Genomic DNA, 283,970 nt, shown 5'->3' with positions numbered 1-283,970 from the left:
ATTTACAACTTATAAATACACAATAAATAAAATATGTTAAAATTTAGATCTCACCTGTCTATCGTCATATTACAAATATTCTGGCCATCAGCAAAGTTAGAAGCATTAAATTGGCATAGTAAGGCAAATGCTGTGTTAGTAGCAGAAGCGATTGTTTTATTAAAAAGAAAACATGTATGAGAAAGTATGGCAACTAAAATCTCCACCACTTACAAACAACACATGTCACAGCTTAGGGTGACTAAGGGTGTGGTGGAAAGGGAGAAACTTCATTTAGAAAGAACAGCATCAGTTACTGTACATTTAAAAGGAGGATTTTTGTCAATGTAATTTCTCTGTTTAATTCAAGTAAATGGCTCATTTATGATATCAGCTAACCGAGAACACCACACAGAGCTCAGAGATCCTACATAGACAGAAAAGGATTTACCAAACCCTTCGAAGCAAATGTTTGGACTTTTTTCAGGTAACTTTCTTGAGTCATTACTGATTGACATACATGATACTTGACTACCCTATTTATATACAGGAAATTGTTAAAAGTCTGGAATGTCTTTGAACACTTTCCTTTCAACAAATTTAGTTAGTAATTTATTTTTTAGTATATCACTTTCTGATGGTAACCCACTTTCTCTTTTACTGCTCAATCTAGCACTTCTTGTTTTGCTGATAGTCAAAATATGTTAAATATGCTGTCAGGTGTGATGTAAATCTATCTTTCTATTCTTATTGGTTCTGGAAGAAAGCCTCATGTCACCCAGTTATTCCTGTTAGAACAGTCAATTCCAGGAATGGCTGGCCTACTGAAATTACTCCAACAACTCATCCAAGTTGTCACCAAACAAAAAACAAAAAACCTTAAAAAAACAACACAGAGCAAAATGTAAAGAAGTGCAGGTCTCACATGTCTCAGTTAAAGTCAGAGTTTATGATTCAACAATTTAAAAAAAAAAGACTGGGCAAAAATGGCCTCCATGGGAGAGTTTAAGGAGAAAACCACTGCTGACCAAAAACAAAAAGAAGATGAAGGCTCATTTTAAATTTGCAAAAAAAACCAAAAACAAAACCCATCTGAATGATCCCCAAGGATGACTTGCTCTAAGTGATGGGTCAATGAATTCTGCTCTCAGAAAATCCTTAAGGAGAATGTCCGGCCATCAGTTTGTGCCCTGAAGCTCAAGTGCACTTTGGTTATGCAAGGACAATGAAAAAACAACAGACATTTTTTTATGGTATTTTCATTTTAATGGAGAGAGACTATGAAAGAAAAATCCTTAAAAGCAAATTACATCCAAATGACTGGCCCTAGGGGTCAGTTCATTTATCTATGAAACTAAAAAAAAAAAAGTTGTTCACGAGGCTCATAAAACTATTAATGATCCAGCCAATATCCTTTTTCCAGAGCACAAGTTCTTACCCTTATGGAGCCCAAAAGGTTGATTCTGTTCATCTGGATGTTTCAGTGAGAGAAATGTTTTATCACTCATCCAAGTGATTTCTCCAGTCTCAGCTGACCACATCTTTCTCATGGTCATCCTCACATCATGAGGTAAAATCTTGTATCGTGCTCCAGACTGAGGGCGTTTGATGGTAATTTTATATTTCTTCCATTTCTGAATAATTGCACCAACAGTGGTCTCCTTCTCACCAAGCTTTTTGCTGAGGGTCTTGTAGCCGCTTCCCGCCTTGTGCAGGTCTACAATCTTGTCTCTGGCCCTGATGGTGGTGAGGCTGGAAGGTTTCTAGAGCTCTGGCTGGGTTGTAGGGGATCAAATAGTTACTTCACTCAATGAAATGCCAATCAATCCATAACTTTTATATAATGTGGGTTCCCCCCCCCCCCCCCTTTTTTTTTTTTTTTTGGTTGATATTCTGTCTCTCAGCATTGAAATGATGCTGCCATAAATATTAGAGACTGTTCATTTCTTTGCATATGAACAAACTTACAAATTCAGCAGGAGATCAAATAATTATTTCCCTGACTGAATTTGTTTTTCTGTCAGATTTGGAGAAACTTGACTTTGGTGCTGTGTCTGGTGAGTATGGTTGTATTGTAAAGCACAATTTAACTTTTTAAAATGTGAAGTATAATAGATTGATACAAAAGAATATTGTTTGTGTTTTTGGATTGCATTATCAGCAGTACTCCAAAGTGTCCACAAGAGGTCTCTCAGGTCCACAATAACAAATCATAAAAGGTTGCATACAGCAGAAAACACATCTGGTAAAAGTGTATAGAATGGTTTTATAGTGGGCCATTAGGCCTACTTGGTACTGAGAAATGCCCAAGAATGGCCACCAGGGCAAAACAATGGTTTTGACTTAATCAGCATTAACCTCGATTAACCCCCTGAGTTTGATGACTGAGGTTGACCAATAAAATTAATTCATTTAGAGTGCTAAAAGAATTAATTAAATACATCAGAGGTCACTAACACTGTGAGTCTGAGTCCAGACCCACAAGCTGTCCCATACAGACACGGACCCACATCCAAAACAGATTTAAAACCTGATGGGCGCTTCTATTTTAATTGGTTAAGTTTTTCTGCTCTTTACGGTAGCGGCTCTGTGGCTGAAGAAACACAGGCAAATTGGATGCAAGTTCAGCCACTCAGTCAATTAAATTTGTGCATTCCAGATGCTAAACACTGGGACTCTGCAGCCCTGGCAGCGTAGAGTTACACGGGAAAAGACAGTAGAAAGAAGAAGAAAGATAGCAATGTAGAAAAAAGGGAGAAATACAGACGATAGCACTGGGGAAAGTGGAGAAAAAGAAAATAGAAAAACAGTGAATTGAAGAAAGGGAGCGAGAAATCAGGAAAAAAATATGGCTGTGCAAAAAAAGAAACATGGAAAGTGAAAAAAAGAGCATTTAATGAGTAAATGCTGGAGTTCTCCACATGGTTGATCGCCTAATAAAACACAAAAGGGGAAATACAAGCTTTTCCTTCATTTATGTAATTTTTCTGTAGTTAATCACTTAATTTCAACATGCATCATTTTCTTATTTTCTGTTATTTTGAAAAGGACCTCTACTTTAAAATTTTAATGTGCGCATTTAACATGTCACTAGTCAAACATATATATTTAGTTCTATGTTGCATGAACAGAATATTTTTTATATACTACATATAATGAAAATGTTTTTGATAAATTTATCACACTGTGTATATTAGACATTGTGATGTTTGCTTCAAGAAATTTTCTCTAACTGGAACTCTTTACATTTTAGTTGAATACCCCTAATAATTATTTAATGAAACAGATAATGAATTCATTAAATGTGATTATAAATTAAAATTGGAAATGATAAATTTTTTTTTAAAGATTTTCAATGAAATTAATTGTTATTTAATATTTTTTTATGTAATTAATTTATTAATACCTGTGGCTGCCGTCACCAGCAGTTATGCAGTTTAAGATAATTTCATGGTTTTAAGTTGCAATAAGTAAGTTAAGATACTTTATTTTTAATAAATCAGATTGTATGTATACATTGTTGGTTTTAAAAACTCACATTTAAAGGTTTTACAGAATGTTTCCAGGGTGGAACCAATGTTCAGTCTAAACAGCAGAAGGAGAACTCCGCTGAAAACACTGTTAGAATCTGAACTCTGCTTTATTTGAAAGACTACACTGAAGAGTGTTAAGAAAGCAGGGAGAGTTCAAGGATGGAAGACGTGCAGCAAGCACCACAGGTAGGATTCGAACCAGCGCCAACTGGTCTCAAGGCAGCTGCTCATCTCACTGAGATGAGCAGCTGAAACTATGTGAAACTAGTTTCAACAACTGAAAATTGTCCTGAAAAGAGGTGAAGATGCTGAAAATTCTGTTGAAAAGAGCCGAAGAGCCTGAGATTTGTGCTGATAAGAGGTGAAAAAGCTAAAAAATTCTGCTGAAAAGAGGTGAACTTTTTGAACTTTCTGCTGAAAAGAGATGAAGAAACAGAAAGTTGTGCAGAAAACAGGCTAAGAAACTAAAAATTCTGCTGAAAAGATGTGAATTAGCAGAGTTTCTGCTGAAAAGAGGTAAAGAAGCTGAAGTTTGCAGTGAAAATAGCTAAAGAAGCTGGAATTTGTGCTGAAAAGGATTTAAAAATGGAAAATTCTGCTGAGAAGAAGTGAAAAAGCTGAAATTTGTGTTGAAAAGAGTTAAAAAAGTTGAACTGTTTACTGAATTTTTTTGTCATAAGTGGGATTTGCCAAAGAATGGCTCTGTTCATGGCTGAGACAGTTTATCAAGTAAATATCTTAACCCCTTAGGGGTGTTGTGTATTACAAGTCAACATCTGCAAGTACTGGAACTGCTTGTTTTGTGCATTAACACCAGGAGTGTGACGCGCACATGCATTTTCATTTGTGGATTTTTCCCAAAATTTAAATACATTTAAGCAAAATTTGTGTGGAAACAATGATTGAAAGCATCAGCAGTGATGCTAGAAAACCTAAAACAGTTTAGGTTTTGTATGAACCTGTATATAAATGACCACATAAACACAGAGTGTAGAGGCAGTAACTATAAATGACTATACTGAATATTTAATGGCATATGACGCTGTATGACACTGATTTTATTGTTTTTAATTCTAATTATCATTTTATACTTTTTTATTTTGCGCTATTTGTGCTCATTTTATTATTATTTGTTTATTTATTTTGGGTAAATCTTTCATGGGTATTATTTTTGGCATGCCAAGTGTACAGAAGTTTGTGTTCAGCTGTGTTGTTCTGAAAGTGCTATATAAATAAATTGCTTGCTTGCATGCAAAAGAAAAAAAAAGAACGATTTGTTTTTAATTTTTAAATTTTTACACAGACTTATTTTGCAGTTGTGGGTAGTCAACTCCCAAAGACCCATTTTGAGCCATGATAAACCCTGAAAACTCAGCTGTGCACATTTTTATTGTCACCGTTTCCAACTAAAAAGCTTCCTCTTGCTTCTTTCTGGGGATAAAGCCAAACTATTGCACTGGTTCAGCAGTTTGAATCCAGTGTCCACATGAGAAGCTACTGGATATTGAAGGATTGCCTGTCCCTCATGGTTGAGCAGCATCCCGACTCTCTCATATCTTTTGGAAGCTCTCTTTTTTAGCCTATTATTTTCTCACCTTTTTCACTGTTCTGTTTATTGCACCCTCTCAGATGTGACTACTAGTGATGGGTCGGAACAAAATGGCTCTTACGGTGTGTTCACACCGAACGTGATGGACGCGAATAGAGCGTCAGGTTTACATGTAAAGTCAATGGAAAAGCGCGATGACGTGCGATTGTGGGTCCCGCGAAAATTCGGAAACAAATTTGCGTCGCGAAAACGCGCGTCAGTGTAGCGCGTCTGGCGCGTTTGACTCGCGAAAAAAAACACGCGCGTGAGTTTTTGTGTTGCATTTTGTGCATACGCGCGCTTCGCGTCTACCGCTCGAGTTGGAAAAATCTGAACTCCAGCGTCAAATCGCGCCGCGACAACCAATCAGGAGCCTGGTAACGTGGCTCTGACCTAGGTCAAAGGGGCAGATCCAGCCAAAGCCCTTCATTCTTCATTCAGTATGGAGGAAAAGCTCATCAGTGCCGTGGCTAATCACCCAGAGCTATATGATGCTAGCTACTACTTCTACCGAGACAGGAATAAGGACCTAGCTTGGAGACACATAAGTGAGGAGATCGGGCAACCTGGTAAGTTCATTCCTTCTTCTTTTTAATTTTCAGACTGACCCGATGAAGCCGCGCAAAAGCTAGCAAGCCCGCCTACTGTCCCGCTATTTTCCCACTGATGTACAAATACCTTTCCGCTAACAAGATAATTCGTTTATTCAGAGGACATCTGCAGGAGAAAGTGGAAGAGCCTCAAGGACACTTATAAGGAGAAGAAGACAGAGAAGGAGAAGAGGAGTGGGTCTGCAGCAGGATCGGGGAGAAGATGGAAGTTCTTTGCGGTCATGGGGTTTCTGGACCCCTTCCTCACCCCGCGGGAGACAAGCGGCAATATGGTGCGGACCGTGGAGAACTTCTCCCCCGAGGACCAGGGACAGCCCGAAGAGGCAGCAGGGGAGTGTCAGTCAGAAGGTATGTTTACAATGAATTAATGTAGGCAGTTAATTTATGCGTGTTGTCATACAGGAATATATTTTGTTTATTAATAAACAGTATACAGTGGTCCCGCTGTTCATCCGTCACTGCCTCGCCTTTTCACAGATTTTTTTTTTTATTGCACCGTACAGCTTTCAACGATGCGCATTGCATTCTGCAGCCCAAATGACAAATCTCCTCCGTGTCGTGTCTCCTGCGCTTGCCAAACTTATCATGTTTGGTTTTGATAACCATCACGTCCAATAGAAAAAAACAGCACAAAAACACTCATAACTATGACCCTCATTCGGAAATAGACACCTGCACAGGGAGCAAAAAAGGCGCACAAAAGTGGCACTGCAGACGGAGAAAAAGCGCAGCATAATACTTTTACGTTTTAAAATCGACAAAGGTTTGCACTTTGAGAATCAACTTGTGAGAACTGTGACTACTGTTCATGTGCTGCAATAAATGAGAGACCACTGTATATAATAAGTATATAAGTATATAATAATATAATATTCTCTATGACTATTGTCTTCAACCTGTTAACATTTAATATTGTCTTGACAGAGTCAAGTAATCATGCAGCAGAGTCCTCCCCTGTCTCTTCTCCTGGCTCCCCAGTCCCTGGTCCCTCAGCTCCTGCTGCTGCACCCACAGGTATGAACATCAAGCACTGATAGCTTTTTACTTGCTTGAATTCCCTTGTGATCACCTTTACTAAATATCTACAACCAATCTGCTTATATCCTGTTTTTTTCAATTTTGAAAATGAAAATCTAGTAGCAGCCTTCTCATTACTTTGTGTTGTTTTGTGCTGTGTTTTACAGGCCCACAGAGGAGGACAGCTCGAAGGCGGGCGAGGGACGGGTCCCAGGACAGTCCATCGGTGGTGGAGCGGGCCATCCTGGAGTCCCTAAAGAGGCCACGCCCGTCTCCAACAGAACATTTCCTCCTCGGCCTTGTTCCTGTTCTGGAGAGCATGCCGCCTCAGACACGAGAATTCGTGAAATTTCAAATTTATAAATTAGCTTTTGAAAACAGCACAGCTGTGTTAAATTTGGAAACATTGGACCCTAATGATCAGTAGTTTTCTGATGAGGCAGCAGGCTCTCCAGGGCAGAAACAATGTTCTTATTTTTCTCCTCCTTCTCCCTGAGGCTCTTCCACTCCAAGCTGGGTCCTTTTTATTCCTGTCTCTCTGTAAATAGTTAAATTTCATATATTTATGTTTAATGTTTTTGTTACTGAATTTATATATTTTTTCAAATAAACATTTATAATTACAAATGTCTCTGTTCTACTACACAGCAAATATTGGCACCCGACTTGACACAAGTAGAATTTATTTCATATTATACTAATGACAAAACATACTAATACAGTGGGATGCAAAAGTTTGGGCAACATTGTGAAAAGTAATTATTTTCCTGTACAAATCATTGGTTGTCACAATAAAAATTGTCAGTTAAATATATCATATAGGAGACACACACAGTGATATTTGAGAAGTGAAATGCAGTTCACTGGATTTACAGAAAGTGTACAATAACTGTTTAAACTAAACCAAGCAGGTGCATAAATTGGAGACACAACAAAAGAGAAATGAAATAAATATTTAGTGTATATCAATGTGTGTCTCCCCTATATGATATATGTAAGTGACATTTTGCATTGTAACAGCGATTCATACAGGAAAATAATGACTATTAATAAAGTTGCCCAAACTTTTGCACCACACTGTATATAGGAACATAGTGAAGACAAGTTACTTAAGAGAGTAAAAAGAGGTTAGTTTATTTTGGAGTAGAGCTCCATTTATTAAGAAAAATTTAAAAAGACAGGAACACTCTTTAGAGGTTTGTGGGTGGCTCTTAAAAGAGCCGTTGTGGGGAAGTCACTCGGACTTCAAACAGGCTACTCCTTTGGTTGCCAAGACACAGCTCCCTCCGCTGAGAAGTGGGCCATGAATTTCTCCCTCACCAGCCTCTCTGGAGGAGTTGTTTACTGCCATACGACCCAGGCCTTGCAACGGCTCCACCAGAGCAGGTGCCACACCCCTCACAGCAGGTGCCCCTCTCTCGTCCACACAGCGCAGAAAATTGTGGAGAACACAAGTTGCCTTCACACACTTCTCCGCAATTTCAGGACGGAGCTCCATGGCGCGCCGATACAACCTCCACTGTGAGGAGAGGATACCGAAGGCACCCTCCACTATCATCCTGGCCCTGGAAAGGTGATAGTTAAAGATCCTCTTCTCTAAAGGGAGGAGGCGTCCAGGGAAAGGCCTCATGAGCTCACGCCGCAGCGGGAACGCTTCATCAGCCACAAAGACATGGGGCTGGGCTCCACGGTGTTCTCCACCAGGTAGAGGCTGGTCAGGAGGCAGATGGAGAGTCCCAGCCCGAAGAGCCTGACCAAAGGTGGAGTTGGCCAGAATACCACCGTCGCTGGTCCTCCCGTACCCCCCAACATCAATAACGCGGAAGTGATGCCCTGCATCCACAACCGCAAGGAGAACAATGGAAAAAGTTCCCTTGTAGTTGTGGAACATGGATCCTGAGTTGGGGGGTGCCTTCGTCTGGACGTGCTTCCCATCCAGAGCTCCACAGCAGAGAGGGAAGTTCCAGCGCTCCTGGAATCCCTCTGCAATGGACCGCCAGTCTTCAGTTGAAGGCACAGCCATGAAATCGTCCACTAGACAGTCCCAGATGGCCATCGCTACCTGGGGGATGATCTGGCTCACCGTGGACACACCAACTCGAAAACTGAACGCGATGGTCCTGAAGGAGTCCCCGGTGGCAAGGAACCTGGACAAAATTGTTTAAAATGAGTATTATGTGTACTGCAGTTACAAAATACATTATTGAAATTCCAAAATTACAAATTACAAAACATAAATCTTACATAAAACATTTTGTAATTATAAGGATAATTACATGATATATATTATATATAATCTAAAACAGTCTGCGGTGATTATATACAAATATTCAACTATCCCAGAATTAAACCAGGTCTAAATAAAAAGGAGTGAGTATCACTACAAAGGTTAACTCACAGTGGTCCTAATGCTACAGTTTGATATCAGCAAACACCGAGCGCATACATTGATATGACACCACAGCCATGCTATCATTGCAAACACTGATAACAGCATAAATCGAATTAAATCGGGACTTGATGAGACCTTCTGAGTATCACTAGAAATATTATAAACAGTCATCTCCGTACCACAGTTTGCTATCAGTAAACACCGAGAGCATTCACTCTTAGCATACCACATCCATGTTAGCAGTGTATAAATGGATGGTTTAGCATATATATATATATATATATATATATATATATATATATATATATATATATATTAGGGGTGCAACGATACACAAAATTCACGGTTCGGTTTGATACTTTGGTGTCACGGTTCGATATTTTTTCGATACAAAAAAAAATGTTCATGCCTTTTTAATTTGTCATTTATTAAATTTTCACGGCACATTCTGCTCCACATCTCTGTGCGTTCATCATTTGTTTGAAGCCAGCTCACCTCCCGCAACCACTTTTCCGAGAATACGAGCTTCTTTTGTGGTTCGGACTCCTTCTGACATTTCTTTGGAGGTGGAGGAACATCACAGTAATTGCTTAAAGGAGCTTCTTCGACATCTTTAAGAGTTCTAAACAAATGTCTGGCCTCCTCCTGAAAATCTTATGTACGCAAACACGCATTGCAACTTCTTATCTTGTGTGCGTTTTTTATTTTGACAGCGAATGCGCACCTGCGGACCACTTATGTGCAGCCCTGGTTATTTAGCCCTGGTTATTTAGCACTTCTTCACCCTGACCTGTCTTATTTGGCTCAGCAGAACTAAAATATATATCCTGCTGCTTTTACACACGCACTCACATAACGCTCAGCGATTCTCTGCGCGATCAACCTCTCACATGTTTAAGCTGCAGGAGATTTCACTTGTCATGTTTGCATAGTAAGCTAACGATTGATAAGACGATGTCAGAGGAATTGGTGCGCAAATTATCATCACTCACCAATCAGTGCTGTCGCTCTCTATACACAGTTCGCTCGATTGCAAAGTGAAAGCAAAAAACAAGCGCAAATTCAAACGCGATTTCAATATGTCACATATTGACAGTGGCTCACCGATGTCAATGACATAATTACCCAGCTACATTTCCAAAAGAATGCAAAAGCATTGACATATATTTTTCCTTCCTACGATAGGCCGACGGGCAGGGCAGAGATAGATTTTGGTAGCGCAACTAGAAAGATCGCTAGCTGGGCTAGCGATTTTGCGAGCCCTGTATCTGATTGAGGAATCACTCATCTTTGGAAAAGAGTTTATTACAGAGAATTGGCTCTTTCCAAAATAAAAGCTATACTATACGCTTCTTCTGGGCTATATTCTCAGCAGCATATTAAACATATCAGGTCCCCATAAGGAGAATCATGTGCTAACGGCTGTCTAAATGACTCGGCTAAAGTTTGTAGCATGCGTGCTTGTTGTTTTTGTCTGCTTCCACTTGTCTTTGCACTAGGATGATGTCGGAGTAAATGTGCAGTCATATTCGTTGTGTTCCCACTAGTGCTGTCAGCGTAAATCTCGTTGAAATGACGTTAATGCCATAACACGGCAAATCTCCGTCAACGAGCTACCGCGGATTGCCCCGTGCCTGGGGCTGAACGGCCAACACGTTAACGAGCTAACTGTGCTAACACACTAGTTCCCACCCATGTAATTTAGCATTGCGTGGCACATCCAACATACTGTTTTACTTTAGTCCATGACGCGCTTACCTTCAGGGTCATACGTCACATGAAAACCAAAATAGTTCCAAACGCCAGATCTAAATGAGGGTGGGGGAGGTTCAATTTGCCATGTTGCAAGGAGAGCTTAACTTCTGTCTCGCTAGCTTGCCCTGCGCTCAGTGAATCTGTGTTCGACTACTCCGCCTAGGCTGCACTGTCGAGCGCAGATCCACTGAGCGCTCAACACAGACACCACCGTCGAAGGAAAGTTGATAAAATAAATTAAAAATTTTGTATTGTTCGATACATATGCGTACCGAACCGAAAGCACTGTATCGAACGGTTCAATATCGATACGAGTATCGTTGCACCCCTAATATATATATATAGCATATATATATATATATTAGCACAGGTATCAATAAAGGACTACTGTATTAAATACTTTTACTAACCTCAGGCAGATGGACAGGCGCTCTGCAGGTGGGATTGAGCGCCTGTAGTTGGTGTCTAGGCGGGCGATTCTGGGACCGACGCGGGAAAGCAGGTCCTCAAACTGGCCGAGTGAAAGACGGTGATATCGCTGGAATCGGCCGTCATCCAGGCGCAGCTCCTGGAGCAAATGGGGAAACTCACCAATAGTGATGTGCGGATCGATCCTGAAATATCGATTCCTCCGATACCAATCATTTATGTTCTAGAATCGATTCTCACATTAAAATATCGATATTTTAGTAATTTAGTGTAAATTTGTAGTTTATCATTAACAGGAACACAGTGGAAAGAAACTATAACATTCGGATTGTCTACATTCAAAGGAACTACTTCCTCTTCCGCCTTTCATAGTCATGTGCGAAATACGGCTGTATAAATGTCTCGCAGCCCCCTGGCGTGCGCACTCACAACAATGGCTGAGCGTAATCGGATTCATGTGCAGACTTATTTTACCTCCACAAACAGCTGAGACGTGGTTTGTGATACATGTGACAAAAAAGTGCTCCAAGAGTGAGGTGGCCATACTAGGGAAACATTCAAAAGGGCTGGTGGGGGGGATAAATACATTTTACAGGGTTTATTTATCGGATAAAATACGTTAAATGTCACCGTTATTATTGGCTGGCCGGAAACAGCGGGGGTGTCCAAATTCAGAGGCTGCTTCCACCTGAGGACCCGGCCTTCGCGGTCTAAAGAAAGCCGGGTAGCACGTCACGAGCTTGGTGGAGTGAAACTCTACTGTCTGCTCCTTGCTATCTAAAGTATAACCAGGCGCTGACGTAAACTCTCGACCGTCTCACACTTTGTTTAATCATTTTCTGTTTGACGTTTATTCAGCTGTGTGAAAACCCCAGAGGAACCCTCCCGAGGGATTAATAAAGTTTAATTTAATTTAATCTAATCTAATAACTTTAATCTCAGCCAAACCGATTTACTCACGAACAAATAAAACACTGAAAAAGCCAAACAATAACATTTTTAAGTTATCAAAGTGACTTATATATCATGTTTAACCCGAGTAGCGAAAGACCACTGGGGTTTGAAGACGATGTGTCGGTCGGCTCAGATATTTGAAGTTTACACAGCTACATTCTCACCTGAAAATATGTTAAAAGTTTATTTTGTGACCCAGAAAGAGAAATAAGAGTAATATTAAAACTAAGTCGCTGCCGCCATTGTTGGAAACTGGAATTGGCTGGGCCGCGCTATGAATTCTGTGATATGGTTTTTCAATTTTGTTGTCCTGGTGGAAAATTGGGAGAAATTCAGGAGAATGGTGGCTCCGGGAGATTTTTGGGAGGGGCACTGAAATTCGGGATTCACCCGGAAAAATCGGGAGGGTTGGCATGTATGGTTGTGGCAACATCACTAACCTTGTCAAACACCTCAGAATAAATCATATCACAGAATATGACAAGCTTATGTTGAGGCGACCTGTAGAGGAGAGGGACAGGTGACGTCTCTCACAGAGTCCTTTAGTGCTGCAGGCAGGCAAGGTGTTCAAATAGCACACAACTTCAGTTTTTTATTTCTATATGATGAACTCTGCATTTTTTAGTGATAAGAACAAGTAATCTGATGTCCTGTAATCATTATGACGTTATAATTTGAGATACAATAAATAAAATAAGTTTTTGTACAAAGTATCGGTATCGGATCAGTATCGTCGATACCACCCTGAATATTACTTTGTATCGGATCGGAAAGAAATTCAGTGGTATCGCACATCACTACTCACCAAACTGCTCACGCCTCTGGAGGACCTGATGGACCCAGGTACAGCGAGGACGTCTTTCACGCCGCTGTTCTGCTCTCCACAGTACATAGAGAAGGGAGACTCTCTCTTCAAGTGCTAGCTCGACAGCTGCCATCTTGCAAAGATACCGTCTGGCACAACTTCCTCCCACATTCCTCCCACATTTCCGGTTCACACGCGTCAAAATATGATATTTTGAGGCGCAATGGATTTTTCTTGGACACGCGTTGAGGTGCGAATGTGCACGCGTCAAATTAGGGGCGTTTGGGGCGTTTTTGTTCGCGTCTATCACGTTCAGTGTGAACACACCGTTAGAGCCGGATCTTTGACGTGAACGACGCGAGCTGTGGGTTGTTGTTTTTTTCCTTTCTCTCACCCTCTCTCTTGCACTTTTTTCCCGCTTCACTCAGCATGCCAGCCTTGTGCTTTACGCTGGGAAGAGGGGGAGGGGCGGTAGTTACACTCTGTAGTAGGGATGGGTATCGTTTAGGTTTTATCCGATACCGGTGCCAAACCGGTACTTTTGAAACGGTGCCGGTGCTTAAACGGTGCCCAAACCGGTGCTTAAAGAATGGAAAACACAAAATTGGTCCAAAAACCTCTCATGTTCAGCTGTTTTTTTGTAAAAAAATAACAATGTTAGTCTTTTCTGCAGGTATACGGCATATATGGTATCACTCTGGGCTGGAAGCAGTGCTTAAACAATGGAAAAAACACAAACTTTGTCCAAAAACCTCTCATGTTTAGCTGTTTTCCACTTTTTCTTCGGTCATTTTAGCCTTTTTGGCCAGGGTGAAGGGAGTATCTGACATCAAACAAGAAGACAGCCGCATGTAGCTATGATGGTGTTTGCTAGTTCACGTTACATGCATTAATTTAATAACGCGGTTAGCTTACTCAACGTAAATTACACACGAACAACATTAAGCTACTCACGCAGAGAAGAACGGCTGCTGCTGCCATCATCATTTCTGCTACACTGGCAGGGCTAGGTTCATCGGATTTAAAGTGTGACCTCCTTTGACAGTATCAGCTTAAAGCACTTGTTGCAGGCTGCTGAGTTTGCATCTTTTGCTGTGAAGTACAGCCAGACTTTTGACCGCTTTGCCTTGGGCATTTTTAATCTCTGCTCTAAAAGAACGTACGTACCTGGACCCGCCTACTATCCTCGAAACGTAAAATGATTGGCTAGAATCTAAAGTGTATCATTCCATACCAGTTGGTGGCGGTAATGCACCTTTCAGTTGTTTGCCAACCGCCAATAGAAATGTAAGGAAGAAGAAAGTGTATCACAGCTCAGGAAAAAAAAGCACCGAAATAAAGCACCGAAATGCGCGCTGCTTTTCGGTCTGGTTACTACCGTTTATGTCAGAACCGGTGCCATGATGGCACCGGATACCGGTACCCATCCCTACTCTGTAGCACAGGAACAGAGCGGGAGAGAAAGAGAGCCAGGGACAACAACGTCACATTAGAAAGGTATAGTAATCATCCACAACTATTTTCAGTTGCAGATGATAAAGGATTCAGAAAGTTTATTCATGCGGGTCCATATGACAGAGAATATGCATCTTCTTTTTGTTTTCATATTATAATTTATATTTAATTGTGTTGTGGTTTGCAGTGTTTTGTGTTGTTTCACTTTAAATTTGTAAAAGGAAAAAGCTGAAAATTTAAATAGTTAAAAGTTGAAATGTGAATAGTTGATTTTTGTATTATATGATTTATTTATTACATTTTCTGTAGAGTGAATAAATAAAAGTATATTTACGGTGGCCCCTAGAGACAAAGCACATACAAACTTCAAATCACGTACAAACTCCAAAACACATTAAAACACGTAAAAACTCCAAAACACGTAAAAACTCCAAAACACGTAAAAACCCAAAACACATAAAAACTCCAAAACACGTAAACACACGTACAAATTTCCAAAGCACATACAAACTCCAAAACACGTAAAAACTCAGAAGCACATTAGTGTGTGGTAATAACGGGTAAATGAACATTTTTTTTAAAATTACTTGACTATATATGAATGCTTGTGTATAAATACATAAACAATACACATGTGCTTTCATGCTTTCAATTGTGTAATTTAAGTGATCTAGGTAGCTCTGTTTTGGAAGTTCAGTTCATGCTAGAAATGTGTTTTGGAGGTTGTACGTGCTTTTTGGAGTTTGTACGTGTTTTGTCTCTAGGGGCCACCGCATATATTTATATATAAACATATATAAATAAAACCACTTTTTTTTTGTACATTAGTAATTCCTTTTGTGCATAATTTTATATTATTGTTAATAATAAATTATTATTATAATTATTATTATTTATATTATAAAAGCAACAAAACAACCTGAAGAGCCGGTTCGGAGCCGGCTCTTTTTTAATGAGCCGAACCGAAAGAGCCGGTTCTCTAAAAAGAGCCGGAAATCCCATCACTAGTGACTACAGGGAAGCTCTCTGTCCATATCTCTTCCTGCCATACTGCCCTCTGATGACTTCTTTGCCCTTCTCTCAATCTTTTTTATCCTTTCTTCACATCTTTCAAACCTATATCACTTTTTCACACCTCCTAATATAAAACTCCAGTGTTGTTCTCATTCTACATAAATCTCAGCTTTTTTCACCTCCTCTGCTATAGTCCATCCTTTCTCCCTTTTACCAGGATAAGAATCTGTCATGATCCTGGGTCCTTTTGACCCAGCGTTTTGTGTTTTCTATTAGTGATTTTGGTTCTGTTGTTCGTTCTGTTTAGTGTATTCTGTTCTGCCCATCTATTCCTGTGTTAAGTCCGCGTTTCCTAGTCTGTGTCTTTGCGTGTGTGTGTGTTTCCTGTTTTATTGTGAAGGTCTGCGTCTTATGTGAGTGTTTTCAGTTTGCCTCCCTAGTCTCGTCACGTTAATCACTCCCAGCTGTGTCCCCCACCTGTGTGTAATCTCCCTGTGTTCTCTGAGTGTTTTTAAGTCATGTCTTCTGTCTTAGTCGTTGCTGGTTCGTCTGTGTTGTTTCCCCTCGGTCTCCCTGCGTTTCTCCATCCATCTCTCTGTGTATATTTTCCCCGGACCTCCCTGCATCTTTGTTCTGGTTTGTTTTGTTAGTTTGCACAGTTTAGGTTTTCTGTTACAGCTGCACCTGCGCCATTTCTGTTGTATTTACTTTTGTAAATAAATACTCACCTGCACCAGAGCTGCCGCTTCCGGGTCCTAAATAATCACCACACGGCTTGCCCCGGCAGACCGTGACAGAATCTGATTCTTAATACATTCTTTAATTTGGGATGAATTGTTCTCCCAAACGCTGCCAAAAGCCAGGTTTTACTGATAAATCTTTGTTTGATGGGGGGACTTTAAATGTTTTCTTCTCTCTGCTCCTTTTCATTTTATAATGACCTTATTTATTTTATCCTGCAGCCAAGTCAGGCGTGCATGCTGTTTGTAAGGCAAAGCAGAGGGAAAGTAGGGATTATAAATGCACAAGGGGCTGATTAGACAATGAGACACAGGACAGCGCAAAAGTAAAGATGAAAGCCAAACAAACCAAACCAAACTTTTTCCACAGCTTGGTGAGTAGTTGGCATCCAACATGCAAACTGCAGGTGACCATGGCAATCTGATTGCAGCCAAAGCAATCACAATCAGTGTTGGTCAAGTTACTTGAAAAAAGTAATCAGTAACTAATTACTGATTATTTCCTCCCCAAAGTAATCCAGTTACTTTACTGATTACTTATTTTCAAAAGTAATTAGTTACTTAGGTACTTAAAAAAAACATGATTTACAACCTAAATAGGTAATAAAGCAATAGATCTTTCAGCCCAATTCTACTTTTTCTTCATAATCCAGCATATAAAATGTGATCAAATGAAAAAGTCTCTTTTTAAAACTTGTTTTATTAGTTTTAATCTTTTAACTTTATGCGTCAAGCAAAAATTTCATTATATGCCACATTCTCTGACTGGAAGAAATTTGCTTAACATTCAAACCTATTTTCTGCACATTCCAGCACATAAAATAAAAATAGTTTTTTGTGTTTACACTCAGTCTTTCAAATAAATGCATGTAAAACAAAGCAGAAAATAAATAAAATCAAACACTCAGTGGTCCTGTTGCTCTATTTTCCCCTGCTTAACAGGAGTGGGGCAGGCGGAGGTTTGCCCTGGTGCAGGTGTGCCACAGCAGTCAGTGGAAGAACCCGCGAGTTTCTCTGTGAATTTCGCATTTCCGTGGCAGCGTACTCGGTGCTTGCTTGGAAGTTTAGGCGTTTTTCTGCTGTAAAAAGAAGTTTTCTTCCCACGCAGTGTACAGCAGATGCTAATGTTTTTGTCACTTTTTACAGAATCAAACTCAAAGTAAGGTCAGTACTTCCACTGCACGATCTCCCTCACTCGTTATATTATCCAATTTTGATCTGCACACAGCTGTTGCCACTAGTGATGTATGGTCTCAAAGGAAATGGCTTTGATATGAACAACTTTCTTTTCTTTCTCTCACCCTCTCGCTCTCTCTCTCTCTCTCTCTCTCCCGCACTTTTTCCCGCCACTCCGCACGCGAGCCTTGTGCTTTGCGCTGGGATGAGGGGGGAGGGGCGGTAGTTACACTGGCAGTAGCACAAGAACAGAGCAGGAGGGAGAGAGAGAGAAAGAGAGCCAGGGACAACAACATCACATTAGAAAGGTATAGTAATCATCCACAACTATTTTCAGTTGCAGATGATAAAGGATTCAGAAAGTTTATTCATGCAGGCCCAAATGACAGAGAATATGCATCTTCTTTTTGTTTTCATATTTTAATGTATATTTAATTGTATTGTGGTTTGCAGTGTTTTGTGTTGTTTCACTTTAAATTTGTTTAAAAGGAAAAAGCTAAAAAATTAAATAGTTAAAAGTTGAAATGTGAATAGTTGGTTTTTATATTATATGATTTATTTATTACATTTTATGTGGAGTGAATAAATAAAAGTATATTTACGGTGGCCCCTAGAGACAAAGCACGTAAAAACTGCAAAACACGTAAAAACTCCAAAGCACGTAAAAACTCAAAACACATACAAAATACAACAGAAGTGCTCCAGGATGCTAGGCGCAGTGTTGAGCTTTAGTTACCTAGTGGCTACACAAGCCAGCAAGTACCAACGACTGGATTTGGTAGTAACAGGTAAATTAACATTTTTTAAAAAATATTTGAATATATATGAGTGCTTGTGTATAAAAACACAAACAATACACATATGCTTTCAATTGTGTAATTTAAGAGATCTAGGTAGCTCTGTTTTGGAAGCTCAGTTAATGCTAGAAATGTGTTTTGGAGTTTATACGTGCTTTGGGGCCACCGCATATATTTATATATAAACATATATAAAGAAAACCACTTCTTTTTTTTTACATTAGTAATTCCTTTTGTGCATAATTTTATATTATTGTTAATAATAAATTAATTAAAGCAACAAAACAACCTGAAGAGCCGGTTCTGTAAAAAGAGCCGGAAATCCCATCACTAGTTGCCACGAATGCTGCACTCGCTTACGTCATTGTAATGAGACACTCACGCAAACGAAATCACGGCGGATTGGTACCACAGTACCGCAGCGTGCTTATGGGAAAGTAACAGTAATCTAATTACCCCTTACTTTACTCGTTACTTGAAAAAAGTAATCAGACTATGCGGTGTTTCCCATCTCTGGTCCACATACAGAAAGTATCATAGAAAGATTTAAGGTATCGTGCCACATTTGACCTCTGACCTCTTGTTTATGGTTAATAAATTAAGAGTCAAAGTGAAAGACAAATTTGAATCTTTGTTACTTACTACTGTTGTTTGGAATAGATAGGAATATAGGGAATTATATATTTTTATTTAAAGACAGCGTTGTCAAGAGAAAGAGAATGACCTGCCTAGTTAATAGGAAATATACTTTAATATATAATAAGCTCAAGTTATTCATGTACTTTATTATTAAACATTTAAACAATGAAATGAATGTTACACATGTAGTATATCTGCATATCTGTATAAATAAAAAAGAATGTCAAGTATAGTAAAGTGGATTTCATCAGGACAAAAGAAAAGCCCTTGCTCTTCTTCTTATTTCAATACAAATTTCTTTAAGGAAAAACAAAGGAAATAAATAAATACAAAACATCACACTGTTGCCCTTTAATTATTTTTAAAAACCTGACATCTGTGCAGACCACAACTAGACAGATAAGCACATCGAATTCAGATTTGATTTAAACTAACATCAGTCAGTCTCTAGAAGTCTAAAAAGTCTGTTTCTACCATTACACATCCAATATACTCAACTTCCCAGAAAGATTTGACTTAACGTATGAAAATAGGAACAATTTTTGTGGTGTTTTGTTGCACGATATCAGCTCAGATATTAACCTGCATAGCATTCAGCCTGTGTTTAAACAAAATGTGGGATTTTCTGCTATTTCCTGTCAGGACAATTGGAAATGAACATGTAATTTCCTTTAATATGATGGAAATAAAAAAGCTTGATTTTCATCACTGGCTGAGAATACTGGATCTGTCTCCCAGCCTGGCTGTCCTGATTATAATGATGTATAAACTAGTGATGGGATTTCCGGCTCTTTCGGCTCGGATCACTAAAAAGAGCCGACTCTGAGCCGACTCTGAACCGGCTCTTCAGGTTGTTTTGTTGCTTTTATTAATTAATTTTATTAATTATAATTAATTTATTATTAACAATAATATAAAATTATGCACAAAAGGAATTACTAATGTAAAAAAAAAAGTGGTTTTATTTGTATATGTTTATATATAAATATATGCGGTGGCCCCTAGAGACAAAGCACGTACAAACTCCAAAGAACGAACAAACTCCAAAACACATTTCTAGCTTTAACTGAACTTCTAAACAGGGCTACCTAGATCACTTAAATTAAACAATTGAAAGCATATGTGTATTGTTTGTATATTTATACACAAGCACTCATGTATATTCAAATAATTTAAAAAAAAACCCATTCATTTACCTGTTACTACCACAAACCAAATCCGGTCATTGGTACTTGCTGGCTTGTGTAGCCACTAGGTAACAAGAGCTCAACACTGCGCTTAACATCCTGGAGCACTTCTGTTGTGTTTTGTATGTGTTTTGAATTTTTATGTGCTTCTGAGTTTTTACGTGTTTTGGAGTTTGTACGTGCTTCGGAGTTCGTACGTACTTTGTCTCTAGGGGCCACCGTAAATATACTTTTATTTATTCACTCTACAGAAAATGTAATAAATAAATCATATAATACAAAAACCAACTATTCACATTTCAACTTTTAACTATTTAAATTTTCAGCTTTTTCCTTTTAAACAAATTTAAAGTGAAACAACACAAAACACTGCAAACCACAACACAATTAAATATAAATTAAAATATGAAAACAAAAAAAAAAGATGCATATTCTCTGTCATTTGGGCCTGCATGAATAAACTTTCTGAATCCTTTATCATCCGCAACTGAAAATAGTTGTGGATGATTACTATACCTTTCTAATGTGACGTTGCTGTCCCTGGCTCTCTTCCTCTCTCTCTCCCTCCTGCTCTGTTCCTGTGCTACTGTGAGTGTAACTACCGCCCCTCCCCCTCAGACCAGCGCAAAGCACACGGCTCGTATGCGGAGTGAAGCGGAAAAAAAGTGCGAGATAGAGGATGAGAAGAAGAAGAAAAAAAACCACGGCTCGCGATTAGGAGCCGGCTCGTGTCGTTCACGTCAAAGATCCAGCTCTAAGAGCCATTTCGTTCGTGACCGACACATCACTAGTATAAACCTTCAGCTGAGGAATAGATGCCAAAAGCCAAGAAGACCATAGAATTGTGCTCATTTAGCTGTCAGTAGACGACATGAAGAGAGCTGATACTGAGATGTCTTTATTTCCTTGATGCCTTGTTGGCACGTTGAATGAGTTATTGCCTTCCTTGTGTAATGTTTACAAGTTTTAATTTTTTTGACTTTGTGAAATTCCCTCCCCTCTGTGGTGAGAAATAACTTTGCTATTGCAGAGCTAAATTATTCAACAAGTTAATACCTTTGCGGCAAGGTCACCTGCGGCACGTGAAATCCATTTTCATGTTATTTAATGTACCTCGGTACAATGACAGTCCTGTAGTGAAGTCCCAAATTTAAAATGTAACACAAACGAGCTTAGACTATAAGACTCACATGTTTTCATTTCTAGTCTTTAAAACCTGTCTCTACCCATCTAGTATTAATTCCTTCTGGGATACAAGTTAAGTATGTATATTATGCACACACACATGCAGCTATTACCCATTTCTTGTTTTTATACCTAAGATGAATTATTGTTGAATTAAGACATTTTTCAAACACATGTAAAATGTGACCAATTGTGTTTATTGGGTAAACAAAAAGGTAGAAGGGGGGATAGAAAGAAGGAAAGAGAGAGGAGAGAAAACCCCAACAATCCCCTCTGAGCAAGCACCAGGCGACAGTGGATAGGAAAAACTCCTTTAAAGTGAAAGAAACCTAAAGGAGAAACCTATGGCAGAACCAGGCTCAGGAGGGGGCAGTCAACTGCCAGGACTGGTCGGGGGGTGAGGGTGAAAAAAGAAAAGGAGGGAGGGGGAAAATGAAGATGGAATAGAGGTGGAGGAAGACGAGGTTACATCAGGTGAGAAGCAGCAGTGTCCCTCCTCCAGAACCAGTTGAAGCGTTTTTTCTTCTTTTTCAGATACTCTTCCATGAGCACTTTTTTCTCAATGATGAGGGTTTTCAGCTCATCCATTGTTTCTGTGTTTTCTTTCTCAAGTTTGTTGCATCTTTTCACCATGTCTTCTAATTGTTCTTGTTTTTCTTTAAGCTTGTCTTTCAGTTCTTTAACTGTTGCCTCCTCTATTCGCGTTGCCTTGTGCACATCTGTGTGCATGTCTTGCAGCTGCTGGTTTCTCTTCTGGATATCTTGAAGTCTACACTGCAGGTCTTTATGTGTTTTCTGTTGTTTTTGCTTTTGCGCCTGGATTTCAGTGTTTTTGTACTTCAAGTTCTTAGAAAGTTCCTCAAGTTCTGTATTTTTTCTCAGCATTTCATTGATGCTACTCTGCATCACTGAGCATTGTTCTTCCATTTTTTTATTTTCTCCTTCCAGTACAGTTGTTTTTTTTACCTCGTTTCATTATACAATTCATGGAGTGCTTGATTTTTCCTCTGAAGAATAAGTTTGTCTTCTTCCTGTTGTATTTTCTGTTGGTCTTTTTCTTGAAGCAGCTCTTTATTTCTGCCCAGACCACCAGAGTGGTGGTATCTGGGCTTGTCTGTTAAGGCGGGGTCGACATGCCGTCCAGGTGGGGCATCTTCAAGTCCATGTCTGATTTTCTTGAAGAATGAGGCATTCCTGACAATTGATTGCCCATCCCTTGTAGCTGTAATTTCAGAATCCTTAACTTTAGTCACTTTATAGGGTTTTGCATTGTATGGTGTGGATCATTTGTTGTGCTTGGGTTGGCGATACAGCACTGTGTCACCCAGACTTAGTGAGTGTGGTCTGGCGCGACGAGTTGCATCTGTGATAACCTTCATCTTGATCTTTGCACTATCATCCCTTGCTCTCACTTCAGCATCTGAACACTTCCGTGGAGTGGTGTTAACGAAAGGGAGCTTGGTGTATAGCTGGCGTTGAAACAGTACAGTAGATCTGTACTCATGAAGAAAGATGTTTAGTTGCTGTTTCCATGGTGTGCCCTGCATCTCGACAACTCTCAGTGCTTTGCCTAGGGTTCTCATAAATCTCTCAGCAATGGCATTCGCCTGAGGCCAACAAGGTGTGATTTTGCGATGATGAAATCCTAGGTAGTCTGCAAACTGTGAGAAAGCCTCACTGTTGAAAGGAGGACCATTGTAAGTTTTTACTGTCCTTGGGATTCCAAACATGGAGAACACTTTGTCAATGATCGGGATAACAGAAGATGCTGATGTTGAGCGTACACTTTCAACGACTGGATAGCGAGAATACTCGTCTGTGATAACGAGCAGTTATTCCCCCGTAGGGAGTGGTCCATAAAAGTCTGCACTGACACTGTGCCAGGGCGTTTCGGGTAATGGTGACATCTGCAGAGGGTCAGTGTGTGTGACAGGTGTGCTAGCTTGGCATGGCAGACAGTTTTGAACTGCAGATTCTGCTTTCCAATCGATCTCTGGGAACCATACTTTGGTACGTAGCAGCGCTTTGGTCTTGACGATACCCTGGTGCCCTTCGTGTGCCAATTGTATTGCTCTTTCTTGTAGGACAGTTGGAATAACTATCCTCGTGCCTCTGAGTATGAAGTCAGATGAGTCAGCTACTGTTAGTTCACTTTGAACATGTTTGAATGATTTCAAAATGTCAGCATGCTGGGATTTATCTGTTAGATGCCACGTGTTGTTCCTGATGTGACCGATGACTTCCTGCAGAACCTGGTCTTTCAGAGTCTCTGTTTTTATCTCGTGAAGTGTCATGGCTTTTGGCTCACAGTTCATTTGCTTCACTTGTTTTTTCACATCGGCTGTGAGATGCATAGAGTCACAGATCAACAGCGATGGTGATGCGTGGAAAAAACCACCTGGTCTCCTTACATACACCTGCCTCAGCCACTCTTTCATCATTTCCTCATCCATCCAGCCCTTTTCATTTGCCTTAATGATGATTCCTGCTGGAAACTTTTTCTCTTAAAAATCACCATAGGATTAGCATGGCAGCCAAGCACAACAGTAAAAGAAAACCTTTCGTGCCCCGTTGTGCGTATCGTATCGTGCTGGTCCCTGCTTCTCCACAGTGTGACTCACCGGGATGTCGAAAGTGAGCGGCACCTCGTCCATGTTAGTGATGTGGCTGGGCTGGATGTGTTTGTTGGCGATGTGTTTGCTGCAGTAGGAGCGGAAGATGGCCAGCTTTTCATTATAATCCGCTGGAAGTTGCTGCGCTACCGTAGTCCTGGTCCGAATGGAAAAATGGCACCGTTTCATGAAACGAAAGCACCAAGACGGACCTCCTTGGAAATGTTCAATTTTCATTTCTTCTGCTAGCGAAACTGCTTTTAGTCGAATGGTGACTGTCGAAACGCTTCTCCCACTCGTTCTTTGCTCGATGATCCACTGCTCGAGTCTTTCCTCCAACTTGGCCCACCTCGCCTTATGTCCGCGGAAACTCAGCTGCGTCTTCTTGACCTGTCGGAGCTCGCTTTCCAGCTTCCTCCACTTGTGAACCATCGATTCATTAATCTTAAATTTTCCCGCGGCTGCTCGATTTCCATGTTCCTCCGTGTAGCTGATGGCCTTCAGTTTAAACTGTGCTTCATAAGCGTGTCTATTTGCCATTTTCAGGGTTGTTAAAACAACGATGTTCTGCATAACGCACATACCTGTTCTTTTATATACAATCAACGCCCACACTTCCCCCTTTTGTGTTCTCATGTTGTTCTCTACTATGTCCTCCTTACAACAACAACACACACAGGACGCACTGCACTATAGGGTGCGCCGCACTTTTTGAAGAAAATCTAAGACTTTTATGTGCGCCTCAGTCCCCGTCTTTCTATTCTGGCAGGTGGTTTTGATCTTGGGTTATTCCAGATGATTTCGAGTGCCTTGTGATCGGTCACCAGTGTGAATGGATGTCCATAAACATACAAATGGAAATGTTCGCAACTCCACACAATGGCGAGTGCTTCTTTCTCTGTCTGCGAGTATCTCGTTTCCACATCACTCAGTGCTCTGCTTGCATATGCAATAATGTGCTTCATCCCCTTTTCATCCTTTTGACAGAGAATGGCGCCCAGTCCTACTGGACTAGCATCAACTATCAGTTCAGTCTGTCTGCTGGGATAGAAGTAGGACATTGTCGTGTCGCTTGTGAGACTGACCTTGAGTGCCTGCAATGCAGTTTCTTGGTCTTGACCCCATGTCCAAGGGGTGGCCTTGTGTGTGAGCCTGCGCAGTGGCTCAGAGATCTATGAGAAGTCTCTGATGAACCTTGAGCAGTAATTGGCCATGCCAAGGAGACTTTTGATGTCAGCAGGTGTTTTTGGGTTGGGAGCGTGTTGAACTGCTGCAACCTTTTTAGGATCTGCTGAAACGCCACCTGCAGAGAAGATGAAACCAAAAAACTCAAGTTTCGTTTTATTAAATTCACACTTCTCTCGATTCAGAGTAAGACCTGACTCTGATAGTTGCTTAAAGAGAGCTGTAAGATTGCTGTCATGATCAGCCTGGTCCCTGCCAAAGACTATAATGTCATCACTGAGATTTTTGACTCTGTTCAGTCCTTGCAGCGTCTGCTGAATAGCATTTTGGAACACTTCAGCTGCAGAAGAGACTCCAAAGCTCAGTCTTTTATAGCGCCGAAATCCCAGATGAGTAGTGAACGTTGTAATGTAGCGGCTGTCAGGGTGTAGTTCAAGTTGGTGGTATCCTGCCCTGAGATCAAGTTTTGAGAACACCGTAGATCCATTCAGCTCATGGATTACATCATCAATCGTGGGCGTGACGTGTCGTTCTCGTTCGATTGCAGTGTTTGCTTGTCTCATATCCACACATATCCGTACGTCGTCCGGATTCTTTGGTTTTGGCAGTGTTACCATGGGTGAAACCCACGGTGTTGGTCCCGTAACCTTTTCAATAATGTCATCAGCTTCTAATTTCTGAAGTTCGTCCTCCACTTTTTGACGTAGATGAAAAGGAACACGTCTGTGTGGTTGACAGGTTGATTTTACATCTGTGTTTATGTGCAGTTTCACTTGAAAATCTTTGAGTTTTCCAATTCCCTTGAAAAGTTCTGGGTGGTTCTTCTACTAGCTTGTCTGCAACAGAACGTTGAGACTGAGAAGAGACCGCAGTGACAATATGGAGGAGTCCCAAGCCTTTTGAGGTTTCAAAACTCAAAATATTGAAACCTCCTCCTTTAATGACAAAGAAGGAACACCTAACTGTTTTGTCTTGTTTTTCCACACTGCACCTGAACGCACCACACACAGGGAGAGACGTAGATGAGTGGTATGGGTAAATCTTGATGTCTGTAGAAGTCAATGTAGGACGTGGTGTCAGTTTGTTGTAGGTGGCTTCAGTTAAGCAGTTAGCAGTGGCCCCAGAATCGATTAGCACCAGTATCTGGGTGCCCATTACTCTGACTTCAGTATGTGGGAGTTTAGGATGTTGAGCTGTGTTCACCACATATACATATGCGTCATCACTGCTGGATGTGTGCCCTGTCTCCACATGTGCAGCGCTGTCTGTTACTTGATGAACAGTTTGTGGTGGCAGATTTTTCTTATACTTCTTTCCACAATGTGTCTCTTTTCTCTTTGAGTGACATTGCTTTGCAAAATGATTGTATTTGCCACAAGAATTACAGATTTTGTCGTTGGCTGGGCAGCCTTGCTCATGAGGATATCTGCCTCCAAAGTTTCGACAGCGCTTATTCGGCTGCCATGAGGGTGTCCATTTGTTTCTAGCCGTGGTGTCACGTCCTGTTTTGTGCTGTACTTTATTAACTGTAGCTGTCTTGTCACCTTCCATCCCTGTAGCTTGCAATTCAGACTCACATAACTCACATGCACGCCCATGATTTGATAAATCATCCAACGTTAAATCAGGTTCTCTGAGTGCATTTCTACGCAGCTGTGATGATGTACAGCTTTGGATAATTTGTGTTTTGATTTCTGCAGTCATGTCTGCAAACTCACAGCTTTTGGCTAGAATCCTAAGCCTGGTGTGATAGTTGTCCAACTTTTCACCTGATTCCTGCACCGCTTTCCTGAACAGATAAATCTGATACTGCACGTTTTTCCTAGGCGCAAAGTATGCTGACAATTTCTGTTTTGTATCTGCGTACTTGTCTCCATCCGTTGCTAACGTGTCGTAAACGTCATGCACTTTTTCACCAGCCACATGCAGCAATAATGCTCTTAATCTCGCATCTCCAGTAATATTCATTGCCGTGGTGTAGTTTTCAAACCTCTGAAGCCATTTCGTCCAGCGAGGTCCGACGGAACCGAGGTCGGTCTCCGCGTCGAAGGGTGGAAGTGGAGTAGCCTGTGCAGCCACATTACATTATCTACATTATCTACAGCTACATTATCTGGTATGTAAGTGCAGCATGTGGTGTTGAATAAGACGCACAATCCTCCTTTCTCAGCCAGGATCATGTCCAGTGCTACACGATGTTGCATTCCAGCAATTCTGAGAGTGTCTATTTCTTGGTTTTTGTCCCTTATTGAACTTGCAGGATGCATTGAGGAACAAGCCAAATCTATAGTCCAGTGTCTCAAATCCGAGAGCATGCTTTCCAACTCCTACCCACAGGAAGAGTGAGTTGAGTACCTTTTGTCCAGTTGTCCAGAGTTTGAATTCTTCGGGTACAGTCGGTTCCCCAGATTGAGTCATGTGGTCTGACTGTTGAAGTTGAGCGTTCCTTCCTGGATGAGGATGGTGATGTTGATGTGCAGTTTACACAAGTCATTCTGAAGATGTGGTCAGAGATCAGAATTGGTGCACATGTTCCAGGGTGTTTCCCATATATGATTGGTTGTGCTGATGTGCTCGGCATGTGCAAGCAGACGTAACAGTCTTTTATCTGTATCAGGTATTGTTCATCCAAAGATGGATGTGGTCTTGTGTCATGTCCGGTAGATGTGAGTTGTCGTGTGTCCATCTCTTATCTCGGCTCGCGTATGGGTTTCTGCCGTCTTCCAGGGCTGATAGTCTGATGAATAGAGCCGTTGCCAGTAGTAAGACTCCAGTCATCACCTGAGAACACTTCATGCTTGAGGTTGGTCACACCCAAATGTATCAGTAAGCCTAAAGTTGGTCAGTGGCTGGAGAGAATGAGAGTGCGAGCTGAGCTCAATCAGCAGTCCTCCCTCGCCACTGGACCTACTGACACCTGGTGAAACACCCCTTACACTTGTGAATCTCTGGTGGTCTGGGCTTCAAGCTCTACTTTCTTGCAGTGGCTCTGATGAATCCAAGATGGTCTCTCTGCTATTTTACAGGCTGTGGGTGTGGTCAGTAAAACTTGGTATGGGCCCTCCCAGCGGGGTACGCTCCAATTTTTCCTCTGGAGTACCCGTATTAGGACCCAATCGCCTGGTTTCAACCTGCAAGAGACTGGAGAAGAGTCGTACAGCAGTTTCTTGTTCAAAACAATATCATTATTTTCTAATTGTTTTGTCATCCATTCTGCCAGAGTTGTTTCTCTGACAGATTTGTCTAAGGGTTCACTTGTCACTGGTAGTGGAAAAGGTCTCCCATAAACGACCTCAAATGGTGTTAGTTTTTGAGAGCCTTGTGTTAATCTCATCCACATTTTTACTAGGCCTATGCATTCAGGCCATGGTCTTCCTGTTTCTTCCATGCATTTTCTGAGTCTCTGTTTTATGGTGCCGTTAGTTCTCTCCACTAACCCTGCACTTTGTGGGTGATAAGCACAATGGTTTCTTATGCTGAATCCTAGTGCTTCAGAGACTTTGCTGATCACATCATTGACAAAATGTGTCCTGTTATCTGATCTTATCAGAGTAGGGATGCCATATTTTGGGATGAAATGATTACATAGACATTTTGCAACTGAGATTGCATCTGCTTTTTTCACTGGATAAATCTCTGGCCATTTTGAGAATCACTAGAGCGTATTTTGAGCCTTGACTTTCACTTAATTCAGTAAAGTCCATGTGAATGGTGTGAAATGGATGAGGTGGTGTGGGGAAATGTCCTCTTATGGGCCTCAGATTGCCTTGTGAATTGTGTTTTTGACAGATCATGCATGTTCTCACAAATTCTTTTGCTGAAGTTTCAAAATTTAGAGTGTAAAAGTGTGTATTAACGATCTGTATCATCCCTCCTGATGACACATGGGTCACCCCATGGGTCACTAATGCTGCTGTTCTGTGTAGGGACTTAGGAAGTATTGGTTTTCCCTCACAAGTCATTAGATCATCTTCTATAAGTGCTCCACACTTTAACCATTTCTTCTGTTCTGTAGTTGGTGCTGCTTTCTGTTCATCTTTAAGTACGTCAAGTGGTATTTGCATAGTGGATGCAGACATTAATGTGTCTACAGTTTGTTGTGCGGCTAACTTAGCTGCTTGGTCTGCAAAGTTATTGCCTTTAGTTATTTCTGATTTATCTTTCTGATGTGCAGCACATTTACATAATGCTAACCGTTTTGGCAATATTATTACATCTAATAGTGTTTTCAGAAGATTTCCATGTTGTACTGGGTGTCCAGTAGATGTAATCATACCTCTGTTCTGCCAAATTTTTGCAAAGTGATGTACTGCTGAAAAAACATACTAACTGTCTATGTATATATTTATATCTTGGCCTGCGTGCAATTCACCTGCACGTATTACTGCTTTGAGTTCTGCACTTTGAGCTGAGTATGAGGATGTGAGTTTTGTCATGCTTCACCTGCAGCGCTTTGTATTTTTTCTCCATGGCTTGGAGTTTGCTCTGCAAGTCTCTCTGCTCTACGGGCTCTTGTTTCTTGTCTTGGAGGATCTCTTTATTTCTTTCCAGAGCTTCATCAAGAATTACTTGCAAGCCTTCGTTGTGTTTCTCGATGTTCCTCAGCTTGCAATCCATTTCTTCCTGGTGTATTTTCTGTTGGTCTTTCTCGTGAAGCAACTCTTTATTTTTGAGGAGTGTTTCCTCAAGAGTTATTTGGAGCATTTTCAGTTTTTCCTCCAAGACTTCAAGCTTGGAGTCCGTTTCTTTCTCGAGCATTTCTTGTTGCTCTCTCTCTTGAATGAACTCTTTATTTCTCTGCACTTTTTTATCGAGCCTGATTTGGAGCAATCTGTGTTTTTCCTCCATCTCTTCAAACTTGGAGTCCATTTCTTTCTGTTTCATTTCCATTTGCTTCTTGTCTTGAAGCAACTGTTGATTTTTGTGCAGAGTTTTATTATACTTTACCTGCAGCGTTTTGTATTTTTCCTGCATGCCTCGGAGTTTGCTCTGCATGTCTCTCTGCTCGGCCTGTTGTTTTTCTTCTTGGTGGATTTCTTTAAGTTTTTCCAGAGCTTCATCAAGCTTTTCTTGAAGTTCCTGATTCTTCTTATCTTGGGGAGCCGATTGTTTCTCCTCAATAATACCTTCCCTTTCCTGAAGCTGGTAGGATAATTTTTCTAATTCGGCGCTCTGTCTCTCATTTTCTTCCGTCAGGATCTTAATCTTCTCTCTGTTCATGAGATTTTCATTCTCCATTTCTTACAATCGCTTTTCCTCTAATTCTACTTGTTCGTCCCAAGGAAGAGAGCTGATATAAGGGTCTAGGGACTCATACCATGGAATAGAGCGGGGTCAACTTCTGGTCTTTCTTGCTCTTTCTGAGACATGTTGGAGTCTGTATACCGTGAGTACGAAAAGGATCCAAATGTTTCAAAATGCTTTACTGGTGAACGTTTGAATGCTGCTAACATAAGTGCTGCAAATAACGGACTAAAAGTTGTACATCCTCACCCCTACTTAAGGATTCGAGGCTCAAAGCTTCAAAGGATCAAAGCTTTAGAAGCCTGTGACATCAGAATTCCATAAGCCAATGAGGTTGTCACATGACATTTTTGAATGAGGTCATATTTTTGTATGAATTTTTTTTTAAATAACATCAACATTCCGTAAGCCAATGAGGTTCTTACATGACTTTTGAATGAGGATAATTTTTTTTGCTTGGAAAATTACCAATAAAGTTTCAATCCTTGTTATTTTTGTAAAAAAAAAAAAAAAAAAAAAGTGTTATTGCAATAACATAAAAAGTGAGTAAAGTACAAATCAGGATTTGAAACCATGTTTTGTTTGTTTTTTATTTTGACTCCTTGTTTTGTTTAATATTGCAATTTATATGATAGTATTATGGGTTTGTTAAACTTTCCGATGTGCAAATGTTGGAAAATGAAATATCACAGCTGGAAATCAATGAAAGTGGAAACTCAGAAGAATTTCTGTCCAATATCTCAGTCTTTCCATGTTCTGTGCAAAATATTTTGGCTCATGTGCAATATCTTGGTCCCAGTAGAACTACCATCTCCACCCTAAATGACCATAGCCCCTCCACCCTTATTTATTTATTACATTATATAACTGCCCTTGTATACAGACCCATAATGTTTCTGTTTCAATATTTCTTACACATACACCATGTATATAGTTTCACTCACATATATGTATACATATACATTGCTTTTTATTTTATTTAATTTATTTATTTTCCCCCTTTGTTGTATATTGGTTTCTCTTCTTCTTACTTTTGCACCTTTGTGGTCAAGCCACCCAATTTCGCTGTGCAAGAAACTGCACAATGACAATAAAAAGCTCTAAGTTTAAGTCTTTTCCTCATTAACGCACATCATAGATAACTATGTAATGTGTCTGTTGCACACTTTGTATGTCAGGAATAACCATAAATGTGTTGTCTTACAAACGGCTGTATCAGGTCTTTGCATCCACAATAAGCGAGGATAACAGGACTCCTGGAAAGCAAAAAAAAATCTGGTTCTTGTTTTTAAGACATTCACCTTTAGTTTCACGCTGAGTGATGCTGATTATGTTTCCCACTGGGTTTTGATCTTCAGAGGCAACACAGAGTAAAGAGCAGCATTGTTATTTCAGTTTAACTTTAGTCAGTTTAGTTTTATCCCCTTGTAAATTTGATGAAATGTGTGTGGCCAGAAAATGTCATGGTGGCTTACAAACACATGTCACAACAAAATACGAAGGATAAGACATCACACGTATAACGGAAAGAGACGCAGAAGAATTCATCTCTGAAATTTCTCACTTTATTGAACTGGCATTTGCCCGAGACCACCGGAATTGGTGGAGTGGACACAAAGAAAATCAAAGGTAGACAAAAATCTGTCAGGAGGGATCAGGAGAGAACAACGGTCTGCCAAGCCATTCCCTGTTTCAGAGTTTTGTGGTTTTGCACCTGCTGTCGCTTTATTATTAAACTAATGAGGTTGAAATGGACTCACAGTGGTTTCTGCTTCTTAATTGGACAGATTTATATCCCTTAAGTATTTAGCAGTGTAAAACCATCTCATACGAAAGATCTCATATGAAAGATCAAATAACAAACATAATGGAAGTTTGAGGCTTAACGACTACTTTTCTCTCTTTTGTCTCTATAAGCACTAGAATCAGCACTTTCACGCAGGCTGACCTGACATCACGCAGCATCCAGTATGTCGACACCAGTGAAGAAGAGAAACATGCCGACCGATTCTCTTTCACCGTGTCCGATGGGACACATAAGGTGAATGGCAGAAGATTTTTACGTTACCTGGTAGCTTAACATGTTTTAAAATTCATTCATGAAGGAGGTCTTGATTCAGATATCTACTGACTACAACAGAAGCTCTGAAATATTATTTGTTCTTCCTAAAGACTAATTGGGTTTTAAAAATAACTTTAATAAATAATAAATAACTTTGTGTCCAAATAGGGACATTTAATCTTTAAAGTGCAGGGAACAACCTTAATTGGTGCAGAAAACAAGCTGTTGACAGGAATTAAGAAAGAAAACCAGAAAGAAAAATGTTTTCTGATCACTTAAACGCTTAGCTTAATTTAAAAAAAAAACCCTTAACGATGTAATTAGATTTAAAGATATTAAAGAAATGTGAAAACTAACAAACTCTACAGCTTTTATAACAGCGGGAAAGTAGCAGCTTCCTGTCCTGGTCACCTCGTGCATAAATCTGCCTTCAAACTAACTAAAACTAAAATTCAAAACTTTTTCATCACAATGAGACTTTTCTATTTGCTGAATTGTTGAGAAAGTTCTCAGTGAAAAGTAGGAAGCTGATGGCAGGATGTAGTTTTGGTTACACATATGTGTAACGCTCTTAGGTTGTTTCATCATCTTATTATTGTTCTTTGTCTTCAGGTTGCTTAGACTTTCTACATCACTATCAAGCCTGTGGACGACTCCCTGCCTCTTCTTCAGGTCCCTGGCATGAGGGTGCAGGAGGGTGGGGGAAAGACCATCACTGAGTTTGAGCTGAAAGCCACCGATGCGGACACGGAGGTAACACACTGGCTACATACGTTTTCTGCAAATCTTTCACAGCTTTAATTACAGTATTTATGCACGACATTATGACTAGAATCAGGTGTCACCTTCTGTGGCGGGAACTACAACAGAGACGCTTTGAGCACTTCAGAAGGTCTTAAAATAAAACAAAACAAAACTTTTCAAATGTTTAACTGAAGTCAAAATACAGCATTCAAGGGCTGATTTCTTCAGCATGCACACTCATACTTCTCCTTTAAAGGCTAAACTAAAGCAAATGTTGCTCTCCATCCTCTGCTGCATATATTGTAGAGTTAATAATATGTATGAAGTAATTTAAATTAGCTTATTTGCCTTTTTCCTTCTTTAAGCATCTGATTCTCTTTATGGGCTACACAATATAAACACATCATATCTTTGAAGCTTGTTATGATTTGTGAACTAATTGGCATCATGTTTGGAATCATCCCAAAGCACTACAGTTACCAGTTTAGAAAAGAGCTGGACCTCTGAATGTTTATTTTGAGATCATTACCTAAGCTGGCTAAACTAAGCAGCTGGTTTAAAGGATAATCCAACACTGTCAATCCCATAAATCTGTAATTCTCAGTAAAAACTTGAAGATTTATTTTCTACTGCCTTATTGTAGAATTTTAGAGAATAACACCCAAAAGTGATGTTAAGGTTCGCCACTATAGATATTTTGAAGCTGATTCCTGAATTTGAGTTCTCATTTTTTGCTGGTTTGTTGGTTGTGGAGAACAAACACTGACTCCTTAAAATGAAGCCATGGCTTTCTGACTCCCTTCAAGTTCAATCTTTTTTCTATTCTGAGATAGTTTCATTTGAAGGACTTTTTAATGCCTGAGGATCAGCTATGCCTCAGAGCTGTTGGGACTCACAAATTGGAAACCACTGCTCCTGGGCTTTCCTTCTAAACTCCCTCAGTGGATGACATAAACCACAAAGACTTCTCTATCAGTGTATAGAGAGCCACCCGTTTCCTTTACTGCATCCAGTTTAGTGTTGCATCGGTGCCCTCTTCTGTTCATCCTGCATCCTTCATGCTGCTGCAGATAAAACTCTGTGCCTGTTGGAAGGTAGAGGAGGGGAAAACAAGACTCCTTTACATTTTGCCTTCACAGTGAGAACGAGGGCCAAAAGCTTGACCCCACATTCTTCGCACTGATCATTTCTCCTGAATGACACCATGTATCTGCTGTATTTTCTGTTGCGCACGTTTACTCAGCTAATTTTCAGTTTAAATCAGCAGTTCTCTCATTATGAGCCTGCGTATGTTCACCTCAAGGTTGCAGATGAGGATCAGTGTCTGCCTGCTGTTGTAAAATGTTGGTCCTCCAGGCTGCAGAGAGCAAGTGTAAACAGCCACTTTGATGTGTCGCATGCTTAATTGGAAGCTTGTAAACATCATTTTCTTAATGATAATACATTTCCAATAACTGAAATAAACCTTAGCCTGAGCGCGAGAGATGGAGGCAATATGAATAAATAAAAAAGATGAGATTTCTAGTTCAAACTGTAAACATCATCCCGACTGTGAGCATTTGCTCCCATATTCTGCCAAATGCTTGTACTCAATCTAAAAATATGTTTGAGATATTACTATTCTGGATATTAATGCATATTTAGTACTGTCTTCATCTCTGTGGTGTTTATGCTGAGCTTCCTGAAGGTCATTTGGCCAATTTTGAAGCAGTGGGGCTCTCATTTAAGTGTTTCCTTTTTGACAACCTTCTGGAAGGTGTAAATGAGCAGAAACCCAGAGCCAATAATAACTTTCATATTTGTTATTTTCCAAGAAATTCATTATTCGCAAAATTAAGATTCAGTCTTTTTTGGGTGTCCCCCTCCTCACAGTAAAATTGTGTGCAAGCATAAAAATCAGGACTAATTATCTTTAAAGACCATCGTGTGAATTAGGTTCTCCTGCTGATTTAAAAACCTGCTGCAGTGCTTTGTAACATTTTGGCATATTTAAAACATTATTTTTAATCCATTTTTAACCCGTGTGGTTATTTTTGACTGATTCCTATCAGACCTGATCTGGAAACCATGGACAACTTCAAGTTCCTGGTCTAAGACAGCAAACCAAATGTGGTCAGTGACAATGTCTTCCACATCCAGTGGTCCCTCATCAGCTTTGAGCACAAAGGTCTGCACCATTTCCAAAAAAATATACATATTTTATAATGATTACCCGTTGCCAGTGTAGGGACTAACGCGTTATTAAGTAACGCGTTACAGTAACTACTTTATTATTGTGGTAACGAGCACGGTAACTACTTATTAAGCCAAAATCAGCAACACGTTTATCATTACTGGGAATTAGATAGGGTCGTTATTCGTTACTTCGTGTGTTGCGTTCGACTTACCTCGGAAATTGGAACATGGGCCTGGGAATGATGTCTCACTCGAGTAAACGGCGTTCTGGTTAGCCTCGTCAGAGAAGTTGGGATTCCAATATGGCGACGCCCTCGAAAACAGTTGTTTTGCTAGCCCTCTATAATAACAAATTACTACTAAACACATATGCAGCTCATCTGCAGTCTGGAGTTACCTACATCTTCCTACTCGGAAGGCAGAATTTCCGAGTTCTGAGTACAACCGAAAGCACCACGACTGCAGTTTCCGTGTTGGATGTAAAAACCACATGTGACGCTGTGACGTAGGCTAGAATCTTAGACCACTGAAGCACTTAATCTACCATCATATTTTATTTATCTACATGGCCTGACTTGAGGAAATATTATTTTTAAATATTGACTGTTTATGAGGCTGAAAATACTTATTATTTATTTTATTTTTCTTTGTGAGGCTGAAAATACTTTTAAGTTTGCCCATCATTACTGAACATGAGGTCTCCAGTTGGTGCAGTTCAGCTGTTTTCAGTTAAGTTTACAAAGAATGGACAAACCTCACTGTGTTTATGTTGAACCAGTTTTGCACTATTTTGATACCTACAGCTCCTAAATGGTCTGAGCCACAGTTTAATGTTGGCACTGCTTAAAGTAAACTTTCTACCCATTTCAATGGCAAAAATAAATATACTTTTCAAAAGTTTTAACACACTGTATGTGGTGTTTTGTGATCCACTGCTTCTTCCTAGTGATACTACGTACAATGATTCGATTTATAACACTGCTGCATCAACCCCAAAATGATGTGTTTGCATTTATAGAGGTTTGAAACAATATAAATAGATTAAAACAGACAGAGAAAAAGTGGCACATAAAACAAACATTGTTAATTTCTAATTTAGTTTCATTCATTTTATCATTACCTTGCACTCGCACTACTACACTGCCATTTTAAGGCCATTAGGTGGCACAGTGCACTTGTGGGAGGATAGTGCTAACATGTAAGCAAGATAGAAGACTGGCATCCAGTTAGGGAAGCAACACATTAATAAGAGAATTCTGAGTAAAACCAAAGTTAGTTTCTAGTAACTAGTTACTAGAAGTAACGAGAAAGGAACAAGTAACTTTTGATAGAAATAACTACTAATGTAACTAAGTTACTAATTTAAAGTAACTTACCCAGCACTGCGCACATGTATTTTTATTTTCTTTTGTGCACTTGTCTCAAAATTTCAACAAATTTAAGCAAAATTTGTGTGGAAACAGTGATTGAAAGCCTCAGCTGTGATGCAAGAAACTCAATAACAGTTGAAGGTTTGCACACACCTTCTTTTAAAATCACTACATAAGTGAAGAGATAGTAACTGAAAAAACCCCACTGATCATTGCTTTAGTTTTCACTTGACAGCTCACATTATCAATCAGTGCTCTTCTGGATGATATTTTATTATTCGCAAGACCTCAAAGCTTTGTAGTGTTGCCACTGTGCTCACTGCTTGCATTACAAACATTACCTTAATGAAGTAGTTGGTCCCAGCTACAAGCTGTGTTTTGTAGCTCTTTGCAGTCGAAGTTTCTCCCAGTTTTCTGCTCTGTGAGAGGCTTCATCGGAATAACAATGACAGCAACATCATAATGAATGACAGGCCCCCTGTGTGTGAGTGTAAAATCTCCCTTTTCTACTCACTGCATCACAGATCTTCTGAACTGCTTCATCAGCCTGCTTCACCTCAGTCAGCCCTACGCACATTTCCACTTTGATAACATTTTGTTGGTAAAAAAACGACCAAAAAGCTAATAAACACACGCCAATTCACAAGACTCTGCATTGTGGACCAGCGTAGGGGAAGAGGGGTGTTTGTTTGTACGGTATTTGTAAATGATCATGTAAAAACCAAATAATACAACAGCGAGTCATATGACTTCGCATTTTGGACCGTACCATCAGCTCAAAAAAACCAAAACAACAAGCACACTTAGACTAACACAAGAAAATAATCACTTTTGCCCACATTTTTACCGCATGTGTGGGTTTGTCGGAGCGTATGACAAAATACTCTCAAGTCTGCTGGGAAGTGAAAATACAGCTGTGAGCTGTGATTGAAATCCAAATTTCCAAAAACTAACGAGCTAGTATCGATCAGATACCAATACTAGAGTTGGTATCGATCCACTTACCTCTAGTGCACGCAGGTGTCGAACTCCAGGCCTCGAGGGCCGGTGTCCTGCAGGTTTTAGATGTGTCCTTGATCCATCATAGCTGATTTAAATGGCTAAATTACCTCCTCAACATATCTTGAAGTTCTCCAGAAGCCTGGTAATGAACTAATCATTTGTTTCAGGTGTGTTGACCCAGGGTGGTATTTAAAACTTGCAGGACACCGGCCCTCGAGTCCTGGAGTTCAACACTCCTGCTCTAGTGTATATTCCTCTCTGTGGTTTAGATATTTTTTTATTACTATTATTTGTTTTTTAAGGCTGTAGACATTAATAATAATAATAATAATGGATTGGATTTATATAGCGTTTATCAAGGCACCCAAAGCGCTTTACAATGCCACTATTCATTCACTCTCGCATTCACATACTGGTGAAGGCAAGCTACGGTTGTAGCCACAGCTGCCCTGGGGCAGACTGACAGAAGCAAGGCTGCCATATCGCGCCATCGGCCCCTCTGGCCAACACCAGTAACCGGTAGGGTAAAGTGTCTTGCCCAGGGACACAACGACCAGGACCTTCCGGTTACAGATACGCTTCCCAACCCCCTGAGGTGTATTAGATTTTACTGTTCCCTAGTTGTTGCTGCTGAACTCTGCTGAAAACTGCTTTTATTTGAAAGACTACACTGAAAAGTGTCAAGAAAGCAGGGAGAGTTCAAGGAGGGAAGATGTGCAGCAAGCACCACAGGTAGGATTCGAACCAGCGCCAACTGGTCTCAAAACAGCTGCTCATCTCACTGATCCAAACTTGTTCTCAGGTGATTGAAAAGATATGAAACTGAAAACTGTCCAGAAAAGAGATGAAGATGCTGAAAATTCTGTTGAAAAGAGCAGAAGAGCCTGAGATTTGTGCTGATAAGAGGTGAAAAAGCTAAAAATTCTGCTGAAAAGAGGTGAACTTTTTGAACTTTCTGCTGAAAAGAGATGAAGAAACAGAAAATTGTGCAGAAAAGGGGTAAAGAAACTGATAACTCTGTTGAAAAGAGCAGAAGAAGCTCAGATTTGTGATGAAAACAGGTGAAAGAGCTGAACTTTATGCTGAAAAGAGGTGAACTTGTTGATCTTTCTGCTAAAAAGAGTTGAAAAAACTGAAAATTCTGCTTAAAATAGGCCAAGAAACTGAAAATTCTGCTGAAAAGACGTGAATTAGCAGAATTTCTGCTGAAAAGAGGTAAAGAAGCTGAAGTTTGCAGTGAAAACAGCGAAAGAAGCTGGAATTTGTGCTGAAAAGTATTGAAAAATGGAAAATTCCACCGAAAAGAAGTGAAAAAGCTGAAATTTGTGTGGAAAAAGTTGAGTTAAAAAAGTTGAACTGTTTACTGAAATTTCTTTTGTCATAAGTGGGATTTGCCAAAAAATGGCATAAAAAGTTTAATATCTCAAAAAGTATGAAAGATATGAGCACCAAAAGATATAGCTGGCATTAGCATAGGGAGCAGAACAGAATCAAGTTTAAATGGTGGAAATCGGCTGAAAACTGGGGGAGTACTTAACCAGCAAAGGTTGGAGCAACTAGAATAAGGTAGAATAAAGTTTAAAGAGAAACAGGATGCCTGTGAGGCATTCACACAACTAGGAGCTGGTTTCACAGAACCTGTGCCTGAGTGCTGAAGGCTTTGCCTCCCATTGTACTACTATCCTAGGAACCACAAGTAAACCAGCAGTCTGACAGCAAAGTGCTCTACTGGGATCTTACAGTGCTATGAGGTTATTGAGATAAGATGGAGCCTGATTATCCAAGACCTTGTATGTATGTATGAGGAAAAGAACTTTGAATTTGATTCTGGATTTAAAAGGAAGCCAACAAAGAAGAAGAAGAGGCGAAAGAAGAAACATACACAATTGTTTCAGTCTCTTAACCACATAGAGGAAGTCCACCAAATCGTCAAGCACTTAAAGTAGCATTATTCGTATAGAAAGTGAAAAATCACTCTGAAATCCATTGTATCCCATAACACCACTAATTGCATGTGGGAGAAGGCCGGAGTACCTGGAGAGAACATACCCAGACACTGCGAGTGTTAGGGTCCCTGGCTCGTCGACCCAGTGTTTTGTGTTTTTGGTTCTTTGATTTTGTTATTTCATTATATTCTAGCTTTGCTTTATGGGTTTTAGGATTATTCTTAGTTTAGGTTCTCTGGGTGGGGTTTGGTTAGAGTTTTAGTGTTCTGGTTTTCTGTCTGTGTTCCATAGTTGCTGTCTCCCCTGTCTGCAGTATCCCCACGTCCAGTCAGTGTCTGTGTCTGCCCTGGTCTCACGTCTCTGCTCCCTTTGTTATAGTGCTCGCCTGTGAGTCTGTGTTATGTTTCCTGTTTTACTTTGAAAGTCCATGTCTCATGTTAATGTGTCTGGTTTTGCTTCCCCTTGTCTCGTTACGCCTTATTTGCCCCAGCTGTGTCTCCCTCCTGTTGCCCATTCCCTGATTGCTCCCTCTATGTATTTAAGCCCTGTGTTTCAGTTTGTCAGTGTTGCGATCTACTCTTATCTACCCTCACTTATGCTGTGTGTTTTGTTTTTCCTGCCTGTGTTAATGTTTGTACTTTGGAAGTTTGTTACTTTGAGTTCAGCATTAAAGCTGTTTTTTGAGTTCACGTCTGTCTCCGGAGTCTGCACTTTGGGTCCTTTTCCTGCCTGCACACAGCCGTTTCATAACAGCGAGAACATGCCAACTCCAGACAGAGAGGCTCCACCAGTAAAATATTTTAAAAATATTTGAAAATTATGTGGTGAAAAATAATTATTGTCTTTCCAGCAAACTTCATTATCTGCCCATTTACTCACCTGCTTCTTTCTGCTCTGTCCTCCCCTTCTTCTTTGCACTGACGGTCATTTAACATTCAAGATAACATAATAATATAATCTGATCAGATTATGATGATAATATACGATATAATATATGAGCAGGTTGGGCATTCATATTTGACATCAGTATAGCAAACTGCTTAGTTATGTGAAATCATCATAGATGAATATGGGGAAAACAGAAGCTATACTCCCTTTACAATTTTAGTCGTAGAAAGAGTTTTCTACAGTCATTGCTCTCTCCCTTTCTCTCCCTCTCTTTCCTCTTCTCCCAGTCTTTGTGCTGTCTCCCAAAAGTTAAATGTAACACCGAAGCTGAATTTAAACCCATATAAATTTACACCAATATTCAGACTGAATACAGGCTGTTACTGAACAGAGATAAGTAACACCCTTTGACTCACTATAACCTGGACCTGGAGCTGTACTGTAAACAAGAAATGAAGCCCAGAATAGGAATAGAAATCTTTTACAATTAAAATAATAAAGCACATCAGCTCCTTTACTGGTAACTCGCGATACACAAGCAGACTAGTGACTCAGAAAGCTAAAATTAGCTAATAATCTTTAGCGACATAGGCAACATTAGCTAATGTTTTTGATGTGGTGAGAACAAATGAGAAAAAGCAGAAACTTTAGTAATCAAAACATCACCCCTGCATTATCAGAACAGTTTGAACTTTTGCTCTGTTTCAGATAAAGTGTACTAAATCTGAATCACTGATTTGTGTCATGTCAGAAAGAATGAAGTAGTGCTGGCGCAGCCTTCCAACATCTTGCTAGCTCTCACTTATATGTTAAAGCTAGTTACCAGCTGCGAGCAAAACTTGGAACCCAAAGCATTAGCAATAGGTCTCCTTACTGTCACAGGGCTGGGTCTCTGACCCAATGTTTTCTGTATCTTTTTTCCTCTTTTGTCATTTTTAGGAGATAATGTTGATGTAGGATTATTGATTTGTTTACCTTGGGTTTATACAGTTCTCACGGCATCGTTGGTAGCACCTGTGTCCAATAAATGCCAGTAAAAATCCAAAACACATTGTGTCTGTTTTTCAACTTGGAGGGAGTTACAATACCTATTTTAATTAACAACACATTTAATTCATTATTTAAATTATGTATTTATTTAAGTCATTTTGGCACTTTGTGCATTCAATATGTCATGGCAGCAGTGGCAAGACGGAGCAAGAGGTACAAGCAAGACTGTAGACTGACAGAACAGGTAGTGAGAGACTATCTGATGGCCCTGATGAGGGCTTAAAAAGCAGAGGCAAAGGGAACTAGCTAAGGAGGAAGAACTGAGACTAAAAGATCAGACTAAAGGCATGCCAGTTATCCGGCACAACTGGGTGGGAAAGAAAAAGGAAAGAAGAATACACTGAAAACAAACTCAGGGCGGGCCAGTTATCTGCCACAACTGGTTCGGGTAGAACAAGGAAATAGAAGAGTCTTCTAAGAAGTTTGAGCACCAAACCAGAAAAAGGATCAAACCCACACAATGTACTTTCTGTCAGCAGCACACCTTACTCTTTGAAGTATTCATGAAGTATTCATGTTCCAAATGATACAGCTTAACCTCAAATTATTACCATTTCTCAACCTAACTTACACATGCATTTGAGATGACTGTTTGATTGTTTCATTACAGTCTTCTAACTGTCAAGGAATAAAAGTGCTCAATTATGTAAAGAAAAAAAAAGACCGAAGTCTGACAAATAAGTTACGTGTAAATTCAAACAGAGATTCTGGAAACACAATTAACTTTCTCGGTCACCCTCCTGGCCTACTTGCATGGCTATTCAGCAAGAAGGCAAAAGTGAAAAATTCTCTGTGCTCCTATTAAACAATGTAAAACAATTTCCACATTTTTTACACAGGACCAAGATAAAGGCAAGCAATACACAAGATACACAATTCATTAAATTACAATTTAATATAGGGTTATACTTTCTAAAGGATCTGTGGACACAAGCACGCAGGATTTTCTCACCCTGAAAATCCTTAATAAATTGCACATTGAATTTTTAAATTAGCATTATTTTTTGTCCTTTTATAGTGACAGGAAAGCAGCAAGAGAGAGAGGGGGGAACACATACGGCAAATTCAAACCTGCAATTAAACAATTAATTGCAGAAAAAAATGCCAGATGTAGCAAATGTTATATAAATTAAAACTCCTCCTATGCAATTTAATATACATGGTCACCTTTTGTCATTCGATAACATCCATAGTTAGTCAACACAGATTTAAGCTTCTCTTTTTTTGATTGCACAAGTAAAGGGCTTGGTTATTTTTCTGTATCATCATTGGTTGTTTCTGTATAATGCTATGTGTGGCGCAGAGGTATAAAAGTTCAGCTTCAACTTGAGGAGGAGGAACTGTTCAACTGAAAAGTTACAACCTCCACGGCTGCATTCTTACACATTATTGAAAAACAGAACTTGAAAAAGGTAAGAATATCTTTAAATATCATTGATATTAAATAAAAGCAGTTTACCTTTGATCTACTAACATACTAAAGCAATTTCCATGTCTCCTTTTTTTTCAAAGGCACAGTAACCTTTAATATTTAAATGTATCCAGTCTAAGGTTTCAGATTTCTAACATGCAGTCTTTATATTAGAAATAAAAGGCAGCACCCAAAGCGGTCAACATTAAAATAGTTTACTTGAATTAAAATGTTTATTTTACTGCTCTGTGCGGTTCTGTTACATTTTTCATGTGTTTTTTACAGATTTTTGTCACCATTTTATCATCTGCTAATGTCTCTGATTAGAGTAGGCTACACTCACAGGGATAATATGACACATGAAATCCTGGGCATTCACAGAGTCTGAAGCAGAAAGCCCGACTTAACAGGGAAAGTTGATGACCACTAATGAGATACTCTTTATCTCCAACTTAGACTTTAGGGTTTATCAATCAAGAAAAGCTTAACTTTGTTGAACTTTCTTAATATTGCACACCTCACTTTTAGGGCCTATAGGGGAGATGCTGACAATGGGAGCAATGCCAACATCCCAAACACTGGTTGTGAGAACAAATACCCTACCAGTACTACAATCAAGTGAACCTTTAGTTGACTTGACAAACTCCGTACCAAATAAAATAATAATAAAACATTAAGAGGTTTTATTCCGATATAAATGCTGTATTTGGGGATGGTGTTCAGGAACCGCTTTCCACAACGTATGTTTGTGTTCATGTTTGCATATCAAAATTTTATGTTTGCCCTGCAGTCAAAATGAAGAAGCCTGCTCTCCTCTCTGCCTCCCTGCTGCTGCTGTTTTTTGTTGGGACATCAGCTCAGGGTAACCTTTAGTGTTTTTTTTTTCCTGTGTTGCTAAATTTAAAAAAAAAATGAAATGCCAAAAAATCCTTGAATAGTCACATAGATTAATCGCCTTTATTGTTTTTCTGCTCATCTTCTGTAAACTAACTTCACCCTCCTTTGTTGTTTAACAACTCAAGGTAACACTAACTTCAGAGTGCAGGTGAATGTGTCACCCACTAACTGTAGGACCTACAGCACTTTTACTGCTTATAGAGGAAGCCTCTTCGGTGGACTGACGAGACTGAGATACTCAAACCAAGGCTTCAAGTAAGACCATGAAATCAACTATTTCCTTACTAGAAGAAGCCATACATTTACTTTTGTTCTCTTAATGTTTAATTAAAATTGAGACCCTGTATATCTGGGTGTGAATTTTTAATTTCAGATGACTAATTGTGCCCTGTAATCTTAAAAAAAAAACAAATCTTCATACTTTTTTCTTACAGTAGACCACAGAAACCTGTATATGTACAGCACAGTCAAAAACCACATAACATCTTTAGATTTAAGAAATGCCTTCCTTTCATTAATGTTTCACATGGCCCCATATGAGCAAGCACTTGGCGACAGTAGAAAGATAAACTCCCTTTTAACAGAGAAGAACTTCGCACTGAACCAGGCTCAGGGTGACCCATCTGCTGTGACCTGCTGGGTGTGAGGGGAGGGAGACAGGACAAAAGACGCACCGTGGAAAAGAGCCAGAGATTAATAATAACAATAAGGATTTCATAGTTATAGTAAAAACTGTCCACTTCACTCTTTAAAAAGTCATTCCCTATGTTTCCAGCTTTCAGTACATACCACATGATGACTATGGACCATTCCTTCACAGTGTAAATGGTTTGGCAGGAAATTCATCACACTACTGGCAACTGCTGAGTGGTACAACCCCACTCAATGTTGGTGAGTGAAACATACTCACGATGTGTTAGATAAGCTGAGGTCAGACATTTGATGCACACAGTCCAACTTGTCGTATTATATAATATTCTCTGAACTTTTAATTTTTTTTTACAGGTATGGGATGTTACCTTCCAACAGCAAATGAAGTCGTCACCCTGAAATACACGAAAATTTAAGACCATCTAAAATCTTATTGTGACTTACGGTCAACCAATACGCTTTGATCTTTGGCACGTTGAGGTTAATAATTGACTTGTTGTGTCATTTTTTTGCTTGGGAGTCTTCTAATCATAAATCAGTAGCCTATCACTAGCTTAGATTCTTTTACTGGGTTTCTGTCAGACTTTATGAATTAATTACAGCGTTAATCTACAATTCTGCCACAGTGTAGTAATCTGGAGTAATAGAAAACCCCATTAGTCACAAGAGCAGTCAGTAAAACATATACAACACAACAACTTGAACTGTTTTTTAATTTACTGCCTTTATGGCAACTTTTATTGTGTTTGAGAGCAATTAGTAGTTTCTCAACTTGCCCCAGTGTACCATAATTTTACATTCAAATTCCATTATTTGATGCTTACAAGTGGTCTCAGTTTTACTGTAAAAGGATGGTGTGGTTATACAGTAGACTGCCCAGAGACTGCTGGCCAGCAAAAACAGCAAGGGGGGTCAGCTGCTGACTCCATGTCAAAATAGCTTCTTTATCCTGCAAATCAAGTTATCAACAGCTTGCGAGTCAAAAGGCTTCGGAGATTGACTGGGCTGCTGACCTCCCCTATTTTTGAGCTTTTTGGGGCTCCTAGAGGGGTGTGAGAGTGGCAAAATAAGATCAAATTCATTGCTAAATAATATTTGTATTAGTGCATTTTTATTGTTGAATAAAATGTTACTGATTATTAGTGTTATCTTCCTCAGGCATTAAATAAAGCATAGGCTTATTTAAAGTGTTGTTAGCATGTCCACCATTATGTATCCTAAGACAATGACAGCTCTAGACCAAGGGTGTCAAAAATAAGGCCAGAGGCCAGAAACGGCTGTGAGATTATCATACTATCTTATGCCACCTTATCCTTCTAATCAAATAATTGTTGAATCATTATACGGCTATAGGCCACATTATGCCTTGGATTAAAAATTATGAAATCATTACATTGTTTTATAAGAAATGCTGCTTATATAGAATCATGGCCTTCCTTTTCTGATTACAAAGAGAACAGAACATACTGTAGAGGTTTTCTGCCCCATCTCATCAGGCAGCGATAAAACAGTAAGCCAAAGCCATCACTTGGGCACTGTAAGAGATAAAGAATGTGGATGTTTAGGTTTTATGACTTTGGAGGGGGGCTGAAGCTATAAGAATGTGAGAAACAGTCAGACACTTCCAGATCTGGCGGACACCCTCCTGTCCACATCTCCCCTCTGGATGTTTATGCTCAAAGTGTTGTATGGAATAATGAGAATTGTATGGAATAAAGAGATTGTTGATTGAGCATTCATACACCGAGTGTTGTTCTTCCCACAGCCCAAAGATAAAAGAATTGGGAGATTTAACACAATCCGTCAAAGACTCCATTCCGACCCTCTGGATGGCTCTGGAAAATGTGAAGGAGTGCATAGATTTTGAACTTCTAACTGTATTTTCATAAGTTTAAAGCTTTTCCTATCAATAAAGAGCCCACCTCATTTATACTACAGCAAAGTAATTAATAGATAAACAATTAAAAGACAGAAATTTCTCTACTATATAAATTCACAGGAGAAAGTATCTTTAGATCTTTAGAAATATGGGATAGTCTGGATAATGAATTACTTTTTGTGTAATTTTACACATTTATCATGTAAATTCACTGGTCTGGCCCACTTAGGATCAAAGTAGCTTGTAAGTGGCCCACGATGTAAATTGAGTTTTACATCCCCGGGTCAAACTGCAAAACTAACATTTAGTTTACAGTAAAACTATTCTGACAACTAACAACAAAGCTAAGAAGCTACTAAAAACTGTTACATTTAGGAGAGAACTGTTATTAGCCAAAGTGTTTTATATATATTCTTGAGGCAGGTTAACAGTGTCCCTATGAAAAGGTAGCAGTGGTGTCTTTGGAAAGATCATTAGCAGCTGCACAAATGTCTTTGACCTCAGGTTAATTCATGGACTGCTCAGCATCTGAGAAATCACCCCCACAATCAAACAGACCCATATGAACAAGCACGTTGCTACAATGGGATGTAAAAAACTCTGACAGAACCGTGTTAAGGATGGGCCAGCCAACTCCCCTAACCACGAAGATCTTCTAGATGAGCGCAAATCCATTTCCTCTTCAGCTTACTCATTATTAGACCAAGTCCTTTTGCACTGCTTCCAAGCACTTTGCTCTCCATTGTGTGCCTTTCTCTTGTTTTTTACATGTTCCTCTAGTTTGTACATAATCCTCTATGTATGTATCTCTTCTGTTTGATATTTGTTTCTGATGTGTTTACTATTAACAAGATAATTGAAAAGTGAATAAGAATAGCATTTTTATTTTATGACTAAAAATTTCATGTATTCTACATGCTTTTGCATTATTGTGAAATATATTTAGATACCATTCAGAAACTGTCACTAGTTGTTTTTTACAATGTGAATTTTTGTATTAGTGTTCTCAAATATTGAACTTCTTTGGGTGGTGTGACGTTGGTGGGGTTTTGTTTGTTTTGTTTTGTTTTGTTACATACTAGTCAATACTCAGACATTGTTTATATATCAGATTACAGATCCTGATTTATTTCGATGGTCAGTGAAAAAACTGTGAGAACTTCAGGCTTTCATCTTCAAGTGGTTGAGATATCATGTTCAGCTATTAGCTTAGATTTCAGTATACACAAACAAAACAAGGGTGTGAAAGTAGGTTGGCTTTTTTTAAATCTAGAAAAGTAGTTTTACAGCACTTATCACAGATGTTCAACTTTGCTCCATAGAATTTGTATGCAAATGGTTGACCAGAAAACAGAGCACACGGCCAGCAGCTAAAAATGAACCTTGGTGAGGGCCAAGAAAGACTTGATACTGGCATGACATGTAGGGTGAGTGACTATCTAATGGCCCTGGTACTGGATTGAAAGGCAGAGACTGGGGGAAGTAGTTCAGGAGGAAAGCCCGAGAGTATGAAACAGACTCAGGCTCAAGGAGAGGCAGGCTTCTGCAGCAACTGGTTGGGGCAGAAAAACTGCCTGTCCCGTTTGGCTCTTTTGCCATCAGAATTATTGTCTAAAGGCAAAGAAAGATGCCCAACGGATTTACTTTACAAAATGGACCATCCCAGCCTTGCCCTATTGGTCTAGTTGATTCACCTTTTATTGTTTATTTTATTTTATTTTAACCTGCTAAATACGGGACAGACTTGACAGGGGAAAAGAAAGGGGAGAAAGAAAGAGGGAAAGAAAAACAGCGGGGAAGAGGAACGGTGATAAAGGGCAAAAAACAACAAAACAAACAGACATAAAAATACGTGATAGATATCAATCACCTGGATCACCTGTTGAGAAAAAAAAAAGAGAAAACAAGCAAAAAAAAAAGAGCGATATAATAAACAACATAATCGCAATGATCTATGTGAATATAATAGTAAATACTAAATATTAAATATTTAGTATTTCAGCACTTTTGCCACAGCCCCGTCCTCCAGGGCATGAAGCAGGTATGGAGGAGATCAAGACTCCAGACATCCAGAGGTCCTCAGAACACAAGAGACCAAGGAAGACCAACAGAGGGGCAGCCGCGCCACTACCCGGAAAGAGCTGAGGAGAGCCCCAGATGAGGGGTCACTCAGCAGCTGTGGAGCAGAAGCCAGGGGGCTTCCTGGCATTCCTTTTCACCTTAATATGAAACGCGTAATATTTTCTCTAAATGCGGGACGATTCCGTTTTTTAGGGGACGGTTGGCAACTAACTAACTAACTAACCTTATGAATAAAATAAAATTCAGCATCAGTAACATCATAGCATCCACCCAGCTGTATAGAAACTCCGTCATGCTAGCTAGTACCCAGTATGAAAAGGCCAGCATAACGAAAATAAACTACACCTAAACTTGGTTTATATCTGACCCAGATAGACTGCAGTTCATAACTTCTTACCTGAAGTTCAGTTCACCTGACACTCGGACCGGATGGGTGAGAGAAAAAGAAGTTAATTCGGCTTTGGTGCTGTGCGCATGCGCCGCGTGTGCGCAGAAACATTGGGTAGGATGTTTTATGAGGAAGGATGGATTCCCAGAACACCCGGCCCCGCCTCGGGTCTCTCGTCTTGCCTTTCTCTCATCCACCTGCTGGCCTCCCCAGTTGTTAATGTTACTGAATCTGTGGAAGCTCCGCGATAGCCACCGCAAGAAGTAACAAATAATGACCCTATCTAAATCCCAGTAACGATTAACGCGTTCCTGATTTTGGCATAATAACTAGTTACCGTGCTCGTTACCACAATAATAATGTAGTTACTGTAACGCGTTACTTAATAACGCATTATTCCCTACACTGGTCTCATAACATAGCAAAACAGAATGGCTTTGGAGATGCTATTGACAAAAAGAGGGGGAGTGTATTCAATTTTTGAGGGAACTTGTTGCACATTCATTCCAAATAACACTGCCCCTGTATGCCCCTTGTACAATCCCATGTCTGAGAACTTTAACAGGTAATAGCTCCCCAAAAATTAAGCCAAAATTTCTCTATCGCCCCCTGGTGTCTGGCTGCAGTACAGGTCACAAACCCCACCTCTTCCATTGTTAGTCGATGGGTCTGGGGTCACACTAAAATAACCAAACCTGAAAAACAACTGAACCCACACAATGTAGGTCAGGAGGAAATAATGAGGCCATTTCTCAAAGTTTAAAATTTTACTGTTTCTGTGACACAAAATAAACTTTTACAATATTTTCAGGCAAGAATGTCAATTTGTAAATTTCAAATATCTTCTCAAGTTATCAATATATTACTATTCGCTAAGATAATCTGATATTTTCGAGATGTCTGTTACCCCACGAGCATGATAGTTCAAGGCTCACTATAGCTGGTGAGAACGCCTGACTCCCTGCACACTGTTTTCAAACCCCCCGCGGGCGCGTCCTTATCGTCTGATGTAAAAATGTGTTGTTCTCATTTTAACAGCTTACTCTGAATTAAATCTAACATTAAAAACATTTTAATCCAGGAGGAAGTATTTCACTGGGAGCAGACCCATATGGAAAAGATATATATAAATCTTATAAAGTTTTTATCTGTCTTGTATGAAACTTGTATGAAAAGCATACAAGCGTGAAAACACATATAAGATCCCTTAAAAAATTATATAATGAAACTTGTATGTTTTGTATACTTACTAAAAAAAAATATATGAAAGTAATGAGAAAATGGACACTTTCATGAGTAAATCATGTAAGCCTTATATGATTTATATATGATTTACTCATGAAAGTGGCCACTTTCATGAGTAAATCATATATGTTTTTATTATTTATTTTCCATATGGGGAAACAGCATGTTGGTACATGGAGATACTGAAATGATCAAATTATGTTTTGAATATTTGTTCTCTTCCAAACACCAGCTGTCTTTTGTAACTTTTGAGTGTCTACTACTTTTTGACCAATCATGTTAACATTCTGTTTAACCACACGCGATAAAAGTGTTTACTGCTTGGGTGCGGCAGCCTTTATCTCTCGGAGCCATGTGGAGAGGCCGAGGTCCGTGGTGCAATGTAAAACTAATTTGAAATTCTAACTGTTTGATAATAAATTTTGAAAACGTATAACTTGAACATATTAATCTTCACTCTCAAAAACAGAACACAACAGCATACATCCATAATCTTTTAGGAGAGATAAAGTTTGTGTTTCAGTCATGTAGTGACTGCATTTAACTGGTGAAGCTTATTAGACACAATGAAACAGAACGTATGTAAAAGTGAATTTTGTCAAAGTGCTTAAAATACTTGTTTAAAAATGATCCTTTATCTTTAAAAAAAAAAATCAGCTTATTACATAACGTGTAATTTTAGATCATGTGTAATTTCCATTGCAAATATTAATCACAGTCAAATTAAAGAGGGGGTGGTAGTAAAAACGCTGGGGCTGACGTCGTCAAGTGCCATTTCAATTGTAAAATGATGGTGCTGTGATCTCCAGTTCTCCAGAAGTCCAGACTCCTGTGTGAACTTGCGAAAGCAAGGATCACCAAGTACTGAGAATGAAAAAAACAGAATAATTTATCTGCCACAACTGGTTGGGGAAGAAACCAAAAAAGGAGTTAAACCCACACAATGTAGGTAATGGGGAAAAATATGTTATGCAATGTTCCAACTAGTGTGATCTGTATGAGTCAAGTATACACTTTACAAACAATTATTTTGATAGTTTGACTAGTCACCGATTATTTTTTGCGATTTGTCGACTAATCAGATCATGCATCCATTGAATGTAAAAGTACAGCTTATTGCGCCAGCATGCATCTGCTCTTATATAACTATCATTAGCTTACAGCTTGAAGTGTTTAAGGTATGTGCTAACTAAAAATAAAGACAAGATGATAGTTTATTAAACTTTTAATTACATTTCTCGGTGGAGTTTAATAAACTCAGCCGTCTGCTCCTTGCTATCTAAAATATAACAGGAGTATATTCTCCAGCATCTCACACTTCTGATAATCAGTTCTGTTTGACGTTTATTCAGCTGTGTAAAAACTATAACTTTAATCTCAGCCAAACCGATTTACTCAGGAACAAATAAAACAATGAAAAAAGCCAAACAACATTTTTAAGTTATCTAAGTGACTTATACATCATTATATATATATATATATACATTAACCTGAGTAGCGAAAGACGGCGGTGGGTTTGAAAACGATTTGCTGGGTGTCCGGTGTTCTCACCAGCTCTAGTGAGCCTTGAACCCCGGCTACCTATCGAGCTGCTGGGTAACAGACGTCTCCGAAAACGTCGGAGCACTTTTGCAAATATGTGATGTCTTGATAAACTGAGCAGATATTTGAGGTTTACACAGCTACATTCGCCTGAAAATATGTTAAGTTCATTTTGTGAACCAGAAATAGTAATAAGAGCAATATTAAAACTAAGTAGCTGCCGCCATTGTTGGAGAACTAGAACTGGCTGGGCCGCGCTATGAATCCTGGGATAGTTTGGGCCACGAAGGATACACTCGACCCATCCTTCAAATCTGGGGAAATGCAGAATGCATTTTTTGGCCGCGTTTAGGAGTCTTCAAATTTGAACAGGCTTCACCATGTCGCTGTAATGTAATCAGCCTAAAAAATGCGGGCACAGCTTCTTCTTCTTCGGGGTTTAAAACGGCAGCTGGCAGCCTTGTACATGCGGTGCTGCCATCTTCTGTTTCAGTCTGTTATTACACTCTTAAATCCTACTACTTATTCCTGCATCTTTCTTACAGAGCTTCAAACGACGCGTCGACTATTAATTAGTCGTCACTGATTTGATAGTCGACGTAATCGTGACTAGTCGAGCTAATCGTGGCAGCCCTACTACACTTAGTACACTTAGTGCCTGGAAGTACTCCCAGGTTGCAAAAAAATGTTATCTTCTTATTACAGTACACACATTCATAATTGTTCTTCTGAGAAGCCTGTAGAAGAAAAAGTGTTTATGCGTGACAGTTTTAAGGCAAAGGAGGGTGGGATGGACAAAATGTAATAAACAGGTCACTGGGGACTTCCTCCTTCAAGCACTTGCATGAAACCTTGCATTTGATGGTTTTGCGCCCTTGGAAGAATAAATACTCCAGTTGTTGACTGTTGCTCGTTTTTTTTTTAATATTTATTCTGACAGTAGGTCCAGAGGGTAGACTGATAATGAAAAAACAGACTCAGGGAGGGCCAGTTATCTGCCACAACTTGTTGGGGAAGAAACCAAAAAAGCACTAAAACTAGTCAGGAAGAAAATACTATTGTACAAAAAGTCTTTTATTCAGTGCTTTAATGTAATGTTATAACTTCTAAAGGTTTAATGCAATCAGGTATGCAGATAGATTTACTGGTGGGTGTGGGGATCCAAAGGCAGTCTGTCAGGAAGTATTTTTCTGTATCATCATTGGTTGTTTCTGTGTAATGCTATGTGAGGCAATAGAGGTATAGAAAGTTCCTTATCTATAGTTGAGCTTCAACTTGAGGAGGAGGAACTGTTCAACTGAAAACTTACCAACCTCCACTGGTGCATTAGTTGTATTTGTTGGAAGGAGTAGGTGAAGAAGGTAAGAGTTTTCTAACTGTATATATATATATATATATATATATATATATATATATATATATATATATATGAATGAATAAATCATTGTTCATTTTAATGTAAAAATAATTTTTTTAAAAAAGCTAAATAACCAAGCTCTTTGTCATTGTTGACAAAAAACAGCCAACAGTGATTATTATACTTTTATTGTGTTGCACACTGACCACTTAGAAAATTTTTAGTGATTTACTGATGATCAACATTTAGTTAATCGTACTCTTACTCTCATGTACCTAAAGAAAAAAAAGACTAAGAGGTTTTTATTTGCTTTCCACAATGGTTAGATTTATGCATTCCTGATGTATATTTGTGTTCATGTTTGCATATCTAACTTTTTAGGTGTGAATTGTGTTACCCACCAGTCAGAATGAAGAAGCCTGTTCTCCTCTCTGCAGCCCTGCTGCTGCTGGTTTGTGTTTGGCAGTCAGCTCAAAGTAAGCTTCAGTGTAGCTAATTAAAAAAAGAAAAAGAAATGTAAAAATGTCCTTAAATAGTCACGTAGGCCTGACCGGTCGCCTTTATTGTTTTTCTGCTCTTCATCTTTGCATACAGGTAACGATAACACTTACTTCAAAGTGGTGGTTAATACGCCACCCTATAGCATTAAGAACTACAACACTTTTACTGCTCCTAATGGAAGCCTCTTCGGTGGACTGATAAGACTGAAAATGTCAGACCAAGGCTTTGAGTAAGACCATCTAATCAGCTATTTCTTTTCTAGAGGAAGCTATACAGTCTCTCTTGTTCCCTCAATGTGTAATTCTAATTGAGACCCTGTGTTTCTGGGTGTGAATTTTTGATTGTCAGATGACCAATTGTTTTCTCCTATTTGTTGACATTTAGTCAAGATGAAACAGCTTTGCTGACCTTTACAAACAATTCTTCACATTTTCATCTGATCATTGTAAACTACAGAAACCTGCATGTATTTAGAAAACCACATCACATCTTTAGCTTCAACAAAATGCCTTCCTTTCATTGATGTTTCATAAGTCTTTATGAGTTCTCAAGAGTGTCGGTGCTCTTGTACTTTTGCAATTACAATAACCTTCTTTTGAGCTTCACAGTTATTTCAAAAACTGTGCATAATTTTGTCCATGAAAAAGTTATACCCTGTGTTTACAGCTTTGAATACAAAGTAAATGATGACTATGGACCATTCCTCATCAGTGTGAATGGCTTGGCAGGAAATTCATCACACTACTGGCAACTGCTGAGTGGTATAACCTTACTTGATGTTGGTGAGTGAACCATACTTACGATGTGTTAGATAAGCTGAAGTTAGACATTTGATGCACGCAGTCTGGCTTGTCCCATTATAATATTCTCTGATTTTTTTTTAACAGGTATAGGATGTTACCTTCCAAAGGCAGATGAAGTCATCACCCTTAAATACACCTCAACACAACAGGATCATCTGAAATCTCATTCTGACTTATAGTCAACCAACATACTTTAGTTTTGGCAGGTTTAACTTAATACTTAGTTTTTGGGTAATTTTTCTGTTTGGAAGCTTTTCATGACAAAATGTGTCTAATCATAAGTTAGTAGCCTATCACTGTCTTAGTTTCTTTGACTGGGTTTGTGTTAGACTTAATCAATTAAGATTACAGCTTTTATCTACACGTCTGCCACAGTGTAGTAACCTGAAGTTAACAGAAAACTCCATTGGTTACAAGAGTAATCAGTAAAACATATTAAAGTTTAAAGACATGCAACATTTGCATATTAGTCAACTGAAGTTCTTGAACTGTTTTTTAATTTACTGCCTTTATGGCAACTTTTATTGTGTTTGAGAGTAATTAGTAGTTTCTCGACTTGCCCCTGTTTGCCATAATTTTACATTCAAATTCCATTGTTTGAGAGGTACTTATATACTGACAAGGGATATCAGTTTCAGTGTAAAAAGATTGTGTGGTCATACAGTAGACTCTCCAAAGGCTGCTGGCCAGGAAAAACAGCCAATAAGGGCAGCTTAGCTTTAAAATGGCTTCTGCATTCTATGAATCCAGTTATCAACAGCTTGGGAGCCAGGAGGCTTCTGAGATTGACTGGGAAGCTGACCTCCTCTTGGACACCAGCAAGTCTCTAAGATCAGCAGTGAAATTAAAACTATTTTTGAGCTTTTGGGGGCTCCTATGGGGTTGTGAGCAGAATAAGAACAAATTAATTGCTTAATAATTTTTGTATTAGTGCATTACTGTTGAATAACTGTTGAATAAAAGCCTCCACTAACCATTCTGGTTTGGTGAGGAAAGGAAAAAAAACAGTAAAATATGGTGCTAAAAGGGGAAAAAATAATTTAAAAAAAGCTCTGAGAATTTTTTTTTTTGTCAATCTACCCAGGTAGTGTGTGTATGTGTGTGGATAAGCCCAGTGCTTATCTGTAAAGTTTAGTAGAATCTTTGTTCGCCATCCTCCTGGGTGGAGCGATACGTCTCTGGAGAAGAACTGCACTGGATTCACATTCTAACTGTTTCTCACATTATGTCACAACAAAGTAAAAAAAAAAAAACAACAACTGGAGAATGGGATGTATGGTGAGCAAATCCCCATAAGTCTTTATCTGTCAAAACCTTAACACTTATTTTTTTAAAGTTCCTATTCACTCCGGTGAATACTTTATGCTCTGTTTTTTTTTTCCTGGCTTGCTGTCTATCTGCTTGCACTGCAATTATTCTTATTACCTCATAATGCTTTGCAGGACAACTATAGTGCCATCACTGCTGGATAAAATTGGTACTGCATATATTAAACATTAAAACTGGCTTGAATAGCAGTGGATAACTTTGAGAGGGTTACATTCTCTTCCTCTTAAGCCGCATGCATGTGGAACTTTACACTGTTTCAGTGTCCTGGGGATAAGTTGATCTACGCTACGTACACTGTCAAGGGTCAAGGCTCAGGTGAAAGCTTGGTCTAACCCAGACAGAATGGAGTGCATGACTCTCACTAAAGGATTTCATAACGTTGGATAAGTTAGCTTCTTTGGAGCTGTCCTCTCCCTTGATGACCTCCTTAGTCCCACATGCTCTTCGTGATTAGGGACATCTTTAGAGAGATTTGGTTCTCCTCTTCTTTCTTCCTCCATAACATTGATTTTTTTGTTGCTTACTGCTGTAATCAAAGTATGAGTATCACCCAACCTAGTTAAGCAATATTCAGATTGGTTGTCTTCAGCTGGACTGATCTCATGCAGGGGCGATCGCTGAACCTAGTCCTTCTCATTGTCTTCATTCTGGGCCATCATTGGTTGGAATTTGTGAAATTTAGAGTAGAGATTCAACAGGCTGAGGCTGATCAATTAGTCCCAAAATGTCTCCCGTAGATTACTTTTTGTGAACTTTTACTCCAGCCAGTCTTTCTGTGACTGCAATCTGGTCGGCTTCTTATGGTCCATCTTTTAAATGATGAACATAAAGGGCATGACATTATAAAACTGCAAAACAAAAGCCCACCAGGCAAGGTTGACTGTAGAGGCTCAACCATCAGGGTTGTATCAGATGTTGTTGTGATCTTCCTTGCATATCCAGTTAAGGACATTTTTTTCCTGCAGGAACAATGATGCACTTTTTGCTCTGCAGCTTCAATTTCCCTACTCTGCCATTGTCTTGATGGGTTTTGAACCTGTGCTAGAGATGCTTCACCAGTGGGGGCTGATGGATGTGTTTTTCCTGTAAAGAATGACTTGGCTGAGCTTTCCCTAACCCAGCTCATACAAAATATCCAGGTTATTATTCCCCATCAGCAAGGGCACTCCTATGTTTGTCCTGTGATCAGGAACCACAAGAACTGTGTCAACTTCAGCTGATTTCTCCATGACACCTTCAGGGAAATGGATGGTTGCGGATATATATCCCAGATAGGGCACCTTCCTGACCACCAGCACCTTCAATGTCCAGCAAATCCTGGATGGGAAAGATTTTCTGACTTGAAAGGTTCCTGTCATAAAAGGACTTTGATACTGTGGTTACTTGGGAACCTGAATCAAATCTGTTACACTGAATCCCTTCAATGAAGACCACTGCAGTACACTTCAGACCAATAAACCTTTTTGGAAGACGGTCAAAGAGTAAATGGGCTTGGGAATGACTTCAGCATGTGATTTATTCTTTGTCCTGAAATCATATGGGACATCTTGGCTCATTCCCAGGGGCAGTCAGTCCCTGCACTGCAACCTGGTCCAGTTTAAATGACCATATTTGGATTCCCACTTTCTTTGCCTCTCTTTCAACTCCTTGTATTTCTGATCAACCAAGGTCTTATTTAGAGGATCTTCACTCTTTCTGGCTATATGATCACGCTTAAAACAGAACCAAGGTTTTGGTTTGGGTTTAGGTGCTATTTGTTGGGCTTTTACTGCAACTGTAGTTTTAGTAGAGGAGGCATTTAGGGTGGGATTTATCTTATCAGCATGTTTTTTTTTCTTTGTTCTTTCTTGTTGTTAAGTTGGATTTGTAACTCAGTTACCTGCTTCCTCAAATCCTCTGTTTGAAAACTATGAGGCTTTAAAAGTTAATATTTATTTAGGATTAGTAGGAACAACCTAAAGTCAAGTGCAGTAATCCAATAAAGTAATCCAGTGACAGTTGGTCTGTATATCCACTGCTGCACAGTAAATAACAGCTCCTGATAATTAGTTTGCCAAACTTTATTTCTCAAATTGTAAACAAATAGAGCACAGAGTCCTCACTCAAATATGCCACACGCGCACTAATTGTAGAATTTACGCACAAGGAATTTAATTGTGTCCGTAAAATTTTTTTTTTTCTAGTGCATTTGTTATGACATATTATTCTATACACTCTTTGTGTCACGGTTAGCGGAGCGGACTCAGGCGCAGACCACAAGTTCCTTCAAATCAAAAGTGAATTTATTTATAGTGTTCTCCACAGTGACATATATATACACACACACAACGGTGTCTGGGGAAAAGGGGCCGGGGTTCCAGGGTCCGGGAGTGAAAGGGGCAGGAGTCCAGGGAGGGGAGATACAGCTCTCGCAAACACACACAGCTCCTCTTCTTTCCTCTACCACTCTTGCTCACGCTCACGCTCAGTCACAGTGCACAGGGAAACGGGTCCGGGGGGAATCTATACACAGACAGAGAAACAGTTAGTCTCCAGGTTCAGACGTACTCACGACCAAAACTTTGCAGAGTGCAGGACGACTGACGCTTATGGCTCAACGATCCAGCGACGAGTAGAGCAGACTCGCCATCTTAAGTAGTACTCTAATTCTCGTAATCAGCGGCAGGTGTGCTGATCATCCCCAGGTGCGTGGGCCAGGGGCGGGAGCCCATACTGAGCTCCGCCCTGGCAGGAGAAAGAGAGAGGACGAGAGAGAAAGAGAGCAGAGGCAAGAGGGGAGAATAAACAAAACAAAACAAAGCGCCTGACTGCTGTCAGCTGGCGAGGTGCGGGGACCATGACACTTTGTCCAAGTTACAAATGCATCTCAATAGTACACAGAGGTTAGATGAGGAGAAACACAAATTTTCTATCACAATAAAGAATTGTGTGCTTCAAACATAAAATAACACCCTCATCCAACCAAGCTGTAGATTTTTCAGTTTATGAATACCAGTCTAAAGTGAATTCAGTTTGAGCTCAGTTTTGGTCCTAAATCTCCAAAAAACACCTGTCTGATTGTCAGTTTACAGTTCTGCTGCTGCTGCTTGCTCCTCCAACTGTCATGAACGAGTGAGTGATGAAATGTTTCTCTCACTGAAACCCATTGTGTCCAGTTCAGTTGAGTCAAACTTTTGAGGGTAAATAGTTGTTAGCTGTTTAAATGCTCAGTGAAGTTGAAGGGTTTTCTCTGTCAGTGACCCTGAGCCTAGATCAGGCTCTTCGCATTCGCTTTTTCAGCCTTCTGCCAGCACTCTGTTCTGTCGGCCATCATCTCCACGTCTCATCTCTCAATCTCCATTCACGCAACCTTCATCTCCACCTTCAGCGTCTAGGCTCTGGAGGTCCTGCTCTAATCCCTTTCACAGCAGGGGTTCTGCTCTGCAAAGATGGGCCATCGCAGTCTAACCGCCTAACATCTATTTTCTGTTCATCAGTAAATCATGTTCCTTCTTTCTAATGATCTGTCCTTATTGATATATAATAACAATAATAACTTTATAAATAAAGTGCTTTCAAACAAAATGCTGTACAACTATTTGAAACTTAAGACAAATAAAATAAAAGTGATACATAGCAATACAAGTAAAAGACACAATACAAGTTAGAAACAGTAAAAATTAAGAAACTAAAAGCCGTAGAATTAAGACCTGTAGGATAGGGTGAACAAATGTGTCTTCAACTTAGGTTTAAAAACCTCCACAGAGCATGCCCGCCTAATATCTTGAGGGAGGTTGTTCCACAGAAACGGGGCACGAAAAGAAAAAGCACGCTCTCCAATTGTCTTTTTTCTGGCTCTAGGAACTTTTAGAAGGCCAGAGTCCTGAGATCGTAGAGCACAAGATGGAACATAAAGAAAAAGGTCAGAAAGGTATGAAGGTGCCAATCCATTTAAAGCCAGCTCTTTTTAAAATGTGAGCAGCTGCATTTTGCACCATCTGTAGACCTCTAAAACTTTTCTTTGGTAGCCCAGAGGGAAGAGCATTACAATAATCAATACGTGAAGACACAAATGCATGGAACCTCTGCAGTGTCGCTTGACAATACTTGTCTGATTCTGGCATGTTCCTCAAATGATAAAAGGCGGTCTTTGTTATCTCTTTTACATGAGACTCGAAGAAGGATTCTTTATCGATTCTCTTATCGATTCTTTTTAAAAAAGGAGAACACTAAGGTCTAATAGCTTAGAACTTTGTTTTATATCTTCTCTTTGAACAAGATAGAAATTTAGGAGTAACATGGCCTTACAAACCCAACAGTGAGATTTTAAGAGATCCACAGCCTACGGCTCTTCAATGGGGTGTCACAGGGTCCCCAGGAAAACAAATTGCAAATGTAAAATAATAAAATAAATATTCTTCTGTAGCAATAACAAAGTATAACATCAATTATTCTGTAGCAATTACACAAGAATATCCAGTAATATCCCTGCCTACAATTAAACACATTCACTTACCGAAAATCATCTGCTGTGGCAAATGGGTGCAAACCTTTTACCACAAACTTAGTCACTGCTCGGTGACATTCGCCTATCCTGGTCTGAAAGGAGACGCTAACGGTAGACTGCAGTGAGAACTGCCAGCATCTGAGCCAGATTCTGTCTGTCTCTCTCATCATGGTCACCTAAATGCACAGTAATGGCAGGTTTGTAATAAGGCAGATCGCGCTAACATAATATGCACTGTTAGTTGATTATTTACCTGCTGCATTAACGGGAGAGGACGTGCAAACGTTACCGCTGCTGCTGGGTTGAGATTCACGAGTCCGGAGCGGAATTAAAAACACGACATTCATTTAAGGTCATCGTGTGTTTTGTGAGCAAATGCTTTTGCATATTTGTAGTGTTTCCTCTCTTAAATGAAATATCTACTTTGCAAGTATTGCAAGTTGCCCTGTTGTCATCCATTCTCGTAAAGTATAACCAAACTTTTAAGCGTTTGAGCCGCTTAGGCGCTGTGTTTCCTGCCAGGTAAATGACGCTCCGCAACGTGGTGACGTCATTCGGGGCGACTGGAATCGATAAGAGAATCGTTTGCAAAAATGGCAAACAATTCCAAGGAATTGAAACACTGGGAACCGGTTCTCAACAAGAACCGGTTTTCGATACCCATCCCTACTGATAGAACGTAAAGTAATCAGCTTGTATAATTGTGTAAATTTGATGACCCCTCAAAATAACTCAACACACAGCCATTAATGTCTGAAGTGCTGGCAACAAAAGTGAGTAAACCTCTGAGGGGAAATGTCCAAACTGTGCCCAACTAGCCCTTTCCCTTCCCGTTGTCATGTGATTCGTTAGTGTTACAAGGTCACGGGTTTTAATAGGGAGGAGGTTAAACTGTTAAACTTGGGGTTATTGCTCTCACACTCTCATGCTGGTCACTAGAAGGTTAACATGGCACCTCATGGCAAATAATTCTCTGAGGATCTGAAAAAAAGAATTATTGTTCTACATAAAGATGGCCTAGACCAGGGGTCGGCAATTTGCGGCTCTGGAGCCGCATGCGGCTCTTTTGTCCTTATATTGCGGCTCCGCGTGGTTTGGGAAAATAAATTAGAAGTATTTAGCTGAAGTGTATTTTATTTGTGTTTAGTTCTTTTTTTAACTTGTAGTTATAAATTGGAAGATTATTGTGATTTTGAAATATAAAAATAAAATTATATCTTATTATTTTTTCATCGCTCAAAATAAGTGTCACACATGTTAAAAACAAACACCGCTCACGCCTCACAGATGACACAGTCCTGCGTAAAGATGAAAGCCCCGATTTGCAGACGCTGTGCGCAGATTTTCAGGACCATAAGTCTTATTGTAAACATATCACGGCAGACCCGACGATGTTTCCATGAACACGCTTTTCAGCATCTCTTTACTGACCACTTTTCACACGCGGTTGCTGTACGCATACAGCCGGCTGTAGCTTTTCAACAGCAGAGAGAGCACAGACTTTAAGGTGGCGAGGCGTGATTGCGGGTGCCGCTCAGGTGCGTCCGACTCCCCTGCAGCGGCGATGCAGACCACGCCCCGCCACACATATTAACCAGGTAAAATACATATTTAGGCAGAATTTTGCAAATATCTATTTTTTTTTTGCAGCAGAGTGTTTTTTTCCCAATTACTTTTTAAAAGTCAGGTCAAGGCTCCAAAAGCCCAAAGGCGATATAAGGGTGGCGGCTCACAACAGTTTTTGTTTGCTGGATCATTTTAGTTCAGCTGGGTGTCTTTCCTTTTGTTATATTTCTTTAAGAGTTCAAAATATGTTAATTACATAAATAAAATGTAATTTTCTCTGTAGCACTTCATGGATTTCATAAGCAACACACCTTAGTTGCTCTGTGGATTCTTTTAAAAAGCAGTTAAAAACTTTTCTGTTCAAACAAGCCTTTTGTTGATCTACGTATTTTATATTCTTTACATTATTTACATTTGATATTTTACATTGTGTATAATGTCTATTGATTGTATTGTTTATTTTAATATTTGTGTACAGTGCTTTGTGACTGCCTGTCTGTTAAAAGCGCTTAATAAATAAACTTTACTTACTTACTTTAGTTGTTCACACAAAGCATAAAGGTAAAAAAAAACCCAAAAACAATATATACAGTGTTATCTTCATTTTAGATTTCAAAAAGTATTTGCGGCTCCCAGTGTTTTCTTTTGCGTGGAAACCGGGTCCAAGTGGCTCTTTGGGTGTTAAAGGTTGCAGACCCCTGGCCTAGACTATAAGAAGATTGCCAACACCCTGAAACTGAGATGCAACACATTGGCTAAGACCACTGAAAACTACTACTGCAACTGAAAACAGATAAGTAATACCCTTTGACTCACTATAACCTGGAGCTGTTCTGTAAACAAGAAATGCAGCCCAGAATAAGAATAGAAATCTTTAACAAGTAAAATAATAAAGTACATCAGCTCCTTTACTGGCAACTCGCAATACACAAGCAGACTAGTGACTCAGAAAGCTAAAATTAGCTAATAATAGGCTACATTAGCTAATGTTTTTGATGCTATTTAGAGAACAAATTTCTAAATTTGTAAGTAAAAAACATCAACCCTGCATTATCAGAACATTTTGAACTTTCGCTATATTTCAGTTAAAGTGTGCATTAAATCTACATCACTGATTTGTGCCATGTCAGTAAGAATAAAGTAGGCCGGGTGCAGTACAGGAGCAGGAAATGATACTGTACTGTAGAGAGAGCCAATTTCAAGTTAAAGTCAAAAAGGAAGGAAAAATACACTGAAAATTCTTCTAAGACGTTTCGGTACCAAACCAGAAATAAGGTTAAACCTACTGTCAGCAGCACACCTTACCTTTGTGAAGCATGAATGCTATGAATGGTAACAACAATGTGGTATTCATTTTCCAAGTGATACAGCTCCACATCAGAGTATTACCATTTCTCAACATAACTTACATATTGCATTTGAGACTGTTTGATTTTTTCATTACAGTGATCTAACTATCAAGCAATAAAAGTGCTCAATTATGTAAAGAAGAAGGCTGAAGTCTGACAAATCACTTAGGTGTTAAATTCGTGGGTCGAATTCGAACCTGCAATTTAACAATGAAATGTAGAGAAAATGTTGGATGTAGCAAATTAAAACTCCTCCTATGCAATTTAATATACATGGTCACCTTTTGTCATTCAACAACATCCATGGTTAGTCAACACAGATTTAAGCTTCTCTTTTTTTGATTGCACAAGTAAAGGGCTTGGTTATTTTTCTGTATCATCATTGGTTGTTTCTGTATAATGCTATGTGTGGTGCAGAGGTATAAAAGTTCAGCTTCAACTTGAGGAGGAGGAACTGTTCAACTGAAAAGTTACAACCTCCACTGCTGCATTCTTACACATTTATTGAAAACAGAACTTGAAAAAGGTAAGAATATCTTTAAATATCATTGATATTAAATAAAAGCAGTTTACCTTTGATCTACTAACATACTAAAGCAATTTCCATGTCTCCTTTTTTTTCAAAGGCACAGTAACCTTTAATATTTAAATGTATCCAGTCTAAGGTTTCAGATTTCTAACATGCAGTCTTTATATTAGAAATAAAAGGCAGCACCCAAAGCGGTCAACATTAAAATAGTTTACTTGAATTAAAATGTTTATTTTACTGCTCTGTGCGGTTCTGTTACATTTTTCATGTTTTTTACAGATTTTTGTCACCATTTTATCATCTGCTAACGTCTCTGATTAGAGTAGGCTACACTCACAGGGATAATATGACACATGAAATCCTGGGCATTCACAGAGTCTGAAGCAGAAAGCCCGACTTAACAGGGAAAGTTGATGACCACTAATGAGATACTCTTTATCTCCAACTTAGACTTTAGGGTTTGTCAAGCAAGAAAAGCTTAACTTTGTTGAACTTCCTTAATATTGCACACCTCACTTTTAGGGCCTATAGGGGAGATGCTGACAATGGGAGCAATGCCAACATCCCAAACACTGGTTGTGAGAACAAATACCCTAACAATACTACAATCAAGTGAACCTTTAGTTAACTTGATAAACTCACGTACCAAATAAAAATAATAATAAAACATTAAGAGGTTTTATTCTGATATAAATGCTGTATTTGGAGATAGTGATACTCAGTGATCAGGAACCGCTTTCCACAACGTATGTTTGTGTTCATGTTTGCATATCAAAATTTTATGTTTGCCCTGCAGTTAAAATGAAGAAGCCTGCTCTCCTCTCTGCCTCCCTGCTGCTGCTGTTTTTTGTTGGGACATCAGCTCAGGGTAAGCTATAAAGCAAAAAGATCACCTTTGTTTTTCTGCTCATCTTCTGTAAACTAACTTCAACCTCCTTTGTTATTTAAGGTAACACTAACTTCAGAGTGCAGGTGAATGTGTCACCCACTAACATTAAGACCTACAGCACTTTTACTGCTTATAGAGGAAGCCTCTTCGGTGGACTGACGAGACTGAAATACTCAAACCAAGGCTTCAAGTAAGACCATGATATCAGCTATTTCTTTACTAGAAGAATCCATACATTTTGTTTTGTTCTCTTAATTTTTAATTAAAATTGAGACCCTGTATATCTGGGTGTGAATTTTTAATTCCAGATGACTAATTGTGCTCTGTAATGTATGTTGACATCTTAAAAAAACAAATCTTCATACTTTTTTCTTACAGTAGACCACAGAAACCTGTATATGTACAGTACAGTCAAAAACCACATAACATCTTTAGCTTTAAGAAATGCCTTCCTTTCATTAATGTTTCATAAATCCTCATGAGATTTTGAAAGTGTCTCTGCTCTTTTGTGCAGTTACAATAGAGGGCCTTCTATAACTCTTCTTTTCAGTTGAATTTTATTTATATAGCACCAAATCACCACAATATTTGCTCAAGGCACTTTACTTTGTAAGATAAAGACCCTGCACTAACATAGAGAAAGTCCCAACAATCACATGGCCCCACACAGGAGGGAGACAGGACAAAAGGCGCAAAAGAGCCAGAGATTAATAATAACTAATAACTGAATGCAGAGTTCTGTTTAAAAACATAGAGAGTGAAACTATTTGCACTGTTAAAAAGGATTTCATAGTTATATTTAAAACTGTCCACTCTTTAAAAAGTCATTCCCTATGTTTTCAGCTTTCAGTACATACCACATGATGACTATGGACCATTCCTTCAGAGTGTAAATGGTTTGGCAGGAAATTCATCACACTACTGGCAACTGCTGAGTGGTACAACCCCACTCAATGTTGGTGAGTGAAACATACTCACGATGTGTTAGATAAGCTGAGGTCAGACATTTGATGCACACAGTCCAACTTGTCGTATTATATAATATTCTCTGAACTTTTACATTTTTTTTTACAGGTATGGGATGTTACCTTCCAACAGCAAATGAAGTCGTCACCCTGAAATACACAAAAATTTAAGACCATCTAAAGTCTTATTGTGACTTACGGTCAGCCAATACACTTTGATCTTTGGCAAGTTGAGGTGAATAATTGACTTGTTGTGTCATTTTTTTGGGGGGGAGTCTTCTAATCATAAATCAGTAGCCTATCACTAGCTTAGATTCTTTTACTGTGTTTCTGTCAGACTTTATGAATTAAGATTACAGCGTTAATCTACAATTCTGCCACAGTGTAGTAATCTGAAGTAATAGAAAACCCCATTAGTCACAAGAGCAGTCAGTAAAACATATATAACAACTTGAACTTTTTTTAAAAATTTACTGCCTTTATGGCAACTTTTATTGTGTTTGAGAGCAATTAGTACTTTCTCAACTTGCCCCAGTGTACCATAATTTTACATTCAAATTCCATTATTTGAGAGCTACTTGTATGCTGACAAGTGGTCTCAGTTTTACTGTAAAAGGATGGTGTGGTTTGTGTAATGAGGCACATGATTAATAGTGGGGTACTACCCTTCTTAAGGGACAACCCCAACTAGGGTTTAAATACCTGGGACTTTCCACCATTTGGTTTTAGAACTGAAAAAGTCTCTTTGATGAGAGGTGAAAAACTTTCCCAAAACTTAAAGTCCAACTTAATTTTTACTTCTAACAATTTGTTATAAAAACAAAAGTGTTCAATTCCAAGTGGCTTCTAATCAACCATACAAACAAAAGAGACCAAAAATTAAAAACATCTGGCAGCAGTAAAGGTAGCCAAAGATTGTTTTATACTAAGAGGACAAGGCAGTAGAAGGGTGACAGGAGACATCCTGATGATATTGCCAAGTGGCAGCATGTAAATAATAAAAAGTACTGGTCCCAGTACTTTTTTTTGGTTCTGTTATTGTGGAGCTGTTACTGTGAATTTGGATAAATTTGTCAAAACAGTCATTACAAAGAGGCTTTGAAAACAGATTTGAAAATGGGACGTCTGACCGAGTCAAATCTAAAGATTAATCAGTCATGCAACAATGAATTTGTGCTGTTGTTCTGGTATTTTATTACATGGTCTGCGTTTTACAGGCCCAACTTTTACAGGCATTGCAAACTAGCTTAGGCTATAAAAGCAATGTTGTGTTGCTTGCTTCATGTGACATACCTGTCCCAGTGTAAAATTAAACTGCATTCAAAGTGGTTTATTTTAACATTTGTCATGTCACTTCTTAAATCTTGTCCTGAAAACTCAATTAATTAATTTAAAAAATTCAAACAAATGATGATGCTGGTGTTTGTTTACTGAATACTAATACTGAGAGGATGAAACAACTCATATCTGATAATCCATATGTATTGTATAAACTAGAGATGGACCGATCCGATATTACGTATCGGTATCGGTCCGATACTGACCTAAATTACTGGATCGGATATCGGAGAGAAATAAAAAATGTAATCCGATCCATTAAATATCAAAAAAGCACCTCACAAAACTTGAGACACGGCGTAACTCGGCTCATAACCGTAGCACGTCGGAGCAGTGTGGTCACGTGATAGAGCGGCTGTGTGTATTTGTAGCCTGCTAGCAAACATTTTATCTCCGAGGAAGTTATCTCAGATAGAAGTAAAGCAAGTGTGTAAGTTCATCTCTGAATGTTTCTAAAGCATTCCTGCGTTAAGCTTAACAACCGATATATAGAGCAACTGCCTCTCTCTCTCTCCTGCTGCTACTTCAATCGTGAAACTGCTTAATGATCAGCTGATCGGCTTTTCTGTCGCGAGTCCGTCTCTCTTCTTTGTTTTTGGCCCACTTTGCACCAGAAAGAGGAAACCAGCGGCTGAACAACAGCAGCACTATTAAGCTTGATAAGCTGTTGTTAGAATTTATTTAATATTACTTTCTACACCAGGATCTTTTTCTATGCAGCTGACGGCTGGTAACTGTGCAGGGGCGGATCTAGCAAAGTTTAGCCAGGGGGGCCGATAGGGCATTAACAGGGAAAAGGGGGCACAAAGACATACTTTTCTTTCTTATTCTCATTTAAAATATCTAGCTTTTAATTATTTAATAATTATCTGAATCTTACACCCAAAGTTTTAATCTGATGTAAAATGTATAGAAGTCCATTACTGTATATAGTAACTGTTAAGTCTAATATACCCTAGTAAGCTGTAGTACTTTTTCCTTTGGGAAAGTACCATCTGTGAATTCTGCAATTCTGTTGAAGAAAGATGTTGAATCTATTTAATTATTCTTGAAAAATAATTTATTTCTGTGAATTTTTTTCACCCTGCATCAAATTAAAGTTGATTACATTGATTAAGCATCATGAGGAAGAGGGTGGTTCCCTATTTTCTTTTGCTGGGAGTTTGCAACCCTATTAGTTAGGTCGCTTAATATTTCTGCTAAGTACTCTTTAAAATACCAGAATAGGAAGGATGGTGCAGGTTTAACTTTATTAGATTGATCAGTATTGCTGAACTATGAAATATTTTGGGTGCAGTGTGTTTTTTTTACATACAGGTATAACAGAATAGCTTTAGTGTTGTTGTTGTTTTTTAACTTGAGTATGAACTTATACAAAAAGCAGCAAGATATTAAAAAAACATTTTTGTTGATTAAAAAACACACTATATCGGATTCATATCGGTATCGGCAGATATCCAAATTTATGATATCGGTATCGGTATCGGACACAAAAAAGTGGTATCGTGCCATCTCTAGTATAAACATACATATATGGTCATGGTCCACGGGAGTGTCTGGGGGGTTTCCACCTATGGCAATTGATCTTCTGTCCACCCCTTCGGGGTGGAGCTTCCAGCATCTCACCTGGGCCTCATCTGCAAGTAATCAGTAAGAGAGCTTCTTAAACTGGTGTAACCTGCTACTCCTTGCCAGTTCATTATGCTCTCCACGGTGGTAACTAGGCAACTCTTCTCAGTTACCTGCTTCTTACTCAAGCAATAACTCCTTCTCCATCTGTACAGCCATTACTTCAGTGTTTTGATGACGTTAAGGGTTGAACGTCTCTTAACTTTTTAAAATTCAGTCACAAAAAAAGAGCACAGACAGTCAGGACCCATTCCCTGACCCGAAGGCTAAGGGAACAAACCCTCTCGTCCACTGGGAGAAACCCCAACATAACAGCAGCAACCCGAAGGGATACCAAGATACCCACCCCAGCCCGACACCTCTCACCAGGGGCAACTCCAGACTGAGACCGAGTCCAGCCCCTCTCCAGGAGACTGGTTCCAGAGCCATGCGTTGAGGTGAGCCCGACTATATCTAGCCGGTACCTCTCAACCTCACGCACTAGCTCAGGCTCCTTCCCCACGAGAGAGGTGACATTCCATGTCCCTATTGCCAGTCTTGGTAGCCGGGGATCAGTCCGTCAGGGCCTCAACTAATGGCCGCCGCCCGACTCACACTGCACCCGACCCCTACGGTGCCTCCTGCGGGTGATGGGCCTGCAGGAAGATGGGCCCATGTCCCTTTTCCGGGCTGTGCCCGGCCGTGCACTATGGACTATTGGCCGGCCACCAGACGCTCGCCTGGCTCCAGGGCCCCGGTAACCCTATCCCGGGCAGGGTGAACTGTTGCCTCGATGGTCTTTTCATAGGGGTCTTCTGAATCGCACTTTGTCTGGTCCCTCACCCAGGACCAATTTGCCATGGGAGCAGGAGCGGATCTAGAAGGGTGGCATGGGGTGGCAAGTGCCACGCTAAATTGATCCCTTGCCACCCCAAGTGCCACCCCAGTTTTGCATATGACAGTGTTGTTTAATAAAATAAGATAGCATTAACAGTTTGAGCGTAGTTACAGTCCACAGTGAATATAAATGCTAAAACTGAATATATTGCATAGTGTCCCCCCCCCCCTTCCCCCCTCCACCATTAACAAATGGTTCAGCCCATTGTAGGACCGGCTTTTTTCTTGTTTTCAGTAGCAAGTGATGCTTATGATTGTGCCAGAGCACATTTTGAACAACACCATGGGAATTTTGGATTTTACACAGGTGGTTGGATGTTACACTCTGGAAATGGAAGGAAGGTGAGTGTTATTAACCCTCTGTAGTCCACGGACACGCTGCACCTCCAAATCACATGACTATTTTAAGCTGACATAGCAACAAGCTGCAGCCACACTGAGTCTCTATTTCAGCCCACACTGAAAGTTCAGACTTCAAAGTTTTTAAATTTGAATTACAAGCCAGTAAATCCAGAGTTATGATAATATATATAAGCCATGCTTTTTTCTAAATAGTGTCGTCACGTGTGTGTGTGTGTGTGTGTGTGTGTGTGTGTGTGTGTGTGTGTGTGTGTGGCGTTTTCTCTCGAAAGCGCGAAAACAGTAAAGAAAGGAAAAAAGCCGCCTCTTTCCTATCGGTGGAAAAATGCACCATGTCAACCAATTAAAAAAAAAAAAAAAGTCAACAAGTGGGATTTGGTTGTTTAGGAAGAGAGGAAAGTTGTGAGTGACGGTAACGGTAGCGACACAGGCAGCGAGCGAGTGAGAGAGAGAGAGAGTTTAGATGTGGGAGATTTGTGATGTTTAGTGTGGAGTGTATACTCAGTGTGTTTTGTTGTCTTGTGTCAGTGAGGGCACTAATGAATGTCACAGAGGCACATTTACAATGTAAACACTGTCACTAAGTAGAAAACCAGCAGAGTGATACACCTCCTGTTGTCAGGCCTGCAGGTTTATCCCTGTGATGTTCTCCTCTGTCTTTTGGTGGACAAACTTTTTTTTTTTTTACTGGCACACATCATTTGTGGGGCATCTTATTGCGAAACTTGATTGTTCTCACATTTTAGTTTTAGTAATATTTTTAAATGGTTGTACAAATTGAAAAAAACAGCAGGTGTATTGGCTGCATTTTTAGATAAATAGTTGTATATGTTTACAAAATATACAATTTATATTTGCATTTCAAGTTATCAAAATGTACTCAACATGTCTGTGTTTTGTTTTGTTTTTTTACAGTAAAAAAATACTACTAGGATTTCAAGTTCTTTGTGTGATTTCAGATCAGTAACACTAATGCAGTATGTCAGTGAAAAAACAACTAAATTCAGTTGAGCTGAAAAGAATGATACCAAACAAGGCAAGGGAAAAAAAAATAAAATGAAACAATTTGAGGGTGAACTACAATAGCTCCAGATAAAACCTGGCGCTTTTCCTCAACATTTTGCCACAATGTTTCAAAGAACCAGAAAGTAAATAAACGGCAGATGGAAGTGGCGCACGTCAAATCGTCTTACGTTTCAAGCATGTGCAGTACAGGAACGTAGCGTTTTCAGTGTGGATGAAAACGACTGAAAGCGATAGTGTGGACACAGAGCGATTTTAGACAAAAAAAACAAAACAAAACGCATTTTTCAAATTTATCCGTATTATGGTAAATGGCCTGCGCTTTGTATAGCGCTTTACTCAGTCCCTAAGGACCCCAAAGCGCTTTACACTACATTCAGTCATTCACCCATTCACACACTGGCAATGGCAAGCTACATTGTAGCCACAGCTGCCCTGGGGCGCACTGACAGAGGCGAGGCTGCCGGACACTGGCGCCACTGGGCCCTCTGACCACCACCAGTAGGCAGACATGGTTAGTATCTTGCCCAAGGATATTTGGTATGCAGCCAGGAGGCAGCCTGGGATCGAACCACCGACCTTCTGATTAGTGGCTGACCTGCTCTGCCACCTGAGCTACAGCCACCCCATTAGTGTAGACGTAGCCTCTGTTAGCAGCACACCTTGACTTTGTGAAGCACGATTGGTAACAGTGTGTTATACATGTTCCAAATGATATAACTCTACATTAAACATTCCCATTTCAAAATGCAATTCACTCATTTCATTTGAGATGACTGCTTGATTGCAGTGATCTAACTATCAATTGATAAAACTGTTCAATTATAGATAGATAGATATAAATAAATACAAAGACCGAAGTCTGAATAGTTTGTAAATTACAAACACAGATCATGGTAACATCATTAACTTTATTTGTTAGCTTTCTGGTGTACTTGCATGGTTACTCAATGAGGCTTGAAGGTGGAAGTTAAAAAAGTCTATGTGCTGCAATTAAATAATGTCCACAGTTTACACAAGAACAAGATACAAGCAAGCACTTCCACACAATTTAGACATTTTTTTACACTTTAGACATAAGAGGAAATGAAATTGTGCTTACTGTGGACTGAAAACACACACTGGAAGTTAAAAAGGTCACTTTACCCATTACCTGTCATCATGTTTTGAACCAACCTTTTCTTGCTCCATCCCCAGTTACACATGCTTACCTCATTTCCCATCAAACTGCCTGTTTCCCTGTAAATGTGCAAGGCCAGGGTCACAGAGTAACAGTTATAAAAATATACAAAGTAGCACAGTGAAATGTAACGCAGCACTTACCTGAATAACAAGATTCAGTTTAGTTAAGGATGAAATTTAAAAACAGCCAAATCTCCTGATGTCCCACCTGAGGGAAAGCCTGCAGTTCTTTAATGTAGTTGTGGGTTTGACCTCCTGGATGACCTCCTTGTAGTAATTTTGGTAGGCCCGTAACTCCTGGGAAGGTTTACCACTGTTCTGTTTTCTCAGTTTGTGTTTAATGGCTTTCACTGTGGTTCACTGAAGTCCTAAAGCATTAGAAATCAGTTTGTAACCCTTTGCAGACTGATAACTGTCAGTGACTTTGTTTCTTAGGTGTTTCTTTGGATCTTGGTATGTTGTGTTGCTTTTTGATATCTCTTACCCTGCTTCCCTTTTAGATGGGTGAGTGTGTTTTGTAAAACTAAACTCAGCTTTCTAAAAAATGTGGTTAATCACAGTTAAGTTGTGATTTAACAAGAGGGGCAATTACTTTTTCACAGAAGGTAAGTAGGTTTGGATAAGCTTTCCATTGATGAAATCATAATTTAAAAACTGCATTTTGTATTTACTCAGGTTGTCTTTGTCTAATATTAAAATTTGTTTGATGATCTGAAACATGTCATTGTGACAAATCTGTGCAAAACACTAGGAAATCAGGAAGGGGGCAAACATTTTTTCACATCACTGTATGTGGAAATCTAATTGTAGCTCAATCTGCACTCAAAACATACACACGGGGAGTTAAAAAGGTCGCTTTGCCCATTAACTGTCATCATGTTTTGAAGCAAGCTTTTCTTGCTCCAACCTCACTTACAAAACATCTAATAATGTTGGCCTCATTTCCCATCAAACTGCCTGTTTCTCTGTAAATGTGCAAGGCCAGGGTCACGGGGTAACAGTTATAAAAATATACAAGACATATTCTCCTCTAACAGGCTGGTGTAGTCCTTACAGTGCGCCTTTCTCTTCAATGCAATCAACAACTGATAACAAACTGCAGTTTACTTTAGGAAACGTAGTGATTATTTCCACCGCAGGCTGGCTGTGAACTGCCTCCTTCTCTGCCAAGCAGCTGAGACTGGGACGGAAAAAAAAAAATCAACCCTGGCATTTTTTGTGCAGGTGACTCATGATCACTCAATATATGTACAGCGGGTAAAATAAGAATTGAACAGCTCACCAATTTTCTAAGTAAATAGGTTTTAAATAGGTTAAAGGTGCTGTTAACATGAAATTCTCACCAGATGTTGGTAACAACTGCTCCAATCCAAACATGCATAGAAATCAAACCATAAATTATGTGTAATAATGAGAAATGACACAGTAAAAAAGTATTGAACACATGAAGAAAAGGAGGTGCAAAAGGCATGGAAAGTCATGACAACAGCTGAAACCTATCAGTAATTTGAAGCAATCCTGCCACCTAGTGCAAATTAATATCAGATGGTTCAGTCCCAACTGAAGGCCTACACACAAGATGTCTTATTACCAAGGTGTTACACAAGTACATCTTATGATGGATAAAATCAATGAGCTCACACAGGACCAGCAAAACATACTGATGGCACTGGTTACAAAATAATTTCTAATTTTCACCATAAACTGGTCACAAACAGGTGCTCCCCACATGATTTCAGACAGAGGACTAATAAGAATTATCAGAAGAGTTGTCCAAGAGCCAAAGACCACTTCTGACCTGGAAAACAAGTATTTACTCAAATGCCATGTCCCGTATGCACGCTCAAGACGCCATTGCTGAGGAAAAAAGCATGTTGAAGCACATTCAAAGTTTGCTGAAAAACATTTAGACAAGCCTGTGAAATACTGGGAGAATATAATCTGGTCAGATGAGAAAATTAAACTCTTTGGATGCCATAATACACACAGTGTTTGGAGGTCAAAAGGTGCTGCATATTACTCCAAAAATTCCATACTAAGTGATGTTTAGAGGTGGGAAGATCACGGTATTGAGCTGTTTTTCAACATATAACCCTGGCACGCTTCATGTAACTGCTTCCTTCAGTTACATGAAGCATCACTGATGAATGGAAAAATGTACAGAAACATTCTTGATTAAAAAAAATCTGCTGCCATCTACAAGGATGATGAAGATGAAACCAGAGTGGATGTTTCAGTAACACAACAATCCCAAAATACACTGCCAAGGAAACTCTCAGTTGTTTTCAGAGAAAGAAAATAAAGCTGCCAGAATGGCCCAGCCAATCACTTGAAACCAGTTGAAAATCTGTGGAAAGGACTATAGAAGGGGAGCACAGGACCTTCAGGATTTAAGGACTGTTTGTGTTAAAGAATGGGCCAAAATCACATCTGTGCAATGCATATGACTAGTTTCTCACCAGTGTCATTTCTCATTATTACACATAATTTATGGACATCTATGGTTTGACTTCTTTGCATGTTTGGAGTGGACAGGTTGTCACTCACATCTGGTGAGAATTTTGTGTCAACAGCACCTTTAGAAACACATTTCCCTTTAAAATTAATGACTTGTTCTTATTTTACTCACTGTGTGTATATTGTGTATATATTTAATTTTAAAAATCACGTCGGTACAGTTGCTGGGTTAGGGGATCTTAGTTGCACGGACGGTAATACTGCATGCGACAATTAAAACTAGCAGTGGATCATGGTTAAAGTAGCCCTTCATTTTACCTGAATCCTTGAATCTCTCCCTTCCTGATTAATTTCACCTTCCTCTTCTTTGCTCTGTTGTTGGCACTGCTCTCTCTCCTGCACTTCTCCACAGCTAATGTTCAATGTGCCAGATTACCAGTCCAGGCCTGCGAGGAGACCTGTGTGGTGTGTCTCTGCCTCCCAGCCCTGCCTCTTTGCAGCCATGCCATTCAGTGCGCCACGGGACTCAAGCGAGCACGAAAAGTGGCACGAGCACGCCCTCTGCTGACCAGTTCATTTCTGTGGTCAGGCTACGATGTACTATTGTCATTTTTCAATCCAGAACCAGCTTGAGTGCATCTAAAGATACAAAAATTCCAGAGATGTGAATCTCTTAGGTGCACAGTCACACCATGCTCACTGAAACTGTCACGGTCCTGGGTCTGTGACCCAGTGTTTCGATTGTGTATTATTGTTTATTGGTCTGTTTTCTTTATGGTTCATGTTTACTAGTATTTCTGTTTTATTTATTACAAAAGTTACTAAGTGTTAAAAGGTGCTTTAGATTTAAATTCTTATCATGAGTCAATAACGTTGACAATGAAAACAACTGTTGTGAAACTGCTGTTTCCAGTAGTAAACGTGTGCAGTTTTTTTCCTCTGAGGCAAACAGTTCAGAATGAGTCATGCTGGTTACTGTTACTAATACTACAGCTGCAAGTCCCGTGTACGAATCTTCATTCTCACCACTCATAATGGAGTTCTCAAAACAGGTATGTAGTTTCCCATCTGCTTTTTTCTTTTTAATTGTCGACACTGCTTTTTCAAATATGTAATAAAGAGCAAGACCAGTAACACACTAGCAGTGGTTGCCATGAATTTGCCTTTCCGATGAAAGCAAATATGAACGCTCAGAAGAGTCTTAGCCTGCAACGAATAGAAATGCAGGCTCTCAGTCTTGTGTCACAGGTGCACATCACTGAAGTATGTGTATATGTATATATGTACACACACATATATATATACATGTATATGTATACATTGTAGGATTTGTATAAAATATTATATAAGCCATATAAATGTCACTTGGTTTGCTAGACAGTGTTTATGCAAAGTTTCATAAAGATTGGCCCACTCATCTAGGGGGAGATAGGGAACATGTTTTCACAATTTGAAAGCTTGATATCAGAAGGCCTGTATGAATAATATGTTTCTTGGGGTACAGAAGGGATGCAAATGTCAGCCAGCCAGCCTGATTGCCTGCTGACTCAGAGGTAAGCCATTTGACATGCTGACATTTCTTGGAAATGTTACATCAAGGACGTATTTTTACTTTGGAAATGATCAATTCCAAAGTAATTACCACTGTACTCAATAAATATAATACAATATTTGATTTTACACAGTGATAAAAACATGATATTATACTATACTAAAGTAAAATATCTCAATCACATACTGACAGCACAAACAAACCACTTGGACAAGCTCAAATTGAATACAGTGTTTACCACTTCAAGTTTTCCCATGTCATACCCTATCGTAAAATCCCCTCTGTCACAAAATCAGCCCTTCAACGGTGGACGTCATATTATTAAAAAAATGTTATAAATGATTTGCATGTCACTGAGTGAAATAAGTGTTTGATCTTCAAGCACATAACATAGTACAGAGGTTCCCAAAGTGGGGGGTGCCATTGCTGGAGGGGGTTAATTAAAAAACAAAACAAATAATGTTTGGATGCTGCTAGCATAATAAAAACACAAAGCAGAGGATGAAGCATTGCCAAATATGCTTCCAAACCAACTTCCTTCCAAGCCAAAGACCAGAAAATATGATGAAGCATATCTTGCCTTTGGACTTGCGTGCACAATGGTGCTGCCAAGGTTGGTCTCCCCAACAGAGACGCTGGACTGTCCAAATTACGAACAAACAGTATCCCACATTCTTGATTTTTACTTCACAAACACTTCTTATAATGATATTTTGGCGATGTTAGCTCTTTATACAGTAAAGTTACAGTGGGATACAAATAATATCAGGCTGATCCTGCCACAATTTGTTTTCCCAGTTCAAATCACTGACTAACAGTATCCCACAGTTGTTTATGTTTTTAAACTCATTTTGCACAGAGAAACATTCTTTGAAAAATGTATTGATAGCAGGGTTGAATACTCTTACACAGTAAAAAACAACAACAACAACTATATGTAAAATAATTTCACCATAAAGATGGTTTGTTTAGTGGTTTATTTTATTGCAACCTGTAATTTATTGCAGTTTACTTTTATGTGTTTCATTGTTTACAAAAGGTTTGAGGTGTGAAATAAACTGCAATGGAGTTTGAAAAAGAATTATGGGTGTGTGTGGTTGAAGGATGTATTTGTGCCCAAACTAGCAAAAAAAAGTTTGGGAACCACTGGTGTGATACATAATGGAGGAATCCTTGCTGAAAAGCACAAGTTTGCACACAACATTCACCCACTTCTCTGTAAAGAAATCCACCAATGCATATTTCTGTAGTGATACTTTTAGGTGCTATAAAGAACTGTTTTCTTCTCAGAAAAGGCCAAAACAATTATTGTTTGACAGCCTTACACATGTTCAGAAATAACTAGTCTCCTTGTCTCTAATAACAATGTTTACTGCATATAGCTGTAAATACAGACTACATCCCATTTTAAAAAAAATCTAATATAACTTCCCTTCCTGCTTCTCATTCAGTACACCACTGGATTTAAAAAAAAGTATGTAAAGGGGCACAAATGAGCCCTGACAGCCAATCTCATAGAGAACATAATATTAAGAAGAATAAATAAACAATTTTAAAGAGGGAAATCATTTTGGTTAGAAATATGATTTTTTTTTTGGAGTTTTTCATGTGGGAAACCCAAAAATGTATTTTCCTCACAAATGTGGCACATTTATGTGGAAATACACAGGCTTTTCAACAGTGAAGTACAGGGTGGGCCATTTGTATGGATACACCGGAATAATGGGAATGGTTGGTGATATTAAAGCCCTGTTTGTGGCACATTAGTATATGTGAGGGGCAGTGTTGGGACTAACGCGTTATTAAGTAACGCGTTACAGTAACTACGTTATTATTGTGGTAACGAGCACGGTAACTAGTTATTATGCCAAAATCAGGAACGCGTTAGTCGTTACTGGGATTTAGATAGGGTCGTTACTCGTTACTTCGTGTGGTGGCTATCGCGGAGCTTCCACAGATTCAGTAACATTAGCAAGTGGTGGAGGCCAGCAGGTGGATGAGAGAAAGGGGACGCAGAAGGAAAAGAGACCCGAGGCGGCCGCCGGTCCGAGTGTGAACTGAACTTCAGGTAAGAAGTTATGACCTGCAGTCTATCTGGGTCAGATATAAACCAAGTTTAGGTGGAGTTTATTTTCGTTATTCTGACTTTTTCCGTACTGCGTACTAGCTAGCATGACGGAGTTTCTATACAGCTGGGTGGGTGCTATGAAGTTAAAGATGTTGAACTTTATTTTGTTCATAAGTTATTAGAGTTGCCAATCGTCCCGTTTGGTATTCAGAGAAAATATTACGCGTATTGAGGTGAAAAGGAACAGTTTGTCCCGTAATTCAGCTACAATGAAAAAGACACAAAGCTTGAGTTATTCTGTGTCTTTGCTGCACAGCTGCCTCTTCTTCTTTCATTCTCCCCCCTCCCTCTCCCGTTTCTACTTCAATCATGAAAACTGATCAGTGATCAGCTGATCGGCTTTTCTCTCTTGTTTGTTTATTGGTCACTTTGCGCCAGAGAGAGGAAACCAGCCGATGTCGCGTTAAACAACAGCAGCACGTTTAAGCTTGATCAGCTGTTGTTAGAATTTATTTAATATTAATTTCTAGTATCAGCTGATGTTTGCTGGAGCCACAGCTGCAAAAAAGCTGCTGGTCATGATATCGGTTTGGTTATCTGGTGAGAGGGAAACATGAAGATGAAACCAGGAGATGTCCTTACTGAATCATCAAAGCTGAACAGGTGATGGAGAAACAGGTTTACCTTTTAGGTGACATGAATGAGTTGAAGGGAAGTTATGAACTGTTTCTGAGAGACGAATAACACCAGGATCCTTTTTTTTATGTAGCTGACAGCTGGTAACTGTGCAGGGGCGGATCTAGCAGAGTTTTTGCCAGGGGGGCCAGGTAGGGCATTAACAGGGATAGGTGGGCACAAGGAAATACTTTTCTTTCTTATTCTCATTTAAAATATCTAGCTTTTAAAAAATAATTATCTGAATCTTACAACAAACGATTGATAGATTGATGCATATATACCATCAAGACAGTGTACATCACTGTCACAACAGCGTTTGTTTTCATTCAAAGGCTTTATGATTTTTCCTATAATGGTGGGCCGGTCTCTAGTCAAAATGCCCGGGCCAATTTTCTGTCCCAGTCCAGCCCTGTATGCAGCTCATCTGCAGTCTGGTGTTGCCTACATCTTCCTATTCAGAAGGCAGAATTTCCGAGTTCTGAGTACAATCAAAGCACCACGACTGCAGTTTTTGTGTTGGATGTAAAAGGCGCACATGATGCTGTGACGTAGGCTAGAATCATGGAAGCAGTCAATGACGGTCCAGGCGTGGGATTTCTCTCGTGGAAATATGCACATTTTCTTTTCCTTTCTATTGGTAGGTGGCACAGTGCACTTGTGGCAAGTAAGCAAGCTAGAAGACTGGCAAAGTTATGGAAGCAATACATTAACAAGAGAATTCTGAGTAAAACCAAAGTTACTTTCCCTAGTAACTAGTTACTTTGAAAGTAACGAGTAACTTGAAGTAACTGAGTTACTTTTGATAGAAGTAACTAGTAATGTAACTAAGTTACTATTTTAAAGTAACTTACCCAACACTGGTGAGGGGGCAAACTTCTCAAGATGGGTGGTGACCATGGTGGCCAATTAGAAGTCGGCCATCTTGGATACAACTTTTGTTTTTTCAATAGGAAGAGGGCCATGTGACACATCAAACCTATTGGTAATGTCACAAGAAAAACAATGGTGTGCTTGGTTTCAACGTAACTTTATTCTTTCATGAGTTATTTACAAGTTTCTCTTTGTTCACAGCCATTGACCTGTCGAAGAGGTTAACACGTGAGGAGCGGATCGAAATTGTGTTGATATCTGGTGAACGCAGTAACCGGGTCATTGCAGTAGATTTCAATGCAAGACACCCTACGAGACCACCCATCTCCCATGCTACAGTTAGCAAACTGCTTGCTAAGTTTCGTGAAACTGGTTCAGTGTTGGATTTGCCAAAATGTGGATGCAAGAAAACTGTAACTAATGAAGAAACATCAGTGGCTGTCCTAGCTTCATTCAGCAAGAGCCCACAGCGTAGCACATACGCTAATGTGCCACAAACAGGACTTTAATATCACCAACCATTCCCATGTTATTATGGTGTATCCATATAAATGGCCCACTCTGTACTTCACTGTTGGAAAGCCTGTGTATTTCCACATAAATGTGCCACATTTCCCATATGAAAAACTCCTCATATCCTTTCAGGTAGTACTAAACAGCTTATTCTGCTATTAAGCATTCCTTCTTGATGTTGCCATCACTTGGAAAAGCCAAAAGTGCAAGCATCAGAATGATGCTATCTGCTTATGAAAACTCTTCTGGTTCTTCAACGCCTCGTGCAGACCTAATTAATCAAGACGACGTCCGAGCCGGCATGGCTACAGTTGTCCCTCACAGTAGGCTTGGGTAGCAGGAAGGACCCATAGTGGAGGCATGCCCTGGCCTCGAACCAGGAGTATGATGTTAGATCCAAGGCATTAGACTAAAGAGCTGTCATTCTGCAACCCAGGACTGGTTTGAGTCCGTCTAAAGATACAAAACATTATTTTAAATTTGGATACTTTTATCAAATACTTCAAGTTATTTTTTAATTTTAGTTACCTTTGTTGTTGCTGATTTTTTGCTTTTCTGTAAAAGAAACCCACTAACAGCAGTACCACACCTATAGAAATTGTTTCAAAAACAAAAAAGTAAAATAGGTTATAGTTTAGATTAAATTTGCATAGTGAAAACAAGCTGTGTTAGTAGCAGAAGCTATACTCAAAAAACATGTAGGCAGTAAGTATGGTAACTAACTGTGTCTCCACACTTACAGACTACTGTGATTACAACGCCTAGAAGTTTGGAATTGGGCTGCGAAGATGTTTCCACAGTGCTTGGGGTGACTGCCGGTGTGGTAGCTGGATGGAAAGGGATAAACTTAATTTAGTAGTTAACAAAATCAGAAACTGGTGAAATGTGTACCTAAAAAAACAAATCTTACCTCTATTTAAAAAAGAGCAGTCTAATTGAGAAACAAGAGAAAGATGGTTAATAGCAAGAACAGCATCAGTTACTGGATATCAAAAAGGTACCAGGTAGTTTGGATCTGACTAAGCATCAGAGGTGAAGAGAGCTCAGAGATCCCACGTAGATAAGACAGAGTGGTTTCCAAATGATATATGGGAACTTTTTCAGGTAATTTTTATGAGTCATGACTGACATATACATATTCAGGAAATTACTAACACATGCATGGGCCAAGTATCAAACAGCCCCGTCAGCTGCAGCAGCATCTCACAAACTGAAATAGAATTGGCAAGAGAAGAAAGAGCAAGATGGGAGAAAAGAATGAATATGTTTGCATTGAAAATACCTGTACAATTTTTGGTCTCTATATATCCTGTGACACTTTCAAATTCACAGGACTTTAAGGAGGTGGAGACGAACAAGCGGCCTCTGTGTTGGCAGATGGTATTGGGTGGAAGCGGACCGTGGGAACAATTTGAAATCTCTTTGTTACCCAGGAGCTCCACATCTTCACAGTAAACACGCTTTACGTCATTGACACAGCCTTCAGTCTCGCAGTAAAATCCTCGCACGCCGTTTCCACCTATAACACCACACAGTTTATCCATAAAACATCACAAATGAGCTTTTAGTAATGTAAACATTTATTATGATAAAATTGTAAACAATGGGAGACATTTCAGACCTGATGTGAGGGAAGAGCATGGAGGAAAGAGTCCAGCGATGACGAACAGCAAAACCACTGTCAAGATAAAGAATACGATCTAAGCTGAATGCTCTTTGATGAGGGGTGCTGACCAGGGCCGGCCCTACAATTTTGGTGGCCTTAAACAAGATTTTATATGTAGTCCTAAAACACTTCCATGACAACTACCAAATCACACACACCGCTCATAACTACATGAAGAGAACACATACACACAAAATAGAAATAGGCTAATTAATTAAATGTCTTATTTTAAAGTGTCTGTTAACAATATTTTAAATATGAGCACTAAAGAAAAAAAAAAGAAAAATATTCGAAATGTTATTAGTAAAGTCAACATTTTCACAAGATAAAAGCAACACTCCTGCACATTACAAAGTCTAACCTGGAATAGTTTGGGGCAACCCCCCTCCAAAAAGCTTGCTATCATATATGATGTTGCAGTTCTACTTAAGATGGCAAGCAATTAACAAGTAAATTGTTCTATTGAAAAACACATTGCCTAAAATGAATATATATTCATTAAGTTCTAGCCACTGTTTGCCAGGTGAAAATCACTGTGGTTACATTTGGTCAATAATAAAAGCCAACTTTAAAGCCCCTTTTCCATTATTACATACTCAGATTGCCTTGATGCAACTTGAGGCAGTACGACCTGCCTTGACTCGTTTTCCATTACAATCAAGTACCACCTAATATGCGAGGTAGTCGTTAAAGCAATGAGGCTGAGTGTCCTGTCATATAATTAGTATGCAACAAAGGTGGACATTGAGGCGACACTATACCTGCTGCTCAGTGTGTGGTTTTTTGTCAGACTCGGGAACCACGGCGTTGCTTTCTATAGTCATTTCCCTCGTTGCCAGTTTACAAATATGGTTTACATTACGCTCTCATGACTCATCGAGTGACATCACTGACCAGTCAACCGGTGGCATGCAGTAGTCTCGGATTGCTCTAAACCCCAGCGGAGTAGGTACTAAAAAAGTACTTGGCACCAGGTACTACGACCTGATGGAAAACCCTGAAAACCATGGCAATCTAACCCGAGTAGGTACTAATGCCAAAGGGGCTTAAGTTGCAAAACAATACAACAGAAAAACAAAACACCCCAAAACACTGGTAAGTAGCTAACAACCTAAGACAGCTTTAGAGGTTATTTGGGTTGGTTAACAGGTGGACCAAAAAACACAACAAAAAAACAACAACAACAACAAAACAAGCATGTTCTCAGAAAAAATGCTTCAAACTCATTAATGATGAGTCTTTAAATGAATCTATTATCGTCAGCAGGTCACCTGAAAATTAACTGTGGCCAGTAGCGGTTTTAGATACGGGCGACACGGGCGGTTGCCCGGGGCGGCATCATGGGTATCGGCAAAAAAAATAAAAAATAAAAAAATTGCTCGTACTCATGCTGCCCCGACATCAGCTAGCGCATATTGGGAATGGCATAGGCACCAATCGGTTTTCTATCGCCCAATTGCTGGGAGTAAGGGCGCCCTCCGTGTGCGAAGTGTGCCTGCTGCTTGCGGCACAGGGTGGAGAGGGCGGGGTGGCGGGGGATTCTCTGGCTGGCAGGAGCAGCATCTAATAACCAACTCGCAAAATAAAACAAAATAAAAACAAACCAACAAACACGAAAACACCAGACATTATGATACAGACTTATAATTTGCACCGATGTTTTTTCGAAATTCTATACACGAAAAGTGAGCGCAAGAGCCCTCGGTGCGCCTGCTCGCTGCTGAAGTCATCTCCGCTACATACAGTCCAGTATATAGAGAGACGAGACGACGAGGCTCCAGTTACAGCAGTGCAAGTAAACAAACAATAAATATAAGAAGAGTAAGAAAATAAATATACACATTAGGACTGGGGATAAAGGGATCAATAACAATTTAAAATTTATAATTTACAGTTTGATGATTTAAAGTCTCACACACAACCTGTCAAAAGGGGAGGGGGGGCCGGCTGCTCCCAAATAGAGCACATTTCATTTATAATGTTGTAAATCCAAGCCCATTATATATTCATGATTTGAATCCTGGGTTGTGCGAAATCCCAGGACCATAGACAAAGCGAATCTGTGAACTAAGGTGTAGGTCTATTAGGTTATGTTGTGGTGATCCTCGGGTTGGGGGATTTGTGTTCATACTGGAGTCCAAAATTAAAACCAATGGAAGATGGACAAGAAAAGTTCAAAGCCATCAGGTGCTCAGTTTAGAAAAAAGAGAAAAGAAGAGGAGGAGAAACGAGCAAAAGATACAGGTAAGCAGATGTGTCATTGGATAATGGCAGGTCATCCTGAAACAATGAGAATCAGTGTGTGTGTGTGTGTGTGTGTGTGTGTGTGTGTGCGCGCGGTTACAGCTAGTGAGCTGAGTGTTTGCAGCTGGTGAGCTGCACTCTTTTTGACTTACTTTGTACTTTATTGACTATGCTTGAGTTTTGTTTGTTTCTTTAAATGGTGATAGCAGCTTGTCCGTCTCTTTTAGTTAGAGTTAATAGAAACTTTAATAAAACTCTTTAATTTAGCCCTTTTGCCTCCTTGACTCCTTTTTCTGACCCGGACACTTTTTGTTACTTCCCCCCTCATCGCCTGGACCCTTTTAGGGGAACGTAACAGTGTGTGTGTGTGTGTGTGTGTGTGTGTGTGTGTGTGTGTGTGTGTGTGTGTGTGGTTGGGTAAGTAAATAGTTTGTAGGAACACGACGACACCTGGCCCCGACTGACTGCAAAATTCACGTGCAGTTCCCAATAAAAACCCCTGAGGGAGAGTCCCAATTAACATGTTAGATAAAAAGTAGATAATGTTAGAAAGTCTAGTGACTTCACACCACATTCGTTTAAAATAATGTTAAAGCTAATGAGGCACAATAAGGCACATGGTTGGAGTTAAAGCTTTTCTCATGATGAAGTTTAAATGTGAGACTCACCAATCATTTTCTGCGTAAATGCAGTCTGTCTGTCGCTACCCTCTGCTGGTATATTATTCTTTAAATGGTTTTTATAAGCTCCACTTGAGCTCACAGTAGGTCCGTGGTCCGAATGGCGCGCTGTTCGCTTCCTTTCTACAGCCGCCTATTTATACCTGCAGTTATTCTCCTGAACGACAGATGTCGCCACTCAGACACATATTGACACATACGTTCTGATAAAGGAAGAGAAGAAGTCAAAACCGAAAGCCAAGGCTTTAGCCCAGTTTTCAGACAGTAGCAACATGTTCCACTGTGTATCTGTGAATCTTTAAACTTCTGCACTGGAATATAATTAAAATGGCAGTAAAACGTGTCTGCTTCAACCCAGCTGCGGCGTAACGCGCCAAATCGTGAAGTGCAAGATCAGGGGTGATCCAACATGTCTGCATGCAAATAGGAGTACATTACATTAATTTGCATGCATGCGCATGCGCGTTGTAGAATAATTCCACGTGCGTAGGAGTCGTTAGTTCATTGTACAGTAGACAAACGGCAAGTAAATGATCATTACTAGGCACGTTTTTCTTTTTACTGATATATAATTCTGTGCTGGTCTCACAGGTTATTGTTGTCTAACAAATATAGCTGTCACCTTGTGCTGCACGTATGCCGATCTGACAATTGCTGTGTCCCAATTCGGGGTATGCACGCTTGAAGTACGCATTTTAAGTGCGGTTACGTCACCGCCACGCGACGACGGCTGTCCCAATTCGAAGTGTACTTCAAATGCATACTCCAAATGCGCCGTCGATTTCCCCAAATATCAAGCGTGGTCCGGTGCACGCTTCGTGGTCCCATATATCCCACAATTCATAGCGCGGCGGTGGGTGTGGATAATTTTGCCGCAAAATACGGCAGAAGGGAGCGGCCGAAAAGTGAACTGTCAAAAGTAAGTACTGAATATGACGTCACTTATTCATGTGCGAATGTTTAATAATGAAGAACATTAAAACATTGCTGTTGGCCACATGTCGGCAAAGTTATGTGACACTAGTGATGTTTGTACTTACAGTGTTAACTTGGTTTTAAAGCCTCTACTTCTAAATATACATATAGTCGACCTTAATCTTACAGAGAATCTGATGATTTTATGGATAATTAAAGTCAGTCATATATCCACAAACACAACAAGCTGAAAGTCAGTGATATATATATATATATATATATTAGGGGTGCAACGATACTCGTATCGATATCGAACCGTTCGATACAGTGCTTTCGGTTCGGTACGCATATGTATCGAACGATACAACATTTTTAATTTATTTTATCAACTTTCCTTCTGATGATGCTGTCTGTGTTGAGCGCTCAGTGGATCTGCGCTCGACAGTGCAGCCTAGGCGGAGTAGTCGAACACAGATTCACTGAGCGCAGGGCAAGCTAGCGAGACAGAAGCTAGGCTAGTTGCAACATGGCAAATTGAACCTCCCCCACCCTCATTCAGATCTGGCGTTTGGAACTATTTTGGTTTTCATGTGATGTATGACCCTGAAGGTAAGCCTGTCATGGACAAAAGTAAAACAGTATGTTGGATGTGCCAGCAATGCTCAATTGGTGGGAACTAGTGTGTTAGCGCAGTTAGCTCGTTAATGTGTTGACGTCTTCCAGCCCCACTCATGAGGTGATCCGCGGTAGCTCGTTAACGGAGATTTGCCGTGTTGTGACGTTAATGTCATTTCAGATTTACGCTGACAGCACTAGTGGGAACACAACCAATATGACTGCACATTTACTCCGACATCATCCTAGTGCAAAGACAAGTGGAAGCAGAGAAAAACAACAAGCAGCATGCTACAAACTTTACCCGAGTCATTTAGACAGCCGTTAGCACACGATTCTCCTTATGGGGACCTGATATGTTTAATATGCTGCTGAGAATATAGCCCAGAAGAAGCGTATAGTATAGCTTTTATTTTGGAAAGAGACATTTCTCCATAATAAACTCTCTTTTCCAAAGATGAGTGATTCCTCAATCAGATACAGGGCTCGCAAAATCGCTAGCCCGACGGGGCTTTTTTCCAGTCGGGCTACCAAAATCTATCTCTGCCCTGCCCGTCGGCCTATCCTAGGAAGGAAAAATATATGTCAATGCTTTTGCATTCTTTTGGAAATGTAGCTGGGTAATTATGTCATTGGCATCGGCCACTGTCAATATGTGACATACTGAAATCGCGTTTGAATTTGCGCTTGTTTTTTGCTTTCACTTTGCAATCGCGTGAACTGTGTATAGAGAGCGACAGTACTGATTGGTGAGTGATGATAATTTGCGCACCAATTCCTCTGACATCGTCTTATCAATCGTTAGCTTACTATGCAAACATGACAAGTGAAATCTCCCGCAGCTTAAACATGTGAGAGGTTGATCGCGCAGAGAATCGCTGAGCGTTATGTTAGTGCGTGTGTAAAAGCAGCAGGATATATATTTTAGTTCTGCTGAGCCAAATAAGACAGGTCAGCGTGAAGAAGTGACAGCCAAAGAAAAGCTTACCACAAAACGGAAAGGTTATGACAAATCAGACTATAAGGAAAAAAGAAAGTGCAGCTTTATGGTTTCATGGACAAAAGAATTTCTGTGGCTGCAATATGACGAGCTAAATAACCAGGGCTGCACATAAGTGGTCCGCAGGTGCGCATTCGCTGTCAAAATAAAAACCCGCACAAGATAAGAAGTTGCAACGCGTGTTTGCGTACATAAGATTTTCAGGAGGACAGACATTTGTTTAGAACTCTTAAAGATGTCGAAGAAGCTCCTTTAAGCAGTTACTGTGATGTTCCTCCACCTCCAAAGAAATGTCAGAAGGAGTCCGAACCACAAAAGAAGCGCGTATTCTCTGAAAAGTGGTTGCAGGAGGTGAGCTGGCTTCAAACAAATGATGAACGCACAGAGATGTGGTGCAGAATGTGCCGTGAAAATTTAATAAATGACAAATTAATAAAAAGGCATGAACATTTTTTTTGTATCGAAAAAATATCGAACCGTGACACCAAAGTATCGAACCGAACCGAACCGTGAATTTTGTGTATCGTTGCACCCCTAATATATATATATATATATATATATATATATATATATATAACAACAAAACATTTTTCTCCTTCATTTCTGTCAAACAAAGCTGTATGTAACGTGTCTCGCGGTTAGTATCATGGTTGCTAGGCAACCTGAACAGCGCGACGAAGCATATACCGTCCCATTTCACAAGCCTCTCACTTCCGCACTTCCCGTACTTATAGTACGCACCGTCCGTAGTACGCGTAGTGTGCGTACTTCAAGCGTGCATACCCCGAATTGGGACATAGCAAATGTATGTTGATTTGACAGAACAAACTCAAGTGACACCAAAACTACGGCACATGTCACACGATGTGATGAGGGGTCAAGCTAGCAAACTCGTGTTACATATGGAGTGTGTCCAAATTCAGGGAAAGCACCTGAATCACGAGAGGACGGACTTATAAGCGTGATTTTTCATTTGAGTTCACACTGACTTAAATTCCTCTGTGTGTGTTCACTTTGAAAATGCTGAACTTTAGTTCAGTGTCCCTTTTATCGGTATTATTTGTGAATGAAGTTTCAAGAAGCGCTTATTATGCTTAACTGTATTCTGTTTTGCGCTGATAAATAAGACTAAACTGGCAAAACTGAAAGCATTTTGAGCGTATGTATGCTTTTTTAAATGTTAAGTACTTATTATTGCCACTTTATCTGCAAGAAAAATCTTTCTTATTGTTTGATGCTTTTAGGGTTACTTGTGTCACTTCAATAAAAGTTATTTTTTGTTTAAGACATCTCCATTTTGGCCCGCAACCTGCCCCCTTCTGACAAGTGTAAACTTACCTTTATTTGGTATGACCAGTTATAACTTATAAAGACAAATGCATTGTGGCAGTTAAATAAGTGGTATAATAAAAATATTAATAATGATAATACTTTTATTTCTATAGCACTTTAAAAAACCCACACAGTTACAAAGTGCTTTACAGTTTTAATAAAACTACACATTAAAAACAAGTATACAGGTTCCAGCATATAGACACACACTCAAACACATACGCTTACATTTAGTCCAAAAAGCACACTTCTATACACACATTAGATGCAAACTAGAGCAAAAATATTGTAAGAAAGCAACAGTTTTACAACAGTTTGCAAGGCTGTTTCAAAGTTTAGGCACTTTTGACTGTGGCTCAGGAGGTAGAACAAGTCATTTACCAAATACAAGGTCAGTTGTTCACTTCTTAGCTTCTCCAGTCTGCATATCAAAGTACTCTTGCGCTACTGAGTGTGTGGGTGTAATTGGGTGAATGAGTGCTTTAAGTGCTCAGTGAGTATAAAAGTGCTATATACGTACAGGTCCATGTACAACTTCAGCAGTATGGTTTCCTCTGGTTTTAAAATGACAGCATGGAATAGCTATGAGCCCCTGATCAGATGAATGAAGATGCTACTAACCCTGTTATATAATCCAGGATCCTGACCATAAATGATGACATGTTTAACCTTTTTAATAGGAGAGAGAGCAAAAGGGTGACAGGATACAGATTAGTACTGCAACTTTTACTGCAGTAAAACTCCAGGTTTGTTTTATCCCCACCGCATTCTGTGTCCTTAATGGGACAATAAAGAATTTAAATATCAGGAAGCACTGTGTGGCAGGCAGGAGTTGACCCAAAATGCAGGCACTCAGACTCGAGGGATGAACTCAAAATACTCAGCTTTATTTTCTGGCAGGGGAAAAGCATACAGAGCAAACTAAACTAAACTGGGAAACAACATAAACTCACAGGGAAACACAGGGAGATCCACACAGCATGAGGGACAACGCAACACTGAGACAGAGAAACACAGGTTTTCAATACACTGCGAAGTAACGAGGGGAATGAGACACAGAAGGAGGGCACAGCTGGGAGAATGGTTTTGTACTGCAATGGCAGAGAAATTCAAAAAAAAAAATACATCAAAGAGAATGAGATTAAACGGCTGACTTTGTGCTTGCACATTTTTATCCACTGAGGTGTCGAAAGGGTGCAAAGTGCATCAACAAAGTATGGCTGACATGTAAGAGTAAAAAATAATGGATTTAAAAAATTTGACTAAAAAGAAGATCAAAAAATCAATATATGTGCATGTGTTATGTTAGTAGGTGTAAACTTATCATTAAGATGTGATACATGCACATGATCTGCAATTGCCAACTATTAACAATGACTACTGATGACTTGAGTTTGTGTAAGGAAACATTTCCAACAGCCCTTCATGTGACTGGTTATGAAAATGAAAGTTCCCCCATTCCCTCCAATGGTCATTGTTTTGTACTTCATTCTAAAACTCATAATCATGGAAAAGTTTCCCTTGTCATATTTCTTTCCTCAAATATTATTTAATTGAGTCACAATAACATTTTAAAGGTAAATTCCAGTATGAGACATCTGTTCGTCTGCTTATTAACTACATTCAGATGATAGGGTCAGAATTAACCAGAAAAGGTTAATTAAAAAACAGAAGTCTGCAGGCTTCTGTACCGTCTGCCAGAGGGCAGCAGATCAAAAAGTCTGTGTCCAGGGTGTGAGGGGTCTGTGATGATTTTCTCTGCCCGTTTCCTGGTTCTTGAGAGGTACAGATCCTGGATGGAGGGCAGGGGGGCGCCGGTGATCCTTTCTGCTGCCCGTACAGTCCGCTGCAGTCTGCGCCTGTCCTGTTTAGTGGCTGCACCATACCAGACTGTGATGGAGGAGCACAGGACAGACTCAATGACCGCAGTGTAGAACTGGATCAGCAGCTCCTGTGGAAGACTGTACTTCCCCAGTTGTCTCAGGAAGTACATCCTCTGCTGGGTCTTTTTGAGGATGGAGTTGATGTTGGTCTCCCACTTCAGGTCCTGGGAGATGGTGGTACCCAGGAACTTGAAGATCTTCACAGTCGACACAGGGCTGTCTGATATGGTAAGGGGGGGTAGAGTTGAGCGATGTCTCCTGAAGTCCACTGTCATCTCTACAGTTTTAAGAGTGTTCAGCTCCAGATTGTGCTGACTGCACCAGAGTACCAGCCAATATGAAGGTTGTTACACATGGAGGGAAAAAACTGAAGCAGAAATAACAATATGACGTCTGCTATTTCTAACAAAGATGTAAACAAGATATTTTTCAGTTACAATGTATCCATTGTTCACTTCAAAACGACAGAGTATTTGCAGAGATGGAAACAAATGTGTACATGAGCACAGGACAGCCTCCATGCATATCTTGCCCTGGCCTGGGTCTTGTCTTAGCAGAATGGGATAGGTTTTTATCCAGAAAAAGTCCACACATGTGTTCACTGTCTTTGAGAGCTTTTAAGGTGTTCATTCCAAACACGCACTGTATACAGCCACATGGGGATGCTGTTTTACTTAGCATCTGAGCATACCCAGTAATACTGTGCTCCCAAGTGCATTAATAGCCACACTTATGAGTCATGGTCCAACATCTCCTTTTCTACTGAAAAAACAACTGTAAGTTATCTAAGAAACACTATAAAATATATCTAACAACTTGGCTACAACTAATGGGTTATTGTTTATTGTTAATGCCTCCATTCATACAAAAAGCTGAACCATTATGAGGTGGGATGACCTAAACATTTCCCCTTCATGTCAAATAGCACAATCAAGCCAGAAGTTAAGATACACTCATGATGTGCATGAATGTCACAGGAATTCTGGGCTTTTAATGATTTGTTTGAACTGTTCTTTTTCCAGGCTGGAATGATTGACACAAAAATGTATGCTGTGTATTGCACAGCATACATTTTTGATGACTTAAAAAACACTAAGTGGATGATATTTTCTCTAATCCACACAGGCTCAAATATACACCCCCCTCAAATATACAAGTATTATTGATGTCTAATAATATTTGTTTAAATGTCCGTTAGCAAATTGAAACCTTAAAGAGATGCAATAATTCTGGCTACCAAAAGGATAATTCTGGATAACTGACCACAATTCTTGACAGAGAATAGTGGTCAATTATCAGTTATCTTAAAAACTATTCTTGACATTTCCTTTAAATTGGTTGCTTTCACGGCAAAAAGCCAGAATACTTCTCAAATTTTCTTTGTTTTATCCACAACCAGCACATGTGTGCTTGGGATCATTGTTCTGTTGGAACACCCAGTTGTGTCCAAGTTTTAAGCGAATTTGATGAATTTGGAGGTGATCCTAATGTTTCATTATTCCATCCATTTTGTATCATGCACCAGTACTACTGGCAGAAAAACAGCCGCAAAGCACGATGCTGCCACCAGCATGCTTGATAGCCAGTACAATGTTGTTAGGTTTGAAAACCTAACCATTTCTCCTCCAAACATACCTCTCATCATTCAGGCCAAATATCTAAGTCTTTGTCTCATGTAACAATAATAATAATAATAATAATAATAATAATAATAATAATAATAATAATAAATTTTATTTGAAAGCTCCTTTCAGAACACTCAAGGACACTGTACGTGGTAGAATAATAAAAGCAACATAAAAGCAAGCAGTTTACACAATCATAAAAGCATAAGACATAAAACAAATTTAAAATAGCAGAGTGGAGAGGTTATGTGGGATAAGCTATTTTGTCGTTACAGCAGGGGGTTCACGACAGGCTTGAGCCTTGGTTGCATGAACTTATTGATCAGTAGTCTAAAGAGACAAAAAAAGTCAAGTAAAATGAGAATAGTTCCATCTATACAGTTTGTAAGTGTATGTAATGTTCACTAACCTTTCACAGCTGACTGCAGCCCTCTTTTAGGGGAACACTCACACCAGATTTGCTGAAACAAGGTTATATTATTGAGAAAGATATCCCATTAGCTAAACACATAAAAATGACTCGTTTTATATTTCAGTACCTTTTTTTGTTGCTGATTTGGCTCACTCTTTAGTTTCATAAACATGTTTCAAAAACATTTCAGTAGTCCCAGTAGTATTAATATTAGTAGTAGTACTTGTGAACCTGCGGAAGAACAATTATAAATTTGTTCCTAGATAAAAGCTGTATTTGCAATTAAATATTTACTAGCATGACAAATGTGATGCATGCAGCCAAAACAACTAATGGTCAGAACTTACAAACTACTACTATGATGATGATGAGATGAGTTTGCGTAAGGCCCTCCGCAAGACTTCCAAAACCCGTTGGGGTTGGTGAGGATTTGGTTGCTAAATAGAAAGGAAGAATTTCCATTTAGTGAAAAGTTAAAATAATGAGAAGCAGATGAAAGGTCATCACTTACTTCCAGTGAAAGAGCACAGGTTGCTGAGGTCTATTTGAGAAATCAGAGAGATCAGAAAAGTCACTGTTTTGGTCAAGAAAATGTACATTGTGTCAGATTCTTATTTGCAGTAAGTATCAACATTAGTCAGCTCACGGTTTATATGGCAGAATAAATATGACTCTAACAAAAAGGGGATTTTATACAGTGCAGTCAAAATGTCTTTGCCCACTTTCTGATTTCTTAGTTGTTTTCCATATTTTTCACACTGAAATGTTTCAGATAATAAAACAAATTAAATATTAGACAATGATACCCAGAAGAAAATGCAGTTCTGAAATGATTTCATTTATCGTGGGAAAAAAAGCTATAAGAACTTATCTGGCTCTGTGTGTAGAAGTACTTTCACTCTAAGCCTAATAATCAGTTGTGCAACCCTTGCCAGCAACAACAACTGCAATCATGAGTTGAGATTTCTTTCACAATCAAAGTTTCAACATTTTAAGTGTAGAAAATAAGTTCTCGGACATCTTCAGTAAATGAATATCTTCTAACAGAAAGTAGTTATCAACAGTGGCATCAGTTTCACTGTTGTTGGTTACGTATATGCGTTCCATAAATAAACGTCGACTTAGTAAGAGTAGAAAAGATGCAGAAGATATAGAAACAGAATAAACTGGAAATCTTTGACAATTATCAGCAAGTGTGGCACAACTCAATCCACTGTTTTCCTCACTCATTTTATGAGATTGTTTAAATACAAATGGAAGTAAACAAAAACCTGAATAAGAGCTTAAAATTCTTCAACATCTGCCATCTTTCTGAGCACACAAGTGGGCTATTGTGGATTTTTCCAAAGCTGGTCAAATTTCGGACACTAGTGAAAGAAATCTGTTATTTTCAGTGCAATGAAAAAAAAAAAGAAAAAGAAAAGAAAAAGAAATTAAAGAGAAGCATGAATGATTGCAAGAAAAGCAACAACTTTAAAAAATGTAAATACCTGAACATTTTTTTGTGGTGATGTATCCACTATTCCCTTCAAATTCACAATGAGCATTCCCAGGCATGGAAACAAATGCTCGACCATCATGCTGACAGACAGCTCTGTGTGGAGGAGGACCGGAGCACTCTGGCATGGATCCGTTATTGAGCAGGGCTTCATCGTTGCAATACACGCTAATTACACTGAGAGCACATTTTTCAGGCTCACAATAAAACACCTGCACGCCGTTTCCACCTGTAACACCACACAGATTATCCATAAAACATCTCACATGAGCTACTTTTTAAAAAAAAATCTTGAGATTAGTACAGCTGAATGAATGAATCACCTGCTGCGAGAGCAAACAGTCCAAAAGTAAACAGTAGCAGGTCTATGAAAAGAAAAATAGAAACTCAATTTGAGCCTTTCTGAGTATGAACACTTTTAACTTTAAGTAAGGAATCAGAGACTTACTATTCATGTTCAACACCAACGCTTCAGGATCAGAGCTGGAATCCTCTCTCTTACACGGTTTGATGACAGTCTGAAGAAACTCAGTGTTTAACCCTTGATTTAAATATAGCTTAGGCCCGCCAAGAAAAACTGCTGCATGACTCATTCAGTTGTGAATGTGAAAGAAGTCTGCAACCATCTGAAACAAACATGCAAGAACAAAAAAGGCCTTTCCTTTGACACTTTAATTTGCCAGATTTGCATCTTGTGCACAAAAAAATGCATTTAAAAATATTTTAATTTAACATTTTTCATTTAGTACTCTGAAATGCTCTTTTTTAAAAAAAAGTATTCTATGGTTATATTTGGGAGAAGCCAATTTAATATTGTTTTAATCGATGGAAATGCACCACTCCACTTAATCAGTACTCTTACAAATTTAAACTGTGACACACTGAGCATTTATCCCCCAGTACCATTTTTTCACAACCCGCTTGATCAGATGCCACTGGAGCGTATCTTTTAGCTCAGCTTTTCTGTTCTCTTCCCCCACCCTGCCCGGTTGTGGCAGCTGTCTGCCTACATGAAGCTGTTTCTTCCTGTAAATGGGAGTTTCCGTTCCCAAAGTGGTAAAATGCTTGTTGGGGTTTTCTCTAAAGTACACAAAATGTTGCACAAGGCTCTGCCTCCCATTCTACTTTTGAAAACTACAAACCACAAGTAAGCCAGCAGTCTGAGACTGAAGTGCTCTGTAAGGATAATGAAGTACTATGAGGTCTTTAAGGTATGAAAGGGCTGATTATTTAAGACCTGTATGTTATGAGAGGGATTTTAAATTTGATTCTGGAGCCAATACAGAGAAGCCATAGGACAAATATGCTCTCTCTTTTTAGTCCCTGCCAGTACTCTTGTTGCGCCATTTTGGATCCTTATCAGGTTCCAGTCAGGATGTTACTCACTTGAGTATTATTGACCGGAGGCGGTTCCACATATTTGTTTAATGTGCATGTTGAAATACATATGTTGGTCAAAAATGACTCCAGGTTCCAGAGAATTTTAGAAACGAGTAAAATAAGCTCAGCTGTGCCTGAATTTAGAAGTAGGATATAAGAGGTTCCCCAGGCTACTATAATCTCTGCACTCACCCGATCTCCTTTGCAAACTGTATGACAGTGAGCACCAACTATTTGGACCTCAAAATTATGTCAATTTCTTTAAGGGCATATTTCAACCCAAATGATATGGGTTTGTAAAAATCTGTTTTCCCTTTCATGTTGTTGTTCATCACAAGTGCTAGATATTTTTAATATGTATATTTGATATGTAAAACCTTGAAACTGACAGAGAATGTACTTTTATTTAACCACGACAGTATTGCATGATAACACGTTTTATTTTCATAGCAGCTTAAAAACAGTTTACAAAGTGTTACAACCAGTGTTGGGACTAACGCGTTATTAAGTAACGCGTTACAGTAACTACGTTATTATTGTGGTAACGAGCACGGTAACTAGTTATTATGCCAAAATCAGGAACGCGTTAGTCGTTACTGGGATTTAGATAGGGTCGTTACTCGTTACTTCGTGTGGTGGCTATCGCGGAGCTTCCACAGATTCAGTAACATTAGCAAGTGGTGGAGGCCAGCAGGTGGATGAGAGAAAGGGGACGCAGAAGGAAAAGAGACCCGAGGCGGCCGCCGGTCCGAGTGTGAACTGAACTTCAGGTAAGAAGTTATGACCTGCAGTCTATCTGGGTCAGATATAAACCAAGTTTAGGTGGAGTTTATTTTCGTTATTCTGACTTTTTCCGTACTGCGTACTAGCTAGCATGACGGAGTTTCTATACAGCTGGGTGGGTGCTATGATGTTAAAGATGTTGAACTTTATTTTGTTCATAAGTTATTAGAGTTGCCAATCGTCCCGTTTGGTATTCAGAGAAAATATTACGCGTATTGAGGTGAAAAGGAACAGTTTGTCCCGTAATTCAGCTACAATGAAAAAGACACAAAGCTTGAGTTATTCTGTGTCTTTGCTGCACAGCTGCCTCTTCTTCTTTCATTCTCCCCCCTCCCTCTCCCGTTTCTACTTCAATCATGAAAACTGATCAGTGATCAGCTGATCGGCTTTTCTCTCTTGTTTGTTTATTGGTCACTTTGCGCCAGAGAGAGGAAACCAGCCGATGTCGCGTTAAACAACAGCAGCACGTTTAAGCTTGATCAGCTGTTGTTAGAATTTATTTAATATTAATTTCTAGTATCAGCTGATGTTTGCTGGAGCCACAGCTGCAAAAAAGCTGCTGGTCATGATATCGGTTTGGTTATCTGGTGAGAGGGAAACATGAAGATGAAACCAGGAGATGTCCTTACTGAATCATCAAAGCTGAACAGGTGATGGAGAAACAGGTTTACCTTTTAGGTGACATGAATGAGTTGAAGGGAAGTTATGAACTGTTTCTGAGAGACGAATAACACCAGGATCCTTTTTTTTATGTAGCTGACAGCTGGTAACTGTGCAGGGGCGGATCTAGCAGAGTTTTTGCCAGGGGGGCCAGGTAGGGCATTAACAGGGATAGGTGGGCACAAGGAAATACTTTTCTTTCTTATTCTCATTTAAAATATCTAGCTTTTAAAAAATAATTATCTGAATCTTACAACAAACGATTGATAGATTGATGCATATATACCATCAAGACAGTGTACATCACTGTCACAACAGCGTTTGTTTTCATTCAAAGGCTTTATGATTTTTCCTATAATGGTGGGCCAGTCTCTAGTCAAAATGCCCGGGCCAATTTTCTGTCCCAGTCCAGCCCTGTATGCAGCTCATCTGCAGTCTGGTGTTGCCTACATCTTCCTATTCAGAAGGCAGAATTTCCGAGTTCTGAGTACAATCAAAGCACCACGACTGCAGTTTTTGTGTTGGATGTAAAAGGCGCACATGATGCTGTGACGTAGGCTAGAATCATGGAAGCAGTCAATGACGGTCCAGGCGTGGGATTTCTCTCGTGGAAATATGCACATTTTCTTTTCCTTTCTATTGGTAGGTGGCACAGTGCACTTGTGGCAAGTAAGCAAGCTAGAAGACTGGCAAAGTTATGGAAGCAATACATTAACAAGAGAATTCTGAGTAAAACCAAAGTTACTTTCCCTAGTAACTAGTTACTTTGAAAGTAACGAGTAACTTGAAGTAACTGAGTTACTTTTGATAGAAGTAACTAGTAATGTAACTAAGTTACTATTTTAAAGTAACTTACCCAACACTGGTTACAACAGAAATAAAAACAGAATTACACACGCATACATACTTTTAATTTTTTTTGGGGGGGGGGGGGGGGGGGGGGGTGTGGGGGGGCTTAGGTCTGATCCAGACATGCTTTAAAAGTTAGTAAAAAAAAAACAAAAACTCTTGAAATCAATTCTAAATCCTGCAGGAAGCCAGTGTACAGAAGCCAGGTTCAGTTTGATGTGATACTTTCTTCTGGAACCAGTAAGAATAGATGGAAAGCTGCCATCCAGGATCAGCTGGAGTACATCTAAAGATACAAAAATCATCTTAAAGTGAGCATATTTTCGTCTGTAGAGTATGTATGTGTTTTTAATGTTCACTGCCCTCTCCTTGTATATATATCCAAACCAAAGCAGAGGTGAAATCAAGACGTTAATAGTTAAGAGAACTGCATGAATAACAATGAATAAAACATCATAAAACGTACATCTCACCTGACTATCAGCTATTCAAATATTTTGCACCCAAAGCGCTTTACAATGCCACTATTCATTCACTCTCACATTCACACACTGGTGGAGGCAAGTTACAGTTGTAGCCACAGCTGCCCTGGGGCAGACTGACAGAAGCGAGGCTGCCTTATCGCACCATCTGGCCAACACCAGTAGGCGGTAGGGTAAAGTGTCTTGCCCAAGGACACAACGACCAGGAAGAGACAAATAAGGACAAATGAGGAGAGGAGGAGATGTGTGTGGGTGGGTATGTGAGGGGAAGAGACAAATAAGGACATTTTCTCACATTGAATGAACTGACCAACAAATTCGTCACTCATTAAAGAGTTTTTAGGAACATCATGTGAGCAGAGAGAAATAATCACAGATCTGTGATGTTGTAAATATTAAATCATGCAGATGCTGAGAGTGATGATGCACCGCCAGACCGTTGCTCTTCCTTTCTTCTCTCCATGGTTACAAAGGGACGGTCTGAAATAAAAAGATCTCATACAAAAACAAGAATGTATAGTAAAATTGATATATTACATATGCATATAGTGCTTAGTACTGCTGTAGCCTTCATGGTACTGACTTTTTAAAACATTTAGTTTTACACATCTAGTCAAAGATATGCTTGTCTGTGTATTCAGAGCATGCCACAAAGAAGATGATAGAGGTTCCTGTACTTTGTTATGTTTCATCTTCACTGTGGATTAATGAAATCTAGTGGACATTTAAAGTTTGAAATAAATCAAGCATAATGACAAAAATAGTGAAAGGGGAGTGATTGTTACGCTAAAATAAAATACTTTAAAATGAAAAGGAAACACAAATTAGGAAGAGCAAGTCATTTGATTGTGTCGGCTGTCTTCAGAGTGAAAGTGCACACTGTAAGAATAAACTGCAACAGCACATGGACTGCTGCACGTCTGCAGCTGTGATAAACATTGACCAGCAGCTGGCACTCATTGCTTTGATGACTGTCGAGCTCTGTATATTAATAACTGTATATCAATGTATTGGTAACAGTATTACCTCTTAGAAATAAAATGACATGAAGTGATTAGAATTTTTAAGTTAAAAAAAGAGTAAGATAATACTGACTAATGCTTTGACATGCTGAGATATACTTTTGTAATCCTGGAATTAATTCTGTCTCAGTATTCTTCTTTGTTTGCAGGAAACAATAATGGTAAATAATGGCAATAATGTTTATTGTTATGGCTTATTATATGCAGGAATCAGGACTGCAAAATGCAAAACTACCTGTTTCTATGTAATTACATATTAATAACCTGTTAAAGGAAACATACAAATTACCTGTAAACATGTGGTAGTTTATGTGTAAAAACAATAAATCAGAGTGTCAAAGTTACACATTCTACTGCATTTCATAGTTATTCATTTTGAATTTTTAATTGAAAACCCAAGAGCAAAAAACCACCCAAAAAACTAATAATTTGTATTTGCTAAATATAAATGTTTGATTCTTGTCTATTTACATATAGTTATTCAGGAGGAATGATAGTCTTACTTCAAATTATAACTCAAAAAAGATTTATTAATGTAAATACAAGATGCTGTTTGTTAAAAAAGATCTATAAAGATTTCTGATTTAATGTTTTCAGTCTGTGCTGCTTATTTGCACTGAGTTTAGAAAAGAAACACTGAAACATTTAGGTGTTATTTAAATGGTGTATTATGGCTCATCAACCACACAAATGGCAAAATATAAACACATGTAAATGCATCAGTCTTTAAACATTTAGACACAGTTACAGCTTTATCACAAACCAATCGCTGAAAACCCCCACCGCATATATGATTCCCATATCACGCAACCCCTTTCTGTATATAAAAAGAATCCCTGCTTCACAGTGTGAGGGGTTATATTTAGAGATGGGGAGTCAGGGTGATGACTCCTAAAATCACTTATGTGAAAAAACAGTTATTTGGGGGGAGGGATCTCTGTTTATCAGAGGGGAAAAAGGAAGAATGTCCTTTGATCTTTAATCTTTGATCATTTTCTTTAAGAAGGGCTGACGAAGGGTTTGATGAGACCAAGATCCATAGCTTTGACCAAACATGTGCGTGCTGCATCAATGGCCTCCTGCCTCTTCGGATTGTCCTCAGCTCTGCCAACCACTGACAGGATTTCCAGTAACTCGCTCTCTATCAGTTTCTTAGCCAGGTCACTGTTGTCTGAGTTGAGCATGTTGTAAACAATGACAAGACCACGGTGTTGAACCTGAACATTGCTGTGAAGGCATAACCGCTGCAGGATCTCAAGCCACTGGGAAGTCTGTTGGTACAGATAAGATACTCTGTTTAAACATAAACATCATTGGCTAATATACACCTGACTCTGTAAGTCTGTGAAGGTGTGACCGTAGTGCAGACTTTTAGTTTTAGTTCACAGGGACTTAACAAAAGTGTCGCATGAACTGTTTAGAAATTACACTTTAGTGGTAACAGAGGCAAAACTGTTATTGTCCAAAAATCTACTATCTGTAACTGTAGGAGTACATCTTAAAGTTTTAAATTACCTCATTTAAGTGATATCTCTATACAAAAAGAAAAATCAGAAACGGGTGTGGGTTGTAGTAAACTGTTGCACATACCACCAGAGTCATTTTGGTGCACAGCTTTTTCTGAGCAGCCGTGATCATGGCCAGAGCTCCACCTGCAGCTATCTGAAGTTTGTCGTCATCTTCGCCGCAGAGCAACACCAGCAACTTCAGCTTATCATTGCCATCGTCCAGGTAGCGATCCTGCACCTAAAGCATACAGAGTTCATTTCATTTTCGGCCAACCTGTTGGAATGCCTACTTAGTGTGTGCCGTCCATCATTATGTGTTTGCAGCTGTCCTCACCTCTTTACATGTCACTAGGTTGCACATGCATTCAGTGGCAGCCAATCTGATCTGTTCATTCTCTTCAAACATGTAGTTCTCAATCTCGGGCAAAGCCTTCTCTTTCACAATCTTCACTCTACAAAAACAGGTGAAGGTTATAATTGAAAATGAAATCTGCAGAATGTAGCAAACTGTTGTATAGAAAATGAGTTATTTAATGTCACAGTGTCGATTTATTAATGTGATCTTAAAAAGAAAAAAAAACTCACCTCAGTTTTTCACTGAAACCAGCCAAGTTGGTGAGACCTCTCAGAGCTTCATAGTTCTGCATGCCTTCTCTGTCTGTGTGAAGGAGGTTCACTAATGGACGTATTACCTCATACACCTGTGAAACAATAAAAGATGTGAGAGCTGAATAGCTATGACACAGACTCCAAGTAAAAACAAGTGTAAACACTTTCATTTAAACCATTAAAAAAAAATCATTGCCACAGGCAAAACTGTCACTGAAGAAAACAAAGGAGCTTCTGTCTTACCCTCTCACCAGGGAAGGCGATTTCTGGGTTGGAAATGGCAGCTATTTTGGCAATGACATGGCTGGCTTTCACCTTTCCTGCTTCTGTTCCTTCCAGAGCGAGTGGTATGAGAGCCTGAGGGCCGAGCCACATTTATATGTCTAAATAACAGTAACGTACACGTGTGGAATTTGTTTAAGTTGATCAGTACAAATCCTGACATGCTTGCGCTCACCATGTATCTAACCGTGGCTTTATAGAGCGCCATAAATTCAAGTCTACTTTAATTTTTTTTTTTTTTCAAACTGCTTACCTTTCCTCCACCCTGGGCAACAATAGTACCGCGATCTCTGGGATCCTCTGACAAAGCCAAGAAAACCCTAAAGATTAAAAAATGTGTCAAAGAGTCATGATGTCATTTATTCAGCTGTCACCAAACTGGAATTCCCCTCTAGACTACAAACGTCACAGATGTCCCAGTACAATTCCAGGGAGTTACAGTATGTGTTTTGGTTTACATATTTTGTTACGCCTCATCAGTCTTTTTTTCTTTTTTTTCCTTTCCCACCTTGCCAGCATCTCTTTGGTTTGATCTGTCAAGATGATGTTCTCTGCTTTCACCATGACAGCAAGAGCTGATGTGACTCCGGCCTTCAGCAGCCTTTTCACTCTCTTGTCAACAAAGTCCTTCTTGTCCTGACAAGAAAAAATGCATCATGTGTATGTGTATGTGTGTGTGTGTGTGTGTGTGTGTGAGACATTTCCTGTTCTGTTGAATCATCAGTTTAGGTCTGACTTTTACATTCTTCTCTTACTTTGGGGTGTTGCTCAGGCACATGTTGTTTTGAAAACTTGGCCAGCTGAACCAGCTCAGGGAGAATTTCTTTCTTTTCATAGGAGTTAGTGCAGTTAACCAGGATGCAAGCAACTGCATATAGGATCGTCTTATCCCTGGACTAAAAACACAGAGAAAAGGAAGCGGTTATTGGTCTCTTCTTAGTCTTTTCTGAGTTTTTCTCAGGTTGTTATTTCCGTACCTTAGCCAGTTCAAACATGGCTTGCATGGCAGGCTCATCGTCCACAAAGTCATCTTTTACATCAGCATCATTAGTCAGATATGCAAGACCCTCTATAGCCCATTTCCTGGTTTTGGTATCAATCTGGGGATTGCAGAGCCACCTAGAAAAGTCAAAAATGATCATGAATCATTGATTGCAACCTGACAAATATGAAGCCTGCAGGGGTGTCAAACATTTGGATTGGGGCCAGAATCGGCCCAGAAAAGACTGGCCACTAGACAGCTTTAGCAAATGTGAAGGAGTGCACAGACTTTTAACTGTATTTTCAAGTAATTAAGTAATACAAAAACAAGTAAATGACAAAGTTCAACTTTTTTCCACTTTCTACTATAGAAATGTTTCTTTTTGTTGTTTGTTTGTTTGTGTGTTTGTTTTTAAATCTTCTTACATTGTTCACAGTTTAAAAAAAACAAAAGCTGACATTTTCTTTGAATTAACGAAAACTTCATGTTTTATACTTGCAGGACAGTCATAGTGGGCTGTATTGCGCCCACGCTGTAAAATTGTCAGGCGTTGTGGAGTGGAGGCGAGGAAGAAGGAACCCAAACGCAGGACTCGCAGGTAGGTGAAGCTGGGTGATTTATTGATGATGGAGTGAACACACAGAACAGAGGAAGGACATGGCTGGCTGGACGACTGACTGAATGAATGAATGAATGAATGAATGACGGACGGACGGACGGACGGACGGACGGGCTGGCTGGCTGACCGAACACTGGCGGAAACAACAACACAACCTAAACATCATCAATGACACGACAAAGAACGAGTGGAAACAGAAGACTTAAATACACAGACTGATGAGGATGATAATGAGAGACCGGTGAGTACACAGCTGAACATAATCTGGCTAATGGCACGAGACGAGGTGACACAGGAACAAACAGGAAATGAAACAGGAAGTGGCAAAATAAACTGAACATGAACAAAATGGAAAGCACTGGGTCACTGACCCAGGAACCCTGACAGTACCCCCCCCTCCAAAGGCCGGCACCCGACGGCCAAAAGAAAGAAAAACCAGAACAGGGCGGGCGGAGGGGGCCCAGGACGGAGGGACGGAGCCCAAAACAGAAATAGTTCAGGTGGGCGGCCGCGTGGCCGGCGGCCGAGACGGGACAGTTCAGGTGGGCGGCCGCGTGGCCGGCGGCCGAGACGAGACAGTTCAGGCGGGCGGCCGCGTGGCCGGCGGCCGAGACGAGACAGTTCAGGCGGGCGGCCGCGTGGCCGGCGGCCGAGACGAGACAGTTCAGGCGGGCGGCCGCGTGGCCGGCGGCCGAGACGAGACAGTTCAGGCGGGCGGCCGCGTGGCCGGCGGCCGAGACGAGACAGTTCAGGTGGGCGGCCGCGAGGAAGACGGCGGCGGCCGCTGAGCAGGTCCGGTGGGCGGCCGCGAGGAAGGCGGCGACGGCCGCTGAGCAGGTCCGGTGGGCGGCCGCGCCGGCGATGACGTCCAGAACGTGGCTGGGGCGACGGTGCGGCAGCCGCAGGACCAGGCGAAGCAGAGGCTGGCGACGCGGCAGCCGCAGGACCAGGCGAAGCAGAGGCTGGCGACGCGGCAGCCGCAGGACCAGGCGAAGCAGAGGCTGGCGACGTGGCAGCCGCTGGACCAGGCGAAGCAGAGGCTGGCGACGAGGCTGAGGCCGGACCAGGCGAAGCTGAAGCTGGCGACGAGCCTGAGGCCGGACCAGGCGAAGCAGACGCTGAAGCTGAAGCTGAGCCTGAGGCCGGACCAGGCGAAGCAGACGCTGAAGCTGAAGCTGAGTCTGAGGCCGGCCCAGGCGAAGCAGACGCTGAAGCTGAAGCTGAGTCTGAGGCCGGCCCAGGCGAAGCAGACGCTGAAGCTGAAGCTGAGTCTGAGGCCGGCCCAGGCGAAGCAGACGCTGAAGCTGAAGCTGAGTCTGAGGCCGGCCCAGGCGAAGCAGACGCTGAAGCTGAAGCTGAGTCCGAGGCTGGCCCAGGCGACGATGATGAAGCCGGAGCCGGACCAGGCGACGGCGTGGGTGAAGCTGAGGCCGCAGCTGGCGAGGGTGAAGACACGGAGGCCGCAGCTGGCGAGGGTGAAGACACGGAGGCCGCAGCTGGCGAGGGTGAAGACACGGAGGCCGCAGCTGGCGAGGGTGAAGACACGGAGGCCGCAGCTGGCGAGGGTGAAGACACGGAGGCCGCAGCTGGCGAGGATGAAGACACGGAGGCCGCAGCTGGCGAGGATGAAGACACGGAGGCCGCTGCTGGCGGCTGGACGGGCTCCTCGGGCCCTCCAGCTGACGAGGCAGGAGACTGGACGGGCTCCTCGGGCCCTCCAGCTGACGAGGCAGAAGACTGGACGGGCTCCTCGGGCCCTCCAGCTGACGAGGCAGAAGACTGGACGGGCTCCTCGGGCCCTCCAGCTGACGAGGCAGAAGACTGGACGGGTTCTCCTGAACCTCCAGCTGACGAGTCGTGGGGCTGGACGGGCTCCTCGGGCCCTCCAGCGAGAACAGTCTCGGGACCAGCAGGCGCGGAGACCTCTGGCGGGCGCAGAACAGAACCAGCGGGCGCGGAGGCCCCTGGCGGGAGACAGGCAGGGCCAGCGGGCGCGGAGGCCCCTGGCGGGAGACAGGCAGGGCCAGCGGGCGCGGAGGCCCCTGGCGGGAGACAGGCAGGGCCAGCGGGCGCGGAGGCCCCTGGCTGGAGACAGGCAGGGCCAGCGGGCGCGGAGGCCCCTGGCTGGAGACAGGCAGGGCCAGCGGGCGCGGAGGCCCCTGGCTGGAGACAGGCAGGGCCAGCGGGCGCGGAGGCCCCTGGCTGGAGACAGGCAGGGCCAGCGGGCGCGGAGGCCCCTGGCTGGAGACAGGCAGGGCCAGCGGGCGCGGAGGCCCCTGGCTGGAGACAGGCCGGGCCAGCGGGCGCGGAGGCCCCTGGCCGGAGAGCAAGAGGGCTCACAGCTGGCTCTGGGTGCTGTGGCTGGAGAGCAAGAGGGCTCACAGCTGGCTCTGGGTGCTGTGGCTGCAGGTCTGGGGACTGAATCGACTGGATGGGAGGCAACTGGACTACAGGGGACTGGAGGAGACTGGACTACAGGGGACTGGAGGACGGGAGGAGACTGGACTACAGGGGACTGGAGGACGGGAGGAGACTGGACTACAGGGGACTGGAGGACGGGAGGAGACTGGACTACAGGGGACTGGAGTGAAGGCTGAAGAGCAGGTGAGTGAACTGACTGGAGTGGAAGCTGAACAGCAGGTGAGTGAACTGACTGGAGTGGGGAAGCTAAGGGATGAACAGAGGTTGGCGATGCTAATGGCTGAGCTAATGACAGAGTTACCGAGGGGGATAAGATGGCGGCCTGGGCTAATAAGGCTGGTGCCTGAGCAGGGGACACTTCAGCTAGCCTAACCAGGGACAGTGCGAGGGCGTGAAAGGTTGGATCAGGAGGTGGATAAAGAGGTGAAGTAGTAGGTGGGCCGGTTAGCTCTTCCAAGCCACCAGGGAGGTCAGGCTGGGTTGAGGCTGCCCTCAGCCTGGGCGCTGGGACAGGCACGGGAGGTGGCTGGACACCAGTCACCCCCACCCGGGAAACAAGAGTGGATGTGGAGGTAGACTGCGTCGCAGCTGCCTTCCTCCTGGGAGCTGGCACCGGTGTGGGTGTAGGCCGGGCCCTAGACATCTGAGGAGGTGAAATGGCTGAAGAAGAAGGCCAAATCTGGGCTGCCGTGCTGGTGGGGAATGGCTGAGTGACGGGTGTGGAAATGGTGACCGGGTGTGTGCTACTGGCAGGTTTATCAGAGTTCGGTCTGTTTTTTCTGCCACCACGATTTACAGTCTTTGTGGGAGCAGCGCAGAAAAACTCTTCCCAGTCAACATCATCCAGGAGGGAATCCCCCCATGGATCGGTGGTGGATCTGTTATGTGTTTTATGTGAATAATCAGACGATGGATGTGGAAAACAGTTAGTGGAACTCACCACCGGGAGTTGTTGAAAATAGTCCGTATTATGGCGGCGTGTGCGCCGCTTTCTTCGGGAAGAGGAAGCGGCCGGGGTAAACAGCTGAGCCTCTGGCGCGGTAGCCTCCATTGAGTCGAGGTGGGAGGCGTAGCCGCGGTGCCGTGGCGAAGGTGGAGGTCCGGCAAATGAGGCGACGGGTGTGCGAACGAGGAGCGGAGCGGCGAGAGAGGGAGCGGCCGAAACGCGGCACGAAACGTCCGCTCTCCGCGGCAAATGCTCCGAGGCAGGTGTGGCAGCAGGTGGGGGAACGCGGCGTCTCCGAGGCCCGCCCAGAGCCAGGCGAGTCCCCTCGAAGACGTGCTCTCGCTCCGCGAAGAGCCGCTGTTTTCCCCTGACCAACTCTGCCCAACGATAAAGCGCTGCCACCTGCCGCTCGTTGAGGTCCGAGTCCGCTGGGTCCCAATCGTGTCTTCGTGGCACGGGTCGTGTCATTCTGTCAGGCGTTGTGGAGTGGAGGCGAGGAAGAAGGAACCCAAACGCAGGACTCGCAGGTAGGTGAAGCTGGGTGATTTATTGATGATGGAGTGAACACACAGAACAGAGGAAGGACATGGCTGGCTGGACGACTGACTGAATGAATGAATGAATGAATGAATGAAGGACGGACGGACTGACTGGCTGGCTGGCTGGCTGGCTGGCTGGCTGACCGAACACTGGCGGAAACAACAACACAACCTAAACATCATCAATGACACGACAAAGAACGAGTGGAAACAGAAGACTTAAATACACAGACTGATGAGGATGATAATGAGAGACCGGTGAGTACACAGCTGAACATAATCTGGCTAATGGCACGAGACGAGGTGACACAGGAACAAACAGGAAATGAAACAGGAAGTGGCAAAATAAACTGAACATGAACAAAATGGAAAGCACTGGGTCACCGACCCAGGAACCCTGACAAAAATGACTCTAACATCCTTGCTCTATAAGGTTGTTTAGCGTATTTTTTTAATATTACTGTCATTAGCATATAGTTAGTACAGAGTCTCTGTGAATACTCACTTTCTGCACTGCTTGGCCAGCTTCTCTGTGGAGCCCTCAGCAAATTGCCTTAAACTGTAATCATCGCCTCCTGCTGAACCGAGTTTACAGAGACCCTGGAGAGGACAGACACATGAGTATGCATAAAGACAGACAGACCCTGAGACAAAAGAAAAAAAACATAAAGTAAGCTTTTATTGCATTTTGGCACACTCACCACCAGCGCACGTATTTTAATTTTCTCATTCTTGGTCTTCTTGTAGATATCCTTGAGCAGTGAGACACCATTCGTAATAATGAAGCTGGCACGGCTCATCTTTGAGGAGGCGTGGATCAGGGCCTCCACCGCAACCATCTGGTCCACCTCACGTTCTGAGCCGCACAGTGCCACCATCATCTCCATGATGCCTTGCCGACCAACTAAAGCATTACCGACATCGAATGGTCCCTGCAGCAGCCCTGAGATGCAGTTGATGGCATGAATGGTCTTGTCCATGTCTTTGGGGTCTATTTTGGATCTTTAGAAAATGAATGGAGAATTAGAGAAAAGAAAAAAATTATGATTGTTACACAAGATATGTTTGCTGGGCCTCATTTATAGTGCCTTTATTAACACTGAATGTTTCATGGACATACTTGATATATTCGTCACAAATGTCCCTGAAGTTGTTTCTCTCTGGGTCACACTTGAGGTCGTCATAGAGCTTGTTTAGGAGCACGCTAGCAATCAGCTGTGTATTCTCTGTCAAGGGCAACTGGTCTGGCAGCTCAGGAACCTGGCCACAAACCTTGAGGATCTTTTTCAAACCTAAAGAAAAAACAAAAACAGATGTTGTATGATTAGTATCACTCAAAAAGCCTGTGTTAGGGAATCTGTTAGGGAATCATGTGTTGGGCTCACCATGGTCAATAGTGAAAAGGCTTTTGGAATGGTCCATCTCCTTCTTCTCTTTGCGAGGTACATTCTTGCTCAGGAGGTTTAATGCCTGGTCTCTGCCATGGCCAGACACCTTTTTACTTGCAACCATCTCCAGCAGAGAAAGAAGAATAGTTTTCAAGTCTTTAGATGGATCTGTGGGGAGACACATTAAATCAAAGGTTGTCCATCAGTCAATAATACAGTGAAAAATACCACCAATAGAGGAGCCCTTTTAGAATAAAGTCTGTGGTTTTAGGAGTAAGGATGAAAAAAGAAGTAGACAATCTAACCGATACTTATTACACATAATTATTCTCTCATACCCATAACAAGGTCTGCTTCTTTCCCATATTCTCGTGTATCTCCACCAGTGAGGGAATCATTGATGCACTGGAAGAGGTTGCAGGCTGCCAGTGCAATCTCCTCATTGTCAAGAGCCATGATGCTGCACATTTTATCAATACCCACCATCTGAATGATGGCCATTGCCTGTTGGAGTAAGTGTAAAGGGTTTTGTAAGGAAAACGGGAAGCAAATCATACATCTGGTGACATGGGCATGGGAATTTTATATATTTATAAAGAGTTGCTGAAAGTTTCACTTTGCATGCACCATGACTCACGCGAGCCTTATGTCCCGTGCACATTCCTGACAGCGTACGGACAGCGGCCAGGATCATTTCTGGTTTGCCAGTCTCGATCATATTGAGTAGCAGAGTCACTCCATTATTCTGGAAAATTCTCTCTGCTCCAGCGTCTTCCCTCGAAAGGACAATCAAGTTGTTGGCGGCCTAGAGGTTGAAGAAGTAAAACTGTGTGAAAATCACAGATGACCTTTGTTGCCACAACAAATATAGCAATAGGAAGTTTAGAAAATCCTCACCTTCTCCTTCTTGTCCTTTTCGCTCTCTTCATCGAAGAGAATGTCAAACATGTTTTGTACCCTTGAATCTGTGGAAAATGTAGTTTTCAGCTGTGGAGAGAAAAAAATGCAACTATAAATGATCATTTTCTCTAAGCTCCTGCTATGTACACTACATTTTATATTGTTTGGTGATATGGCCATGAACAGTCATGAAAATTACTTCAGTGTTTAGCCTGCTGAATACTTGTATGTTAGAGTTTAATGGATACTTATTGCAGCTAGATAAGTAGTATATGTAGTTTTCTACTGCCCTGTATGGTGCTCTGTGTGCAGTTGTATCTGCCTAATGCTGACCTTAGACTGGATTTCTGCTCCCAGTCTGCGGAGTGTCTCCAGGAAGGCTTTGTTCTTTGGCTCGAGCGTGGCACACCTCTGCACATCTTTGAAAGCCATATCCAGTTTTCCCAGCTTTTCCAGAGCTTGGCAGCGCCGGTACAAAGCTTTTATGTCTTTTGCATCAACATCAATCGCTATGGATGAGGGCAAATTGTTTAAGTTAATGACTAGCTTTCATTTATGGATTTTTGTTCTGCTGTTGACTGAATATTTACAGCTGTTCAAAGTTCTTAAAGTATTACTCTACCTTTAGTTGCATCAGATGCTGCATTAGCATAGTTTTCCTATAAGAAAAAACAGAGACAATCACAGACAGTTTGTCAGAGAACCTGCAAGTGTAATCTGTTTGATATAGTTTTGGTCCCATATCAGAGTGCTTACCTTTTTTAGGTAGCATGCAGATCTGTTCCTGTAAATCACAGCCAGCACTTTTTTGTCCTGGCACACCTTGATGGCTTTAGTGTAGCACTCAATGGCCTTGTCAATATCGCCTGCCTGAAAGTGTTTGTTTCCCTCCTCTTTTAACTGGATTGGGTCTCCCATCTGGCAAAAAATTGGAAAATATATATATTTATGTATATATGAAATGTAAAATCAAACCTGTGTGTTGTTTTATTGTGCTCACCAGGCAAAGCTTACTTTAACAAATACTGCCAATCAAATTTAAATTAAGCTTTTTACTTTTTCTCTGGATGAAAAACAAATACGTCAAATAAGCTGAACATATAATGATCGTGGCTGACTCTTTTTGTCTCTTTAAATTGTGTTAGAAAAGAAGTGTGCAAGCAGTTCAAAGTTGTAAAGACGCACCATTCAAACAAACGACAGAGTGGCAATGAAAATAATTTAACATACAATTAGAAATTATTTTCAATCTCACCTTCTTGCTAATTCCTGTCCCACTGACCTGGGTCCCCCGTAGAAAATGGCCATGCACATGCTATCTCTAACTTTAAATGGCCTCCCCTCAGGCCTTATTTGGGCACGATCTCCCACCCTAGTCTGAGCCTTGAGACAAATGGCACTTTCCTAGATGACCGACACTATCTCCACCTGGTCCCCTGATAGCCATAGTCTACCCTTATACTAAGTACCTCTGCATACCTGAGTGTCCCTCAAAAGAGAATCACAGCTCTGTGTGGAAGCTGTTCTGTACCTTTAGATTGTATCTCTGTTGAGTCTCTCTTCTTCAGTCCTCTTCTTTGTTCTTTGCTCCTGTGGGTTTTTCTTTTTCTTTTTCCTCCTGCGTAGATGATCTGGACCTGTAGTCCCGAGTGTTTCTTACCAACTTTATCTGTCTTGTGTTACCTCCCCCTACCAGTATCACAATTTATATTTATAGTGACTCTCAAGGAGGTGGGACAAAACTAAGGTGGACCACCAGTGACCGAAGGGGTTCTTTCCACAGTGACAACCCCCCAAAAAACAGCTTTGTGCTTAAGGTTGGTGTACGTTTATGACTACTTGTATTGAAAAACATATAATTTAAGGGTTGTTGAATGATCTAAAGCTTCACAAAAAAAACCCCCCAAACTTTAGATTTGGTAATTTAGTGGAGAGTAACCCCTCAAAGGTGGTCTGCTCCTGATGAGGTCTATTTAGGGCACAGACAGCTGAGAACTCACCAGCAACTGCCTGATGAGGGGAGGGGGGGTTGAAGAGTGTGTGTGTGTGTGGGTGGGTGGGGAGGGGATACTGGTGGAAACTGGTAGCTTCTGGAAAGAGCACGTACATAAGGTTCGATATTGAATCAAGCAATTAATTTTGATGGTTAGGGGGAGAGTTCAGGGTTTAAGGTGGAAAGACTCACAAGTGTAAATGTGAGTGTATGTTTACATCCTTTGAATGTGCGCTCAAATGGTTTTCAGCAATTCTCTCAAAAATGTCCAATGCTGTGCTGCATGTCCCATCGATGGTTTTATAACTTTTTGTAACTGGTATCCTCTCAGCACACACACACACCCAACAGAGGTCCCAAGATGTTTTCCATTTTGTGATGCTCCAATGAAGAAGCACTCTGGCTTCACAATTCAGTACGCAAAAAGAAAACAATCTGTGAAGACTTTGAGAAATTCAAAACATCTAAAATAGAAATTATGATTACTGCAAATTACATGGAAAAAATTGAGAGCAGGCAGGCACACGCCTAATGATAAATATATGTTTTAAGAAGAGTTGTCATTGTCCTGAAGACCAGTGACCCTCATCTCTCCACCTACTCTGTCCCAGGTTCAGTGGTTGGTTGGAGGTTTTGAGAAGCATGCGTCTCAGCAGCTGCAGTGGTTATTGACACAACTGTGTTGTCCCATCACCACTGCAGTATTTAAGACCGGATTGTCCTCTCCAACATCACCAGATCGTTCAGCTTCCCACAGTGGTATTGTGGGGCTCCGCTTACTTATTTTGTTATCATCAACTCATGCAGGCCATTGTGTTCAAATGTTTACCTTGTCTGGCCTTCATCTTCATAAAACCTCTGGCGCTGCCTCCCTGCCTTTTGCTTTGAGCCTTAAATCAGTTTGCTTTGGATTGGATTTTAAAGTAGACATGCATATCAAAAAGACAGCTGCAAGCATTTTATTGATATCATTTCACAATTATTCATACTTTTGGAAATAATTTCTCTATTTTGGGAATATATTGTAGTTTTGTATTTATAGTGTATTATGGTTTTATTTAATTGCATTTTCTCAATGTAATTGAAATCTAGCACTAACTATAAACTCCATGTGCAGCACATCAGTTTCATGCTCTGTATTATGTGTTAAACTCCATCTGTGAACTGTGTAGACATTTTTTGATACATGACTCAGACCAGGGGAAAGATCAATAATGTTGTTAGTGTTGGGGAAAGAGATACTAATTATATTTGCACTGACCTCCGAACTCACCAGCAACTGTCTGATGTGGATGATAGGGTGAAAAAGTGTGTTTGAAAGCAGTTTATTGTTTCTTCTTTTTTGTATCATTAATATTTCTGTTAAAATGGGTTTGTACCTGCTTAAAAGACCAGTCCTTTCAAAAATTTTCAAAAGACCATTCACATGGTACGTTCAACCTTAAATGGCTTCCCCTCAAGCATTATTGCAGCATGACTTCATATCCCACTTTGAGCCTTGCAACAAATGCCATTTTTCTAAATGATAGACACTATCTCCACCAGACCCCCAGTAGTCACAGTGTGTCTTTGCCTTGACCATCTGCATACTGCAGGCCCAAGTCATGACTGTCCCTTAAAAACAAAAATAGTTAATACATACAGTACTACACCAGTATACAAGACAACCCAGCAAAGATTCGTCTTCTATTGCCACAGTGAATTTCTTGAGACCTACTGTTGCTTCTTTTTCATTAACATTTGAGTTCAAATGTTTTTGCCCATACAGTACTGTGTTAAAGTCTTGAGGCCTTTTCTTTTGTTCTCTGTCAAGATGATCCAACACTGCCTCAATAATGCTGACGTCCGGGCTCTGGGGAAGCCATAGTAATAGTAATCCATTGTGTGTTTGATATCCAAAAATTCCCATTTGGATTCATCACTCCATCAGACCTACAGATTTTCAGTCTAGTTCTTCTGTAATTTGGTGTGCCTCAACCTTTTCTTTCTTTAAGTATGACATCTTTACAGCCACCCTCCCACTGAGACCATTTCAGAGTAGATTTCAGTGAATAGAAGATGGATAAACTGAAGGGTCAGAGGCGTGTCTCAGGTTCTGTTTCGGGACTTTGGTGTTATTTTGTCCTGTTTCTTAAGATATGACTTTCAATATTCTTCATCTGCTGTAAATAGTTTCTAAATCCTGCAACTTCTCCTTTTGTGCTTTTGTCCTCCACTTGTCCACTTTCCTACTTTTTTTTAAAGATACAGTTCACAGCAAGTGCTTTTCAGTTAAAAGCTCTTTGAGAATTGATCTCTGATGCAAAAATACTATCTTCTGCCCATCGAACTATGTTTTCTTTTGCATTTTTTTGTATAAACAAATGATGTTTTTCTTTTTGACAGGCTGCTGGTAACAAAGCATCTAAAGATAATGTTACATCTCTAACTTGTTCATCATGTGTAGACGCAAAACTGAGTCATTCCTTAAGTTGAATGCATTCTTTTTTGTTCTTGAGTGATTCATAGGTTGGTTGTGGCTTAAAAACAAGAACATAAAAAAATCCCCTGAGAATCAGGTACGAGGACTGGACTGAAAAAAATGCCTGTAAAATATTGCTAAAGACCAAAATTGCTCAAAATAAGACTCAAGTCTGGCAAAATATATATATAAAAAAATGAGGGGCCAGTTTAAACTTTTGCACAGTAGATTAGAAGAACAACGCAATGCTGTTGAGAAATAGAGAGCTGTGGTTTCATTGTTCTTTCTCATTAACATTTGTGTTTTTTAAAAAGTGTTTTGTACATTTTTTTAGTTCACTTTCAGTGTTATGCAAAGTGCAAGTAATATTTTTTTCATTTTTTGTAAATGACGACTGTTGGGTGTGCTGGTCCTCTACATATCCTAGTGATAGTCCTAGAGGTTTACACATAAAACGTCATAAATGTCATAGGTAAATTCTTGGCATCTTTTCCACATTACGTACGTAGTGAAGAAGTCAGAGAACTGTGATGCATCTGGACCTATTAGAGCAGTAGTACCACCAGGTGGTATACTGCATCCACTGCAGCATAAATTGCACAATAGAGGGATTTTTGTTCATACCAAAAAAAATGCATTAGTTATCAGTTATTATCAGTTATTTATTTATGTCATATATGTTTATATACGTCATTAAATATATTTTTATTGCATTTTAAGATTAGTATCATATATTTGAAACATGAGCTCAATGTAAGTGCTCATGTTACAGAAAAATTAGCATTTATTATTATTACCTACCATTTTAAATCATTGAGTTGGTTAGGAGGAAACTAATCTTAACATCTGTTTATTTTGGAGTCAATTACAACAGCCTATAATAGCTATAATATATTTATTATGGTGTGTTTGCACCCAAAGTGATAATGTACAAGTAAAAGTAATAGTTTTTCAATTAACTTTAATAGGAAATCCAATATTTTACAGGAACAGCCTATGATTAAAGAAATCACAATTATAAACACTGTAGTAAATGCACTGCTTTTATGAGCCGCATAACCATTTTATTTTGAAAAAGCTGACCGGAAAGAAACTGCTATTCTTGGTAGGTACGTAATGCTCTTGACGTAATGCGTAATGCTGCCACTGACTGCATCTTCCTCCCAAACCAAAGACTGCCAAAGAAGCTGATTTTACTCGGCTTACAATAAGTCTCTAGTCCTGTATTTGTTCATTTTTAAGTGATGTAGAATGGCGTCTGGCTTTGGGAAGATAGTCGTTGGTACCTATGTGGAGATAAAACGCAGCGATGGTAAGTTTCACCCTGTCTATTTATTTTTCCTGTCACGGTGTGTAAGTTGTTTGGGGATCTTTGTTGCTGCGCTGCTGTTGAATATAGCAACCGTTGTTTCTGGCTGCAGAGCGTAACGCTAGCTGCAGGTTCATATTAGTTGTCAGGGCGGAGAGTTTCAGCACGGCCTAAGCCTTTGAATGGGCGCCTTACCTTTGTTAGCATGCCCATTCAGAAGATATTTCCCGATACCTCTAGATTCTTATCATTAGATAACAACAAATGTCTTTGATGGGATTTTATCAAGCATACAAACATATTAACTCTAGCGCCACCTAGTTTCTTAAATTATTTATTATAACAGGGAATTCAAAATTATAATTAGCCAAGCTAGCGGGATTGCTAACCCGGTTAGCTTAGCTAACTAACGTAGACGGCAAGATTAGCGTTAGCTTGTGGCTAGCCAAAGGCTGTGTGCTGTTTCCCGGCTTCACACAGCAGTGGTTCCGCAGTAAAATCGGTTTCGTTAACATGCACTTTGGTTTTTGGTTATATTTTATCCCCGCTTTCTTTCATTGTTAGCTTATTAAATTCTCTGTCAATAAACCGAACCGCTAGTTGTTATGGAAACCCTTTTGAGGTCTAAAATCCTGTATTAATATTGTCTTTTATCACGGTCATTTGCCATAAAATTACATTTGTAACAAGAGCATATACGTAGGCCATTTTTTATAACTCTTTCCTTTATTTCCTCTATTACTCTTGGTATTGCATGGGTCATAAAAGATGATAGTGTTTTATTTAATAGAGGCAATGGCAAGGATATACAATTGTAGATAGTGTAACCTTAAATATGAGGCACCTACTGATGCCCTCGGTTTTTTGTAGTGGTACTACGAATGTAGCCATAATAGCTTAGAAAAAAGGGGGGTTAAACTGCATTCACATGAGCTGAAGTTGTTTCTGAAGGCTAACAGATGAATAGACCGAGAAAAGGGAGAGGCTGGTTGTTGTATGACTCCTTTCTGTGAATACCAGCTTTATTCTTGCTGCTCTGTGTTCGGCATTGCTTCAGGGCTATAGAGCCAAAGATGACACAGAAGTTTGTGTCATTCCTGCTGGTCCTTTCAGGACTTTGCTACACCCAGTGAAATTGTTTTGCAACAAACCCTCAAACAGCACCAATCTTGTACACAAAGCACACGGGAATAAGCTTGGAAGCTAGTGCCAGAGGTGTGCTGCAGCCCCTGTGCTGGTTAGTATCATTGGTAATGTCCCTAAATCCATAATCTCTGTCCTAAGATCAAGAGTGAGATGTGAACTAGATGCACAGCAGGGCTGCGGAAAGAACCAGTTCTGTCTGTCTGGTGTTGTATCCAGAGCAGGGATTGCCCTCTCCCTCTCTCTCTGGGGGCTGGTTCAGATTCAAGCCAGATTCATGCTATTAGCCACCACCCCATCTGTTGCAGCCGGCTCCCTCTGTTCTGCCAGGACTCACTCGCTCCCTCTGTGTTTTTTCCATTTCATATTTATTCCTGTTGAGAGCTAGGTCTCATAGAAAACAATTAGGAGCAGCTTAATTAGACTACCTCCAGTCATCAGAGGATGATGTATACACCTTTGAAGGTATTATACCCTTAATTGTTCCTGGATTTTATCTTTTTTCTTTCTTTGTTTGTTTTAAGTAAAATATTATGGTTTGGCATAGTAGGGTCTTTCAGAGCAGAGTGGAGTACCGGAGAGGCAAGGGTCTGTGTGGTGTTTGTACACTGCATCATTTTTTTTTCTGAATGTGTGCCATGTTGATATGGTTTCATTAATAGGTGTCTCTGGTTCTGTGGGTGAAAACGATGCTTTGAGGGTTTTGTTTATTCCACAGGCTTAGCAGAACTAGAGCACCCCCATTTTAAGCCCCTTCTGCTCCTGGGAGGTGTCAGTGTACCCATTCAGCAAGGTTTTAGTAAAAAAGTGGGGCACTTGATGGGGGATTCAGTAAAACAAGCCCGGCTGTGACTTGGCATTTCAGCTCTTTTAAGTCTAAGGATACAGTGTATGTCTGTGAGGAAGATGTAGGCAGCCGTTAGTTTATTAAAGTCTGGGGGAAAAATAAATATTCCTGTCTTTGGCAAGGTCAGAGAGTACAGCTGCACAATAGCTCATGTGGATCTTGTAGATGTACAGTGTCTGGACGTATGCTGTGTCCTTGAAACCTGTCCGTTTGGGTCTGTAGCTTTGCAGAAAGAAAGGTAGAATAGTTTCCAGTTAAGGAAATTTGTCACTTCTCGATTATTAAAAGGCATGTCTGCCTTGCCATTTGAAAGTAAATGTAATAACAAAAATAATAATTTTACTTTTAATTAAATCAATAAATCGTTTTTTTAAGACCTATGCTGTTAGTACTTTAAAACATGCGTTTCTGGGTACAACAGGTTACACAAGTTCCTGGTGTTCAGTGTTGTTTAGTGCCATTTACTGCTGTTGAGGTTCAGTTTACATAGTTCCTGCCACTGCTAACAGCAAATGTCTACAAGCAGCACCATTGCTTAGCCTGGGAAATGTCTTGTACTGTTGCATTATGGGTTCATCATGACTGCCTCTCTTGGCATTTGCACTCACTATAAGGCTCAGTTAAACAGTCTCGCCTGGTAGCAGAAAAGACGAAGTGCTGGCATTTTACAGTGAAGATCCAACTGTTGGCTCATTGACACAGCAAACATCTTGCAAAGTTAGCAGAGTTGGGAGGAAAGTGATCACTTCATCAGTTTCAGCAGGATCATATGACAGTTACACTGCCTTAGAGTGTTATTCTTGTATTTGTGGGTTGTTATGAATGAGCCTAAAACAAGCCTTGTCCTTATTATATCTGGACCTAATGACCTGTGTAAAATTGACATTTAGAGTGAGACGAACTGTATCCACTCAACCCCTAGTACCTGTTGAGCATTGTGTCATTTAGTTGTCACTTTAATGTAACAGATCTACCCCTTCTATAATAGTATAGTTCAAGGACGGTTTGATATTTATTGGGCATTTTTATAACAGTATGTATAATAGTAGGGAGGTCTGGCCATTAATATGTGTATTGTACTGTATTATAAGAGAACTTCTAACTGGAGATGTGGAGTTCATGAAGTTCTGTACCAGTGCCAATATGGGTGATTAAAATAACAATTTGGCTGATGATTGATTTTGGGGGGGGGGTGTTGCTATTTATTTCTTCTTTTGTGTTTTGGGAAATAAATACATCTCCATCTGTGTAAATAAAAACAGAATAGTGCGTTTATGTATCATTTAATCCATTCATTTTCTTAACCACTTATCCACTGAGGTCAGCGTTAGGGGTGGATCTATCCCAGCTGTTGCAGTGTGAGAGGCAAACTAGACCCTAAACAGGTTGTATCGCAGGGCCAGCACAGAGAGACAGACCAGCAAACGCTCGCAGTTGGACTTGGACTCACTGCAATCGCTCTCAGAGATTGTTAGATGCTCATAAATAATTGCTGTGTAATTTATAAATGCAGACAGACAGTCTGAATGAGTCTTTGTCAATGAGCACAACTCAAGGGGACTCAGCTTAACTGGCTGCCAGTTGATTGTATTCTGGTGATATTCCTGTAGATCAGAAAGGTTACTGAGACCAACTTTAATAATTATATGTGAATTTCTTCCTATGTAGACAGCATTTTTTTTGATGATTCATCACAGCGAATTACTTTATTATCAGAAACTGATTGGATGTAATTGCTTGCTTGATCCCATTCAGTCACAGGCTGATAGCATGCTGACTCAGTTTTTTTGGCACCATTTATGGCCAGGCTTCACTGACAGTGTTGGTGTGCTTGACAATCTCATTTTGCAGCAAAAAATAATAACTAAAGTGTACTTAATTGTGTTAAACTTCATGACTGCCTGCTTTATTTAACTTTGAGTTGGGAAACGGCCATAAATCAGAATATATATGTTACTGCAGTACTCAGCATGCTGAAAAATGTTAAAAATTGTCATTGTGTAGTATCATTAATTAAGTAATGTGATAACATCGTGCAGTGTCTGTTTATTACCACCTAAGTAGTACATGTATTGGGCTGCAGATTTTCTTGTGTAAAATTATATTGTTGTTGTTGCTATTATTATGTTTTAGATAATTATTGGTTATTTATAACCCCTTACATTCCATATTGTTTCATTTTTAAATTTCAGATTTACATAATATAAAATAATAAGACTTTTGTCTCGTTTTATCAAAGTAGTTTGGGCGAAGTTGTTCTCTTCTCTGCTGCCGTTACTTATGCACCAAGTAGTTTATTGAGTCTGATCGCAATGAAGCCACAGGAAGTCTGTGGTCGGCGGCTTGCTGCTTGACATTGGCAAAAGCAGGCAGCCGTTTTTTTCCAGAGTGGTTAGCAGGATGGAGCAGTGATTTGGAGAGCCATGCTTAGCACAGTTGTTTCCATAAATCCTCTGAGTGCTGCTACTCTTGGAGGTGTGACATTTAATCTTCCCCCCAGTCACTGTATAATTTAGCTAGATTTTTTTTCAGAGTCTATCTTTCCAAAGACCAGTTTTTGTGGATGAATGCAGTTTGTGGTGGACCAATACCTGTGATAGGTCACCCATCTGGTTATGAATAGCACTAATGGAAACAGAACTTTTTATAGCTTCTGACACCCAAGAGTGTTTTTACATATAGTTCTTTTTATAAGACGCAAACTCAACAATCTTAAAGTGGACCAACAAAAGATAAATTAGTTCTTTTTGTGTTTATAGTGTGATTGCATTTTAAACAAAGACCTGATTTTTCTGGTACCCTTCAACTCTGACTCTAGGTCATCTTCCTGTTCACTCTTTAGAGCCCTCAGACCTCGACTCCTCGACTGTTTTTGGAGCTTTTTCTAACTAATTAAATAACTAATAGAGAAAATAATCATTAAATTAATTCATGATGAGTGTAACAATATCAGTTCTATTAAACGGTCATTATTTTCCCCAATTAAAACAATTTTAGTTGTGATTAATGTGAATAATATTAATAACCTAATGATAATGACATATAGCAGTGTAATAGTCGGTTCTGATTACTTTGACATAGGTAACATTCTCAGAACCTTTGCAACACTTCTCCTTGTACAAGTATAGTGTTAGTACTTTTACTTGGGTAAAGGATGTGAATACTTCCTTCATTACAGTGCAAGTTGATGTGTATGAGAAGAAAACGAGCAGAAATATCTTGTTACCATACAGCGCTTGTGCGTAGGGTCCAAAGCAACCTAGTCGTAACAGCCACACAGGATCTTAGAGTAGATCTGTCTACTCCAGTCAACCCTACAGACAGTTTGTTCCTCAGACTCGGTGCCAACCTCCATCAAAGCTATAGACATCAAAAATGTGACGTAATTTCTGGGGTAAAACTGCAAAGGATTGTAGGTACAAGTGGCTAGTGCGCACGGGCTATTACAAGACAACAGTTACACAGAGATAAACAGAGACACAAAGAATGGCAAGAAGCTGTATTATTAACTGCCATAGCCGGTCGCATGACAGCCACTGGAAGCCGACGGGTAAAGTGATCGGTCACATGGTCTGTCGATCTCTATTGGGACATTTTTATTACAGTGAGCCCTATAATCCCGTGCACTTTATGGTCCAAAAAATATCTATTTGACTTTTTTATTTGGCACACTGCAGTTTAATGTTGCAAAGCATCTCTTTTTAACTTTAGTGGATATTTTACATGGATTTTGTCTCACATCAATTATATCATTAGTTATATCGTTATCGCAAATTTTCAAATATATATCGTGATAAATATTTTGGGCCATATCGCCCTGCTCTACCGCGATATAGCGGGGGATGACTGTATACTGTTGGTAAACATCTGATCAGCAGTAGAATTTTTTATTTTTTTTTAAAAGCTACATGTACATTTCCTGTTTAAATTCAAGTCTATGTTTGGATTAGTTACTGTTATCATTACTGTCTGTATGGAAGTTTTCTATAATAGCATGTGGCTGATTTCTCTGATAATAAAATGTGAAAGCATCTTGCCTGCTAATAACAAAACCAAATGAATTGTAGTATAAGTTTCTCTTATAAGATAAGCTGTCATTGCACATGAACATTATACTTAAATCAATTAATAGTTTAATTATATCTATCCATCCAGCTGGGAGGTAATGACAACAACAACAAGAAACCCTTTGTGTTTACAGGTGACAGATTACATGAACCACAATGAGTGTTCAGAAACTAAATTAGTTTTGAGGGCTGAAATGGACAAAGTATAAAACCACTCTTACATTTTAAAACTTTGTGATTTATTGTAAATCAATTTCAACTAATTTTTTTTTTATTTTTAGGGTGGGGGTTGGGTTAACTTTGCTATTCTGTGTATTCTTATGGCTGTTTGTATCCTCTATAAATGCACACAGGAATGGCTCAAATACTGGATGTCCACACCTTGCTAAATCACCTAAATTTTAAGGAAATAAAGCTATCACAAGTGCACGATATATACTTAACAAATAGAACATGTGCATTCTGTTGAATAAATGGCTGCCCTGCGAGAAAATCCTTTTCCCTGCTTTTTGCAAATGTGAAACATTTGTATGGTAAATTGATCAAATGTTCAGCACATGAGAACACTGAAAGCATCTTTGCTGGCCTGCTCTCTTTGTGTCTCTAAATAATGGATACTGGAGCATGCCGTTTCCTTAGATAGTGAAGGGATTTTGCAGCATGCAGTTGGATCTGCACAGGCAAAAATGGGAGGGTTGAGCAGCTTTTTTTCCTTTTTGTCCTTTTTCTTTTTTTTCTCCTGCTGTTAGTATTGCAGTGTTGAAGACAGAGGGGCGGAGAGAAGCACAGAGGCTAACTGCAGCTGCTCTCATCTCTGTTATCCGAGTCTCGCTAACGTTTCATTATCAAACCTCCTGGTCTGAACTTACCAAGATTAGCCTCAACCTGCTGCCTTCTTCTCACAAGAAACCTAATTTGTTCAGTCACTTACAGAACAATGGAAATGAAATAAAAGCCTCTGTTGGTGAGCATAGGCGGGTTTTGTGTTAGTAACATTTCACTGAAATGCCTGCATTATCTGGAACTAGATTCTTTGTTTGTGAGGATAAAGGTGAATATAAGCTTATATAATTAGTAATGTAATTTAATTGACGCTAGGTTAAATGTATATGGCATAAAAAAAAATTAATAAAAAAGTAGGAGCACAACACTTCAGAAACAGAACTGAAAATGTATAGAATACATCAGTGGGTCGTCACACAACAATTATAATATAGCAGGGGTCAGCAACCCTAAGCACGCATGCCACAGTTGGCACGCGAAGGGTTAACTGATGGCATGACCATAGCTGGACTGGTCATCGGGCTTACCGGGCATTTGCTCGGTGGGCCGATGATTTTTTATTTATTTATTTTTTGTAAGGGTATAAAAAATGACAGGTGGTGGATTGGCCAGATGCTGGCTGGTGTGTAAAAATAACTCAGTTGTTTGGTGGTGGCTATGGCGGAGCTTCCACAGATTCAGTAACATTAGCAAGTGGTGGAGGCTGGCAGGTGGATGAGGGAAAGGGGAGGCAGGAGGAGCAGAGACCCAAGGCAGCACAGGTCCGAGTGTCAGGTGAACTGAACTTCAGGTAAGAAGTTATGACCTGCAGTCTATCTGGGTCAGATATAAACCAAGTTTAGGTGTAGTTTATTTTCGTTGTGCTGACTTTTTTACAGTCAGTTACAATAACTCGTACTGCGAGCTAGCTAGCATGACAGAGTTTTCATCAGCATTGTTGTAGTGAACTTTATTTTATTCATAAGGCTAGTTATTAGAGTTACCAACTGTCACGTAAAAAGACGGAGTCGTCCTGCATTCAGAGAAAATATCACACGTTTCGTATTGAGCTGAAAAGGAACAGTTTGTCCCGTACTTCAGCTAGAATGGAAAAAGACACAAAGGAGTTATTCTGTCATTATGCTGCACAGCTGCCTCTTCTCTCCTCTCTCTCCTGTTGCTACTTCAATCATGAAACTGATCAATGATCAGCTGTACTCTATTGTTTGTCGCCCACTTTGCGCCAGAAAGAGGAAACCGCCGGATGTCGCGCTAAACAACAGCAGCACGTTTAAGCTTGATAAGCTGTTGTTAGAATTTATTTAATATTAACTTATAGTATCAGTTGATGTTTGCTGGAGCCACAGCCGTAAAAGCTGCTGGTCATGATATTGGTTTGGTTATCTGGTGAGAGGGAAACATGAAGATGAAACCAGGAGATGTCCTTACTGAACCTTTAGAGCTGAACAGGTGATGGAGAAACAGGTTTACCTTTTAGGTGACATGAATGAGTTGAAGGAAAGTTATGAACTGTTTCTGAGAGACAAATAACACCAGGATCCTTTTCTATGCAGCTGACAGCTGGTAACTGTGCAGGGGCGGGTCTAGCAAAGTTTTGCCAGGGGGCAGGTAAGGCATTAACAGGGAGAGGGGGGCACAAAGAAATACTTTCTTATTCTCATTTAAAATGTCTGGCAGTTATTAAATAATTATCTGAAGCTTACAACCAAAGTTTTTATCTGATGTAAAATGAATAGAAATCATACATATACCAACAAGACAGTGTACATCACTGTCACAACAGCGTTTGTTTTCATTCAAAGGCTTTATGGCTTTAATACCTGGTGGGCCGGACTCTAGTCAAAATGCCCGGGCCAATATTTTGTCCCAGTCCAGCCCTGGGCACGACACTCAGTGAATTAATCTGAGACGGTGCATTAAAAATAAATGGCCAGGCCAGCGGTGCACATCACAAATTAGCTCGCATAGACACATTAGTTGTGCTCGAGACAGAATTCACAATGCGTTTTTGGGACTTTCAGGTGTTTGGACCAATGTTTTATTTTCTGATCAAGCCAGAAAGCTTCAATGAGTAGCTGGATTTGTCTCGCATTAACTGGCTGAGTTAATCCCAGTTAATGCAACATCGAAGCAGCTGGAATCCACAGCTGTGCGTGTTCTTGGAGCTTGCATTTTCACCTGCTGGACATCACTACCTGACAAGTTTAACTGTCTTCAGAACATTGCAGAGGCCTTATTGACAGTATTTGGTTCTACATATCTGTGTGAGCAGATTTTCTCTCACATGAAGAGTGTCCTCAGGTAGCCGTCTGAATGCTGGACACTCAGAGACCAGAGATCACATTAACATGTGTATCCCTGTATTAACAAACATGCCATATTGGCCCAGTTTATTTTACTTATCATTGTTGTGAGGAGACCACAAATAGCATTTGTATTTTCTGTTGTACAGTTCATTTGCTGTTATGGAGTTCTTGTTATGGATAAAAAGTGTCTTTTTTTGTTTCAAAATAGCTGATAACTATTCGCTGATAGCTGCCAACATCTGCGAACAAATATAATTCTATAAAGTGGTTCTATATAGTGTGTAACTGTTAATATAGAGCGTTATTAAATTTATTGCTAATGCAATCATAAAATTTTAGATGGCACTCGTCATCAGAAAGGTTGCCTACCCCTGTAACATAGTATATTATTTAAAAACATGTTCTTTAAAGTCAGTGTATATCCAAATAAAAACAGTTTTATTTTAACAAGACTGCATGCAGATCTGATCATGGTAGCAGGTGGTAATTAGACCTTTTAATATTTCATAAATCATGGGGTTTGAATGGCAAATGCAGTTATGTTGTTGTTGTACTTACTAAACAATAAAATGCTTTTAATTTTCCATAGCACTACACTGATTTTGGTCCCAATATTTTCTACCTTCAGCTATTTATGTTTTTCTGCTAATCTGATGTTTGAGTTCATCTCATCTCTGGTGCTTTTACAGGACGTATACATCAGGCGATGGTGACCTCACTTAACGAGGACAATGAGAGCGTCACAGTGGAGTGGATAGAAAATGGAGACACAAAGGGAAAAGAGGTAAACCACTATTTACCACCGTTTTTTTACCTCTTAAAGCTTCCTTAACAGCACAAAGTGCTTTTTATTTTCCAAAGCAATGAATAATAGATCCAAAAGCATTCAGGAGCTGCTGTGATTATGCAACTAAGCTGCATGTTCGACCACACATCACCCCTTGCACACCCTGCAGCTCTGATCACATGTAAACAGTGTGAAAGTTTAACAGTACATCTGGCGGCAGGCTTGCTGCATCACATTTTCATAATTATTTTTCATGGACATAATCAAAAGCACAAAGATAAGCAGAATTATTTATATAAAAATGTCTGTTTCTGCATTTGGTTCAGCCCTGTCTTTGGAGCACATACGCACAGTCCAAATAAGACAATAAAAAATACTAGAAAAAGCATTTCCTGGCAAAAATGCAATGTGAATGCTGCAATTTGAAAATGTTGCCTGAAATGTTTAAAAATATTTGAAATATTCAAAGCTGAATTTGCTAAATCAGCTTAATTGCAAAAGATTAGCAAAATATCGGCCAGCAACAGTACCAAAAACTGAAAATGTGCTAAATAAAGCGAAAAGGGTACCAAAACTGAGCTTCAAAAATGCTAAACTTGAAGCTGAAGCTCATCAAAATGAAAAATGATCTCAAATGAGAAATGTTTATCTATAAATGTTTAGCCGTGTGACGATTTTGACATCACTTCCTGTGTCGCTAGACACAATCTTTGTGGTGCGTAGGCCGGTCGTGCACCTCTTGATTATTGTAAGGAGTCATCACAGTTGTGTTTAAGACACAAGTCTACGATCATGCCGGTTATTAGCTCAATTTTAATCATAATCCTGCACAGAAGCTCAGAGACGTACAAACACACAGAGGGAGATGTTACAACTGTTTGAAAACTTTAGTTTGTGGAAAGAACTTTGAGCAAAGCAAGCACTGCAGAGGATGGCAGCTTCAGGCTGTTTACTTTTTCCCTCCAACAAAACAGAAAGAGAAATGAGAAATTGCTGAATGACACTGGATGAAAGAGGACAGGGATGGCTATGTTTTGATGTATATCTTATACATGTAAGGCAAATGACTTGGGCATGAAAAAAAGAGAAGTTTTTTCACATTATTCTTCTAGCACCGTTTAAAGAGCAGGGGATGTCATCACACAGTGGTGGCAAAATGCCATGAAAAATCAAATTCTTCATAAAAGCACGCTTCTCCAGAAAAAGCTGAACATTTTGATACCAGAATGGTTTCTATAGCACAAAGTATGCAGAAGTAGTTAAGTGCAGGAGGATCTCAATAATGTGAATGCTTATACAGCGTGCACATTACCTAGATTTTTAAAGTATAAAAACAAATGAGAAAGTTGGAGCAAGTTGTCCATTAATTGCAGCATTTATTCTCAGCCCATCAAAATGACAAAGTGTCCATGGAGCAAGTCTGTCTCTGAGCTTTTTCACCCATGGAGCGTTGGTGAAATTTACAGTACAGAACTTTAAAAATTACATTCAGCAGCAGTTTTAGAAAGTGGTCAACACCCTTTGGCTTTACTGCTATATATCTGATGGATAATTTTGACTGCTCAGCACACAAGAGACATCCGAGTTTAAATATAAGCACTTGGGGTTAGTTTGAAGACTCTTGTCCACCTTAATTATGTACAAAACTGGTCCCATTTAAGCCCCTTTTAGGCTTTTGTGATGCACTGTATTTTCAAACTGACTGAACCCCCGTCATAGACATAATCACTTGACTTTATGCTGCTCTGTTTCTGGACAGATTGACTTGGAGAGTATATTTGCACTTAATCCAGATGTGGCTCCAGATGAAGAAATTGCCCCTAGTCCAGAGACCCCACCCCCTCCTACACCCACATGTGTGAAGGTCAACAAAATTGCAAAGGTGAGTGGTGCTGTGTGACCTTATGAGCACCTAAAGGTGTAGCGTGTGATTTACATTGCTCAGAATTGCAGCTCTTTGTTTTGTCACCCTTTAACATCCCTCATTCACGGGCTAGCACCCAGGCTTCCTCGGGTGACCTGTGCGGCTCAGTGTGCTGGATCTTTTTATAGAACCTCGATCCTTCTCAGGAACCAGCTAACTGGTCCTGTTAAGTACACCATGTGTCATAAATATAGGCTAACAGGTGAGAGTCTTCAGTGTTTTTTTTTCTTTCTACATTCACTAAATATTTAGGGCTCAAGGTTTCCACCATCCTTTTGTCTCACCAACAGCCCACCCAGACTCAAGATTTTTTTTGTGTGTTTTGCGGCATGAGCTGTATCATCACGGTTTTTCCTTTGTCGGAGATCTAACTAGAATTTTAGTAAAGTCCAATTTCAAATTGTCACTTACCCAGTACTGAATATTAGACATTTTTGTCTGATATTCACATTTGTCAAATGATCAGAAATTACAGGAAAATTTCTGCCAGTGAGGAAACAGGGTATTGTTGCACCTGTGCCGCTCCGTGTCTCCATCTGTGCCACACAGTATGCTTTGCAGCATGTGGATACATTCACCACTCGCCTCCAAAAAAGCGTTTGTATTTCTGTATCTTTGTATGCAGAGTAGTCACGATAAGGAAAGTCTGGAACTTTGTGACAACAAAAGTAGGAATCACACTAGCTAACTCAGTAGTCATTTCTCTTTATTTGTTTTCCCCTCACAGAACCGACGGACGATAGCACCTCCTAAGAATGATACTCCATCCAGAGATAATAGAGGTTTGTCAGTCTTTGTTTTGTTTATTTCCATCATGAGTTTGCCCACTTTAATTTAGCAATTATTTTACTATAATGCACAAAAATTTGTGGGGGTTTTTGTTTTTGTTTTTTGTCCACCAACTCTTCCTGTGCAATCAGGAACAACGAACTTTTTAAGCATTTATAAAAGCATCATATCATTTTTATTTCTTGACATTAGCTTCTCATTTATATCCACATATATGCCGTTTTTGCATTTATGCACCTATGGTCTCATAAAAGCTTCTTGTCATACTCATTTCATGGCAAGCAGCAAACACGGGTCAAACAGTACTGTAGTATGGGCAGGCAGTAGTTGTTTAAATGTAAAATTGATAGTTTAATAGAATATGTTCTCCAATGCAAACATAGTGGCTCCAGTGTAGTTGTTTACACTTTTGGCAAACAAAAGCTACCAGGAGGAGACACAAATCCCTTTGGTGGTGCATCAGTACGGACACCCGGTGTTTTTAAAAAAAAAAAAAAAAAAAAAGATAAATATTGACTAATCCATTTATATACAGAATTTATATACCCACTACTCAGCTGCTTCCTCATTTTAAGAAAGCATTTTTCTGAAATACAAACACAACACTCACAGCCTTATAGTTTCAGTACACGTGAACCATCCACATGTTTGTTGTGCTAACAAATTTGACCAAAGTAAACATATTCTGAGTTTTTTATTCATTATTATTATCTTTTCTTTCCTTCCTCCTCCTTCCTCCTTTTTAATATTCATTCATTTATTTATTTTGGGGTTGGGTTTTTTTTGCTGTCAATGTTGCTTGGTAGTGGCATCTGGATCAGAGATATTTGTATTTTAATCTTTGTGGTGTTGTGTCTTAAGCAATTCCAACCCGGGCCAGACCTCCACAGCCTCAGCAGCCAGAGCCTGCTCCACCTCCTCCATCGCAGCAGCCTGCACAGCCCACTCAGGCCCAGACACAGCAGCAGCTACAGAATGGTAACAATCATGACATTTGTCAAGAAAATTATCATTTCAAGAAACCAGTTTTAAGCAGTTGGCCAAAAGCTTCTAGACTAATCCCTTATGCAAATGTGAAGTATAATCCATATAAGATTTTCTTTTTTTTTTTTTTTTTAATCCAAATATACTGTCAGCGTTAGTAAAAATGCATCGATCGCACAAAAGCATACCATCAAAATCTTTTAATGTCGTGTCTTTGTTGACCACATGTTCATCACAGAGTCCTCACATCAGCCGCTATCCAGAAAGGAGTTGGGACAGCTTTGTATGTATCACCTGCATGTTACCCCTGCCCTCAGTGCTTCACAGTGATTCTGATAGTTTCCAATAGAGTCCGATAGACCGCTAGTCAAACAAGAAGATCGCTCAGCCAAATGTCTGCCACGTACTGCTCAGAGCTGTTGTGTGGACAAGAAGCAGCACACTCACAATCCATCCAGCAGACAGGCTTTCTGGGTATTAGGAGGGGAAAAAAATTGTGGTGTCGTTTGGCTGTGCTGCTTTTTTTTGTGTGTCTGGTTTTTGCTGAGTCACACACAGGCACACACGTGGAAGAGCCTGCGTTAATGTGTGTTACGTCTCTGGGCTCAGACAGCAATGATAGCCTTTTAGTCAAAGTGCTCGCTGTCATTTGGAAAGCTGAGAGGATGACGTGAACGCCTTGTCCCTCCTCCTCACCCCTTCAGCTCCCCTCCACACAGACTGAATAGCCCATAAGCAGTAACGGTGCTGAGTTCCTCTTATATTTCTTGTCCCGGTGCTGACCCAGTTCATCTTCTCCTCACAGATTAGAGCAGATTATTAATCCCTCTGCTCCGATAGTCTGGGTTCTCAGGGGCTGGAGCCAGCAGGAGGCCAGGACTGTGTCACAGGGCTTGGGCCGGGCTTTGCAGCGGGAAGCTGGGGCTGCAGCAGCGAGCATTGAGCCGGGGCTAATCGAATAACATCGTTTTGATGAACTCTGCACTGAATTAAAAGTGGCTTTTACTCACATGTTTGCTAACTTGTGTTCCTTTATAATGGTGACTAATAGTTTGATTGACCTGAAACAAAACTAATCTGGGGGTGTGGTGCTCGGGAGTTTTGGAATAACCTTCTTAAGACGATCATTCTTGATTTGAAACAGCCTCTTACTGTAATCAGACTGGATTAAAACAGTAATGCAAGGCACATATCCTGCATTGTAAGTGTTTTTTGGTTTTGTCTTTGTTTTTTTTAATTTTCCTTTCAAAGGTCACATGTCCTGTTGTGTTTGAGGACACAAATTTAAAAAACAAACAAACAAAAAAAACATGTTTTGAAACACAGTGCTGCAAAGGCCTTTTGTTGGTTATGTAGAGCAAGCAGCTAATGTTATGCGGGAGACACTGTGTACCAGCCGCTGCATCCTGGTGGGTAGTAGCTGTATCACTGCTCTGCTTTGTTGGAGCCAGCCCAAGGTTTCTCTGCTGTTTAAATAAAGGCCAACAGAAAGGAAAGCTGATAGAAGATGCTGGGAAAGTAGTAGAAGTGACATATTGTAAGTGAGATGAAAGAGGAAGAGAAAGCTGTTGATACATGATGTGAAAGGTGGGAGAATTACTGTTTTTTTTTTCTAAATGGCAGCACGAAGGAAGTCAAACTGCGTGAAGGAGGTGGAAAAACTTCAAGAGAAAAGAGAAAGACGCCGGCTTCAGCAGCAGGAGCTCAGGGAGAAAAGAGCTCAGGTACACTGATGTTCTTTTTTTTTTTCTTTTTGCCATAGAGTTGATTACATTGAAGTGAGTATCTGTTTGACATGAGAGTAATTGTCATGTTGTCTGTCTCTGTCCTTCAGGAGGTGGACACCACCATCCCCAACTATGAGATCATGTACATGATCCGAGATTTCCGAGCCAGTCTAGACTACCGGCCCCTGACCACAGCAGACCTGGTGAAAATTCTTCTTCGCTCCTGATCGGTAAGAATTGACCTTCATCCAAAGTTTAATAAATGTCCTTCTCATTGCACTGCCCAGATTGAAGAGCACAGAATATGCGTTTGTGTGAGGAAACGTCCACTCAACAAAAAAGGTGAGGTCTTTGATGAGCTTCGCCTCATGCTACGTGCTAAGTACTTTTTTATATTGTTGTATTTGAAAGTGTCGCCTCTGCTGTGTTTCAGAGTTGTCCATGAAGGATTTGGATGTGATCACCATTCCCAGTAAGGATGTGGTGATGGTTCATGAGCCTAAACAAAAAGTAGACCTGACCCGCTACCTGGAGAACCAGACCTTCCGTTTTGACTACGCCTTTGATGACAGCACCACAAACGAGATGGTTTACAGGTTTGTGACCCGAAGCGACATCTGAGCTGTTAGATTTATTCAATTTCAAGTCAGATTCAGATTATGTGGCACAGCACACGATAAGCCAACCAAACACACAGGCGGAGAATCTCTGCCAAGCAATGGTGCACAATCAAGAACAACCAGACTTTCCAGTATTTGCAGTGTTTGTCTTAGCTTAGTTTTGAGAGATGTTTGCAGACAGCTATGTCTGGAAAAAAAATTGTTGAACGGTTTCTGATGCACAAACAACAAATGAACAAGTCAGTGTTTTGCCACAAATCATCGGCTAGGGGAAGGAAACCCTGGATCAGCGCAGCCACACTCATTGAGGGGTGTGACCTGGCCACTCGGCCAGCGAAATTTGACCGAAATGTGTTGATTGTGATCGTTTTATGTTTTTTTAATCATTTACAAACATTCTACAAATGACTGTTTATCTATTTGCATTGTTACTAAACCAAACTAATTCAAATAACAGCCACAGTTTGACATTTTCAAGTTGCAAATTCATAGATAATAAAAAACTGAAATCTGTTTTTTTGCATGTTAATATAATTCCTTTAGTCAGAAGAAAGGTGACTAACAAACACAATTAGATGAATGAATTGTTAATATTTTATGTATAAATTTGGGGATGGAGTAGCGCATGACTGTGTTTTGTCTTCTCCTGCAGGTTCACAGCCAGACCTCTTGTGGAAACCATTTTTGAGAGAGGCATGGCCACCTGCTTTGCCTACGGACAGACAGGCAGTGGAAAAACACATGTGAGTTACAATTAATGTGCCTTTAAGAAAACAGAAGGCTTTTATCCTTGTAGTTGGAGTGCATCTTATATAATTTGTGTATAAAATACATTTGAACTTTGAACTTTTTCATTGTGTCACAGACTATGGGTGGCGATTTCTCTGGGAAAAACCAAGACTGCTCTAAAGGAATTTATGCATTAGCTGGTAAGCACATTAGATGTAGCTCTTTGTTGACTGAAGGATAAGTTGGATCTGTTTTGGAATTCGATCTCGTGTGTTTCTATGCAGCTCGGGATGTATTTCTCATGTTGAAGAAACCCAGCTACAAAAAGTTAGATCTACAAGTGTACGCAACTTTCTTTGAAATCTACAGTGGGAAGGCAAGTGATGTGTGATCATTTTTTTCCTTCTTATTTTTTTCTGAAGGAGAGATTTTATTTAATGCTGACAGAACTGTGTGTGTAGGTGTTTGACCTGTTGAATCGTAAAGCTAAGCTGAGGGTACTGGAGGACGGGAAACAGCAAGTGCAGGTAGTGGGGCTGCAGGAGAAGGAGGTCAAGTGCACAGAGGATGTCCTGAAACTCATTGAAGTGGGAAACAGCTGCAGGTATGACAGCAGGAACTTTCTCAGGAATCCCGAGACTTTGTGTTCTTGTATTTGATCAGTGATCAGATCAAAACTCTGGAACTCGTTTATTGTCATGCAGACGTCGTCTAGCACAATATTCATGTTCTTTGAGGATGTTATTCCTCCTCCTAAAGTTATTAATTTTTTGCCCTCGCTGCTGCTGCTTCTTCTTCTTCATCATCTTGATCACCCCCCAAAAGAACATCAGGGCAGACGTCCGCCAACGCTCACTCGTCTCGCAGCCACGCCGTATTCCAGATCATTCTCCGGAGGAAGGGGAAGATGCATGGAAAGTTCTCCCTCATCGACCTTGCGGGCAATGAGAGGGGGGCGGATACATCGAGCGCTGACCGGCAGACTCGTCTGGAGGGAGCAGAGATCAACAAAAGCTTGTTAGCCCTGAAGGTCTGTGTGCAGTGAAGGGATAGTGGAGTAGCTGATTCCCAAGTGTTGGCTACCACTTCATTTTTTTTTCTGTTGATTTGTAAAATAACAAAGAAATGTCATGTATACTTTTTCCATTTGTGTTTTTTTTATTTTATTTTATTTACCAAGTATGTCTCTCTTGTTGTTTCAGGAGTGTATCAGAGCTCTGGGTCGTAACAAGCCCCATACACCATTCAGAGCCAGTAAGCTCACCCAGGTCCTCAGAGACTCCTTTATTGGGGAAAACTCACGCACATGCATGGTCAGTCCTCTGTTTTCATAAACAGTCTTTGGCCATGTTATCACATCTCTTCCACAGGTTAATAAATATGAAATAAATCTGAATGACATATTTTGTTTTTTCCTCCAGATTGCAACCATTTCTCCTGGGATGACATCCTGTGAGAACACACTCAACACACTACGCTACGCTAACAGGTGGGGTTGAGATAACCCACTCCAGTGGTTTGGACAGTATCTTCTTGCTACAGGAACTTCTTGGATTATTCACCTTTATGAAATTTTAGCTCTTTTGGATTCCTCTGTAATGTCCAGTGGCTTTTATAGAATCTGAAATTAGCTGTACTACTCCAAATTTCTCTGCTTACTCTTGTTCGTTCTGACTCTTGTATCCTCTTCCCTTTTTTTCCCTACTTTCTTTCCTTCTTGTTTCCCGCCCTCTGCTGCTCTGTGTGCTGGTATGATGACTGTGTAGAGTGAAGGAGTTTGGGATTAGTCCGTCAGACATCCCCTTCTCCCAGAGCGGTCAGGGAAGCCGCCCTGAGCACTCGCCCACCAATACCTTTGAGTATGATGACTTTGCTGCTACCTCTCCCAGCAGGTCAAGCACTCCCCAAAGCACAGCACCACACGCACAAATACACACAGTGCATGCTGTCCCTTTGTGTATCTAATGCATTATAAAAGACACCCATGAGCTCATTTATCAGCTCCTCACTGCGCTACACTTCCTGTCTTCCCCTTTCTGTTTTTCATCTGCATGTTTTGATGTGATTCATCTTTTCATCCCTGCTTTGACTTTGATCTGAACTGTAGACAAAACTTTTTTTTTTAAAATTGTGTTGCTAAATCCTGAAGAACAATATGTCTGTCTGTCTGTGTGGGTGTGTCTTTTATTTGCTCTGTTGTTTCATCGCTGTTCATGCCCCGGATGTCAGGGATAACTGCGATAGCTGGGTGTGATAAGCCAGAATGCTGGTGCAAAACTCGACTTTTAGCTGTTTGGCAAATGCATCCACGGTGAGCTTTTGTTTGAGCCAAACACTCAGCGGGTAATCCCTTATCCCGGCCGTAGTCCTAATTAATTGGCGCTGGCACCTGCAGGTTGGGTACAGTGCTGTAATCCCTCATCAGCTCTGTGAGAACCTAGTTAAACATGAGCTCTGAACACCCAGACTCCAGTTACCATGAAAACTGATATCTGGAAATTGAGCATTGTCATCTGTGCCTGTGCATGACATCACTGCTGTCATGAAGCTGCCATGCTGCACAAACCATGAACCGCAAACCAAACATCAGCCTTGTTAGGAACAGGTCTGACCTGTGGTCGCTGCGATCTGATGTGTTTCTTTATTTCTTCTTTTGGTCTGCAGGGTAAAGGAGCTAACGGTGGACCCCAACCAAGTGATGGAAGGGGGACGCCCCAATATCCATGCTGTCAACCAGCTGGATCTCTTGGATGAAGAGTGGCTGAGCATCTCACCACAAAGAGACGACCTTAAACTTCTCTGTGAGCAGAATGTAAGTGCTCACAGTTGATTATTTGAAGCACAAATCAGACTGTTTACATCTGGAACTTATATCTGAAAATAGGGCTGCTGTGGAACAGGAGGTAAAACAAGGCTGTATATTACTCAGTAGTTCAGTCCCTGACTCCTACAAGGTGCAATCAGTGCAAGATACTGGTATATGAGCACTAAATAAGTACCAGCCCATTTACCATATCACAGCTGCCACGTATTTCACTACCCCTACACTACCCCAAGTGTTTTTGGATTAACATTCCAACTTTTATTTATCAGTGATGAAGGTGAGGTCCACTGATAACCAGATTTCAGAAATGATCTCTGTGCTGTAGCTTTTTGTTAAGTTCATTTAATTTAACAATTTTAAGAAAATTTGATTTTTGACTAAAATGCGTCACACAAAAGAGTGAGATAATATAATAATAACACAAATGGAAGAACTCAGTCTGGTTTAAAACCCAAATAATAAGCATGGGTTTTTACTCAGGTTTAAAGAATATTTGTTTGTTGGAGACATCGTGACGTATAAAGGGAAAGAAGCCACAGTTTAGAAGTAGCTATTTAAAAATGCCTGATCTCCTTTGTTTAAATCTGGATCTTGCTGCTGGATCTGTAAACACAGGAGGAAGAAGTGTCTCCTCAGCTATTCACCTTCCATGAGGCCGTGTCACAGTTGGTGGAGATGGAGGAGCAGGTCCTAGAGGACCACAGAGCTGTTTTCCAGGTTAGAAAACACTCCAGCTCTCCTCGTTTCTTTCTTCTTCTTTTTCTCATACATACTTGTATGAATCCAGATAAATTGCAGCTCCTGACAGTGAATTTATAACTTCTCTTTGTTCTCCTCTGAGCAGGAGTCTATCCGGTGGCTGGAAGATGAAAAGGTGCTGCTGGAGATGACGGAGGAGGTGGATTATGACGTGGAGTCTTACGCCACGCAGCTGGAGCAGATCCTAGATCAAAAGATAGAAATCCTCACTGAGCTCCGAGGTATGCCCGAAACTTACACGCACATCACTTAACAATAGAATACAGCCCTGCTGCTACATTTTTTAAATGTGTGAAATGCTTTTGCTCTCCTCAACAGATAAAGTGAAGTCATTCCGCTCTGCACTGCAGGAGGAGGAGCAAGCCAGTAAGCAGATCAATCCCAAGAGGCCACGTGCTCTTTAGAGTCTGAAGAGGTTTAAGTGGCGCGTTGAGAAACATAACCACTAGATGTTTGGCACAAGTCGAGCTGACACTAGCAGCTGTGAAAACACAAATTAAAGGACTGTCTAATGTACCAACAGGCTCAATGAATATCGTTTGTTTTGATCCCTCTAGTAACAGAAACTGGCTCTCCACTCACTCTTTGGTCTTGTTAGAAAACTGGAAGGAAACTAGTTTTTATTTCCTTCCACTTTAGATGATTTTTTTTAAATGGAGAATGTTTAGTTTCCTTTCCTTGTACTTAAATTATTTTTCTTTTATACCCGTTTGTACTTCCTTTGAACTAAAACTTTTCGACCGGTTTTCAGAGGAGATCTCAGTTGAACATGCTTCGAAGTTTACTACACAAAACCAGTATTTGATTTCTGGTTTGCTCTGGCTGACATTTCTGCATGTTCACTCTGTGATAGCTTATGTACACCACTGTTTCATGGTCCGGGGGTCCCCCCGGTCGGCATCGTAAAGTCATACTTCATTGTAAGTAATCTCTGCTCCCTTTCCCTTCCTTCTCAAAGTTTTTACCAGTTTGGAGGAAGCGTTAAACCACATTGTGTTTCTTTCCTTCTGTCATCCCTGACAGATTTTTACTTGTAGTTTGCTACAGTCTGTGCCATGTGGCAACTGACTCAAAAAACTCTTAATGTAAAACATGTTTTCCACCCATTTAACACTTTGTTAAAAAAAAATGGAACTAGAAAAACTATTAATAAATGTATAGTGAAGATCACTGACCTATCATTGGTTATGTTGCTCAGTGTTTGCACCAGATGTAATGCTGGAAGAATTAATAAAAAGTCATGTTTCATTTCAATGACCCAAATTATCTTTATTTGCCACAAACATAAAGTCATGTTTGAGTAGAAATTGAACGTCTAAAGGTGGGCTCCGCTTCACCACCTCGAATTTGACTGCACTACTTTAAGTTTTCCCATCAGGGCGAGTTCAACACAACCGTATCTCTCCGCTGTCTGGATTCACTTATCCAGATGATCAAGATAAACAGTCACACAAAGCTGATTATAAACTGGCTAAGTTAACCCAAGGTTTCCCCTGAGGTGGTGTTAGCGGTATCTGACTAATCTAAAAGGCAGTTTCATGGCTAATTTTTCATTTTTCTTCCACAGAAAATGATCCCTATGAGTGTCACCTGCTCCAATCAGAGATTTTATCAGATGATAAAATGGTGATCAAAAATCTATAAAGAACAAGAACTCGTGAATCTGTGATTTAGCGCACAGACCAGTAAAATTAACATTTAACTCAAATTATTTGATCACAGAGTTCGCTTTCAGTCCTGCTGTAAAAGAGAAATATTACCTAGATTTATTCATTTCTTTGGACAGAGATCCTATAAAACAAAAGCAATCACAAAAATGTAGCTAACAGAAAGCCGAAAACAAATAATAATGTCACATCTAAGAATCTGTATTCACTACTGATCGCTGTATTCTGGAGACCTGATTGGTCAGCAGGCAGTAATTACAAACCTGCTGATCTCTTATGTGGAAAGTAGAATACTCACCATTAGGGATGGGTATCGAAAACCGGTTCTTGTTGAGAACCGGTTCCCACTGTTTCAATTGCTTTGAATTGTTTGCCATTTTTGCAATCGATTCCCTTATCGATTCCAGTCGATGACGTCACCACGTTGCGGAGCGTCATTTACCTGGCAGGAAACACGGCGGCTCAAACGCTCAAGTTTGGTTATACTTTACAAGAACGGATGACAACAGGGCAACTTGCAAAGTAGAGATGTCATTTAGGGGAGGAAACACTACGAATATGCAAAAGCATTTGCTCACAAAACACGCGATAACCTTAAATGAATGTCGTGTTTTTAATTCCGCTCCGGACTCGTGAATCTCAACCCAGCAGCAGCGGTAACGTTTGCACGTCCCCTCCCGTTAATCCGGCAGGTAAATAATCAACTAACAGTGCATATTATGTTAGCGTGATCTGCCTTATTACAAAACCTGCCATTACTGTGCATTTAGGTGACCATGATGAGAGAGACAGAGTCTGGCTGCCTCAGATGCTGGCAGTTCTCGCTGCAGTCTACCGGTAGCGTCTCCTTTCAGGCCAGGATAGACGAATGTCACCGAGCAGTGACTAAGTTTGTGGTCAAAGGCTTGCACCCATTTGCCACAGCAGATGCCCCCGATTTTCGGTAAGTGAATGTGTTTAATTGTAGGCAGGGACATTACTGGATATTCTTGTGTAATTGCTACTGAATAATTTATGTTACACTTTGTTATTGCTACAGAAGAATATTTATTTTATTATTTTACATTTTTCCCCCTGGGGACCCTGTGACACCCCATTGAAGAGCCATAGGCTGTGGATCTCTTAAGATCTCACTGCTGGGTTTGTAAGGCCATGTTACTCCTAAATTTCTATCTTGTTCAAAGAGAAGATATAAAACAAAGTTCTAAGCTAAACGAACCTAGTGTACTCCTTTTTAAAAAATAAGAATCGATAAAGAATCGAATCGTTAAACGGAATCGGAATCGTGAAAATCTTATCAATACCATCCCTAGTCACCATAGTGATTTACCCTGATAAGTGAACCACTTTCGTGGTATAGAATATTCAGGGTCCTTTGTAGTACAGCGTGTGCAGTACTCAAAATGTTTTATTCTATATTAAAAAAGAAAATATTAACTTACAACAGTAACAGCCTCCAGTGTATTATTGTACTCAAATGGCAAGTTCGGCAAACTTATTTTATTTTGAAAGTCATCTCAGCATCAGTAGCCAATGTTTCCACCTTAACATGACCAAGACATTAATTGCTATTCACTGCCCTCCAGCGGCCAGAGTGAGTAACTACAATTTCCACACGTGTTCTTTCTGTATCCATGTTTCTTCGGTGTTTCCGTGACCAGTAGACGTGTATTGTTAGAAAACAAATGGTCACTATTTTCTTTCATAACATTTATTGCGTTTTTATACCCCTCAGTCTGTTCTTTAGTAACTCATTAATTGATTATCCTTGTTCTGAGCTTATCCAGACTATGTTTTAATATTTCTAGTTTCTTTACCTGTAGTTATATTCATGGCAGTCATACCATTAAAAGATTTCTTTTCTGGTACAGACGTTCAAAAACAGAAAAAAAGTCAGGACAAAAGCATAAAGCAAGACTCTAATGAAAGCAATCAAATTGTTTATGTAGTGCGACGGGGAATATTGATTCTTGTTAAAGGGCACCTATTACGCAGGAGTAACTCTGCATTATTGAGAGTTACATAAAAAACAATGTAACATGTCTACACTTTTCATGAGGAGGAAAATCTGTGTTGTTTAGAAAACGTCTGGTTTTCTAAACTTTTTGGACAAAGAACAAACTCAGACCAGTAAGAGGCTTTAAAGTATCTGTGCTCAAAGTTTTTACAGGTCATATTTTCACAAATGTAAAATAGCACTCAATATGAGCACTTTAAATGCATCTGATATTATTTGTATATTTCATTCAACCATTTCAATATCTTAAATTTCAGTTCCGTCAAACATGGCTCCAGGGGCTGAACAAGACAGGCGTTTGTTCTTCCCTGATCTGACCACAAAATTCTCCCTTGCGTGACAATTTTGAAAGATGTGAAGATCTTCTCATCAGAGTTAGGAGAAGTGGATTCCTGCAGAGTTGAACGCATGCAGCAGTCTGAGGACGATGAAGAAAAGACGATTGAACACATTAGAACAGTGAAGCCTTTAACAACCACATGCAGCCTGCCGTTTATAATGTACAATAGACTCCTGTCATCCACACGCAGGTCACATTTGTGTGCAGTGTGTACATATGTTACATGCCAAGTTCTAATCTGAATTTTTTGAGTTTTCCATTAGTTGGTAAAACCTGGTTCCGATTACTTAAAAAAAAACAAAAAAAACCCAACAACAACAAAATTCTTCATTGGGGTTCAAAGCGAGTAGAGTCGAGCTGAAAATGGGACATCAATAGACCGCATGCCACTGATTGGTCAGGGAGTGACTCTTTCTGGCTCTTATCTTTACCCCAAGTCTGAAAAAAGCCCCTGATTGAGCAGGTAATGCCATCGCTTTGATATGTTCGACTGTTGTGTTTGTGTCACATACAAATTACATCACAGGACTCTTGAGCCAACCATACTAAAAGTTTCTCAATTGTAATAGAGTCGAGTAGGCAATAGTGGAAAAGAGGCATGTGTATGTATCTACTGACATACCAATACTTTTTTACTATGTAATTACAAAGGAATTGTAGGGAAACCACACTAAAAGCTACAGGCTGTGGCGTTTCAAGGTGGAGAATGTCAGCTTACACCATGAAGTCATCAATGTCCATCGACCTGGCTCTCTTCTCACTGAAATCTGCCTCCTGAAGGACACTCTCGATTTTTTTGCTAATGTTGAAGTCAGCTGGGACTTCCTGTGAAGATGCACAAAAAGATTCCTGATTAAAAGCAGCCAACAGGGAGCGGGCGAGGTCTTTAAAGAGGGCTGAGGAGTTGTTTGTTTAAAAACTTGACTCACCGTATTGTGAAGAGAACAGTGAATTCTGTAGTTCTTCTCCAGCATCTGCTCCACTGCAGTGGACCTACAGAATACAAGATCACATGACCATCTGCTCTTGACCACACCCACTTTTGAGTGAACAGTTTGAGAGCTACTCACTTAAAAGCTGCATTGAGGGTTTTGTTTTTCCTTACAAAGGCTATTCTGACAAGGCCGTCCCACTCCTACTCAGAATAAAAACAACATACACCTTCAGTCTAACTCATATTTTTAATGAATACTCCTCCACAGCAGGATTTGTTAACAATCAAAGCTCACCTGGAAGTTCACTGGAGGAGGAGGATTTTTGGGTTCTATCCTGACGACACTCGACTCCACTTTCGGAGGGGGGCGGAAATTATTCTTCCCTACCTGATAACATTGAAAAATAAACAAAATACACATTAACACTGAGACATATGGTCTAGAGAGTTGCTGTTAGCATTAGACAACCATCAGAGAGCGGATGCTGACCTTCATGAGATGGTCTACACGAGCCAGAAGCTGTGTGTTGATGGAAAGTCTGCAGTACAGTTTGTCTCCAGGCTTGGCAACCAGGCGCATGGCGAACTCTCGCTGGAACATCAAGACTGCACACCTGGAGGAAAATAAATAAATAACAGGCACTTAACACAGCAGGGATACAAGAAAAGACGATCAAACTTCCTCTATGTACCTCCAGCTGTGTCTCACCTGAAGAAAGGCCGGTGCAGCAGGAGCTTGAAGACAAAAGGTGAGGAAATCTGCACAAAGAGAAACTGTTTGGTCCAAGTGCAATGCAAGACACTGAAAGTGTGTGGATTTGGCAGAAACACGTCTGTACCTGGTAAGGTAAGTTAGCCACACAGACGTCAAAGAAAGGCAGATCTGTTTTTAGCACATCTCCAATTAATATCTGAAGCTTGGCTTGTAAGGGTCTGATGGAGAAAACAATGATTTTATTAGATCACTTTATATTCAAATACGACTTTTAAGCACAGTATATGTAAGAGCAGCGCTGCTTTGTTCACTCACGTGCACTGTACTCTCTTCTGAAGTTCAGCCACCAATCTGCAGTCCAACTCGCAGGCGACGACCTGCAAAAACGGCGAGTCACTTTTAAAAATCTGCAGTCACTGCAGCACCAAACAAACACCAAAGTGAAACGAAATACCAGACAAACTCCGGGAGTGCGGTCTGTGTAGTCTTATGGCAGTTTTATACTTTCCAAGTGTGTGGAGGGTCTTTTTGGGGGTGTAAATTTTATCATTACAGGGTAAAAGGAGCACTCTGTGTCCTCTCCAATTAACTGTGACAACATGGACCTGTCTGTAAAGACACCATGCTGAGATCTACCAACTACGCACGTGTGCTCCAAGCATTCTCCAAGAAACAATATAACAAACATGCATTCATACGTGCTTTCTGCAACTGTCTGCAAGCAATTAAAATACTGGCCCTGGGCTTTTTGATTTAGATTTATTTATTTTAATTTTTTCTTATTTAATTTTTTTTTACACATCAGATGCATTTGTATCTCCTCCTGGAATCTAACCAAATATGTTGATTGTAGAGTTAATCCACATGAGTTACTAAATACCGTCTCCACCGTCTGTCACAGCTCCAGTCGTGATTTTGAAAAATAAAGTGTGACTTTCTGGGATACTTAGAACTTTGACTGCACCACTGAAAATTTTCATTTTGATCTATGTGCTCCTTTTCATGCAAATTATCCACAATATGTAATTAATTTTCGGTGTTTGCTAAATTTTATAAAATCTCAAATCTCAAAAATGAATTAAACTTTTGGTGGTTTGAAAGGATTTTGTGCAACTTTTTGTCCCATTTGCAATTTAGTTGGGGCTTAAAAAGTTACAGAACATCTCATAACAAATAATAATGAGAATGTAAAAAAAACTAATTGGATTTTCAGTGTCAATATTAAATATGTTTACACAATTCTTTATTAAATATATATGGATATATATGAATATAATATATAGAAAATATCTGTATTTACTGACATTGTGTATCACAACATGTTTGAAAAAAAGGCTTGCATAAAGGTGTAGTGCAAGTTCTTGGAGCGAGACCCCCGACAGTTTGAGGCTCTTACTTTTTTGGCCTTTTCCAGCAGCTTAACCGTCATGTTACCAGTACCAGGTCCCACCTCGAGCACCACGTCTGTCGGCCTCAAAGCAGCCTGAAAAAGAGACGCGTCACAGTTCAGTTAGATCAGCAGCCTCTGCATGATTGCCCACTTCTTTTTTTTTTTTAAACACATATTTTACATTTTGTGAATATTTGTTAACATTTTTGTCTGCAGCAGCGTCAGCAAGTACTTCCCACCTTTTCAATAATCCCATTGACAACCAGAGGATTCTTCAGGATGTGCTGGCCGATGCCAGTGTTGAACATGATCCCTGCAACAGAGAGCAAACTGAGCACTGCATGCTGGTCTTGTGTGACGACTATGGTCATTTATATATGAACAATTATATCTGTTTATATGTCCTAAGATCACATTTTAATCCAAGGATAAGTCCATCCATGCCAGCTCATCTAATCCCATGAAAAACATCTATGAAGCTCTTGCAAAATCTAAACGTTATACTATAAATACTTTTTGCTTGTTCCCTTGCTAAGATAAATGTGAGCCATTTTTCACAGTTTCTACTAAATTGGATTTTAATGCACTACAGTCCCCCTTCTGTATATACACAGCAAGAAACCCCCAAGGCTCATTTTGCAGATAAACAGCTCCTGCGGAAAATTTTAAAATCATCATTACTCAAACACTGCATCTATTGCAGATGGGTGAACGTTGCACTGCTTTTTGTTCAGTGGGGTTAACATTCACCCGGCAGTGAGACAGTATTAAGGAATCACATCATCCCGTCCAGAAACCGCTGAGAAACATGACCACGGCTGCAGATTAAAAATAAAAATTTCCTGCGCTGATAATTGGCACCAAGATGCCACTTTTCTTTACATCCATCCTCCTTTTTAAAAATCTTCTGCACTTCTATCAGCCTTCAGGTAGGAATGAGTTAACAGTTCAGCATGCCTGTTCATCAACTAAGTTTCCAGATGGTCATACTTCTAATTTCATTTAAATTCATGCAGACAGCCTCAGATCAGAGGCAGAAGTAACTGCTTATCATTTCCGTGTTAAACTGCTTTTGTAAACTTTCAATGTTGCTCCCGTTTCTCCATGCCCATCTATTCCTGTGAAATAAAATGCATACTGTAAAGTTGCAGCACCAATTCCTCCACCTTCCACGGTCAGTCACGACTACTTATTACAAATATCAAACGCATCTCGCAGAGTGACATTTTGATTAGTTTGATATTTTTCAGACAATACCAAATAACAGAAAGCTTCATAAAGTCTGGCTCTCTTCCAATAGCTGCCAAGAATCAAGGATGGCCACCTTTCCAAGAACTCCTGGTGGACTGAGGTTTGTTTTAGCCTGCGATGAATTAGTCAAGATCAGTGGTCTGGTTTGCATGAACAGTAATGAATTACTGGCTCAGCCTCGTGATTTGACTTCAGTATAGTTTAAATATTTTGTGGCTGGGCCCTTAAAACGGATCAGGGAATCTGACACCACCAAGCCCCAAACAAGAGTCTGGCTGAGTTTGTTGCTCTGTTATCAGTAAACATTTTTCATTGACTTTTGAGGTTCAGGGTGCTTGCAAATGAAATAACGACCCACCACCACGAAAAAAAACAAAAATCAAAACGAGCATTTTAACATAATGACAAAAGACATTTATTTACATATCAGGAATGACTTTCAACATTTCTTCATACATAAGCCTCTTTGGGGAATATTTACATTCATAATGTTGCAAAACAGTAGTAATAAATCTACATGTTAGAACTGTTACAGTCAGTTATGTTTCTCTGATCTTGATTAACCATAAACAAATTTGTGTTCACCTCCTAAACAATGTATACAGAAAATGACAGCGGAAGCAGCTGGACTAAATATCGCAGTTAGCACAAATGAACAATTTGCAGGAAAATAAACTTTCAAAAGAAACCTTTTAATTGATGTAGCTGGTGGGTTGGAGTCACCGAAACGTTTCCACGTCAACACAAGTGACGACAGTCACAGCAGTGGTTCATGTTAAATGCTGTGACTGCTAAAACAGCGATACACCAGCTCAATATGCAAACACTGCACAGACACGATGATGGACCCCGTCTCTAAAGTCTGACATGCTAACATGCTAATGCTAACGCACCCCGTTCAGAAACGTACCTTGGTTTTTGACCTCTTGGTGCTGTCTGCTTTTCTTCACCGCTTTGACCTTCGGCATTTTACTTTATTTTGTCCTGCTTAAAGAGCTACAAAAATCCAAATTGTAAGTAATTATCCAGAGTAAGGCTGGCTGGACTTTGTAAACACGTGTAGCCCTTCCTCTGTGCTGCTCTTTCTCTTCTTCAGTGACACAATGAGCTGCAGGTTTCATCTGTTGGCTCGCTTCCTCCGCGCCCTCTGGCGGCGATCTGGCGGCATTGCTTTTACTTTTTCAAGATGAAACTAAAACTGTTTTTGAAACAGTTTGTTTGTCACACACACTCTCACACACTCACACACACTCCATCTTTACTCAGAGATGGGAAACTCCTCGAGTGTCATGGCGATGTCTCGAAGTTTGGGATCATCAAGCCAGTTGACTTTACAGGCCAAGAGAATGCCCTGAAGAGGAAAACAAACATTAACATACTCACTCGCAGTTTTGTTGGTTGTATCATACATTCAGTCATAAACTGTACCGACTGCTTTTTCTAAAGTTTACCCTGAGGACATTTTGGGTCATGATGGCCATCTTTTTATATTTTTCCAGGTTTGCTTGGCCTTTCTCCAACGCAGCTTTGTACTTTTCCATGTCTGGATACTCTTTCTTTGAAGACTCCTCCATGTGTTTGATCTTCTCATGCGTGAGCCGTTTCATCTCTGCAAGCAGAAAGTACTACTTTAATCTGGAGTCGAAACAATAAATAACTAAGAACTTAACTGTGAAAGACATCAGATTTCTTTCTTGTAAAGCATACCAAGTCTGTTCTTCTGTATTTCTGTAACCTCATCTTGAAGTTTTTTGGACTCCTGTTGGAAAAATAAATAGTGGATTAGGGTATAAAACCCTCAACTTTAAGTAGCACTTCAACCTGTAGCATTTATGTTGAAGAATAAAGGTCGTCATGCCAAGTATTGACTTGGACAGATTCTGTTTTTGCCTTATATACACTGCACATCCATGAACGTTTTCATGTTTCAATAAAGATCAGAACCCATTATCCATTTTCCAAGCAAAATATCAAATGAGGGTTGACTCAAGACCTTTGCACAATACTATAAGTGATTACAATACCCTAACAAAACAAATTGTCTTATATAGGAACCCCATACAATTTTAAACACACAAAGCACTTCAAAGAAGAACACAGACTTAAGCTGCTCACCTGTTGAAGCTGTTTTATGTGTGAACAAAGACCCATGCAGCGGTCACTTATGGCTTTCAGAGCACTGAGGAAAAAAAAACAAAACAAATGTTTTGATAAAAATAACTAAATATTTCAGCTGTTTCTGTATGTTGTCAGTTGACTTACTCTGCTTCAGAGTCACTCCAGTTCAGCTTTTCTCCGATAGCGTGCCACATCTGCATTCTGAAAGACAGAGACAATCAATGATCTGTCACGATAAACATGAGAACATCTGAACTCCAAAAACAAATAATACAAGCAGCAGTTTACCTGTGCAGGGTCAGTGTGCTGTTAAAATGAAGCGTCTTCACCCTTTCAAGCTCACTGATATATTCTGGCCTGAAACAAACATGTGTCAACATCTTTTTTTCCCCCCTTTTTTATTTAACAATTGGCTTTAAAATGTCAAATACTCACAAGTCTCGCTCTGCTTCAGATGTGCTGCATGACCTTTTATTTTTTTCTATCAGGGGAAACTTAAAATTAATTTCCATTTTTGCTCTTAAAAATAAAAACTAATTTAATCAAGAGAATTGTTTTATACCTGCGTTGAGCTGTACTGCCATCTCAAAGCACTGGTTGGACATCTGTTGCTTTATTCTGTAAAGAAAGTAAAGACCAGAGGTGACATGTGCGACACAGCTGGATCAAAAACTGACCTTCAACACCAATGCTGGGGTGAGAGATACAAACCTCAGCATGTCTACAGGTGACGTGTCTTTCTGTCCGGTGGCGCCTTCAGCAGCAGGAACATCATTTGGCTCCACAGTCCCCACCATGTGATTGAGTTTCCCCGGGCTGTCAGATGACTCCATCACCAAAAACAACAACAACACACAAAAAAAACAAAAAAAAAAACAAAAACAAAAACAAAAAAAAAACGAGTGAAGATTCCTGGAGAGACAAATCAAACCACAGAAATGTGGGTTTAATCCAACATAAGAAACTATAGCTCATTAAAACAGACTGACTAATATGCACTAATATACAGAAAATAATGGCATTTAACTTGAAGTCTGCCAGTCATCAAGTTGGGTTTTTTTTTTGTTTTTTTTTTTTGTTTCAGTAGCCGAAACAAGTATACTCATCTCAACATACAAAACACATCATACAGCCTTACACTCATTCATAATTCATACATGCAGCTGGTGCAAAAAAAAAAAAAAAAAAAAAAAGGCCACAAATCATGAGCAAGACATTAGAGTCAAACTTAAGTTTTCAGCAGCTGAGCTGAGGAAGGCTGTTTCAAAATTCCAACTTATCAACTCAAACATGTGAAAAGATTATTTGACATTTCAATAAGCAAGTCAAAATGTTGAGATTGTGATAAGAAATTTTAGCTTAGTGTGTGGGGGGGGGGGGGGGGGGGGGAATCGGCAAATGCCCCACAATAAAATATTATCACAATTTGAAATGCATTAAGATTTTATGATATGCTAAGTTTCAACAACTTTTAAAATAGCCAATTGTGTTCTCAAAGTTAAACTTTGTCTGTTTTATCCAATAAGCACACCAACACTGTCAATAAACCTGGCATGGCTGTATTGCCATAAGACAGACAGGCTAACTGTATGCAACTGAATTTTAATTACAGTTGTTGTTAATTACATCCAATCTGTTCCTGATAATACAACAGTTAACAGTGATAAGCGGTCTGAAAATACCAAATGTGAATTTGTGTCCTCGTAGAAGTCAACAGAAATTCACTTTTAACTGTTAAATTTGTGCTCAGCACCCTTTCTGCTCTATTGGAATATGACCAGAATACAACCAGCTGGAAGCCATTTGAGTCGAGTCTCCTCATTGACAGACTTGTTCAAACTGATGGCGACATGTTGGCAATCTGTCTGCATTTATAAATTAGACAGCAAGTATTTGATAACCTTTAAATATATTTCTGACTGGCAAACTGTGACTGAATACAGAAGACTGCCTCCTATTAAGCGACCAATGCAATCACCTTGTGATCGAGTGGTTGTGAGTGGTGGCCAGCGGGCAGACAGACAGACAGAAGGTTTTTCAGTTGACCAGAAAACTGCACAACGTTATGTAGAAAAAGAAAATCGGGGCAGATTCTGCAGGTTGCACCAATGAATCGTCTGGTTTTCTTGCTGTACGCCTCCACCGTAACCACTGAGCTTAGTGGTTTGCAAACAGTAAGCAGTTTTGTTGTGCAAGTGTCAATCTTCAGATAATGCACGGAAACGCAGCCAAGATACGAGCAAAGAGGCTTCTCCTGCCACCTGGTCATTGCTACACAGTGAAACCACTTCTCAAAACACTTTAACCTGCCGCTCCTGTCATCTCATATAAAATCATCATCGACTTAGCCTGGTGACTTCTGATGTCGTAGAAGCTGAAAACTGTACTTCAGTGCAGCTCTGCTTCTGCGCTGTACATAGACATACAGCAGCCTTAATCGTAGTTGATGCTCGTCTTTATACGGTTACAGCGGCCCTTTTCAGCAGCTGTCAGCGTAGCGCTAAAACTAATATCGGTTTATTTAAAATAACATTTTTTTTACCTCTCTGAACGGAATTGATGATGCTTCAAGTCCAAATGACATCAAATAAGCACTGTCTGCTGAGCCTCTGTTAGCTTCAGCGTTACACTTGCTAGTTAACGTCAGTCGCTCAGTGTAACGGCGAGTTACAACTCTTCACAAGCTTTCATCTGTGTGAAATACGGTTGTTAATTAGCAAGAAAATGCGCAATAGGTAATCAGTTGTCACTGCGTTAAATTGTTATTGTTTTTCTTTGTCAGGGATTAGCAAACCAGCCTACAAGTTCAGTACCGCCACCTGTCGGACAGGAGGGTAAAACTGAAGACAAGCAGGAGGAACCGTCCACATTAACACGGCATACAGTGGGAGTTGGTTTCACTTTCTTTAATGCTCATTTTAACGTTTTAAAAGAAACAAAGCCCACCCTTGCCCACAACATATTAACCGACTTCTGGATAATTGGCTTATAGCTGAACTACTAGTTCATAATGTTAACCAACCATTAAATGAGTTCAGTGATTCTTCTCTATTTATGTCTTCCACTTTACTCGTATAACGACCTGGTATATAAGCATTTCACTGTGCATTGCACTCATATAACTGTGTGTGTGACAACATCCCAATGTATTTAATCTTTCTTTTTAAAAAATTAAGTTTGGCTATTACATTTTTACACGTAATAGCCCATCCATTAAAAAATTAAGAACTAAAAAAAGATGTATATGTATGAAAAGATCATGTCTTCAGAAAACTAATACGTTTTGAACAGTGAGTCTCAGGAGGAGAAAAAACTCTCATCTCAATGCATTTAAGCATACAGAGATGGTCAAGCTGACTTGCTGAAGTTCAAACTTAAAATCAGAACGAAGAAGAAAGCTGATTGACATTACTTTAAACATGGCACGATTGTTGGTGTTAGATGGGCTGGTCTGAGTAGTTTAGATACTGGAGATCTACTAGGATTTCCCCACACAACCATCTCTAGTGTTTACAGAGAATGATCTGAAAAAGAAACTGTCCAGTCAGTGGCAGTGTTCTGGGGTAAAACACAGTGTTAATGTCAGAGGAAGGGTAGAATGACCAGGTAATAATCACTCGTTACAACCAAGGTATGCAGAAGAGCATCTCTGAATGCACTACATGAAACAGATTTACTACAGCAGCAGAAGACCATAATGGGGGCCACTCCTGTCAACTAAAAACAGGAAACTAAGGCTACAGTTTGCACAAGCACATGACAACAGAAGATTGGCAAAAAAAAAAAAAAAAAAAAATTACTGGTCTAATGAATGTTGACTTCTGCTCTAAATTTCAGATGGTAAGGTCAGGATTTGGTGTAAATTACATTAAAGCATCCACACTGGCTTGTTTCAATGGTTCAGGCTGCTGTCTGTGGTGTAATGGCCTGTTAGAGATTCTTTGTACACTTTGAGTCTCTTAGCTGAAAATCAATTAAATACCACAGCGTTCCTGAGTATTGTTCCTGAGTATTGTTCCTGAGTATTGTTCCTGAGTATTGTTCCTAACCAAGTCAATCCTTTTATAACTACACTGAACCCAACTTATGACTGCTATTAAGAACAGTATCATTACACAATGTCACAAAGCTCACATTATCTCAAACTGGTTTCTTGGCTAAGATAGTGAGTCCGCTTTCCTCAGGCGCCAAATACACCAAATCTGGGATGAACTGGACTTGGAGATACTCATTATGAATGTGCAACTGCTGCAAATCTTCAGCAACTGTGTGATGCTATCGTGCCAACATAGACCATGAATTAGGAAGGCAGTTCTGGGGATCGAACCTAGTGCTAGCAACGTTTACCTAATGAAGTGCCCGGTGAGTGTACCGTTACAGAAAAATAAAGTGAATCCTCAAACTAAGAACAAGCACCCGAGTCACTACACAGGAGAGTAAACACATGCATTATTTTCATATAACATCATTTAACGTGTTTTCAGCTGGTTATAACTTAGCGTTAAAACGACTTTGGTTTACATACAAGTCTTACCTCGATTGAGTTAGGTTAACGCTGTCTTATGTCAAGATTAAAAAAAGGAGTAGAAGACGAAGAAGCAGAGGTTAGTCCCTGGCGTCGTCGTTACACTCGCCCGTTAAAGTTAACAATTTGCTTATCAAAATGTCACCAGCTGTAACACATCAAACTGTGCGACTTAATTTTATAACGACGCTGTCCCGCCAAGAAACACGTAACGGAACGTCACCATACGTCACACGTCTGCCTGTGACCAGACCAATGCTCAACTGAACTTTCAACTTTCCAAGGCTCTGCCTGTCACACATCAAGGGATGCGGCGCCCCCTGCTGGTCGAGAGGGAAAACACATATGTGGACAAATACAACAGGTTTGTTTTCTTTATCATACCGTTTACCATAGTTACTATAGTTAACCCGCATGTATATGAAATGAAATACTTGCTTTTTAAAAATATTAGTGGCTGAAGAGTGGTATGGAACCAATGTACATTTTTTTAAATGCAAAAACAAAAGTATTCTTTATTCAAGACAAACACAGTTTATTGAAATACGCCTTTTATTCCTTTACTTGCAAAGTTTTGTCTCATCATTCTCTCTCTACTATTTTCAAGTATTTGCTCTTGAGAGTAAAAGTGTTAGACACGATGCCATAAATCATACAATGAACCACGAGTTTAGATGTGACCCAAGGTGTTTCCCCTGCACGCTGAACTGACAATCTCGCCTCGACTTCCTCAGGTCCATCAAACAAAACAAAGCAGGATGAGGTTCAGTTGTGATCCAAGATTATGATTTGTGTAAGCAGCTGTGTAATTTGCACCTCTACACCTGACACCGTTAAAACTGAAACACTATATTTTACATGAATTTTTTTCTATATGTAAACTATGCCTGACATTTATTCTTCTGACTGGATTAATTTATTGAAGCCATTCTTACTTCTTCGATTGATTAGGTAAACGCTTTAGGTTGAATGAGGTAGGGTTTTCCAAACAGTCGCAAATGGCAATAGCCTCCCAAAGCAGGACACCACAAAAACTTCGCAATTTGATCTAACATCAAGCAGGATTAAACACATGCAGGTGCCCAAATTTCCATAACACATTACAAACTCTAAATCTGTATAACGTAAGAATCTTTTTATGCCGATTACGTCGCCTGATTATGGATGATGGACTCAATAGTAAGCCAATTTGATGCCATCTCAAAGTGAAAAGCGACAGGTTCCACCGAGATTTGAACTCGGATCGCTGGATTCAAAGTCCAGAGTGCTAACCATTACACCATGGAACCCTTTACCCGCGTAGGTGGTATGCACGCGCAGGACTTGCGCAAAATTGCTGCGCAAAATCCCCTTTGGCGCACTCTACTCAAAAGCCAAAATAAGGTTTTATTTTTCTATTAATTTCATTTAATTGATTGAGTAAATCCCATTTAACCGAGTCCCCTAAACCAACGGGTTCTGTGTTTCATTGTGTGTGAATGCACGTGACTGTACCAGTGCGTGATTTCAGGTATTTGGAAATAAACTGGGCTGTTAATATGGAGGTTTTGTTAGGCGGTAGTCCAGTGAAATCCAAAAGAAGATTAAAAAAAAAAAGGAACACGCGGTTCTTCAGAAATGTTCAGCCGTCTATCCGAAATCACCCCAACTTGCTCCTGATAGTCGTAAATGTTCAGCATTTTGCAGTATTTTTAAATGAACGTCTTTAAAACTACAGGATCCCAGAGGTCCCAGGGATCTGTTTAATAATGCAAACACAGTGCTCTATAGGTTGTTGTGGTGGGAGGCAGTCTTCGTCTTTTTCTTTGCATTATTAGGAGAAACAGACCCTGGTGAGGGACTCACTTTTATCTATCTCAAGGCTGTGGGGAATGGGGAATGCTATTTTCCATCCCCGTCTTCTGTAACAGCCCAGCCAACGTGTAAACAACAGGAGCTGTGTAACTCAATACCAGTTCCCTCCTCTGAATTTAACCATGTAAGCCGAGGCACATTCTTTTCTTCAGTTTTTTTTTTCAACTACTTTATTACTTCAAGGTTAGTGGTTTTGGACTACATCATCATTATGATGGCAACTAAATCCTCCCACAGTCCAAAGACAAGCGGGTTAAACTAATAAGTGGCTACTCTGACTTGGCTGTAGGTGTGAATGGCTGTCTGTATGAGTCATCCCACTGATCCCTGGTGAACTGAACATAAAATAGGTTCACTCGGCTTCCTGCCCTTCCTCTAAAAAGTAAGAGGGAATGAACTATTTTATATTAGATGATTTCAGGGGCCTTCTAGAAATGGGGTCATTCAGTTACTTCAGAAAATGAGCTGTCAATTTAATTGGTGAAATATTTTTTAAAAGTTATTATTCTGTGCATCTAACTATTATTTAATTAATTTCGGAAAAAAGCTGCATTGTTTTTATTTTCTAAGCTACCAGACTGTTCGACGTGCCCTACTCAAGCGGAATCTCTAATGTTGCGTTCACGTGCTTTTTGGGATACAGCAATGCAGACTCAGTGTCCTCAAAGCTGGCTTGCATTAGTATAGCAATCAGTAGTAACATGGTAAGTAACTGCTGCTAAAGCAGCTTTCCATGGGATTACAAACGTTAATGCAAACCGCTCTTCCTATTTACATAAAGTCTCCAATGTTTTCATAAATAGACCGCAGTGTAGCTTTCAGCACTCAGTTTTGCCTATTTCCCCGTGTCTCCAAGTTTATCAATATAGTTCCGACATATCTCAGTGCACATGAAGGCATCATATTTTGCGTCTGTGGTCCTGCTGGGCGAACACTGAAGACAACATGGTAATGTGAGTTTGGAGACGATGCTACCCTTTCACACAGACCGGAGTGAGCCCCGTGTAACGCTCATGTGTGCTCTCGGCGTGGCGTATCCGAACGATGTCTGCTTTGGTGTCGTGCTTCATGATTAGAAAGGGGCTCTGGAGCCTAGAAAATAACGGAACCCAGCTGACAGGCGGATCGACCGTTGGACTGGTAAACACTCGGGCGCCTGTTATGTGTCAGAGCCGAGTCTTTAACGGCCGGGAAAGCTAATGGCAGAGATAACGGCTGCTCGATGATGCGATAGACGTCCAAGTTGAAAGCAGGTGGGCCAGAGATGGGACATGAAACCGCACTGCTTCAAATTCATCCACTCGAGCGAAGGAGGATAGCCCCGCAGGCGAAATCTCCTCGGAGAGCAAACGGTTTGGTAAACGACGTTACAGCGCTGTGAGGCTCTCCGTTTCACGCCCCACTGCCAGACAGTGCCACCGCAGCATATTCCCGTTTCATCACTTGACAGAGATGTCCTTTACAATGGAGGATAATTTGGAGTCGGGGTGGGTAGCCGTTCGCCCGAATGCGTTTGAGGAGAAGGAGAAGCATAAATTTGTTTTCATCGTCGCTTGGAATGAGGTGGAGGGCAAATTTGCCATTACGTGTCATAACAGGACGGTGCAGAGGAGAAGCTTTGGTAGGGACCCTCCTGTGGAGGTGACTGGTCTGGATGGGGACAAAACAAAATGGCTCGAAAGTCCCGTCAGGGATATAGCGTCTAGCAAAGGAGCCAGTGAGGCTAAAGCATGCAGCCCTAAAACCAAGTCCCTGTCAAAACATAGTCCTGTCAAAATTCAGACTGCGACTAAACCCGCTGCTTCGCGGGTTAGCCCCGACACCGACGCGTTACAATCACTCAGAGAGGACCAGCTGTCTCTATCACTGGACTGCCTGGACCTGGAGGAGCTGGACAGTCTGAGCAGGGAGGACTGCAGCTGGGCCGGACTTTTCTCCTTTCAGGACCTTCGGTCAATCCACCAGCAGCTGTGCTCGATAAACTCCGTCCTGGAGCCATGCCTGCCGGTGTTTCCGGAGGAGCCGGCCGGGATGTGGACGGTGTTGTTCGGCCCGGCGGAAGTATCCGAAACAGAAATGGACGAGCTGTGCTTCAATTTACAGGTGTACTTGGGTCACGCGCTCGACACCTGCGGTTGGAAGATACTTTCCCAAGTTCTCTTCACGGAAAATGACGACCCTGATGAGTACTACGAAAGCCTGAGCGAACTTAGGCAGTCCGGGTACGAAGAGGCGCTCAGCCGAGCAAATAAACATCTGCAGGAGGTGAGTTTTGAGATCCTCCCACAGCCTGTCTGTGACACAAGTGTTTCCGCACATCTGGAAAATTAAGATGCGCTGCACTTACCAGACCCGATTCATTGCTCAGGGTATTTATTTTATTTATGTATAAAATTTAACAACACAAAAACACACAAACTCAGAAAAAAAAACCCCAACTAATATTACACGGGATTCACCTACAATAAGACTTCAAAAAAAAGTCCAGTATGCAAGCTGGAGCTCTTTCTTCTACCAGGATGCTGAAGGCACAAAACCCCCCAAAGTGGATGTAGAACTGCTAGAATAATAGTCACTGTACAGGACACTAACTCCGGGTTTGCTTTGAATAATCATGAATACAGCAATAAAACTCATGAGACAAACACTGGCTTATTCTTCAGAGAGGCTAATTTGGTCATTTCCATTTGCTATAATAAATCTGTTCTATGTAGGTTAGACAGTTATAGCAGGCACACTTAAAACACACAAAAAAGAGTTCAACAGAAATGGCCGAACTATTTAAACCAGATTTATTTGCTTGATTAGTTTAGATTGGAAGTTTTTATTTTTTTTTAAATTTATTTATTTATTTATTTTTGCATATCTATCGTTCTATGCATATATTATACTGCATTACTGTGTGTTGTTTGTCATTAAAGCTAAGAATTAGAAGTTCCAGGGGTACTGATGTGTCCTCCAGTATAGCCTTTTAAATGATAATTTCAAAAACACTACGATGCATAATAACTAAAAATAATAAACCCAGAATTAATGAAAACAAAAAGGCATTTCATTTCCACTACTGTCACAGGACAGACGTCACAGGATGAGAGGAGACACATAGAATCACGTTCCCTTTGAGTAGGAAGCTAGTTTCTGAGGTTAGAAAGAAAGAACAAAGTTCAGTCAAATTCAGTTTTATTTATAGAGTTCTAACTCACAAAAACAATGTTGTAAGTTAGAACTCCATAAATAAAGGCGCTTTATATTGTCACAACAATCAGGCGACCCCCTATTAGCAAGCACTTGGCGACAGTGGGAAGGAAAAACTCCATCTCACTCACCTAAAACTCTAAGGGGACTGAAGTGTGAGAAAACCAGATCACATGAAGTTAGGGGAGGTAAAAAAAATTAAAAAAAAAGACAGTATAACCTCTGCAATACAAGAGACACCCAGTCAATGACAGGTAGAGTGCTTCAGTTTTTTCCTTTTCTCCAGAGATAAGGTGGAGTACCCAATAATGCTGTCTCACCAGAGAGCAAAGTTTTTTTAAAAATAAAAATTCACTGCAGTGTGCTGTGTGGAGTACTAAACTCACAGCGAGTCAGCAGTCTGCTTATACAGCTGAGCGAGTCCAGTCCACACACACAAACCTGGGATCAAAACTGGTTTCTTTTGATTGTGAGGTGAATTTGTAAGCCATAAAGTTAACAGTATAACTATAATTCATGCTGGAGGAGCACATAACCTCATTATATGTTTATGACCTTTAACTCATTTTGAAATTATGAGCCTGACTGATTTGTGGCCTTGAAAATGAATTTTACATTTATTTAATAAATGCTAATTAAAGATGTTTTGAAGTAAAAGGAGTAATATTTATTTTAATAACATCACTCATTTCAAATTGCAATGATTTAATGTTTGACAGGGACTCTGACTAATAGTGCAGACACCCTCCAGAAACCATGCTCTGGGCCTGCTCCTCTGACACACTTAAGCAGCAGCTAATGATTGGTTAAAAGCTCATAATAGCAATAGGTATTGATGCTCACTGGCTCTTGCATTGTGCTCCTAATCAGCAGCGGTAGATTAATGCATCCTTGACTTGTGGAGCCAGACAGTGAGAGAAGGCCCCTGAGGGAACAGGTGAGAGAGGCCCTTAATGGAAGTGTTTTCAACAGTGTTACTTCTTCATAACGTTACAGTGGAAGTGGTAGATAAACCTTGGTGTGTTACCCGGATTTCTTTGAACTACATGGACTATTTTAAAAACGAATTTTAGTGAAACAATTTCTTACAATACACTTATATTCATTTTGCAAATGCAATGAAAAAGGATAGAAGGCTCCTCTTAAAGATGCTCTGTTTATGATTGCAGTCACAGCATGATGCATTTCATGTCTTTTTTAACTTAGAGTTGAAACGACATGCATTTATACTGATGTGCTTATGTGACTATTCTGGCCGAGGCATTTCCTCTCTGCTCTGCTTTTGGCAGCAAAGAGAGACTGAATAGCGCACACGAGTGAGAGAAGCCATGTCGTTCCACCCAGACGGTCCCACACCCACTCCCGCTGTCAGAATAAAAAAGGCAGAAAATCAGACAGAGGAAGTGTTGCCTTACTGCCCTTTTCCTGATCTGAAAACATTAAACAGCCGAGCCATCCCTCTGATTGCTTCAGTAAGTGTTTATCAGTTTGGGATTTCCATTTGCTCGACTCATCCTTGCGGAGCTGCTGATCTTATTCAACTGTTTATCACAGGCTGAGCTCCCTGGACTGCAGTGACAGCGCTCTATAGCTCATTCAAAAACAGAAGTTGTTTATTTTGTCAGATATCTCACACGTACACACATGCACGCACACACACACTGGCCTATCGATCCTCTCACTCCATTTGAGGGATGAGTTAATGCTTATTTTGGTGTTGCTGGTAGCCTACAGGATTATTCAGTCTGGCAAAAATGTGCGTGTATCGATCTTATTCCCAGCAGCTGCAATGACTCTGCTCACTTAGCCATAGTCTATGCAGCAAGAGACTGCGCTCAGATATACCCCTGTTATTTACAGTTACACAAAGCATCCTTGTAGTCTAGTCATAGTTTTCACTCATAATCTTCTCGCTTTTTACTCCCTTCTATTCTGTTTGGATTCAAATCCCATTCATATCATGTATTTTAAAGCTTTAGATTTTATTTTTCAGATTGAAAAAATATATATATTATACAAGGCATTTTTATTGCAAATAAAGGTATCCAACAGTGTATAAGTATTCAGTATCACATCTCACTGCAAGATTGAAGTGATACAGTCGTTAATGAAATAAATAATTAGGATATCATATATGTGACACTGCTTAATCTTTACGTTTTGAGTATGTTTGCTAAGATATATTGTACTATATTCCAAAAGCAGATTTAAGGCTTTTTAACTAAATTAAAAGGGCTAAATACTTTATAATTTATTCAATATAAAACAATTTCCAGGCTCTTCTACGCTTCATTTCTGATTAAATATTCTGGTCTCTTGTGATGCCCCCTCCACCTTGCTCTTGTGCAATCCCACCTTATTTTAACAATCATGGAAATACCCCTTACTTGCAGTATGTTTGTAAGCTGCTCGATGTGTGCTGTTTTCCTTTGTGTTTTAAAAGTTGTCGATGTTAAGAAAAATAACTTCTTGTACGTATTAAATGCAGCTGCTGGAGAAGCACAAGACCATGGACAGTATGGTGGAGTTACTGGAGCTATATGAGGAAGAAGACCAGGCCTACGGAGGTCTGCTGGAGGCCTCCACACAGCTGTACCAGTATCTTCTGCAGCCCTTCAGAGACATGAGGGAACTAGCCATGCTACGCAGGCAGCAGATCAAGGTAACAATTTCCCCTTGTTTGGAATCAGAGAGGCATTCTTGATATTTTGTGGGAATTTGTTTGGACTTAGGTTTGGATCTAAATCCTTTAGTGACCCAGTAATTTTGCAAGACCTCTTGGCATTTTACCCAGCCCTTTCAGTCAATCCATGACAAGTAGCTTACATAGTATGCATGCAAACAAACATTTTACACATAGGGGGTAAAAGAACACTGGTGACATATAACCAGGAGGAAATAAAAATAAAATGAGACACAAATTGTTGTTGTAGATCATGGGAGTTGTGTGGGTTTTTCTGTCCTCTTCTTTAGCTGCTATGTTTAAATTACATATTATTTCTGCATTTAGTCAGTGACGTGGACAGATCATAAAACACAATGGACTTGACAGGAAATTCTCATGTCTCCTAAAATAGAGCCTGCTCCATTTGTCTGCAACACTGTGTATGTGTGTGTTTGACGAAGATGTATTATGGTATTACAAATTATCTTGTATTTTCTGATAAGCTCCAACACAGTGGGAGGGGGATGAGACGGATCTAATTGCAAAGGGAAGATGAATGCTGGTGAATGGATAAATGGTGGAAAAGCTTTGTTCAATCATTGCAGTGCTGATGGCACATTTATATTTAGCTCCATGACTCACACACAGCACATCAATAATAATAAGACCTCAGTGTCTTTTAGATGGATATTAACTTTGCCACTTGATATCCATCTACTAAGAAAAAACAGCTTTCCCATCCTTGGATCAAAACCGCTTCCTCTAAGTTTTCCACAGTACCTGAAAAACCTCTGGTGGTGTGTGAGTGAAATGCTGTCAGAGTCAATGCATCTCCAATTGCCCATATTCTCACAGAGACATGAATAAATCATGTTGTGTGGGGTCCTATAGGTGTACTGCAGGTAAACCTATAGGACCTAATGAAGAAACAGAATCAGTAGGAAGTATTTTTTATGTCTACAGCACGTACAATATACTGTCCACACTGTTCAGCTGGGATTTGTCACCCTGGCAACCAGGAATCTGAACCATGAAAGAAGTAACAATCGCTGTACTTTATCTCAAACAATTACCTTTTTCTAACCCTGAGTATTTTTTGTTGTATAAACCTAATTGAGTCCAGCTTAATAACAAAGAATAATCAATATTAAATATTGTGTATATTGAATTAATAGTTTTTAGTATTAATAATAGTACAAATGAAATAGAAAAAAAATCTTATGTGTATGAGTCAAACTGTTGTCTCTGCTGTGAGCATAATCACTCCACCACATTCAGTGAATTCAGGTATTTTAGTGAAACTAATTCTTAGGAATAAGGGTGGAAAATTTATGTCCAGGAGCACAAATCAATAGAGGTTGTTACTATTCAGAAAGGACCACTCTGAATGGAAGGATGGATTGTTGAGTAAAGCTTTCCACTTCACGTGTGGCTGCTGTCAATCACAGTCCTTCAACTAAAGACAGAGAGTGTTAGCAACTTTAATCCTCTATGTTGATAGTCGGTCGGATGTATGGGTATGGTATAGATGCATACATATACTACTCTGATAAGTAGAGCAGAACCTCCCTTTTTGTCTCTCTGGATTTTTTCTGTAGTGCATTTAGTCTGCTCAACAGTATGTCAGCAGAATCGAGGCTTTGCCAGAAAACAAGAGGGGAGAAAGAGGTTACAAAATATGCAGGTCCCACCGAGATTTGAACTCGGATCGCTGGATTCAGAGTCCAGAGTGCTAACCATTACACCATGGAACCTCCTACCAGAGTGGGGGAGGCAGGAGTGGGTTACACTCAAACATCCGGGTGTATTTATAGCCTACAGCATCTGCAGCTACTACACAGCAAGACTTTCAGTGACTAAGTTCTTTTATCTTCACAAAATGGTTAGACAAGAGTAAGTGCTCTTTCTTCTTCTGATGTTCATGCATGTTAGGTTAACTGATGATTCAGAACTGGCAGGACTGATGTCTGTCTACTCTGTGATGGAGTAGCATTTAATATCAAAACACTTGATCAAAGGTTATTTTTTGTGAAGTGAAAAACTCTGGAAAGATGAATCTTAATTAAGAACTTTTTATACATATTTTTTGTACCCAAGTTAACATATAGATTGAGAGCATTTGAGATCCTCTTGTGAAATATTTATTTATATCCTGTAACCTTAGCTATATAGTAGCACAAATTAATATGGAAGAATATTTTTTATTAAAAAACCTTCAGGAAATTGCAGTGGCAAATGATACTGGTGCACTGCTGAATAGAGATGGAAGGTTAATAAGGGTCAGCCAGTTTATGTTTAGCTCTGTAATCTTGTTTGTCTTATGATTTCTGTGGTATTCATTTCACTTCATTTCATTTCTGTTATCCTGTATTTTATGTATATAAGATTTAGATTGGTTATTTATGGTTGGTTTACACAGCTTGTGTATGTTTGTGTATGTATGTATGTAAAAAAAAGGACTCTCCTGCTTTCCACATTAGTGATGGATTGTTTATTCTTTTTTGGTGTCTAACTCTCTAAGACATGATGCTGCAATGTGATAATTAAATGACAAATGGTGTGATGCTGAACTGATCCAATCTTTAATTAGTTTTTGAAATTTGCACTTGTGCATCTCAAAAAATGTGAATGTTGTAAAATAGTTCAGACTTCCTTTAATTTAATTCTAGAAGATTAACTTTCAGTGAAATATTTCAAGCCATTTTTTTTGATTGGAAATGAAACCAAAATTGATTTAATCTGAAAAGAGGACATTGGACCAGCGAGCAGAGGTCCAGTTATTGTTTTCTTACACCTACGTGAGATGTATCTGATGTTGTCTTGGGTTCAGGAGTACAGAGGTTGTGCGAACATCTAGCCTTCAGGACTGAGGCTTAAAGTAATAAAAGTAATTTGGACTGCATTATTGTGGCTGCGTATGTTGAACTAGAGTTTTTTAGAGTGTTTTAATAGTAACTTAATAAAAATCTATATGAAGTATTCTAACAATTTTAGATAGTGGATTTCTGACTTCATCAAAATGGAAACATAAAACCCCTGAAATATCAACTTTACATGTAATGGATATATGAAAATTTAGCCTTTTCAGTTAAGCTATTAAAAAACAACTTTATATTGTATTTATGATATTGATAAATACAATATTACATTAATTCATACTGTATTTGTTGATATTAATATTTACATGCTTAACTGACATTATTCTATCTTCCATAAACATAACCAAAAAAACAACGGAAACATTTAAGATTTAAGTTTTTTCTAAATTTGTTTTTCATCATCGCACATGCTTTTGTAATCTCAGTGATCGTGTGAAGCTGACACTACTTTTTGTTATAGATGTCTACTTGCATACATGCTCACTTGACTGTGCACACAGTAATTAAAAATAACTAAACTAAAAGAGACGATGGAATTTCATGACAGTTGCCAGTACTTCTGTGCGTGGGAGATGAGGCTGCCCCTCCAGGCCTGCTTTTTGTGGTAAAAGCACTTAAATGGAGTGTGTGTTTAAACTTTAAAACCGTTGCACACAGATTTTATGTGTGGGGAGATTATCTGTACTGTTATGTATACCACAGTGACTCCAAAGTTTAGGAGAACCATTTGTGTAACTTTGCTTTTACCACTAAGTGGCAGTAGCTTAGTAATGTGTGATATTTGGAGTTTAGACCACCACCACTCTGGATCTCAAATAGAAAAGAAGCAGTGCTATCTTAAAGGTGTATGTTTTTATGAATGGGCAGCTAACTTGTCATTGAGATTTGGCTCCACTCTGTACACAGGAGCTGCTTCCTAATCTTTTTTTTTATTATTCTTATTCAATGACTATTCATTTTTTAATATCAGCACACTATATACTGTATCCAAAGGGTTATTATGAGAAGTGTTAAGAAGATTTATTAAAAAGCTAAACAAACTTACTTTTCTTTAGATTTTATTCTTCACAGAAAAATATTAAATGTTGCTTTTTAATCTTGCTGAAAAAAATGTGTGCATATCCTCTCGTTAGATTTCCATGGAGAATGACTACTTGGGCCCGAGGCGCATTGAAGGTCTAAAAAAGGAAGACTCTGACTGGCAGAAGAAGGCTCAGGAGGCCGTCCTCAACATCCAAGAGTTTACTGTAAAATACTTTGAAATCACTGCCAGAGCCCAGAAAGGTACGGTCTGCCATCACTGACACGTCAAGTCGATAAAGCAGCAGAAGGATGACTTTGAATAATCAAACAGAGAACACGCACACACATAGTAGAGACATTGGCGTGTTATTGACCTGTGTGTGGTTTTGATCCCAGGGCTAATGCGATGTGGTATTAATGAGACACTGCAGACAGCTGTGCTTTAACAGAAACAGGAGGAAACAAGGACGACCTATTGATCAACCAGCTCTGCCAGCAGCTTCTGTCAGTGCAGGGTCACTCCACATTGTGTCCCTCTTATCTCATGTTTTCCTTCACAGCTGACTCATTCTTTTATTATCTCAAATTCATCAGATGAAAAATCAAGTAAATAAATTGCTTGAAGAGATGACTGAAAAGAAAGTAGTTGCAATATCCAAATGTGGCCAATAGATGTCTCCCTCTGTGTTATTGTAAGGAGCCTTCCTTTTATGTTAGACTTTAGTCATCACATAGAGGGAAAAGAAATTGTGGTGACGTGCCCACACACTGTACCAGAGGATGAGACTGAATGAGTCACTCTCACGTTTCACTCAGCCACCTGCGCAATGTGTTTTGTTGTCGATAGGTGTATTCGAGCGTATGAAGTTGGATCAGCGTAAGTTTGGTAAGTCTTCGTGGACGGCAGCGGTGGAGCGCATGGAGAGGCTGCGCTACTCAGTTGCAAAGGAAACCCTCCAGCTCCAGAGAGCCAGGGAGATCTGTCTAGAGCAGAGGAAACACACACTTCGAGAAGAGGTGTGGTAACACGCTCACGACCAAATGAAACTGCCAGGCACTCTTACTAAGCATGCTTTGTTTTGTGACCGTTTTCTATTTTTGCATTCATTCCTTCCAGATGCAGAGTCTGTGTAGCAGTGAGGACGCGATGGCCCTCTTAGACCACATGGAGACCAAGTACTATGAGCTCCAGCTTCAGCTCTATGACATCCAGGCTGAGATACTACAGTGTGAAGAGCTGCTCCTCACTGCTCAGTTAGATAGCATCCGTAGACAGATGACAGGTTCTACTGCAGCTACTTTTTGTTTGCAAGATCTTAATTATCCTGTTTTAAAGAGAGTCCTGAAGTAGAATTTCTGCTATATTAACTGCTGTAAGACTTTCTGAATTCTGGTTGTACATTAATGGTTTATATTTATGTGTATGTGTGCTTTCAGAGCGTCAGGATGAAGTGGTGTACTATGACACCTTTGAAAGTGCGGATGATATAACAGAGGACGATACTGCAGAGAGAGAAGAGCTGCGCAGACTTCAGGTCAGCGCTCGACAGCTGGAGGCAAGGAGGGGGCGCATCACTGCCAAACGCTCCTATCTAAAGAACAAGAGGGTGTGTGTGCTTTACTCGCTTTTATTTTCATTCCTGAAGTGTAGCCTGGATCATGAAGCTATTCAAAATGAAGAAGTGACTGCTAATACTGTGGTTGCAATCCTGTTCAGCTCTTCTGTGCTAGATATTTGGATTTTCTCTACAACAAGTTATAAAGACACGTGTCTCCAAGCAAATATGTGTATACATATATATAATTATGGTATGTTCATGACTGTGAGTTTTTATTGATTGTTTAAATTGGTGATGATGTGTGTATCGATAGGAAATCTGTGTCTCCAACCACATTCAGAAACAGCAGAGACGCCAAATCCTCCAAAAGGACCCCACATCCCAGGTAGAAGTTGTTTTAGGTTTTTTTTAATGATAGGACTTTTTGCTGCTAAAGCATCTCCATCATCTCTCTCCTCTTCTAAACTCATGAATTACCAGCTGAAAAATGAAGAAGAGGAAGATGAGAAAAGGAAGAGCAGCAGAGTAAGCCAGGAGAGGCAGAGAACACTGGACAGATTACGCACTTTCAAACAGGTATGTGCCCTCCTGTTCACTGGAGGTGTCTCAGTATATGTAATTATCTTTTGCTCACCTACACCTTTGTGTCTTTTTCTAGCGGTACCCGGGTCAGGTGATTCTGAAGTCCACTCGGCTACGCACGGCTCACAGCACAAGAAAAGAGGGAAGAAGCGTGGAAATGAGTAGCTTTAGTGAGAAGTGCGCGGACTCTGTTTGTGTGCAGAAGCAGGGCCAGCCGTTGTGTCTAAGTACCAGCGTGCAGACGGACCCCAGCCCCAGCTCCACGCTCACCACTCAGCCCACGACGGCGCACACGGCATCGCTTCCGCCGCTGCCTGTGCCCAGTCCTGCAGACTCCTCCTGCTCTCCTTGCTCCTTGTCTTCATTTCTGGCATCCCCTATCTCCCCTCCTCCTCCACCACCCCCTCCACCCCCACCACCGACAAGGGAGGAGCTGTCGCCCTCTGGGAGCCCGGGGCGGCGGGGGCAGAAGGCTGAGGGGAAGAGTGTATCAGAAGAGCTCGCTCTCTCCCCGCTTGGCCCGTTTATCCCTCGCTTCTTTGACAGCAGCCAACTGGTGAGCGCCCGCAAAAAGCTGCGGAAGACCCCAGAGTTTGACGTCCACAACAGAAAAGGTACCAGGACTGTTAATAAGCAAAATAATTTGAGTATTCACATTAGCTAGTTACAGCAGCCAATCATAGTCTGTGTTTTTCTCCCCTGCTCACATACAGTAAGCTCCCCCATGGACGAGGTGCTCGCCTCCCTGAAGAGAGGCAGCTTCCATTTGAGGAAGGTCGACCAGCGTTCCCTGCTTCCTGCCAATTGTGACGATGACCCAAACAGCATCCTGGCCCAAATTCGTAAGGGGGTAAAACTTCGTCGCGTTCCCTGCGGAGAGAGAAAAGACCAGGGAGAGTTCCCGCCTTCCACCGACCCCCTGACTAGGAGCATCCACGAGGCGCTGCGCCGCATCAAGGAGGCCTCACCAGAGTCCGACTCAGACGACGATGGTTTGGCCGCCCACGACTGGGAAAGCTAGGGTTCAGGGCTGCACCCATAACACAGATGACTTCAGCCTCTGGCACTGCACACACTGTACTGTACTGTAAACACACACACACACACAGTCAATCACGCATTCAAGCACACACATCCCAGCCACACATGTACCCAGTGACTACGCCAGAGAGTCACAACAATTATCACCAACTCACCAAACGCTCCAAAGGTCTATGGTCAATCTGTTTTCAGTTTCTTTTTCACACTACATCATCACGATGGTTAGCTAATATGTTTTTACTACTACTGTATGTCACTGTGGTTTTGTTCCCATCATCAGACTGTACTGATTCCATGTTTACTTTTTTATTTATATCAAATGTACTGTCTCGCTGACATACTGCACTGACACTTATTTGTGAAACTGTATATGGAAAGTGCTGATGAGGTGTGTGACCTCTTCACTCACCCTACAGCATAAAAGTTGTGCGTTGCTGGTAATTTGAAGTTTTTGGGAGACTGAGCGATGAATAGTTTACACGTTCAAACTGGGATCACTGGATTTAGTGTCCAGATTGTAAATCATTACAGCATCTGATATTTTTCATCAAGCTGCCCCCTCACTATGTTGCCCATCTGGTTTTGGCCCATTCCCATCACGTGGGCATGGGCGTGTCTGACAATAAAAGGACCAGTGCTCATCTTTAAATCCTTGCCTCTGTGGCACCAGATTTGCGCCCCTCCCCCTTTCTCTTGTCCTCTTCTGGCCCTCACCACTCCCGACTCTCACAGCCTCTCTGAGTGAGCAAATATTTATCGACCCATCTGTTCGACCGCAGCATATGGCTGGGCGGGTGGAAGAAATAGAGGGTGCAGTAAGGTTTATCATTATTTGTCACATCTAACAGCATCTCTAATCTGAAGCTGGACACCTACGGTTAGAGAGGATTGGACGAGGAGTCACTGAAGTTTGTTTGGTGAGGTGGAGGTCAAGGTTAGTGTCAGTGGTGCTCGTGGGTAGATTCAGTTGGTGATTCCCAAACTTCACATAAGGCATAGTCACGGTGGAGGAGTGGAACTGGTCATGCTTGTTTGAGTGATGGATGGTACGTAGGAGACTAGATTCTCTCTGCGCTGTGGGGAGTCAATGTGGGCCGTGGAGCAGTCGGTTGTGATTGATGCGGTTTCTCCTGCCATCTTCTCCACTTTCTCTCCTCCTCTTTATTGCATTTTTCCAAATTTCTCTCCCTGCACTCAGTGGGCAGGAGAACACAGTAGGAGGCCTGTTACTCACAGTGCTGGAAGTGAAGATATGCACACATGGACTCACACTCTAAATTCACAGCCAACATGTGCAAAATCGTTTCAGTGACAGAAAATGGTGTGAGCACTTTGATGATACATAGTACAAATTCTAAATCACTTTATCTGTACAGGAACAATTATTATGCTTTAACCACTGGGGGAAAATATATATTTAGAAGCTAAGTAAGTTTAAAAGCACTGAACAAACTCAGTCCTGAATTTTTGGAAAGACAGTACAAGAATCTGCATAAACATAGCACAAAGACGTGGATTGACAAGTGTGGCTCTGAGCTTGGAAGAGCTTCAGCATGCACTGTCTTAAACAGCTTTAATGCAAAAATAAATAAATAAATGAATAATAATTATAAAAAATAGAGTGCTTTTTCTCTTAAGCTTGTGTTGGGAGCCATTCACAGATTAATCACAAGGCAGAAAGAACAGGCACGGGTGTATATGTCACAGCTTGAAAGTAGCTCAGTGCTTAAGATGGTTTCTTTTTTTTCCTGGCAGAGCCAGTCTGAGGCGCAACAATCTTCCATGGTACCCTCATCATGTAGCATGAAACAGACACTGACCCGACTTTAGCCTAAGACTAACTCAGACCTTACACGACTTCACTATAACTGACCAGGACAAAGTTTCTCCAATGTTAGTGCTAAAAGTTATGTTGCTCCTCTTATCTGTGGTCAGCAGTGTGTTTAAAACTTTTGGGAACGCGGGCTCACACCTGTGAACCGGCTGTTTCTTACCTGACTGACATGTGCACTTACCTTTATCTATAAATAACCTCAACACAGCTGTATTTTTGCACTTAGTTTCTTACTTTGTGTCCTGTTTTTATTTCCAACGTGTTTCCAGCCAAATCTTTTTTTCTGATGCATTTGCTTCCTATAAAGACCTGTAATCGACAGGCTGACTATATGATCCTTTGTCTGAATACCTGTCAGTCACTTGAGAAGTGCAATATCAAAATAACGAAATATGAGAAAAGGAACGAAGCCTCTTCATTGGTGACAATGAGTTTAGATTGATTGCCTAAAACAGTGGACTTACTAAACAAACTGTTCCAAGAATACCTGTTTGCCTTTTCCTAGCATTCTCATTTATTCTGATGTTTTGTTTTCTTTTTTAATTTACAATTTTGCCCTTGCATTTGAATAAAACCTTGTGAAGCAAATTCTGAGATTGTCTACTGAATATTTTCGATTAAAAAAAACAAAAAACAGAGCCCAAACACTTTGCACACACTGAATGCCGCAGTCACTGTATTTGAATAAAAAACATAGCATTTCTTAGTTCACAGAGGTGTGTTTCTTTGACTTTGAATTCAACAGGGGGTGTAGTTTGGCTGAAGCACCAACAAGTATGTCTCCTGATCGTTTGTCACCGGCATGTGATAAATCCCTTCAGCTGCGAACTCACAAGTCTCACCAGTCTATGAACATCGTTGGCCTGAGGTACCTCTTTAATATCATGAGTTCAAAATTACTTTAAATAGTCAAAAATATTGCCAGTCTTCTCATACCTCTAAATACAATAATAATACCTACATTTAAATACCATAAGTTACAAAACAGGAGAATGAAAAGCTTCTTATCCACTACTGTACAAAGGCATTCATTAACAATAGCATTAATATTAAGGTATTCCATCTCTGTCACTCAACCGTCAATGTTAAACCAGAAAAAAAAGTAACATTTCCCTTTACATGAGACTTATTCCAGTGTATTAACCTGCAGAAAGCTGCTGTGGTATTACTTAATACAAATCTACTACATAGAGGGAGTTATAACAGTGAAATAAAGCGCAAACAAGGTGCACTTTAGAAATGGAGTCAATTTTAAGGAAGCCAGTTTAAGGTACAGCTTTAGATTTTACCTGCATAAATGCTGCTGTATACAGTAAGTCTATATTTGGGTACAGAATGTGTAAAACTGTGTTTTTAACACATTTAAAATGCACAGAAGAGTTTTTGTTGTTGCTGTTTTCAACCTACAGGGTGAACACTCATAGGTTAATACACAACAATAAGCCACCCCAAGGTGTTACTGCATTTTGAGTCTTCCAGCCATTCATTTAAACGCAGTCATGAGTAGAAAGTTGTCTTGTACATTTCTATAATTATATCATCAGTGTTATATTCTGTGTAAAAAAAGAATAGAAACTGAGTGCAGTTCTGTATTCACCAGTGAGGAGTGAAAACCTGCGGCCAGTTTCACTGAGGGTGGAGATTTTACGAACACCAAGATGACACTCTAGAAGCCCTTCACGATGCACTACTTCGACCAGACAGGGCTGCCACACAGTTTTACGGTCAAAAGTAGTACACTTTCTGTTGGACAGGGGGAGACCAGCTTAGTTGCATTTGACCTATATCTGCATGAGTCCACTGAGTAAAGTACCTGATAGAGTCGGATAGAAGGTGTTGAAAAGAGCCTGTCTGGTATTGCTCAGTGTGAGAGTGTGTGTGTGTGTGTGTGTTAAGTGTCGGCGGCCTTATTGTCCACAATGTTTCGCTGCACACACGCACACACACACACACACACAAACACACACACATATTATATACAAACACTTCTCCACTCATGTGTGCTTGAAGGCACACATTATGTCAGGCCTTGTTCAGAAACACACACCACACTGAGTTTGGCAGGAAGACAGGTCTGTGATGGTGGAAGCAGTCCGGATGCAGCAATCCTTCATGTTGAATATAACGTGGGCACACACACCCGAAACTTTCTGTGTGGCATGAACAACGCCTCTGGAAGATTTAGTAGTTGTCTATCGTATAGGAATTTAAACTGGCTGTGGACACGGAAGTAAACCGAACTATATTTTTCCCAGGTTGGGATTTGGGGTGTGGGGAGGGGGCAGCTGTGATGTTACTCCAGACAAATAGGTAACACTGACTGATTTGTTGTATTGAGAGTTATCCTTTAATTCTCTTCTGGCAGCCCGACCTCAAACATGGGGCTTCTCCGTTCAGTTCTCGTCTGTACAGTAAGTCACTTTGGATCAAAGCATCTGCTAGTTAGAGGACAATATTTTCGGGGGGATTTGGCAGCTTTGGCGCAGTTCTCTGAGTCTTAACAGCAATTATTTCCACATGACTTTCAACGCTCCCCTCCGGGGGGGGGGGGGGGGGGGGTGCAGTTTAGAGTGGAAGCAGGGGGAGGGGGGTGACGGTGTGGTGTGATGCTGAAAGCTGTGGTGCAGCTCTCCCAGTCAAACAGTAGATGGCACTGAGGCACAGTTCTCAAGTTAACTCTTTGCGAAAGGGTGTGTGTGTGTGTGTGGGTGTGAGGGGGTAGGTTGGGGGGGTGGGGGGGGGCAGGAACTACCAGTTCAGCCGAGGTTATGCCTACACCAGCCCATCAGAAGGCAAGCTGAGGTAGACCCTGCATCGTCGCGAGCCACAGGAGCGCCTGCGGTTGGTAGGAACTGGATGCCTGCAAGGTAAAAAAAACAGGGGAACAGCTGCCCTTTTTGACTGAAATATGAATGTGGGCAGTGTCTCATTTTAATCTGTGTGGGTTGTAGAGGGGAAAAGGGAGCATAGTGGGTAGGTGTCAGAGTAAGTTGTCATATGGCTCTGTCTGTGAAGTTTAGGTAACTTTGTCTTCTAGCTGGCCTCCTCTATGAGCCGAGCCAAGGTGTCTCTGAGCTCCGTCAGCTCAAAGATCTTGCCGTCCAGCAGCTCCAGCAGCGTCCGCAGGCTCTTCCTAAAGTTCTCCTGCTCCTCCTGGTTCTCTTCCAGCCTCTGCTCGGCACCCGACAGCTGCTCCTCGAGCACACGGCCGCGCAGCTCCGTCTCCTGCACAGTGAGATGATGTTGGCATGTTAGTGCATTAAGGTGGGGCGATTTTTTGGAGGATAGAGGATAAAGACCGTCCCACTCTTTTGACTCACCTCGAGTTTCTGGGTGAGTGTGTCTTTCTGCTCCATCAGGTCATTCATGTTTTCCAGTTCTTCTTTCAACTTTTCCATTTCCTGGGGGGTGTAAGAAAAAAAGTAAAGTGCTGTGTAAATGAAATTTAACGTGCATGAGCCTTTTCATTTTAGGGAAAAATCACACAGACACACACCTCTTCTTTATCCCTTAGTGCAGTCTCTAGTTCTTCTATGGTTTGGTTGAGCTCAGTCTTCTGGGATTTAATCACTGGGGTTTGGTTGCTCTGGCATTCAAGTTCAGTCACCTGCAAGAATAAATTGTGGACATCATTATTCAGATCCAGAGAGGAACCGGTGTAACAGAAACAGGCTCTCTGTCTCATTCCCAGACGACCTCTTCCCTTTACTCTCCCGCATGCTTACACTCAACTCTCTTTTATTCTTTTTCCCTCTCATCCCAACTTCAAAGCACCCCCACCAAATGATCACCCCTTTTCAAATTGAAATGATTTAATCACACATGAAAACAAACAAGCATCCCTGTGGCCTCCCCATTCCTCACTCACCCGTTTGTGTAGTCTCTCTGCCTCTTCCTGGTAGGCGGCCAGTTGCTGTTTCCACTGTTTGACGTTGGCAGTGGACTCCAGCAGAGCTGCCGTTAGCTTGGCATTGTTCCCCTTTAGTGCCTCCAGCTCAGCTTCCCAGTGTTTTGTCATGGCGGGGCTGCAGAACACAGGGAAACGCATGCTGTCAGTTCACCAACAGTGACATTAGATGATGAGTGCTCGTGTTTCCATGAAAATGCATGGTGAAAATCCATCAATCCATCGAACAATAATGCAAATTATTATTAAAAAATACTTCATAGTTATCATTTTCTATTGTGTTAAATCATTTCATTGTACATCTAATAAGGTTTGCATCTCTCATTGTAATCCGTACTTTTATTGGGCCTCACTGAGCTGAGCACGATTACTTCAGTTTACCAAGAAGGTTACGTTTTTTTATTTGTCTGTTTGTGTGTAAACAAGATTACACAAAATCTTCCAGGCCAATTTTCCTGAAAGTTGGAGGAGAGCGACAAATGTTCACATTTTAAGGACCCTTTCGGGGCAAAGAGCAGGCCCACAGATTTTAGCCTGAAGATTTGGTTTAAAGTCCGACTAAGGGTTAAGATTAAGATTAGGATTAGGAATGTAGTAGCTCTGGTTAGGGTTAGAAATGTAACTCAGTGCTCTGAATTGATAGAAACACGATTGGGGGTAAAGGAATGCATGTGCATGGTAATTTTCCCAAATAATTTGAGTTATTCTATAAAATCTGCTATTAACTGTAATCTTACCAGCTAATCTGGTAAATTTGTTACTGTTAACACAACAGAGGGATATAATTTAACTAATGAAAATGGTCAGTAGGATTTGTTTTGTGTTCACGTGACCATGAAACTGTATGTCACAGTATAAAATATAAATAATACCTTTTAGAAAGAATATTCCTAAATACACGAACATGAGATAACAGGGAACAACGACTGCAGTGGGCACTCAGGCTGGAGGTCAGCACTTCACGGGCCGTAGTTGTGAAAGCAGCTGTCTGACAGATGAGCTATAATCTGAGATTATATCCTTTAGACTGGCTGGAGCCTAATCTGGTCCAGCTACTCACAGAGTAGATGACGAAGTGATTAAATGTGACTGATTTTCATGCGCCTACAAAAAAAAAATTATTTTTGTCCTTTTCATTTATAGGTTCAGAGTTGTATAGTATATATCTTAATATATATTATATATATATAATAAATGATGAACAATATACTGTTTAAATATGTACCAACAATAATTATACAAGCAAACAAAATAGAAAATAGGTGCAGAGTTTGCACAATTCTAAAAAGCCTGAAAGTCAATATTTGTTATGAAACACATTAATTCTTTAACATAGCCTGAACTCTCTCAGGCAAACTGTCGGGACATTTCATTAAGTAGTCTTCAGGAATATTTCTTCAGATTTCGGGAAAGATATTCAAAGCTCTTCTTTGCATGCTGGCTGTCTTATGTTTAATTCTCTGTTCTCAGATGATCCCACACTGCTTCAGTAATGTTGAGGTCTGGGCACTGGGGAGGCCAATCTGATAGTGTTCCACTGTTTGTTTGGGTTTTTTGCTGTCAGCTAAGTTTTTAATGCATTAAAAAGGGTATCGTATTATGTAAAAGATTCAAATCCTTTGTCATTCCAATGAATTTCATCAAGTTCTCCACCATGTTTTACAGATGATTGTAGACACTCACTGTTGTACGTCTCCTGACTTCCTCCGTGCATACTGAAGATAATTTGAATCAAAATTTTAAAATTTAGATTCATCACTGCACAAGATCTGCTGCCACTGATTTTCAGTCCAGTTCTTGTGTAACTTGTCATACACTCAAAAAAAGGAAATTGGGCGGTTACATTTACAAGTTCACATGTCATTTGAACAAAATATTGTCAAGTTTCTATGGTGAACGCAATCAAATCATGTTGGATCTGCAACTTAATTTGTTCTTGTTCAGATGACATGATACAATCTAGGAAGTGTGGTTAGTTGCCTGCACTCACAAAATTCACAAGATCACATGAGATTTCAAACCACAGGAAAATCACTGGGGTTATAAGAGGCAGACAACCATGGCAACATAAATGCTGTTGCTATTTATTGTGGTTTAACCTGTCAGGGACAAAAACATAAAGAAAATTCTGCATCAAGCATAACTTTCATACTTTTGTTATGTCTGGATTGACAGCTCAAGGGCATGGTGTTAGCGCTGTTGCTTCAGAGCACGAAGGTCCTGCGTTCAAATCCACAATCTGGTCAAGTTTGCAATGGGTTCTCTGGTACTCTGGTTTCTTCTACAGTTAAAAGTCATGCAGTTATTAGGGTTAGGGTAACTGATGATACTAAATTACCCAAAGGTGTTAATGTGACTGCAAATGGTTGTTTGTCTCTATGTGATAGACTGGTGACCTGTCCAGGATGTACCCTATCACTTCAGGGTTATGCCCTCTGCAGCCCAGATAAAGATACGAGGATGGATAGATTGGAAGTTGTTGTAAATCCGGTGAATTTTTTGTTGAACATTATCTAATATGAACACAACATGTGCTATAGACATAAGTTACATTTGCTCATTGAACAAGATTAACAGAAGTGTAACAAATATTTTACTAGTTCATGTAACAAGACTGACTTTTGATGTGCTGAAGTGTTTAAACAATATAACGTGAATTTAAATTCATTTAATTAGACTAACTTGGCACAAACATGTTGATTGAATAAAATTCAAATTAATTGAATGTTAATGTTAATATTATGTTACACTTACAAACATATATCGTGTTGAAACAACACAATCAAGATGGATTTAATATAAAACGATTTCCATTTGTTTAGATGGAATATAAGGGGCGAGATAAAATTCTGTTCATCCAATGAATTATTTTTTTGAGTGTACCTCAGTCTTTCCTGATCTTCCACTGAGACCATTTCTGATGAGGCTTCAGTAAACAGTCAGGCCTGTGTCAGATTTCTTCTGGACTTTTTTTTCTTTTCATATTACTTTCGAACATGACTTTCAGACACAGATCATGTTCTGTAGATACTTTTTGTTTAGGCCTGTTACTTCTTTTGTTCTCCATTTGTCCTGGTTTCCCAAAGGTGCTTCTCAACATCCCAAGTTATTCTAAGGTTTTGGTTAAACAGCTCTGCGTTTAATCAACCTGAGTGATTTTTGGCATCTGTCATAGATTTTGCTACATATATGGAAACATATTATGTGTTTTTTTTGACTGGGTGCTAGTAACAAAGTGCCTAAAGATACAATTTGAAATTGCTTCTGTTATGCATTGACACAACAATTCATTCTTTGGATAAGGTGGCTTTCTTTGCTCAAAAACCCTCAGGTATAAGAACTGGACTGGAAATGTCCAAAGAAAAAACTTTGAAACACCTTCAGAAAGCCTGGTGAGCAAACTGCTCAGGACCGCTTAAAAAACACACACACAAGAAAATCTGGCTCCTAGTGTATTAGTAAGTACAACTTTAGGGAGGGAAATGTTTCTTATGTGCTCTCCTGTTAGATCTGTACACTGCATACCGTATCTCTAGATTTATGTAACATCTATTCCCTGTCTCTCACATAATGTCTGACTTTGGCGCCATTAGATCTAAACTCTGTTGAGCACCTGCATCAAGTCAAGTATCCCTGAAAAAGGAACTCCTACTCCCACACATACTTCACTGTAATTTTTCACACTGGTGCAAACACAAAAGGAAGCTTAGCTCGCTCAAGGGGTGATGAGGGTCTGTATGATCCATAACAATGTTTTCAGTTCTGTTTTGTTCCACCCTCTCATTGACACACACACACACACACACACACACACACACACACACACACACTGTATAGCCCACCGTATATGCTCACACACTGCAGCAGCACTCCACTTTTCCGTAACACCCACTCTGCGAAGAGTAAAAGTGAGAAAGCCCAGAAAGAATTCACTCAGGACTCCCACGGCGCCTTCACTTCTTACACAACAGCCACCCCCTCCGTGAGCGCAAGTGTGTCTGCATGTGTGACGCATAGGAGGGAGACGACACCTCATCCTACACATGCACATATTACCAGACACACAACCCCAACCCCCCAACTACACACACACACACATGCTCATACACAGATGGAGCAGAGCTGTCACCAAGGCATGCCTCCCTGCCAATGTATAAACCCCACGCTGCACCAGCTCGGAGAGCCAGAGTGCAGGCAAGACGTCAAGATGTGAAGACGGAGACAGACGGAGACAGCGAGGGAGAGCGACAAAGGGAGAACTGGAGAGTGCAAGATGTTTTGACACTGGTGTTCGTCTTCATTAAACGAGTCTGGCTCAGAGGTTTCAGGGGGGCACCTGAGCACTGTTCTGGCTGAGGATGGCAGGGCAGAGAGGAAAGTGTGTGTGAGACACAATGAGGGTAAGTTTAATACTGCTGTGCCACTGAACTACTATCATTTACATGTCAGAAATGTTAATAGAAATAGATGTTTTTCAGTTGGTGTCTCTTGATTTTTGGTGCTTTTAAAATGTAAAAATGAATGTGATGTTAAAAAAAAATTCCTGTTTGTATCAGTTTGAAATTGTAAATACGATGGAATTAACTCTTTTTTTCTTTGTAATAATATGTATCATTAAGGCAGCCATTAAAGGAGCAGATTTAATCCAGTCTCAGATTCACATTTTTATTTTACCAATTAAATGTTTTTATTAAATGTTATTTTTCAAGCAAAATTCTGAATGTTTTTTGTGTTTTGAAGATAATCTGTATACACTGCCAATACATCATGAGCCTCAACACTCTGTTTTTTGCTTTGCTGCTTCACAATGTCGAGCATCATCTCAATAAAGATACCGAACACAAAGCGTAAACTTATTTCTGCAGCTCTCTGGCGCGTCCTGACCGCTGCTGGTTGCCAGGTAGGTTCTTTCTCCTCGCACAGCCCTTCAAGAAGCGGGGAGGCTGAGCAGTTGCCATGGCAGCACAAGTGGAATGGAGACACTGGCACGGTCTCCTTTCATGCAAGCCTACCGCAAACCCACTGACAAACGCCTACATCCTCCGACATTAGAGCACCATTCACACACAGCCCCAGCAGTCCAACGAAAAAGGTCTTACAATATTCAGAAAACCATTCAAAGCGAGTCCGGTGCAGACCTGCCAAGCCACGCTCACGTCCAGATATAAAAACTCTCTCGTGGACCTGCTTTCTTTCATCCCTCCTCCCTCTGCCCTCTGCTCCCACACATGCCTGCCTACACAGCCCCGCTAAGCAACAGTGCGGTACTTACACATATACACTATGATCATCAACATCGTCATCAACAGATATACAGCCAAGAGTCAAGCCATCACAGAGGTCTCCACTCCTTTTGTACACTGACACCTGAGTCTCCACAAATAGCATAGAAGTAAGCACATAAAATACACTAAAAAACACTGTATTCCTTTTTTGTCCCTTCTCCTTTTTGCTATCAACCAGCTGTCAAAAAACACATTTTCACATCGGTTCGCGGAACAGTCCGATGATATAAGACTGGCAAAGTGTGAATCATCGAGAGACAGAAAAATGAAGGGTTACGTGGTAAAATATTTGGATGGCTCTTGCTTCTACCCTCACTGCATATGCCTCTGAGAACACGTGAGACAGAGGTTCGCTTGTTACGTCCACAACTTGCCATCGCGAATGCAGAGAGTCGACCCCATCTCCCACGCATGCAGCATTAATAGACACATGAGCAGCAAGGCTGCAGCAGGCAGTGGGTGTCCTCTCTACATCCCGCTCTCACTTCACAGATCCGTGAAGCTTCACAGACATCATCGTGCGGTGGCAGGATTTTGTGAGCATACACTTCACAGACTTTCCCTCATTAATAAGTTCTTAATAAGTATTCTAAGTCTATTCAAGATCTCAAAATGTATGTTTAAAATATTAAAAAAGCTTCTCCAGTCATACGCCAGTATTTAAACAAATGAAAAAAACAAAAGAATGATAATACATTAAGCGATTGATATTGATTGATATCTTTAATTAATAAGAATCGCAGCCAGAGAAATAACCAAAGTGGCACAAGTTACAGAGGTTTTACAAATAAAAAGACCCGTGTGTACAGTGGACTACAAGTGACATTGGATAACATTTCCTCTCCTCAGAAAAAAAGAAAAACACTCAGTTGAACAACTCAAACTGATTGCCCATTCCCGTCTGTTCAGTTTATTTATTGTGCTGAGAGTGTGTGTGCAGTTGGTGCTGTGCTGTTTAGGTATGAGTGACTCATGTACAGACTTTATACAAGCACCTCTCCCTCTCTGTCGTTCTCGCTATTCCCAGTTTCTGACACATACTCTCTGTCTCTGTCTGTCTGTCTTGCACTCTCTCTGCCTCCCACTACCCACAGTGTGTTATATAAGTCTTACATAAATGCTTCATCGACAACTTTTTGGCGATGAGCCTCACACAACCGCACCTTTTCAGAAAGCCATTGTACACAACAAAAATATTTACACAACTCTTTAACCTCTGAATCTTACACAGTCTGGTGCATATGAACCAGGATTAACAATCACAAGCAACATGAGTTATCCATTTCAGAGGAATGTACACAACAGTACTGGTGCATGCATAGAGGTGACACCAACACCTACTCAGTCAAGAGATTTGAATTTGACATGATGTTATTGCATCGCAGTAGCATACACAAAATTAGAAATGTGCTTTTCTCACCGAGCATGCTCAGACTGAACAAAAATGAATAAGTGAAATTATTTCTCAGACCTGAGAAACACTCAAAGTTACATCGTTTGCTGGTCCAGTGTGTAAATATCACTGATCATAATTCAAGAAGAACTCTTGCGCCCATATCACCACATTCGTTCTTACTGGAGTTTTGGCGTGCTGGTTTAACCTTACTTTTTAAAAGTTCCTAAACAGGCAGTGCATCAGGTTTTTGGAAAGAGCACCCTCCCTGTTGCTGATCTGCAATCGGGCTCTTAATTTTTGAAAGCTTTGATCCTGAACATTTTTTTTCCTGTTCGTTTGTTTGTTTTGCGTAGTTATGGTGTCGCAGTAGTCAGGACTTGAACTGACATCCCTATCAGAAAGAGCAGACCCGACAAGTCTTAAACTGCTCCCTAGAGAGGAAAAACATGAGAGAGTAGCTGTGAATAGAAGGCGTTCACGACCATGCTGACATGCAACATATAAAGGTGAACACGCATAAAGAAAGGAGGTGCAGGCTACACGTCTGTGCCTCAGACAAACAGCAGACAAACCACCAATCATATTAATTTTGTTGGTTTAGCATTGTTTGTGTTAGATATGACTGTGACAGCAGTTGCATGCTCACGTGGTTACGGCTGCGTTAATGTCACACATCATAATGTGGGCTGTACCTGTGTGCAAAGGCCAGAGCGTTCTGCGCCGGCTCGGGACGGGCGTCTGAGTTGGGAGTCGTGTCACAGATTTCATCTGTGCCGTTGATGTTTTCCATGGGCGGAGTCACCGGGGTCAAAGGTGATGAGAGCTCACCTGCCGGAGACTCCTGCATGTGGACACGGTGATTCAGCTTTTACTGTCAGTTAAACATAATAATCAAGCAGAACATGCAAACAGTGGTTGAATTTTCAAGACAAATAGCATTAGGTGTTTAAGAAAACTGGGTAATAGATAGTTATCATGAGCTTGTAACCCATCCAGTATTTTTCCCAATAAAACAACTCATTTATTCCTCTAATATTAAGCATAATATTAAGATAAGACGTCTTGTTTTTTTTCATACTAACAAGCTATAACCGAAAAAATTTTATGTTAATAAATTTAAAAAACTTGATTACATTTCTTTCTATAATTATTTAAACAGTTAATTGTTTCAGCTCCTTTCCACACATTCAAATAAACTATAGCTAATGCACAGTACTGTGCAAAGGTCTTAAGCCACTCCTCATTCATTTATGAGTTTGTAAAATTCTAACAAGCTTGAAAGCCAAAGTTAAAAGAAAATTTAAAGCGATCCCACACTGCTTCAGTAATTTTGATGTCTGCGGGCTGGGGAGACTCATAGTTTTATATTCTCATGCTGAAAAATGAAGCTGTTAACAATCAGATGCTTTCCAGATGGTACTGCATGGTGGATCGGTACCTGCTGTGTTCAAAGTGCCATAATTTTTAACAAAATCTCCAACTCAATTGGATGGAATGCAGTTCCAAGACATGACAGAGCCTCCTCCATGTTTTATAGATGGCTGCAGACGCTCACTGCTGTACATCAGTGTAAAGTGGTTTAGCAATCAAAAAAGCATTCCTCTGTAATTGGTCAGTGAAAAAGCAGCCAATGTCCAAAGAAAGACTGAATTTCAAAGAAATCAGACTTTAGCACAGTACCCGATATAAAGCTTATATTACTAAAATCATATAAAAAGATAATAATGTCTGTGATATTATAAAATGACGACAAGATTTAAAAACAAAGCAATGAAATTTTGAAAACAGGAGGTGCTCTCTCACTGTCAAAGCTCTCACTACTGTGTCGCAAACATTTTTGACATTCCTACAGGACATTAAATTAGCAGTCTATAGCACTGGGAAATTAGAGAATTACAGATTAATTCTTATCTTTATATCCCATACAACCCCAGGATTATACAAGAGACAAACGATTTGGCTGCTGCACTTACATAAAACAAAGCTATTAAGACTCAGGGCTTGGGCACAATACAGTAACACAATGACGCTGCCTGTACGCCTCTAATGGGCAAGAAGGAAGTGAGAGATAAGAGCAAGATTACGCCTGGTTTTACATTTTGTGCTCCGCATTCATTAGTATATGATTTAATATCTGTTCAGGATGCATTTCCACTGAGATTCGGCCTATTGGGACCAGCATATAGCAGTTAGCTCTATTCTCGGCTTGTTTCAGTAGAATAATTTGTGTCTCATGATTCATTTTTATTTTACCTCATTTAGACGAGGTAAAGGAGAGGATCTAGAGGTCAGAATAAAAAGCCAGCAGGCATGTGGCTAAAACACCACCTTTCAGCAGGGACCCTGGTGTAGAGCTTTGCAGCCTCTAGCTGCAAGTGGTGCTGAGAGCTGCAAGTGCAGCCTTCAACCCCAGGTGAGGGAGCAGCTATTCTCCTGGCTTCATTAAAAGACTTCCTCGCACATATAGTAGGCTGCAGTACAGCAGAAGGCTGCTCCCCTAGCCTCCAAAAGGAAAAAACATGAAGCTAAGTTAACAGATTTAGGCACAGTTACAAATACTCTAAAACACTCTATTATTACTATTATTATTATCATTTCCTCCACAAACTAAAGGCTAGCATACAGGCTAATTTTTCGCCACAATGAGCACCGTTTTTTTGTAATCTATGGCACGGATACATGTAGAAAAAATATGTACCACACTGGTAGCTTATGCCCACACACTATATATAAAATATGGATGTTACTGGTGGGTCAGAAAAGTGAAGCCAATACATTGACCTGCGACCATTCTAATGGCCAGCAGAGGGCGACTCTTTTGGCTGCAAAATTAATTCTACTTTGGCGGAAATAAACCTGCTTCTATATCCAGGTAAATATTTTTCTGATGAGTTCGGTTGCTGGTATAATGACTTTTTAAATATAGCATTAGCTTAATTTTCTAATTAAGATAGCATTTAGAGAAAAAATAGACAATAAGAGTCTTCTTATTCCCACAGTGAGTGGTTTGTCCTGTCTCCATATGCCTTCCTTTGTCTCTTCTTTTTCCTCCATCTAGTCATGGTAGATGGATACCCCTCCATGAGTCTGGTTCCACTCGAGGTTTCTTCCTGTTAAAGGTGATTTTTTTCCTTCCCACTGTTGCCTAGCACTTTCTCACAGAGAATCGTCTGATTGTTAGTGTTTTCTCCATAATACTGTAGGGTCTTTACCCTGCGGTATAAAGAGCCTTGAAGCAATTGTTGTTGTGACTTGTTGCTATATAAATAAACTTCAACTTAAAGTTCATCGGGGGCATGGATACTTTAGCTGTGAAGTGCCCTTTTGTTTCTCCTTCAAATCCACCCTCACCCGTGACATGTGGTGACAACAAATTAAAATGGCCAGAACCATAATGCTTCAAAACTGGAGTCCATAAACCAATAGGAAATGTAATTTTAGCTACATCTGTCTAGGAACCGACAACAGACTACCATGGGCATTTATATGTAAGTTTTGGGGGAGAGGTGTTGCTTGTTTGTTTTTATTTATTTTTAGTTTTTTTTTAGTTTTTTTGCAGATAAAAATTGGTAAAATAAAATATAATTTAAGGTAAAATTATTGTTTTTCCTGCTTATAACTGTTTATTACTCAACATGACTGTGACAGTAGTCATGAGTAGTCGTGTAAGAGTACTGTGGTGGTGGTGTTGTGATTAAGTTAGGGCATACTGAACATACCTGAGAAGGAGATGTGGCCATGTCCATCTTTTCTTGACTCTTCTCCTTAGCGAGTCTTGCTGCTTCTTTATATTCTGCAAACTTCTCTGCAAACTGGACACAGGACAAGTGTGTGAGTGATTGTGTGCTGTACTTCCTACAACAATGTGGCTTAATCTGTGCAGTATGTATGCATCTGTATGTGCAGAATATATGGACTTACAGTGGGGCAAAAAAGTATTTAGTCAGCCACCGATTGTGCAAGTTCCCCCACTTAAAATGATGACAGAGGTCAGTAATTTGCACCAGAGGTACACTTCAACTGTGAGAGACAGAATGTGAAAAAAAAATCCATGAATTCACATGGTAGGATTTGTAAAGAATTTATTCGTAAATCAGGGTGGAAAATAAGTATTTGGTCACCTCAAACAAGGAAAATCCCTGGCTCTCACAGACCTGTAACGTCTTCTGTAAGAAGCTTTTCTGTCCCCCACTCGTTACCTGTATGAATGGCACCTGTTTGACCTCATCATCTGTATAAAAGACACCTGTCCACAGCCTCAACCAGTCAGACTCCAAACTCCGCCATGGCCAAGACCAAAGAGCTTTTGAAGGACACCAGGAAAAGAATTGTAGACCTGCACCAGACTGGGAAGAGTGAATCTACAATAGGCAAGCAGCTTGGTGTGAAAAAATTAACTGTGGGAGCAATCATCAGAAAATGGAAGACATACAAGACCACTGATAATCTCCCTCGATCTGGGGCTCCACGCAAGATCTCATCCCGTGGGGTCAAAATGATCATGAGAACGGTGAGCAAAGATCCCAGAACCACACGGGGGGACCTGGTGAATGACCTGCAGAGAGCTGGGACCAAAGTAACAAAGGTCACCATCAGTAACACACTACAACGGCAGGGAATCAAATCCCGCAGTGCCAGACGTGTTCCGCTGCTGAAGCCAGTGCATGTCCAGGCCCGTCTGAAGTTTGCCAGAGAGCACATGGATGATACAGCAGAGGATTGGGAGAATGTCATGTGGTCAGATGAAACCAAAGTAGAACTTTTTGGTATAAACTCAACTCGTCGTGTTTGGAGGAAGAAGAATACTGAGTTGCATCCCAAGAACACCATACCTACTGTGAAGCATGGGGGTGGAAACATCATGCTATGGGGCTGTTTTTCTGCCAAGGGGACAGGACGACTGATCCGTGTTAAGGACAGAATGAATGGGGCCAAGTATCGTGAGATTTTGAGCCAAAACCTCCTTCCATCAGTGAGAACTTTGAAGATGAAACGAGGCTGGGTCTTCCAACATGACAATGATCCAAAACACACCGCCCGGGCAACAAAGGAGTGGCTCCGTAAGAAGCATTTGAAAGTCCTGGAGTGGCCTAGCCAGTCTCCAGACCTCAACCCCATAGAAAATCTGTGGCGGGAGTTGAAAGTCCGTGTTGCTCGGCGACAGCCCCAAAACATCACTGCTCTTGAGAAGATCTGCATGGAGGAATGGGCCAAAATACCAGCTACTGTGTGTGCAAACCTGGTAAAGACCTATAGTAAACGTTTGACCTCTGTTATTGCCAACAAAGGTTATGTTACAAAGTATTGAGTTGTATTTTTGTTATTGACCAAATACTTATTTTCCACCCTGATTTACGAATAAATTCTTTACAAATCCTACCATGTGAATTCATGGATTTTTTTTTCACATTCTGTCTCTCACAGTTGAAGTGTACCTCTGGTGCAAATTACTGACCTCTGTCATCATTTTAAGTGGGGGAACTTGCACAATCGGTGGCTGACTAAATACTTTTTTGCCCCACTGTAAATGGACTGTGAGAGAAAGAAAGAGCTCAGTATGTATTAGGTCAGCTGTGACGTATAGAGAGAAGCTGTTTCCATTAAAAAACTGCAGTTGAATTTGGAGAAGAATTACCCATGATTCCTCTGCAGAAATATGACCCAGCGGGGTCTCCAATGACAACCTTTCCATTGGACATGCACGCGCATACTTAGAGCTAACCAAACTGTGCCATTTTCCTCTTAGACTTTTCCTGTAATGAGAAGTTGTCAGCGGCTGAAGTTGATCTCTTGGGTTATTTTGGTCAAGAGCAAAGATACATTCAGCCAGGCTGAAGCGGTAAGGCGAGCTCAGCTGAGGGGCTTTGAGCAAATATAAACACTCTGGCACATACACACTAGCCCACCTCCCCAATGTCCCTTTAGGGTGTGGTTCATCACTGATGCGACTCCCACACTAATTTAGTATATACAGTACTGCAGAGGGCTGAGTGGTGAGGAAATCAAATTGACTCAGCTGAAGTCGGTCTTGTGTCCGCCATTAGTGGAGTTGCAATAAGTAACTCAATATCATTTTACTTCAGTGCAATATAATAGTCCTGGTTCTGTGCTTTAAATGCATAAGTTTAGTTTAAGTGCTTCAGGAGTTTTGGCACTGTGGTCATCTGAGAAGTGAATTAGATTATTTCTAATTTAAAACAAAGAAAATACTTCCACTTGGCTGGCAGGTATTTCTCAGAGAGTTCCTGTTCACAGTCTAACTGCCTGCAAGTCGGTTAAAGCACTGATGTTGAGCATTTGCAAGTAACTTGAGAAAAGTATTTTGTTGATCATCATCATTATTATTATTGTTACTTTTTCATACTCTGTATTGAGGTTAGGTGTACCCTTCCTCTTGCCCTATAACAGACTGGACAGGGTCCAGTCACCCTGCAGCCCAGAATAGGTAAGTGGAAACAAATGGCTGGATGGATAAACTGAACTGACTGTGCAGGTTATTGTAAGCTTTATTTATGTACAATGTCTTATTAAGATTATAAATTATACTTGCATAAACTCACAATAAGATTCAGTGGTACCAAGCAGTTGTCTTACTGTAATACAGCAACCGGCTACCTTACAGACACATAATTGGATAATTTGGTACCTGGCCACTGAGCAGTCCAGTTAGTGACAAACTGCTGTGCACAGCACCTTTAGTTCTTGCCAAAGTGCTTCATTTCCAAAGTAATCGTCAAATTAAGAACATACGAGGCTGAGAAATCTAGAGTTTTGGCCCCTTTCTTAAGCCATGAGCCAAAAAAAGAGCCTAAAAGAGGACAGGTTATGTAGTTCTTCTCATGATAAATACACTGAAGCCAGTCGGTGTAAACCAGCATGTGAAATGCAAAGTGCACAACCACTGGATCCTATCTTTTCTGCTAACGGGAGTTTTATACTGACAAAGCATGAGCGAGAAACTTGTTTGAGGGATTTCGAGATGGAGAAAAAGAACACTTGACCTTCAGCAACCTTCAGGTCACATGACCACACCGCGTTATTGTGCGGTATAAAACAAGGAATGCTTATAAGTATTGTTAACAGCCTCGTTATCCTCGCCTTCCTGGCACAGACGACGTGTCTGTACTGCTGAGTTTGGTAGTAACGTGTGTGTGTGTGTGTGTGTATGTGTGTATGAGGTGTCCTAACAGTCGGGATGCTGTGAGTGTGCCTGGTTCATGACAGAGCTTAATCACACTGCAGAGGAGAGAAATCACCAGCTCAAAAGTGAAAACACTCGTATACTGTACACACAGAACGCCCAGTCAGGACTAACTGCCCGACGAAGGAGCTATGCTTTGAGAGAAACTGTAGCAAGCAGAGGAAAGAAAGCTGAAAGAAGAAGAAGAAGAAACAGCAAGAAGCTCTGTGATTGATGCTGAAAGATTTATAGTAGAGGTGGTTTGAGTGTGTGTGCGTGCATCCCTCTGTGTGTGTGTGTGTGTGTGTGTGTGTGTGTGTGTGTGTGTGTGTGTGTGTGTGTGTGTGTGTAGTGTTTGGGTGGATAGGGGTGGTACCTTGGATAGATGATGCTCAGTGGAGAATCCCAGTCCATAGACAGTGTTAGCTCGGCTGTCCGCCCACTGCCCAAATTTCTGTGAGGTCTTTGTGAACGTCATGTTGGGGCTGATGGTGCTGTTGATTATTGCCTGAAAATAAAAAGAGCAGACCCACTTAATATGCATCAAATTAACTGTGTGTATCACGACAGGAGGTGTCAAACAGAGCGCTAGTTCACGTTGGTGAAACTCTCCATTGTATGTATGTGGAACACACATTAGCTAAAAACCTAGTTTCTTTATTTTTCTTATTTACATCTTGATCCAGAGTGTCTCTGTTCGATTATATCCTGATACATGCTCAGATGAACAGAATCAACTTTTTGGATCTTTGATTGTAAGTAACTAACTATTTCAGGTCTTTGTGAAGGTATCTTTGCTTTTCAAAATAAAATATCAAAGTGTTTCTTCAACTAATTCGATTTTTGACTATTTCACTTCTCAGTTTCTCTCATTTTATAGAACAAATAACTATTTGATTCTAAAAATACAACCTTTCACCTAATCTAAAGAAATACTGTGGTACTGTGTGCCTTAGAAATCCCCTCTAGACCTAAATCTTTTTTTTAAAACAATAAAAAATATGAGTGTGCAGTTCAGAACATGATGGTGACATGTCTTTGTTGTTGTTTTTTTATTACTAGTACAGATAGCAGTTTCCATTTACAGACAATCCCACAAACACTGAACGTGGCTTTTAACAAATACACGGATATTAATAAGACACTACAGTATCCAGGCATTTTAAATAGATTATTAAGATTCTTTAAGCGTTACTGTTTTCATCAGGAGTGACCATTATTAGAAATGAGAAGATCAGATTGAAAAGTTTGGAGACAAAGTTAGAGAGGCAAAGTTGAGATGGTTTTTAACATGTGCATGAGGGATAGTGGATATATTGGTTAAAGGGAGGACATTTAATGGATATAGTGAAAAAGGACACGCAGAGGGATGTGGAACAGAGGAGGATGCTAAGGATGGGGTGAAATGGAGGTAGATGATCTGCTGCGGCGACCTTTAAAGGATCCAGCCGAATGAAGACGATTGAGAAAATTTTTTTAAATGATTGGTTTATAGAGATTCACATCTTCAATGGGAAACAAAGAGACTCAATGCAACAGAGGGATTGTCAAAGTCAGAAAATACTGAGAGACGGACTAGAGAAAAGAAAAAAACCCACCAGAAATCTTCAGCCTTTTCCTCCATTTTCCATGAACCAGAATTGAAGTGTATCTCTTTTACATAATTCAGCTGGCTTTGTTAAAAAACACTAATGTAGGACAAATTAATGGCTGATCAATTAGCAGTGTTGTGTAATGCTTGGCATTCTAGTTGGCATCAATGCACGATGCTTTATTAGTGAAGGGGAGAAGTCACTGAGTGTGTGTTACATAACAGTTGAACTTAGCTATCTATTTTGTGCTGGATGATATGAGACGATTGTTAAATTGACCGTGTTGAAGACCTGGCTTCTTTTCTGTATGTGTCTCCTTGTTTCTATTTCTTTTTCTCCTCACACTGTCATCTGTTTTTCTAATTTAGCTTCACCCCTCCTTTCTCCGTAACAGGCAGAGGGGCGTGCATGTGTGCAGTGCCTATAAAGAGCTCCAATCTGCCTTTAGTCATGCAAAGCTAGGGCCAATCACACCAAGTACCCCTCCTGGATATCTAACAAAAAGAACATCCTAAGATATAAGTATAGAAGTGCAGATAGACACTAAAGAGCACTTGCATGAGTGAAACATGAGCTGCCGGTCTCGGGACGTCCTACAAACCCTGAGCTCTCTTAAGAGGTGTTTGCACATTAGTTTCCAAATATAATAAATTATAAACACCATTAAAACTCAGTGAATTGCAGTGAAGCCTGTTTGATGAGTGATGAGGTAATTACACTGAAACATCTGGAACATCATAATAAAACCACACCAGTTGGCAAAAATGAAAAGCAGCCGGTGTTTCATATGCAACATTTGGAGTAAGACGTGAATCAGCAACCCCGGATGAGCCGCTCACCTTGGTGCCGTCCAGGCTGATGATGCGGTAGACGTTGCGTGTGCTGTCATAGAAGTAGGAAACCGTGACAGCATGCTTGCTGGTGGGCAGCCAGTTCTTCTTGGTGTTGGGATCGATCTGGAAGACGTGAGCCCGCGTGCTGTAGATGGGCTGCTCCCTGAAGGGAACGAAGAAGAAGTGGTGAACCTCTTTGTGCCGCAACACCAACGTCTCGCCAAACCCGCCGCCGGCAACGAAACCCCTGTTGCCCACAGGGGAGTCAGATCGCCTGGGTAAATGAACAACCAGCTCGCCATCCTCCATAGTTACACCACAGACACAGAGGCTGTCACCGAGTTACTACATACTCAGTGACTTGTATACGAATGAGAAGCTGGCTCAACTGAGTTCAGTCATACATGTTAAACCTAAACTTCCTCTCATATTGGATGTCTACCCAGAACAAACTCTGTCCTTCTTTCTTTGCAAGGCAGCACCCCGTCTCTCTGCTCTGATATGGGAATGCCTGCAGCACCAAGCGAGGGTCACACAGGAGGGTAGGAGAGGGTTTCAGGCTAAATATAGACAGTAGGCCACAGTTAACTAGCATAGACACACCCCACTGAGCTGCAGTAACCACACACACAAACATACAAAAACAACGACACAAACATGATGGGATTTTAAATCTGCATCCTTGTGTGTGTGCGTGGAAGGGGTCTGCGTTTGTGTTGATCATCTGCACATGTCCAGCCCCCTATTACGGGTTTATCTGAGATGTCTTAATTCCTATTTGACCTCTGTGTGACGTTCAAGCCAGGGCTTAGATTAGCCCCTATTAGGGCTGAAAATTATATAACAGTCATTTAAAAAAAATTTTTTTAGACAACCCATCACCCCTGTGCAACCTTCACCCTTCATTCACTTACCCCCTCCTCTCCCCGTTTGCTCCTACAGTGCCCTCATATATTGCACCATTGTTGGGGCTTCTTGGGTAATATCTACAGTCAGTACACACACAAACTCAAAGCGCAGGGTGCTGAGGGAGATATTCTGGGCTGGCAGTGCTGGCAGAGAACGAGATAGAGAAGTGCTTACACTGCACTGTGGGGGTGATGGGGGACATCAAAGGCTTGCTGTATAAATGAATATTAAAATTCAACAGCAGCACCCCTCCTGTGTGTGATTAGCCAAGACTGGGAAAGACAGAAAAACACGAAGACAGGGGAAAGGAAGAGAAAAGGCAGAAAGGAGAATGATTGGGGGGGGGGGGCGTGGAGTATAGGAAGTCAGGGAGTGAATCTGGGATGATTAATACCGCTCCACAAAGCTGCTTGTGGAGTGCTGTGCGCGAATTATCATAATCATCGACAGCAGTGTAAGTGGCGGTACTGTGAGTCATTTCAACTCTCTCCCAGCACACATCACACAACCACGGCCTGTCGGTATGATCTGTGCAATAGCCGCTTTGGCAACTCGCGTCGTTTTTCATTGCATAATTTGATGAAGCTGTGGCAAATTTTCCTCTCCTTGTCGTTTGATTGTGTGCGTGTGCGTGCCGAACACAGACTCGTTCTCGGGCTTTCATTTTTACATAAATGCCTTTGCCAAAGAGTTTTGTTCCAAAATGACACCCACTAGTTGTCAAGAAAGAAAAAAAAAGCAGAACTCACTCCTACAATTGAACTTTTAAAAGAAAGCAAAATAAATGAGGGAATTTGATTGCAAAATGTGCATAAGAATCATTTCTCGAGTCTTCTGCCTTCTTTTAAAAGATGGCCCAGTCCATAATGGCTTCAGATTCATCATGCATTCCCCCATTGCAGTCCTTTTTGTTGTCTACAGTGATCTGCCCTGAGCCAATAGCCTGGTATAGTTAGCAGTTATGGGATGGCATGAAGGTCAGTTCAGTACGTGCTGATCCTCTTGCACTCCAGCAATGAACTCTGTTTTATCAACAGGGGACCCGCACTGAAAGTGCCTACAAAAGCTGCAAGGAAAGGTATGAGACCCTACCTGCTTCCCATCACCGATGAACTAAGTAAATATATGCTATAGGGGTGGGGGTGGGGTGGGGTGGGGGGCACTTCAGTGGGATGTGAGTGAGTGGGAAGGAAGAAAGTGTGGAGGAGGAAGAAAAACACAGAGGAGGAAGAAGAAGAAGAGGAGGAGGAGAAGGAGGGGGCGTTTAGCATGCAGAGTACACTGCGTGACACAAGGGCAGGTGATGGAACATGAATGTTAAGACAGAGAGAAAGACGGGGCCGGCAGAATGACTGAGGGAGGAAGAGTGATAAAGTGAGAGAAGAAGGGAGGGATGAGGAAAATGTGGAGGAGGTGATAAATGTAGGAGAAGCTCGAGAACTGATAAATCCACTCATCTTCCAGTAGGAGAAGACAAGAAGAGTGGGAAGCTTTAACTGCAACACAGTGTGGCAGAAACAAGCATGCGAACCGACTGCGAGCTGCTCAAATCTGAGGAGCTCGGGAACACAACACAAGCACGCCAAAGTGTCAAGCGGCTTCACGAGTAGGTTGTGTGCCCGAGACACTCTGCTGACTTCATTGTATGTATTATCTCTCCATAACGATGGAGATAATACTTGTTCGGTTTTTAATACAGTATGAAATGAGACTTTAAAAGGGAGCTGGTGTAGTCATTCCCAGCTCCATAATCATCATAATCTTCTGCTAGAGGAGCTTTGCATGAGTCACAGCTCAAAATAATGCTTATTTATCTTGTGCAGGGCCTTCGGGTTACTCTCTATCTGAAACATGAAATGATCATATTGTGGCTGCCCCTTCTCATTAACAGAGGGAGCCGAAAGCATCAAAAAAACTTCTGAATCTGCATTTTGAGCAGACTAAAGTCTGACGTCTTATTTCACATGGATTACTTGCACATGTGCTGACTTTATTATTTGAGATTTTGGCCATATTTAATATGACCATCCATTATAACAATAAAGAAGAAAAACCACAGTAAATCCCTTTAAATTACTGCCTCTCACATTTGACACATGAGTTTTTGAGACCTCTACATTATGAGTGTGATTTTTTTTTCTATAGAAAATGTAGCTGAAATTATAGAAAACAAAAATAAAATATGCAAATTGATATTTCTTTTTTTGTTTGTTTGTTTGAATTTGTCAGAAGGTTCAAAAATTAGAATTTTCTGGCAATAATTTCATGGTTCAGGCTTTACGGGGTTAACGCTGAGCAGTTTTCTAAGCGTTTGATAAGGAACACATTTCAGATTTGGCATTTATAGAAGTCCTATCTACAAATTAACTGACGGGGGCAGGTCACCTACCCCAAGGGTGTTGTGAATTAAAGGGTGAATACTATTCATACTACTATTTTGATAGTTCTGATTTTATTTTCACAAGTTTTGAGCTGTGTCTGCCTTCACTCCAGCACAATAGGAGTGAATAAAAATAGATCTGAAAAACATCTAACAGAAGAAGCGTCTTCGTGAGGCTCAGTAATGCTTGTGTGCAGATTTCACTGTAACTACTTCTAAATAGTAGAAAAATCTTTTCATGGCAATGAGCGCTATATTTGTGGATCGGGAATTTAAACACCGAATTGTACAAAATGTGACAAACTGGGGGGAAAAATAGGGGGTGAACCACTGCACCCTTTAAGATATGCCAAGCTATGGTGCACACCATGCGTATGAATGTACCAAATGTTCTGTGGTACATACACACATCTGGATTTCCGGGAGTGGAAAAAGGTGTTGCCTACACCGCCTCTTGTACTTCAGGGGGTTGATGCACAGATGTGGGCACGGTTTCCAGTCTCAGCTCACACATTTTATAGCACAAAAGGCTGTGCTTTAGTTTCTACTCCAGTGTGTCCCCTTCAACTGTGCAGCTGCCCCTAGCTAGGCAAAAAGCTGAAACAGAAGCATAATAATGAAACAACCCCATCTCAAGAGATCTCACTTTCCCTTGCCACCTACACCCCATAGAAGATGTCCTCATTTCCAGAGTTTTTCATTATTTGAACAGAAAAGAGCTTGAGATGGAGTAGATCTTACTTAAGGTGGAGAGAGGTTAATAATGGGACAAGTCACTGTTGCGCCGTCTACTGGGAATAGTTGGGTTACCTAAAGTGTGTGTGTGTGTGTTTGCGCTTGTAAACACACACATACTCTCTCTCTGTTTCTCTCACATACACAAACATGTGCAAATGAGCAAAGGCAAAGACAGAGAGAGAAACAAGTCTGTCTGTGCATCGATTGTATTTGCAAAAGGAAGTGAGTGGATACCAGAGAGGGTGTTGATAGACATCTCTAATGTTATCCTCTGTGCCATCACCATCGGCACTGGGGGAAAGCTTGGAATAAAACCACTCGAGGCCGAAGTTAAATGTAACTTTATCTGTCTGTGTACTACACCCTATCTGAACCTATTCAGACACTGCAAGCGGCGCGGTGCTTTTAATCCGGGTTTACAATTAGTCCAACTGCAGATCAATTGAGTCATTGAGTCAGTTGCATAACAGTAACTTAGTCACCAGTATGGCAGAGCCCGGTGGAGAGCTGAAGCTGAGTGGGACATGGCTGAATGATGTGCAGCCCACACTGTGGGAGGGCAGAGTGGGCGACTGTGAGGCCTCCAGAGTATTGTAAATAGTTAATGCAGGAGTTTTGGCTGATGCCTTAGAATCGCACTGTGCCCTGTGCCACATTGTTTACCCCCTGCTGTGCAATTAATCACAATGAACTGCGGGAGACAGCCGTTAATGAACGGCAGGCTTGGTGGGGGAAATGGACCGCTGAGCTCGGGGTTAGGGGACATGCAAATGAGCGGCGCTGTGTGCACACCAGGCGGCTGTTTCACTGATGGAAGCCTGTTGTTGAGGATGTGCATGGCAGCGGTCACTGTGTTGCCATATAGAGACAGAAAGCCACCTTTTGTCATTACAGAGCCCAGTGCAGCATAGCTATATATGACACCCCCCTGCCTCTGACTGTTCAAACCCTTCTCTGGAGCAGGAACAGCATGTACAATTCATCACACACTGTCTGTGACTGGGAGTATACAAGAACAAATGCTGCCCTTTAACATCATTTCTTTGAGAATTTCATAACTACCTATAATGAAGTAGGAGGGTAAACATAGGGACCTGGATAAAGCAGCTCATTTTCATACTGCGGTGTGTCAGATTTAAAGAATTAAAGAATAACAAAGAACTTAAACTTTGCTTTATTTTGGTAAACACAGCCAAAGCCCCTATAAGACCCACCGGTATAATCCCACTTTGGGAATGTCTGCAGATTAACAGAGTATTTTGATCCTAAAAGTTTGAAGCTAGACTTAACTTCTGAATGAGGTTTATGTTTAAGCATTATGTTTGTGTTTATTCTTCCTTTTTAAACATAGAAAACGGCAGGCCTGCTTCATGGAGGAAATGAATAAGTTGTCTCGTTACATGAATGCCTTGTTTAGTGTGCAGCACATCAAGGCCGTGAACAGAGCACCTCGTAATCACACGTCATACAGCCTTTTGAACATGCATCCACCACACGCTCTATTAAACGCCACGCAAGGCGTGTGATATAGAATTTGGGTACATTTTTACGCATAGTCTCCGGTCGTTATTTTTTGCCTGCTGTGTTTTCACGGCAGCCAAGTTCATACCCCGAGAGGCAGCTGCAGCTGATGTAAAAACAGAAAACAAGGGAAGAAAACTACTCAGTCTGTGGGATAATAACCACACTTACCCCATTGTTGTGGCTGACATGAAGCCTGACCGCTGAGCCTCTTTTCCCCCCTTTTATTTGGCTGTCAAAACCTCCCGAAATCTCTAGGATTGGCCGCTGCGTATGAAGGTCTTTTCACTACACGACAGCCTCCACAGTATCACCGTCGGTGCGTCTGCAGGAATTTGATGACAACTGCTCCATTCCCCCCTCCGCTGTCACCGCGTGAATTCACACATACATGTTGTTCTGCACATGGCACAGAAACCAGACCTTGTCCTCCTTCGGCGTTAAGCGCTTGGTGATGAAGCAGCAGTAGCAGCAGAAGCTCTGTGGGAGATCCAGCAGCGCAGGGTCCAGTGGAGATCCGACAGGCGCCCTGCTGTTGTCGTGTAAATTACTGATCCTTACTGGAAAGGGTGGAGAAGCCCTGCTGCCTAAACTGGGAAAGACAACCCTCATTTAGCCAGTAGATAACGCGCAGCATCACACTGTCCACCCGCGTCTCTCTCCCCCCACCTCTCTCTCTCTGATATTACCACAGCCTCACGGGCTACACCCCCACTCTCCCGCCCAGACTATTCCACAGCATTTCCACTGACTCTTTATTAGTTGTGTATGTCCTAATCAAATCAAACCACGCGCTTCTTCAACACAAAATCAAAATCATGTCTCTCTCTCTGATTCACCAAACTGACAAATTATCAGTCCTTATCAATATTTGTAATATTGGTTCCCATGAATTAAAACGTGCTGCTGTAGCTTTATTTGAGCTTTACTATTGATCCAAGCCCCCCACCCCTCCCTCTCTGCCATAACCGCTCCACATCTGGCTGATGCTGATGCATCCGCTTCCCTCCTACTCAGTTCATGTCAGTATTGAACTGCCGACGTCACGACACCATCCTCCGCAGTGACGTCACTCGGAGCTCTAGAGACCGATGCCGTTTGATGCTTTATGAGAAGTTTACTGGGAAGTAACCTCCTCACTAGGGCTGTAAAGGAAACATTATTCCGCTAGTGTAATAGGTAATTTCCTACTTTAATATTCTGTTTGTTTTTCTCTCTCGCTGTGAATACCAGCAGCCTGAGGTGATGCAGAGAACAGGTCATTTATTTCTGAAAATAGGGAAAAATAAAAATAACCCATTATTTAGTTTGTTGGCCCTGCTCTCTGGCAGCTCAAAATATGATATGATATGATATGATATGATATGATATGATATGATATGATATGATATGATATGATATGATACACCCATACAACTTTCATTTGGGTTTATTGTTTGTAATTCCTGCATATTTGGTTTTTTTTATGATATTCTTCTCCAGTTTAGGGGTCATGATTAGTCTACAGGTGCTGTTTTGTGAGTTGTTGTTGTTGTTTTTTTTTTAATGTATCTGTCGAGTAACCAAACCCTAGAACAGCATCTAATTCTGGGGATACAAATAATATGAAGCCATTAAGTGTAAGCACATCTTGAAGAAATAGAAAAATAGAAAACAGCAAATAATTTATTTAAAAGCAGTTGGTTAATGAAAGCAGCCTATCTTTTATTATGGTGTAGATTTATTAGCCTACCTTCTCACAGTAAGGTCATGTCTAATCACTGAAAATGGATAGTGTGAAAGGAGAAAATACATTTTTTCATATCAGCTAACAATGACTTAAATTTGTAAATTTTTAACAGCTTAATAGTAGAGAGTGTGGAGAGTGAAGTGAGGATATCATTTGGGACCAAATCCTAAAGCTTCTCAACAGACAATAGATAATAGATAATATGAAAGGAGCCATTGTGATTTTACTAGGCTTTATCTGATCCCCTGCCCACATTCAAATTAACCTCATTTGAATACACAGTATTGTGCAAAAGTCTTAAGCCACCCCTCATTTCTTTATACTTTCCTCACTTTACCTTTTTATTGAGCCACTTAACACTGACCTATGATGAATCAGTGAATCACGATGCAGTGAACAGGCACCTAATTTAAGGGATGAGCCTACGTGGTCTCTACTCATAACAGAGAACTTAGCAAAGAAGCAATTTTAAATTGTATCTTTAGGCACTTTATTCTTAGCAGCCTGTCGCAAAAACAAAAAAAACAATCCCATTTCTTTAATTTAATCTGTGAAAAATGCACAGACTTTGACAGACATGAGAAAGTATTTTTGCATTAAGATGATTCCCAAGGAAAGACTTGGCATATCTCAAAACTGTGCGCAGTGTGGCCTTAAAAATGTTGTTAAAATGGGACAAGGTGAGCGCAAAAGAAGAACTGGTAGGCGAAAAAAAAACCTATCTACAGCAGATGAACAGTATCTGAATATAGATACTAAAATCAGGACAAATCCAGCAAAGACCCAGCACAGGTGTGGGGATGCATTTCAGGCAGTGGTCTTCTGGATTATTATTATTATCATTATAATGATTATTATTATTGACGATGGAATTATAAACACAGAAAAGCATTGGCCAACTGTGCAATACCATCCGAAAAGCGTATGATATGCATCAGCTTCATTTTTCAAAATTACACTGATTCCAAACACACTGCCAGTGCAGTAAAAGCATAGTTGAACAGAAAAACACCTTGTGGAGCACTACGAATCATGGATTAGCCTCCTTAGAGCCGGGATCTCACCATATATCATAGATCATACATAACAGTGTGGGATCATCTCGACAGAAAACAGAACAAAAGGCAGGCAACATGCAAAGACCGCTGGGTGGGTGTTTCCTTTAAAGAACTCGCGGATACGTTCCCTTTAACTCCCGTTTCATGACGTCATGGCATCAATGCGGAAGTATGTACGCAGGAAATTAGCATCTTCAGTTTTGTTTACATGTGACATGCAATTTGGTAGGTGTGTTCGTGTTTTTTGGCTTCAGGTTTTGGGTGAATATTGTTAGAATTTACTGACACATTTCTCCAGATGCCCCCTTCATTACAAGCATCACAGAAACGCCTTTAATTTTTACTGTTGTCTTCAACGATGTTTAAATTAGCTAGCTAGGCGCTGCTAGTCACCAGCTAGCGAATGTTAGCTTGTTACACTGCGCGTTAAAGTTTCGATTTCCCGAGTAACTTTTCATTACTGTTATTATTATTATTGGATAACAGATGACGCCAGTTTCTCAGCTGACGGTTTCTCTTCCGGTACTCATGATATGGGCTTCAATATCTTTTTTCTTCTACTTTCGTACCATCAGCGAAGTTGATGCTGGAGCTCTTTAAAGAACCACAGCATGTTCCCCCGCAGAACTACCCCACCGAGGGGACGATCAGCCTACAGTAACGGTCTGCATCCACCGCCACCGGCGCCCCAGAGCTACGATTACAACCACCAAAGTCTGCCAGGTGTCAACAGGTGAGTCCCGTGAATGGAAAAATTAGAGTATCAGTGTCGGGGGTGTACTGGACAGCAGCTGTTTCAAGGTGAACTGCAGTAAACTTTGTTAGCTGTGGTTGAGATTTCCTGTTGTGACGGTGCGTTTTGTTTAGAGCTGCAAGGGCTGGTTGATTAATGTTGATATTATTGATAAGTTGATCGATTTTATTTGGCACCTTTTTTATCGTTGAATAAGCGCTGTAGTCATTTAAACATAAAAAAGTGAAAGAAGATAGTAGTTTCCTATATATGAGACTAGGATGATTTTTCTTTTTACTTGATAGAAAAATGATTACGTAAATATGGATTCTGGTGCTCAGACATTACACATTTTTTAATTGGCCAACTGGTCTGCTGGAAATTACAACAGGCAGTGTTTGTCAGTTTTACTATAGTGAACTTCATTTAAAAGTCTTGATGTGGGGAAACTGAGCCAAAGTCAATGAAAACCGAAATGTTGTTGTGTACTGATAACGCTAAATTAAAATGTAAAAATTATTCACAACAGGAATTTTTCATCAAATTTGGCCAAGCAACAAGAGAGTATGCATATATTCAGTGTACACTCACCAGCCACCTTATTGGGTACACCTGTTTGAGGCTTGTTAAAGTAAATTAATACCTAATCAGTCAATCATATGGCAGCAGCTCGGTGCATTTAAAATATTTAGACATCCTTGAGATGACCTGATGAAGTTCAAAGTGAATATCAGAATAAGGAAGAAAGGCTATTTAAGTGGCTTTGAACATGGCCTGGCATGTTGAGTATGAGTATTTCACATCCTCCTGATCTGCTGGGAATTTCCCACACAACCATCTCTAGGATTTACAGAGAACGGCCCGAAAAAGAGAAAATGGCCAGTGAGCAGTAATTCTCTGGGTAAAATTTCCTGTGCTTATGTCATATGACAGAGGAGAATGGCCAGACTACTTTGAGCTGATAAGAAGCCAACAGCAACTCAAATAACAAGGTTTGTAGAAGAGAATCTCTGAATGTACAACACATCACACCTAACAGCAGCTGGGCTGCAACAGCAGAAGACAACACTGGGTGCGACTTCATTCAGTTTAAAACAGGGAGCTGTAGCTGCAATTTCCATGGGTTCACCAAAATTGGACAACAGAAGACTGCTGTGACGTTCAAATGGGAGCAGGGAGGGTCAGAATTTGGTATAAATGGCATGAAAGCATGGACCCATCCTTTCTTGTATCAATGGTTCATGCTAAGGGTGGTGTAATAGTGTGGGGATATTTTCTTGGCACATTTTGAGCCTCTTAGTATGAACTGAGCATCATTTAAACACCACAGCCTACCTGAGTATTGGTGCTGAGTAGGGGTGGGTTTTTATAATCAATTTATCGATTAAAATCGATTCTGGCTTGGATAACGTAAAATCGATTCATTAAAATCCTGAATCGATTTTTTAATATAAATTTATTTTGCCCGAAACGCCAGAATCTCAGGTTAAACCTCACAAAATTTCAACAACCACCAAACAGCTAAAACAGTAAATGAGAGCAGGAACACGGATTCTGCACAAAGACGTAAACACACAGCGCAGCCCGCGGATCAGAATCAGTTAGATGTCGCCTTTCTCACAGTCGGGGCTGAAAGCCGACAGCTCGCTGATTCTGATCTGTCGGCGGGTCCGCGCTTTGTGTTCACGCCCTTTATGCGCTGATTCTAAAGCTGTTAGTTTGATGTCTCTCCAAACAATATTGACTGAACCAGCAGCAAAAGAAGATCCAAACTACGCTTCACATAAACATCGTCATGTATTCACTCTGACTTTTACTGTTTTGCTTCCACCAGGATGCACAGCTCTCTCGCGCGTGCGCGCGTGCTCGTGCTCTCTCCCCCCCTCTCTCTGTACTGTTTTCTGCATTATTTGCTTGCTTGTTACGCACAAGTCTACCGTTGTTTACAGCGCTGTCGGCAGACGTTTTTTTTTCCCGTTTTATATACTTCTGAAAAGAAAACCTAATTTCTGCCGTTCAATACTGAACAAATTTAAACTTTTTAAAATTATGCAAAATGCAAAACGCTCAGCCATGTCTCTAATAAAACCGCTGTAACTTCAGAGGTAATGTTCATGTGTTGATGAATGGTTTTCTTTCGTTTTTGATGTACTGCAGAATATTTTTATAAAATCCCAGGCCAGGAAAATCACCTTCATGTTTTTCTGTGTTTTATCCTCAGCTACTTTGACACAAAGGCATCTGCTGTGATACCTTTGATAAAGTCTTGCGTGTGTCAGCTTCCTTTTTATAGATACAAAAATATGTAAATGTACTGATCTGAATTATAATATTTCTGACTGTCAAAATTTCCCAGATTCAAATCGAAGTGAATCGAATCGAATCGAATTAAATCGAATCGTGGATCGAATCGATTCGGGACCTTGTGAATCGGAATTGAATCGATTCTAGAAATCAGTGACGATACCCAGCCCTAGTGCTGAGTGCTTCATCCAACACACCATGCCACTAAACTTAAATCATTTTAAACAGTTTCTTGAACATGGTAGTCAGTTCTCTGTTCTCAAATAGTCTCCACAGTTTTCAGATCTTAATCCAATAGAGCACCTTTGGGATGTGGTGGAACAGGAGATTCACTTTTTGGATGTGCAGCTGACAAATCTGCAGCAACGGTGTGATCCTGTCATGTCAATATGAACCACAATCTCTGAAGAATATTTTCAGTACCTTGTTGAATCTATGACATTAAAGAATTTTTGGAATCCTGAAGGCAAAAAAAGGAAAAGGGGTCCAACCCAATGCTAGCAAGGTTATCATGCAGTGGCTGGTGAGTTTGTATGTCAAGTGTTGCTAAGTATAGAATCTCTTGAGATTGAGATGTCAGCATACCTTCATTCCTCTGAACTTCTAAAGTCTTGCTTCTGACAAGCACCAACCATATTATAAATATATCCATCCACTTTTCTAACCGCTTATCCACTTCAGGGCAGTAGTGGGGCTGGAGTCTTTTCCACTTGTCATTGGGTAACACAGAGAAGCAGACAACCATTCACACTTGCATGTCTGTCTTTGGACTGCGGAAAAAAGTTGGAGTATTCAGAGAGAACATGGAAACTCCACACAGAGCAGCTCCATGGGTTTGAACCCACAACCCTCTGTCTCGCAGTCATTTTAAATACAAAATCCAATAATAAATATTGCATTCTAACTTTTATCACATTTGTTAAGGACAAAGGCCAGGCGTCTCGCTCTGTATGGATTCATGCTTCGTGGCACCCAAGTGAAAGAAAACAAAACAAAGAAACTGAAAAGTTATCTTTTCTCATCATTTATTAGTGGTTGCTTGTTTTAGATGTTTGTGTTCTGTGCAGTAAAATGTGCATATGTGTTTTTGTAAGCTTTCCTAGACGTGAGAGATTGCCTTCTTATGAATGGAACTCCCCACCATCCACCTCTACTGTTCAGCCTCGTCACATGCCAGCTATGATCAATGGGCGCAAGTATGTCACGTATTACTATTTATCGATCCAAGAATAACCCACATTTGTCCAAGTCCATTGCCTTTTACATGTCTTATCACCTTTCTTTGTCTTCGTGCGTCTTCCAGGAGGCAGAATGATCAGTTCAGCGCTCATCATGTGAAGCGGCAACGTGTTGACACCTCCAGCCACCACTTAAGCAGAACACCTTTAATTCATAGCCGGCCTCCACATCATCGTACCGACCGAGCGGAGCCCTCAAGATTATCCCTCACTGGTTTTGATTGCTCTTATCCCGGTCCTAACTTAGACATCCGCCCTCAGGTACCCGCTGTGCTGGAAAGCTCCAGCAGTCTGCATGCCAGCACTACAGAAAAGGTAAATTCAGAAGGACTTAGTCTTTATCTAATAAACGTGAAGTCTGAGCATGTTTACGTGTAGATATGTTTGGTTTAGTCAGCGTCACATGTTTATGTGCCCTCAGCTGAATTGTCAGATGTTGGAGCTGTTTGAGGCGTGCCAGCAGCAGCCTTCAGATTTGGAGCGGAAGGAGGTGTGCCGTGCTCGTCTGCAACAAGACATACAGCAAATCTTTCCATGTATGTATGACCTGTACATCCACATTCTGCTCTGTCTTGCTGCTTTGATTTTTATTCACCATGTGCCTTTCTCACAGCTGCGCGGCTTTACTTGACTGGATCGTCTATGAACGCATTGGGCTCCCGGTGCAGCGATGCTGATATATGCCTGGTTATCAAGGGAAATGTAACTATCTTTGTTTCTGTACCGTAAATATCATGGAAATGTGCAATCATAGATACTGACTTCCTCTTTAACACTTGCAGTGTTCCTTCTTTTTGTTCCAGAAAAAGACTGATGCTCTTCGTGTTCTTGGTCGTCTCCTAAAGTTGTTCAAAAACCTCTGTGAGTAATCAAATACCAAATCATCTATAAAAACAGAATTCATTGTGATCTTTTAAACGGCCGTACACATGTCTGTTTTTTGCATATATCTAGTAAGTTTTCTTAACCAAAAATACAATTATTGGTGTCCTTTGTGAGCTCTGATATGAAGATTTTCCCTTAGAATTATGCTTTTGTCACTAGGGGGAGCTGTTCACTTAGTGGAAAATGGGTTTCTGTTTATAGAAAATGAAACAAATGACAATGGATCTCATGATGTTTGTTTTGATTTTCAGCGTATGTAGAGAGGAATCAGCTGATCAGAGCCAAAGTGCCAATCCTCAGGTTCAGGGAGAAAGGCAGGTGAGAGCAAAGCAGTTACTGGAACAGTCATCATCAAATCAGACAGCAGATTTATGATGTTTATGATTCTCTCCGGTCTTCACTCTGTAGTGATCTGGAGTTTGATCTGAATGTCAACAACACAGTGGGCATCAGGAATACATTCCTTCTGAGGAGTTACGCCTATGGTGGGTGAGACGGTCAATAAGACCAATTTTGTTCATGGCAGCAGCTTTTCAAACTTCAGCTCTGCCTGTGATCATTTGTTTTTAATCCAGCTATAAGCAACGCATAGGTTACTTGTTCTGACATGCTGTGTTTGTGTGGTCTCTCTTACAGCTGATCTCAGGGTAAGACCCATGATCCTCGTCGTCAAGAAATGGGCACGGTACAATAATATCAATGATGCCAGCAAAGGAACATTAAGCAGCTACACGCTGGCGCTGATGGTCCTGCACTACCTCCAGAGTCAGTACAGTCACACGTGCAGAAAAGATTCCTCCCACTTGTTCTTTTTTGCTTAGACTGACTTGATTTGTATATGATGCGTTTTCTGTAGCTCTTAGTGAACCTGTCCTCCCATCTCTACAGAGGGACTACCCAGTAAGTATCTTCTTTGCATTTTGAGTCATTGAAATCTCTTTTTGACAATGTTGTTTTCATTTAAAGCCATTTATAAACAATATTCTTTTTCTTTTGTAACCTACCACTTATTAAGATAATTAGCTACTTGACAAACTGTTTAAAGAATCTCTAATGGCTCAGTCACACTAGAGAAAAATAAGACAAAAACTGTGATCAGACTCGCTGCAGTCACTCTAAGACAGGCAGTTGAAGGTTTGCAAATAAGCGCCATCTAATTTATAAATGCAGACAGACATGCCGACACGTTGCTGGCTGTCTGAGTCGGCCTGTGCCAGCAAGTGCAACTCGTCCGTGATGAGTTTCTTTGCATTAGTGGATTCAACTCAACTGGTTGCATTCTTGTTATGTTCCTATATAAAAGCAATGTTTCTGAGCGTGTGTCATAAAGTCTCCTTCACTGCTTTCCTTATTATGTTTTTTTTTGTCCCGTGTCTTGATTTTAACAGGAGTCATTTAATCCTTTAATGAACCTGGACATGGTTCCAGAGGGACCCAAACACATCCCTCCCTACATATCGAGAAACCAGTCCTCTCTGGGGGAGCTGCTTTTAGGATTTCTCAAGTACTATGCCACAGATTTCAGGTATCTTCCAATTAGTATCATGTTGAGTGGCTCTTTACCGTGTTGATTTTCTTACTCCCATTCTTCATCTCCAACTCTCCTCGCCAACTCCTCCCTCTCAGTCTTCCGTTTCTCCTCACTGTCTTCTGTCCTGCTTCCTCCTCCCTGGTTTCATGTTTCTTGCTGAGGGGCAGGAGCAGGTGAGACCTTTGGCCTTACACAGCACTACCATGACATACCATGATCCCTGTGTATTGGTGCTGAGTGCTTCATCCCTTTACCACAGTGTACACGTGTGGTAGCTACTTCCAGCAGGATAACACACCATGCCACTAAACTTAAATCATTTTAAACAGTTTCTTGAACATGGTAGTCAGTTCTCTGTTCTCAAATAGTCTCCACAGTTTTCAGATCTTAATCCAATAGAGCACCTTTGGGATGTGGTGGAACAGGAGATTCACTTTTTGGATGTGCAGCTGACAAATCTGCAGCAACGGTGTGATCCTGTCATGTCAATATGAACCACAATCTCTGAAAAATATTTTCAGTACCTTGTTGAATCTATGACATTAAAGAATTTTTGGAATCCTGAAGGCAAAAAAAGGAAAATGGGTCCAACCCAATGCTAGCAAGGTTAACATGCAGTTGCTATATATATAATTTTTTTTTTTCAGCTTATTTTTTTCAAAAACAGTGTCAAATATTTTGTTCCTGTATTTTATTGTGCCTATCTGGTGTTTCCTGCTACATGGTTATGTGACCCTCTTGTAATTCTGATAAAAATAAGGGCTAGGTTTTGTTTTTTCTTTGTTTTCATGACTTAAACTAAAGCTATCTCATGCTTGGAAGACACTTAATCTGTCTGCACTCTGTTTGGAATAAAGTAGTATGCAAAGGCAGTGCTGTAGTCCTTGAGGCGCTTGAAGATTGCGTTAACCTTCAGTCTAACGAGCACTGCGTGTAATCCCTTTCCTGTTGCTGTCTTTGTCTTGCAGTTGGGATAAACAGGTGATTTCTGTTCGAGAAGCCAGAGCGTTCCCTAAGAACAATTCTAAAGAGTGGAATAACAAATTCATATGTGTGGAAGGTATGCAGTTTATTGGAAGTAACAGGCCACGGCCACCACCATTTAACATCAGCATTGCTGTGAGAAATGTCCACAGTAATCCAACAGTGACTCCTTTTGTTTCAGAGCCTTTTGAAAGAAATAACGTTGCCAGGGCCGTCCACGAGAAGCTCAAGTTCGATGCCATTAAAGCGAAGTTTGCTGAGGTACGTTGAAGTTTTGATAACTGTGCTCGCTCTTCATTCTCCAAGCCACTACGGGCCAGATATGAGTTATTCATAATCGGCTTCTGTCTCCTCAGTCGTGTCGTTTACTACACGAGAGGAAGGAGCTGAACTCGATCCTCCCTTTCAGAGCCATCATCATTAAGGAGTCATCCAGGGGATAAGAGATTCCTCTAATTAGATGAGCTAACTGGTGTCCTCTACCTCAAGACCGTCTCCTGAAACAGTGCAACAACGTGTTGATGCTCTGAGAGAGAAACCCTGCTGCCCTGGCACCTTCATGGCCGCTTCCGTATCTGTGTTTTCTGTGGCTGTAATATTCAAAATGTACCACCGACTTCAAATGCATTGCTGTCAAATTTGTGTAAAGGAGGATAATGCAGTATTTGAGGGAAAAATTTATTTTATAGAGATGCTAGAGGCCCCTGAAATTAAAATCCTGTTACCTAAATTGATGACAGAAAAATGCTGAACCTGTTATAAGAGATGGATATTGCTGCTATATGGCCCGTTTTCCCTGCAGGAAATATGTTTATCAATGAACTGGGAGATGACTCTTATGTAAAGTTAACTTAAATGGAAGCAACAGCATTTTATTTTGAAGGGTGAGTCCCAGCCACTGATCTCGGTTAAATTTCCACATTATTAGAGCCATACTGCACAGCGTTGTATTTAAAAACGATTAATCTCTGCCACGTATTTACATGTACAGTCTGTCATGTTTCTGTCTGGACCAACTTGTAACATCAAAGTTTATTTTTTATTTTTATAGGTCAACAGTGAGAATGTGGTGGATTTAAACACTTCAGACACTTTTTGCTTAAAACCGCATTAATTGCCCTCTAGTTTCCCACACTCACCGCCTAAAGCTTAAGTCAGTGTTGTAATTTGAAGTGCTCTTATTATACTCATTTAAAGGCTCCTAAATGTCATTTGGTTCTGCTAAAATTCTTTACACGCTTCAAAGTGCAAAAGAAATCTCCCACTGCTTTGCTGCCTCTGTCTGAAACACACCTTTTGTTGTCTGGAGTGCATAAAAATTCTCGTATTCACTCTTGCAGTCATCTGCAGAATATTTGGTGTTCGATTTCTCATAGCTGAAACATTTTATAGCTGGCTACCAGAAGCTGTACGTACTGCAAGCAGCTGCCTGCGCCTGGACTTAATCAGGCCCTCACTGTTTGTCTGAGGGCATATCAGACTAGCTTAGGTGGGGAAGTTTCCAGTTTGTTACCTAGTGATGTAGATAAGTAACTGTAGAAAAGCGTGGATTGCAAATGAGGTGTTTCAGGCAGTTAAACAGCTGCTTTTTTGGCTGTTATAACTTTGCAATCCTTTTATATGCACACAAACCTTTCAACAGACTTAAGGAAACCCCCAAAGCACGATAAGGGTACTTTTAAGTCACTCGAGGGCTGCAAAGAGGCCAGACTCTAGATTTCCCCCCCTTCCTGTAATAACTGGTCCATATGTCCTGCATCAAGAACTCATTGTCTGGTGTAAAGGCTGTGCAGTGTCATTTTAGCAATGTACTTGATTTATTTGGGCAAAACGCCTGTTATCCACTCATGTTTGGATTACTTATACATAGGTTATTTAAAGAATTTACACTTTGTGTAAATTTGTCTTTTCTTTCCTCTTTTTGTACATTTTGTGAATTACTGACTTTTAAATGTTTATTTAAAAAAAAAAAAAATCTCTAAAGATGTATGATTGTTTTCAATGTATATTTTGGAGCTTCATGTGAAGTCCACTAAAATCTTGGCTATGCAAATAGAAGCGCCAAAATCAGTTTAAATTGTACACGGGCTTCTTTTTGGGGGGTGGGGAGGTGTTGTTTGTAATCACATGTCAGACCATTTGAAAATGTAACCAGCAAATTAAGGTTTAAGGACTTTGTTTTCTATAAATACCTTGCAAATGTTTTGGAGACACCGTTTATTTCTTTATATTTTCTTTCTGAGGAGCCAGATGTTCTTGAGCAATAGTTCTCCAGGTTTTCTGGAGGTCTTTCAAGGGTTTTTTTTTGTTTTTTTTGTTTTTTTTGAACATTTACTGCTTTTTCATCCATTTTCCCTCCGGTTCTTTTTTTTAATGTTGTTTATTGACTTAACACTGATATGTGAGTCATTAAAAATCACACCTACCTTAGGGGATGAACCAGTGTTGTGTCTACTTAAAACAGACAATTTAGAAAAGACTGAATCAATACTGGCACATTTCAGCATGGTGTTCATTGTGGCCTTAAAAGTTTTGATGAAAATGGACAGGATCAAAGTAGAATATATCTACAACAGACTAACAGTATTTCAATGCCATGTGAGAAATGCATCTGGCCCTTCAGTTTATACATCTACTGATCACTAAAGCTTTATCAGAAGTGCTCTAGTGAATGTCAAGAAACCATAAGGAAGGGAAACGGGGAAAAGGCTGAGCTATGCCAAATGAACATAACCATGAATTTGCAAATCTGTGGCAACAGGTAAAAAATTAGAAATTTTGCATTCAAGTTCCAAGTTGTTATCAATATGCACAGAGGAGTTCAGGAGAGAGGTACAACATTGAGGGTCTACAGCGTTTGTAAAACACAGTGGAGGGTCATTTCAGTCGGTGTTGGGGGATCTTTTGAACACAGACAAGCAGCCATGCAACACCATCTGGAAACCATCTGATTGGCAACAGCTTAATTTTTCAGCATGAAAATGATCACAAACACAACAAATGAATCAAAGCACACTTGGACAGAAAATCTCTGCATTTATTTCCCATTTTCTTAGCAAAATATAAGGCTTAAAAGACTTTTGCTCAGCTGTATTAAGAGAATTTCCCAAGCACAATGATGCAACCATTCAATATTGTATTATCATTAACCAGTAATACAATATTTTATTTATTCTGCATCAATCCACATGCGCTCTGCTTAACTTGGAACAATCATATCCATGGATGTGACAAGTCGTGATCTTTGGTTTCCTCAAAGTAATGCAGTTTATTCACCCTCACCCTTCATGAGCTTATGCGTATAATCTTTTCTAAAGCTCTTTAGAGAAATTATGATCTTTTTTTATTATATTATTTGCAGCCTCCTCTGGCAGCAGTGTGCCACTTGCTTTTTGTTCTATGGTTTGACGCCCTATTACAACTTGTTTTATGACTCCTGTATAGTTCTGGTCAGCGGTTAGATAGCTTACAAGATATGTGGGTGCGTGTGTGTTGCCACCAGCAGCAGGGTGGCAGGCGTAGTGTTTCAGCACATGGCCTATATTTAACTGGGGGAAGGGGATTTTGAACTTAAAGTCATATTGCCTCTGTCAGCTGCCACTGGCACACACAAAGGTGCAATGAAACATTGCTTTTTTAAAATTTTGAAACTCTAAATTCTTAATGTTCGCTGTGTTTGACTCAGTCTCTACTGATATGCACTCCCACCAATTGCTTTGCCCTTGTCTTGCTTGACTCCCCACTTTTCATTCCCGGCTCTGTCTATTTCTGTCCCTCGCTGAGTCAGATGGACATCTCCCAACTTAGAATGACACAAACAGGCGGACCGACTCCCAATTCAGAGTGGCTCAAAACATCAGGAGGACTCTAAAAAACAATACTTGGAGCTGAAAAGAGAAGATTTGGGGGAAATTACCAAGATGGACGAATGTGAGAGTCTGTATTCGGAGATGACGGAGCTGCAGGAGTTTCAGTGTGAAGCTTCAGATGTCATGAGCCAGGATGATGAAGATGAATTGGAAGAACTACAAAACAGGTAATTTAAAAAAAAAAAGAATCTGAATAACCTCATTTTTATTCATATTATCCCTGTTTTAGAGTGATTTTTTAAAATGTTAGCTCTTTGACTCTGAGCTTCTTAACATCAAATAATTTGTTATAAACAAGGAAAGGAGAAGATGTAGCTCATCTCCATCTGGAAAACATAAACTCAATTTAGTTTCCATTAATCTCCATTAATCTAACTTAATGCCTTAAATAATCACGTAAAGAAGTGTCAGTGTGGCAGCTATATCAATGTTCGATGTTGTTCACCACCCCATGTTTTACATCTCATTTTTATACTAGTTTCCTCTACTTATTCTTCCCATTTCATAAATAGTAGAAGAAACTGATATGTTGGATGCATCCCAGAAGGCCAGGTTTCGCTTTTCTAATATTACATGAATGACGCCTTGGGACGTCACCTTTCAGGGGGCTCTGGTGTATTCATAGCCGGAGGGATGGCTCAGAGCGCATCAGATCATTATTTTTTTCAGATCATCACTCTCACTGGCAGCCCGGCACCAAACACCTGGTCTAATGCTGGAGATCTGCAAATCTCAAGTGATCATCTTGAGAAAAGATTAACTGGTGTTACTGTGCTTTCATCTTAGATTAACTCAGCTGCCTCGGTGGTCCAAAATGTTGCTCGAATATGTTTTGATTTGATTAATTGCTTTGTCCTCAGGTTATATTTCCATGAGCTGTGCCAAAAAGATCTCCTCTTGCAGTCAGACTGTTTACTCATGCCTTTCCTTCCTCCCTCCTCATTCCTCTCACTCTGTCAACTCCTCTCTCCTTCAGTCTCCGAGAAGTTGTCCAGGACCCATCGGTGAAGCCCAAGCTCCAATGCCTAATGGTGGATCCGTCGTTCTCGATGGTAACAGTTCAGAGCGAGGACAGTGGTATTGTTTGGGAGACGGCCTCTAGCCGCTGCTCTACTCCGTGGGCCTCTGAGACGAGCTCCACCTCTGAAGCTTACAGCATGGAGGGCTCTGGAGCTGCAGGAAAGATCACCATCGTCTTTGATGAGGAGAAAGTAGTCCGCAGAAGGACGAGGTCTGGAGGAAGAAGCAGTAGGCTCGGGGACAGGCTGAGCCGACCTGGTAGCTCAAGATCGGCTTCAGCTCTAGGAGTGGAGAGACCGGAGATGGCAGAGGTTTCACTTCCCAATGTCAAGCAGGAAAAAAGCAAAACAGAGACTGACTTGGAGGAAATCAAAAGCAAAGATCAGCAGCTTTTTAGTTTGATTTCAGAGGGCTATGAGATTCTTAACATTAGAGTCCCCTCTAAACTACCCACTGTGGACGAGGAGGAGAGTACAGAGCTGCAGGACAATTTGTCTTATCTGGATCAGACTCCAAAGATCAAGTCTCATAATCACATTGAGTGGATGTTGCAACATAATCAAGTCCTGCCAGAGGGGGAGGAAATACTGGAACACCAGGAGGTACTTTTCTGTTTCATTTGAAAGATTGTTATAATGAACTTTTTGATCTTTATTATGTTTCATTTGTCAGTTTAAGTGTTACAGTGCACTTTTTGGATTGAGATGCTGATTTTAATTTCTCCACAGCCCTCAATGCAAGATTCTTCTCAGCCATCAGCAGACACAGAGCGTGGACACACACCCACTCAGAGAGAAAGCACCAGTGACATTGACTATTTCGAGAAGTTTACCCTTTTGGATGTGGTGGCTCCTGGAGAACAAGCAGAGCTGCAGGAGGAGTTTAAACAGCATGCAGCAAAACTCCAAGCTGAGGAACAAAAGCCTGCTGGAGAAACAACCACAGGCGCCCCCTCTGCATCTGAGGACTCTTTCGTGTTTGTTTCGGACGTAGATATAGTTGGGGAACACCTTGACGAGGTCTTCTATGGAGAAGGACTTCCTGCTGATGCACTACATCAGAGAGAAGAGGACAAGACTGAAAGCCGAGGAGGGATGAGAAGCAGACGAGAAAGCCAGAGGTCAATGAAGGGGAGCGGATCAGTGTTGTTTGAGAGTGAAGAGACCACTCTCACGCCCATCTTTATCTCTCCTGGCCCTCCTAAGATCATTGACCCGATCCTGCTGGAGGAACCCACTGCCATGTCCTTCATGTACTCTGACCTTTACGAGGATGCTGTGGGTGAGAGGAGGAAGAGTGATGAGGAATACTCTGAGGCAGAGAGCGTGGCATCTGAGAAGTCTTACAGGAGACGTTTGTCAGATTCAGAGGAGGCACATGGGTACCTGGAGAAGTTCATTTTAAAAGACGAATCTCCTACGCTGGATGTTCAACCAGAGCCGGTGGCCAGTGAGAGCGAAGGAAGGATGATGTGGCCGCAGAATAAGTTTGAAATGACAGGATGTTTAATACGAGTGCCAGAAGAAGAAAAGAAAGAAAAGGTAAAGAAGGAGGAACCAGAGGTGCAGGAAGTGCAACTCTCTGAGGCTACTCAGGAGGAGACTATAGGAGTGACCTCGGAAGATTCAGGTCAAGAGTCTAAACCACCAGAGAAAAAAATGGAAGATCAACAAATGAAGCTTGAAGATAAGACAGACAAGACCGAGTCTTCTGAGTGCAGCTCAGAAAAGCCACTTCCTGAAACTCCCCAGGTGGACTGTAAAGTAGACCACACACAACAGAGTGAGGGTCATCAGAGAGAAGAAGAAAAAAAGTGTGAGCAAAGCTGCACTGAACCTGAGCATGGCTGTGAGGAGGTGTTAGAAAAGACTGATGAGAAGACACCTGTAGTGCGTGCAGATATAGAAGCACCTGTAAGCAGCGAGGTGCCTCCTGCGGTCAATATATCTGAAGTACAAGCAGAAGCCTGGAAGATGAGTTTGACTGAGGAGGTTGTTTCTGACACCAAAATAGAGTCTGCTGATGAAGAACTAGTAACCAAAGCAGAGGACTTAGCTGAAGTGAAGGAACCTGAGACTGTAACACAGGAAACGTTCACTCTGACTGAACCCTCGGCTCAAACACCAGCGTCACAGCACAAAGAAGCCGAAGATGTTGGACCCGTTGAGGTTATCACAGACTGTGATGCTGCAGTGCACACTGTTGTGGAGGTAACGGAAAAAGCAGTGAATGAAAAAGAGATTCAAACCCAAGTTTGTGTTGATCTTCAGGAAGTGAGAAGTATTCCTGAAGGACACGAACCTCTGACAGGGGAAACTACTGCTGAGGACAAGTTGGATAAAGAAGGGTTAGAGGTCACAGCCACGTCCATTGAAGTAACCAAGCCTGTTTCAGAAGCAGTCATGACAGATGCAGATGAGAAACTTCATGCAACCCTTAAAACTCAGCAGAAGCAACAAGACATGGCTGATGGTGAATCAGACAAAACAAACTCTAAAGTACCTGCAGAGACCAGTAGGACTTTGGTTCAAGACATAGTGACCGTAGGTGATGAGCTAATCCTCCTCGTCCCCAAAGGAGAAGCTGTAGAGATGGATGTAGAGATCAGCCAGTGGTCAGAGAAAGATACGGTTCCTCTCCCTGAGTCTAACAGCACAGCTGAACTTCAGGCACCAGCAGAAGGAACAATGATGGAGCCTGAAGTCAAAGTAGAACCAGAAACCTCTGCAGAAGAACAAACCAGGAAGGATTTCGATATGGACTATTTGCCACCTGCACCTGTAGAGGAAGCTGACTCCAAGGAGGCGAAGATTCAGAGACCCATAGAAGAAGACAAAATCATCTTTACTCCCCAAGAGGATTCATATGAAGTGCACAGAGAGGAAATACATCCTGAACAAACAGTCGTAGAACAGATGGCAGAGATTCACGAGATGGAAGAAACGAGCGTTATTAAAGCAGATCTAGTTCCACATGTTGATCTGCACAGAGAGGATGTTGAGCAACAAATGGAGCAAGATTGGGGATTAGCAGAGCGCCCAGATGTGCCTGATGTTGAGATGGAATATGAAGTGATTTCTAAACAGGATGCAAAGGAGATGCCAGAACCTGAAACACAGAGAGATGTGGCTGGGCTATTACCACAGCCTACTCTGAAGAAAGAAGAGGATGAAGAGATGGTGGTAGAGAAGGTAGATTATTTCCCAGAAGAAGAAGAAGAAGAAATGATTGAGGCTGACTATGAAATAATCGACGCAGAGGAGGAAATGCAGGCCCAGTTAGCTGCTGAGCTACAGGGGATGGACTGGTTCTGTCTCACCTGTGGACTTCTGATGTCAGAGAAAGACTGCATGTCTGGAGAGCATCACAGCCACGATGTGACTGCCGTGGATACGGCTTACGAAGAAATAAAGGTAATCTAATATTGAAGCACAGCTACACACGCAGGGCAGCATAGTGGAGCAGCGGTTAGCACTATCTGTGTGGAGTTTGCATGTCTGGTTCTCTCTGGTTCATGCAGTTCACGGGGTTAGGTTTATTGATGTTTCTAATTTACCTCTTGGTGTGAATTTGAACGGCCATCTGTCCAGATTGTGCTGCCTTTCGCCCTATAGCAGCTGGGATAGGACCTACATCCTACAACTAATGCTGATGTAATTGCTCTCTATGGTACCTCACCTGATTTTGTCTAAAACAGCCTGTAAGGGGTTACCTAGCCTACAGTGGTTATTTCCTAAAGCCTGAAAACAAAGCCAAGAGCAGTAGTCAGGATATAGTTTCCTTTCTGAACTACGATATAGAGTGCAATACAAAAAGTGGCACAGCATCATGAACTGAACAAAGCAGAACACCAGTTTTTATACCGTAAAATCAAATCAAAATTTTTTATTTTCTCTGGTTCTAGAAGGTCAAAGTGGCTCCCGACTGTTTCATCATTCAAACATGTAGCTGCTGACACAGCACAAAAACCACACTCATGACTGACGAGTACTGCAATCAAATAGCAGCTCATTATCCTACATCTCACCAGTGTTATGAACTCTTGTTATGAACATCACACATTTTACGGGCATTAGTTTATAATAAACTGGTCTTAGATTAGTCAACATTTCCATTCAGTGCCAACAGGCCGCCACTTCTCAGGCTGCAGCCAAGCACATTGAATTGTAGTGATGCAATGCTCTGCTTTGATCGGTGCAAAGGTCCAGTGTGACATCATCACGTAGAAAATGATATGCGATCCGTACACACACACACACAGGCGCGCTTTCCTCTCTCGCTGTACCTCTGGGTGAGCTTAGGGTCAGCCATCACGTGTGGAAATGAAACCTTCTAACAATCAGCTATTTTAGTCTTTTTCCTCAAATTAAAATGTAAACAAACACGGATCTGTGTTTTTAGGCTGAAGGTTCAAGACACATTTTATTGCAACAATCAGAGAAAACGCCTAGACACACACGCCTCACTAAGGGATAAGTTATTTCGGCTTTTCTGTGTGGTCTGTCAGGAAACACCTGACAACAGGAGAGGGGTATGTCAAACTTCTGGCACTTAAATGAAGAGAAAGTTGGAACAATTTTAAGAAAGATTGAATGTCATTTCCAGCTGATATTTGAACCAGGTCTTGGTGATGTGTGATCCACCATATTTATGTGAAGTATTGACAGCTGTAGAGAGTAAACAACATAAAGATCAAAAGAGCAAAGCTCTAATCTAAGTCTGACTTCAGCACCAAGAAGTGCAGTATATTCAAGTACTCCACAGAGGAGGAAAATTGATCCTGGCATGCTCACCAAGGAAACTTAGCAAACCCGTGTCCGGTCCAGTTCTCCAAGCTAGAAATTACATTGCACCGCTTCACTTCTACATGCACAGGGGGCTGTTTGTCAAACATGTGTTAAACTGCTCTGTAATGTTATAAATCTGCTCTTAGATGAGAAATTCATGGCATTCAGAAAAATAAAGACTGGCTTATTTTAAGCATAAAACATTAGCCAGCTGACCCGCAGACTAATTTAGAACTAAGATGTCAGGGCCCATAATTTGTGGTTGAATATTATGGAGCCAGCAGTGTGAAGGGAAATACCTTTTCAAGACCACAGTTACTGCTTTGAAAATATACTGTGGTCATGATTGCTAATAACTCAAAGAAGTGGCTGTTGTTTGGGAAAAAAAATCTTAATTGAATACATTCAGACATATTACTAAAGTCTGGTTGTTGGTAAAGCTAGAGGCTATCTCTGTGTGACTGGCCCAGGGTTGTGTGTGCAGGTATGTTCACACATTCTCCTTCAAACACCTGTTCTGACTCTTAGCAGTGAGGAGGTCGGTGTCAAGAAGCAGAGAGCAGGGAGCGATCAGTGGCCACATCTTGACCCAGTTAAATGTGAGCTGCTTGTGCTGAAGCGGTGACAGGGGATCACCGCTGCTCTTCTTCCTGGAATAGCGTCTCTGATGGCTCTCCTTAAAGCTGCAGCAGACTCGTATTTTAACTTCAGGATGAACCCGTTTTATCTCTCTGAATAGTAACAACTTGCGGGAGGGATTTGTTTAATCTTTAAACAAGAATATGAACTCAACAGAGCAACTGAGAAGTTGTTATAATGAGTAAAAAAGAAAGCATGTTGTTTTCAGTTGGTTAATAATGTTGTGAAAGATGAAACACCTTCTGTGAAACCCTGGCAGAGATACCAGCCCACAAAGAGATCTGTATTCTTGTTTATCTGCTAGATTTTCTTTAAAACTTTATAATCTTTTGAGGTTACAAACTCTGAGAGAGTTTTGGCTCAGCTTTGGCATCATATGCAAAATATTTCACTTTGCACCTTTGCATTATTGTCAGAGTGCTTACAACTGATATTTCAATAAGAAGAGATCACTTGGAAGAACTGAACATCATTTATTGAGACAGAAAAACTTTTTAGCAATTAGACTTTAACGATGGTGGTACAAAATCCCAGCACTGACAGGATTTAGGACAGGAGCCCCCCGAAGTCTAGATGCTGCTGGTGGTGAAGATGATGACTACATCCAAGCCTTCTTGGATGGAGCTTTAACTGAGGTCTCTGTGAGGTGGAGATGGGGAGGAGAGTCTGAAAGGGAGAATGACGAGAACACAGATTTAAACCACACAAAGTGGATGCTGATTGGCTCAAAGAAGGTGGGCAAGAAGATGACTGGACTAGAGTAATGATGTCAGTATTGAGACTGACAGGATGGGGAAGCAGTAGTGATGTAAAGAACAGAAAAGCAGCTGAACACCCAGGAAAGCAGGGAGATGAGTGATTGCAGATCTTCCTTACTGAACTTACGCACAAGCTTCATTTAACCTGTAAGTGTTTGTAAAACAGGAGTCGCTGAGTGGTTTGATCTCAGAGCTTCAGGAGAGATCGGAGAACATCGAGGACTTGGTGTCAGAGCTGGAGCTTGCCTACAACTCTGTGGAGGTAAAGCATGCTTTAGTTGCTCTAAGCAGCACTGTTAGCTCGTGGTAGAGTTTAATCAAAAGCCTCTCTTTGCTGTTCGTCTGGCTCAGGATCAGTTCATAGAGAGCGAGGCGGCCATGAAGGCTCAGAACAAGGAGATGATGGATGTGGTGATGGAGCAGTACAATAACATGTCTGTCAGCATGGAGGAGGAAAAGAAGACCAAGCTGGAGCAGCTCTATGATCAGATTGTCTCCTTCCAGGAGAGCATTGACTCGGCCAAGGCCATTCTGGAGACCGCAAGCAGAGAGGCTGAGACTGAGGCCAGCGTGAGTCCTGAAGCTCCTCTGGTTCATTGCTCATGAGGGTTTGTGTCAAATTTCTAATAAAATCTTCTTCAATCTGCCCCCCCACTAGTCGCCTGAAGACATTCATGCAAGGTAATTTGCTTTCAATTAAAGATTTGGGAATGAGTGTGGTTTCCCAGGACTTTAGTGGCAACCAGTTTGGCATGCTGCTTGACCTCCAGAACCTTAACCTGTGGAGCATGCCAGTATGCTCGATATTAAAATGCATGAGTGAATTTTTGTTTAATTATTACATATCTAAGAAGCCGTGACAAAAAGTCAAAAGTGCTAATTTATTTAACCAAAAACATGAATTTAACACAAAAATGTTTTGCCAAGAGGTGTGAAGGTCAGTATCATCAGAAGACAGATTTTATAATTATACTGATTGCCACAAAATAAAGATCCATGTGGTGTGAGCATGGGTGAGGGTTTCTAACTGATCTACCATAGCATAGAAATATATAACATATAGGCTGCGTTTCCCAGGCATGGATTAAATGTAGTCTTTATAATGGAGATCGTCACTGAATTTTTCTTTAGGTTAGGTTCAGGCTTAATCTATGTCTGGGAAACTGGATGATAAAGTTGGACAAGTGAGCAGATCGCTCACACTTTTAATGCTGATTCACGTTGTGGTTTATGGTCAGACTTACAGCAGCTCTGGATTCAGCCTCGACAATGGAGCTGGGTCCCAAGGGACTGCTGGTGTTTGAGGACTATGCCAAGGCCAACACTTCAAGCTCAAACCTCGCTCAGCGAAAAGGAATCCCAGGTGGGTCTGCTGTGAGCTTACCCTGTGTTTGCAGATCTCGTGATATCACATGTACGTATATGTGGCATAAAGCTTCCTGGTGTGTGTCTCAGTGCCCCAGAAGCCGACACTGCTGCCGCAGGAGCCGGGCTCAGCCACCAGCACCAGCGTCACAGTTTACTGGAAAGTCAACCCTGGAGATATCATAGACTGCTTCCAGGTCTACTGCATGGAAGATCCACAGGGCGGTAAATACTTACAGGATGTCTTTTAAACTGAAAAATTGTGGAAGACTAATAGTTGTAGATCTTTTTAAAAAATAATGATGTTGAACAGTGAACAAATTAAAAGGTTCCTGAGTATATAAATGTAAGGAGATGTTTGTCTTCAGGGTTACATTTGAGGTGTTTTATATCTGCTGTGGTCCACAGCTGTGTCAGAGGAGTACCGTGTGACAGTAAAGGAGAGTTACTGTGTCCTGGAGGACCTAGAATCTGACAAGATGTACAAGGTTTGGGTGATGGCTGTCAACTATACAGGCTGCTCTCTGCCCAGCGAGAGACTCACCTTCAGAACTGGTCAGTCTGCACGCCGGACTTATAGCAACACATCTGTTGTCTGATAAAAAAGTTGAAGAACTGCTTTCATTTTTTCCTGACATGCTTGACAGAATTCAGATTTCTCCTCTGCTATATTAAGACAATGTGCTTGGAAGCAATCTGGCTGTTTGTAGTTTACAGACAAAGCAAGAAAAGTCCTGCAAAACCATAAAGGTGTACTTTTCATTAGTTGTCTCTCTCTGGCAGCTCCTTCAGTGCCAGTGATTGACACAGAGCGCTGCAGCATCCTGTGGGATTCAGCTACTCTGAGGTGGAGCTCAGCAGAACGGGCTCCTGGACAGAGTTACACTTTGGAGTACTGCCGACAGTATGAACTGGAAGGAGAAGGGCTCAGGTGGGTGTTAACCAGACCGGTAAGCACACTGACACGTGTTACTATACTAGATGTTTATGTAAAATGTTTGTTTGTGCATATATTTTTGCTGATGTGACTCCCAGATCCATCTCAGGTATCAAAACCTGTGAGCAAAAGATTCTCCTGCAGCCCAGTGAGAATTACCTGTTTTACATCAAAGCTGTGAATGAGGCTGGGGCCAGTGAACAGAGCGAGGCTGCACTTATTTCCACAAAAGGTATCAAGAACACACACTTCACAAATCATGTTTAGAAATTTAAAGGATGCACATGACATCATGGGCATGAATGGTACAGTAATGTGGTGCTTTAGATTACTTTGTATTGTTCTTTTTCCAGGCTGTAATGATTGTGCAGCATACATTTTTAATGCCTTACAAGAAAACAAGAATTGTTTTGTTTTTTCTCTAATCCACACAGGGTCAAAAGTATGCATGCAGGCTTAGCAAGTTGCACCCAAGAGATGTTTTTTGGTAGCCATCAATAAGCTTCTGGTATAATTCTGACTGAATACTACTCTACTTGGCAGAATCGGTAGAGTTAATTTAAATTGGTAAAAAGAATAGTCCACGGAAATCTTGATTATGATGATTTTATGTTCACAGGTGTACAACCACCCTACAGAATTTCTGCTCCCCTGCTTATGTTTTTATACTCTCTGTTACTTTTGTCTTGAGGGACGAGGTTCCACCTGCTGAAGGCATCAGCTCATCCTGCTCTCCAGCTCTCAGAGAACCAGACCACTCTGCACTATTCCCAGGATGCACACAAAACCGCCTCGCTCACAGACACACAGTAAGTGTAACCCAAGAACACATCCAGTAGACCTTATTAGGAAAACTCTTTTAAAAATCATCGTGTCCTAAAGGTGTCCATCCATCCTTGGTGAGCTGCTACCAGCACGAGGGATCTATTACTGGGAAACCAGCGTGTCACAAAGTACGGCCTACAGGCTCGGAGTGGCATACAGCACAGCCAACAGAAACAGCTCAGTGGGGGAAAACAGCCTGTCCTGGTGTTTGCAGTGTACTCCCTCACCATCAGGGTAAACATAAGGAATTTTACACCCATTGCTGTGATGTTTCTGATAGTTTGGGTCTTTAACTTCCACTTTTCTCTGTCTTTCTGTCCCTCCAGTTTCAGGTATCAGTTACTCCATAATGACATTCAGTCCAGCGTGTTTGTAACTGAGACGCCTGACAGAGTGGGCACTCTCCTGGACTACCAGCTCGGTCGTCTGTCTTTCTACAATGCCCAAAGCGGTCAGTTATTAGGCACCTTCAGACAGAACTTCACTCAGCCATGCCAACCCGCTCTGGCTTTGGAGTTACCTGGCAGCCTGGAGCTCAGCATGGTGCCGATGGTGCCGGAGTTTACCAAGGACAGCTAGCTCTGCTAGTAGCCTAACACAGTGGAGAGTTTACAGGTCACGATGGACTCTTAAAATGTTGAAGAATAATGTAGAAGAGATGATTCCTCTAAAGCTAATATATGGGTTTGTGTGTTGTTAGCTGACGGAAGAACGATCACTTCAAGCATCCTTGGGTTTCTTGAAAGGTGGAATACAAATCTAAGTTATTATTATCAGTACTTCAACCACATAAAGCTTTAAAAGCTAGTTTTCTGCAATTGAATTCAAATTATATATGTATCTAGGTAAAAAAAAAATACCTAAAAAGGACACTGTCAATTTAAAAAATAGAGGTTCTATTTCATATAAATGGATTTAAATTAAGTGCTTTGATTTATTTCCCCCATTGATGAGCATGAATGAAAAATGTAATGTGAAAAATGTTATAATTCTGAACCAAACATGTGACAATCTTTTACTGTTTTTGTAGACGTTTTTCTAATTTCACCCTGTTCATTCAATCCCTTTATCACAGATGCTGTTAGTAAATGCTCTAATAACATATAGACGTCCGAACACAACCACTGCATAATTAGTCCTTCAACAAATTATTACTTGAGGTTTTTTTGTCACCACAAAGTTTTGGACTGAGTTTGTGTCTCCAAACATACACTGTGGCACTTTTTAAACTGTTTCATAATGTGAATATGTTTGTTTTGTGTAAATAACCTTTTTAAAAAGATGCAATCAGTTCTTTGTTTCTTATGTGCGAGTGTCAACAAATGTAGATCAGCTGTTTTTCTTCTTCTGTCTTGTAAAAACGGATTTTTCTGGTCTGAAAGAACATGATTATTTTTCTATCTGCTCAACTGAACTAATTGGTTTGACTCATTTACCATCCAGCCATCCTCCCCTTATCAGGTTCAGGGTTTGATGAAGCCTGTCTCAGCTGTCACAGAGAGGCAGAGTACACCCTGGACAGGACACCAGTGTGTTGCAGGGACTGTCGGAGGAAGCTCTACATAAACTCCGCATAGAAAGGACCCTTCATTTAAACCAAGCACCTCTGTGCTGCAGATGTGTTTTGACTCATTTTCCTAATAATATGTCACCACTAGGGGGCCTTTGTGTATTACTGTATTACTGTCTTACTGTCTTTTTTAAAAACAATCTTTCTGGAAGTTAGGAGAGAACTGTAAACCTGATCTGAACCAAATGACCACAAAAAGAAACTGAAATCGAATTATTTTCCAGACAAGCTTTTTTTCTTTTTTGGTGTTTGTCCTAAAGATCTTATTTCCACCCATGTATATTTGTTACTCCATTTAGACTTTCAAATCCCCTTTTATAAGCAGGTTTGTGAGCCACAAGCGGTCATCACAGTTACATGCTTTTGGAGAGGACATTTGCAGTTATTGCGTCATTATTTTCCAGGCAATCACACCCTTTCCCCCTTCTTGCTCACCTCTGACACCTTTTATCATTTCTGGGAAAATGGAAAGAGGGAGGGAGCAGAAATGTGGAGGGTACACACATGCAACACATCAATGACCAGATGCTCCATGTGATGTACTGGATTCTTCGGCTGGAACCTGGAGAAAAGCCCTCTGAAGAGGGACAGCCTTCCTGTGGTGGACAACACTCTGCTGGAGCCACCAGATTTTTCTTGATGCTATTTAATATTACTTGACAAACATATTGTTCCAGCACAGAAAGGCAGAAGATGACTGAAATTTCTAACAGATCCAAAATGTGGTATTTATTTCCAGCTACTGCACCCGCTTCCCAAACCATCCAGGAGAAATCTGAGCAGGATACTCGCCTTCATGTGACTGACTTGGACAATACCTGGAGTCAAGTATGCGTCGTTTCCTCTCAGCTTTCTCTGCGATTAATTTTTTCCAGGCTCAAGGCCAAAACCAGACAAAGAGCCCTCTATCCTCCCAACATCTAAACAAATGATCACACAGTCAGAGAGGTACGGCAGGCAACAGAGAAATTTTCTGTAAATGTTACTGGAAAAACACAAAAGCATGCCTTGATGCGTTGGCTTGGTTTAAGGATGGAGGAAAGTTCAGCATTCAGAAATTAAACAGGATGGCGAGAGTCTGTGAGAAAGTTCTTGTCTGGTGTTAGAGGACATTTTGACTATTGTTCAATTACGCCACAATATTCAACAATACTGGGAGAAAAAAAAAGCCAGAAACTGTTTTTATTATATATGTAATTTAATAGACACTTACAGATTGTGAGCAACAGAAATTACAAATATAATTTTGGATACATGTATCAAAATGATGAAGGACACAGTTAGCATGTTGACACTTGTACAAGACACGAGAAGTCATGAAGGCACACTTTTCCCTTATGGTCCTTACAAGACGGCTGACCAGCATCCCCCCCCCGCAGCACATCTGTTTCAGAGCACGGTGCTTTCAAGGGCATGCAGCCATGAAGTGAGTTTCTGAAGGTCTGAGGTGAAGAGAGGGAATTTCTAACTTTGTGGTCCAAGTTATAGTGTTTAAAAAAAAATACCAAGATAACTAATGAGACATTTCCAACCCTTTCAGTCTGTGGCACAGGAAATTATAGCAGCACAAAATTGAAACAAAACTGAGTGAAAATGGTAGTGGAAAAGAAGAAAACAAAAGCAACAGCAGAAGTGAGTATTTTCTTACAGCCACATGACATCGTGAACAAAAAAAAAAAAACATGATCCTCGGGTCACACACAAATATAATGCATGGATGTCGCTTCTCTTACCTTCGTGTGTCTAGCAACAACATTTTGAATAAGCTGCTCCTTTTTAGAGGAAACAGGAAGTCAATTTCATTGATTATCCTCATAACAATATTTACAACTGTACACTCTGTACACAGCAGAGGAGCTGAAACAAAGTTAAATAAGTTACTCTTATAATCATGTCCGCGCACATACTGTACATTACACCCATTCAAATGTTTACAGAATTTATGGAACATTTTAAAGTGGACACGAGCAAGGTACTTAAAGAGATCCTTGGTGGTAAAACATGTTAAGTGCTCTAGCTTAAAAGTGCTCTACTGTAGTGACCAAGGTCTCGAAGGTGCCCTTTAAACGAAACAAAAATAGAGTGAAAAGGTTAAAAGAAAATCTGCCGAGTGGTCCACATTCAGAGGTTAAACTGTGCTGCTGATTTTCCCTGCTGGACTTTTTCTTTGAACTTTCTGTGTCTTTCTCATTAAGCACCACTTCACAGCAATCCATCGCTGACCACATACATGCACACTTCATTTTTTTTTTTTTTTTTTAAAGCCTCACATGCACTGTCACTTCTCTTCCAAACAAAATCTCTCATCATTATCTTAAAATAGCCTCTTGTATTTATATAGTTATGCTTCCATTCATTTTTTGTTTGTTTTTGTTTTTTAGAGTCATGTTCTGAACAGCATCTTATGTGTCTAGGGCACTGCTCTGCGATTCATAGAGATGGAGCAGGATTTAAAGGTCAGGTGTTAGGCAGGAGTAGAGCTCTTTGCACTGGACAAACTGGGTTTGGGCTCTGGTCTGTGGGGTTTGTGCTGTGGGCTGCTGCGCAGGTTGTCATCCATCTACAGCAAAAAGGATGTACAGTTTAGTTAGTGCCCACAAGCACAAGCGAGAAATGAAAACACACCATAAACACGACTGAGATGGTACCTGCAGAAAGCAACTATGAACCCATGCAAAAGAAGAGAAAAAGGAAAGCAGAAGCACCTTTTCTATCAGATTGGACTCTTTGTTTACAAGCTGAGTTAGTTTCTGGAGGTTGGCATCCATTGTTTCCTGAACAGGTGGGAGAGGACCTGGAGAGAGATCAGGCGAGGGAGCACAGACCGAAGAAGAAGAGGAAAAAGTAGAAAGCAGACAGTGAGTGGAACAGGAGCCGTGTTAGACCATTTAACACCCAGAAGTAAAACCAACAGAAGAAAGAGAAGAAAGAAATATGTGCGAAGAATGAAAGTGCTGATGATGTTCTGTGTAAAGATGTTAGTTGTTTCAAGCGCTTACAAGTAAAAGCTATAACCACTATAGAGTATTACCAGCTTGTGCAGCAATCTTACAAAGGTGGTCCGAGCTGAAGTAGACTGCGAGGATGTTGTCACAGAAGCCTGTAAGGTTATCCAGCTGTCTGAGATGGCTCTGCAGAGGGCTGCTGGGAAGACTGGCTTTATGAAGGGGAGCCAGGAAACCAAACACAAAGGCATCCAGACTGCTCGGCCTAAGAGCACAAACACACACATGTACAGAAACATACACTCAGACATGTCAGGACTTGACTTATACAAGGTCTTTATAAACCCTCAATCAGAAAATCTGTAAAGCAAAATTCTGTTGCTGTTTCCCTGCACAAAATAGAGCTGTGAGATTAATCAACTTCTCATTTAAAATTTCGCCTTCATGACAAATTATGGAAAACAAAAATGATGTTTAAAATAAAACATTTTGCTGTGATAAAACATTTCTGATGTTGTTTTTCTCCTTCCTAAAAACTTAAACTCACACAGTGTTTAATTCAGCTTGAGCCAGGATGATGGGAAAAAAGTATTTTATTAAAAAGAGCGATCACAAAGGAGTAAAAGTTGTAACCAGACTTCTATATATGAGCTAACAATAATAATAATAATACATTTTATTTGAGGGCGCCTTTCAGAAACCCAAGGTCACCTTACAAAAAACACAATTAATAAAAGGAACAATAGTCATAAAATACATAAAATAAGCTAACATGGGATCTGTCCTCATCAGCACTTGCAGGCTCATGTGGTGGAAGCTCAGGCCGGTGGTCACTCAATTCTGGGCTAAAATGCTGACACATGCTACCAGAGCGTAATGAAAGGCCATGAATCGAGCACGCTACAAGAACCAGTGTTGATCATCACCGGTCAAGCCCTCACATGGAGCCTCCAAAGGGAGGAGAAAGAGAGGACAGCCAATAAACACCTGGTGAAGACCACTCCAGGTAAACACCCAGAAAACCTACAGAGGTGAAGGACTAAAGAATAAAGAACTTTGTTTATTCCATGTATTCATTTTTAATAGGTTTTCAGCTGAATTGCAATCCAAGGACAAGCAAAGATAAAAAGTCAAATAAATCAGAATTATGCGAGTTTTTCAGGGTTTTTTTTAGTATATTCTGCTTCCCCATAGCAGTCTAACTGTGGAGTGTATGAATGCTTCTCTAACTAAACACAAAAAGTATGCAAACACTGGAGAACTCACGAGTTGCCAAAGAAGAAGTTAGCTGTTCCCAGTCTGTAGGAGAGCAAGTTCAGGCACTCTTTAGCATCACTGTAGATCTACAGGACACAGAGAGAGAGACACATTTACAGCTCTGAAAAAACAGAATCTCACTCCAGGCGAAGTTTAAACTGTGTCTAAGCGATGCATCGGTACAGAGCGGCGTTTACCTTTCCCTCCACCTCAGAGATTCTGTGCAGCGGCGCCTCTCCTGTGGTTAGAAGGATGCGGGAGAGGGCGCCGCTGGCGAGACGTCCTGGTACGAGAAAATTCAGCGGGAACGGCGAGCGTGAGGCGAACCAGGGCCGTGTTAGATTGGAGTAGTTTTCTGCATCGACCCAGAACGTGTGCAGCTGTGGGACGCAGACATCACCCTGTTAGCTTACGACCAGATGTCGCCAGGGAAACAGCAAAAGGAAAGACTTACCAGAGCTGGTCGCAGCTTTTCCTCCAGCAGAGCGATGTAGGCCATCGTGTCTGCTCCTTGTCTGGCTGTCAGCTCATAGTCTGCATTAAACCTCTGTTTAAAAAAAAAAAAAATAGATGGAGAGATTTATAGATTTGGCTAAACAGTTTAGGACACATGCTGAAGAAGCAGGCACACTCACTTGTTTCCTCAGAAAGTTAAGAATTTGTGTTGGTTCTTGAACTGCAGTGTCGCCACAAAGCAATTCTGGGACAGTCACTGTGATTAATAGAAAACACACATTAAAGTTGGATATTACAACTGACTAATGTCTTATTAAAGACAATCAAGTTCATCATGCTCAATGTAATTTACATTTACCGGCCACAACGGGGAGGCTGGTAATGCTTTAATCGTGTGTGTGCGTGCTATCAAGGAAAAATGCAGTCTCTCGAGAAATAAACTGTGGGAAGAACTGCCCCAGAGATGGCTCTGAGTACTCTGGCAGGCGTTTACACGGAAGAGTTTGTTAAGTCTGTGCCACAACCGTGCAAGATGCAGTCGCAAAACCTTTGCAAGTGTGCTGCAGAGATCAAAAGGCGTGGTTCAGAAACTCACAGATCTTTGAGTTTTCAATAAGTAAATATTTATTTAATTTAAGATGCATGAACAGATACAAATATTTTAAAAGAATGCATGAATTATGCATTCTTTATAACTATATGTACAGTTATATATTCTTTTATGGGTTTACTGATTCTCTGTTTAAGGCATGCAGAGCCTAAAACTGTAAGACTGTGTTTATGGGAGGGTGCAGCCCACCTGTAATTGTTTTCCATGTCCAGTCTATTGGAGAAACTGCAACTTTTGCCCCAGAAAACTTGGTGTATGCCTGAAAGAAAACACGGGTTAGGGAAGGTTTTAAAAAAATATATCACTTATAGTTCAAATGTAATGTTATGTTGGAACAAATGATCTAAGAGCAAAAGTACTACAGGATACAACTACTTTCAGGGAGATGAGTACTAGACTTTTTAGAGCCACAGTGCAGGACTGTGACACTTTAATCAAAGTTTTACACAATCTCAGTCTTGTAGTACAGATGAAAGCTCGCCGCAATCAAGCAGGACTTTGGCATCGACTGCAAATTCTAATTTGGCACAGGGACACTATGATTACAGCGCTCACCTTCAACAGCTCCAGAGAAAGAGAGAAAACGTAAATAAAATAACAAAAATTAGAAGAAAAATTTAAAAGGCATCAAAATAAAGACCAGCAGGTGCAAAGGTTAGGGCTACAGGGGACTATTGTAAAGGTGTGTCATTCCCCCATCTTTTAAAAAACTGGGGCAGATACCGATATCTATTTTTGTTCTATTCAGATTAAACTATCAATTGATTTTTTTGGTGTTTTTTCGGTACAACTTGGCATATTTGTTCAATCCATCATGAAAGTGGAATCAAAATAATGTTTTGTGACTAAAAGTTTAGTGTTAATAAAAAATACTATACATGTTTTATTTAGCAGTATAGTGAAATGTAACTTGATTGCATTCAGAAATTTTCACTAGTTGTCTTTTGAAATGTGAAGTTTTTTTAGTGTATGCTCAAATATGAGAGTATACAGGACAGCTTTAGTTTTTTCAGATTTTAGCTAATCAGTATTCACACAGAGTTTTTGAGATATTCATGTTCAAACACTGGTTCAGACTTTTTTTAAATGGGTTGACGCACCAGTTTTCACAAAAATATGTCTTGAAACACAAAGCACAAGTTTCAAACTGGTCATTATACATGTTCAAACTTTGAACCATAAAATGTTTAGGCGTATTTGATGATTTGAATCGAAGAGACCCAGCTGCAAAAACCTTTTAGTAAAAGAAAGTCACTTTCAGTGTTTACAATGATCTACAACACACACACAAACACAAAACAGCAAATCACAACATACTATAACTAAACCATAACTAAATCAATACATAATTATTTTCTAAATCAAGAAAGGTTTGCCAAAACAAAATGATGCATTCAAAACAAAGAAATTCCACATTTGCTTCCAAAAACATTAAACTACATTAAAACTTCTGTTTTTAAATTGAGTAAAAGGTTCAAGAAGAAATGAAGAGGGCACACTCTGTCCTGCTTCTTCGTACGATTAAATTGTAAGGCTGTTAAAGCCATCAGAGTCACAAAATTATTCCATTAAAATCTGACATTTAAACTAAGAAAAAGTGTCACCTTGTGGCAAGAGCACCCAATGACAGATAACATGTTAGCAGCAAAAAAATGTTCATTTTCGGAAGGTGTTATCAGGTTAGCTATCATCTATAGCTTTTTAGCGAAAATCCTTCAAATACACCTGAAAATATAAATATTTTTTAAATCCGAGGCTCAACCAGCTGACCTTGAGAGATCACAGCTTTTCAAACAATGGGAGTGACTTATGACAGCCAGCTACACATGAAGGACAAACCCTGCAACCAGCACAGCCGTGACTCTGTGCTTGGGACATGAAGTCCAGCTGGACACGCTGGTATTTTCTATCCTGCACATCGATGCGGCTAACTTACCAGGCAAGCTGCAGCAGGTAAGTTAGCACGGAGGCTAACCACAAAGGACAAGAGAGGAGACGCAAAGCAAACCGGAGACGTGACGTGCCGTTTTAAAAGCGGCTCCAGGTGCACTGAGCGTGTTGTGTTTGTAAACAGGCTGTGAGCTTACCAGAACTATGAGGGACTCGGTGTGAACAGAAGGCAAACCCCAGTCTCCTCCCCAGCATCTCAGCTCCATGGCAGCCGCCATGTTTTGGTTCATTCAATGGGACACTGACGTCACAGGGTACCTTTCACATCAGAGCCTCCAGGGTTAAAAAAGAAAGAAAGAAAGGAAGGAATAAACAGAAAAAATCAAGCCACATAACAAATATTAAGCATTTTCTGTAACTCTTTTTTTAAATTATTAATTCTTTTATTTATTGATTCATAATTCAGTACTGTTTTTTTTTTTTTTTTTTAAGCGTTGTTTTTCAGCCAAATTATTTTAAACAAAGATACTGGCCCAGCTTCTTCATGGCTGCTTCCACGGTGTGAAACAGTCTCTGTGGGACTGCAGGTCACATGGCAGCAGCATTATGTGTTTAGGCACCATAGTCAGCTTGGGAAAGTTCAAACCAATTATCAGAGTGGAGTAGAAAGGAGATTGAGACTACTTTGTGCATGGCATGGTTGTTGGTGGCAGACATGCTGTCCTGAGCATTTCATTTTCCCCCCACACAACCATCTCTGGGGTTTACAGAGAATGGTCCAAAATGAAGACAATATCCAGTGAGCAGCAGTTCTGTGGGTGAAATTACCTGGTTGGTGTGAGAGGAGAATGACCACACTGATTTGAGCTGACAGGGAGTGTTACGGATTCAAATATTGGGGATGGATACAAGAGGAAAACCAAAAATAACCACACTGGTCCGGCCGGGTCAAGTCAAACGATGATTTAATGAACACACGCGTGGGAGATGGACACCATACAGCAGACAGCATCAGATCTCAAAATGGTGGAGCCTTGATCAAACTCTTATAGCCTCTAGTGGCCCCACCTAATCATAAAAGCCTAAACATTCACATTCTTTCTCACACACAGCGCCTAAGCTACGACCTTGGCTCCCTGTTTATCTGCTCCTGCTGAGATGGGGCAGTATGCTCTGTTCTCTTCTAACCAGACAAATAAGACGATGACTTTCTGCAAACAGTATTTCTTATAACTCAGCAGTATAATGCATCATAAAACAATATCATTCATTCACAATAAATCAACAGTCTAATGTAATACAGATCAGTTTACCAAATGTAATAGTTATCACCTTCTTCTAATTCAGGAGAATAATGCAAACTAAAACTACATAATAATTCACAATCTTTAATTAGGGGTCTAACATGGCATAAAATAATATTATAATCCGACAATTCCCCCTGATGAGCTCTTTAGACTTAAAGAGCTCACTTACACCCTGCAATCCAGTGTTGCCGGGTTCATTTCTTCTTACTCCTGAGGCCCTTTGTCCCCCTGTTGGGTGAACCATATGTGAGATGACCTCTGTGTTTGCGCAGTTCAGATGCAAGAAAAACCTTTATTCCAACAACAATAGTAGATACAGATGATACTCCCATCACTCCCCAGTTCTCCCACAGCTTTATTTCGGTGCTACCTTATACCCTCCAAACGTACTCAGACTAGAACCTCTGTCCGAGGAGCTTTTAACCTTTATTTTATTGCTGTAGGCACCAATGTCTTCTAGTCGGGTGATCCTCTGCTCTTGTTTCCTTCAACCTCAGGGGTTAGACAACCCTTCAGTCGTTGCACAGATCAGGGGATTATTCTGCCCCGATTTCAAACAATGATCTGTGTATTCTGGGGTCACAGCTGTGTTCCCCAGCAAAAGGAACAGGAACGTGTCCCCCTTTCGACCAAGAGCCTCTCGAACGTCGTTGGTCTGGTGTTCCTGGATTTCCGCCAACCCCTTCATGGTTATTGCTGTGTTTATGGGATCCATCCTTTTGAGGTGACTAACTGGAGCCCAAAATGCCATGACACTTGAACCCAGTTGATGTTTCAGCAGTCACTGTGTCTGTCTCTGCTGCGAAGGATCCTCGTATATCTGTGACCTCGTCTGGTGTCTGTTCCTTTCTCTGTAAGAGACAGAAAACCAAAACACCTCTCTTCCTAGCTCTAACAATCTAATGTTGTTGTCTACTGATCTTTTGGTGGTTCAGAATTGGTTTAGAACATTCAGAATGTCCCAAGGACTTATCCTAATTTAGTGTATGTGTGTGTAAGCGTGTTTGCATTTAGCCCGCTGCACTGGGATTTCCTACACTTTATCAGTCCGGACTATCGCCGAACGAAGCTTATGACCTTCAAAAAACCGAGTGCCAACTCATTATAAGCACATTTGCAAGATATGTATAAAAATGATTAAAACCACTCATTCTAATAAAAGACATCAAAAACAAATTAGCCATTTTGAATGTGACAAGTCTATCATTCCCCTATTATTCATAGACATCAATAGAGGTTTTTTTTGCTTTTTTTTCTATCAAAATTAATTGGCTTTTTACAGTGGCCTGCTATGGTTAATAATAACATGTTCAGTCATGAGTGAAATCAAAGCTTCTTTTCACTTTAGCATTTAACATTCCCAACAATATAATGTGATACATTAATCAAAACACAGCTAATAAAACACAATTTTCTTGATGGAAACATCAGTAGCTCAAAATTAGCAACCAAAGGGTTAAGTCTGCAGTTCACACTCATGTGAAGCTACAGCCTCCCCCTTTAGTCTCTGTCATCCTTCTACTCCTGCAAAAACAAAACAAAGCAAGACAAAACATCCACCCTTCTTTTACAGGCTGGGTGAATTGTTTGTGGACATTTACTAATCCTAAAGTCGGTACCGTTTTTGTCTCAGTATCAAGTCAGTTTAAACATTTAGTTGTCAGTCCATCACAGTCCAGTCACATGCATACATTCACACACATTCATACCAGATATTGCTGATAATGGAGTCTCACACGCAACCTATTCGAGCCTCCATCACCAGCAAGATGACGTCATCATTTTAAAGGAAAACAGTTCCTTGTTTTTTTTTACTGGATTGACTCGCTGCAATCCTTTTAGGCTCAGGACTTCTCATGTGATCAATGTCCCATATAAGTGAATTTCTCCAGAGCCCATTATAATTATGGAGAAAAATACTTTGCGACTGTTTCTAGTAATCATGTTTTATAGCGCTTTAAAGTTCAATCTCTCAGGCCTGGATTAAAGAGCTGATTTGTTAAATCAGGAACTCACAAAATACCAAAATATCACCACCGGTGGATCACTCCTCTCAGATGTTCTTATTTCAGTGCACTGTAACAAAAGCAAAACAAACGTAACCAATAAAATACTTATATAATAACAAATACTGGGGCCCGTTAGAAACATGTCCAAGCATAAAACCACCTTTCTCTCTCTTAGAGAAAGAAAACAATCCAAACCTCACTGATAAAATCAACCTAGTGTTAAGCAAAACCCAAAATCAACCAAAACTTCACCAGAAAGTTTTCCTCCGTCCCGGGACAATATTGTGTAAGGATACAGGTACCGTAACTTCTTTTTGCACTGACAAAAACATGTTGGACTTATTTGATTCAATAGTGGACACTAGTTGCACACAAATGTTTTGCTTTGATAGAAACTTAAACAACTGAGTTAAATCAACACAACCTTTTCATATTCAGTAAACCTGTGCATTTTGGGTTCATAAAACACGATTAAAACATGTTCAGATGGAGTAAGTTGAGCTCCTGGAATATTTTAATTCTTCACAATTCTGTCATTTTATTTCAACACTATTCAATAACTTTTATCCAAATTCTACTTGGTCCCTTAAATACTACATGTTGTCTTCATATTGCCTACGGTTCAACAAAGTCTAGATTCTGGTTACCATAAAAATTGAATGGGTCTACAACAACTACCATCCTCCTATCTTTATCCTGATTGCAGGAGGGCTGGGAAATAACCCTGGAGTGATAGGTTACGAGGCAGGGTGCACCCCGAACAGGTCACCAGTCTATCACCTAGAAACAAACAATCATTTACACTTACATTCACGGATAATTTAGAATCATCAATTAACCTAGCTCTAATAGCTTCATGACTTTTCACTGTGGCAGGAAACCAGAATACCCAGAGAAAAACCACTGCAAACTAGCCAGACTGTGGACTTGCACCCAGGACCTTCTTACTATGGAGCAACAGCACTCACCAGCATGCCAACAATGTAGGAAATACAGGGAAGCTATGATTTCCTGTTGAATTTTATACAAATCTTTAAAGCCTGAGGCAATTGTGTTAAATACATGTGGGATGCTTACGTAAATCCAAGGGCTGGCCCCCTTTTCTTCTTTTTTCTTTTATTTATTTATTTATTTATTTTTTTATTTTTCAGTGTGCTCCTCCTTCAATTAAATCTCAATCACAAAAATGTGGTGCTCCGAAATAAGGCTCACACCGTTAATTCATCATTTTCACTCTGTACCACTGCTCCTTATCAGGCTGTGTGAAGCACAGTAAACAATTCAGTCTAGGCCTTGAGCCATAAACAGACATCACTCACAGACATTGTTTTCATAACCAAACTGCTCTAGACCCTGTCCCCTAAATCTACACAAATGCCCTCTGGGTGACATGAAATGCATTTAACCAATAAACAATCAATGGCTTCTTGTTGTTGTAACAAATTCTGTATTTGGACGTTTGTGTGCAGCATTTTGCGTATCAGCATAGCATTTGTTAGTAAAGCATTCTTCATTGCATCAGCATGTGTGTGTATCACTCTTCATTGCACAAACATGTGTATGTGTGTGTGTGTGGATCACATCTCAATGAATTGAATCAGCATTTCGATTAGTGTGCGTGTGTGTGTGTCATTTCTCAGTCAATCAACGAGTGCATATGTGTTCATATGTGTGTTTCTCTTGATTCTGAGTCAGTGTATGTAGATGTGTGTGTTTGTGTGTGTGTGTTTGTGTTCATCACTTTCCTGTTCCGGTGTTCTGGGTAAACCATGGCCTGAAGCCCCTGGGGTCCTGCCCTCCCCCTTTTCTTTTGTTTTTTCTCACTATATAATCAAGTCATAACCCACCAAGTTGACAGGACAACACAGGTACACGTTAAAATTCTTAAGATCATGTTTAATAATTCAAAAAAGGAATTTTATTTCATTCAGTAATCTCTTGTATTAATCAATCAGAGGAAAACATGTCACAATTTGACTCTTTTAACCACTAAATTTGTTGTTTCATCACTGGTTTGTGATTTACCAGTGTCTGTCTTTTTGAAGTCAAGTTGTTGTCCTGCAACCCAGAGAGTTTATTTGTTAGAAGTGGATAAACTTTATCATTTAACATCAGGTGTATGTTAAGTTTCGCTGCTTTAACCTTGCTGGAAAATCTTCACGTGTTCATGAATGTAAGCTGTTTCTTCATTGCGTGTGTGTGCGTTTGTGGGTGGGTTATTTTAACTTTTTCTCAAACAAGGCATTTCTCTAATTGTGTGTGTTTTTATTTTGTTTCCCAAATTTTGATTTCCCACCTTAAATAACAGCATTCCATGTCTTCAGCCAGGAATTAGAGCTTACTTGTGAGATTCAGGGACACATGGTGCCAAAAACAATTCAGTGAAAAACTTGCCTGAAAATTTCCAGTGATGGTAACCGATAACTGGGGGAGAAGATGTCCTTTAAGCTTCTTTTTCGGGTGGGGACAAAGCGAGAGGTCAAGCTGTTAAATTTTGAGCCAGAGCTTGGCCTGTCTGTCGTCCCAATTTTGTTAATCTATCCTTTTGCTGGTGTACTCAGGTCTCCAGGTTGAGAGAAATCCACCTGTATCAAGAGACTAAAACATTCATTTACTATTTTTCTTACAACATCCATTTGGTTCATCTGCCTAGATTTTACTCTCTCTCTTGGTGCATAGTTCACACAGTCAGGCAGTTGCCTTTTATGGGCATGCAAATTTCCGGTCACTCACCCCCAGCAGCTGCAAAGCCGTCTCTCCTATATCAAAACCCAGCCAAACATTAAACATTCACCGTAGTCATTCAAAACTTTATTTATAATATTATAATCAGCAAAATCAGCGTTTTAATTACAGGCATGTATCATTGTTTGCAAATCATACGTATATAAAACTCAATAACACGCTAAACAGGAAGTCCTCTGTGGGCTTGACAACAGCCACCTCATTTGCATGTTCACACAAAATAGCTCGCAGCGCTGCAGCGCGCTGTCGTCTAGTGATGGGATTTCCGGCTCTTTTTAGAGATCCGGCTCTTTCGGCTCGGCTCACTAAAAAGAGCCGGCTCTTTCGGCTCCGAACCGGCTCTTCCGGTTGTTTTGTTGCTTTAATTATTTAATCATTAACAATAATATAAAATTATGCAGAAAAGGAATTACTAATGTAAAAAAAGTGGTTTTATTTATATATGTTTATATATGGTCCCTAGAGACAAATCACGTACAAACTCCAAAACACATTTCTAGCATTAACTGAACTTCCAAAGCAGAGCTACTAGATCACTTAAATTACACAATTGAAAGCATGTGTGTATTGTTTGTGTACACAGGCACTCATATTTATTCAAATAATTAAAAAAAAAAGTTCATTTACCTGTTACTACCACACACCAAATCCGGTTGTTGATACTTCCTGGCTTGTGTAGCCACTAGGTAACAAAAGCTCAACACTGCGCCCAGCATCCTGAAGCACTTCTGTTGTCTTTTGTACGTACTTTGTACGAGTTTTTACGTGTTTTGGAGTTTGTACGTGCTTTGTCTCTAAGGGCCACCATAAATATACTTTATTTATTCACTCCACATAAAATGTAATAAATAAATCATATAATACAAAGAACAACTATTTACATTTTAAACTTTTAACTATTTAAATTTTCAGCTTTTTCCTTTTAAACAAATTTAACGTGAAACAACACAAAACACTGCAAACCACAACACAATTAAATATAAATTAAAATATTAAAACAAAAAGAAGATGCACATTCTCTGTCATATGGGCCTGCATGATTTCTGAATCCTTTATCATCTGCAACTGAAAATAGTGGATGATTACTATACCTTTCTAATGTGACGTTGTTGTCCCTCGCTCTCTTTCTCTCTGGCTCTGTTCCTGTGCTACTGCGAGTGTAACTAACGCCCCTCCCCCCTCTGCCCAGCGCAAAGTACAGGCCGAGAGAGAGGGTGAGAGAAGGAAAAAAAAAACCTCACGGCTCCCAATAAGGAGCCGGCTCGCGTCGTTCACTTCAAAGAGTCGGCTCTAAGAGCCATTTCGTTCGCGAACGACTCATCACTACTGTCGTCACACACAGCCTCGTTTCACACTCAACTCTCTATGTTATTTTACAAAGACGTCTTATATTTACACTCACTCTCAGGCCTGAAAGTTTTAGCGCCTACACAATTTTGACAAATTTAAGATAACGGGTCCAACCGAAGAAAGTCCAACTTTTTTGTAATCAATTAACCAGTATCAGCCTCTAACTGTATCTGGCCTCATCTCTAGAGTCCCTAACTCAATTTAAAGTGTCCAAAAAAGCGCAGATAAGGAGCCTCTAACTCCTAGCTTGTTCCAGGATGCCCTGTACCCCACAGTCAAGCCAACTGAACTAACCCTGTTCGCCGACAGGTCAAGGTCGCGCGTCCGCGGCCAGGAGGGAGCGTAACCTCCGGGCTATGCACCTCTTAGTGGCCTCTAACCACCGTTCTCACAAAATTTATAATACTTTTAAACCGCCGTCAACCCTCTAAAACAAGAGTATGACTGACGCAGATGCAACGTTATGGACAATGGAGCCTCTAACTCTCAACATGGCCAACACAGATGCAATCCTTTAGACCAATGGAGCCTCTAACTCACAAACTGACCAATTCCCTATCAAACTACCTGAGCCTCTAACTCAGTATTATTTTCCTTTACCTTGAGCCTCTAACTCAGTATTATTTTCCTTTATCTTGGGCCTCTAACCCAGTATTATAACTTATAAGCTTATTTCAAGTTTCAACACTCATGAGATTTTTCATCAAAATCAAAACAGACACTCACCGGCAACTTTTACTGGATAGACATTTAATTTTATCGTCCAATTCAGCACACTTCGGATAAAATCAACAGGCCTGTGCCTACCTCTTTTATAAAGGCGCCTGTCCACTCAGTTCGATTGCCGGATAATGTCTGCCTGTCTGACCACCTCGGACCGTCCAAGCCTCCAAAACTTCCATCCCAATACCACAGGACGAGCCCCCAAAACTGTTACGGATTCAAATATTGGGGATGGATACAAGAGGAAAACCAAAAATAACCACACTGGTCCGGCCGGGTCAAGTCAAACGATGATTTAATGAACACACGCGTGGGAGATGGACACCATACACAGACAGCATCAGATCTCAAAATGGTGGAGCCTTGATCAAACTCTTATAGCCTCTAGTGGCCCCACCTAATCATAAAAGCCTAAACATTCACATTCTTTCTCACACACAGCGCCTAAGCTACGACCTTGGCTCCCTGTTTATCTGCTCCTGCTGAGATGGGGCAGTATGCTCTGTTCTCTTCTAACCAGACAAATAAGACGATGACTTTCTGCAAACAGTATTTCTTATAACTCAGCAGTATAATGCATCATAAAACAATATCATTCATTCACAATAAATCAACAGTCTAATGTAATGCAGATCAGTTTACCAAATGTAATAGTTATCACCTTCTTCTAATTCAGGAGAATAATGCAAACTAAAACTACATAATAATTCACAATCTTTAATTAGGGGTCTAACATGGCATAAAATAATATTATAATCCGACAGGAGTAAACAGTGAACCCAATAACTTTTTTTTTTTTATGAGCGAGGTATGCAGAAGAGCATTTTTTAAGACATAGTACTTTGAAGCCTTAAGGCAGGTGGGCTTCACCAGATGCCTCGTCTGTCAGCTAAGAACAGGAAACTGAGGCCACAGTTCACATGGGCTCACCAACATTGTACAGGGAAAAACATGTTGCCAGGTCTGATGAGCCTTCATTACTGCTGACACATTCGGATGGAAGGGTAAACAGAATGAAAGCACGGATCCATCCTGCCTTGGATCAACTGTTCAGACTCCTGGTGGTGGTGTAATAGTGTTGCAGATATTTAGATATTTGGCACACACAGATGGTTCCTAGTACTAACTGAGTATCGTTTAAACGCCACAACCTACCTGAATATTGTTGCTGATCAGTGTGCCCATTGTCAGATGGCTGCTTCCGGCAGGATAACAAGCCATGTCACAAAACTCAAATCATCTCAGTTCTTCAGCATGATAGTGAGTTCAGTGTACTCAAACAGCATCCTCAGCGACAAGCTCTCAATCCAGTAAAGCATCTTTGGGATGCCATGGTTTGGGAGAGTCACATTCGATATTTGCAGCAACTGTGTGATGCTATCATATCAATATGGACCATAATCTCAGACGTTTTTTTTAATCTATGCCACAAAGGATTAATGCTGGTGAAGGCTAAATGGGGTCCAACCACCTTCTAGCAAGTGGACAGTGAGTGTATCTTATACAGCAGCTACGGTAGTTCTTAATTTATCCTTTATTTGTTCCTTGCCTTGCTCCTTAGATACTTCCAGGCAAATTTGGAGCTATGGTGACAAGGTTAGCAAGAAAAGCAAATACTCAGTGAATAAATGTTAATTGTAATTAAACTCTTTGATCAGCAACTAAGTCACGTGGTTAATGTTTCTCCAGTGTTTTATGCTGCTATTATGGCAATACTTCAGAGCCAGAAATGACATGCTGAAAAAGTCAAATCACTCAGTTTCTCTTTAATGTTCTCTAGTTTCATGCATTTAAAACAGCAATCTGTCATGAAACACTGATTTATTAAACAGCACCAATGGAACAAGCAATCATTTCATATTTTGATTTCCATGTAAAGTAGTAATTTCCATTTCAGTGTCTATTTATTGATTATTATTTTTACCTGCCAGAGCAAAACGTCTGTCCAAGAGCTGATAGGTAGACTGTTAAAGACTGCCAGGTGTTTGTTCAAAGGCCAGGCAGCCAGACACAGGCAGATGTACCGCAATAACGCACAGAGGGATGGTAAATGTCTCTCACTGGCTCGAACCAGCAGCTGAGATGTTGAAATGTACTTGAGGTTAGCTAAAGGAGAAAGCATTATGACGAGCACCAGACATCTATCATCAAATGTTTCCAGGGCTGAAAACTGCCCCGAGCCTCGCCCTCTCTGCTCCTCCTTTCCTGCATTCTCCTTCTCAAAAGAAGCTTCGCAGAGGTACAAAGAACCCGTTACATTAAATCAGTTTAAAATTAAAAACATCTGCTGTATATTTATGCAGTTCAGCTGGCTTACTGAGGATGAGCCAGGGCATCGGATCCTCATTTATGGCACACATTCATGATGTTTGTGAAAAAATAACAACAGCCAGCTGGAACCAAAATGTTCCTCCCTTGAGCTTCACAGGCATCTGGTTGGCTGTCTCTATACAGTGTGATTTAGAGCACTTTTCAGCTACTTTATTACAAATCCCCCAATGTAGCATGACTCTAAATAAAAAAAAATGGGTCACAAATACATAAATCCCACACACATTTAGCTCATACAGTATGTGGAGAGAAAAAGTTTGACAGTCAGTTTCAGAATCAAACAACTTTCCAATTCCCTTTTTTAGTTTTACATTTCTTGTTTACAAATTATTTAATCATAATTGCTCTAGCAAGGGGACACTCCCCCGCCCAGACTATTAAAATGGTCTCTTCACTGTGCCACTTTCGTAACAGTAGCGGACACTCCCCTTTGCTTTAAAGGCTGTGGCTGTGGACACAAGACCATCTCACCTCTGCTGAGATTTTGGTTCAAGATCTGGAGTTTTTATTTTCAGTCTGTGTGAGATCAGCTTATTGATCTTCAGGAGGACACTTCAGAAACAGGACTTCTTTTGAGGTGTGCCCCCCCTTTGAAGCACTGATGATTGGTATGTGCGTCAGAGCGGCAGCTCTGTCCCTGCTGCTGCAACATCTGGTGCTCACTGTCACAGCTCAAGGTGTTGGTAAGTGCTGGCGGCATCTCGCTGTGCATGCCCTTCTGCAAAGCATGACATATTTTCTTTCTGTGTTCTTTATATGTTAAACTTAATATTTTCTGCTGATATATTCCTAAAAAGCTTTTGTTTGAAAGTGAGTTGCACAAAAAAAGGGAGGGAGGGGGTAGCTTTGGTGATGGTGATTGCTGGAAATTAGGTTGGCTTTTTTGTGGTTGTAGAGTTTTATGTCCAGGATCCAGAACAGTCTGACCTAAATATGGTGGTAGAAGGACACTAACCGTCATCTGAGAACTGCATTTGCAAATCTTTGATTTTCCTGGAATCTTCATGCAGATCTTTCCGTGCAATTTCTTGTCACTTTGTATTATTCCTGAAATTCCACTAATGGCAATGTGAAAGTGTGTGAGTGGGTGTTTGTGTGCGTGAGTGTGAGGCAGCGGGTTTGTTCCAATGGAAAAAGTTTACTGCTGGATCTTTCTGCAGCTCCCGTCAACCACACCATAAAAACACACAGCAGGGTGCTGACATGAATGCACACATGTGCACACGTGCAAACACACATACACACAAGTACACTGTGACACATAATAAAACACCACAGTGCACTGACTCAGCAGCAGCAAAACAAAGTGTGCTGGGAGTCGCAGCCAATAAGACAAAATACTGAAAATACTTAGATGAACTGGTCATTTGCTTTGTTTTAAAAATATGTCTTTTCTCTTAAGATTTCTTCCCACAATTGCTAAAGTGCTAATCCAGTGTTCTCCTTCCTGTGTTAGTCTACGACCTGCTGGTGTCACCAGACTGTCTGCCAGACTTGCTCCAAGGAAGCTTGAAGAACAAAGGAAGAGATGAGGCTTTCCTGCTTTCGTCCTTTAGGCTCCACAGCAAGGCACCCACCTCTCTCTTCAGTGTCATCAACCCCACAGACAACACTAAATACCTTGACCTCACCATGCAAGCCAAACTGAGCAAAGGTGAACACTGACACATACTGAGGAGCCTGTGGCAAATGCAGGCCACTCTATTCTTTGTTTTAGCTTCTTTACAGCTTTCATTCAAGCATCTCTATATCTGCAGTGACTGTTCGTTACCAGAAGACTGACGGCAGATTTGGTACAACCAGTTTCAACCATGCATCCCTGGCAGATGGACAAGAGCACCACGTGATGCTCCATGCCAGCGGTCTACAGCGTGGCCCTGGTCGTGTTCACATCTATGTAGACTGCAGGCTGGCTCACACTTTGGATGGTGTGCCAGCCGCGTTTGGGTCACTTCCACAAGGTCCCAACAAAGTGGCACTCAGGACGCTGCAGTCAAGAGGACAGGTGAATGAGAAGTTTGTAGCTGAGAAAAATAATGTACTGACAATATGGTGCATGGAAACAAAAACAGTGACGTTTCAAGATCTCATTTTGAGTATATTATTTTGAATAAGAAACAACCCCATGCTTCTCTTCAGCCCGACTGACAAAGAGTCAGAGCTCCGTTGAACTGAATATTCGGTTGTATTGTAACTGTAACCAGTAATGACTTCATGAATTTCTTTAAAAATAACATTTTAATAATTAGAGAAAAAAAAATACTCGCAACCATCTCACAGATGTATCATTACATACAGCTGCTTTCAATACTATTGATATTTATTTAGAGTTTTTCCCTCTGATTGATCTTTTTGGGTCAATGCCCGTAATTACTTACTCCAAATCATCAACATGTCCTTTAGACCCCGTTCCTACAAGAGTGCTCAAAGAAGTCCTACCATTAATTAATGCTTCAATCTTAAATACGATGAACCTATCTCTATTAATCAGCTCTGTACCACAGGGCATCAAGCTGGCAGTAATTAAACAGTTACTTAAAAAAAAAAAAAAAAAAAAAAAAAAAAATCACTTCACTCAGTTATCTTAGCTAATTATAGGCCAATCTCAAACCTTCCTTTTATCTCTGTCACGCCGAGTAAGATGAGCCGTGTGGAAGTAATAAAGGAGGATCCTAACGCAGGCTCTTGTAAAGGTGTGAAGGTGGTTTATTAAACACAAAATAAAAATAGACAAACGGCAAATGGAGAATGAACTAAACTATACTGGGAACAACTAACTACTGAACACGAACCTGAAGGAAGATAGACGATAGTAGATGATCGTGACAGCAGGGAGAACACACAAATGGAACATGCTAGAAACACAGACAAACCAGCAACTACTACAGCAGAAGACACGACTTAAATACACTCAGAGAAACACAGGGAGATTACACACAGGTGGGGGACACAGCTGGGAGTAATTAACGAGACGAGACAAGGGAGGTAAACTGAACACACCCACATGAGACGCAGACCTTCACAATAAAACAGGACCAAGACACCACTACACAAAGACGCAGACTAGACACAGAACTAAACCCACACAAAACATGAGAACACAAACCCTGTGAACAAAACCCTAAACCAGAACCACAGTAATATAATCTATCGTAAATAATCAAAACACCAGAGAACCCCAAAACACTCCATAATGCAAAAATAAACCCAAAACATAATAAACTTAAAATGCTGGGTCAATATCAGATATATAATTTCCTCTTCACACACAAAGGTTAACTATGGCATTCCACAGGGTTCTGTGTTAGGAACAATTCTTTTTATATCATACATGCTTCCCTAGGCAGTATCCTTACAAGGCATAGCATACATTTTAACTGCTATATAGATGACACCCAGTTCTATCTGTCAAAGAAGCCAGAAAACACTCACACACAAGTTAGTTTAACTGCTGGAATGTCTTAAAAACATAAAGACCCGGGTGACCACTAATTTTCAGTTTCTAAATTCAGATAAAACTGAGGTTATGGTTCTCTGCCCTAAAAAATAAGAAAGAAATATGATACGACTAGTCATTATAATTACTTATAATATTATAATTAGAGTATAAAGCGCCTTGAGGCAACTGTTGTTGTGATTTGGCACTATATAAATAAAATTGAACTGAATTTCAATTTCAATTCCAATTAAACATTCTCACTCTGCTCCTGTAGTTTATTCTGTTGTTGTTTATTCTATAAGGGTGAAGTGACAGACTTGAAGCTAGTAATAGAAGACACCATAGACAATGTGGCCACTCTGCAAGACTGTACAATGGATCAAGCTGAATCTCTGCAGCTGCTGGGTGAGTTACAGCACGTTGACTCACATCACTGGACATTTCTCTTCTTGCAGATGTGATTTTGACTGTCTAATTATGATTTGCAAAATCTGCACAGCTCTGCAAGGTGGCAGGATGATGCAAGATCAGGCCACCATAACAGAGCTGAAGAGCATGTTATCTGAGATGAAGGAGCTGCTCAACCAGCAGGTAACCTTTTCTGCATGCCGGTCTTGTGTCTCTCTCTCATGGATAGCTACTTGGATGGATTCAGGGGCTAAATACAGAAAAAAATAAAATAAAATGAAAGGGCATCCGAGCATTTTTAACACAGAGCTTCAATAAGCAGATCTATAATGATGATGTTGTTTATTGCTTTTATGGATGTGTTTCTGAATGCATTTTGATGCTGAGATAAAATGAAATGCCTGGGGGATGCTGGTAGAGAAGAGACTTCCTAGGTTGTTTGGTAAAATATGCTGCATTTAAAATAAAAGACGGGGGCATATTCACAACAGAATTGGTTTTGCATTGTAACATCAGCTTTTTGCTGTGAAATGTGAGAATCCAGACTGTGAAAACCTGCTGCTTTTGTCTGAGGGTGTCTTGTTTCAAGGATTTATGTAACCCTTTGCATCAGACAGCTGAGTAAAAGCAAAAATCACACATTCAACGTAGCAGCAGATAGAAGTGCATGGTTTCAGATTACCATCTAAAGCAAGGGATTTATTAGGCGATAAGACATGAAACTGAGAGCCGGAGGTGATAACAGACTATTATCACATTACAGAGAGAACTGCTTATGTAAGGAAACACTTATCTTGGCGGAAACACATTTAAAACCTTATCAAGCCTCAGTTGCATTTTTACAAGTTATTGAAAGGTAAAAATCGGGTTTGCCTCCTTTGATAAGCTGTAAAGTGATGACACTAATACCCAAGCACACAGTTTATTAACAGTTTTACACTCTGTGTCTTTGTGCTTAAGATTAAGGAGACACATCATCTGAGGAATATCATCACAGAGTGTCTGAGCTGTGGTAAGCAATACAGAAACAATGTACTGATTTACAGTATTTAGACACTAAAGGGACCTTTTAACCTTTATCTTTGCCTGTGTGCTCCAGACAGAATTAATGGCGATCCAAACAAACATCCTGTTCCAACGCCTCAGAACTTTGTCATGCCTGACCCCCCGGCTCCGTGCCCACTTGGGACCTGTTTCAGACAGGACATGTGTGTCCGTTCCCCATCGGGGTCTTTCCAGTGTTCCCCCTGTCCTGATGGATTTACAGGAGATGGAGTGTATTGTGATGATGTAGATGAGGTATGAATTGAGTACAACTGAGTCCAAGTAGCACTATATATGTGTATATAGTGCTATATATATATCGCTATATATATATATATATATATATATATATATATATATATATATATATAGATATATAGATATATAGATATATAGATATATATATAGATAGATAGATATATAGATATAGATATATAGATATAGATGTAGATATAGATATAGATATAGATATAGATATAGATATAGATATAGATATATAGATATAGATATAGATATGTATATATATATATACCATTACCTAGGATTTGACCATCTTGTTTTTCTTTGTGTTTCAGTGCCAGTTTAATCCATGCTTTCCTGGTGTTCGCTGCATAAACACTGCTCCTGGCTTCCGCTGTGAGAAATGCCCCCGAGGATACACTGGACCAGAGTTAAATGGAGTAGGAGTTTCATATGCTAAGACTCACAAACAGGTAAAACAAAATAATGCACTACATAAGAGTAATTCTGTTTGATTCACTGCTTACAAGAACTTTTATTTTGTGTACTTTATGCACACTTTCTCTCAGGTGTGTGAAGACATAGATGAGTGTCTGGGCCCGCCTGAGAATGGAGGTTGCACTGCCAACTCACACTGCTACAACACAGCTGTAAGAACACGGGATCTGCATGGTGCATGCTTTCAGTGTATTGTTTTTTTCACATTTCTGACTCTGAACTCTGCACAGGGTTCCTTCCGCTGTGGAGAATGTAAAGCTGGCTTCACAGGTGACCAGAATACAGGCTGCCATGGTACCAGACTTTGCCCCAACGGTCAACCAAACCCCTGTGACATCAATGCCGAGTGTGTTATGGAAAGAGATGGCAGCATTAGCTGTATGGTAAGACTTTGTGAACAGAAACATAAATATGAATATGAATAAGTTTATTGTTGTGCCACTATAAACAGTGTATTGAAAATGTCATCACCACCCACCCCGACCCTCTTTTTTTTGTGTGTGTGTGTGTGTATGTCAGTGTGGGGTTGGTTGGGCTGGCAATGGCTATGTGTGTGGAAAGGACACAGATATTGATGCATACCCTGATAATAAGCTTCGGTGCAGAGACAACAACTGTATCCAGGTACTACTTTCAACATACCCCACCTTCTCTCACATTCAGTTCATCCCAGTGTTAAAAAAAATTGTGCTGCTTGTGTTTTCCTATTCGTTTTCCAGGATAACTGTGTGTTTGTGCCAAACTCTGGCCAAGAGGATGCAGACAGGGACGGGCTGGGTGACGCCTGTGATGATGATGCAGACAGCGATGGCATTATTAACGTAGACGTGGGTGACTTCAGCCTCTGCATGTCTGGCATGCAGTGAACTTTGACTTTATTTATTTAATTTTTTTAAAGCATGACAGATATATTAGCCGATATGTTCCATTGACCATGAAATGAAATGAAAATTTAAACAGTAAAAAAGTGATGGGAGAAACATACTCCAGCCAGGAGTGTTGACGTAACATAAGTTATCCACCAGAACTAAAAACAACTAGCTAATCCAAGCAAACAAGTAATCAACAACACGATTATTTTTAAACTGCATTGTCAGTTTAAGATAATAATGCCAAAATATTATAATAATAATTTTGGTAAGGACTCAACAACTGTCTGAAAGAAAGGAAAAAATATCAATCAACATATCGGGTTATCAGATTCTGTATTGGTGTTGATATCGGTCTTCATTTTTCTAACCCAGGATAACTGCTGGCTGGTTCCTAATGTGGACCAGAGGAACAGCGATAAGGATGTCCACGGCGACGCCTGTGACAACTGCAGAACAGTCGAAAATCCTTCACAGAGAGATACAGACAAAGACGGTCTGGGGGATGAATGCGACAATGACATGGATGGAGACGGTGCGTGCGCGTCTGTTATTATCTACTTAACACACAATAACTGTTGTACTCACTTAATTTTGTTTTCCTTTGCATCACCGAGTGTCAATGAAATCACTTCTGCAAATAGGTTGAGTAGTCATCATAGTAAAAAGTGTAAAAGACTGACTATTAGTGACTTTATTGCATAAATTAACCATGACTAATCTGGGGACATAATGTGAAAACAAACAAAAATTAAAAAGTAATTGAACTTTTTTAAAGGTTATCAGGTTACACAGTATGTCTGGATCAGCGTGTCCAGACAGGATGCAGACAGAGACATTTTTCTTGCTTCAACTGGACTGACCTGTGCTTTATCTTTCCAAAACATCCTCCTGGTCTGTTTCTAATCCACATCCTCTACCAGTTAGGTCACTTTTTGAAAAACAACTTTTGTATAATTTAAAAAAAAAACAAAATAAAAAAAACAGTGTTGAATGTAAAAATGTTCCAACTGGAATTGTAAGCCTGTTTTCAAAAACCTTTCTCACATACCTCATTTGATTGGCCTTTCAGGTGACCTTTGATTTGCGCCACTGGAAACACAGGTTATTAGCACTGTGTTCCCACATGCAGGCATTTACGCATGTTGCATGTTTAGACTCTGTTTGGTGGACGCTTTTTGTTCAGTTTGGCAGTGCTCCGAGCCTCTTGATCGTTTGGTTTGGTCTTTAACTCCAAGGCTGGATTGCTGAGTGCTTGGTCATGTCTGTCTCCTCACTAAAAGCATTTTTCCACAGTAGGTCTCTGCCAGGCATTGAAGGCCACTGGAAACTATTTCACCTTCGTCTTAAACAAACACTGCCATCTGTTTATGTGTTTGACTGTGCTGAAGTCTGCATTCTGTCAATGTTCTTTTGTTTTGTTTTACACATATCCTGATACTTTCTGTCCTCAGGCTTGAAAAATATTCTCGACAACTGCCCACGAGTCCCCAACCCAGACCAGAGAGACAGAGACAGTGATGGGGTGGGAGACGCCTGTGACAGCTGTCCTAATATGGCCAACCCCAACCAGGTAACAAACCACACAAGGGCATGAAACAGATTCATCAGCTGTGACACATCTGACCACCAGTGTTTGTTTTGTCTACCCTCAGTCTGACTCAGATGATGACCTTGTAGGAGATACGTGTGATGATAATATAGACAGGTAAAGCCCACATCATGATCTGTGGCGTAAAAGTCTACAAACATCTGTCAGACCTTTGATTTTCCCTACCTCGTCTTTGTCAGTGATGGTGACGGCCACCAGAACACAAAGGATAATTGTCCCACAGTCATCAACTCCGATCAGGTGGACACGGACAAAGATGGAATGGTGTTTATCTCTTCTTTCATTTTCATTCATTCAATCCAGCAGCAGTTCATCCTATATAGTCCTCAATTATCCGCCAATTTATTGTGTTTTTTTTTTCTTGTTAGGGAGATGCATGTGACAATGACGACGATAACGACGGCATACTGGACGAAGACGACAACTGCAGACTAGTTGCCAATCCAGACCAAAGGGACTCTGATAGTTAGTATCTTTTCTGTGTTGTGCTTGGATTTGCAGGAGTGAGCGCAGCGCGAGTTACTGTTTTCTAAGCGGTGTCGCTGTATTTCAGACAACAGACTCGGAGATGTGTGCGAAGGAGACTTTGACAAAGACAGCGTCATTGACAGAATTGATCACTGCCCAGAGAACGCTGAGATCACCCTGACCGACTTCAGAGCCTATCAAACCGTGGTGCTGGACCCAGAGGGCGAGTCTCAGATCGACCCCAACTGGGTAGTTCTCAACCAGGTAAAAATGATAACATCACCTCAGTTTCATCGATAACAGTTTTTCTTCAGCTTCACACAAATTTTTTCCTGACAGGGCATGGAGATAGTGCAGACCATGAACTCTGACCCTGGGCTTGCTGTAGGTAAGTATACTATCACACACCCATTCATAATTCACTTACCTAAACTTAATCAGCGCTGATCTGCATTTCGTGTTCAATTTGCAGGCTACACAGCTTTCAGTGGCGTTGACTTTGAGGGAACTTTCCACGTGAACACAGTGACAGATGACGACTACGCCGGCTTCATTTTTGGCTACCAGGACTCCTCTTCCTTCTACGTAGTGATGTGGAAACAAACAGAACAAACCTACTGGCAGGCCGCGCCCTTCAGAGCCGTTGCTGAGCCAGGAATACAGCTCAAGGTGTTGGGGATTAACACTTTCCACCATAAAGACCTCCACTGTACCGTTTAAAAGAGTATATATCAGTAAAGATTTGGTTTGGTGAATTTATGTCTGATCTTATTTCTTTATCTCCAGGTGGTGAAATCAAAGACAGGTCCTGGTGAATATCTGAGGAACTCCCTTTGGCACACAGGAAACACCGCTGACCAGGTGCGTCTACTGTGGAAGGATCCCAGGAACGTCGGCTGGAAAGACAAGGTTTCCTACCGCTGGTTCCTCCAGCACAGACCGCAGGTTGGATACATCAGGTACAAACACATACACCTTGTCACGGACACGTCCACGTTCGCTCTGTGTGAACTGACTCAGTAGTTTCACTTTGTGTATGGAACTAGGGCTCGCTTCTTTGAGGGTTCAAATCTGGTGGCGGACACTGGTGTGATCATTGACACCAGTATGAGAGGCGGGCGCCTGGGCGTGTTCTGCTTCTCTCAGGAAAACATCATCTGGTCCAATTTGAAGTACCGGTGCAACGGTAAGCATCTGCAAGCATCGGAAGACAGTCGAGTCATCCATGTGAGATGTAGGTATGCTCATTTGATTTTTCTCTTTGTTTGCTTTTTCCACAGACACTATACCTGGTGACTACCAGGATGTGCTCAGAGCACAGAATGAAGGGCAGTAAGACACAGGAGAAACAACTTAAGCCCTGCTGTAAACATAGATTAAAGGGGCAGAGTGGCGGTGCTCTGAGCAGAGAACTAAAGTCAGATTAATGTCAGAGGAAACATCATGGGCAGTTTTGGGGATTGCATTTTGAAGTTTTAGGAAAGCAAAACATTGGGCATTATATACTTAAATGCAATGTAACTGAAACAGTGGATTCACTTTGCAGTTTTTGTTTATATCTCTGAAATATTGGCTTCAGTTATCCAGTTTATGAATGCACTGTACATCTTAAGTACAATAAAATACTGAGCATTTTGCAAAATTCAAAGCATGTTCCCATTATTACCCATTTAAATGAAAATTACAGTTAATAAATAAAGATACCCTGTGTTGTATCAATGGATGTTTTATTGAAAGAGTGCGAGCAATGCAAACTCCATGGCACCTACTTCGATTTATTTCAAGCATACAAGATGTTTCTGTGGTAGTATACAGCCTTCACAGTGGGTCTTTTGATTCATTTTTTTAATATATCAAAGTTGCTCAGCACCACAAAATGTCTACATTCATACCAATAATTCAAAGGCAGGGGAAAAAAGTTATATAAAGCAAAAAAATTCAAACAAAAAGCTTCCACACATCTTGGATGGTTTTCCAAAATGTACGTAGAAATTATAAAAAAATTAAAAAAAAAAACATGTTAGGAATCCAATTAGACAAAAGAAAAGCAAGAACTGAAGGAATTAGATACAAAAAAGGATTTGCTTGTGTAATATATCTTGTATTTTTATACAATAAAAAAAAAACACTTACATAATTAACACAGGAGACCCTCTGAAACAGGTATGTATGTAAATTCGGCAGTAAACTCAACATCCAGTGTTGAATAACTTGCTGATAAAAGCGGTCGTGCTACTTTATTCTGACCACAATGATAAAATGGACGCATGTAACAAAGACGAGGCAGAAAGCACTTATAACTGTACAGAAAACAGCTGGTTTAAGTGTCTATGTATGCATGCAAATATATAATGCTTTCAGTGAGATGTTTCTCTGTAACAGATTAGTAAAGAAATGAGTAAACAAGTATTTTCTGGTTTTCTGACATCTACCTTTGGCAAATGTTTCTCATCTGTGTCACTGCAGCTCTTTGAGAGAGGTGGCGCTCCGCTAACGTCACTCTTGCGTTAGTCAGGTTGATTTTTTAAGAGTGCTGCCGTGTACAACAGCGACGATGACTGGAAACCTTTCAATGACATGACATTTTCCTAAGAAAAGATCTGGCTCAAAGGGAGCACTGACATATTAAAACCTTAAACATTTTGCTTTGAATCTAAGTGGAAACTTCACAACACAGAGTGTCTAATATTAAAAAGAGCTGTTGCATAGAAAACCTCTACAAAAGGGCACAATATAACAAAGCGTCAACATGTACAGCTTAAACACGAGCCTGAGAGATGAGTTCAACAGAGTCAGGGACAAATCTAATTCAGTTCACACCGTATTCCTTTTTTGATTTCTTAAGACACATTTAAATAAATACAATATCTTCTGTAACATCTTAAACTTGAAATAAATATGTCCCAAAACCTTGATACAACTTTGTGATCTGACTGTACAGAACTAAAATGCCTGGGTGAGCGTGAAAGCAAGAGAGACACATAAAGAAACACACTTTCAGGTCTGAAGTCATCTTTAGGGGTTGAATGATTCCCAATGCAACTCAAATCCCATGATTCTTCATCTAGTTTCAAACCTGTAAGCCATAGAAAACTTTGCGTGTCAGTGGTACTAAAAGAAATAATAATAATACAAAAAAATCACCATCAAGGTATTAACAGCTTAACATTGTAAAACAAAGTAAACACTAGCATATAAAATAAAAGGCAACAGATAATCCTCCATTTCAAACACTGAGGGTAGTGTAGGGTTGTGTTTCAAGGTAAGGGAGGTCTGTGGTAGTCTCTCGGCCCAGAGTGTAAGCTTCCGCCCGGCCACATCCAGACCACAAGTGATGTTACAACTAGGCCACAAAGCGCTTTGGGCAGACGATGGGGGCGACGAGGGTCCACATGTAGAGGATGAGACACACCCAACAGGAGGCCATCTTGATCCAGAACACTGACCAGCTCCCGTCCAAAAGCTTCTCAATCTTGTGGTCATCGTAGCTGCAAGAGACACGTGGTAAGAGAACTGAGCAAACGCACACTCTGGTTCCTCTCTTCAAGACAGAGCTGATGAGGTGCATTAAAGGCAGTGTAAACACAAAAACCTGAGGACTTAGTGCAACAAAATAAAAAGACAAAAAGAGAGCACTGATGCTTTGATGAAGGCCACGAGACCAAAACGGGCAGAATAAACAGATGAATATACTAAATGCATCCTCTTCAGAGATTAATAAAGAGGACAGCTTTGCAAGTCTAAAAAACACCCCTCAAAAAGCCCAGTCAAATAAAAATATGCAGCAGAAAAAGGAAACCAAACAGACACATAGCAGACATAAGAAATGTTTCAGTGCCAAAGTGAAGCTTTGATTTCAATATTTTTTAGAGGTCTGCTATCAAAGTGACAGAAACATCTACAGAAACACTTCAGTTCAGTAATTATGTTGCTAAATGTGTGAAGATGTCTGTTTTGAGGTTAGTATGTATGGGAATCACTTACTGAAACCAGTTGGTGGCGGTCATCATGACATAGAGGGAGCCAAGGAAGAAGACAAAGTGAAAGAAGGCGTAGCTGTAGATGGTTCCCTCTCTCTCATCATACACCACATTCTGGCCTGAACCCGTCTTCTCCTCATCGTATTCTTCTGAAAAGCAGTGCAGTTGGGTCAGGGACACATTTAATGTGTAAAAATGTCAGTTAAAAGGATGATACTTTTCTCGTGGCTGTTTCTCAACACTGCAATTTTATTTCCAGCAGGTGGCAGTGTTAGCTTGCCCACAATCACACATACCCCGATCTTGTTTTACAGTGTGATACTAACCTAGTAACAGTGACATCATCTACGCTTGCTGACCAATGTTTTCTCACCGTACTCAGTCTGGCTGAGGAATAGCAATACCCCGTGTGTGTGCAAACACCATGGCTGAGTCTATACGTGTACAGACAGACAGGCCAAAGAGAGGCTGCTGCCAGGCAAAGAAAGAAAGATGTTGGAGAAGGAGGAGGGATTATTTGACTTTCCTCACCTGTGTCATCTCCAAAGCAGAAACAACAGCGAGCTCTCTGTAAGGTAAAGGAAACATTCAGGTTACCACTGAGCTGGGATTAAATATATGAGAGATGTGTATCCTGGGCTTAATTTGTTCCATTTACTGAGGGCATCTAATTCCTGTTAGGTATGTATTTAACCAGTCTGCACATTTAATTAACCCACACATGGTGAGGCTGTGCATTTACCTCTGTCTCCGGCTCAGTGTTCCTACACACTCTGAGCGCTGCTGAGCTTCGTCGAGTGGTGGATGTCAAGCTAGAGGTAGAGTGGACAAAGAGAAAGAAAAGAGAGAGATGAAAGGAAGCAAGACTGTAATTCCGTCACTCTGCATTCCCCCCCCCCCCCCAGTAATTTGCAGTTTGAGATTGCTGCAGAGTCCAATTTCCTTCTATTCGGGGAATGGCCACAAGAGACAGAATGCCTCCACTTGATGGAAAACATATGTGAACAAAAGCAAAGAGTCATAGTTCTTGTCTCGCTCAGCCATAGCCAATCACGCGCTGCCTCTTCAGAGTCACAGCCAATCCAAACTAGCCTGTCTGTCTCCCCACAGCTTACCATGAAGTAAATTTTATTCCACATCACCTGTAGCAGAAGTGCTATTAAAAGGTTTGGACTGTAATATCTCTATACGATCAAATCAATGAAATAACAAACAACATGTATTAAAGAGAAAATGTGCATCTGTGCTCGTTAGCAAAAACGAGAGGCAGGAATTGTGTATGTCTTACCAAGAGTAAAGGACACAGCCAAACAGGATGACGGTTCCCAGTCCAGTGACAATCTTTTTGTCGCTTTCTGTCCCAGAGTTGAAGGGGAACACACATACCGTAGTGTTCACACCATCGATTACCACCACTAGACAGACAGAAATATGCAGACAGAGACAGATGATTGAAGAGTTGAAAGAAATAGCAGGGAGTACAACTGTTTGATGGAGTTCTTTGGAATTGGAGTATTATAGGGAGTAAGGATATTGTGAAAAATGCAGCCTATGCTTGTGCTTGTGTGTGTGTGTATGCGTTCTGGCACCATGTTAGCAGCAATGAAAGGGAAAAAAAGAAGGAAAATGGAAAGTTGGTCCAAAAACAACCGCCTTTCTAACAGTATGTAGGCTAACTGTTATGAGTAGGAGGCATGTCCTGACATTTACTTTGTGTCCTAACGTGTCCAAACATTTATAAGACCTTTTTTGCACATATTTATCTCAGTGTAGATTATCCATTATATATTAAATTGCAAATTCACAAACATCTATATACAGTTTAATTTGTGGTCACATAATCACTACTCCCTCTAAAACTCTCACCTAAACTTTGAGTTAAGCCTTTATCGCTTTTCCTGATGCATTTTTTTTTATTTATGAACATCATTTCATGCTGTAAAAATTAAGATCTGTAAAACAGTCACTACAAAAACTAAAAAAAACTGCATTTGCAAAGTTCACTAAAAGAAAAAAAGGTGGTGGGCTTTGTGAACAACTTTGCTCTTGCTGGGCTGCACAGTTTCCATTACACAGCATGTGCATATGTGCTTGTGGGAATCTCTTTTCCTGTTCATGGTTAATTGCTGCCATACTTAAGGGAAAAAACCTCAAATTCTGCTGTAATCAAAGTTAAATGACTGTACATTAGGCAAACAGCTCTCCATGGAAGGATGGATGGTGTATTGAACATGAGATGGTGTTCATAAGAGCTTTGCAAATGCTAACTTTGTCAAAGCCTAACCTGTGACTTAACATAAATAATCAGTTTTTAAGCCTACACCCAATAATGTGATCACCAATGTGAAGATGCATTATTGTGCATACTCACTTTCTTTTGGCTTGCTGGAAAAGGCAGAAAAGGTGAGGTACATGACATAGACAGTGATGACTCCTGGCTGCAAAAGTCCTGAGTTGGGCTGCACTGCAGGGACACAAATGTGGGAATTTTCATATAATAATAATTATACTATAAGAACTTATTATTATTAAGTAAAAGTGGTAAATGGTAAATGGCCTGTATTTGTATAGCGCTTTACTAGTCCCTAAGGACCCCAAAACACTTTACACGTTCAGTCATCCACCCATTCACACACTGGTGATGGCAAACTACATTGTAGCTACAGCCACCCTGGGGCACACTGACAGAGGTGAGGCTGCCGGACACTGGCGCCACCGGGCCCTCTGACCACCACCAGTAGGCGACGGGTGAAGTGTCTTGCCCAAGGACACAACGACCGAGACTGTCCAAGCCGGGGCTCGAACCAGCAACCTTCCGATTACAAGGCAAACTCCCAACTCTTGAGCCACAATCTTGTGTTGTATTACAAACATCTTGCCACATGAAACTTCTAGGCTATACAACTATTAGCCCCACCTGAAATGCAAATTTGTGTATTTTAATTTAACTGAGTCAAATTCGATGCTGTGCCTGGTAGAAAAGGTCCTTACGTTTCTGTATGAACGGGGAGATGGCCAGCAGGGAGACGACGAGGCAGAGGCTGCCGTTGATGCCCAGAAAAATCTTATTGAGTAGACAAGCCTCGGGGTGAGTGTAGAAAATACCCATGAAGATTACGGCTCCGACTCCAACGCTGAACAGAACCAGAGTCACAAAGGCCAGTGCTGCGTACCACAGGCGGTTATACTTCACTCCTGAATACCTGCAAACAGAAAGAGCGAAAAGCTAAGAGAGAAAAAAAAAATCACATGCTTTTCCAGGTCACCTTTGACTCAATTTTAGTTCTACCTGTGTGGGTCAGTGTTGGTTTTAAGGACTCATGAAACTGTCTGTGGGTACTTTATAATGGGTCAGTGGTGACAAAGTGTAAGTGGGGACGAGTAAAACAACATAAAGGGCCCTTCACATACACTCATGCCCCAATATGCAGAGTTTTTGTGATCTGAGTGTTAAGCGTTGTTGAATGATTACTAATAATTATAAATAACACCGTGTGTGAGCCGAGGTTATTATAGCTAACCAAAACTGAACTGAAAACAACAACTAGACTCTTGAAAAAAGCTAACTGAAGGCATTTTGGGAACATGGAAAAATAAAATCAAACAGAAATTTAGAAGTTTATGAATTGTGTTAATTTAGTAAAAATTGCATATAAACTGTTTTTGCATTCTCAATAGATTTGTATTTCAAAATTCACTATAAACACTTATTACGAGGGACTTTTTGGACAAAAGTGACCCCGATCACACTGTGCAGGCATGAAATATGAACAGAATGGTGTAGGTTAAGTTAAGAAAAACTAAAAGGCACATAAAAGAATTCAACTAAAAGGGAAGAAGTGAATACAGCTTTGTGCCTTCTCACTGATTTTTCTTGATCTGAAAATCTGTTTTTATTGAGAGGTTGCGCTGGTTTTTAGAAACCAATCTGCTGGATTTTGTGTGTAGGAAGTGGGAACTCCTAAACCTTATACATCCTGTGAATCTAACACAGCACTGGCCTGCTGCCAGGCCTGCTCTCCACCCACCAAATCACACTTTCTGCATTTCTTAAAAGTCAAACAAAAAGCATTACAGTGGTCTTATTTCACACAGTGAACCAGGGACTGAAGAGGAAGGTGATGAGAGAAGAAATGTTGCTCTCACCAGTTTGCGTTCCATCTGTGTGCAAACTCCACCAACAGCATGAGCTGGATCAATAGGAAAAAGAACCCGCCAACGGCTCCTATGTAGCGCCAAACTGAGCCAAAATGAGAAGAGAAAGAGACAGAGACAATTGTTTAACTGATGACAAGAGCTACTTGCCAGGCAATTTGTGCCAGTATTGAAATTGTGCTCCATAAATAGATAGAGTTACAGTGACATTTGTGAAAGTTTATTCAGGTCAGATGACACAGGAAGTTGTTTGTTACTTTACATACATTTACACAGCTCTATGTTATGTTACCTAATGCACCACTTTACTTTAAGCTTTAAAAGAAAACTTTACAGTATTGAAGCCTCAAGCTGAGCGTTCAGCTTTTACCTTCCAGGAATGTTGACTCATTGGGGAGGAAGAAGCCTCCAGCGCAACACGCCACCAGCGCGATAAACTTCAGTAACCAGAATCTGAATCAAGGCGGTGATAATGTTATAAAAAAGGGGGGAAATGCAGATAAAATAACACCATAAAAACAATGATTACTGACAACTGAGACACAACAGAATATTTAATGCAATAAATCCAAAAATAACAAATTTAACAAATCTCGAGTTGCCTTTACTCTTGACTCTTGTTCAATATTATGAATGCAGCTGCTTTTTTTGATAGAAGATTAAACAAATTCTTCTTACCCGTTGTGTACAGCTGCCCGGCAGCCCGTGCTGTTGTTGACCCGTATAGTGAAGATACAGAAGAAGAAGAAGAAGCAGGCCATGCCAAAGCACACCTTGTACACAGCAGCGTATCCAACCAGAGTTTTGCAGTCTTCTCCTGCATTCACCGTCTGGCAAAACTCAGCATAGAAGGGGATCTAATTGGGGGGAAAAAACAACCCAAAACCCCCCAAATTCTCAAATTAGATCATCATGTCATGTCAGTGAAAAGCAACCCACCTCTGCTCATGTTTGTCTAGTATGAGGCCTCGGTGAAAGGGCCCAATAGTGTCCATCTATTCTGAGCGTCACGCCCCTAAAGGAGCAGAAAGAGAGAACAGGCAGCAACAACAACCCCTCTTTCTCTCTGTGGAGCCCTCTTTCATCCTTCACTCTCTACAGCCTGTTAAAGGGGCCTTACAACTAACTGTCAGTGTACACAAACAAAGGACATGGATGAATAAATTAACCGCCTTTTGTCAGCGAGTCAGAGGAAATGGGAAGAAGGGAGAACACAGACAGCACGAGCAAGAAAAACATGGAGATTCCTCTTAAAATAAACTGCGAAAGACTTTTCAGAACTACAGTGAGCTGCGTAATACAAAACTGGAGTTAAGGTAGCAAAGATAAGGACCTTGCTGTGACATTCAACAGAAGACTGCGCATCTGTGGCAGAGAGCCAACAGAAGGGACACACTTTGAATTCGATAACCGCCAGTCTCGATACGTCGTTCCCCTTCACCGGAACGAGCTGTGGGCCGAGTACAAAACGTGCTTTTCAAGCAAACGCTGCTTTTTGAGAGCGTTTCAAATCTTTACTTGGGGATAATAAATTGCTTAACTCGGCTTTACTAATTACTGGCAGAATCCTTGAAAGTTGGACACACGGGTGAGATGCTGGCGGATTGAGCTGTCATCACCTCATTGTGTTAGCAAAGTGCAGAGCCAGATCACAACGTAAGGCAAAAAGCCCATTTTTGGAGCTTTTGTCTCAGGTTAAGGACCATATTAGCATGTCCATGGTGTTGTGATTAAGGAGGGAAATGGGGCCGGCTGTTTCGGACTGCTGTAAATCTCTTGAGAAAAGACCGGGGCTCTCATACGCACAATGATTGCTCTCTTAGCTGGGACTTCCCACTGTGCTCGGTGTGTGACTGACAGTGTGTTTATGGGTGTGTGTGTGAGTCAGTAGGCTTTGTGTGGGGCTATCAGAGGCCATTTTGTGCCTTGGATGAGTCTTTTACAGGGGCTTCATTCACAAAGAGACACACAGTAGGGAGTAGTTTTATTACTGCACTGTAGACACTGGCAGAAAGGAAGAAAAACTGCAGAAGAAGGAGACTGATGAAAAAAAAGAAGATCACCTACAAATATCACTTTGACTCAAGCAAGCCTGGCCAGTGCCATGGTAACACAGTCAGTTCAAGACATCTTTCGCAGAGATAGAAACATCATTATTTCCTGTTTATCCTGAGATCAATATAAAATGTGAGTCAGCGAGCGAGCAGTGTATCAGTGAACCAGGACATCACCTCTGAGACCTTGTTCCAGACTATATCTACACACTGTGTTGACAGTCTGACTCTCCCAGATGACAAGGATAACTATATTGTAGCAGACAACAGCCGTTATCGTGGCATTCCAGTTTAATGGGATTTTTTTTTTAGAAACAGTCACTGGAGGTCATCTTCATTTTGTTCATTCAGAGAAGAAAGCAAAGGTTCACGAAAGAGTTTATCGTCTCCACTTCAACGGCTTGATAGGCTCTTAAAACAAACAAAACCTACCAGGCAGTACTCGTGTCCTCAGAGCTGTGGCCTTGCTGCTGTGTAGATACACATATCTGTTAAAATAGTGGGATGTCTGTTTTGCTCATAGCAATGCTGTAAAATTTAAATTTTTCCTGTTAGCATCAGTGGTGTTAGCATAGAGGCTGCTGGCCTTGTTGTTTAGAGCAGACGGTGAACAAAATTGTTCAACCACATGACAAAATCTGGTTCAAAATGTTTTTGTTCTTGTTACACTTTCCACTCAGTTCAGTTTCATTTTCAGGAGGTGAAAAGGTGTGAAGTGAAGTCGGAGAAGAGTGTACAGACTAAAGAGTGAGGCGAAACTGTGTAAAAGGTCACAGTATTGAGGTTTTTATTCTTTTGTTTACCAGAGGCTGCGAGCTGACATTTCAAAAAGCGAGGGACAGAATTAAGACTTCAAAGACAGGAAAAAATCCTTACAGAGACAAAAAAAAGGCAGAAATAACACACACGGGACACAGCCATCGGGAGGACATTTAACAATATCTTAAAGAGACTCCACACCTATCGAGAAACACACTGGCCCTCTATATGCAATTTGTACAGCATATATGGGGGAAATGTTCAACTGTTTCAGTGAAGACCCAGGAGTCATAATCTATAATGTAGTTTACATTACTGTAATTAAAAAAAAAACTTACTTCAATTATTATTTCTTTTTTAGATATGCCATCCACTGATCATGTCCTATTTAAGTCCTTTATTGATATATAATGTAATTACATTTTGGGGGGTGGTTGTTGGCAAAACAAAGAGTGTGCATGCATTTTGAGAGAATGATGTAATATATGTACTCACGTTCTCTTTCAACGCTTGCTCCACAGTGGGCGACATCATGACGGCACAGAGGACGGTGACCAACAGGAAGTACAAGGCATACATGATTCGGGTCCCTGTGGATTGTTTGATCTTCGGGCAGCACTTACAGCAGCACGAGCAGGCCGCTGAGCCGCAGCAGCAGGCCAGCTGCATGCAGAGAACAAGGCAGAAAAGGTGGAAGAGAGAGGGGGACAACAACAACAACTTTATTATCACTCTTCAGAACTTTAAGCAGCTTCTCATATAGACGTTATGTGTTTTGTGGCAGAGCTGGGAAAACCAGGCGTCAGTGCAGTTATCTCTCTCAGCAGTTTCACTGGATAAAAGTAAACTGGTAGAAAAATATCCCCTGAAATTGGCTTATGTCTTCACCACCCTGAGCATGCCCAATCTTGTCAGGCCCGGTTAGTACTTGGATAGGAGACTGCCCAGGAATACCTGCGTGCTAAAAGTATTCCTGGGCAAGAACCCAGAGTTGCTTCCGATCAATTTATTGGACTGTGTAAATATTACATAGAAAACAGTGCTTATGTGTTGTATAAAACTCTCAAGAGTACTCAATTCGAGCACAAAATTACTATACAGGAACCAGTCCATTTAACTACATTCTAACCTGGGGAACAGTGGATGAAAAGACATGTCGCCATGATCTGCACACAGTATGAAATGTCTGATAGTTATGTCATATTTAATCCCATCACTTCAACTGATATAAAGTCAAATATCATATTATGAACATTTTAACACTCCACCCTTAGACTCTATTCAGTTAAGGCAAATTGCATGAGAAAGAAAAAAAATGTTATCAGAATAACAGGACCAGGTCAGACTGACATGCAACATGCACACAGCAGAGATAACAAAATGATCTAAAACTAAAATTCTCAGCTTAAATCCTCTTAGTCAATAAACTGTACAAGGAACGTCAAAGGATGCATTGCAAATCTTTTACTTTTAGTTACAGTATCAGCAGTTTCAAATCTATCTGGTCTGTGGGAAACCAAACAGTTTTGTTTGCTATTGCAGATGAGTTTCAGTGGTGTTGTGCAACCGTATTAGGGCAAACTTCATTGTATTAAAAAGCTTTCCATGCTTTACACTCAGCGCTTAACTGAGCTTGTTTTCTACTAAACAGTGAATAACATTAAAAAAGGATCCCCATTCATGCTTCAGTCAGAGCCCTCTCTTTCCTTCACAGAAGAAACTTTTGAGGATTACAAGACAGTGACGGCAGTTGTCTGAACACACACACACACACACACACACACACACACACACACAGAGGCCTACTCTGTTTCTTCTGATAGGCGGTCATATAGGAGGAGGACAGTTACATAAAGGCGGGCTTGTGTCCTTTAGGAAAGAAGAGGCTCTATAATTCTACAGCACTGGGTCTTTCTGTAGCCACCCCACCCTGCTTTTGTAAGCTTCCTACCCCTCACCATGCAGAATAAACTTCTATGGTGAGAAGCAAAACTTTGTTGTGGGGAGCAGTCAGGTGTGGTGGCACCAAAGTTCTCACCATACCTGACTGCTTCCCACAACACAGTTTTAGTCAGGGGTGGAGGGCTGGTACGCACCATTTCCATTTCTAAATTAATCCACTCTCCTCCTTTGGGACAGAGCAAAATCTTTCTTGAGCTATGAAATTAGCTCCTGTAATTATGGCATTAGGTGAAAGGCAGTAAATTATAAGCAAATGGCAATAATGACGGTGCCATTTCTGTGGACTGGAACATCCAATGAAGGTTGCACACTGTCTAATGGCATTAGCTTATAGGCCAATGTGCCCACATTTTAAATTTTTTGCCTTAAAATTAAAAGACCAAAGTATTTTTTATGTACGTGTCTTTCTGCATCTGCATTTTTAAGCGGTGTGTCTTTCTGTATAAGACCGGAAATGAGTGTTTATCTGATGCTTTGTTGGTTAATATGTTTTCATTTCCCTACAGACATGCTAATGCATCCTAGTGAGATCACGCCACTTTTTATTTTAGTCAAAACAGTGGCCTTATCTTACTTCTAGGAGTTTGTGTCCTATGTAAGTGTATAATATAGCTAGGGTGTACTGAGGTTACAAAGCAGCTCTGCAACACTGTCTGGTCTACAAGTAGCAGCGTTTTAGTTTTACTGCCTCTCTACAGTATACATGTAAACATTGAATTGTTTGACTCTTTTGTGGGTGGTCAAAATGTACAAAAAATCCCCCAAAGCAAACAAACAAACAATCACATGCCAGCTTCAGTTCTGCAAAAATACCCATAAAGCAGAAGCTTTATGGGTATTTATTAGTGATGGGATTTCCGGCTCTTTTTAGAGATCCGGCTCTTTCGGCTCGGCTCACTAAAAAGAGCCGGTTCTTTCGGCTCCGAACCGGCTCTTCCGGTTGTTTTGTTGCTTTAATTATTTAATCATTAACAATAATATAAAATTATGCAGAAAAGGAATTACTAATGTAAAAAAAGTGGTTTTATTTATATATGTTTATATATGGTCCCTAGAGACAAATCACGTACAAACTCCAAAACACATTTCTAGCATTAACTGAACTTCCAAAGCAGAGCTACTAGATCACTTAAATTACACAATTGAAAGCATGTGTGTATTGTTTGTGTACACAGGCACTCATATTTATTCAAATAATTAAAAAAAAAAGTTCATTTACCTGTTACTACCACACACCAAATCCGGTTGTTGATACTTCCTGGCTTGTGTAGCCACTAGGTAACAAAAGCTCAACACTGCGCCCAGCATCCTGAAGCACTTCTGTTGTCTTTTGTACGTACTTTGTACGAGTTTTTACGTGTTTTGGAGTTTGTACGTGCTTTGTCTCTAAGGGCCACCATAAATATACTTTATTTATTCACTCCACATAAAATGTAATAAATAAATCATATAATACAAAGAACAACTATTTACATTTTAAACTTTTAACTATTTAAATTTTCAGCTTTTTCCTTTTAAACAAATTTAACGTGAAACAACACAAAACACTGCAAACCACAACACAATTAAATATAAATTAAAATATTAAAACAAAAAGAAGATGCACATTCTCTGTCATATGGGCCTGCATGATTTCTGAATCCTTTATCATCTGCAACTGAAAATAGTGGATGATTACTATACCTTTCTAATGTGACGTTGTTGTCCCTCGCTCTCTTTCTCTCTGGCTCTGTTCCTGTGCTACTGCGAGTGTAACTAACGCCCCTCCCCCCTCTGCCCAGCGCAAAGTACAGGCCGAGAGAGAGGGTGAGAGAAGGAAAAAAAAAACCTCACGGCTCCCAATAAGGAGCCGGCTCGCGTCGTTCACTTCAAAGAGTCGGCTCTAAGAGCCATTTCGTTCGCGAACGACTCATCACTAGTATTTATATATTGTGTTTGATAGAATGAAAGCCAAACAGCGGAAGACCTGGAGCGAACGTTAGCACGTCTGTCGACAGTGTAAAAGAAGTTTAACCTGTGAATGATGATGAAACTTTTAGTAAGACATAAACAGCATCATCAACGTCTTCTTCAAGTATTTAGCTTGTTGGAAAAGTTGTTGCCAGAGAATCCGTCATTTTTTCACTATGCTGGCTAACATTTTAAGTAAATAATAAAATGCTTCAACTAAGGAGTATGGACTTACTTTGTAAGAGGAAGATTTTTTAATTGATTGTTTCAAAATGAATTAAACACTGAAAAAAGATACAGTTGATTGCTGAATCAAAGGTACTGGTAGTGATATAGGCAGAAACGTGAAACGGCAAACAACAACAGCACAAAAGCAAAAGTGTCCTAAAACCGGTTGTACCACATAGAAGACATACAATGTCTTCATCGACAGCAAGCACTCCCTGCAAGCAGACGGGCCATCCCTGGACTGTCAGTGTATCATGAACGTGCTACTTCTGCTGAACCATAAATTCTGCTTGAAGTGTGAAGATGTGTGTGACTTCATGATGGGGTGATATGGTACTATGAGGTCATTAAGATAAGATGGGCCCTGATTAATCAACACCTTGTACCTGAGGAGGAGGACTTTAAATTCAATTAACTGGGAGCCATTGAAGGGAGGTCAGTATAGGAGAAATACCAACAGTGTTGGTTTATTCAAGCATGAGAATAAGGATGAGCCAGTAAACTTAGCAAATACTTCAAGCTAAAGGGAACACAGTTTATTCCCAGTTACAGTCCAGCGGTGTACATCTGTACACAGTTTACCAATGCTGGAGTATTGGCAAACTGTATCAAGACGTTTAAAAAACGCTGCCACAAAGGTCAAATGTGCTTATTTCTGCTTTCATGCGTACATGGGCTTGCAGCCTTGAATCTAACCATGTGCCTCACGGCCTCAACGCACAGCTCAAGAGAATAAACGGTTTCCTCTTTCTCTGCTGCGCCCACGTCTTTCTCAATGGGTGATTAATTAGCCACAACAGACTGAAAGTAACCAAGAAAAAAACCAAACAATTTAGGTTGTGAGGGTGTTTAGATTTAATTAGTTAGGGGGTGTTTCACCAGCGGACTGCACGCAGCACGGGGGCCCAACGGTAAACTCTGCAGAGCTGACAGAGAGAGGGGGGTGTCATGAGAAGGGGTAACGTCTCGAGGAATTCCACCACACACAGAGACAAAAGGGTATCCATGGAAACCAGCGTTGACCCTACCCACTCGATGAAGCACCCACCACCTCCTCCACTGCCCCACCAGCATATCGACAGGTGGTTGGCGGATCAGCAGTTTGCAGCCCTACTTAAATATCAACAGCAGTCCCCCATCTGTCCCATAGAGCGGCATACCATGACACATTAAAGATGACACATGGCTACTAGCAAAGCGCTAGTCTGGTCTAGAGTTAAATTAAGCCTAGACTTTCACAACCCACACAAAAAAAACCTCACCACACTGTGATTGTGTGACTTTCACGTCTCCCTTTTTCGTGTCACCAGAATCTCTGTTTCATTATTTTAATCCTATTCCTTTCATCCTCCCCAACATGTTACTGGAAGATTTAGTGATGTCATTTCTTTTCTTCTTATTATTTTGTCCTCTTCGCCCTTTCTCTGTATTCTTCAGCTGTCCTTAACTATTTGTCACTGACCCCTCAGTGCTTCAGCTTTTCTAGAGGTGGTGACAAAGACAATGTTGCCTTTCTTTTACACAAAGACATACCAACTCAGAATCCATCAAGACGGGGTGGATGGGACACAGCGGTGAAAATACACCTAGAAAAAAAAATCACATTTAAAATAAGGAAGCTGAATAATAGCTGAATAATATTAGCTTCCTTGACAGGGAGTTTGGCCTAAAGATGGACACTTGCATAACAAACGTGACAGTCTTGCATTCCACCCAAAGACGATATCTGCGACGGCTATAAGCTGTTTGATTTCATGAGGATTACATTCCTTTCACCCCTCTTTTATGCTCCGCTGCCTTTCATCCTTAAAGCACCCACGATGAAAAGGACTGGAGCATCTCGCAAACAGGAAATGGAAAGGGTGGCCTAAATCAAACCCACCGCGGTAAACCCCACCGCACATAGCCACGCTTATGCAACACAAAGAGAAATGGGTCATAGACTATACCACTGTAAGGACCACAAAGGAGAATGAGGATTTCAGATACAGAGCCAGTTGACACCAGTCCTGACAGTGAGTAAACAAGTCCATCTGGCAGACTCTGGATTTCTAAAAGAATAAATGCATTCGGTATCTGTCTTTTGCTGTATAGATTTCAGATTGTGACTTTATGTTTATCAGCAGACGTGTCATGATGCACACCCAACAGCAAACTGGGAAAAACATACACACACACACTGACAGGAATGACTCATGAAAACAGGCAAAAACATCCTGACTGGAACAATGTGGAGCGACAACGTCCCCGCAAATTTAAACCTCATGTTGATTCGCTCATTCGTCACATCTTATGCACTATTTATTCCATGCCCTATTTTAGTTTGGTACACAAACCCTTACAGACTACGCTGTAGCTGGCTGCTTTAAAAATCTTTGGGACTTTTTGCTGGTTAAAGCTTAATGATAGCGGCCACTGTTCAAAGCACATTGAATCATGAGAAGCCACTAGCTCTGACACACCCTGTTATCTCAAATTACAATGCTTTGTGTTGCAGGCGGGTTACGGGAAACCAGCAAACATATTAAAATAAAGGGCAACAGAAGACGATGCGGGATCTTCCTCACATGTCCAGTTGGCGCAAGCTTCCAGACCAAGATCTACTCCCCTTTCCCTCATACTGTTGAGTGACAGCTCCACTATTGTCTATATAGCTAGGCAGCTGTATACACACAGCAAAAATGTATCACTCCACTGTTTCCTGTACACAAAGGGAGGTCTTTGCTCTCTCTCTTGGCAAATATAGTCCCCTAGCTACAACCAACACAGAGAAACTTTAGTCCGGTGGAGAGAAAAGAAAAGAAAGTAACAAAAGAGAAAAAAAAACAAACCGTGGTACAGCGAGGAGCAAAAATGAAACAAATTCTAGCAGATGAAGGTGTTTGTCATGAAATAAGCAAAGGAAACAAACTAAACAAGAACAGGAAGATGGTCAAGATACAAGGAGGCATCACTTTTTTTTTTGTTCACACGGGAGGCCGTTTCACTTCTCAGAATCAGTTGTGAGTTTCAAAACACAACCAGCTAAAAAAAAAAAAAAAAAAGATAAATTACAGAGACACAGACATATGTGATAAGGGGGAGGTTGAGAAAGAGACATTAACACTGGTTTGTGAAAATTCAGTGGGAAACAAAAGGGATGAAGGGCTGCTAGACATGTCCCGGTTTGGGAAAACAAGTTCCTGCTGCTCGCTGCTGACCACAGCAAAATTCCTGAGGGGAAGTTGAAAACAGCAGACATCTCTGATGTGTACACAGTTAGAGAGTAATTCTGATCATATGACAGAGCCAGAAATGTATTTTGGATAGGAGTGCTCCAGATGTTTGCAGGCAGAATTCACTAAGGCTGGTTTTACAAGTCGAGTTTAAAAGGTAATCACCTACCCCCGCTGCTGCTTTACAGCTACTGTGTCATGACCCCATATACTGATGGGTCAGCTCTGTTTGAATGAGCGGTGCTGGCTCTTCACACACCACTTCCTCTGATTTTTCACCACTCCAACGAGGGCCTGAAGACTTCTTTATCAGTATGTTTGCAGAAAGTGACACTCCATCCTCTTGACTCTTGTACCCTGGTAAGGCTTCCTGCTCCATGGCTGCTATGCGTAAAGACACCCACATGATTTCAGTGCTCTCACCACAGTTTCAGCCAACACTTTGCAGCGCTCTGAACTCCACTCAACGCTGAGCTAAAGCCTTCAACCTGCCCTTGCCCCCATCGCAACATGGCATACATCCCTGATCCCACTGAGAAATTACAAGTGAGCTGCTCCCACATCGTGCTTCCTGCTGTCTTCAGATCTCTCCCAAACAACAGCCACCCTTGTCTAATTTCAACCTTCAAGCCAGGGAGGAAATTAACAGACCACACACCAGTTTGTGCCACTCTGAACCTCAAGTGTGGCAAATATATTCACACGCACGAAGTTAATTGCAAGCATACACTTTAATAGAGATGGCAAGTAAACGGGGTGTCTGTGACAGGGATTAGCACACCACCAGCACAGCAAGACAAAACTGATCTTATTCTTTGCCCTTCATTTCCTCTTTAATCCCACTCTGTGAAAAGAGCAGGAAATAGAAGTGACCTCCCTCAGTTTAGGGATGTGCATATGTAATTAAATTCCTAGCCAGATCAGCTCAGCAGTGGTGACCCACTGGTCAGAGCCCAATCTGTAAGCTGTAGAAAACACGCTCAGCATGAAAGGAAACCTCTCTGACTCTGAACCACCACCCTTTTAAAGTATTTCTGTAGCTTCACGGCACTAGCACTTCTCATAAAAGTGATGCAAGTAAACAAATCAAACATCCACAAATATTTAAAGCAGCAAAAGCAAGCAAATGTATTATAACCAATCAATAGCCCAAACAGTCACGCTACTGTTATTACAGGGCACAAAAAACCAAACTAAATTAAAACAAGAAAGTAATCAAAAATTTGGTTGGCTTTCAATCCACACAGTATGCAACTCAAAAGTAACTGTTTATTCTATAGGGAGAAATACTGCTTTAATGATGTATAATTACAAAAATAAAAGATACAAAACAACTGTCCTTTAAAAAGCAACAAAGCACATTTAAAACGGTGCCGAAACAGAAAAGAAACCAAGACAAAGACAGACTTATTGTTTTTGTTAGGTATATAGCTATGTTTACTTTTCAGCAGAGCCTTTCAGCACCTATATATGTAAATAACAAGTTAGACCGAGCCACGGCTGGCTAGCCTCTTCTTTAGCTCCTTCATCTGCTTCAGTGTTTTAGGAGCTGGGGCATAAGATGTGCTTAAAAAAGAAGTAACTGTCCTCCACAGCACTCACTTAATCACAGCCATGGCTCGTTGTTGGCTGTACCCGTCAACACATTTCTGTATTAACGGCCACATTTCCCGTAGTTTTGCCTCGCTTCGCTTTGTCCTCCAACGGCTTTACAGTGAAGTTATCCAGTCAGCTCAATGAGGAGGAGAAGGAGTAAGAATGGGGGTTATAATTAATTATTTCGCGCTGTTATTACATTAAAAGGCAGCTCGATAAGGCTGACGGGAATCACTGAGACTCGGGACAGAGGCTGGCTGGCTTTAGCCGACGGTGAACGGCGAGAGACGAGGACAAAAAACAGTAAACAATACGGAAAGGGTCAACGTTGAGCACGTCTCATTGTTACAGCGTTTCAAACCGCTGAAGAGCAACAAACACACACGCACTCACACAACAGTAAGTCAGGGTCGGCTATTGTTACTCACCTGCGCGATACAACAAGGAGTACACATGACGAGGGGACCGAATAAATAAAATCCGTTTCAGAGTGAGGACAGCTCGGGGATTTCTCAGCCGCTTTCCTTCTTCCTCCACACAAAATCAGCGACACACGGGGAACCAAAGCGCTTCTGCTCCGTCAACCCAGCCTTCCTGTCCTCCCCCCTCCTCTTCTGGTCTCTCCTCCCACTGACTGACTGACTGACTGCACATCACCGCCAAACAACAAGGCTCAGCGCAGAGCTGCACCGGCTCTGCCACAGAGAGCATCAGAGAGATGACTAAATAGGTTATATCACATTTACTGTCATTAAAAAAAATCCTTATTGGCATTCTCAGATTACACGTTAGACGTAACACAAAGCCACGTGCCACACAAGTTAGACCCCTGGCCTGAATGTTTAAAATATATGAAATAATGGATTTTAAAATACTATAAGAAAGCTGTGTTATAATAAATAAATTAAAAAAAAGACGACAAACAAACAAACAACAACAAACCAAAGGGGTGGGTGCAGGATTAAAAAATAAAATTATAAAAATTGTCAACAGCTATATCCAGACACAGGATGACCTGGATCTGATCCCTCCATGGCTCATTAATCATCAACGCCGAGCTGTTAAGTCTAGGTGGTATTCTCCTTATATTCACATTTAATTATTTCAATTGGGAGGAAATGTCTATCATTTAAGTCACCTGTGTTTTTAAGTACAACAAAAAATGGCAATGAGTCTGACATGCACATAAAGCCCGGATGAATCCCTGCATAAAATATTTTTCAAATGATATATAACCTATCAGAAATAAGGGCATTTTAACATCACATAATATAATTTAATAGCCTATTTATCCCAGAATACTGAAATTATTTTGCCTCAAATGTATTACTTATTAGTCATAGATGGGTAAAACGAAAGGGCAGGTGATTTGCTGCCACATACTGTATAATGAACTTGCATTTTTCTAAAAATCAAAAGCTGGACTTTATCTCGTCTTTATCATCCCACTGCACTTGTTCACTTGGCTGTATCTTGCTGACTCATAAGTATGAGTAAGTTTCTCTTTGTCCAAAAAACCCTGCTCGTGGTTTTTAACGGCACGTGTGCAACTGTGTGTTGAGCGCAGCAGTGCAGTAGGAGTCTGTTTGCTGGCCAATGAAGGGGCCTTAATAAGGCTGAGCTGCTAAGGCTGCTACTGTAGCTCTCTGTGGCTTGTGTTGCCATTTGCCAACACTGTCATATGACCAAATGACTCAACACACACACTTTTTGTCAGTCACCACTGCCATTGAAACACATTCCCAAATTGTAGGACTTTTTAAATAGGCGTGAATCACACGGGACTGCCAATTTATGAACGCATCAAATCAACGGCCCTCTGAAAAGCAGAAAGCACCCATCTGCAATGGCCTGTGTAACAGAATCAGGCATATTTTTGATTGAATGTGAAGAGAATATCCATACTGACCTACACACATCTCAGCCTCCATCTTCACTCTAATCTGATTGTATTTGACAGGAAACCAAAAAGGGCAGCAGAGCATCAGGCCTCTGACATGTCAGAGTGTATCGATCAATGTAACGTCAAAAAGAAAGGACAGGAAGCAGAAAATACAGATCTAGTATCACACTGCTGCATGACACTGAAGCACAGTGTCACCGTGTGAGTCCTGAAGACAGTGCTTTTGCTTCAATCCTCCTGCTGAGTGAACAAACCACAAGTGCACTTCAGCTCACGTGAAGTCAGTCAGTACTGTGTGTGGACTGTTACTGTGTGAATTCATAAGTGTTAGGAAGACATCAGTTTTCAGATTTGACCACACAGGCTATTAATAAAACCATCACTACCAACCTCAGCACATCTCTAATCCAAACAGGAAAGTTCAACATGAGCATATGCAGCTTTTATTGCTGTGACATACAAAATAATAACAATACAAAAACATTCACATGAAATAAATCCTCACATGTTGGTTTGTTTTTCTTTTCCACACACATAAATAGACATTTTTCCCCACAGGCTCACAGAGTTTAGGCATCAGTGAAGGAGGACCAGAACCAACGCTACTGACAACAGCCCTCTGCTGTAGATCAATCGCTGGCCATCTGGACACAGCAGCATCCTGAATATTTTAGAGTTAACGATTCACATACGCTGGCTACAACTTCTAAAATGTCCTAAAGTCAACCACGCGTGAGGGAGCCTCTACTGGTTATAGACTTTTTTTTCCATTTTCCATTGGACTGTCCTGAGAAATGCAGGAAGCTGAGCCATGCAGTGGTGATCCTTGGATTTAACCCGGTCCATGGTCAGAAAATGAGCTTCTTTTTCATTGCAGCTGAAAATAACACAAAGGGTTTTGTTATGAACATTGTTTAAAAAAGAAGAAAAAACCAACTTAAAAAACCTAAGTTAGATTAGACAGACACGTATTTCTGTTCTATGTGTATGTACGACACATGCTCAAATCAAGCCTATAATGAGCAACGCGCTACCAAGAGGCACCAAGGTTTCAGTTATAAATGTTTCAAAAGTCAAAGCCAGATATTTTCCAAACCACAGAGGAGCTGGAAAAGCTTTGAACCTCCCAGTGACACTAAAAGGTTCCACTTTAGTAAAACATACCCTCCCACTAGCCACGAAACTGTGGGCGCGTGTTCAAATTCAGTATTTTCTGAATTTGTAACTGCAGCTAAATGTACAGCCAACACCCGCTGAATTGCTAGGTTAGGTTTCTAACTTCAGCGAGAAGCAGTCAAAAAACTCACAACATGCTATAAAAAAGAGAAGAAAAAAAAAAATCAGGTCAGTGTCGGAAGTTCTAAAATATTCAGCCCCTTTAAAGTCCGCCTCAAACGAGTGACGCAGACACCTCACGTTTTTGCTGCTCAAACCACAATATAAACAACATGACTGAGAAAATATTTAACCCAGAGTCAGGGTGGTCTTCTGTGGATTAAGGACACACACAGTGGATTTAGTGCAAATATGAGATCATATACGGTCATTACTTGTCTCCAGGCCTTCGATTTTTCTCTTGAGACCGACTGTCTCCTTCTCCCTCAAAGCCTCGGCTGAACAGTTTGGCCGGGGGAGCTGGGGACCAGGAGTGGGACCAGGCCGATTGCTGAAGTACCTCATCTTCAGAGCCTGCAGAATAAAGGAAAACGCCATTTTATACATCTATGTCATCAAACATCAGAGTTGCGTCTCTAATTTGATGTATCAAAGATGCAAGAAGCTGTTTTTTTTTCTTATTACTGAGATGTGTAATAGAGAAAGTGAAAGGTGTGTCATTAATGCAGTTGTTGAACAATGAGATAGTTCAGGTTTTCTCTCTAATATTATGAGTTATTTAGTGCCTTGTGGTGACTGTTGTGAATTGGTGCTATGTAAATAAAACTGAAGTTACTCAAACAGAAGGCAAACATTAATTCCTGTGTCCAGTGTTGGGGAGTAACGGAATACATGTACTGCCATTACGTATTTAAAATACAAAATGTGAGTAACTGTATTCCGTTACAGTTACAGTTTAAAAAGGTAGTATTCAGCATACAGTTACTTTGTTGAAATAAATGGATTATATGGCGGTCTTTTCCTGTTTCATATGTTCGGCTATGCCCTCGCTATTTTTGGTAATTCCACGCTGGTGGAAACCCAAACAAAACACGCATTAAGAGGTTCTAATGCCTGTGTCTCAATCTCATGAACCATGTCACCTCTACTTGCGGCTCGCATAATCAGGTGAAGAAATATTTTTAAAAATTATTCACAAAAATGATTTAATATGAAGGCAATAGGCAGAGTGTTACAGGCATCGCCCTAAAGAATGTAGCCTCATGGGCAGTGTAGTCCGTGCTGCAGGGAGAATGGACTGCCATACCCCTTATGTGTCTGTGAGCGCGAGGAGGGAGAAAAAGAGTTGAAAAGTACGAGTTGCAACCGACCCGAAACAGGAGATGGAAGCATGTAAATATAATAATAACCACTGCAGCCAAGAAGAGAGTGCCTGATGAGCCCAGTTGTAAGTAAGCTATTAAAACTCAATTGTACACTGTGTTCGTGTTTTCCTCCGAAACAATAAGTTCCGTTGGAGCAGCCTTTCAACGCCTCTCTCTGTCTCTCGCAAGAAACGTTGACCCAGACAACAAAGTAAAGCTAGTTTTCGGCTACGAGTCCGACATGGAACCCGACATATTAGCCAGAGGTCCCTTCACAGTTTTATGTCTTTATGGTTCGGAGCCGCAGACCTGTTTTATATACACGCGAAATAGTTTTCTGTACGAGATCGCTGCTAAAAGTGCAGCCTTACCTAATGTCCACCCTACTGTTACTCATTTTATATTAAGATTTAAAAATCTAGTTGGTATTGGTATGGCGAGTAGCCTTCAGTAATAGTAATAAATCACACAGCAATAGTACAGTCATGTAGTTGTAAAAAGCATGATAATATTATTAAGTAATCCAAAGTATTCAGAATACGTTACTGTCATTGAGTAACGTAACGGAATACGTTACAAAATACATTTTTGGGCATGTATTCTTTAATCTGTAGTGGAATACATTTTAAAAGTAACCTTCCCAACACTGCCTGTGTCAGACTGACCGAGTTTTTATGTCAGGGATTGTCACAGTTGATGAAAACAGGCTCTGTGCCTAGGACTGGAGAAGAAACCAGTTTTCACTGGGAGAGCACCAGCTATACAGAGCGCATTCACTCTCCTGGATCAGACAATAGTGAGTTTTACTAATATACTGAGACTTCTGAGAAAGAACAAACCTATTGCTTACATCTACTACTAAGAAGTTCTTCACACTACACATTTCACTAACACAATCGCTGCTGTTGAGAATAGACTCCTTGATATAGATCAGAGTTAAAGAGAATATAGTTTGTGATTGCTTGCAACATTATAATAGTGCGGTTAATGAGTGTAAGAATACAAAATAGAAAATAGGCCTGGGATGGGAACAAAGAACTGAGGTGCAAGGACAATCAACCCCCACCCCCAGGGCATGAAACAAAGAACTGAGGGTGAGGGGCAGACAAAGGGCAAATGGGCACTACCATAAAAGGAGATGGGGGTCAGGGTGTCAGCACCCTTGGCCACTGTAATAGTGTATTTCCATTGTGGGGGTGTTTACTGTAGGGGGGAGGAGACCAGAGGTTATAACTGTAACTGTTGTGTGGAGTTCTTTAGATCAGCCTTTAGCATAGGACTGCATAGGAATGCAGTGTGCTGATCTCCAGATGCATCTGTAAGAATAATGGGTAATAAAAGGATTGTGTAAAACATGGAAACATCTCAGAGTGATCTCTACCAGGACCAAAAGAATCGCAGAGACCGGCGTTGTCTCAACAATTTGGTGCCGTGACCCGGATCTTGGTAGTTGATCTCCATTTGGACCTTGGCTGAAGCGGAATGGACACTGAGGGTATTGCCGGCAAAAAACAAGGTAAGCAGAACCTGTTTAATCAAATCTGCATATTGGAAATAAGCTAAATTTCACCCAAAAGTGTCCTGAACGCAGAAGTCTGTAAATTTTGATAAGAGATGTGTGTAGAACAGAGCTGGTTTCTCTAAAAGTGAGGGTTTGAGGCCCAGAAAGCAGGACTTCCTAAATTCTATTGTCCTTGGATGTGGCTGCCCCTCCTATGAGTTGACGAATTCATAGGCCCAGACGGTGTTTCTGGAGCTAGGTTTGAGGCCTGGGGAATTCAGGACCCCCTAATTCTACTAAAACGGTTTGAGGCCGAGGGAGTAGATTGGCTAAATATTCCTCCCTAAATTCTACTAAAACGGTTTGAGGCCGAGGGAGCAGATTGGTTAAATATTCCTCCCTAAATTCTACTTTGTTGTGAGTTTGTGTTTTAAGAAAACTTAGGTTTGCAAAGTGTGATTGTGCAGAGAGTAGCATGTGGCTGAATCTGAAGAACAAAAGGTGTGTGTGTGGGGGTGCTCCTTTGAGGACAAAGGAAAGTTGTGTAGGTGTGTGTTTAAACTACCTGATGACCAAAATGGAGGTGGTGTGTGTAAGTGCCCTGAGGGGCAAAATGGAGGTGAGGAGCAAAATGGAGGTGTGTGTGTGTGTGTGTTCCTTTGAGGGACAAAAGGGGAGACAGCGGATTACAGGGGATTATTGACAAGACAAAATAGTAATAATATGGAGAATTTGATCAACAACTAGATGAGAGCAGTTGGGGAGAAAGGAAAAGAGAGGTTGGAGAAGTGGATAAAGAGGTTGATGTGCGGGTGTAAAACAATGGGGTAAAAAAAAAAAAAAAAAAGGGTAAAAATTAAAAAGAAAAAATGACAACAAAAAAAGTGTGGAATTGTGAGAGGGGAATTGTCTCCAATTGGGGGAGCGGGTGATACTGCAGGTCACCAGCTGCCCTTAGTGGACACAAAAGAAAAACAGAATAGGAGTGTGGTTGATGAAAATAGGTAGTAATAATAAGAAGAGGGTTTTGTTTTTCTCAGTCAAGAACAACTAAAATCTTACTTTCAGGGTTTTTAAGACAGGAGAGAGACACGGCTGGAATTAATTGGACATTACAACACAAGGGGAAGTGAAACTAGAAACACTGAAAAGACCTTCAAAATAAAACAGGAAACACACCAACTGAACTCTAACACAGATGCAAATTTAACACAGACTGGGGAGACAGAACATAGGAATGTGGAACAGGAGGGCACAGAGGACACAAAACACTAGGGATAATTAGAAACAACCCAAAATAAACAAAACCACAGAATGTTAATAAACTTAAACATAAACACGGAGTCCACAGACTCCGGACCAGGACAGTGAATGATCAAGTTGTCTCAGTGTGTCACTTGCAGGTGGGGAGATGGACCTCGATCAATTCTCCACAAGCAGCAGTCGGAAGACAATTATAGGTAAAGATCATTAGAAACACCCAGCCCGAGTTTTGGCTGAATTGTTTTGCAGCTTTCCTTCCTCATCCTGAAAAAGCAAGCTCCAAGGAAGCTAATCTCTTCTTGAAGACACGGAGTGCAGTTTCAGGAGCACAGGCATGAACATTACAACAGCAGAGTCCTGAGCATAGAGGTCCAGCAGCGCTATGGGCAAACGACATCAGAGAGAGAAAGAGAAGATCCATCATCATGACTGGATGGATGGAGAGATGCAGTTCCAGCAAGCTGCAACTTCACTGAGGGTGAAGGACTTTTGAGGAGACTGTCTGAGTTTGACATTTGCCATGTTTGGAGCAAAATGGCAGTGAAAGAGACAGTGGGAGAATACACAGGACAAAGCTGAAGCGAACTGACTGCCATTGGACTGCAAAGTGGGATTGGAGAACGGAGTGAGAGGAGCAAGTGAGGACACAGGAATGCTGTTTTAGTCTGGGGAATCAAATTGGGTTAAGGAATCCAGGGAGACAAACGGCTGCCTTGAAGTGAAGAATTGAAAAAGTGTCCAGACCACCACAAAAGGGGGAGGAAGACAAGCACTGAGGTATGCAAGTGCACTGCTGGACAAAACGGAAAGGCAACACCTCACATGCACACATGTACTGGGGTAGCACAAAATCATACAGGAAGTGCACACATCACAAGAGGGTACCTGTAGAAGGGGTTAACAACACAAAGCGTGGTTGCCTATGGTAACTCGCAAGCATTAGGATTTAGCTGTGCCTAACTATGATTGAGATTTTTTTATTTTTATTTAGGTGTTTCTGAAACAAAAAGGTGGAGCAAAATAAGTTTTGTTTCAGAAAAAAGGGGGATGGTAAATAAAATGACATACATAAGTACAAAATGCATGAATAGGAAAAGTTGGGGGATTTAATTGGCTGATGCATTTTTCTTTTGTTACCAAGTTGAACCTGCCAATTAGATTTGGTGTGTTTTATTTTTTAGAGAAGGAATATTCTGGGACAAGTCCTAAGACTATGATTTTATATATTTGGTTATTCTGGTATTTTGATTTTTTAACAGTGCACTGAAAGTTGTGTTTGACAATTTTCTCTCTTTCAAGCAGGCCTGCACGATTGGATCTGAAAGCGCTATACTAAATTTTTGCTTGAAAATCATCGCAAACTGAGCTTCTCCACTTTACAATGGGCTCTGGAGAAAGGCACTTATTTGGGACGCAATCAGATAATGAGTCCCTGCCTAAAAGGATTTCGCGAGGTAATCCATTCTAAAATTCTTTTTTTGTTCTTTTTGAAATGTTGTCATATTGCTGGCAGTAGAAACTGAATGCGACACAAGAGGTTCTGCTATCAGCAATAAACACGGGGACTGACTGGACTGACTAAAACTTGACTGACTTGACACCAATATGCAAGACTGCACCTCCACCCACAGAGCAAAAAGGGTGGATGTATGTATGTATGTTTCTTTTTACAGGAGCAGAAAGATGACAGCAACAGGTTGCATGGGCTTTTGGGCCGTGCTGACTTAACCTTTTAATTGCCACTTTCTGTGTCTGTGAATTTACAAGCAGTGTATTAATATGACCTTGTATTGTTTACAATGCAAAGGTCACTGTGAGAAAGTGTGCATACAAGATGCACTAGGCTAACATCTACACCACTTTTCTACAGCAGAGTGTTAATCATATGATTTAATCACATGATTTGCAACAGGAAACACCACTGGCCAATTTTTTAAACACAGGTTTACAGGCCTGGAGCAGAGCTACTCTATGGGAGAAGCCCTGGAATTTTTAAGAGAGAATGCGCAACTTTATTGTGCATCTCTAATTGTTTTGAATTGACACATGGCAAGGACCATGTGGCAAAAGGGGTTTGCTGGGGTAGTTTTAATTTTTAATTACAGGTTCAGTGACCAAACTGACGGAAGGAGATCACCCATAAGATGCAGACTGAGACCTGGAGAGAAGGCTTCAAGAGCGAGCAAGAGAGAGAGCACAGCTTGCTGCAGGAAGCACACTGTCGGAAGCCTGGTGGGTACGTCGGAAAGTGATTAAAAGAAAGTGGTTGGAGCCGAGGTGGACAGGACCAATCGAGTTGGTGAACAGGACATCGCACGCTGTTCGACTGAAGGGCAAACGCGAAGTCGGGTAGCACTGGAGACAGTGTGCAGTAGCCGAGGAGCCAGGAAGGTCGGTGAAGGAGCAACTTGAGCACCAAAGGGGGAATTGAGCCTTGACTCAGACGAGTCAGAGAACACCCAGACCTCAACCACAGGGGCAGAATAATCCCCTGGTCTGTGGCAAGGTCTCAGGGTAGTCTACCCCTGAGACTGAACAAAGAAGAGACGGAAGAACGCAGAGACTCACCCCACGCTGGAAAAAGAAGACTGAGGGAATAGATGTTGAAGGCTATCTACTTCACACCACCCTTCTCAAGCAGTTAAACAGAGCTTATCTCAGGAAGTGACGAAAGCATTCACACCAGGTCTGGTCAGGTTTAGGAAACCAGTTATGCCCTAGGATGAAGGAGAGGTGTGATGTGATCTCTCATTGGAGAGATCAAAAGGGGGATTGTTGAGAATAGACTCCTTGATATAGATCAGAGTTAAAGAGAATATAGTTTGTGATTGCTTGCAACATTATAATATTGCGGTTAATGAGTGTAAGAATGCAAAATAGAAAATAGGCCTGGGATGGGAACAAAGAACTGAGGTGCAAGGACAATCAACCCCCACCCCCAGGGCATGAAACAAAGAACTGAGGGTGAGGGGCAGACAAAGGGCAAATGGGCACTACCATAAAAGGAGATGGGGGTCAGGGTGTCAGCACCCTTGGCCACTGTAATAGTGTATTTCCATTGTGGGGGTGTTTACTGTAGGGGGGAGGAGACCAGAGGTTATAACTGTAACTGTTGTGTGGAGTTCTTTTGATCAGCCTTTAGCATAGGACTGCATAGGAATGCAGTGTGCTGATCTCCAGATGCATCTGTAAGAATAATGGGTAATAAAAGGATTGTGTAAAACATGGAAACATCTCAGAGTGATCTCTACCAGGACCAAAAGAATCGCAGAGACCGGCGTTGTCTCAACACTGCTCACCAACACTACTTCTTTCCAGAGTTAAATCTCTGTGATGTTCTTGTTTCAAAATAATACTCAAATTTTAAAGGTTATAATTTGGACAGAAGAAACTTTGAAGGACAAATTCCAACCAGTGGGAGCACTGGGACTCAGAGGTGCACAAGCAAGCGGCATTGAAGAGGATAACAGCTACTTAACTCGGGTACGGTTTATGTTCACAACTCGTCAACCCAAACATCCCAAAAAAAATGTGCATTTAAAAATAAGCAAATAATAAGCATTTATATTTATTTATTTTTCCTAGCACAAAGCTGTGTGGCAACCACATCATGACTTGTACGAAGATGAAATGTCTACTTTTTGTTTAGCAAGTCTTGTAAAGTCAAGTTTTACAAGTCTATTAGTGGTTTATCTTTGCATTACACTCTTAAAGTAAAGGACACTCTTCACCGGCTGATTACAATGAGAGTCGTACTGCCTGTAATTCTGAGGGAGCTACAAATGAAGCGGCAGGGTTTCAGTGCTGAAGCCGATCTAGCAATCATCAAATAGACTGCAGTGTAAGAATGTTAATATTCTTATTTTAAAACTTATCTAAAAATAATTTTAAATGATTTGTTCAATAATATAAAACTGAGAATAGCTACAGTGCTTTAGCTTATTACCTGTGTAGCGGTGGTCCTCGCTGAAGGGTTAAAGGTAAAGAGACCTTGTAGCAGCTCAAGTAAATCGTCTCCAGCTGCACTAAATATATGTTCCAGCGGTGTGCCGGGGAATATTTTGAAGGACACGTAGTCTGGTAGACTACTCAAGCCCTAAAGAGAGATATAACAATAGAATGTAAGCAAGAATCCCCACATCTCATCAAAATTGGGCCAAACTGTAGAAAAATAACAAACAACAACAACAACAACAAAAAACCCCAAACAAACTCACAGGCCACGTTTCTTCTGTGGGTGTTCCCAGAGCCTCAAAGATCTTAGTAAGCTGGTCGAGATCCGAGTCTCCAGCAAGGAATGGAACCTACAGCAAACGGGAGTGTAGAGAGACATTAGCATGAATATGAAAATAGCTGTGTCCCCTGAGCAGTCTCAGGGGACGCAGCCTGCTCATATCTTTGAAGTGAGGTTTATTTACCCGAAGCAGCAACTCTGCCAAGATGCATCCCACTGCCCACATGTCAACACCCACACCGTACATCCTGGCACCAAACAGGAGCTCAGGTGATCGGTACCACCTAGGAAAGACATGAATGAACAATAAATAGAGACATATTTTACAGACCTTGCAACCTGGACTTCTTAGTATAATTCTATCACATTTAACCAGTCCTAGTTTGGGTAAATGTTTGATTAAATCATGGAAAACATTTAAAAAAATATTGCTGCTCTGAAGAACTTCTAATGAGACTAACCCTGGAGAAATTCTGTATTTTTAATGAGGTAACATGGAGACTAATCTGACCTGGTAACAACTTGATGTGTGTAGACTCTGCTAGGGCTGCCAAAAGACTTGGCCAAACCAAAATCAGCCAACTTCAACACCCCACTGCCATCTAACAACAGATTATTGGGCTTCAGGTCCTGCACAACAAAAAGAAAAAAAATTAAGAGGAAAAGGCCCAAAATATAAATTACAAATTAGACATGAGTATATTTATGTGTAAATGCTGCACACAAGTTTTCTTACCCTGTGTAGGACCCAGTGCTGGTGCATATACTCTAATCCCTGCAGAGTCATGAGGATGTAGGCTTTGATGTTGGCTGGAGTTAAGACTAAACTAGTGTCTTTGATGATAACCTTAAAAACAACAAAACAAAGAACAAGAGTCATACGTACAGCCAGACTTCTCATAATTAATAACATCCATGCATAAATTCATGGTTTTTCATAGCTCTAGGCCACACACACACACACAAAATTAAAATACACTTTTTCTGAGCGGACGAGACAATCAAAAACATCTGGAAAATATCCATATACAGAAATCATCCAAGATAGAGCAGTTCAGCCTTCATAACAAGAACCATCATCACCTTTGAATGCAGGAGCCTAACTAAAGCTAACCTTGCAGTCCAAAAATATATAGGCTTTTATAATATAGGCTTTTAGCACCGGTAATAAGATCAGCATCCCATTTCACCCTCATGTGCATCCTGTTTTTCTGCTGCCTGTAATGGCATCACTTCACTGAGCAGCCAAAAGCAGAGTGATATTGATTATTTTTAAGTGCGTTTATCTTATTTTGCATCATTCGATTAGGCTCTAAAGCATTACTGGTGGGCGCCTACTTGGAGCCTTTTTATGCTTAGATAATCCAAATAAAGCCAGAGTAACACCTAGCTTAGCACTGGTGACACTTTGTTTGACCTCTTGTTCATGCTTTCTTGGATACTCAACTTTAATCTGACCTTACACTATGAGTGGGAACAAAGGGTAAAATGTCCACCTGCTGGCCCACAAGGGAACTGCAGCATAAAAAAGAAAACTTTTTTTTAAAGACATGTTTAACAGATTAGAGATGACTTACAAATCTCCAGACAGAAGCAGTCATAATGCAAAACATGACATCTTCAGGTTTTGTTACAAACAAATGAATAAATAATATCATACAATACTGTACCCTCTAGGCAACACTGTGCTGGAAGACGTTTCTAGAAATAAAATAAGTAAGTCTAAGATTTGGCAGTCTGTTTTTTGACTTTAAGAGCTCTAAATGTTATATTATTAATATTTAACAACAGATAAGAAATATATTCTGTTTACTCATTCACACTGTGCTCGGATCAGCTGGGTGTTGTGTTTGTGGCCTTCCAGACACCCCTTTCCAACAGAGAAGTTATAGAGTTGTGGAGAAAATAACATAGACACTTATTTCAAGTTTTTTTTTTTTTTTATCAAAATACTATTTTGAGTTTAATCTCAGCATTTTGAATTATTTTTTGACCCATTTTTTTTCTTCCTTGGTGACTAAAGCTGAGAAGTAAAATGTATCAGCTGCTCAGGAAGAAATAAAAGAGACAGTCTGTAAGATGCAGTGCCGACAGGTCCCAACAAAGTCTAGTAACATGTTGCACTTTGTTCACCAAATTTGCAAAAAACCAAACAAACACCAGAGCTATGCAAGAATGTTTACTAAACCTGAAGCTGTGAACAGATTGGTCTTCTTAGCCAAAAACCAGTAGCATGTAAAAGTAAATGTGTGAATGGAACAAGATGAAAGCCTAAATTATTATTTGCTCAAAAACTGATGCGAGAATAATGATATTTAGTGCAATTGTTCTTAAAATGGGGAAAAAAACCTTCCTGTTTTTAAGGAAAGGTTTATTGTATTATTTTTTATTCATAGTTTATTTTTTGCTTGAAGATTTAAAGGATTTAGAGAACAGACATGTAATGCAGACATGCATTACATTGTTTTATGTTTTCACTTTAAGATATTCACACTGTTAAATGTGTTTTATACCTTTTCTTTTCCTCTGTGTTTCCTTTTCCTTGTTATTCGGAGATATAGGAACAATTAATAAGATTTGTTTGACTAAAAACAAATCTCTAAGTTAGATTTTTGGAGCCGTGTAATGCATTTTTTTTAATGCTTTTACTTAAACATATTTACACTGATGAACAGTACAGCACATTGTTATACTGCCAGTTGATTTAACTGTATTTTATAATGTCCCATAACGCTTTTATTTTTAGTTACAATTGTGAATGAAATGCTCCCACTTATACAATGACAACTGAGCACCACCCACACAAATTTTGTGTTGAAATTTTTTGCATATATATATATATATATATATATATATATATATATATATATATATATATATATATATATATATATATATATATATTTTTTTTTTTTTTTTTATTTAATTTTATTTAATTTTATTTTTTTTAAATCGAGTTACTCGATGAATCATTAAAGCCGGAAATTAGAAAAAAATATTAAGGAAGTGGGAAGCTGCTACCTATTGTATCCATCTATCTACCCCCCACACACAAACTAATAAAAAAGTGCATATTTTTTAAAAGTGCACAAACGCTGTGTATGAAATTCCTCCACATTTCTATTTAGGTCTCTACTCACCTCCAGGTCTGTTTCCATGAAATCAAACACCAGGCTGATGTTTGATTTGTGTCCAAAAGCATCCAACAGCTGCAACACACATAAAACAACAATATTTAGGTTTAAAAAATACATAAACTGCACAATATAGAAAGATTAAGGTATCTTTCTATACAATCGATACAAGTAACACAAGATTATGATGATGTGCGATGAACATTTAACTACCCCGATAATGTTCGGATGATGGAGCTCCTGCAGCAGTTTTATCTCTCTGAGTGCAGTCCGATTAATTCCTATTTAAAAAAATAAATACGTAAAAAAATTGTATAAAATGGATGAAAATGAGCTGCAGCATATTGATAGGAGCCAGCACTTACCATCTTTAGCCTCAGTCCTGTGGCCAACCTTAATCTGAAGGGAATAAAAAGATAAATGTTTACTGCAGCTCATCAACACAGTGTGAATGGTAGTAGTAAAACACTAAAGAAGCTCGTTTCTTTTACCTTTTTAATAGCAACTATTGTGTCGGTCAGTTTGTCCCTGGCTTTGTACACTGTGGCAAACTGCAGAGAAAAAACATCATTCCAAAACCAAAAGTTACATTTTTTTTTTAACTTATTTTGGTGAAATTCACTGGCACAAGAAGCAGCGCAGCATGAACCAGCCAGGCTTTGTTGACATTAGCAACCAGCTAATGCTTTGTTAGCTCGCCATCGTGCTTTCTACGGAATAAACAAAGCGGACGTGCGAAGAAAAAAGCAAAGACACATATCTCTTAAATATTTCTCCCCCTACCTGACCCTCTCCGAGGAAATCCAGCTTCTCGTACCGCTTGGCTCTGCTTTTCACATCAAGCGCCATGATAAATAACTGTCAGTGTCGTGCTGAGGCACTTCCTGCTCTGTTAAAGGACCGCAAGTAGTCTTTCCGGGTTAGAGAAGGCTTTAAATTTAAATTGAACAACAGCGACACCTACCGATTTTATTTGTCTAACACCACCGTGAACCAAATTATAGAGTCAAATTTTTAAAAAAACACCCAGCATGATTTATTTATTCTGGATTTGTTTCACTGGATTTTTAAAGGTTTGTTAAATTACAATATCAATATTAATAATACTAACAATACTAATACTGCTACTAATACTAAGATTAATAATAAGTGAAGCCTCATTCGCCTCTGTCATATCTAACATTTTACTGTTATGATGCAACATGCAGTACTGTTATTTTCCTCACAGTTTCTCTTTTTTGCCCCCTTTATTTTTCTTTCACCAGTTAGCAGTTTGACATCTGTCTCCTGGGAGTCTCTTCTGTCAGTTAGGAAGGTTTTGTGATCCATGCACCACTGAGCACATCTCTACATCTCATCTCCATACGCAGTGAGATACCCTCACATCCCACAGGATTAGGCATGGCTCTTCTCCTTTGACCCTCCTCGTCTGCTGCCTCACACGCACATACACACACACATGCACACACGCGCACACACTCGCCACTGACTTTCATTTTTATGTTAAGTTTGACAAGAGGGGTGTGAAGGATCAGCAGGGCTAATACACCCCTCATTCTCCTCTCAGATGTGTGCACATTCATCTGACAGCTCCCAGATGTGAGTGACAGGACCGTATGTGCCCATGCAACCATGCAGAGAAGAAAGAAGAGAAGAGAAGAGAAGAGAAGAGAAGAGAAGAGAAGAGAAGAGAAGAGAAGAGAAGAGAAGAGAAGACTTTACTATCTTACAATCAAACTTTAGGAACACACGTGGGGGGAGGGGCTTGGGACATTAATGACCACGGCTGACATAACTCAGATCCATTTACATCACTTGCTTTAAAACAAATATGACATATTGATGTCTACTAATTCTGCCATGATTTAAAGGCATTCTTGCGCTCATTCCCCTCCGTGTGTCGGTGAGGCTGCGGATGAAGAGAGACATAAGTGATTCTGGTAGCGTTTGTATAGTTTGTCACTGTAAATCACATGACACTATGGGTAACATTATGCACAACAATAACTCACTCTGGTTATGTGTCACATTAGCAGATGGTGATGCTGTTGAGCGGGTGTGTGCATATTTGTGTGTGTGCGCGCGCCTGTGTGTGTATACCTCTGTTTGACGGGCAGGAGGAGAGTGAAACCACAAAGCTGTTTATCAAACTCATAGGAAGTGGGTGTTGTTAAGCGAGGACGTGTCGCGCCACCACATCCTGCTGCTGGAAAGCAGCTTCAGATGGGACAGTGTTCACACAATGTACAGTAAACAACAAATGCAGACCAAATGCCGTTTATGTGTGTATATGCGTGTGGTATGTGACCACCTAATTCTTCCTCAGAAACAATTTTTACACTGATTGCACAGCTATGATAATCTGCTCATTTGGCTGTACAAGAGTGTGAGGAGGATGCATTTTGGGTGACCTGTTCAGAGATGTAAAAAAATTAAATAAACATTTATTCGCCCTTATTAAAAATTTGCGTCTAACACACATGCTGTTACACACACTCACAGATGTCTTTTAAGTCACTGCCACCCACAAACCATGCATGTCTCTTCAAAATGCCGAATAGAAGATTGTGAAGAGTGTTGATGGAGTGAAATGTTGAAGTGCAAAAGGCAATTTTTCTGCAGAAGAGCAGTGTCACAATCTCAAGTGTGCCTCGAGAATATGCCCCAAAATGTTGAATGATGCACACCGGATGTTCTTTTTTGGTCTTTTTTGTTGGTCATCATTTGCTCTGTTCCACTTTTTAGTGATTTAGGTGTAGTGTTTTGGGTCAATACTTCAGAAATGAAAGGTTAAAAAAGATCCCCGATGGTGTCACCGAGTGTGTAAGGGATGAATGATTCAGCGCTATCGCAGTCAGTGGTGTATCACACACCTGCTGCTGTAGGTTTCTGTCCTCTTTTTACTCACAGAGTCTCTGGGGAAGTGGCTGCGTTCTGTCATCTAGGGAGTTTTCCTCTTTCTCTCTTTCTTTCTTTATGTTTCTGACTCTTTCTCACAGGCCCACACACGCACATGCACACACATACACCACACACACATACACATGCAGCTGTATCTGACCACATGCACAGTTATAACACAACAGGATGTTGTAGGGTGGATGTTTGAGGTGTGAAGGTTCACACAAGCCGTGACAAACAATATCTGTTTCTCAGAACAAATTATTCATTATTCATACGTCTAATAGATGCTGACATTTGTATTTTTACTTTTTTTTTTCACCTCTATTTTTTTATTGAAGCACATAAACCAGGTTTTGCACACCATTTTTTTAAACTATTGACTTACTGCAAAAGCATCAGCCACACATGGTCCACAAACATGCTTCCCTTTGCCCCTTTCATTCTCTGCAGATGTCTGTAGTGACAAGACAATAAGAAAGCAGAAGGACAAACAGAAGGACAATCATTATTTTCCGTGCTGCTGTGTGTTTACAACCAACGCAGAGATTTGTCAAATTGGTGCTGTCAGTCCTGGGCTGCATTGTTAGATGCCAGAGCTGTCAGTCTGAATTAATATTAGGGCAGAAATGTTTTTGTTCACCACTGTCTTCCTCAGGCATCTGAAGCATCTGCGTACACCGGGGCTTGTGGACGACTTCAAGATGAGCCCACTTGATAGCTGAGCTCGTACGGAGCCAACATTATGATAATGTCCTTATAAGTAGCAGGGGGATGGGCGCAGTGTCATCTCTTCACATAGACAGAGCCAGCGGGGAGTCCACAGTCAGCTGCATTTAGGGCGTCTTTGTTGTTGTCGTAGCACCCATCTGTATTGTTGTTTTGTTCTGGTCTGTGTCTTTTCTCAGACATCATTATTGCTCTCATTAGAAAAATCTCTACCGCAGCCTCAAATGGGGAACAAAGTCTCGCAGTGTTTCTTTTCCTTTCCTTTGTTTGTCTGCGTGTTTGTGCGTGTGTGCGCATCTTCTCTTGAATATGTAAGTCTGGCTGTATTTGCAAACTACATGTGGCCACTTAAATCCTTCAAAGAGGCTGAACACTGTGTGCTGAGCTCCCTTGTTTTAATGCTGTACATACAGAAAATATTCCATTGTTTGCCTTACCTCTTATATAGGCTTATTTGTCTTCTAGTTTGCAGCAGGGTGTTGTAAGAGAACTTTGAGATGAAAGAATATGTGAAATGTAGCACCAAGATTAATTCAAAACCCACAATGGCCACGAGCACAGTGAGGGAGGTCATAGTTGGAAGGCAAAGGAAGAAAAGGCCACTCTGATTTGTTTGTGCGTATCAGGATCTGGAGAGATGGCCCCAGTGGTGTGTTATCCAAAGAGCCATTTACTTCATTAACCCAGTCAGATCACCGAGGCCTCAGTAATCAACCTTGTCACACGTGCCATTAACTTCTCATTCCATCAGCACGGCCCTCGCACCTTCTGACACACACAGACATGCGCATGTGTGCACAGATGCACTTTGGTTATGCACATTTGTGTCTGCATCACACACAACTGTGTTTCTTTATCCCCCCCCCCCCCCCTCACTGATGCCCATATACACACTCCTTCTCCCACTCTCTCAGCTCACCCC

The 283,970-nt window shown here is 40.7% G+C and overlaps 17 protein-coding genes, 1 long non-coding RNA gene and 2 other non-coding genes across 35 annotated transcripts; 8 read left to right on the top strand and 12 right to left on the bottom strand.

Annotated features, from left to right (window-relative positions):
• The first annotated feature begins 5,932 nt into the window (after nt 1-5,932).
• LOC146506900 (uncharacterized) lies at nt 5,933-7,236 on the top strand. The gene is made up of 3 exons (XM_085181417.1): nt 5,933-6,059; nt 6,636-6,725; nt 6,896-7,236. The coding sequence occupies exons 1-3, from the start codon at nt 5,933-5,935 to the stop codon at nt 7,153-7,155; spliced, it is 477 nt and encodes a 158-aa protein (XP_085037543.1). The 3' UTR covers nt 7,156-7,236.
• Nucleotides 7,237-7,338: 102 nt separating this feature from the next.
• Nucleotides 7,339-15,380, bottom strand: LOC146506899 (uncharacterized). Its single transcript, XM_085181413.1, has one exon. The coding sequence runs from the start codon at nt 8,782-8,784 to the stop codon at nt 7,963-7,965; it is 822 nt and encodes a 273-aa protein (XP_085037539.1). The 5' UTR covers nt 8,785-15,380; the 3' UTR covers nt 7,339-7,962.
• Nucleotides 15,381-21,432: 6,052 nt separating this feature from the next.
• LOC146506898 (uncharacterized) lies at nt 21,433-37,856 on the bottom strand. The gene is made up of 2 exons (XR_014877372.1): nt 36,990-37,856; nt 21,433-34,187 (listed from the first exon to the last, which is right to left on the bottom strand). It is a non-coding gene; the product is annotated as an uncharacterized LOC146506898 (long non-coding RNA).
• A 4,787-nt stretch (nt 37,857-42,643) lies between these two features.
• On the top strand, nt 42,644-54,764 carry LOC146506897 (transcobalamin-1-like). Of its 4 annotated transcripts, none has more exons than XM_085181421.1 (5): nt 42,644-42,946; nt 53,368-53,462; nt 53,581-53,716; nt 54,154-54,269; nt 54,375-54,764. In XM_085181421.1, exons 2-5 carry the CDS (start codon nt 53,396-53,398, stop codon nt 54,467-54,469), a joined length of 414 nt encoding a protein of 137 aa, XP_085037547.1. In that variant the 5' UTR covers nt 42,644-42,946; nt 53,368-53,395; the 3' UTR covers nt 54,470-54,764. The 4 variants fall into 4 exon arrangements, 3 of the variants coding, with proteins under 3 accessions (XP_085037547.1, XP_085037544.1, XP_085037545.1); XM_085181418.1 differs by lacking the exon at nt 42,644-42,946 and adding an exon at nt 50,830-51,032; XM_085181419.1 differs by lacking the exon at nt 42,644-42,946 and adding an exon at nt 52,227-52,990.
• An 8,649-nt stretch (nt 54,765-63,413) lies between these two features.
• Nucleotides 63,414-68,191, top strand: LOC146506896 (cobalamin binding intrinsic factor-like). Its single transcript, XM_085181422.1, has 5 exons — nt 63,414-63,546; nt 64,346-64,417; nt 64,499-64,628; nt 65,282-65,397; nt 65,513-68,191. The coding sequence occupies exons 2-5, from the start codon at nt 64,351-64,353 to the stop codon at nt 65,572-65,574; spliced, it is 375 nt and encodes a 124-aa protein (XP_085037548.1). The 5' UTR covers nt 63,414-63,546; nt 64,346-64,350; the 3' UTR covers nt 65,575-68,191.
• A 7,702-nt stretch (nt 68,192-75,893) lies between these two features.
• Nucleotides 75,894-87,648, bottom strand: LOC146506895 (uncharacterized). The gene is made up of 7 exons (XM_085181416.1): nt 84,528-87,648; nt 81,571-81,627; nt 81,232-81,468; nt 80,860-80,880; nt 80,690-80,776; nt 80,478-80,538; nt 75,894-80,402 (listed from the first exon to the last, which is right to left on the bottom strand). Exons 1-7 carry the CDS (start codon nt 84,532-84,534, stop codon nt 80,354-80,356), a joined length of 519 nt encoding a protein of 172 aa, XP_085037542.1. The 5' UTR covers nt 84,535-87,648; the 3' UTR covers nt 75,894-80,353.
• An 11,856-nt stretch (nt 87,649-99,504) lies between these two features.
• Nucleotides 99,505-110,966, bottom strand: unc45b (unc-45 myosin chaperone B). Its single transcript, XM_085179653.1, has 20 exons — nt 110,721-110,966; nt 109,946-110,107; nt 109,812-109,848; nt 109,523-109,698; nt 109,187-109,276; nt 108,927-109,094; nt 108,628-108,793; nt 108,287-108,457; nt 108,022-108,193; nt 107,603-107,903; nt 107,407-107,501; nt 102,372-102,513; nt 102,150-102,290; nt 101,903-102,030; nt 101,648-101,714; nt 101,356-101,469; nt 101,089-101,204; nt 100,838-100,955; nt 100,586-100,741; nt 99,505-100,266 (listed from the first exon to the last, which is right to left on the bottom strand). Exons 2-20 carry the CDS (start codon nt 110,105-110,107, stop codon nt 99,994-99,996), a joined length of 2,793 nt encoding a protein of 930 aa, XP_085035779.1. The 5' UTR covers nt 110,721-110,966; the 3' UTR covers nt 99,505-99,993.
• A 3,781-nt stretch (nt 110,967-114,747) lies between these two features.
• On the top strand, nt 114,748-136,489 carry kif2a (kinesin family member 2a). Of its 5 annotated transcripts, none has more exons than XM_085179656.1 (22): nt 114,748-114,955; nt 124,788-124,882; nt 126,645-126,767; nt 127,537-127,591; nt 128,460-128,576; nt 128,821-128,865; nt 130,206-130,306; nt 130,417-130,512; nt 130,597-130,651; nt 130,743-130,905; nt 131,582-131,672; nt 131,795-131,858; nt 131,943-132,034; nt 132,120-132,262; nt 132,484-132,688; nt 132,861-132,971; nt 133,080-133,147; nt 133,425-133,517; nt 134,323-134,470; nt 135,098-135,199; nt 135,327-135,462; nt 135,560-136,489. In XM_085179656.1, exons 1-22 carry the CDS (start codon nt 114,895-114,897, stop codon nt 135,643-135,645), a joined length of 2,250 nt encoding a protein of 749 aa, XP_085035782.1. In that variant the 5' UTR covers nt 114,748-114,894; the 3' UTR covers nt 135,646-136,489. The 5 variants fall into 5 exon arrangements, with proteins under 5 accessions (XP_085035782.1, XP_085035781.1, XP_085035783.1 ...); XM_085179655.1 differs by having other exon boundaries at nt 114,749-114,955; nt 133,425-133,550; XM_085179657.1 differs by lacking the exon at nt 128,821-128,865 and having other exon boundaries at nt 114,749-114,955; nt 133,425-133,550.
• dimt1l (DIM1 dimethyladenosine transferase 1-like (S. cerevisiae)) lies at nt 136,364-144,602 on the bottom strand. Its single transcript, XM_085179662.1, has 12 exons — nt 144,466-144,602; nt 142,544-142,617; nt 142,311-142,397; nt 141,230-141,291; nt 141,039-141,132; nt 140,909-140,958; nt 140,690-140,813; nt 140,495-140,587; nt 140,336-140,400; nt 140,195-140,258; nt 139,984-140,090; nt 136,364-139,343 (listed from the first exon to the last, which is right to left on the bottom strand). The coding sequence occupies exons 1-12, from the start codon at nt 144,521-144,523 to the stop codon at nt 139,301-139,303; spliced, it is 921 nt and encodes a 306-aa protein (XP_085035788.1). The 5' UTR covers nt 144,524-144,602; the 3' UTR covers nt 136,364-139,300.
• cenph (centromere protein H) lies at nt 143,947-150,424 on the bottom strand. 4 transcript variants are annotated; one of them, XM_085179664.1, is made up of 10 exons: nt 150,208-150,424; nt 146,385-146,585; nt 146,236-146,291; nt 146,109-146,154; nt 145,962-146,030; nt 145,818-145,874; nt 145,671-145,734; nt 145,263-145,314; nt 145,007-145,164; nt 143,947-144,906 (listed from the first exon to the last, which is right to left on the bottom strand). In XM_085179664.1, exons 2-10 carry the CDS (start codon nt 146,504-146,506, stop codon nt 144,814-144,816), a joined length of 717 nt encoding a protein of 238 aa, XP_085035790.1. In that variant the 5' UTR covers nt 146,507-146,585; nt 150,208-150,424; the 3' UTR covers nt 143,947-144,813. The 4 variants fall into 4 exon arrangements, with proteins under 4 accessions (XP_085035790.1, XP_085035792.1, XP_085035789.1 ...); XM_085179666.1 differs by having other exon boundaries at nt 146,385-146,500; XM_085179663.1 differs by lacking the exon at nt 150,208-150,424 and adding an exon at nt 148,216-148,513 and having other exon boundaries at nt 146,385-146,500.
• A 991-nt stretch (nt 150,425-151,415) lies between these two features.
• On the bottom strand, nt 151,416-151,487 carry trnaq-uug (transfer RNA glutamine (anticodon UUG)). The gene has a single exon. It is a non-coding gene; the product is annotated as a tRNA-Gln (tRNA).
• Nucleotides 151,488-152,929: 1,442 nt separating this feature from the next.
• Nucleotides 152,930-167,418, top strand: LOC146506888 (junction-mediating and -regulatory protein-like). Its single transcript, XM_085179654.1, has 10 exons — nt 152,930-154,317; nt 157,736-157,909; nt 161,925-162,075; nt 162,662-162,831; nt 162,932-163,097; nt 163,252-163,421; nt 163,687-163,758; nt 163,854-163,949; nt 164,032-164,569; nt 164,669-167,418. Exons 1-10 carry the CDS (start codon nt 153,505-153,507, stop codon nt 164,974-164,976), a joined length of 2,658 nt encoding a protein of 885 aa, XP_085035780.1. The 5' UTR covers nt 152,930-153,504; the 3' UTR covers nt 164,977-167,418.
• Nucleotides 159,595-159,666, bottom strand: trnaq-cug (transfer RNA glutamine (anticodon CUG)). The gene has a single exon. It is a non-coding gene; the product is annotated as a tRNA-Gln (tRNA).
• Nucleotides 167,419-167,438: 20 nt separating the features above from the next.
• On the bottom strand, nt 167,439-193,275 carry homer1b (homer scaffold protein 1b). 2 transcript variants are annotated; one of them, XM_085179661.1, is made up of 9 exons: nt 192,743-193,275; nt 187,030-187,186; nt 184,975-185,106; nt 181,138-181,230; nt 178,111-178,259; nt 170,699-170,855; nt 170,327-170,437; nt 170,151-170,231; nt 167,439-170,055 (listed from the first exon to the last, which is right to left on the bottom strand). In XM_085179661.1, exons 1-9 carry the CDS (start codon nt 192,760-192,762, stop codon nt 169,864-169,866), a joined length of 1,092 nt encoding a protein of 363 aa, XP_085035787.1. In that variant the 5' UTR covers nt 192,763-193,275; the 3' UTR covers nt 167,439-169,863. The 2 variants fall into 2 exon arrangements, with proteins under 2 accessions (XP_085035787.1, XP_085035786.1); XM_085179660.1 differs by lacking the exon at nt 192,743-193,275 and having other exon boundaries at nt 187,030-192,736.
• Nucleotides 193,276-195,483: 2,208 nt separating this feature from the next.
• Nucleotides 195,484-204,568, top strand: tent2 (terminal nucleotidyltransferase 2). 3 transcript variants are annotated; one of them, XM_085181237.1, is made up of 15 exons: nt 195,484-195,583; nt 195,934-196,091; nt 199,490-199,591; nt 199,699-199,948; nt 200,055-200,169; nt 200,247-200,335; nt 200,437-200,494; nt 200,770-200,836; nt 200,927-201,003; nt 201,155-201,283; nt 201,375-201,418; nt 201,907-202,043; nt 203,018-203,109; nt 203,215-203,294; nt 203,390-204,568. In XM_085181237.1, exons 2-15 carry the CDS (start codon nt 195,970-195,972, stop codon nt 203,474-203,476), a joined length of 1,449 nt encoding a protein of 482 aa, XP_085037363.1. In that variant the 5' UTR covers nt 195,484-195,583; nt 195,934-195,969; the 3' UTR covers nt 203,477-204,568. The 3 variants fall into 3 exon arrangements, with proteins under 3 accessions (XP_085037363.1, XP_085037364.1, XP_085037365.1); XM_085181238.1 differs by having other exon boundaries at nt 195,511-195,587; XM_085181239.1 differs by lacking the exon at nt 195,484-195,583 and adding an exon at nt 197,025-197,083 and having other exon boundaries at nt 195,972-196,091.
• Nucleotides 204,569-204,705: 137 nt separating this feature from the next.
• On the top strand, nt 204,706-218,607 carry cmya5 (cardiomyopathy associated 5). Its single transcript, XM_085181226.1, has 14 exons — nt 204,706-207,069; nt 207,879-208,524; nt 208,651-211,335; nt 214,273-214,368; nt 214,458-214,676; nt 214,765-214,787; nt 215,345-215,469; nt 215,562-215,696; nt 215,880-216,026; nt 216,255-216,402; nt 216,507-216,640; nt 217,100-217,217; nt 217,291-217,467; nt 217,560-218,607. The coding sequence occupies exons 1-14, from the start codon at nt 206,954-206,956 to the stop codon at nt 217,810-217,812; spliced, it is 5,022 nt and encodes a 1,673-aa protein (XP_085037352.1). The 5' UTR covers nt 204,706-206,953; the 3' UTR covers nt 217,813-218,607.
• Nucleotides 218,608-220,016: 1,409 nt separating this feature from the next.
• mtx3 (metaxin 3) lies at nt 220,017-226,291 on the bottom strand. Of its 3 annotated transcripts, none has more exons than XM_085181245.1 (9): nt 226,159-226,291; nt 224,261-224,330; nt 223,641-223,717; nt 223,460-223,552; nt 223,203-223,385; nt 223,015-223,091; nt 221,856-222,013; nt 221,509-221,597; nt 220,017-221,363 (listed from the first exon to the last, which is right to left on the bottom strand). In XM_085181245.1, exons 1-9 carry the CDS (start codon nt 226,249-226,251, stop codon nt 221,268-221,270), a joined length of 936 nt encoding a protein of 311 aa, XP_085037371.1. In that variant the 5' UTR covers nt 226,252-226,291; the 3' UTR covers nt 220,017-221,267. The 3 variants fall into 3 exon arrangements, with proteins under 3 accessions (XP_085037371.1, XP_085037369.1, XP_085037372.1); XM_085181243.1 differs by having other exon boundaries at nt 220,019-221,363; nt 221,835-222,013; XM_085181246.1 differs by lacking the exon at nt 221,509-221,597 and having other exon boundaries at nt 221,316-221,363; nt 221,835-222,013; nt 226,159-226,290.
• A 10,452-nt stretch (nt 226,292-236,743) lies between these two features.
• thbs4a (thrombospondin 4a) lies at nt 236,744-257,241 on the top strand. Its single transcript, XM_085181231.1, has 23 exons — nt 236,744-237,109; nt 237,883-238,080; nt 238,184-238,431; nt 240,168-240,270; nt 240,365-240,456; nt 241,234-241,285; nt 241,373-241,572; nt 241,893-242,030; nt 242,127-242,207; nt 242,286-242,438; nt 242,575-242,679; nt 242,775-242,882; nt 243,300-243,459; nt 244,379-244,497; nt 244,580-244,632; nt 244,716-244,800; nt 244,905-245,001; nt 245,090-245,268; nt 245,344-245,392; nt 245,477-245,673; nt 245,791-245,963; nt 246,051-246,190; nt 246,285-257,241. Exons 1-23 carry the CDS (start codon nt 237,028-237,030, stop codon nt 246,338-246,340), a joined length of 2,868 nt encoding a protein of 955 aa, XP_085037357.1. The 5' UTR covers nt 236,744-237,027; the 3' UTR covers nt 246,341-257,241.
• Nucleotides 246,715-265,545, bottom strand: serinc5 (serine incorporator 5). The gene is made up of 12 exons (XM_085181241.1): nt 265,332-265,545; nt 256,448-256,615; nt 253,818-253,996; nt 253,510-253,592; nt 253,131-253,224; nt 251,976-252,187; nt 251,356-251,448; nt 250,273-250,399; nt 249,727-249,796; nt 249,516-249,552; nt 248,989-249,133; nt 246,715-248,492 (listed from the first exon to the last, which is right to left on the bottom strand). The coding sequence occupies exons 1-12, from the start codon at nt 265,356-265,358 to the stop codon at nt 248,348-248,350; spliced, it is 1,380 nt and encodes a 459-aa protein (XP_085037367.1). The 5' UTR covers nt 265,359-265,545; the 3' UTR covers nt 246,715-248,347.
• A 1,686-nt stretch (nt 265,546-267,231) lies between these two features.
• On the bottom strand, nt 267,232-280,331 carry cdk7 (cyclin-dependent kinase 7). Its single transcript, XM_085181242.1, has 12 exons — nt 280,202-280,331; nt 279,910-279,969; nt 279,784-279,817; nt 279,632-279,699; nt 279,425-279,493; nt 277,021-277,131; nt 276,796-276,914; nt 276,469-276,568; nt 276,268-276,354; nt 275,997-276,146; nt 268,357-268,495; nt 267,232-267,683 (listed from the first exon to the last, which is right to left on the bottom strand). Exons 1-12 carry the CDS (start codon nt 280,265-280,267, stop codon nt 267,655-267,657), a joined length of 1,032 nt encoding a protein of 343 aa, XP_085037368.1. The 5' UTR covers nt 280,268-280,331; the 3' UTR covers nt 267,232-267,654.
• Nucleotides 280,332-283,970: the final 3,639 nt, after the last annotated feature.

The sequence above is a fragment of the Neolamprologus multifasciatus genome, chromosome 12 (genome assembly GCF_963576455.1).
Source record: "Neolamprologus multifasciatus chromosome 12, fNeoMul1.2, whole genome shotgun sequence".
Taxonomy (NCBI): domain Eukaryota; kingdom Metazoa; phylum Chordata; class Actinopteri; order Cichliformes; family Cichlidae; genus Neolamprologus; species Neolamprologus multifasciatus.
This window is presented reverse-complemented; position numbering and strand designations above follow the sequence as displayed.

Bases quoted from the DNA above. Each gene is read 5' to 3' on its own strand.
- kif2a (XM_085179655.1), top strand. From the start codon at position 114,895: ATGGCGTCTGGCTTTGGGAAGATAGTCGTTGGTACCTATGTGGAGATA. The intron at 127,592-128,459 runs GTTTGTCAGTCT...TTGTGTCTTAAG, and splicing joins TCCATCCAGAGATAATAGAG to CAATTCCAACCCGGGCCAGA. The intron at 132,263-132,483 runs GTATGACAGCAG...ACCCCCCAAAAG, and splicing joins GAAGTGGGAAACAGCTGCAG to AACATCAGGGCAGACGTCCG.
- LOC146506888 (XM_085179654.1), top strand. From the start codon at position 153,505: ATGTCCTTTACAATGGAGGATAATTTGGAGTCGGGGTGGGTAGCCGTT. The intron at 162,076-162,661 runs GTACGGTCTGCC...TGTTGTCGATAG, and splicing joins CACTGCCAGAGCCCAGAAAG to GTGTATTCGAGCGTATGAAG. The intron at 163,422-163,686 runs GTGTGTGTGCTT...GTGTATCGATAG, and splicing joins CCTATCTAAAGAACAAGAGG to GAAATCTGTGTCTCCAACCA.
- LOC146506896 (XM_085181422.1), top strand. From the start codon at position 64,351: ATGAAGAAGCCTGCTCTCCTCTCTGCCTCCCTGCTGCTGCTGTTTTTT. The intron at 64,629-65,281 runs GTAAGACCATGA...CTATGTTTTCAG, and splicing joins TACTCAAACCAAGGCTTCAA to CTTTCAGTACATACCACATG. The intron at 65,398-65,512 runs GTGAGTGAAACA...TTTTTTTTACAG, and splicing joins TACAACCCCACTCAATGTTG to GTATGGGATGTTACCTTCCA.
- thbs4a (XM_085181231.1), top strand. From the start codon at position 237,028: ATGATTGGTATGTGCGTCAGAGCGGCAGCTCTGTCCCTGCTGCTGCAA. The intron at 242,680-242,774 runs GTACTACTTTCA...TTCGTTTTCCAG, and splicing joins GAGACAACAACTGTATCCAG to GATAACTGTGTGTTTGTGCC. The intron at 245,269-245,343 runs GTAAAAATGATA...TTTTCCTGACAG, and splicing joins ACTGGGTAGTTCTCAACCAG to GGCATGGAGATAGTGCAGAC.
- cenph (XM_085179663.1), bottom strand. From the start codon at position 148,257: ATGTCATTTGGACTTGAAGCATCATCAATTCCGTTCAGAGAG. The intron at 145,315-145,670 runs GTGAGCAGCTTA...TTTTTCCAACAG, and splicing joins ACATAAAACAGCTTCAACAG to GAGTCCAAAAAACTTCAAGA. The intron at 144,907-145,006 runs GTAAACTTTAGA...TTTCCTCTTCAG, and splicing joins TGACCCAAAATGTCCTCAGG to GGCATTCTCTTGGCCTGTAA.
- tent2 (XM_085181237.1), top strand. From the start codon at position 195,970: ATGTTCCCCCGCAGAACTACCCCACCGAGGGGACGATCAGCCTACAGT. The intron at 199,592-199,698 runs GTATGTCACGTA...TGCGTCTTCCAG, and splicing joins GCTATGATCAATGGGCGCAA to GAGGCAGAATGATCAGTTCA. The intron at 200,495-200,769 runs GTGAGTAATCAA...TTTGATTTTCAG, and splicing joins AAAGTTGTTCAAAAACCTCT to CGTATGTAGAGAGGAATCAG.
- LOC146506899 (XM_085181413.1), bottom strand. From the start codon at position 8,784: ATGGCCATCTGGGACTGTCTAGTGGACGATTTCATGGCTGTGCCTTCA.
- LOC146506900 (XM_085181417.1), top strand. From the start codon at position 5,933: ATGGGGTTTCTGGACCCCTTCCTCACCCCGCGGGAGACAAGCGGCAAT. The intron at 6,060-6,635 runs GTATGTTTACAA...TTGTCTTGACAG, and splicing joins AGGGGAGTGTCAGTCAGAAG to AGTCAAGTAATCATGCAGCA. The intron at 6,726-6,895 runs GTATGAACATCA...TGTGTTTTACAG, and splicing joins TCCTGCTGCTGCACCCACAG to GCCCACAGAGGAGGACAGCT.
- cdk7 (XM_085181242.1), bottom strand. From the start codon at position 280,267: ATGGCGCTTGATGTGAAAAGCAGAGCCAAGCGGTACGAGAAGCTGGAT. The intron at 279,970-280,201 runs GTAGGGGGAGAA...TTTTCTCTGCAG, and splicing joins ATTTCCTCGGAGAGGGTCAG to TTTGCCACAGTGTACAAAGC. The intron at 276,569-276,795 runs GTCAGATTAGTC...TGTCTTTCCTAG, and splicing joins ACACATCAAGTTGTTACCAG to GTGGTACCGATCACCTGAGC.
- unc45b (XM_085179653.1), bottom strand. From the start codon at position 110,107: ATGGGAGACCCAATCCAGTTAAAAGAGGAGGGAAACAAACACTTTCAG. The intron at 109,095-109,186 runs GTGAGGATTTTC...TTCAACCTCTAG, and splicing joins AAAAGGACAAGAAGGAGAAG to GCCGCCAACAACTTGATTGT. The intron at 108,458-108,627 runs GTATGAGAGAAT...GTCTCCCCACAG, and splicing joins AGAAGCAGACCTTGTTATGG to ATCCATCTAAAGACTTGAAA.
- LOC146506895 (XM_085181416.1), bottom strand. The intron at 81,469-81,570 runs GTCTGAAATGTC...GTGGTGTTATAG, and splicing joins ATGCTCTTCCCTCACATCAG to GTGGAAACGGCGTGCGAGGA. The intron at 80,777-80,859 runs GTAAGATTTGTT...CTTTCCATCCAG, and splicing joins CTGCTCTTTTTTAAATAGAG to CTACCACACCGGCAGTCACC.
- cmya5 (XM_085181226.1), top strand. From the start codon at position 206,954: ATGGACGAATGTGAGAGTCTGTATTCGGAGATGACGGAGCTGCAGGAG. The intron at 207,070-207,878 runs GTAATTTAAAAA...TCTCTCCTTCAG, and splicing joins TTGGAAGAACTACAAAACAG to TCTCCGAGAAGTTGTCCAGG. The intron at 208,525-208,650 runs GTACTTTTCTGT...ATTTCTCCACAG, and splicing joins AAATACTGGAACACCAGGAG to CCCTCAATGCAAGATTCTTC.
- serinc5 (XM_085181241.1), bottom strand. From the start codon at position 265,358: ATGTGTACTCCTTGTTGTATCGCGCAG. The intron at 253,593-253,817 runs GTAAGAAGAATT...GCCTTGATTCAG, and splicing joins CGGGCAGCTGTACACAACGG to ATTCTGGTTACTGAAGTTTA. The intron at 249,134-249,515 runs GTGAGGAAAGTC...ACTGCTTTTCAG, and splicing joins CTGCTTTGGAGATGACACAG to AAGAATACGATGAGGAGAAG.
- LOC146506897 (XM_085181418.1), top strand. The intron at 53,463-53,580 runs GTAAGCTTCAGT...CTTTGCATACAG, and splicing joins TGTTTGGCAGTCAGCTCAAA to GTAACGATAACACTTACTTC. The intron at 54,270-54,374 runs GTGAGTGAACCA...TTTTTTTAACAG, and splicing joins TATAACCTTACTTGATGTTG to GTATAGGATGTTACCTTCCA.
- mtx3 (XM_085181243.1), bottom strand. From the start codon at position 226,251: ATGAACCAAAACATGGCGGCTGCCATGGAGCTGAGATGCTGGGGAGGA. The intron at 223,092-223,202 runs GTAAACGCCGCT...TGTGTCCTGTAG, and splicing joins TCTCTGAGGTGGAGGGAAAG to ATCTACAGTGATGCTAAAGA. The intron at 222,014-223,014 runs GTGAGTTCTCCA...TTGTGCTCTTAG, and splicing joins AACTTCTTCTTTGGCAACTC to GCCGAGCAGTCTGGATGCCT.
- dimt1l (XM_085179662.1), bottom strand. From the start codon at position 144,523: ATGCCGAAGGTCAAAGCGGTGAAGAAAAGCAGACAGCACCAAGAGGTC. The intron at 142,618-144,465 runs GTACGTTTCTGA...TCTCTGTTGCAG, and splicing joins CCAAGAGGTCAAAAACCAAG to GGATCATGTTCAACACTGGC. The intron at 139,344-139,983 runs GTAAGCTGACAT...CATCGTCCTCAG, and splicing joins GACATTGATGACTTCATGGT to ACTGCTGCATGCGTTCAACT.
- homer1b (XM_085179660.1), bottom strand. From the start codon at position 187,332: ATGGAGGATGGCGAGCTGGTTGTTCATTTACCCAGGCGATCTGACTCC. The intron at 178,260-181,137 runs GTATGTTCAGTA...GTCCACATGCAG, and splicing joins TGGCCACATCTCCTTCTCAG to GAGTCTCCGGCAGGTGAGCT. The intron at 170,438-170,698 runs GTGAGTGAGGAA...TTATTCTTGCAG, and splicing joins CAGAGAGACTACACAAACGG to GTGACTGAACTTGAATGCCA.